The sequence below is a fragment of the Melopsittacus undulatus genome, assembly GCF_012275295.1.
Source record: "Melopsittacus undulatus isolate bMelUnd1 chromosome W unlocalized genomic scaffold, bMelUnd1.mat.Z SUPER_W_unloc_4, whole genome shotgun sequence".
Lineage (NCBI taxonomy): Eukaryota > Metazoa > Chordata > Aves > Psittaciformes > Psittaculidae > Melopsittacus > Melopsittacus undulatus.
Window position 1 is genome coordinate 103,561 of NW_022993946.1, and position 288,358 is coordinate 391,918.

Sequence of the window (288,358 nt, forward strand, 5' to 3'; positions counted from 1 at the left end):
AGACTCAAAACACAGAGACTGTGATCACGTTCCAAGGAAAACTTCTCAGACTAAGGCCTTAGGGACTCAGGAAAACCATAGTCCTGGGTTAGCCTTTCACAGTGCTTACTTTCAGGACATCAGAAAACCCTGACAATACCAGCAGTGAAAGCATGAGTAGCACATCCCACACCTCCACTTTCAGGGACCAGAGGGACTTGTACACAGGGGCCTCCCAGCCTACTGCCACGAACACTCCTGCTTTCCCAGTAGGTTGCGTTATGTCTCTTTTGGCTTATATTTTTATGAGAAACTACTCAACATAGTGAGTAAGTGCCAAAATGCAATCTCAGCAGCTGTATTATTCTCCAGCAATTGTATAGATGGAGGGACATTTGTGGATAAGAACTAAATATCATATTGTAAAAAATAACCGAAGGGAAGTCTTGATTAACAAAGAGAAAGGAGGAAAGGGAGTGTAACAAAGCAGAAGGGAGTGGATAGATCATCTCTACAATAGCTGATTCCATCAGAGACTGGATGCCTTTCTCCAGCGTAGTCCACCTGGCCGAATGACTCATAACATTGTTTTTGTACGGAAACCTTTCTTTCACAGCTGCCAAGTGCCACTTCCAAAGGCTGAGGGACGGTTTCTCTTTTGCAATTGCTTTGTCATCAGATCTGGAGGCATTTTTTTTTCCTTTGAAGGTGCTGGATAGTGTTGAACTGGGCTCTGTAAGTATAGGCCAAGCCCCAGCACATTGCCATGATTTGTCCCTCTCTGGTATGACCACGATGACAACACAACTCATTTAAGTGTTTTACTAGTTTTTCTGGATTTTGAACTTGTTCAGTGGTGAAGTTCCAAAGCACTGGAGGGGCACAGTGGACTGGGTATTCGCCCATGCTGTCCCACACACCCTGCCACTCATGACTGTCCAGTCTTGGGGAAAATCTCCTGGTCCTCCTATATCGTCATCTAACCCTAACCCAAACCCAAAACTGCTTAACTTTCAAGATCAGACAAAATGGTTGTGGGTAAAACACATTCTCTATGCATGCCAACATGCTGATCCCCATCACAATCAGCAGGCAGGTCTCAAGGGTACACAAAGCCCATTCAAAACATTCAGAACTCTCAAATGATGCTGGAAATATTCTGGTGGGGGAGCTGGGAAGGTAAGTGAATGTCTCTTTCCTAGGCTGACCACCCAAGGAGGGGAAAAAACATATGTAATTGTTAAACACTTCTATTATATACCTCCCAAAGTATAGAGGTGGTGACCACATTGGGAATGCAAGCCAGATCAGTTTCATGATCAATGAGTCTATCATATTCCAAGTCATTACCATAAGGTACAATGAAACAAGAACCTTAGCCCAAGCCCCCCAGTCGATAAACACTGAAACAGCAAATACCAGCTCTAAGTAAGGTATGACATACTGGAACTGTGAGATCAAGAGCAACAACTTTGAGAGCCAATAAATCAACATTGTGATGAGTGACTATTAATCTGGAACAATGAATGCTTATCACAAATACAATTAGACACACTCTGGTCAGATTTGTCATTATCTCGACCTTTTATGCCCCATGTTGGATGCCACAAAGAGCTGTCGTGGTTTAAGCCCATCTGGCAACCCAGAACCACCCAACCACTTGCTCACTCCCCCCCCATTCCTCCCCCTGCTCCCGGAGGGATAGGGAGAAGTATTGAAAGAATGTAACTCCCACGGGTTCAGATAACTGAGGTATAACACAAAACCACTACTGCTACCACCAGTAATAATAATGATAAGGGAAATAACAAGGGAAGAGAATACAACCGCTCACCACCCACTGACTGATACCTAGCCCAACCCCAGCAGTGATCTAGCCCTTCCAGGTAACTGCCCCCAGTTTCTATACTGGGCATGACATGCTGTGGTATGGAATGCCTCTTTGGCTATTTTGGGTCAGGTGTCCTGTCTCTGCTTGCTCCTAGCTTCCCTTCCTCCCTGGCAGAGCATGAGACTCACAAAATCCTTGGTCAGAATAAACATTTCTGAGCAACTACTAAAACCGTCATTGTTATCAGTGTTGTTCCCAGGCTGAAAGTCGAAAACACAGTACTGCACTAGCTACTAAGAAGGAGAAAAATGACTGCTACTGCTGAACCCAGAAAAAATGGGCTGTTAAAAACTAAACTGAGATCAATGGGTGGTGGGACTTTCAAACATTGGGATACACATTTAGCAAAAGCCACGTGGTTGGGCAACACTAGGGGATCTGCCAACAGGGCTGGCCCAGCCCAGTCAGAACTTTTACCTATTGTAGAGGGGGACAAAGTTCCAGTGCTGCACATGAAGAATTTGTTGGGGAAGGCAGTCTGGGTTATTCCTGCTTCAGGCAAAGGCAAACCCACTCGGGTGACTGCTTTTGCTCACAGATCCGAATATACCTGGTGGGTAACGCAGGAAGATGGGTATGTCCAGTTTATAACTCAAGGGGATTTAATTTTGGGAGAAAACAGCCAGTGAACTCAAGCATGCTGTTGCCTGCTATATAATACTTCTATAGCCCATCACCTAGATTCCCATCTCCACCACTCTGGGCTTTGAAAAGAAGTCATGATCATCAGCAGAGAAGTCATGGCAGAGAAAGCCAGCAGAAGCTCCAGAGCTGTCCTCAGTTCACCATTGACTGACCCTGACTTCCCTCAAATCATCACCCCGACAGAGACTGAACTTTGATGAAGCAAGACGACCTCAGCAGAGACCAGATGAGTTTGATGGTGTCGTCAGCAGGCAACAGTCCAACACTACACACCATCTTTCCTCCCCTGTAAACAGTTACAAGTGATGGAGTCTGACATCATGGACTCAATGCATTCAGCAAATTTTATAGGAATGGTCCATGGACTAAAAAATTATATCTTTCTCTTTGTGTGTATATATATATATATAAATGAGATGAAAGTGATGGTATATTGAATAATTTGGGATCTTGGGACTAATAATTGCGGGGATTGTTGCTTTAATCACTGTGATCGCAGTAACTACGATAGCTTCTATATCTTTATCAGCTAGCATTCAAACAGCTGCTTTTGTAAATAGTTTGTCAGTTAATATATCACATGCTTTTAAGTTACAAGAGGAATGGGATGAGAAGATTGAGTTAAAAGTAAATGCTTTAAAGGATACAGTAGATTTAATTGGTCAACAAGTAGAAATCTTATCAATAAAAGAATCCTTGTGTTGTCATGCAGATTATAAGGAAATTTGCGTTACCCCAATAAAATGGAATAGTACAATGTTCCTTTGGGAAAAGATTCAACGCCATCTACAGGGAATTTGGGATAATGCAAATACATCTTTGAATCTCCGAGAATTACGACAACACATTCAAGAAATGTTAAATGCTGAACCGGTAGCATTGCCTTTGGCACAACGAGCTGAAGACTTTATAGATACTTTAAAATCGAGTTTTCCTTCTATGCAAACCTTTTTTTAACAATATTTACGGCCTTATCATTTTAGCAGGTGTTGTTCTTGTAGGCATATTGATTTGTCCTTGTCTTATCAGATGTATTGGATCTCAAATCAAAGATATCAATGTGGAATTAAGAAAGGTTCAATTGGAAATGTCTAAACATAAAAAACCTCCTCCTTTAAGTCTAAATAAAAGAAAAAAGGGTGAGATGAAGGGAGTCGAACTGGCCTGAAAGGGTTAGTAAGATGAAGGCGAATACGCTCCTGGAAGGGAGCGTTTCGACCTCTCCCTGAATCTCCCTAAAGGAGAAAAACCAGTTTCTATAACAACAATAAAAGAACAGGTGGTGCAGTACATCTAGAAAGCTAAGAGGACAAGAATAATTAAGAACATAATGCAAGATCAAATAACAATTGTCACACATAGTTATAATGTAACCAAAAAGAAGTTATCAACCTTAGACCAGGATCCTGTAACGTGTAAGCAGGATCTAACTTAATTATAAATATAGAAGCTTGTTCAATAAACTTCGCTACATGCCATCAGAGCTGTAGTCCGTCTGTTTCTTTCAGGTGTCCTTAATGAGCTGGTCTCTGTCAGGATCTGGCATGAAGTGAATGGCATGGAATAAGGGGTGGATACTGTCCTGGGATCAGCTGTAACAGTTATTTTTCTCCTTCCTAGTAGGTGGTGCAGTGGTGTGTTTTCAACTGTAGCCTGAAAACAACGCTGATAACACAGCAATGTTTTTAGTTGTTGATAAGTAGTTCTTACTCCTATCATGGACTTTCTCAGTCTCATGCTCTGCCATTGAGGAGAGGCATGGGAAGCTGGAAGGAAGCAGAGACAGGACACCTGACTCAAAGTAACCAAAGGGATATTCCATACCACAGCACATCATGCCCAGGATATAAACTCAGGGTAGATACACGGAAGGCTCAGATCAGTGCTCAGGTTGGTCTGGGTATCAGTCGGTGGGTGTGGGTGACGGGACAGAAATAATTCACTAAATGGATGCAAGTGTTATATCCCTGGTTGGGCTTAAGCTTTGGGAGCCATAAAGAGTTAGCAAAACAAAGCAGGCAGTTTGCAAGATAAAGCACGATGTGCAAGTCAAAACCAGACAAAACAATGTAAATATTTGTAACCCTTAATAGTGTTGTTGAATCAGGATGACAAGGAAGTAAGAGAGTGGAAAATTACTGCTTAGCACTTAGTAGACTATAAAAGGGATGCAAGAGGCGTAATAAAGGTCTTCAGATTTCACCAGAACTGGAGCCCATCTTTGATATGCCACAAATGGCACCCGAACAGGAGGAACTCGGGCTAAATTGATAGAGTCGGCAACCGGTGGTGTAGCTCAGCTGACCTCAGAGGAGTCCGGTGGGGGAGCACCAAAATCGTCCAGACACGAACCTATCACCTGGGAGAGGTGAGGAGGCTGGTGGGGGAGCATGGAAGAGGTCTGCACATAAATGATCACCTAGAAAAGTTGAGCAGCCAGGAACAGGACAATGGGGGTATATTACTAAGGAGGAAGCATCCATTTTATGGATGTTTTCAGTCCTTCTTAAGAAGGGAGCAACCTTTAAAGAGACAGATTAAAGGTTAATGTTGAGATGGTTGAAGACACGTTACCCAGAGATTGATGAGTCCACCGTATCTGAGGTCTCTTTGTGGGATGGTACAGGAGTTAAATTGTGGGGCAGAGCCACAAAAGGCAATGAGGCTGCGAAAAATTTGTTAGCCATTTGGAGAACTATTTTAGAAACGCTAAAGTAAAAAAATGAGACAGTGGAGCCCAGTGCCCCCCAACCCCCCAAACCTCTGCCATTAGCAGCCACGGCTGCAAAGACAGGATGGGGATGAAGACTACCATTCTACAGATTCTTAAGAAATATGGAATTGGAAGCATATGGGACAGCAGTTACAAACTGTACAATCAGATAACCATGATATTAATCCTGATTATTGAATTACTTGATGCATCGTTTTTGCTGCGTTGCATTCTCTTCAGCCGTGGGTAGCGGATGATAACCTTTCACAAAGTGACTCAATTACAGTACTCGCAGATCACTTGAAACCTGCAGGAGGAAATGTTTTAATTACACTTGATAATGCTGACATGACTGATACAAATAAAGCTCCAGAACACATTTATGAGGAGCCTGTACACATTCATCAGACTGCTGTTGCTGCTCTTGAGGTCCTAATGCCTGATGATTCTGATGTTGACCTGGATAGTCCTTTTGACCCAGGGCCTATTGATCCAGAAAAGGAGACTGTTTTATATCATAGAATCATAGAATAGTTAGGGTTGGAAAGGACCTTGTTGGGGGTCGAGCATGGGCGCTTTAACAGGCTTGCAGCAAGCTGTGAGAAAGTGAACCTCTGGCCCCAGGCTGGAAGAGGAAGCGTCAAGGTCAGCAAAACAGGAGCGCAATAACAAGATGCCAGAAGCATGATGTAACGCTAAGCTGAAGCGAAGGTGTGAAACCAATCAGGAGAGGCAAAGTGGAGCGTGTACCTCTCGCGGGCAAAGTGAAGCAGCCAATCAAGTAATGCGTGATTGCGTGTAAGACAGTATATTAAGAGCAGCCTTGTAATCAATAAACGGAGCATTTTGTGAATCTACATCGTATCGGTGTTTTCTCCCCTCCACCTGGCCGCGGCATTCTGGTGACCCCGACGTGATACCAGGAGAGAGAGAGACCGCGGACGAGAGAAGGTGGAGATCCCGGCTGCCCGAGAGAGGCAGGCTGTCCGAGAGAAGCAGGAAAGGAGCTCAAATTACGTGGCCACGGCTGACCGGTGAGTCAGGCAGACTGCGGTCTGGTTCGGGATGGGTTCCGCTGTATCAGCGATAGAAAAGGCTACGATAGAGGGATTGCTATGCGTAGCGAAGAAAACAGGGTACTCGATACCCCGACAGGAACTTGTGGACTTTTTGTTTTGGTGCCGGAAAAGGGGGTTGTTAGAAAATACGGCACAGTTATTTTCCAAAGATCTATGGCGTAAGATAGGAGAAGAATTGTGGGAGAGCGTTCAGACAGAGCATAAAGGGGCGAAGGAATTAACACGCACTTACCGCTCCATTAAGCTCATGATTGATCAAATGCATGCAGAGGCGGAAATCGCAGCTGCGTCGAAGGGTGCCTTGAGTGAGAGTACGAAAAACTCGGACTTGGGGGAAACGGACTTAATCGAGTGGGGCCCCATCCCTGATCCAGTGCCCCCCCGTACCTCCCCTGAAAAAACAAAAATTGCTGCACCAGTGCATAAGAAGGGGGAGTTTGATGACTTAATTATCCCCTGGGACCCCTCAGATGAGTTGCCCACGCAACCATCTGCACCCCCTGAGCCAGAACCTATGGAGGTACTGCCCGAAAATGTACCCTTGCCGTCTGACGAACTACAAAAAGAATCACCTTATGCTGAACTTGTGCAAGAACTAAGGCAACAGCGCCACCAAATGGCAAGGTTAATGATAGCTGTGAAAAATTTAGACAAGGATGGTGATACGGGTAAAAAGAAAGAAATGTATAAAAAAGCCATGGAGGCAATTAAAGAAGGAATCAAGAATATTGAAAGACAGTTGGACCAAAAGGAGAAATTAGACGCCGGGGGACGAGAAGGGATCAAGAGGGCAATTAGACAGGGAAAGCTAACGATTAAAGAAGGTCATGAAAAAATAAAACGCTTGTATGGAGCAGGGGAAGGATTAACAGAAAAAGAAAAAAGAGACTTACAGGATGATTTAGATGAAGGAATGTTAGAGGATGAGAGGGCAAAGGGGTATATCCCTAAAAGAGTAAACGAATATATCCCTACAGATCATTCTTTTGACATGGGGCGGAGATGGAAAGGAGTTATCACACAAGCTAATTTGAATGGGGAGGTTACTTTAGAACCATTAATATCTGCTCCAGTACGGGTTACACAGAATGGAGCAGAATGGACACCTTTAGACTGGAATTTGGTCTCAAAATTACAACAAAGTGTTATGGCCTACGGAGCCACTAATTCGGCTGTACGAAGACAGATGACAGCCTTTATGAAATACCAGGAGCTTGTTCCTGCCGATATTAGATTGCTTATGGAAACTCTCCTAGGGGCTACGGCTTTTACAATGTTTCTGGTAAAGTGGCAGGAACGCTTAGAGGTAAAACAACTAGAGTTTAAGGCTGAAGACTCCAACCTGCTTGAGATCAAGGCTGGAGATGCCAACCTGCTCAAGATTAAGACTGGAGACTCCAACCTACTAGAATTTAAGGCTGAAGATGCCAACCTACTACAGACAGCAACAGAGACAGAGGTTAATGAGGTGCTGAGGAGTACAAGCCCTGAGAAAAATGAAGCATTAGAAGCCCAGCAACAGATGTCCTTGTTTCAGAACAGTATCAGAGAGCAAAATGCACATTTGGAGATGCTGCGTGAGAAAGCACATGACCTGGAAGTACAGCTTGAGTCTTCTCAAAAGAATGCCAAAGATAAAGAAAATACATTTGCCCAAATGGAAGAGAATATAGAAGATACAATTCAACAGCTATGCGAAAGCACGGAAGAAAAAGAACAAGATGTTAAAAGTCTCCAAGATCTAGTGGCATCAGAAAGGTTGTCTGTATTACAATGTGCCCTTTCTGTCCGGGACTCAGAAATAAGAGAATTGAAAAATGAAATAGCTTTATGCAAAATGAAAGAACAACAACATGTTGAAGAACTGACAATCAGCCATGAGAAGGATATTTGCAGACAGTTGGAGAACTTGAGGGCTGAGCTGGAGAAGTGCCACAGAAGGGAAATTGCAGAAGCCAGGCAGGTATATGAAGAAGAAATGGTTTTGAAATATAAGAATGAACTTGAAGAGCTAAAAAGAGAGCTCTGTGCTCTGAATTCTGAAGAGCATGTTCAGACTTTGAATGGCATAATAATTGACTTAAATAAGAGTCTTCATGAGTCTGAAGTTAATAAAGAATCTTTGAGGAAGAGACTTGAGAACCAACAGGAAGACTTTGAGAGAGAAAAATCTGAAATTGAAACTAAATACAAGGGTTTGATTGATGGGCTTAAGTTGCAACTTTCTGATGCAGAAGAGCAGCTCAAGGAAGCTGAGCAATATAAACAAGTAAAACAGTCCTCGCGTGGAAAGATTCAGAAACTGAATTCTCTCATCAAGGAATTAAATGAGAAGCAACTTTATGAGGCTAAAGCCACTACAGATGTAAGGCAAAAGCCTGATGAAGACAATGTCTCCAATAAAAAGGTAATGACTTTGAGGGAAAACCAGATTTTACCAGAGATGAGAGCAGAATTTGATGCGATGTGGAATGAGCCACACCAGTTGACAGGTGAAGATGAGCTAGTTCATGAAGAACTAGAGTTCCAGTATGGCTTTGGAGTAGGCTCCTCAAGGGATCCATTAGCAGAAATCAAGAATTCAGAGGTCACAGAGAATAATGAAAACGGTGAAGGTGATGACTCTCTTAAAGTAATTGAGACAAAAATTGAGCAACAACAGGTTTATAGATATGACCCTGAATATCCAGTTATGGTTTTGGTTTATGGATCACAGCAATACAGATCTGCTATTATAGCGCAACAAATTGAAAAACACTTAGCGATCCTAGAATGGGTTTTCCCATCGTATCAGCCTTCTGCATCTGTTACCACGCTCCAGGATTATATTGGGTCCCTATTGTTAAAAGCCAAAGAACGTGTCAGGTTGGTGTTTGGTGTTGATCCTTCTGTATTTGTACTACCTTGGAAAACTACTGATTTAATCCAAGAATGGTCATTATGTTCTATGACCTTTGCTCTTGCAGTTAATGGGGTACAATTGTCAACACATTATCCCTCTCATCCGCTGTTTCAAACAACCTCTATTATAATGAGAGGGCCTATTGTGAAACAAAAACCTATATCAAATGCACTTACTGTATTCACTGATGCCAGTGGACGTACTGGGAAATATGGCTTCGCATGGCAAGACAATCAAAATTGGAAACTAAAGATATGGACTGACACAGGAAAATCAGTGCAAATCTTAGAACTACAAGCCATTGTTGAAACCTTAAATTGGTTTTCCTCACAAGCCTTAAATATTGTATCCGATTCAGCATATGCAGTCAGTGTAGTCAATCGTATTGACTGTGCAAAAATAGGTAAAATTGGAACATTGGAAATTGAAGAATTGGTAATTCGCCTAAAGGGTATAATTCAAGAACGTAAGGAGCCCATCTGGTGCTGCCACATGCGAAGTCATACCAACTTACCTGGTATCTTTTCCCAGGGTAATGCTGTAATTGACCGAGCGGTTGCAGGACCAGTCGTGCTACGGAACTTTGAAGCGGCTCGTCAGTCACATGAGTTTTTTCATCAATCCTCAAGAGGTCTACAGCAGGAATTTGGACTATCTAGGTCTCAGGCTCGAAATATTGTCGCAGCCTGCCCTGATTGCGCCCGTATTGCTCCATTACAACAACATGGAGTTAACCCGCGAGGCTTAGGCCCAAGAAAAGTGATGACCCACCTCGATGGGTCCCAGCTAAATGGGTAAAACCGTGGCTGGAAAAGAAGGGAGATTCTGAGGAAACGAGAGGACAGCAGACGGTGTCTTAATAAACTATTTGTGGAATCTAGCTAGGGAACTTTTGGAAGAAAACCGAAATGAAGATATTAGGTCTGGCAGCACCTGTGGTTCTGATGGAACAGGGAACTATGATGTCACATAACATGGATCATCGGCAAAACATGTGGGTAACATGGGTTAATGAGATAGGGCAGGATTCCTTTTGTTTATCTATAGCAACCCCATCTGATCCATTTCGAACATGTTTGATTGGAGTCCCTCCGGTATCTCACAAGACCTTTATAGATATGGCTGACCACTTCTTCCAACACAGGCTGGCCACCTGTGTTGGAACGAGTGTGCATTTTAGTCAGTATAAAAGCCCAAGCCTCACGTGATGTGAGGGAGGCAGAGCCTCTGTGGGGACGCCTGCTAAGGTTGAGCCTGCCACCTTGCACTGCGATGATGCTTCTTGGAGCTGGTTTCTTAATAGTCTTTACAAGATCCTTGTACCACGTCCTGTATGTGGGACTGTGCAGTGGGAGCAATGATTGTCCGGATTTTGTGTTTCAAATATTGTAGTTCTGTGGAGAGTGTATGTGGGATCCCATATATGCATATATGTGTGTTTGTGTGTGTGTGATGAGGGCAGACAGTGTTCTGTATATTTTTTGTTGTCAGGTTCATGTAAAAAGTTTTAACAGGTAGCAGTTCAACATTTTGGGCAAGAAAGGGTCAATGCATAAGTGCAGCAGGTATTTATGGTTGACCACATAAAAAAAAAAAAAAAAAAAAAAAGGGGGGGAGTGTAATGATGGAGCAAACTCCTTGACTGTTAACACTGTACAGTTTACTTCTGCAGCTGCTTTACATCCTTCACAATCTTTCTGATCATTCTGAATCTATTCACAAGAAATTGTTTGAGCTTAAAGAAAATACTGTAGAAACAAATCCTATAGACTCTTGGTTAAAATCGTTAGGAATAAGTAGTTGGTTAAGGAGTTTAATCATGATGTTTAGTGGACCAATAATGATTATGTTGTTAATTTTGTTTTTTGGACCTTGTTTGTTACAATGTATTTGCAACGCATGCAGCAGATGACGAACGCCTTATTTGAAAAAAGAGGGGGAGATGTTGGGGGTCGAGCATGGGCGCTTTAACAGGCTTGCAGCAATCTGTGAGAAAGTGAACCTCTGGCCCCAGGCTGGAAGAGGAAGCGTCAAGGTCAGCAAAACAGGAGCGCAATAACAAGATGCCAGAAGCATGATGTAACGCTAAGCTGAAGCGAAGGTGTGAAACCAATCAGGAGAGGCAAAGTGGAGCGTGTACCTCTCGCGGGCAAAGTGAAGCAGCCAATCAAGTAATGCGTGATTGCGTGTAAGACAGTATATTAAGAGCAGCCTTGTAATCAATAAACGGAGCATTTTGTGAATCTACATCGTATCGGTGTTTTCTCCCCTCCACCTGGCCGCGGCAGGACCTTAAGATCATCTAGTTCCAACCCCCCTGCCATGGGCAGGGACACCTCACACTAAACCATATCACCCAAGGCTTCATCCAACCTGGTCTTGAACACTGGCAGGGATGGAGCATTCACCACCTCCCTGGGCAACCCATTCCAGTACCTCACCACCCTAATAGTAAAGAATTTCTTCCTTATATCCAGTCTAAACCTCTGCTGTTTAAGTTTCAACCCATTACCCCTTGTTCTATCACTATAGTCCCTAATGAATAGTCCCTCCCCAGCATCCCTATAGGCCCCCTTCAGATACTGGAAGGCTGCTATGAGATCTCCACGCAGCCTTCTCTTCTCCAGGCTAAACAGCCCCAACTTTTTCAGCATGTGCATGAACTACACCAAAGGCATATTTGGAATCAGTCCATATGTTTATCCTCTTGTCTTTTGCCAACTCCAAGGCTCTAGGCAGGTTTATTATTTCTGCCTTTTGTGCTGAGGTGTTAGAGGGTAATGGTTTAGCTTCTATTACCTTTGAAATTGTAGTTATGACATATCCTGCTCTTTGTTTAACAAAGCTGCTGCCGTCAGTGAACCAGGAATCTGCACCCTCCAGAGGCTACTCCTTCAGATCCGGTCAGCTCAAATATACTGTCTCTATAGTGGCCAAGCAATCATGAGTCAATGGTTCAGTGAGGGTTTCCTGAAAGAAATATGCTGGATTCACATTAGTGATCACAATTTCCACATAATCCAATTCTACTAGCATGGCTTGATACTTTAAGAAACGTGATGGCAATAGCCAATGTGTACCTTTTTGTTCTAGGACTGTTGATACTGCATGTGATACTAACACAGTGATCTTTTGTCCCAGTGTAAATTTTCGGGCCTCTTGGATGTTTAAGGTAACTGCTGCCACTGCTCTCAAACATCCAGGCCAGCCTTTACTTTGTTCATCCAGTTATTTTGAAAAATAGGCCACTGCTTTTTTATAAGGTCCCAATCTTTGAGCCAAAACCCCCAAGACTATTCCCTGTTTCTCATAGTAATATAGCCAACAGTGTTTAGGAGCCCCATGTCCAGGAGCCCCAGAGGTGGAGCTCTCATGAGTTCTGTCTTTAAACATTCAAATGCTTCTTCAACTTGATTTGTTCATTTTAGAAAGGTTGGACTTTCTTTTAGCAGCTCATATAAGGGTCTTACCAGAACACCATAGTCATGGATCCAGAGTCAACACCATCCTGTCATTCCCAGAAATGTCCAGAAACCTTTAACTGTGGATGGTCACAGTGTCTGACAGATTGCTTCCTTTTGAGCTGCTCCAGGTTCTGGTTGTCCTCCTGTTATTTTGCATCCTGAATAAAGTGCTCAAGTTCGAATTAGTTGAGCCTTCAATTTAGATACCCGGTATCCATTTAGCCCAAGGAAGTTTAACAGTTCTGCGGTCCATTGAACACATTCTCTCAGTTTTGGTAGCAATGAACAGGTTGTCCACATACTGTAGTAAAGTTCCTGTCTGGGTGGGTGCTTCCCAGAATTCTAATTCTTGTGCCAATTGATTTCTGAAAACGGTCGGACTGTTTTTAAAACCCTGAGGTAACACGATACAAGTGAGCTGTGTCCTTCTTCCTGTTTCAGGGTTTTCCCATTCAAAAGCAAATACATTTTTACTTTCTTTGGCCAGGGGCAGAAAGAAAAATGCATCCTTTAAGTCCAGAACAGTAAACCACTCCTGATTAGTATTCAGATTAGTCAATAAGGTATACAGATTAGCTACTACTGCATGAATATCCTCCACAATTTTTTTTATTGCTCTGAGATCTTGAACTAATCTGTAACTTTTCCCATCGGTTTTCTTTAATGGCAAGATAGGAGTATTATAGAATCATAGAATCATAGAATAGTTAGGATTGGAAAGGACCTCAAGATCATCTAGTTCCAACCCCCCTGCCATGGGCAGGGACACCTCACCCTAAACCATATCACCCAAGGCTTCATCCAACCTGGTCTTGAACACTGGCAGGGATGGAGCATTCACCACCTCCCTGGGCAACCCATTCCAGTACCTCACCACACTAACAGTAAGGAATTTCTTCCTTATATCCAGTCTAAACCTCTGCTGTTTAAGTTTCAACCCGTTACAACCTTGTTCCATCACTACAGTCCCTAATGAATAGTCCCTCCCCAGCATTCCTGTAGGCCCCCTTCAGATACTGGAAGGCTGCTATGAGGTCTCCACACAGCCTTCTCTTCTCCAGGCTAAACAGCCCCAACTTTCTCAGCCTGTCTTCATATGGGAGGTGCTCCAGTCCTCTGATCATCCTCGTGGCCCTCCTCTGGACTTGTTCTAATAGTACCATGTCCTTTTTATGTTGAGGACACCAGAACTGAACACAATACTCCAAGTGAGGTCTCATGAGAGCAGAGTAGAGGGGCAGGATCACCTCCTTCGACCTGCTGGTCACGCTCCTTTTGATGCTGCCCAGGATACGGTTGGCTTTCTGGGCTGTGAGTGCATACTGCTGGCTCATGTTCATTTTCTCATTGACTAACACCCCCAAGTCCTTCTCCGCAGGACTACCATGAATTTCCTTTTTGCCCAAACTGTAGCTGTGCCTAGGATTGCTGCCACCCAGGTGTAGGACCTTGCACTTGGCATGGTTAAACTTCATGAGGTTGTGTCAAGTGACAAGTGTCAAGCTCCCTCTGGATGGCATTCTTTCCCTCCAGCGTATCAACTGAACTACACAGCTTGGTGTCATCGGCAAACTTGCTGAGGGTTCACTCAATCCCACTGTCCATGTCACTGACAAAGATGTTAAATAAGACCGGTCCCAACACCAAGCCCTGAGGGACACCACTCGTTACTGGTCTCCAGCTGGACATTGAACCGTTGACCACAACTCTTTGCGTGCGACCATCCAGCCAGTTCTTTACCCACAGAGTGGTCCACCTATCAAATTGATGTCTCTCCAATTTAGAGACAAGGATGTCATGTGGGACAGTGTTGAACGCTTTGCACAAGTCCAGGGAGATGACATCAACTGCTCCACCCCTGTCCATCATTTCTGTATAAATGGGAAGCTGTAAAGGGAGAAGCAAGATGGGCAGGGAATTCAGATGTATTGTGTGCTTTCCCTGTGGTGTATGTTCCGAATCAAGACCTGCAGTGGGAAGGTCTCTCGTATGCTCTTATCAAAGATATAAGGTGAACAATGAGGGACCATGGACTTGGGACCCCATATACAACTCATTTGATACAGTCTCTCTGTGATACTCATGTACTAGAAGGTGGCAAATACAAATACGAACATGCTTTTATCGACCCTTGTAGACCTTTATAGATATTGCTGGCCACTTCTTCCAACATAGGCTGGCCACCTGTGTCAGAATGAGTGTGCATTTTGGTCAGTATAAAACCCTGAACCTCATGCGATGAGGGGGAGGAAGAACCTCATACCACCCAGGGATGCCAGTTAAAGTTGGGCCTGCCACCTCGCACTGTGATGATGATTCTTGGAGCTGGTTTCCTGATCATCTTCACAGGGACCTTGCACCCTCTTTTGTAAGTGGGGCTGTGTAGTGGAAGTCATGATTGAATGGATTTTGTATTTCAAATATTGTAGTTGTGTGTGGAGTGTCATTGTGGGATCCCAAACGAGTGTGTGTGTGTTGAGGGCAGGCTGCGTTCTTTTTTTTTGTTGTTGTTGTGTTTGAGTAAATGTTTTCAATGGGTAGCAGATTAATATTTTGGGAAAGAAAGGGTTAATGCAAAAGTGCGGTAACCAGCAGGTATTTATGGCTGCTGCTGAGCAGGCAGGCAGCTGTAGCTGCTGCTGATTGGGGAGGCATTTATAGCTGCTGACGAGCAGGCTGGTGTTTGTAGCCATGCAAAGAAGGGTGAGTGACTTGAAAAAAAAAATAAAGAAAAAAAGAAGTTATGTGCTGTGGAATGGACTCAGTCAGAGATCAATATGATCAGACAAAAAGCATTAACTCCTTATATACTGTTGCTTACACACAACTACAGCGATTTGGCATATCATGATTGGATACATGTCTTGAAGACCCTTAGTGACTAATATATAATTGGTCAAGCTCAGGTGTGAGAACTTGACCTCAAAAGCTTGCCAACAGTTCACAGTTCTCATAACTCGGTGAATTCCAGATTCTTCTTATCTTGCTTGCTAAAGCTTCCTCGGGCCTCTCATGGCCTTGCTATATCTTTTGGAGTTATTCAGAGTTCATGTACCAAATATCCATTCTCCTGTGAGAATACTGTCTGCACAGTTATGATTTGGAGAAGTCTCCAGGAACTCACCAACAAAATTTTAAGTTGACAAGTAGGTATTCTTTATTGCTGCGCTGGGAGACACGGAGCATCACTCCTCCAAGCATGTGTCTCCCAAGTATCAACCAGGCTGTGATTATATTGCCCTTAAACATACATATTCATTAGATATATACATTACATCATACTTTTTAGAGAATGGCTTCTGTATGCATACAAAAATGTGGTAGTGGTCTTTGCGACCCCTGGTGTTTATTTCTTCATCACTTTGTTTTAGGATCGTTGTCATATCAGTAACCACCAGGTGGTTCTGGCAAAGCTTATCATAGTAATTTCCTTTTCTCTATATTTGCTAACAAAGCCTAATGTTCTTGAGGTTACTTATTTACAACCCTGTTCTTCAATCAACCCCATTCTTCAATCCCCCCTTTTCATGTCCTATTGCAAATTCTTATTCAACTGACTTATTTCATTTTTATTTAAAGTTTCCTGAAGTATTTCCCTGTTTCTGCTTGATGCTTAATTTTGTTGTTCTTCCATTCGTCATATTTCATCACGGTTTGCAACACCAAAAGGAACATTGGATTGTTATACATGTAATCACAACCATTCCTATTATTAAAAATACAGTAAAAAACAACTGTCTCAACCAGGAGAGGTTGGGTACCCATGATGTTAATTTTTCCCAGATTTCCTCAAATCCCCATGAGGTGTTGTCCTGTGCCACCTCATGAAATATTTTAACTTCTTTCCACATTTCCTTTATATCAGTGTCCTGGTTTGAGCCATAGCAGTCATTTTTCTCCTTGGAAGCTGGTGCAGTGCTGTGTTTTGACTTTCAGACTGAGAACGGTTGCTGATAGCAAGTATGTTTTGAGTTACTGCTCAAATGTTTGGTTTGTCCAAGGCCTTTTCTGAGCTCATGCTCTGCCAGGGAGGAGGGGAGGCTGGGAGGAAGGAGAGACAGGACACCTGACCCAGGCTAGCCAAAGAGGTATTCCATACCATAGCATGTCATACCCAGGATGTGACCGGGAGAGACCGGGAAGGGCTGGAGCTCTGGGGGGATGGAGGAGGTATCGCTCAGTGCTCAGTCGGGCAGGGTGGAGTGAGTTATGGGTCGGTGGCTGGTGAGATGTTGGATTCTCTTTGCTTGTTGTTTGCTTTATCATTATTATTTGTAGTAGTAGTAGCAGTAGTGATTTATGTTATACCTTGGCTATTAAACCATTCTTATCTCAACCCATGGGGGCTACATTCTTTGGATTCTCCTTCCTAACTCTCCGGGAGTTGGGGGAGCAAGGGGGGGGGAGTGAATGAACGAGCTGTGCGGACTTGGTTTAAACCACGACAATCAGGAATAATTCTTCCACTTTGATCTATATAAGAACAACAGCTATCATTGATTACAGAACAAACTCTTCCTTGGGATGCTAACAGTGTATCTAATGCCATTCAATTTTGGAGCACTACTTTAGACAGGCTGGTTATTTCTTCTTGGAATGCTAGAAAAGCATCAGCAGTTCAATTTTCCATTCCCTCAATTGCAGCTGAGATATTTACAATCACTTTTTCTAATTCACTAACACCTAAGAGATAGAATAAGCCATCTAACAAAGCTATGGAAAGAGGATTAGATCCTCTTTCAATTCTTTTATTAAAACTCCAAACCCAGGTTCCAGAGGGATGAATGTCAATTACTGTAAAGTTTGGAACCACTACTCCTAGTGTGCATGTCCCTTTCCAGTTAGGACACAAAGCCTTATGGGAATTTTCTCCACATAACCAATACCACCCTTTCCCTTCAGGAACATTTCAATAACCAGTTAAAGGTTTTTGAAGGTGAAGTTGCATTTACTAGCTGCAATATGGGAAATTTCCTACTGACATGTTGCCTTGATTAAGAGTTTTGTCAGTGGTTACACATTTAACTTCTGACATATTTGAGGCTTGTATCCTTAAAACCTGTAAATTTGTATGGCTCTTGTCAGTATAAACAAGATCTCTCCAGAATCTATTCCAATTTGTCTTAAAGGGGATAGGGAGGCCAATTAAAGGAATACAGTCTCTCTCCTGATTTAGGTGCCTGAATACAGATCCAACAATCACTCTTGTTTAAGACATTAGTAACATTTTATATCAATCTCAGGTATAAGTTTTGGTCCCAAGCTTGTATGCCAGTTATCATATAAGTCCAAATTATGACTGATGCAATTTCATACGTAAGGGTCCTGAAGGTTCGATCCGCCATGTCTTCTCTGGTTCTGGTGCTTTCTTTATTCTTGAATAATGTATCCAAGCAGGTCGTTCCTTTATCTTCACTAAGGTAAGGGTATTCAATAATACCTGGTATGGTCTGCTCCACTTATGTTCTAGGGGATCACCTGCAAAATTCTTAATAAAAATCCAATCTCCTGGCTTAAAAGGATGAATAGGATAATCTAAACCTCTCGCTCTTGTCCTTAATATTCTCTTATTTATTTCTTTTAATTGTTTTCCCAGATTGACCAGAAACTCTCAGAGATAGCCTTCTCCCACTTCCAGAAGACTTTCTCCTTTAAACTGGAACTAATATGGTCTTCTATATAAAAGTTTACATGGCCTACCATCTTCTTTCGACCAAAGTTCAATTTGAATTCTTAATGGAGGCAGTGGTAAGGCTTGGTACCATTATAAATTCATTTCCTGATATATTTTACTAATTTGTTGTTTGATCAGATGTTTCATCTTTTCTACTTGCCCACTGGCCTGAGGCCTCTATGGAACATGTAGTTGCCAATGAATTTCTAATTTTTTGCTAATTTCTTGTAACAATTTTGCGTTAAAGTGTGAGCCTCGGTCAGAAGAAATTGCTACTGGTACTCCAAAACAAGGTATTATATTGCTTAACAATGTTTTAATTACTTGTCTTGTGTTATTTATTCTACAAGGGAATGCTTCTGGCCAGCCAGAAAAAGTATCCATTAACACCAACAAATATAGATAACCTCCTTTTCTTGGTAATTCAGAAAAATCTATTTGCCACTGCTGTCCCAGATAACTTCCTCTTCCAACAGTCCCAATTTGACTTCTATTGTCAATTTTCAGATTATTCTTGAGACAGAGCTGATATTGTCACTAACTGAACTATGGTATGTAGTTTCCTTCCTACAATTTGTTTGTCTAAGTATATACACAAAGAGTTGCTACCCCAATGAGTTTTATTATGTTCTCCCTGAACTAGCTTTCAGAGTTGATTATAGGGAATTACAATTCACCCATCAGATATCTGAACCCAACCCTCTTTGTTTTTCTGTCCTTTTAGATCTTCAATCAGTTTTCTATCCTCCTTTGAATATCTAGGTTTAGATTTCTCAATTGTTAGTTTGCCATCAGGGATTAAGGGCATGATTTTAGATTGTTTAGCTTCTCGTTTGGCTTCAAAATTGGCCAAATTAGTTCCAACTTCCTGATTAGAGTCACCTTGTTCATGCCCTCCACAATACATAATAGCTACTTCCTCATGTAGCTGAACAGCTTCCAGTAGTCATAGAATTTCTGAAGCATGTTTAATCTGTTTCCCGTGTGTTCAAAAGTCCTCATTCTTTCCAGATGGCACCATGCTCATGGACCACACCAAATGCGTATTTAGAATAAGTCCAAATATTTAGCCAGTTCCAGGGGTCTCGTTCAGCATGTTCCAGAGGTTTTTCTTTCAAATCTGGTCAGCTCGAATAAACAGTCTTTATAGTGGCCAAGCAGTCATGTGTCAGTAGTTCTGTCGGTTATTCCTGCAAAAAGGATGCTGGATTCACAACATTAATGATGACAATTTCTATATCATCTTGTTCCACAAGGGTGGCCTGGTATTTCAAAAAATGTGAAGAGGATAACCAGTGGGGTTCTTTCTGTGCCAGGACTGCTGATACAACATGGGACACTAGTACATTTGCCACGGAATGGATTCAGAGATCAATGTGATCAGACCAAAAGCCATTTATTGCAAAGCATTAACACCTTATATACTGTTGCTTACACACACCTACAGCAATTTGGCATATCATGATTGGATACATGTCCTGAAGACCCTTAGTGACTAATATATAATTGGTCAAGCTCAGGTGTGAGAACTTGACCTCAAAAGCTTGCCAACAGTTCACAGTTCTCATAAGTCAGTGAATTCCAGATTCTTCTTATCTTGCTTGCTAAAGCTTCCTCGGGCCTCTCATGGCATTCCTGTATCTTTCGGAGTTATTCAGAGTTCATGTACCAAATATCCATTCTCCTGTGAGAAAACTGTCTCCACATCTCCCGCTTTTTTGTTTTACTAAAAGTTTTTTACAGTTTGGTGTGTCTGCTCTATCACTGCTTGACTTGTGCAACATAACCACCCACTACTCCAGGAAGCATTATTTCAGTAACATTAGTGTGATTTGAAGTCTCTTGAACCTTTATAACATGTGGCATACCACTGAATACTACACACCATGTAATAGGTCAGAATATTGGGGATTTAACAAGTGTGCCCAGTATACTTGTCCATTACCCATGGTCACACATAATAGAACAGATAACACAAAGATTTCTTTTGTTGTCGTTTCTTTATGTTGTTGAGTTCTGGGGCTGTATATGTTTTGTTGGCACCCAGTATAGTCCTGTCAATAGCTGTACATAGCAGTATCATTGACCCCATGTCAGCAATGGCACTGGTCCTTTCCACTTGTTATTGTAGGTCTTTATATAGAAACAGTGGTTTGGGCAAGGAATTGTCCGTCAGATGTCACAATTGTTGTATTGCAGAAAGAGAATCAAAAGTAGATAAATTTAAAAAATTTAGGACAAATTATGCTTTTGCTAACTGTTCATGTGGAGAAAATCCTTGCATTCCCCCCTTTTTATCTACTATCAATCACAGAATCATCATAGAATCATAGAATAGTCAGGGTTGGAAAGGACCTTAAGATCATCTAGATCCAACCCCCCTGCCTTGGGCAGGGACACCTCACACTAAACCGTATCACCGAAGGCTTCATCCAACCTGGCCTTGAACACTGCCAGGGATGGAGCATTCACTAGCTCCCTGGGCAACCCATTCCAGTAACTCACAGTAAAGAATTTCTTCCTTATATCCAGTCTAAACCCCTGCTGTTTAAGTTTTGACCCAATACCCCTTGTCCTAACACTACAGTCCCTAATGAAGAGTCCCTCACCAGCAACCCTGTAGGCCCCCTTCAAATACTGGCAGGTCTCCATGCAGCCTTCTCTTCTCCAGGCTAAACAGCCCCAACTTTCTCAGCCTGTCTTCATATGGGAGGTGCTCCAGTCCTCTGATCATCCTCATGGCCCTCCTCTGGACTTGTTCTAACAGTTCCATGTCCTTTTTATGTTGAGGACACCAGAACTGCACACAGTACTCCAAGTGAGGTCTCATAAGAGCAGAGTAGAGGGGCAGGATCACCTCCTTCGACCTGCTGGTCACGCTTCTTTTGATGCAGCCCAGGATACAGTTGACTTTCTGAGCTGTGAGTGCACACTGCTGGCTCATGTTCATTTTCTCATCGATCAACACCCCCAAGTCCTTCTCCGCAGGGCTTCGCTGAATTTCCTTTTTGCCCAACCTGTAGCTGTGCCTGGGATTGCTTCGACCCAGGTGTAGGACCTTGCACTTGGCATGGTTAAACTTCATGAGGTTGGCATCAGCCCACCTCACAAGCGTGTCAAGCTCCCTCTGGATGGCATTCCTTCCCTCCAGAGTATCAACCTAACCACACAGCTTGGTGTCATTGGTAAACTTGCTGAGGGTGCACTCAATCCCACTGTCCATGTCACCAACAAAGATGTTAAACAAGACCGGTCCAAACACCAATCCCCAAGGGACACCACTCGTTGCTGGTCTCCAGCCGGACATTGAGCTGTTGACCACAACTCTTTGCATGCGGCCATCCAGCCAGTTCTTTATCCACCGAGAGGTCTACCTATCAAATTGATGACACTCCAATTTAGAGACAAGGATGTCATGTGGGAGAGCGTCGAATGCTTTGCACAAGTCCAGGTAGATGACATCATCTGCTCCACCCCTGTCCATCAATACCTGCTTTAGATTTGGACTAGATAATATCTCCAACATATGCCAACCACAGTCTGCTGGGCCTGCCCTTTTCTACTGGTTGTTTCTCTGATAACAGAGGAGGTCATCCCTCACATAAAGGTCTGGCACTGCATGTGTCCCCACCCCTCCACGCCTGCTGGGTTGCAGCCAACAGTGGAGCTAAAGGTTCTTCTTGGTGGCAAACACAAAGGCCAACCCAGTCTTGCCCTTCACTGTGGTAGCAGGCATATGGCCAACCTCAGTCCTTGCACTTCATTGTCAATGCAGAGTTTCACCTGCTTCATCCAGTAACAAGTCACTACTATGGCAAAGCACATACAGATTTACATAAGAAGATTAACTATTTCAGAGTGCATAAGCATGTTGAAAATGCTGATGGCAGTGAGGGACTCGACAACGAAATTTCTTACAGTGGAGTTCTCCCACCCTCTTAATTTGTTCCATTACCTGCTTTATATCACTACTATTTTATTAGAATCTTTCTAGCTTTTGCCTTAGCATCTTCTAGCAGCTACTGCAAATTTTCATGGTCTAACATCTCTTTTGCAAGTGACAAATCCATACAACACAAGGTATAGTTCCTTATTAGCAACTGCCTAGTAAATACAGGTGGGTTTGTATAGAAAATCACAGCCTCTAATAATAGCTACTTTACAAGCACACGTGTTCAAGCTGCTACTTTTCAGTTGCCCCCAAGTGATGTTTTGCAATAATTCCTTTTTCTCTTCCTCTGTCTCATTCTGTTTGGGGTTTTCACGGTCAGCTCCTTTAGCTGATGCATCAGGTTCTTCCACTCGTCTGTCCAGCTCAGGGCAAGCCTTGACAAACTTTGCAGGCAGCCACCATTACCTGTAGGTAGGAGGACACAAATATACACCCTCCCCCAGGTTATCAGTTCTTGAGAAGGAGACATGTTAAATTTATTCCTTAAAGCAGAAGCATTCTGATGAAAAAGGAATGTGAAGCAATTGCAGAAATAAACTGCACAGTGTTAACAGTCAAGGAGTTTGCTGTGTCATTACCCTTTTTTTTTTAGTTTCTCTGCCAGCTTGATGCTGCTTGGGTGACAGCTGGTAAAGCTTGTGGTTGCATTACCCCTCTCACTTTTTCAGTTAGCAGTTCTTGGTTCAACAGATCTATTTGTTCATTCCAAGTCTTGGATTCACCCCCAGGTTACTTTAAACACACTAAACATGTGCTCAGCATGTTGCAGGCCCTCCTTAGGCTTTGTTTGTGGTGTCTCTGCAAACTGCCCCAGTACAAAAGATGTTTGTTGGGTTTTTTTGTTTCTTTGTTTTGAAGGTTTTTTTTTGTTTTGTTCTTTTCCTTCTTCACTCCACAGTTCTGTGTCCATCCTGGATGTTCCACCAGTGGAGCACTGGGAGCCGAATTGGAGGTCAGCTTCTTCTGAACATGGGTACTGAACTCTTACCAAATAACTTTTTTTTTTTTTTCCAAAGTCGCTCACTCTGCTTTGCGGGGCTACAAACTCTGGCCTACTCAGCAGCAGCAACAAATAGCTGCCGGCAGCCGCACTTTTGCATTAACCTTTTCTTGTCCAAAATGTTAAACCACTACCTGTTAAAAACTTTTACATGAACCCGACAACAAAAAATACACAGAACACTGTCTGCCCTCATCATACACACACACGGGATCCCACAAGCACACTCCACACAACTACAATATTTGAAACACAAATTCCAGACAATCATTACTCCCACTACATGGTCCCACATACAGAACGTGGCACAAGGACCTTGTGAAGACGATAAGGAAAACAGCTCAGAGAAGCATCATCAGAGTGCAAGGTGGCAGGCTCAATTTTAGTGGGCATCCCCGTAGAGGCTCTGCCTCCCTCACATCTCATGAGGCTTGGGTTTTTATACTGACCAAAATGCACACTCATTCCGACACAGGTGGCCAGCATACGTCAGAATAAGTGGCCAGCAACATCTATAAAGGTCTCCAAGGGTCGATAGAAACATGTACATACTTATTTTTACCAACTTCTGGTACATGAGTATCACAGAGAGGCCGTATCAAATGAGTTGTATATGGGGTCCCAAGTCCATGGTTTGCCACACTCTGCCTGATACCCCTAACAAGACCATAAGAAAGACATTCCCACTGCAGGTCTTGATCCAGCACATACAACACAGGGAAAGCACACAATACATGCATCCCCCACCCATTTTGCTTCTCCCTTTACAGCTGCCCATTTATCATGATGATCTGGGGGATATAAATCAGGCTTCTTTTCTGGATAAATAGGCTCCAGGCCAAAAGGACTATCCAGGTCAGCATCAGAATTATCAGGCATCAGAACCTCAGGATCAGGAACAGGAGACTGATGTACACGCACAGGCTCCTTGTCGGGGTCAATAGAGCCTAAGTCGAAAGGATCATCTTCATCCCCGTTCTCAGTTTTCACAGCTGTAGCAGCAACTGGCAGAAGTTTGGGGGGGGGAGGAGGGCTTGGCACTGGGCTCCATGGTCTCATGTTTTGACTTTAACATCTCTAAAATAGTTCTCCAATGGACTAACAAATTTCTCACAGTGTCATTGCCTTTTGTGGCTGCGTCCCACTGTTTAGCTCCTGCCCCATTCCACAAAGAGATCTCAAATACAGTAGACAAATCAATCTCTGGGTAACGCATCTTTGACCATTTCAACATTAACTTTAAGTCTGTCGTCTTAAAGGTTGCTCCCTTCACCTTAAGAAGGACTGAAAACATCCATAAAACAGAGGCTTCTTCTTTAGTGATTTTTTCCCAAATCTCGAGATTAAAAGGTTCGCTGACCCCCACAATTAGCTTTTTATCCTTACTCCAGAGCAACAATTTTTAGCATAGCTTCATCATACTCCATCCCTCTCACAGAGAAGATATGTTGTAAGAATTTAAGGATTGCTTTTTTTTCTCTTTGTCCTGGGTTCAGCAGTAGCAGTCATTTTTTCTCCTTCTTGGTAGCTGGTACAGTGCTGTGTTTTGACTTTCGGGCTGGGAACGGTGCTGATAGCACATATATTTTGAGTTACTGCACAAGTGTTTACTCTGGCCAAGGACTTTCTGAGCCTCATGCTCTGCCAGGGAGGAGGGGAGGCTGGGAGGAATGAGAGACAGGACATCTGACCCAGGCTAGCCAAAGAGATATTCCATACCACAGCACGTCATGCCCAGGAGGTAACTGGGAGTTACCCGTAAGAGCTAGTACTCTGGGGGTTGGAGGAGGTATTGGTCGGTGCTCGGTTGGGCAGGGTGGGGTGAGTTATGGGTCGGTGGCTGGTGAGGTGTTGTATTCTCTTCACTTGTTATTTCCTTTATCATTATTTTTGTTAGTTGTAATAGCAGTAGTGATTTATGTTATACCTTAGTTATTAAACTGTGCTTATCTCAACCCGTGGGAGCTACATTCTTTAGATTCTCTTCCGGAACTCTCTGGGAGCTGGGGGAGCAAGGGGGGAGTGAGTAAATGAGCTATGCGGCTTGGGTTTTAAACCACGACACTCTTCCACCTGCATCGGCTGTTACCTTATTTGCACTGCACAGTGTCTTCTGGGCTCACAAGGCTCTGTTCTGAGCCGTCTACCTCCCAGGTGTCTACCTCCTGATACTCATCCTGCCAGAACAAATCCAGACGATTTCCCCGTGTTTCAATTTCTTCAGTTTCAGTGTAAAAATATTCCTTCAATTTCAATGTTAAAATACAGAGGGTCCCTGTTCTGGTGCCATATGCCATGGAACGGATTTTCTATACAAACACCTTGTATTGTATGGATTTGTCACTTGCAAAAGAGATGTTAGACCATGAAAATTTGCAGTAGCTGCTAGAAGATGCTAAGGCAAAAGCTAGAAAGATTCTAATAAAATAGTAGTGTTATAAAGCAGGTAATGGAACAAATTAAGAGGGTGGGAGAACTCCACTGGTAGGAAATTTCTTTGGCTAGTCCCTCACTGCCATCAGCATCCTCAACATGCATGCTGCACCCTGTAGTAGTTATTCTGCTAATGTAAATCTGTATGTGCTTTGCCATAGTAGTGACTTGTTACTGGATGAAGCAGGTGAAACTCTGCATTGACAATGAAGTGCAAGGACTGAGGTTGGCCATATGCCTGCTACCACAGTGAAGGGCAAGACTGGGTTGGCCTTTGTGTTTGCCACCAAGAAGAACCTTTAGCTCCACTATTGGCTGCAACCCAGCAGGCGTGGAGGGGTGGGGACACATGCCATGCCAGACCTTGATGTGAGGGACGACCTCCCCTGTTATCAGAGAGCCATCCAGTAGAAAAGGGCAGACCAAGCAGCCTGTGGCTGGCATATGTTGGAGATGTGATCTAGTTCAAATCCCCTGCTCAAGTATGGTCATCTAAAGCAGGTATTGATAGTGTTGATGCAGGAGTCACGGACAACATGGAGACGATTAATGTGATCAAGCGATTGCCAAAATTTATTGAGATACAGTGCTCCTTTTATACCCTTACACCCTTATGTAACAGCCTTGGATACTGAGCTCTAATTGGTTAGTCTAGAGGTTACTACCATTTACAAAGCTAATGTTTATAACTTATTATAATTGCGATTAAATACCTTACTCTAAAAATACAGTGGGAAACTACAACCTTGGCAGAGGTCATTCTCTGCACGTTTTCAGTGGAAAAATACAGAGGCCTAACAAGACAACTGACCTTGCTTATGCCTGCCAAGAATCTTCTTAATTTACAGTAATAAGTCTCAGGGTATTGGGATCGCTCTCTACGTGGCCTTGGCTCTTTAAGAATTCCCACAAATCCCCCTTCTTGTTTTTGAGCAATCCAGATACCCTTACAGCCTTTTCTATAAAGTGTCGTATACATTGTAAAATACAAGGAATAACCATTAAAAGTAGGATTAAAAATGTTAGTAACATTAAAACACCTTTAATAATATTTTTAATCCAACCCGTGATTCCCCAACCACTTAACCACTTATCTAAACCCCACTCACTAATAACTAATTTTTTGGTCATGTCATCCAACTGTCTTATCGCTTTGTTTATTGATTCTGAATGATCGGACAAATTCATACAAGACACCCCATCAAAATCTTCACATCCATGACCTTGTGCCAATAAGAAAAAGTCTATGGCAGCACAATTTTGAAGTGTGGTGTGCCTGATTGAATTGACATCTGCCAAAAGCCCAGACAACACCATAAACGTAGCGTTGGTTTGCTTTGCTAATCAACACCCCATCTTTCTCAGAGTTGTTAATGCTCAAGCGGTAGCAACTTCTGGGGCTAGCAGTGAGGATACTATGTTTTCACCGAGTCCCCAGAATTCTACCTTGTCATTACAATCCCTGTTAAAAGCGTGAACGCTCCGTTTTCCTCTTTTCTTCCTCCTCTGAGTCAGAATAGTGGAAACGTTAGGACTTAACAATGTCAATTTCCATAGAGAGCATGGTCCTCCTCTTACATGAGAAGGGATCCCCTGACATGCTCTATCACCACAAATTAAAAATATCCCATAGAGTAGTTTTACAGGGGCATTAATAGACTTTGAAATATTGCTACTAGTATAATTACACCAAATAGTCTGATTGCGATATTCTGGAACAGATGCATTTACTATCTGCACAAGGGAGGTGGAATTCCATCCTGAATACTTGAAATATACCCTATAATCCATTTTTACCGACCCAGACAACTCAATTTCTAAACCGCTTTTGCGGAAGTGTCATGGTTTGAGCATGTTTTGAGGGTGTTTTTGTTCAAGGTTTTTTCCAGCCAGGTGGAGGAGGGGGGTCCGGGAGGAAGGAGAGACAGGACACCTGACCCAGGCTAGTCAATGAGGTATTCCATACCATAGCACGTGATGCCCAGGAGGCATACTGGGAAGGAGAAGGCTGGAGGAGGGAGCTCTGGTGAAAAATGGAGGAGGGAGCACATGGTGCTCGGCCAGGCAGGGTGGAGTGAGTTATATGTCGGTGGCTGGTGGGGTGTTGTATTCTTTTCACTTGCTGTTTGCTGTATCATTATTATTTGTAGTAGTAAATGGCAGTAGGGGTTTTGTGTTATGCCTTAGCTATTAAACCGTTCTTATCTCAATCCGTGGGGGCTACATTCTTTGGATTCTCCTTCCTAACTCTCCGGGAGTTGGGGGACTTGGTTTAAACCACGACAGGAAGATATACAGTCCACCCATCCCAATAATCTGTCACGTTTTGATCCTGGAGCTGTAATGGCTTGGCTGGTTCAGGGATTGGCCAAATGTTGAGCGGGACACCGACCAGGCACGTTGAAAAAAGGATTGCTTGGAGATGCAGTAGCTAGACAAATAGAGTTCTGGCCTGTCATGTTAGCCAGAGTTATCCAAACATTGGTCTTCGGCTGTGATGGGAACCAAAAGGCGCAATTTACATTCAACACATTCGCAGAAACACTTATTATTAACCAGACACACATTACTGTTCCATCGAGTCCTCAACTGGCTGAGTTAAAAGTCGATCTGCTTGACTGTTTCCCTCTGACTTCTCCTGTAACCACGGCTTAACCCACTTTGCTGGTATCCACGTCCAGTCATTATCACTTCCACTGGTCCCTTTCATACACCTGTACTTAACTCTCTATATTGGACTCGCGCACCTGTAGTCTTAACACAGCCTGATGCCAAAGCATTCCCAAGAACAACTATTGGTGGCTCTAAGCAGTTGCCAGTAAGTCGCAAAAATTTCATAGTATATACTACTTTTGCTAAATGCTCCCCTGGGGACTAGAGGCTCCTCCTTTTTGTTTTACAAGAAGGGTCTTCAATACTGCACGTGTACGCTCTATGATGGCTTGTCCCATAGGTGAGTGCGGGATACCAGTGCTACGGCAGATACCCCAGAGAGAACAAAAATGAGCGAAAGAGCGAGAAGTATAAGCAGGACCATTGTCTGTCTTTAGTGACAGCGGAACTCCCAGTGCAGCAAAAGCTAGGTGAAGGTGATGAATAACGTGTTTAGCAAATTCGTCCCTCTGGGCTGAAACCCAGACCGCCATAGAAAAGGTATCAATAGAAACATGCACATACCGCAAACGACTGAATTCTGGAATGTGGGTAACATCCCTTTGCCATAACTGTAGAGCTAGGAGACCACGTGGGTTGACTCCTAGTCCTAAGCCGAAGCCTGATTTTTGGCAAGCAGGACAGGATTGTACTATGCCCTGCACATCAGAAATGGGCAAATTAAATTGGAGGGCTAACACCCTTGCAGATTGATGGAAAAAATAATGAGATTTACGCGCCTGTTCAAAGAGATTTGGTACAGGCCCCGTCCATATGAGAGCCGCAACCAATCAGTTGGCTTGTAAATTACCTTGTGCTAAGCCTTCAGAAAACTGATGACTACGAATATGGGTGATAAAATATGGCACAAGCCATTGATTAATTGCCTGAAGCAGCTGTAACAAAATAGACAACAAAAGAGAATTTCTAACAGTATGAATGAAAGATCGTTCTATGCGTTGGACTATGCCCACAACATAAAGAGAGTCAGAAATGATATTAAAGGGCTGGCCAGTCCAATGTAGAAAGGCCCATACCACTGCTTTTAACTCCAGTGTTTGCAAAGAATCAGCTGCTTCACCATCAATCAAATGTTGTTGCCATTGATTGTCCATATGCCACGTAACTATGGCACATCGAGATTTTCCCCCAGCATCAGTAAAAACAGTCAACCCTTTTACTGGCACTTCAGATCTAATCAGATACTGTTCAAAGGTCTGAGATGTTAACAAAGGCAGCATCGGGATTGCAGAAAAGAGGTGCTAATTCTTCCTGGATAATCTGCAAGAGCTACTTGAATAGCAAGTGAAGTCCCTAATAAGTAGTTTAAATAATCCTGGGTTATTGGTATAGAGATAGAAGCTGGCTCCTCACCTGCAAAATCAATAACTCGATTACGACCTCTCATAATGAACTGTGCAAATAGTTCTGGTCTTGTCACAATAGTCTTTTTTGGTTGAAACGGAAGAAAGATCCATTCTAATATACACAACTGACCTTCAGGTAGTTGGCCAATAATGCCAAACAGGTGGGTATTCTGAGAACTAGAATTGAGGACAAAGAACAAAATAGGTAGATCATGGATTCTATGAGAAACCATGGCTGAACCAATTTTGTCTATGATACTCTGTAAAGCCTCTTTCTGGAAATCAGATAATTGCCGAAGGGTGTCAGCTTCTGTTGCCTGACCTAACAATGGCATTAATGGTGCTAAATCATCATTGGTGATTCCACAAACAGTCCAAACCCATTGAATACTTCCCATCAACTTTTGAACATCTGTTAAAGTTTCGATCTTACTGGTTAAAACGACCTGTTTCTGCAGTCTGAACCAGAGAAAGAGGATGGACCCATGCGAGCAGGATTAAAGGACCTGTGGAAGAACCCACGGAGTGGACTGTCGTATCTGCACCAGGTGACACCAAACTGACTCTCAAGAAAAGGATCATGTAGTAATATATATATATGTAATAACTTGCAAATACAGGGGCTCAAATTCCCTTGTGAGATACTTTGAGGAGACTCCAGTTCTTCTGGAGAGGTAATATTCCTCAAGTTGGGGGATCTGGATGATATTAATCAGATATACATGGGGAACTTGCTTAGGCTTATGATTCTGTAATAGAGGAATGAGAGTCTACACCAAGGTATGAGACAAAAGGATAAGTGCAAGTTTAACCTGTAATAAATACGAATCATCCGTGCCTCTGGCTAAGGTCATGCGCCCAGCGCTGTTTGCTTTTGCTTTATTGACTTTGTCCCTCAATAAAACCTTGTTATCTTGTTTAGAGGAGTGAATTCGTATTTCACACTGCATCTGCAAACGTTTTTCTCCCTTAACAGTGTCAGGGAATTGAAGAATCAAAACTGCATTTTCTTCCTGTAGCAGCTCACACATCCGTGGATTCACACAAAATAACATCCGTGGGAAGGGGATAACTGTCTGTTCCTCTTACTGCTGATTTGGGGTTACTACAGGATTTTTAGGAGATGCTGGGTCATACAAGGTCGCCCTCCTGAACCATCCCTTGTAGAAGAAACTCTCTTTTTTGACCGTGAATGTCCGTCAGCAGAGCAGCATAAGGAAACCATCCCCCGCCGTACCCCTGCACAACACCGCCCCTTCCGTTCCACTTCCACTAGCAGCCCAGCACGTGGTTAATCTTCCCCCCCTCGGCCTCCGCGTCAGGCATCGTGGGGTCGGGCCTCGCTGGAGGGGAGATGCGGACCTAGCCCGTGGGGTCTGATACAGTGCTAGAAACTTTTCGCCTACATACCTCATAAGGGTAGCTGGGAACGTTGCCTCTTTAAGCACGCCTGTAGGGGCGGGGCGTGTCTTGTCGTACGGTGGGGAGGGGTGGGGCGTGGTGCGAAACGGGCTGACGTTAACGGTGAGTGGGTGTTGTCACAAAAGGAAGTGGCGGCGGTTGTAGTTGTCAGGGTGGGGAGGGGTGGGGAGTTGCAGGGCAGCGGCGGCGGCGTCGGCGGCGTCGGCGGCGTCGGCGGCGGCGGCGGCGGCGGCGGCGGCGGCGGCGGCGGCGGTTGCTGCTGCCGCCGCGCAATGGCCCAGCAGCAGATGAGCAGTTCGCAGAAGGCATTGATGCTGGAGCTTAAGTCATTGCAGGAGGAGCCGGTGGAGGGTTTCCGCATCACTCTGGTTGATGAGTCTGACCTCTACAATTGGGAGGTGGCGATTTTTGGGCCTCCCAACACTCTTTATGAGGGTGGCTATTTCAAGGTAGGGTTTTTTTCCGTTGACGGATTGGATTTCCTACCGCTGAGGTGGTGTTTGGGGGGAGGCTAGCCGTCTCTTGCACCATCTTCCTTGCCGCCTGCTGGGCCTCTGTTCTTCTCTCTGGGTTAAGGTTTAAGAGTTTTGTTTCACAAAACCAGAGCATCCTGTAGCTTGGAGAATATTAGATTTATGTTATGTTCAGTTTGGCCTTATTGATTTGAAGGACGGGAGAGCTTTGTCACAAAGCTTGTCGTTTGTAGTCAGTTGGCTGGCTTACTCATGTAGGTGTGGTAGATATGATCTTTAATTTGCCTCCATTGTTACTTACTCAGGAAGTTGATTTAGGCATGGGTTGGTAACTGGGTTATTTTTGCATCCAAATGGTTTGGCGACTTCTTCCTGTACTTATATTATTCCCCTCTTCTTCTCTTCCTCTCCCCCCTCCCCCCCTCCCCGGAAATCACTGTAGGTAAACATATTTTTGTTTCGGTTTGGAAGCTCTTTAGACTGTATATTTGTAATTCCTCCTGGAAAGAAGCTGAAGCAGCCTGTGAAATAATCCAGGGATGTGTGAATTCTAGGCAACCAGGACACCTTGCTATTATGAATGTGATATTTTCTTTCGTATTTTATGTCCTTGAACTGTTGTGTCTTTCTCCTAAATTCTTCTGACTTTGTGATACTTGTTGTGAGAGTGGGAGACTAAGGTCTCATGATGTCATTGACATCCTGCTGTAGAGGGATTCCCTTCAAGAAGTATGGCTGGAGCCTGTCATATGTTGTTTCTGATTCCTCTTTGTGAGGAGCTGTGCAAGGTGTGGGGGTGTGTATGGGGTCTTGTGCTCCTTGTGTTGTTTTGGTAGAACATCCTTAGTTCTGAGCCCCTGAAAAAGTTGTCTTAGACTCCTGTTCTGTCTCTAGGAGAAGGAGTCTGTTCTGACAAGTTATGATCTTGGCTTACTTTGTATTAACCCTTCAGGTAAACCTTTATGTAAGTTAGACTTGGTGTCCTGCGTTCAGCTGTAGCAGTCATTTTTCTCCTTAGAAGCTGGTGCAGTGCTGTGGTTTTGACTTTAGTCTGGGAACAATGCTGATGACACACTGTTTTGATTTGTTGCTAAATAATGTTTATTCTGATCAGGGACTTTTAGTCTCATGCTTTGCCAGTGAGGAGGGGCACAAGAAGCTGAGAGGAAGTAGAGACAGGATACATGACCTGAGCTAGCTAAGGGGGTATTCCATACTGCAGCATTTCATGCCCAGTAGATCAGTCTGGGGCAAGTTACCCTGAAGGCCCAGATAGCTGCTTAGGTTGGGCTGGGTGGTGAGCAATTGTATTGTGCATAACTTGTATTTGTTTTCCTTTTCCCCTTTTAGTTATATAGTCTTCCTCCTTTTTATTTCCTTTATTGTTATTGGTGGTGGTGCTAGTAGTAGTAGCAGAAGCTTTGTATTGGTACCTTAATTACTAGACTGTTCTTATCTCAACCTATGGGACTTACATTCTTTTGATTCTCCTTCCCATCTCTCTGGGAGCTTTGGGGGGGTGGAGAGAATGGGGATGTGAGTGAGAGTGGCTGTATGGTTGAGTTACTGGCTGGGCTTAAACTGTGGCACTTGGTTTGCTTAACTGTTTAGAGAGAAGTTTAATATTTTAGGCTTTATTTGGTAGAGTGATTTCTATGATATATTCATAGTATATGTAAGGTGAGCACTAGTTCAGATTAATTTTTAAATGGTAGGTTATCAGTAACCTAGTACTGGCTATAATAAAGTCAAGAACTTAAAAATTCAAGCACAGCATCTAAGCGTATTTTATCAACTAATATAGCATGCTCAGTTCTACTGTGGTACTTCAGAGTTTAGGACATCCTAGCTAGATGGAAAGGGCAGTAGCCTTCAGAAGCAACCAATTTATGTAGATCAGCTTGTATTGGTGGGGATAGGAGCAGTCTTGAACTGCAAGCTTTCCTCTATACAATCAGCCTTAAGGTGTACATCTACAGTGGAGACTGTCACAAGTCTAAGTATGGCTATCCTTATCCCTGTCAGTCTCCGCTTTATCTAATGACTTTTTATGCAGCTATATGACTGGGAATAATGTTTTGGGCAATCCTTTGCTTAAGTTCTAGACCACCACATTCAAGGAAAGAGTGTTTAATGCCCTGGTTACCTCTCATTTGATGCTGGCAAGGCAAAAGTATCTCAGAGTTACTGATGTTAAGTCCTCCAAAGAGGTCCAGTGATAAGAGCAAGTTTCTGGCAGAATCAGTTCTGTTGGGCTGCAGGTACTTCTTTGCAATATGTGACCTTGATTGATCTTGATTTGGATGGGATTTTTTTTTCTTTTTATTTGTTGCTGTTTGTTGTTTTTTTTTTTCCTCTGGCTGTCCTGAGTTCAGCAGTAGCAGTCATTTTTTTTTTTTTTCCTTCTTAGCAGCTGGTGCAGCACTGTGTTTTTGACTTTGAGCCTGGGAACAGTGCTGATAACACCAATGTTTTTAGTTGTTGCTAAGTAATGTTTACTCTGACCAAGGACTTTCTGAGTCTTATGCTCTGCCAGGGAGGAGGGGAAGTGGGGAGGAAGCAGAGACAGGACACCTGACCCAAAATAGCCAAAGAGGTATTCCATACTACAGCATGTCATGCCCAGTATATAAACTGGGGCCAGTTACCCAGAAGGGTTAGATCACTGCTCGGATGGGGCTGGGTATCGGTGGGTGGTGAGGGGTTGTATTCTCTTCCCTTGTTATTTCCCTTATCATTATTATTATTGGTGGTAGCAGCAGTGGTTTGTGTTGTATCTTAGTTACTGGACTGTTCTTATCTCAACCTGTGGGAGCTACTTTGTGTTCTCTTCCCCATCTCTCCTGGAGCTGGGGATGGGAAGTGAGTGATTGGGCTGCATGGCAGCTGGGCTTAAAACACAGCACTTGCTCATTTGGAGTTTAAGGATGATGGGTGAGTAGACCATCTATGTCTAAGATGCTGATATGCCCACAGCTGATTCAGTTAGTGAGGGTTGGTGGTGTGGTGTTTTTTTTTTGTTTGGTTTTTTTTTTTTTTTTTTTTTTTTTTTTTAAGTCAGAAAGAACTTTTCCAGAAGGAAATACTTCATCTCCAGGTCATAGTCCAGCAGGTTATGATCCTGTCCTGTTACATCACATCCTTCCCAGCTTACCTAAGAAGCAGGTAACTGGCACCATGTGGTAGTTCTGTGTTGCTTTAAAAACAAAAGGAATGTGTGGGTTGTGGTGGTTTTTGTTGGTTTTTTGGTTTTGTTTTGTTTTGTTTCCCTGGTTTTGCAGGCAGTGCCTGAGCAGTAGATAACCACATTGTGCTGCACTCTGCAGAATTATGTGAGTAGTGCATTGATGCTGTTTTTTGGTTTTTTTCTGTTTTTTTTTTTTTTTTTTCTGCTAAGAGGGTTCTGTGTGATGTGGCAGGTGAATCATAGAGTAGTTAAGGCTGGAAAGGACCTTAATATCATCTAGTTTCCACCCTCTGCCATGGGCAGGGACACCTCACACTAAACCATGTCACCCAAGGCTTTGTCCAACCTGGCCTTGAACGGTGCCAGGGATGGAGTATTTGCAACTTCCCTGGGCAACCCATTCCAGTGCCTCACCACTTTAGGAACTCACTTTAGGAACTCACCACATAAGGAACTTCCTCCTTATTTCCAATCTAAACTCTTCCTGTTTAAGTTTTAAGCCATTACCCCTTGTCCTGTCACTACAGTCCTTAATGAAGAGTCCCTCACCAGCATCCCTGTAGGCCCCCTTCAGATACTGGAAGGCTGCTATGAGATCTCCACACAGCCTTCTCTTCTCCAGGCTAAACAGCCCCAACTTTCTCAGCCTGTCTTCATACAGGAGGTGCTCCAGTCCCCTGATCATCCTTGTGGCCCTACTCTGGACTTGTTCCAACAGTTCCATGTCCTTTTTTTGTTGAGGCCACCAGAGCTGTACGCAATACTCCAAGTGAGGTCTCACGAGAGCAGAGTAGAGGGGCAGGATCAACTCCTTCAACCTGCTGGTCACATTCCTTTTGATGCAGCCCAGGATACAGTTGGCTTTCTGGGCTGTGAGTGCACACTGTTGGCTCATGTTCATTTTCTCATCGACCCACACCCCCAAGTCCTTCTCCACAGGGCTGCTCAGCTGGCAGCTGATACTTAAATGGGGACCACAACAGCTAAGGCTGTTAGGCTGTAATCTGGTGGTGATATGTGCTCTTTGAGATATGTTTTAGTGGCTGAGGGTTGTGTTTGGTGGAACTTTAGCCACCTTGGTTGACTGTTTATTCGTCTAATTGCATTGAAATCCAGTCGTTTACTTTGTTTGGGCTGTCAAAGCCTGAAGACTGGTAAATCTCTGCCCAGTGCTTTGATTAAGCAATGGTTTTCTGGATGCTTGCAGTACTATTAGGTGGTGCTTCCTGATGATTTATGTGAAGCTTTGTGTTTGGTTCAGTTGCACCTTTGTGTCCCAGTTTTTGATTGTGCTTTGTGGTGTGTGTTGTGTCCCCTTCCCCCTTGTTTTTGTAGTTGATTTGTATTCTTGTGCTGGGAGCCGATATTTTGGTCAAGGTGCAAATGAGAAACTGAAATTTATTATGAAATGCATTGAACTACCCAGAAGCATGGTTTGACCAAGTATGCTGTGTCAAGCATGTTGAATGTAGGGCAAGAGTCACTATTCAAAGCTTCTTTGATTTAGGCAGGGTAGATGAAAATGTGAGTACACTTAACATGTAAGGAAACAAATTAACTGTGTTGTTGGAGTTGCTGTTTGATAGATCAGGCAACTTCATAAGGTATTTTTCTACTTAAAGGAGCAGGTATTAATAGATGTTGGAGGGGGGGATATCCAAGTATTATGTCCTGTTTTCCCAAGTAAGGGGGGCTAAATACTTCTGAAGGCTTTGTCTTACTTGCTTTTTGTAACCCATTAACCATGTACTGTTTAGAGTTCTGTATTGTTGGATTCAGCTTTTTCTGAATTAATTTTTAATTTAAAAGCAATTGGTAATGTGGAAATCTTTTAGCAGTGACTTGATATGGAACTTACAGATAACTGATGGGCAAGCATGAGCAACGTGATTAAAAAATTTGGTATTGTAGGCTACTTCCTAGAAAGCTTAAAATTAAGCAAGAAGTTGTGACTAGTAGAACACTTAAGTCCACAAATATTTCTTGGTGTCAAGGGGAGAAAGTGTACTCTAAGCTCAAAAAGCTGCCTTCTGCATTGCAAGGTGCTGCAGAGTTTCATTATATGTACTTAATATTCCAGTTCTGTTGCCTTTGGGTATCATAGATGCTAATAAACAGAGCATGCAGATGTGCAGTAAAGGGATATGGAACTGCAGATGAATAGAGCCTGGAGTTGTTTGCTTTGGGTCTGAAGAGCTCCCATTCAGAACAGGCTATCTCCAAATGAAAAATGCTGCTAAGCTGCCTGCCTGCAGGCAGGGACGCAAGAAATTTTTGATGTTGGCTTACTGATCATAAGTACAGTTAGGATCTCTCTCAGGCCTGGGAAATGCTTAATTGGCTCTGCTGTTGCATGTAGATTTTTTGGATAGTTATGTCTTTGAGCCCCACAGAGCCCCCCCAGACAACTTGTCTAAGTCTGTAGTTTCTATTGGACAGCTACATAGTCTTGGGAGGCAATGGGCCAGGGTAATGGTGGTAGCCAGATCCCAGTCTTTTGCCTAGGGCTCCTGTGATCCAAGTAGGGTTATGGTGTATGCTAAAATGCACAGATGGGGATTTCTAGTTCTACTAGCACTTGAAAATACAAGGTCATATGCAATTAGTTCCTGTTGTATGGCCAAAGGAGAGCTGTAGCACAACCAACTTCTGCCATTAGAATAAAAATGGAAAGCTTTTCATTTGGAAGGAGTGAGCACTGTTGGTTTGCATAGTTTTTCCATGGTTTGCTTCCATCCATGAGTATGCACACAATGATCTGTGGGTGAGGATAATTTTTTTTTCTTGTTTTGGTAACATTGTAAGGTTCCATGGGGAAGAAGCTCTAGAGGGTAGGGGTGCCTAAGACTGCTGGTTAATATCCAAGGATCACCTGCTCCAAGCTCAGGAATGTCTCATCCCCACTAGAAGGAAATGGAGCAGGAGAGCCAGGAGGCCCCCATGGATGGGTATGGAGCTGCTGAGAAAACTCAGAAAGAAAAAAAGCTTATAAGAGGTGGAAGCAAGGATAGGTGGCCTGGGAAGAATATAGGGGCATTGTCCAGGAAGTGAGGGATCAGGTCAGAAAGCTAAGGCCCAGCCAGAACCAAGTCTGGCAAGGGATGCAAAACATAACAGGAAGGGATTCTATAGGTATGTTGCCAACAAAGTGCAGACTAAGGATAATGTGGGCTTTCCTTGGAAGGAAATGGGAGAACTGGATTTGGAGAAGGCAGAGGTTCTCGATGACTTCTTTAACTCTGGTTTGACTGGCAAGTGCTATTCAAGTCTTGGAAGGCAAATGCAGGGACTAGGAGAATGAAGATGTTAGGCCTACTGTAGGAAAGGATCTGGTTTGAGACCGTCTGAAGAACCTGAATGTGCACAAGTCCATGGGACCTGATGAAATCCATCTGTGAGTCCTGAAGGAGCTGGTGAATGAAGTTGCTAATTGAAACAATGGGAACACAAAATCACAAAATGGAATATATAAACCTTTAGAATTAGTTTTAAGCAATGTTAAGTTCGATGGCTTTGTAACAGTAGCAGTGGAAAATTACTGAGGTGCATATAATACATAGAAAAAAATAGAGTACATCATATTTGAAAAATCATGGCAGCCAGGTGAAGTTCCTGATGACTGGAAAAAAGGTAATAAACCCCTGATTTTCAAGAAGGGGAAAATGGATGACCTGGGGATCTACATTCCAGTCGCTTTCACCTCTGCTTGGCAAAAGTCCTGGTGAAGATAGTTCTGGAAAGCATGCTAAGGCACATGAAAAATGAGATGCTCGGTGTAAGCCAACAAGGCTTTGTTAAGGGGAAATTCTGTGTTGTGGTTTAAGCCCAGCTGGTAACTCGGAGCCATGCAGCTGCTTGCTCACTCCCCCTCCCTTCTTCCCCCCTGTTCCTGGAGGAATGGGAAGGAGAATCAAAATAATGTAACAGTCCAGTAAGTAAGGTAGAACACAGAACCACTACTACTCCATCCAGTAATAATAAGGGAAATAACAAGTGAAGATAATACAGTTGCTCACCACCCACTGACCAATACCCAGCCTAACCTGAGCATTGATCTAGCATTTCTGGGTAACTGCCCCCAGTTTGTATACTGGGCATGTTGTGCTGTGTAATACCTCTTTGGCTAGTTTGGGTCAGGTGTCCTGTCCCTGTTTCCTCCTGATTTCCCCTCTTCCCTGACAAAGCATGAGACTCAAGTCCTTGGTCAGAGTAAACATTACTTAGCAACAACTAAAAACATTGGTATTATCACCGCTGTTCCCAGGCTGAAAGTCCTCAACAGCACTGTACCAGCTACTAAGACTGAGAAAAAAGACTGTTACTCCTGAACCCAGGAATGGTATGGAATAAGGGGTGGATACTGTCATGTCATGCTCGGATCCCACAATTTTCAGTATGCCGTCACTCTTGTCTCCTATATATACACACATACTTCCCCCCGACACACACACACACAAAGAGAGAGGTATCATTGCTTAGTGCATGGACCAATCCCTATAAAGCTTCTGAGTTCATCCAGTCCATGATGTTGGGCTCTATCTCTTGTAACAGTCTTTCAGAGCAGGAGAGAGAGTGCAGTGTTGGGTTATTGCCTGCTGACACCACAGAACTTGTCTGGTTTTGTTGAAGTTCATTTGTTGTTGAGGTCAGAGGGCAGTCAAGGCCAGTTGCTGGTGACCTGAAGGTATCTAGTTGGTGGGCTATGGAAGTGCTGCATAGCAGGTAACAGCACATAATTGAGTTCATTGTCTGTTTACCCCTAAAATCAAATCCCCTTGAGGTACACATCAGACTTCCCCATCTTCCCACATTACCCACCAAGTATATCTTGGTTCCTGAGCTAAAGCAATCCTATAAGTGGGTTTGCCTTTACCTGAAGCAGGAATAATTCAGACTGTCTTCCCTAGGAAGTTCTTTGCACCACAGGAACCTTGTCCCCCTCTACAATATGTAAAAGTTCTGATTATGCTGGGCCAGCCCTGTTGGCAGGTCCTCTGGTGTAGCTGCTGTACTTGGAGTTGGAGTACCTGCGTTGTCTGTTGCTTTGCCATCAGATCCAGAGACATTGTTTTGCCTTTGAAGGGGTTTGGGTGGTGTTGAACAGGGCTCTGTAACCATAGGCTAAGCCCCAGCAGCATCCCTCTCTGGTATGACCAGAATGACAACACGCCTCATTTAAGTGTTTTACTATTTTTTTTCTGGATTTTCCATTTGTTCTGTGGTGAAGTTACAAAGCACTGGAGGGGCCTACTGGCCTAGATACTTGCCCATGTTATCCCACACACCCTATCCATGACTGTCCAGTCTTAGGGGGGAAAAAAATCTCTTGGTCCTCCTATATTGTCATCTAACCTTAGACAAGACCCAAATCTGACTCTGTTTAACTTTTGAGATCAGATGAAATGGTTGTGGGTAAAACACACTCTCTATGCATAACAACATGCTGATCCCCATCACAGTCAGCAGGTGGGTCTCAACGGTACACAAAACCCATTCAAAACCTTCAGAACTCTCAAATGTTGGTATAAATAATCTGGTGGGGGAGCTGAGAGCATAAGGGAATGTCTCCTTCATAGGTTAACCACCTGAGGAGGACTTAAAAAGATGTGTAAATAGTAAACACTTCTATTATATACCTCCTAAAGTATAGAGGTGGTGACCACACTGGGAATGCAAACCAGATCAGTTTCATGACCAATGAGTCTATTGTATTACAAGTCATTACCATAGAGTAAAAAACTAACCTTAGCCCAAGGCCCCCAGCCGATAAACACTGAAACAGCAAATACCAGAGTTCTGGATTTCTGAAGGGCCAACTTTGGCCTCTTCAATCAACTGCTAAGGGAAGTCTCATGGGAAAGGGTACTAGGTGGTAAAGGGGCTCAAGATAGTTGGTTAGCATTAAAGGATCACTTCTTCCAAGCTCAGGATCAGAGTGTCCCAATGGGTAGGAAATCAAGTAAGGGAGCTAGGAGACCAGCATGGTTAAGCAAGGAACTGCTGGGCAAACTCAAGTGGAAAAGGAGAATCTATGGATTATGGAAAGAGGGGCTGGCCACCTGGGAGGAATATAGGACAGTTGTTAGAGGATGTAGGGAGGCAATTAGGACAGCTAAGGCCTCCTTGGAACTTAATGTTGCAAGTCTGGTTAAGGACAATAGAAAGGGCTTCTTCAGATACATAGCAAATAAAACTAACACAAGAGGCAATATAGTCCCACTGCTGAACGAGGTGGGTGCCCTGGAGACAGAGGATATAAAGAAGGCAGAGGTGCTGAATGCTTTCTTTGCCTCTGTCTTTCCTCCTGCAGACTCTCTCTGCAGATTCCTATAGCCCCAGAAGGAATCAGGACAAAGGAGGAGTTTGCTTTGGTAGATGAAGATTGGGTTAGGGATCAGCTATGCAATCTGGACATCTCTAAATCAATGAGTCCAGATGGAAGACACCCATGGGTCCTGAGGGAGCTTGCAGAGGTCATTGCTAGGCCACTCTCCATTGTCTTTGGTAAGTCGTGGGAAACGGGAGAGGTGCCTGAGGATTGAAGGATGGCAAATGTCATGCCAGTCTATAAGAAGGGCAAGAAGGAGGACCCGGGTAATTATAGACCGGTCAGCCTTACCTCCGTCCCTGGAAAGGTGATGGAACAACTAATTCTTGATGCCATCTCTAGGCATATCAAGGATGAGGGAGTCATTAAGAACAGCCAACATGGTTTTACCAGGGGGAAGTCATGTTGTGGTGAATGGCACAGAATCTAGCTGGAGGTCTGTGACTAGTGGAGTCCCTCAGGGGTCAGTGCTGGGACCAGTGCTGTTTAATATTTTCATCAACGACCTGGATGAGGGAACCGAGTGTACCCTCAAGAAGTTCACTGATGACACTTAGCTGGGAGGAGTGGCTGACACACCAGAAGGCTGTGTTACCATTCAGCGAGACCTGGACAGGCTGGAGAGTTGGATGGGGAGAAACTTGATGAAATTCAACAAGGGCAAGTGTAGAGTCTTGCATCTGGGGAAGAACAACCCCATGTACCAGTACAGGTTGGGGGTTGACCTGCTGGAAAGGAGTGAAGGGGAAAGGGACCTGGGGGTCCTGGTGGATAGGAGGATGACCATGAGCCAGCAATGTCCCCTTGTGGCCAAGAAGGCAAATGGCATCCTAGGGTGCATTAGAAAGGGTGTGGTTAGTAGGGCAAGAGAGGTTCTCCTCCCCCTCTACTCTGCCTTGGTGAGGCCACATCTGGAATATTGCTTCCAGTTCTGGGCCCCTCAGTTCAAGAAGGACAGGGAATTGCTTGAAAGAGTCCAGCGCAGAGCCACAAAGATGATGGAGTGGAACATCTCCCTTATGAGGAGAGGTTGAGGGAGCTGGGTCTCTTTAGCTTGGAGGAGACTGAGGGGTGACCTCATCAGTGTTTACAAATATGTAAAGGGTGGGTGTCAGGATGATGGAGCTAGTTTTTTTCCAGTGATATCCAGTGGTAGGACAAGGGGCAGTGGGTGTGAACTGGAGCATAGGAGGTTCCGTGTGAACATCAGGAAGAACTTTTTTACTGTGAGAGTGACAGAGCACTGGAACAGGTTGCCCAGGGGGGTTGTGGAGTCTCCTACGTTGGAGATATTCAAGGCCCGCCTGGAGAAGTTCCTGTGTGATGTACTCTAGGTTACCCTGCTTTTGCAGGGGGGTTGGACTAGATCATCTTTTGAGGTCCCTTCCAACCCTTGTGGTTCTGTGATTCTGGGTGCAAGGTATGATATGCTGAAACTCTGAGGTCAAGAGCAACAACTTTGAGAGAAAATAATTCAGTATTGTGATGAGTGACTATTAATCTGAAACATTAAATTCTTATTAGAAATGTGATTGCACACCCTGTGGTCAGATCTGTTATCTCAACCCTTTGAGCCCCACATTGGGTGCCACAAAGAAGTGTTGTGGTTTAAGCCCAGCTAATAACTCAGAACCATGCGCTCACTCCCCTTCCCCCCCCTTTCTTCCTCTACTCTCCCCTCACAGAGGGATGGGGAGGAGAATCAAAGGAATGTAACTCCCACACACTGAGATAAGAACAGTCAAGTAACTAAGGTATAACACCAAACCACTATTGCTACCACCAATAGTAATAATAAGGGAAATAACAAGGGGAGAGAACACAAGCACTCTCCACCTGCTGACTGATAATCAGCCTGGCCTGAGCAGTGATCTAGCCCTTTTGGGTTACTTCCCCCGGTTTATATGCTGGGAATGATGTGCTGTGGTATGGAATACCACTTTGGCTAGTTTCTTTCCAGTGTTCTGTCATTGCTTATTGGCTTACCCTCTTCTCTGGTAGAGCATGAGATTCAAAAAGTTCTTGGTTGGAGTAAACATTACCTAACAACAACTGAAAACATTAGATTTATCAATGTTCTTCCCAGGCTAGAAGTCAAAAGCACAGCACTGCACCAGTTACAAAGGAGAAAAATGACTGCTGCTGCTGAACCCAGGGCATCCTGTCTGACCAGTTAAGTGGCCTTCTGTGATGGGGCTATAGAACTGATGGATGACAATGAGCCCTGAGGGACACCACTAGTGATCAGTCACCAACTAGATGTCATGCCATTTACCACCACTCTTTCAGCTTTATCATCCACATGATTTTCAATCCAGTGAAGAATATACCTGTCCAGGCCATTAGCAGCCAGGTTCTCCAGGAGAATGCTGTTGGAGGCAGTATCAAATGCTTTACTAAAGTCCATGTAGGCAATATCCACAGCCCATCCCTCATCCACTAAGCAGGTCACCTTGTCATAAAGGGAGATCAGGTTGCTCAAGCAGGACCTGCCCTTCATGAACCCATGCTGACTGGGCCTGATCCCTCCATTTTCCTGCTTGTGATTTATGCTCTTACTTAGGATCATCTGCTTCATGACCTTCCCCACCACTGAGGTCAGGCTGACCAGCTTGTAGTTTGCAGGGTCTTCCTTCCTGCTCTTTTTGTAGAGGCCAGCCTCCAATCCTCAGGGACCTGCCCACTAGACCAGGACTGCTGATAGATGATGGAGAGTGGCTTAGGAAGTTCTCCTGACAGCTCCTTCTGTGCTCTTGAGTGGAACCCATCCAGCCCAATAGACTTGTGTACGTCTAAGTGGAGCAGGTTTCTAACCATTTCCTCCTGAATGATGGGGACTTCAGTCAGCTCCCCACATCTGCTATCCAGCTCTGGGAACTGAGTACCCTGAGGATGGCTGGTGTGACTATTAAAGACTGAGGCAAAGGCAGCATTAAGTACCTCATCCTTTTCTTTGTCCTCAGTCACTAGATTTCCCCTACTATCCAGTAAAGGATGGAGGTTCTCCTTGGCCCTCCTTTTATTGCTAAAATATTTGTTAAAATATTTCTTGTTTTCATTTATGGCAGTGGCCAGATTTAGTTTCATCTGTGCCTTTGCCTTTTGACCTTTCTCCCTACATAACAACATTCTTGTACTTTTCATGGTGTGACAGTCCCTTATTTCACAGGTGATAGATTCTCTCTTTTTTTTTCCTGAGTTCAACCAATATCTCCCAGTTCAGCCAGGCTGGTCTTTTCCTCACCAGTTTGATTTTGGGCACATGGGGATGGCCTGCTCCTGCCCCTTAAGGATTTAATTCTTGAAGTGTGCCCAACCTTCCTGGACCCCTTTGCCTTTCAGTAATGTTTCCCAAGGAATTCTGTCAGTGTTCTAAACAGGACAGAGTCAGCTCTCCGGAGGTCTAAGGTGGAAGCTCTGCTGACCTTCTTCCTGACTTCTCCAAGGATTGAAAATTCAGTCATTTCATTGATTTGCCCAAGTTGGCCTCCAACCATCACATTGCATCACCCATCACTCCACAGCAAATTTGGCCAGACATCTCCCCTAGTTGGCTCACTAACCAGCTGGGTTAGGAAGTTGTCTGTGATAATCATGTTATCATGTTTCTGTGATGCTGATTATGTCATGATTTCCCTGCTGCACAGTGGCTGCCAACTCCTGTTTGTTGCCCATGCTGTGAGCATTGGCATAAATGCTTTTAAGTTGCCCCGTGGATCTGGACTTCAGCAGTGGCCTGCTACCCTGTGGTTCATATCTAGCAAGCCTAGTGTTATCCTCTTCCCCCTTTGAACCTAGTTTAAAGGTCTCTCTATAAGCCCTGCTAGCTCCTGGGCTAGAATCCTTTTCCCCCTTTGGGACAGTCATACCCCATCTGCCACCAGCAGCCCTGGTGCTGTATAAACTGACCCATGGTCAAAACCCCCAAAATCCTGGTGCTGACATCAGTCACAGAGACAGGAATTAATTGATGCGATCTTTCTGGTGTCATTGTTTGTGACTGACAGGATGGATGAGAACACTACTTGGGCTCTCAAACCCTGAACCAGTCACCCCAAGGCCGCAAAGACCTTCTTGAGTCCCGTCAGGCTTCTTGAAAGCAGGAAAAGGGAAAATATAATCTCCGTTTTAAAAAAGATGTAGGGAACTACAAGCCAGTCAGTCTCACCTCGGTGCCTGGCAAGATCATGGAGCAGATTCTCCTGGAAACTAGGCTAAGGTGCATGGAAAGTAAGGAGGTGATTGGTGGTAGCCAGCATGGCTTCACTAAGGGCAAATCGTGTCTGACAAATCTGGTAGCTTTCTACGATGTGGCTATGGCATTAGTGGATAAGGGAAGAGTGACTGACGTCATATTCCTGGACTTTTGCAAGGCAGTTGACGCTGTCCTGCACGACATTCCTGTCTCTAAATTGAAGATGCATGGATTTGACAGACCATTTGGTGGATAAGGAATTGGCTCAAAGAGTTGTGGTCAACGGCTCGATGTCCAAGTGGAGATCAGTGACAAGTGATGTTCCTCAGGGGTCAGTATTCAGACTGGCACTGTTCAACATCTTTGTCAGCAACATGGACAGTGGGACTGAGCGCACCCTCATCAAGTTTGCCAGTGCCACCAAGACATGGAACAGGTTGCCCAGGGGGGTTGTGGAGTCTCCTACGTTGGAGATATTCAAGGCCTGCCTGGACAAGTTCCTGTGTGATGTACTCTAGGTTACCCTGCTCTTGCAGGGGGGTTGGACTAGATGATCTTTCAAGGTCCCTTCCAACTCTGGGGATTCTGGGATTCTCTAAGGAAAAGGAAAAATGTGGAAGGCCCCAGTGCCCCCACCACTAACTAGCTCCACCCTGTGAGCAGAGGGGTGGAGGGTGGCTATGTATTTGACAGCTCACTGGGGCCTGATCTGGTGCCACCATTTTTCACTTGCTTTGTATGTTTTTTATGATCTCATAGAGAACTCAACTCATAACGCTATTGCCAACTGTCCCACGAGATTTCACAGGATTTCACAGTTTTGTTAAGATGGTTTCTCCCTTGGTTGGGAGTGAGGGAATTAGAAAAGATGATTGTAAATATATCTGCAGTAATTAAAAACATTGAAAGTGAAATTATAGATGCTATACAGGCATTATGGATTGAGGTATCTAGCCTGTTCATCGCAAAACTTGACTTGCTATTAGCTTCCCAAGGAGGTGCTTGTACAATTGTAAATACAAGCTGCTGCACATACATGGATCAGAGCAGCAAAATATCTACAGATTTGGCTGAAATTTGGGAATAGACAAATCTTGCACCAAGTCACTAGAGATGATACCACATGGGTTTTGAAGAATTATGGTATAAACTTGCCTCTTGGCTACCAAATTGGTCATGGTTAAAGAATTTGTAATAATTATTATAATAATAATTTGTGTTTGTACTCTAGCAGGCATGATTCAATGTTGCTGTTCACAATGGTGTTTCAGAATTAAATATGGAAACATAATATGAGATGAGGCTTATAGGATATACGTGTATCCTGTAAGCCTCAAAGGGAGGAATTGTGAGCTGAAATGCTAAGTTGTAAATTAAAAACCACTCTGTTAATTGTAAGCTGTAAATTGGGACTGCTCTGTTGAAAGCAAGATGGGGCTGGTTCTTCAAGGTAATGAACAAATCAGAGTAAACTGACCTAAAGTGTGGACATAGTTGTTAAATAATTCACAAATGTCTTTTGTGACAGTTTCACTTACTGCATTAGTGCTAAAAGTCAAAAGCTAGATAACAATTAATTGAGCTCACATAGGAGAGCAAAATAAACCAAGTGCTTATTCATTAAGCTTAGTTTCACCTGGGTATCATCCCACATAGCTGGAAGCACAAATCTTGACAAAGAGGCGTCTCTGCTTTGGGGAGGAGAGAGGGTGAAAAGGATCCATAATCTAGAATCTGTTAAGCCCTTTGTGTGGATGAAGAGTGGCACATGAGAATAGTCTGCAGATGCTGCACACCAGATGAAAGAGTCTGCAATGCATTCTAGATCTGTTGGTGCTCATTTGAAGCACACAGGGCTAGGATTGGAAAAGTTATGTAAAACCATGGGTGGTTTGTATAGCTTTGGGGCCAAAATCTTCTTTGACAACAGTAAGAGGTGGTATAATTTAGTGAGCAGGATAGGGACTTCTATTTGTAATGGATTCATATACATGACCCTGGATAAATTAAATGATGACTTGATTAATTGAAATCTTCAAGCACACCTGGCTCAGATTTAACTTATCTGACCCTTTTTTCTTTGTCCCGGCCCCCCCATCCCAATGGTTCTTCAAGACAGATATGGCCCATCCTCATTCACCTGATGGGGAAACTGAAGCAGGGCAGGGATTGCTGGGGTGCAGGAAAGCTCAGCCAGAGCTGACATGGGCATTTGGGAAGCTCCCTCACAGTTTTCCATTTTTCTCTTGCTTCCCATGGAAATGGAGATTATGCAGCTGTGTTGTCTGTCCCTCTGCCAGATCCCTCCTTGTTTATGGTTTTGAACTTGGGGGGCAGGTTCATCCTCAGATGTGTGTGTTTCAGGGATGTTTTGTGGAATTAAGCAGCTGAGCTGGGAGGAGGAGAAAGACCGAAGTCTTCCTCTACTGGGAGGAAGACAGCAGGGTGTGCTGAACCTCCTGACTAGCCACCTGAGACTCCATATGAGAGGGTGCTACCAGAAATCAGCTTCAAAGCTCTGCCATTCCAGGAACATCTTGCAAAAGTCTTACCCTGTAGGTTTTGAGGCTTTTTTTCCTGGCCCTCCTTCTCCCAGCCATGGGGTGTTTTGGGATAGACAGAAAGGAGCTGGGCTTTGGGCTGGGATGAACCTCTTTTCCCCAGCCCCTAGAGCCCCTGCAAGGCTGATCTGTGAGCCAGAGCTGTCACCTGCTGAGCTCAGAGATGTCCCCATCAGGGAAGATCTTATTGAGGATCTGCATGAGGGTCCTTCCACCAAAACAAAATCTGGGCACTAGCTTTGGGAAATCCGGGCAAATCTGCTTTGATACCCTTTAGATTGGTTTGAGCTCAAAGGGTAGGAGTTACCTGTCCTTAGACACCTGGGAGCGACGTGCCTTGAGATGAGTTGTGGAACATGGGGTGAGGACAGCTGCCACCTGAAGGTGCTGATGGCTGCAGAGAGAGCTGCGGGCTTTCTGCTGTCCAACCTCCAGGTGGACCCAGGGTGACAGGCATGCTTGAAACTCACAGCTGTCCCATTAGGTATATTTTTATAATGTCATAGTTGACTAAATCTGTAGGTAGAAAGTAGTTTGCTTTTTATTTATAGCACATGGGAAAGCTTTCTTCCAAAACAAATTCAACTTGTATGTTTACAGTATTTAAATTTGGAATAGCTGAAGAAATTAAATGAATAGCTTTCAAACTGTTTAAGCACAAAAGCAAAACATTTTTTTTGTTTTTGTTGGTTTTTTTAATAAGAATTTCTGCTTATTCCTGTTTTTTAAAAATAAAAACGTGAACAGTTTCCTGAAGCACCCCAGTACAGATCCTGATGTCCTGACAAGTCACACTCCTCTGCACAGACTTTGTCCATGAGGCAGCTGCAGCAATTCTCTAAGAGCAAAATGTAAAGCTGGGGTTGTGTAACTTAACGTGGGGGAGAAGGGGGACATTCCTGGTGTTTTGGTGTCCTGGGTTCAGCTGTAGCAGTTATTTTTCTCCTTCTTAGTAGCTGGTGCAGTGCTGTGTTTTTTACTTTCTTCTGGGAACAATGCTGATAACACATCGATGCTTTTAGTTGTTAAGTAATGCTTACCCCAATCAAGGACTTTTCAGTCTCATGTTCTGCCAGTGAGCAGGGGCACAAGAAGCCGGGAGGAAGCAGACACAGGACACCTGATCCAAGCTAGCTGAAGGGGTGTTCCATTCCATAGTACGTCATGCCCAGTATATAAATTGGGATGGAGTTACCCAGAAGGCCATGCTCAGGTTGGGCTAGGTATCAGTCAGCAGGTGGTGAGCAATTGTATTGTGCGTCAGTTGCATTTATTGTTTTCTTTTCCTCTTTCATCTTTATATTCTTCCCCCTTGTTATTTTCCTTATTATTATTTTTGGTGGTTGTAGTAGTAGTCTTGTATGGTACCTTAGTTACTGGACTGTTCTTATCTCAACTTGTGAGATTCTTTCAGTTCTCCTCCCCGTCTCTCTGGGATTGAGGCACGGAGATGTGAGTGAGCAGCTGCATGGTTTTAAGTTACTAGCTGGGCTTAAACCACTATATTCAGTCAGTGGGTGGTGAGCAACTGTATTGTACATCACTGTTGTTTGGGGTTATTTTATTTCTCCTTTTAGTTTTATCTCTCCTTGTGTCCTGGGTTCAGCAGTAGCAGTCATTTTTTCTCCTTCTTGGTAGCTGGTGCAGCACTGTGTTTTGACTTTCGGCCTATGTTTTTAGTTACTGCTGAAAGCATAGTTACGTATGTTTTTAGTTACTGCTCAAATGTTTGGTCTGGTCAAGGACTTTCTGAGTCTCATGCTCTGCCAGGGAGGAGGGGAAGCTGGGAGGAAGCAGAGACAGGATGCCTGACCCAAACTAGCCAAAAAGGTATTCCATACCATAGCACATCATGCCCAGGATGTAATGGAGAGTTACCTGAAAAGGCTAGTTCTCTGGAGGGGGGGTTGGAGAAGGTATCGGTCGGTACTCGGTGGGGCAGGGTGGGGTGAGTTATTGGTCGACGGGTGGTGAGGTGTTGTATTCTCTTCCCTTGTTATTTCCTTTATCATTATTATTATTATTGGTGGTAGCAGTAGTGATTTGTGTTATACCTTAGTTATTAAACTGTTCTTATCTCAACCTGTGGGAGCTACATTCTTTGGATTCTCCTCCCCATCTCTCCAGGAGTTGGGGGAGGAAGGGGGGGGGAGTGAGTGAACGAGCAGTGTGGCTGGGTTTAAACCACGACACGTTTTTATTCCCATGTTATGATTATTATACTGTACTTAACCCATGGGATTTACTTTTTTTGATTCTCTTCCCCATTCCACTGGTTAGGGGGAGTGAGTGAGCAGTTGTGTAGAATTTAGTTGCCAGCTGGGGTTAAACCATGACAGCAACTGGCTTTCAAAAAAAGGACCATAAAAAAATAAAAATCACCTAGAGAGCTACATTCCTTGCAGAAGTTTAAAGCATAAGCCAGGAACATATTCAGTGAACTGGAATACAAGTTCCTGCAGGTCTCAAGTGATACGTCTACTAAGCCCTGAGCACAAACGCATGAACATTCATTGAGTTGTTCTGATTAATAAACATTATGGAGACCAGAGGAGTGATAGCCCTGAAAGAATTAACTTTTGAAGTGCAGGATTAATTTAGAAGCCAGGACTGTGGCAGAGCTGCTTAGTATTTCCCCTTAATTTCACCAGATAAAGAAACATCCATACCTTTTCCATCTCAAATGGAAATTTAATCCTGTGCTAATAGCTAGGAAGCTTCATCATTGAAGTATCTGAATAGTTTAAAGGCATCAATGGCCTTACTGTCATCCTTGTATGTTTGCTCTACAAGGAAGGTTACATATTATAAGGAAGAAAACAAGCTACAGTGAAGATACATGATTTGCATAATTTGACAGAAGTCTGTGTAGCTCAAGTAGGAGAATTCACATGTCTTAGAGTGCTTCCACAACAGCTTGCAAAGCTATTACTTCAGGACCATTTTCTGAACTTTTGTACCCTATACTGGCAATGTAGCTTTGTGGCTAGTGTCTCTCACCATCTGATCTCTAGCTAAACCAGAGAAAAAAAAAAAAAGGAACTTGTGCTTTCCTCTTTTTGTGATGGTTTTTCATTTAATATGTTCTTGTCATCCCTTTCCAAAGATTAAGTTGAGAGAACTGAAGCAAGATAGGGGCAAAAATTAAAGCAGTAGCTGTACCATAACACATCTGTTTCTGAAGTGAGAGGGAACAGACAGCACCAAAACATCTTCAGATCTCACAGGCTGCTCTGCTACCACTCTCCACTAGCAGGTGAGACATATCACTCTGTGACAAGTATCAGAAATAAAGGAGCTTAATGCAACTGCAAGAGTTTTAAATGATTTCTCTCCTCTCTGTTGTGCAACAGGAGACAACAAGCAGTTGTAAACATATGGAGACTTTTATCCCCTGAGCTGCAAAGCTTCAAAATTAGCACCTTGTGTGTGCTTGTTCTTTTAATGTCTGCATTTATTAAGGAGCAAAACAACCATGCATCTGAAATGCCAGAGACATATGGAACCATAAATAACGCTACATTCCTATTCACACCTAATCTGTTGAAATGGATGGGCAGAGGCAAGGAAGTTTAGTCACCTCTCAAAGGTCAATGCAGAAGTTCAGACTTCTTCAATATTTTTACAGTCTGCATAGCCGTAGGACATGCAACTCAGCAGCATACTGATTGAGAGAAGAAGGGGCACCTTCTTCACAACTAGAAGAGCTAGAAATAGATGTATTAGTTAGCCTTGGTTCTTATAGCAGGACTCATGATTCTGAGCTTCATTTAGAAAAGTAGCCTTTACTGCACCAAATCAAAAAGCCTGTGTACACACCCCTAAGACAAATGTTAAATGTAACAGCAGGACAGCCCCCACTATAAATATATGCCCTCAGATTTCATAACATGTTAGATGTAATCTCACCTCATCAGTGATGTAATGCTTCATGTCCCAGTACCTTATGCAGAAATTCATCATAGAATAGTTTGGGTAGAAGGGACCTTCAGTGGTCATCTAGTCCAACCCCCCTGCAATAACCAGGGACATCTTTGACTCGATCAGGTTGCCCAGAACTACATCCAGCCTGGCCTTTGAATGTCTCCAGGGATGGCTCATCTACCACCTCTCTGGGCAACCTGTTCCAGTATTTTACCACCCTCATTGTAAAAGATTTCTTCCTTATGTCCAGTCTGAATCTCCCCTCTTTTAGTTTAAAACCATTACCCCTTGTCCTGTCACAACAGGCCCTACTAAAAAGTCTGTCCCTGTCTTTCTTATAGGCCCCTTTTAAGAACAGAAAGGCCAAAATATGCTGTCTCTTAAGGCCTTCTTGAGGCTGAGCAACCCCAACTCTCTCAGCCTTTCCTCATAGGAGAGGTGCTCCATCCCTCTTATCATTTTTGTGGCCCTTCTCTGGACCCTCTCCAACAGGCTCATGTCTTTCCTGTACTGAGGACTCCAGAGCTGGACACAGTACTGTAGGTGGTGTCTCAACAGAGCAGAATAGAGGGGCAGAATCACCTCCCTTGACCTGCTGGCCATGCTCCTTTGGATGCAGCCCAAGATACGATTGGCCTTCTGGGCTACAAGTGCACGTTGCCAGTTCATGTTCAGTCTCTCATCCACCAGTATTTCCAAGTCCTTCTCCTCAGGAGTACTCTCAATCCCTTCATCCCCTGCCTGTATTGATACCAGGGGGTTCCCTGCCCCAGGTGCAGGATCTTGCACTTTGCCTTGTTGAGGTTCACATTGGCCCACTTCTCAAGCTTGTCCAAGTCCCTCTGGAAGGCATCCTGTCCCTCAGGCATGTCAACTGCACCACTCAGCTTTGTGTCATCTGCAAACTTGCTGGCAGCACGCTCAATCCCACTATGTTATTGATGAAGATACTAAAGAGTACTGGTCCCAATACAGATGCCTGAGGAATAGCCACTTGTCAGTGGTGTCCATCTGGACATTGAGCCATTGACCACTACACTCTGGATGTGACCATCCAGCCAATTCCTCATCCACTGAACAGTCCACCCGTCAAATCCATATCTCTCCAATTTAGAGAGAAGGATGTTGTGGGAAATGATTCGGAGAAAACTCCAGGAACAAACTTGCCAACAAAGTTTTAAGTTGACAAGCAGGTATTCTTTATTCCGGCGCCGAGAGACACGGGGGATAGCGCCACCTAGCTTGTGTCTCCCTTATTGCTACACAAGCCATCCTTACATAGTCCCTGGGCATACATGCATATTCATGAGGCTACGTATGGATTACGTTATTTTCCAGAAAGTTCCCCACATGCGTACAGAATTGTGGTGGTGGTCTCTGAGGGTCGTTTACTTCTTCCAACAATCTTCATCACTTCTGGCAGCCTTTGAAGCACGCGCAGTAGATGCTTATACCAGTTTAATTGGTTCGTTAGCACCAGAGACATAATAACCCTCCTATCCTCCTACTTATCAGTTAGTTTACCCGTAGCCTATCCTGGACCCCTGCCATTCCCAGATACTCCTTATCCCTGCGTCCTGTTTTTCTAGACTGTTTTTCTTAAAACTACATCAACTATAACGATTTATCTTGTGCCAGTATGTTCTCTAGCTGTACTCTATTTTTTTTTTCTATGTATCATGCACCTCAGTAATTTTCCACTGCTACTGTTACAAAGCCATTGAACTTAACATTGCTTAAAACTAATTCTAAAGGTTTATAAATTCCATTTTGTGATTTTGTGTTCCCCTTGTTTCAGAAACCATGTCAAAGGCTTTACAGAAGTTCAGATAGACAACATCAGTAGCCCCTCCTTTGTCCTCTGATGTAGTAACTCCATCATAGAAGGCCACTAGGTTGGTCAGGCAGGACTTGCCCTTGGTGAAGCTGTGCTGGCTGTCTCAAATCACCTCCCTGTCCTCCATGTGCCTTAGTATGGCTCCTAGAAGGATCTGTTCCATGATCTTCCCAGGCACAGAGGTGAGGCTGACAGGTCGGTAGTTCCCAGGGTCTTCCTTTCTAGCCTTTTTAAAAATGGGTGAGAGATTGCCCATTTTCCAGTCAGCAGGGACTTCACCTGACTGTCATGACTTCTCAAATATCATGGAGAGTGGCTTGGTAACTGCATCAGCCAATTCCCTCAGCACTCTGGGATGGATCTCATCAGGTCCCATATATCTGTGTATGTTCAGGTTCCTCAAATGGTCACAGACCTGATCTTCAATTACAGTGGGAGGGACTTTGCTCCCTTAGTTTCTGCCTTGCAGTTCATCCATTTGAGAAGTGTGGGGATAGAGCCTGCAGGTAAAGAATTAGGCAAAAAAAAAAGTTCTTGAGTACTGCAGTGTTCTTCTTGTCTGTTGTTATTAGTTTACCAGTCTTGCTCATCGGGGGGCACACTTTCTTTGCCTTTCCTCTTCTGGTTGACATACCTGTAGAAGCCCTTCTTGTTATTCTTTGTATCCCTTGCCAAGATCAGCTCCAGCTGCGCCTTGGCCTTCCTGACCCCATCTCTGCACAGCTGGGCAGTATCCCTATATTCTTCCCAGGATACCTGTCCCTGCTCCCACTTCCTGTGTATTTCCTTCTTGCCTTTTAGTTGGACCAGCAGGTCTTGACTCAGCCATGCCAGCCTCTTGCCTTCCTTACTTGATTTCTTACAACTGGGGATCACAAGCTCTTGTGCTCTATGGAAAGCATCCTTCAAGATCTGCCAGCTCTGTTCTGCTCCCTTGTCCCTGAGGGCAGTTTCCCAGAGGTCCTATGAACTAACTGCATGAAGAGCTGGAAGTTGGCTTTCTTAAAATTCAGGGTCCTCACTAGCTAGGCCTAGTTAGACCTCACTGGTTCATACAGGATTACAGATGCTTTGAAGATGGGTTGCACACTGGGGCTATGCATAATATAGCTGTATCAGGGTTACCTGCATCTGCCTAAACTTATTGCCTGGGAGCAGCTCTAAACAGCAGAGTTCATGATTGGTAATGAACTGACTGAAAAATAGTGTGGCTGCCTAAGTACTTAGATGGCTTGTGTGGCATACAGCATGAGATTTCTATATCCATTGTTAAAATGCTGATATGCAAGCTTGAAGTTTTGTTCGAACTGCTGCCTGCCGTGCTGAGAAAGGTGAAGTTGTGTAACACTGCAGCACAATACTATGGTTTACATTTACAGTGCTATAAATATTCCCTTCTCCTTACTGCTTATGAAAGACTTGACTGTGTCAAGGCCTCCCTTGTGTTTTTAGCAGAATGTATGACTGGCTGTCCCTTAAAGAGAGCTTCCCTTTTTCATCCAGCCTGGCTTGCATATGAAGAGAATCAAGGTAATTAGTAATTTACTAATTTGTGAATAGTGCTTATTTAAAGAAGTGTCTAAAAATAGTTAAAACAGGCTAAAGGAAAGGTGTTTGTATATCAAGCTAGCTTGGACATCAATTAACAGGTGTAAATGGTATGGCCTGCTTTATCTAATTAATGATAGTGCAATCTACTCTGTTTTGGTGAGTATGCAAATTGGGGAATGAATAGGTGAGTTGACTGTCAAGCCTGATGCAAAATTCTGCAAAACTTGGATATGCTTTGGTTGTGATTACTTTAATTTGAGCAAACTAAACTAGAGAAATGACCAGGATAAGTCCAAAGTACATTATACTGTTTCATGCTCAACCATTCCATAGACATGCCTGTATATAAATTTGCTTCAAGAAAGAAAATTACTTACCCAGGTGTTGTGGTTTAACCACGGCTGGCAACTAAGTACCATGTGTCTGCTTGCTCACATACCTCCCACCTTCCTGTGGGAGGGGGAGCAGAACTGGAAAAAGGTAAAACCTGTGGGTTTAGCTAAGAAAAATTTAATAATTGAAACAAAATAAATTATAATAATAATTGTAATGTAGATGAGAGGAATAAACCCTAAGGAAAAAAAAAAAAGAAACATGCAGTGATGCACAGTTGTCCTGGTTTTGGCTGATCATTGTTGACCACCTGCTGACAAACACCCAGCCAGTCCCTGAGTACCAATTGGTTGCCTCTGGGTAACTTCCCCCATTTTATATACTGGGCATGATGTGCTGTGGGATTCAGTACCCCTTTGGCTAGTTTGGGTCAGGTATTCTCTCTGTTCCCTCACAGCTTCTTGTGCTTCTCCTCACTGGCAGAGCATGAGAGACTGAAGAGTCCTTGATCAGGGCAAGTGCTACTGAGCAACAGCCAAAATATTGGTGTGTTATCAGCATTATTCTCAGACTGAAGCCAAAACACAGCACTGTACCAGCTGCTAGGAAGAAAATTAACTGTTACAGCTGAAACCAGGATACAAGGTAATGAAAATTCAAAATGAAAGATTGCACAGGATGTTTAAGATTTTGTAGGCTAGTTTAGTTCTTAATAAAAGAGACAGTCTTCTGGACGCTGAAGTCTGGCACATTGAGGCAGGTGCCCAGAGTGTCAACCCAGTATACACTTAATTAGATGACTTCTACACACACTGCCAGAGATACCAGTAATGTAGCATGATACTTTGAATAAGCAGCCTCAGATATTCCTGCCACTGCTCCAGCAAAATTCTTATTTTTGCAAATAGAGTTGGAAAATTGATTTCTCTGGAGTGGGCACAGACTGTTTTTAGAAAAGTTGCATTAGTGTTAAAACTTTATTGGTTCAGGTACCAGCATCCTCAGCTGTACCTGCAGTTTAGGGCTATTTCAAGTGTTTGCTTCTCTAAAGCAGAGACCTAAGAGATGAATGATTTGGAGTAAACTTTAGGTGCAGTATTGCAAGGTATTTTTGGCTCCTTCAGCAAGCATTAGACACTATAGCAAGACTTAAGTTTCACATGTTTGAAGTTATTCTTCCTATTTTGTTTAAATGGGAAAGTTAGTGTGTTTGTACAAATATAAATGAGTCACCTGTTTCTGCACAGAAAATAGTCAGACTAGCCTCTTTGCATGACACATACTCAGCCTGATTTCAAGCCATACAACTCATATACAGTCTATGGGCAACCAGAAGGCATCAGACTCAAGAGCACAATCTCAACACAAGGCCTTCAGTGATGGCAGAAGTCTCCTCACATCTGGCCTGCCACAATCTAATATAGTCAGTCTTAATTTCTTTACTCTTAATTATGCCTGATCCTTGAATTTGGGGGTAGAATCTAGTAATAATTCAGTATGGGAATTTCCAGAAAGTGCAGAAACATCAGTATGATGTCAGTTTTCTCCCATGGGTGTGTTTGGCTCCTGTGGTCAAAGCTCAGCAAAGCTGTTGGGCTAGCAGCTTGCTGTACAGAAGAGGACCAAGCAGTTCTGTGTTAGGTCTTATATAGCTGTTGGTAGTTTCCTTTTCTGTGATGAGATGGGAGACAAATGCAAAAACTGAGTGAAAATGGACAGGTTATAGAAGAAATACTTGGATGGCTCAGGATGCCAACTCCATACCTCTTGCTGGATGCTACATCTCCTGCAGCTGCTGCAATTATGGTGTTTTCTGTAGCATTGTGTGAAGTGAAACTGACAATAAAAGTAATGGAAGTGAAGCTGGTGGTTGTTAACCTAATGTAGGTGAATGCACCTATAATCTGCTTGTTGGCCTGAGCTCTGAGGGCACTGACCTGCAGTTTTAGGAGAAAATTGTCAAAGTAGTACAGCTGTGTTTTAAGGGTTTATACTAAGGCATTCGGAAGTCTGGCCCTGTCTGGAAGCACTCTTGCCATTATCAGCCTTGGACATAGAGCTGAGGCAGGAAAAATCTCTGTCAAACCATGGGTACTGTAGTACTGACCTGTGCACAGCTGGAGATGGTCATCCAGTCTGTCCCAAGCATGCTCTCAACACAAAAGCATTAACAGCTGCCCTGTCTGAAGCTGGATGCTCCCTGACTCAAGAGCACTGACAAGTGTTTCTAGCCAGAGTCAAAGTGGTGGTTGCATGGTTCAGAACAGCATGGTTCAGAACTGAGCAATACCATGAACTGTCACTGCAATAAAACCTGTTGCAAGTAAAAAATGTCTTCTCTAGCTGCTGAATTGCTTGAGATCCTAAATATAGCTGAATTGTACAGGCTCAGTCTTTAGATGGGTAGCAACTGCCATGAGCGGTTATTGTTATGAAGGCTAGAACCTCCAGACTGAACTTCTAAACTTCTAGGTTATGAAAGGGAGACAATCTTTAAAAAAATCCTTTTGTTTCAGTTGAGTAATGTTAGAAGAAAATGGTTTGGTTTCCAGGCACTGCTGTCATTATTCAGAGTAGTTTTATTTATTTGAATTCCTTGAGAGATGGCTCAGGCAACAGAAATGTGAATGTATGAGTGTTCTGGGTTCAGCTATAAGTTATTTTTCTCCTTCTTAGTAGCTGGTGCAGTGTTGTGTTTTCAAATGTGTTAAATGTACAGTGTAGCTAGCAGCACACTGGCAGGAGCCGTTCATTAGGCATGCAGCTGTGGGAAGTGATGATGTGCACAGCAAGGTGCCTGGTTATACCTGTTACAAAGGAAAAAGAGACTTTGTGCTGTCTGCAAGTAACATAACTCTAACTTGGGCAGGGTGGGTGATCTGTAGGAGACCTGCACATGGAATCAGTAGGAGCTTGTCTGTGAGCTGGCTGTAGCAGATAATTACAAAAAAGCACAAAATACTTTAAAAACTCAAGTGTTTCTTTCATATTTGAACTTAAATACAGATTTCAAAGAATGCTCAGTTTCACTGGTGCTGCATTTTATAGGGCTTTAAGTTTGTGGTGTTTTAAAACAAAAAATATTTTTAACTGGCACTTCCAGAAGCACTGAGCAGCTGCAGTTTCTGTTAGCCACTGTAAAAGCTGCTGGTGGCTTTCCAGTGTGCATCTGTTGTTGTCCGTGTGTTGTTCCACCCCACCCCATTGCTCCTCTGCAGTGTGCAGATAGGATGAATTCACCATTCCTACCTTTGCTGCCTAAAAATCAGGGATCTAGTTTTTGTCAGCTTGAGAAGAGTAGAAGAAATCAGTGTCAGACTATAGAAGTGTTACATACAGCTAGGCTGGAATAAATATGGAATTTCTGAAGCTAGGAGGGAGTCCTGTCTGCATTAGTGCTCTCCACTGAGAGGGAGATTATATTAATATGTAAGTTTAAAGCACATGGCAAGATCTCCAGAAAAAAAAGTCACTGTAGTAACTGAATTGGGACTTAATTCAGCAGTTGGTAGAAACATTAGGTTTGGATTTTCAGTCAAATAACATGGTATCTAGTAAGACTTTATTTCTCTAGCATACATAGATTTCACTATGACTTTGCCCTATCCATATAAAAGAAAAATATACCCCAAGTGCAGGCACTAATGAGGATGCCAGGCAGCAAGGCAGTAAAATAGGAAACAAAGTGACTGTGTTGGTAGCAATGTTCTTAAAATATGTGTTGTGGTGTAACTTAGAGGTTGAAGTTCTTGTGCAGTAGCCATAAACACCAGTAAAGGGCTGAATCTTCTGCCAAGCTGGTTTACTGAATATAATGACTAGTTATAAATTGGGGAAGGGAGCAATGGGTTGATGACTGTTGTTTACCCTCCTGACTACAGAACATGTTCAGTGATATCAAAGCCATGGTCAGCAGGTGGCTAAAATTAGGACACTGAAGTAAGATAATTTCTGTTCAGTTTAAGCCAGAAGAGTCAGACACATGGTGAATGCAGTAACGATTGGGTACTTGTAGGTGTGGGACTGAATTGCATCTTTAGTCCTCCTAAATTAGTTTCGCTGCAGCTGAGCTAACACACTGCCCTAAAACTCCGACACTCTCTAGTACCTAGCAGTGCCTGGCTGAACTTACCAGAAATAAGCTCAGATAACTGATTTCCCTTACATTAGTGAAACTGTAGGTGCAATAAACTGTTGACCACAACTCTTTGCGTGTGGCCATCCAGCCAGTTCTTTATCCACCGAGTGGTCCACCTATCAAATTGATGTCTCTCCAATTTAGAGACAAGGATGTCGTGTGGGACAGTGTCGAGCGCTTTGCACAAGTCCAGGTAGATGACATCAACTGCTCCACCTTTGTCCATCAGTTCTGTAGCCCCATCATAGAAGGCCAGCAAATTGGTCAGGCAGGATTTCCCCTTAGTGAAGCCATGCTGGCTGTCACCAAGCACCTTGTTTTTCATGTGCCTTAGCATGCCTTCCAAGAGAATCTGCTCCCAGATTTTGCCAGGCACAGAGGTGAGACTGACTGGTCTGTAATTCCCCAGGTCATCCATTTTCCCCTTCTTGAAAATGGGGGTTATATTTCCCTTTTTCCAGTTGTCGTGGTTTAAACCAATCCACACAGCTTGCGTGGTTTAAAACCCCACCTCAGTCTCCCGCAGTACCACACGCCCCTTTTCCCCCCACCTCCCCACTCCCGGAGGAATGGGGAGGAGAACCGAAGGAACGTAACTCCCACGGATTCCGATAAAAACCAATCCAGTAATTAAGGTATAACACAAATCACTACTGCTACCACTAATAAAAACAATGATAGAGGAAATAAACAAGGAGAGAGAATACGATACCACCCGCCGAAACGAGCCCAACCAGGAAGAGAGCTGACTCCCCCCCTTCCGGCCAACTTCCTGTTACCTCCCCAAGCATGATGTGCTGTGGTATGGAATACCTCCCCAGCTAGCCCAGGCCAGGCACCCTGTCTCTCCCTCCTCCCAGCTTCCCCTCCTCCCTGGCAGAGCATGAGCTCAGAAAAGGCCGTGGACAAAACCAAACATTTGAGCAGTAACTCAAAACATACTTGCCTCCAGCAACCTTTCTCAGCCCGAAAGTCAAAACACAGCACTGCACCAGCTACCAAGGAGAAAAAATGACTGCTACTGCTGAACCCATGACACCAGTCATCAGGAACTTCACCTGTCTGCCATGGTTTTTCAAATATGATGTCCAGTGGCTTAGCAACTTCCTTTGCCAGCTCCTTCAGGACCCACAGATGGATTTCATTCAGGTTTTTAAGATGGTCTCGAACCAGATCCTCTCATACAGTGGGCCTAAGGTTTTCATTCTCCCAGTCCCTGCATCTGCCTTCCAAGACTAGGGTGATGTGATCAGAGCCTTTACCAGTGAAGACCGAGGCAAAGAAGTCATTCAGAACCTCAGCCTTCTCCAAATCTAGGGTAGCCATTTCTCTCGATAGCTTCAGGAGGGGGCTTATGTTGTCCCTGTCTGTCTTGTATTCGCTACATACTTTTAGAATGCCTTCCGTTTATCCTTAACATCTCTTGCCAGGTTTAATTCTAGCTGGGCCTTAGCTTTCCTAAGGTAGTCTTTAACTTCCCAGACAACATCCCTGTATTCATCCCAGGCTGCCTGTCCTTGCTTCCACTTTGTTTTTTCCTTTGATTTTTTTCTCAGCATCTCCTTATCCATCCAAGGAGGTCTCCTGGCCCTCCTGCTGCACTTTATTCAAGTTGGGATGCAACACTCCTGAGCTTGTAGCAGGTGATCCTTGAATATTAACCAACAGTTTTGGGCCCCCCTGCCCTCTAGGGCTATAACCCATGGAACCTTATTAAGCAGGTTCCTGAAGAGGCCAAAGTCTGCTCTCTTGAAGTCCAGGGCAGTGAGCTTGCTGCAGGCTCCTCTCACTGTCCTGAGGATCTCGAATTCGACCATCTTCTGATAGCTACAACCAAGGCAGCCCTTGAGCATTGCATTTTAAATGAGCCCTTCTCTGTTGGTGAGCACAAGCTCAAGCATGGCACCTCTCCTTGTCAGCTCCTCTATTACTTGCAGAAGGAAATTGTCTTCCACACAATCGAGGAACCTTCTGGGTTGCTTGTGCTAGGCCATACTGTCGCTCCAACAGACATCAGGGTGGTTGAAGTCCCCCATGAGAACAAGGGCCTGTGAGCATGAAGTGTTTTCTATCTGTCTGTAGAGTGCTTCATCCGCAAAGTCAAAAGCCTTGCTGAAGTCAAGGTAGATAACATCCACTACTTTCCAATCATTGCCTCATGTTGCAATGTCATAATAAAAGGCTATTACATTGGTCAAGCAAGATTTATCCTTGCTGAATCCAGGCTGACTACTACTGATGACCTTCTTCTTTTCTTCATGCTTGGTGATGACCTCCAGAATGGCCTGTTCCATCCCCTTTCCAGGGATGGACATGAGGCTGACTGGCCAGTAGTTTCCTGGGTCCTCCTCCTTGCCTTTTCTGTATATGGGTCACATTGGCCTTCCTCCAATCATCGGCCACTTCTCCCATTCTCCATGTTTTTTCAGAGATGATGGTGAGTGGCAGAGCAACATCTGCCAGCTCCCTCAGTACTCTTGGGTGCATCCCATCAGGGCCTATGGATTTATGGGTGTTCATTCTGTCTAGCCTATCCCTAACCCAACTCTCTATGAACAGGGGGAAGTCTTCCTTTCTCTGGCCTTTGTCTCTAACTTCCAAGGTCTGGGACTCCTGAGGGCCATTCTTAGGGGTAAAGATTGATGCAAAGAAGGCATTCAGTAATTCCACCTTCTCTGTGTCTTCTGTTACCAGGACACCCATCTGAATCAGCAGTGGCCCCACGTTTTTCCTTATCTCATTTTTTCTGCTGATATACTTGTAGAAGCCCTTCTTGTTGTCCTTGATGTCCTTTGCCAAGCTCAATTCCAAGTGGTCCTTGGCCTTCCTTGTCACATCCCTGTGTACCCTGATGACGTTCCTATAGTCCTTCCACTTGGCCTGGCCCTTTTTCCACCTCCCATAATTTTCCCTCTTGAGTTTAAGATTTAATAGGTGCTCCCTTTGATTTTTTCATCATGGGACGCACTGGTCTTGGGCTTGGAGGAAGTGGTGCTTAGAAAATTACCAGCTCTCTTGGACTGCCTAATCTTCTAGAGCCCTATCCCGTGGGATTCCTCTAAGTAGGTCTTTGAAGAGACTAAAGTTAGCTCTCTGGAAGTTTAGGGTTCTAGTCCCTCTTACTGTTTTCCTTCCCCCACACAGGATCTTGAGTACCTCCATGGTCATTATATGCAAGGCTTCCCCCTAACCTTTATGTCATCAACCAGTCCTTCCTGGTTTGTAAGTACAAGGTCCAGCAACACACCTTTCCTCATTGGCTCCTCCACCACTTGTAACAATGTTATCTTCAGTGATCCACAGGAATTTCCTGGACTGTGCACACTGGACCATGTTATCCCTCTAACAAATATCTGGGTGATTGAAGTCCCCCAAGAGAACAATGACCTGTGACTGCAAGGCTACTTCCAGCTGCACATAGAAGGCCTTATCGAGTTCCTCCTCCTGATCAGGTGGCCTATAGTAAACACCCACAACAGTGTCCCCCATATTAGTCTGTCCCTTAATTCTCACCCATAGACTCTCAACTCATTCATCTGTCCCCTGATAGAACTTGATAAATTCCAGTTGCTCTCTCACATAAAGAGCAACTCTACCACCTCATCTCCCTAACCTGTCATTTCTAAAAAGTGCATAGCTATCCATTACAACATTCCAGTCCTGTGAGCTATTTCACCATGTCTCAGTAATTGCAATGAAATCATGGCCCTGTGACCACACATAGATTTCCAGTTCATCCTGTTTATTCCCCATGCTATGCATGTTTGTATACAAGCACTTCAGAGAGGTAATTTCACAGCTAGGTTCCCTAGAAGGAGTGTAAGACTCACCATAACCATAAGCAGCATCAATATGGTTAACCCTATGATCCTCATCTTGAGAGTCAGTCAAGGAACATCTGTCCCTGCACTGGTTAGCAAGGTCTCCCTGCAGTAGGAAGCAATGGTGTGAGCATTGCCACTCTGAACCCCATACCACAAGTCCTTCAATTTGAAGGCCATCTCACAAAATTGGCCAGCCTGCTGCCAATGATTCTCTTGCCCCTACTAGACAGATGGATCCCATCCCTCCCAAACAGTCTACAGTCATTGAAGCACGACCCATTGTCATAAAAGCCAAAACCTTCTTGATGACACTAGTAACAAAGCTAGTCATTGATCTGAACTATGTGTCTGCTTCTGGCTGTCCCCATTTCCCTAACAGGTAGGATAGATGAGAAGATGACTTGGACACCAGTGTTTTTCACCTGCCTCACCAGGGCTCTAGTCTATCTTGATACTATGCCTTTTATGACTTGCTGTGTCATTTGTACTCACATGAAAAAGTAACAGCTGGTAGTAGTCCATGCTCTTGACAAGCCAGGGAACCCTCTCAGCAACATCCTAGCCACTGGTAGGCAGCGTACCTCTCATAACTCCCTATCAGGCTGGCAGGTGGGTGCCTCAGTGCCCTTCAACAGAGAGTCATCCACTGTTGGAAGAAGTAAACAACCCTCAGAGACCACCACTACATTTTTGTATGCATGGGGGAAACTTTCTGGAAAAGAACGTAATCCATACGTAGCCTCATGAATATGTATGTATGCCCAGGGTCTATATAAGGGTGGCTTGTGTAGCAATAGGGAGACACACGTTAGGAGGAGCTATACCCCGTGTCTCCCAGCGCCACAATAAAGAATACCTGCTTGTCAGATTGAAAACTTTGTTGGCAAGTTTGTTGTGGGAATTCTTAAAGAGCCAAGGCCACACAGTAAGCGATCCCAATACCCTGAGCCTTATTACTGTAAAGTAAGAAGATCCTTGGCAGGCATAAGCAAGGTCAATTGTCTTGTTAGGCCTCTGTAATTTCCCACTGAAAACGTGCAGAGAATGATCTCTGCCAAGGTTGTAGTTTCCCACTGTATTTTTAAAGTAAGGTATTTAATTGCAATTATAACAAGTTATAAACATTAGCTTTGTAAATGGTAGTAACCTCTAGACTAACCAATTAGAGCCCAGTATCCAAGACTGTTACATAAGAAACCAAAGGCTGTAAGGGTATAAAAGGAGCACTGTATCTGAGTAACGTCTGGCAATCGCTTGATCACATTGATCGTCTCCACGTTGTCCGTGACTCCTGCGTCAACAAATGGCGCCCGAACAGGGACCCTCTATAAGCTCATATTGAAACGGAAGAGGGTGTGAATTGCTGGGCTGCAAAGAAATTGGTTGGAATCTATCTGGCTCGACCAAGATCGGGAGGCAGAAGCCTCGGAGGAGGGAATCCTCGGATTGGAGCCTTGTGAACCCACAAGACACTGTGCAGTGCAAATAAGGTGAGCAGCTGGATGGTTGGAAGGGAGCTTAAGGATGGGAAACCAGTTAAGTAAAGAAGAAGAAATAATACTTAAGCTCTTCCAACATAACCTCTCTGTGAGAGGGTCAGACTATGATGAAGCTATGCTAAAAAGATTGTTGCTCTGGAGTAAGAAGTTAATTGTGGGAGTTGGTGAAGCTTTTAATCTCGAGACTTGGGAGAAAATTACTAAGGAAGAAGCCTCTGATTTATGGATGTTTTCAGTCCTTCTTAAGGTGAAGGGAGCATCCTTTAAAGAGACAGACTTAAAGTTAATGTTGAAATTATCGAAGACATGTTACCCAGAGATTGATAAGTCTACCGTATTTGAGATATCTTTGTGGAATGAGGCAGGAGTTAAACTGGAATGCAGCTACGAAAGGCAATGACACTGTGAAAAGTTTGTTAGTCATTTGGAGAACTATTTTAGAGATGTTCAAGTCAAAAAATGAGATCATGGAGACCAGCGCCACCCCCCCCCCCTCCCCCCCCAACCTCCGCCGGTTGCCACCACGGCTGCGAAGACTGAGGACAGGGATGAAGATGATCCTTTCGATCCAGGCTCTGTTGACCCCGAGAAGGAGCCTGTACGTGTTCATCAGTTTGCTGTTGCTACTCCCAAGATTCTGACACCTGATAATTCCCATGCTGGCCTGGATATTCCTTTTGACCTGTAGCCTTTTCATCCGGAAAAGAAGCCTGATTTATATCCCCCAGATCCTCATGATAAATGGGCAGCTGTAAAGGGAGAAGCGAGACGGGAGGGGGATGCAGATATATTGCACGGTTTTCCATGGTATGTGTGCTGGTTCAAGACCCGCAGTGGAAAAGTTTCTTGTATATTCTTGTCAGGAGTATCGGGTGGACGGTAGCACACCATGGAGTTGGGTCCCCATATACAACTCCTTTTGATACAGTCTCTCTGTGACACTCATGTACTAGAAGTTGGTAAATATAAGTATGTCCATGTTTCTAGCAACCTTTGGAGACTTTTATAGATATTGCTGGCAACTTCTTCTGACATAGGCTGGCCACGTGTGTCGGAATGAGTGTGCATTTTGGTTAGTATAAAAGCCCAAGCATCATGCGATGTGAGGGAGGCAGAGCCTCTGCGGGGACACCTGCTAAGGCTGAGCCTGCCACCTTGCACTGTGATTATGCTTCTCGGAGTTGGTTTCCTGATAGTCTTCACAAGGTCCTTGTGCTACATTTTGTATGTGGAACTGTGTAGTGGGAGTAATGATTGTCTGGATTTTGTGTTTCAGATATTGTAGTTGTGTGGAGTATGCTTGTGGGATCACATATGTGTGTGTGTGTGATGAGGGCAGACAGTGTTCTGTATATATTTTGTTGTCGGGTTCATGTAGAAGTTTTCACGGGTAGCAGTTTAACATTTTGGGCAAGAAAGGGTTAATGCAAAAGCGCAGTTGCTGGCAGATATTTATGGTTGCTGCTGAAGCAGGCAGGCATTTATAGCTGCTGCTGAGCAGGCCAGCGTTTGTAGCTGCGTAAAACAGGGTGAGCGACTTCTAAAAAAATGTTTGGTACCCATGTTCAGATGAAGCTGCCCTCCAATTTGGCTCCCAGTGCCCCCCCAGTGGAATGGCCGGGATTGACACTGGAGCCGAGGAGTGGGAAAAAGAAAAGTATTGGGGCAGTTTCTAACCTAGGGTAAATCCAAGACTTGGAGGAGCAGTTCAGTTGAAAAGAGAACTGCTAGCAGAAAAAGCTGTAAGGGTATCTGGATCGCTCAAAAACAAGAAGGGGGATTTGTGGGATTCTTAAAGAGCCAAGGCCACATAGTGAGCAATCCCGATACCCTGAGCCTTATTACTGTAAAGTAAGAAGATCCTTGGCAGGCATAAGCAAGGTCAATTGTCTTGTTAGGCCTCTGTAATTTCCCACTGAAAACGTGCAGAGAATGATCTCTGCCAAGGTTGTAGTTTCCCACTGTATTTTTAGAGTATTTAATCGCAATTATAACAAGTTAAAAACATTAGCTTTGTAAACGGTAGTAACCTCTAGTCTAATCAATTAGAGCCCAGTATCCAAGACTGTTACATAAGGGAGTAAGGGTGTAAGGGTATAAAAGGAGCACTGTATGTGAATAAAGTTTGGTAATCGCTTGATCACACTGATCGTCTCCGCGATGTCTCTGACTCCTGCATCAACAGTTTGTTCCTGAAGTTTTCTCCAAATCAATTTGGCGACCCAGACGGGACCCTCTCTGCTCAGCTGCAGGACCCACTGAAGACAGGGCTCCCTTGGTAATTTTTCCTGGAGGGACCCCTCGACTCATTTGGATTGCTGTGGGAGCAGAAAAGGACCATCTTCATAAAAAGTATTCTGTTCTTTTATATAGTCTGTAAGGTGCAGGGGGCATCTTGCATAAAGACTACATTGGTAATTGGGTTGGTTTGGTAAGCGTATGCATGGTTTGGAAGCCTTCGGTAATTCAAGGTAAGAAATGTCGTAGGTAAAGGCGTATATCTGCCTGCTAGTGTCCGTTTGGTATACATCCACAAGAAGCACGGGGCTTCTTGTGGTTTGGGTCCTACAGGATGCAGGGGGTGTCTTGTGGAAATGGTTTTGGATCTTGTTGTGGCTTGTTACATTAAGGATTCTGGTCTTGTGATTTTGGTATTGGTGACAGGATGTTATAACTGTGTTATTAATTGTAGTTTGTTCAATAGAATTTTAGTCTCTGTCTAGTTTCAAGTGTTGTAACTGTGTGGAGTGTGTCTGTGGGATCCCTAGTGTGTGTGAGTGAGAGATTGATAATGGAAAATCAGCAGTGAAGAGATCATGCAAAAGAGTCCTTTAGGGTGCATGTTGGCACACTGGAAAGAACTTGGAGGGTCTCCTGGGGGCTCAGTAAATAAGAAAACATTAGTAAAATTTTGTAACCGATGGTGGCCTTTGTATAATTTGGAAGATCAGGAAAAATGGCCTAAAAATGGAACTCTGAACTGTAGTACATTGTTACAATTAATGTTTTGAGGCTGCAAGGAAAATGGCATGAAGTAATGTATGCCGATATGTTTTTCACTTTAAGAAACCACGTGGAGTGACAGATACAATGCAAAATTAATATAGCTCTACCAACTCCCTTAATTTTAGCTTTGGAAAAGGACAGGGAAAAACTGAAAGTTAAGATGGAGAGATGTTGTTCAGCCTGTGATACTGGGGAAAGATGTTTAAAGTCAAAAAACAGTAATCAGGAAGGTAGGTTGGAAAATTATCTATCACAGGTACCTCCGAGAGGAGCACCCTCTGCATCTGTCCTATCTGATATTGATAAGGAGCAAGAGATTGCTGTCACTTGCAATAAGCGGCAGATGCACATTCAGAGTTAAGAAAGGGTTAAAGCAGAAGTGCTGTTGCAGAGGCAGGCATCTGCAGCCCCTGCAGAACAGGGTGAGCAAATGTGAGGAAAAAAAAAAAGGAAAACCAAGGGGGAAAGGAGGTGAGCTCTCTCAGCTCCTGTGTTTGAGCATGGGATGGGTGCTGGTGCAGGCAAACAAGTGGGAACAGACATGTTCACGGACGGGACTGAGGGGATGTTGAATAAATGTGGACAGGAGGAAGCATGGAGAGCGTATAGGAATTGGGAACAGGTAGAAAAGAAAAAGCTGGGTCGTGCTATAGCCACAGCTGCGGTGGTTGCTTTCAAACTGGGGGGGGAGTTTGGACACTGGAAGTGAGACTGCCCTGGGGAGGGGGTGGGGGAGTGCCATGGTGTGGCTCCAGTGACTGAATTGGAACTAGACTGACAGGGACCTGGGGAATCTACCCTAGCAGATCCAGTGGTTGAATTAAAACTAGGGTCTAGAGGAAATAAAGTGGAATTTTAGTGGATAGAGGAGCAACTTATTCGGTGTTAAATCTGAGAGAAAAGAACTTGTTACAGATGTGGGAGCTACTGGCCACCAAGAAAAAGAGAAAAAAACCCCCAACAAACAACTTGAGGCATTCTTTCTCAAACCCTTAAAGTACAAATTGGGAATACAAATGGAATACATAAATTTTTATGCATGCCAAATTCTCTAATATCTTTCTTAGGGTGAGAAGCAACATTTAAAGAAGGCAGAATGGAATTTAGAATTAAAAACAGTCAATTAACTGCAGTTTTGAGTTTATCTTTAATTCAACAGAAAAGCAAACAGGAGGACCTCCCTGAAATAAAAGAAATCCTTAATCAGGTATATCTGGGAGTATGGGCATCTGAAGTTCCAGGTAAGGCGAAAAACGCTTTGCCTGTTAAAGTGGAAATAAAAAGGGGGGCCTGCCCAATTAGAATAAAACAATATCCCTTAAAATTAGAAGATCAAAGGGAATTAAAAAAAAATCATTGATAAATTTTAAAATATACATTATTAATTGAACCCGAATTGGAATATAATACTCCTATCTGGACAGTAAAGAAATACGATGGGGAAAGTTGCAGACTGGTTCAAGATCTCAGAGCAATCAACAAAAATGCAGAGGATATTCATCCAGTAGTAGCTAATTTGTATGATTTATTGACCAAATCGAATAATAATCAGAAATGGTTTGCCATATTGGATTTAAAGGATGCTTTCTTTTGCTTACCATTGGCCAAAGAATGACAAAATTTATTTGCTTCTGAATGGGAAAATACTGACGCAGGAAGGGAAACTCAATTAACATGGATGGTATTACCTAAAGGGTTTAAAACAATACAGCAATTTTTGGAAATCAGCAAGAGAACTAGAATCATGGAAGCAACCTACTCTAATGGGGACTTTGTTACAATATGTGGATGACCTATTAATTGCTACAGAAACAAAGGAAGAATGTATCCAGTAGACAGTGGAATTATTAACTTTTCTGGGACTGAATGGTTATCGGGTATCCAAACAAAAGGCCCAACTAATTAAAACCCTAGTTTCCTACCTAGGATATGAAATAACAGGAGGACAGAGAGAACTTGGAGCTGCTAGAAAAGAAGCCATCTGTCAGACTCCATGACCATCAACCAGCAAGGAGCTCCAGACATTACTGGGAATGACTGGATGATGCAGACTTTGCATCCATGATTATGGTGTTCTGCATCCTTTTTGCAGGAACAATCAACAGAACTAACACACGACTGCTTGGCCACCATAGAGACTGTATATTCAGGCTGAGGAGACTTGAAAGAAAAATCTCTGGAAGATGCTGATTCTTGGTTTACCGATGGTAGTAGCTTCATGAAAAGTGGTAAACGAAAGGCAGGATATGCCATTACCACCATTTCACAGGTAATAGGGGCTAAACCTTTACCCTCCAACACCTCTGCCCAGAAGAGCATTAACAAGAGCCCTAGAATTGGCTAAAGATAAAAGAATATTTTGGACTGATTCTAAATACAGATTTGGTGTGGTCCATGCACATGGTGCTATCTGGAAAGAACGAGGACTTTTGAACACACAAGGGAAACAGATTAAACATGCTACAGAAATTCTACAATTACTGGAAGCTGTTCAGCTACCTGAAGAAGTAGTTATTATATACTGTAAAGGACATCAACAAGGTGACTTTGATCCAGAAATTGAGAGTAATTTGGCCAATTTTGAAGCCAAATGAGCAGCTGAATAATCTAAAATCATGTCCTTAATCCCTGATGGCAAACTAACAATTGAAAAATCTAAACCTAGGTATTCAAAAAAGGATAGAAAATTGATTCAAATTCTAAAAGGACAGGAAAATAAAGAGGATTGGGTTCAGATACCTGATGGGTGAATTGTAATCCCCTATAACCAACTCTGGAAGTTAGTTCAGGGAGAACATAATAAAACTCATTGAGGTAGCAACTCTTTATATAAATATTTAGACAAACAAATTGTAGGAAGAAATCTATACACCACAGTTCAATCAGTGACAAAACAATGTCAGTTTAGGAATACTCCTAAACCTGAAAATAGAAATCAAATTGGGACAATTGTGAGAGGAAGTTACCTGGGACAGCACTGGCAAATAGATTTTTCTGAATTACCAAGAAAAGGGGGTGATCGATATTTGTTGGTGTTAACAGATACTTTTTCTGGCTGGCCAGAAGCATTCCCTTGTAGGATAAATAATGCAAGACAACTGATTAAAACATTATTTAAGGAGATAATACCTTGCTTTGGAGTATTAGCGGCAATTTCTTCTAACCGAGGTTTGCAGTTTAGTGCAAAATTGTTACAAGAAATTAGCAAAAATTGGAAATCAATTGGCAACTACATGTTCCATACAGGCCTTGGGTCAGTGGAGAAGTAGAAAAGATGAACCATCTGATCTAACAACAAATTAGTAAAATATGTCAGGAAATTAATTTATATTGGTACCAAGGTTTACCCCTGGCTCTATTAAGAATTCGAACTAAACCTCGGTCGAAAGAAGAGGTTAGCCCATTTGAAATTTTATATGGAAGACCATAACAGTCCCAGTTTAAAGGAGAAAGTCTTCAGGAAGTAGGAGAAAGCTTTCTCTGTGAGTTTTTGATCAATCTGGGAAAACAATGGGAGGAGATAAATAAGAGAATAGTAGGGACAAGAGCAAGAGTTTTGGATTATCCAATTCACCCTTTCAGATCTGGAGACTGGGTTTACATTAAGAATTTCTCAGGAGATCCTCTACAGGGGAACTGGAGCAGACCATACCAGATATTACTGACCGCCTTTACAGCAGTGAAGATAAAGGAACAACCTGCTTGGATACATTATTCAAGAATAAAGAAAGCACCAGAACCAGAGAAGACATGGCAGATTGAACATTCAGGACCCTTATGTATGAAATTCTGTCAGCTGTAATTTGGACTCATATGATAACTGGTGCACAAGCTTGCTACCAGAATTTATACCTGAAATTAGTGCAGAATGTTACTGAAGTTTCTAATCATAGTGACTGTTGGGTGTGTGCACAGTTGCCTAAATCAGGAGAAAGCCTGTATCTCCAGTTAATTGGAGTTCCAATTCCTAACACTGTCTCATGGACAAACCTGTGGGTGAACACTAGCAATTTGTATTCAAAGGAAAGGTTAAAATTTGGAATAGTTAATCCTAATCCAGGCAATAAATATTACACCTGTGCACAAAGATGTATTACACCAGGAACCAGGGTAGGAGACTATACTTGCTTAAATGCCACAGATGTAGGTCACCATTCAAATTGCAATCACGCCATTAATATAGATGGTATCGTAGTTCAGTGGTGGCCCATTCCTAAAGGGAAAGGATGGTATTGGTTATGTGGAGAAAATGCTTATAAGACTTTACCCCCCAACTGGAAGGGGGCATGCACCTTAGGTGCTATAATACCCTATTTTACTATTATCGACAGGTATCCTTCCAGGACCTGGATTAGAAGTTTTGTTAAACGGATTAAACGAGAGTTAAACCCTATTATTGAACGGCACACTGCATTTCATAGTTTTGTGAGAGGGCTAATTCCATCTTTGGGAGTAAGTGAATTAGAGAAAGCAATTGTAAATATCTCAGCAACCATAAAGGAAATGGCAAGTAAAAACATTGATATAATGCAGGCAGAACAACAAGACATAACTAGCCTATCTAAGGTGGTATTATAAAACTGAATGGCTCTAGACATGATATTGGCATCACAAGGAGGAGTTTGTTCCATAATCAATGAAAGTTGTTGTTCCTTATAGACCAAAGTGTCAGAATTGAAACAGATCTGGAGGAAATTTGGAAACAAAGATATTTCATGAGATGGCCATGGATGACACCTCCTGGGGTTTTGAAGAAATATGGAAAATGTTAACTTCATGATTACCTAATCTCTCCTGGTTGAGGCAACTTGTTGCAAGAATATTTATGTTAATTATTTTAATATTGATTACTTGTGGTATGATACAATGTTCCCTCTGGTGTTGTAAACTATCTATGATCAATTATGAAGACTGCAAAAGGAATGAAATTAAGCACTGAGTAGAAATGGGATATTATTTCAAAAGGACTTTTGATGGTAATGGTAATATATAAAATGTTGCAAAAGAATTTGCAAAAGGACAGGAAAAGGGAGGATTTGAAACAAGGGGAACACAAAATGGAATATATAAACCTTTAGAATTAGTTTTAAGCAATGTTAAATTTGATGGCTTTGTAACAGTAGCAATGGAAAATTACTGAGGTGTGTGGTACATAGAAAAAAATATAGAATACACCTAGAGAACATACTGAGAATTCTTGTCCAAGGTAAATCATTATATTTGTCATAGTTTTAAGGAAAACAGTCTAGAAAAACAGGACACAGGGATAAGGAGTATCTGGGAATAGCAGGTGTCCAGGATGGGCTACAGTTATACTACCTGATAAATAGGAGGATAGGGGGATTATTATGTCTCTGGTGCTAACAAACTAATTAAACTGGTATAAGCATCTATTGTGCGTGCTTCAAAGGCTGCCAGAAGTGATGAAGATTGTTGGAAGAAGTAAACAACCCTCAGAGACCACCACTACATTTTTGTACCCATGGGGGACACTTTCTGGAAAAGAACGTAATCCATAGGTAGCCTCATGAATATGTATGATGCCCAGGGTCTATATAAGGGTAGCTTTTGTAGCAGTAGGGAGACATACGTTAGGAGGAGCTATCCCCTGTGTCTCCCGGCGCCGCAATAAAGAATAGCTGCTTGTCAGCTTGAAAACTTTGTTGGCAAGTTTGTTCCTGGAGTTTTCTCTGAATCAGTATGCACTGTAGGTACATGGTTGTGAAGCCATGTATCTATCTCAACAGCAGCTGTTGGATAGTACTGCTTGAATTTGAACTTGATAAATGTCTTTTGTGTGGTTTTCTGATCATTACCAGCCCAGGTAAGGCTTGGTGTTTATATTTTTCTTGTTCACTTAGTGTTTTGCTTGTAAGAAAATGTGTAGTTGTACTATGCACTGGCACTGATATATAACATGAGCTGTTTAATGGACTTAGTGATAACTTGGAAGAAAAAAACAATTTGCATTGCAATGGTTACTTGTTGGTCTCTCTTTCATAACTAAAATATTTTGCTTTGTTCCAGGCTCACATTAAATTTCCTATTGACTATCCATATTCACCACCTACCTTCAGATTTCTGACCAAAATGTGGCACCCCAACATTTATGAGGTAAGGTGTGTTTTAAACTAATTTTTTTTTCTCAGGCTTGTGAGAAGTTTTACTGTGTCCTTAAACTTCTAGAAATATTAAGGTACCTAATGTCTCTAGTGATAACTAAAGCGGTTAGCTGTTTGTATTTAAATGTTAGCTTCATGGTTGCAGAGTTAAATCTAAACATTGTGGGAAATGTTCCTATAGTCAGGGATGGAGCCTTTCTCATACCTGCAAGTGCAGAAGACATCCCCAGCTGAAGCATTGTTCCATGAGCATTGGCAAATTTAGGGACTTCTTTGATCAGGGGTGGTGTGTGGGTTCTTGCCCTACTGTGATATTTAGGCAACAAGTTGTATGCCTTTTAAGTACATTTTTAATTTAGGTATATCTCACAAAAATTGTATAATGAGATGAGAAATGGTGGGAAACGGTCTTCTGCAGCAGTCAGCCTATGACGAAGGGGCTTGGACTTGGGGTGCTCCAACTGCAGAAAGAGCTGGAGTCCAGCTTCAGGAGGAGTCATGCACAGCCTGGTCACCTTGGGGCCAGAGGGAAGGCCAGAGAGAACCTTTGGACTAAATGTCTGCTAGTCAATTTTAAGTGGCCCTTAGTTCAAGGCATGTTCAAAGTGTAACCCAGGGCTACTGGGTCCATCACTGGGTCATGGTGCAATTACATACCAGGTTCAGAAGGGGACTGATTTTATATAAATTCTCTTTAGAAAGCAGCATTCCCTAGTTTGAAAGCATTGTCTTCATGATACTGAGCACAGGCTGCTTGGAAAGATTTAAGTTAAAGTCATCATGGACTAAATCACTGCGGGAAGTGCTGCAGGATATGTCTAGTATGGTGCTCTGCTGATGGTGCCCCAGCTGTGTTAATGCGGCAGTGCTCAGGCTAACCCTGCTATTGCTGGAGCATAGCATATGTTGCCCTAGATCCAGTGTGAATGTACTGTCTTGTGTTTCTTGCTGGGCAAGCCACATCTATCCAGTGGCATCTATCAAGTGACCTTTAAGGCTTATCCTGGAGCCTGGTTGTGTTGAGCTGTTGTGTTAGAGCTGATGCAAGAAGTAGCTTGTGTCATGGTGTAAGCACAGATGGTAACTTAGAACCACGCAGTTGCTTGCTCACTTCCCCACTTCTTCCCTCTCCCCTGCTCCTGGACAGATGGGGAGGAGAATCGAAAGAATATAAGTCCCGCGGGTTGAGATAAGAACAGTCCAGTAACTAAGATATAACACAAATCACTACTGCTGCCACCAATAATAATAATGATAAAGGAAATAACAAGGGGAGAGAATATAAAACTGAAAGGAGAAAAGGAAAACAAAACAATAAACACAGGCGATGCATAGTACAATTGCTCACCACCCACTGACTGATACGCAGCCCGACCTGAGCACCAATCTGTGCCTTCCAGGTAACTGCCCCTAGTTTACATACTGGGCATGACATGCTGTGGTATGGAATACCCCTTTGGCTAGTTTGGGTCAGGTGTCCTGTCTCTGTTCCCTCATGGCTTCTTGTGCCCCCCACTGCTCACTGGCAGAGCATGAGACTGAAAAGTCCTTTATTGGGGTAAGCATTGCTTGGCAACAACTAAAATACTGGTGTGTTATCAGCATTGTTCTCAGACTAAAGTCGAAAACACAGCACTGCACCAGCTACTAAGAAGGAGAAAAACAACTGTTACAGATGAACCCAGGACAGTATGCACCCCTTATTCCATACCATTCTCATCATGCTCAGATCCCACATTTTTCAACATGCCATCGCTTTTTGTCTCATATATATATATACACACACACAAAGAGACAGATATCATTCCTTAGTCCATGGACCTTCCCTATAAAGTTTGCTGAGTTCATTCAGTCCATGATGTCAGGCTCCATCTGATGTAACCGTCTTTCAGGGCAGAAGAGAAGGTGTGTAGTGTTGGATTGTTGCCTGCTGACAACACTGCTGAGCTCGTCTGGTTTCATCAAAGTTCGTTCTTTGTTGGGGTGATGATCGGAGGGAAGTCAGGGTCAGTCGATGGTGACCTGATGATAGTACTGGGAGACTTCTGCTGCTGCCACAGGCTTTTCCCATGATTTTATTCTCTGATATGATCCTGACAGCATATATATTTTTAAAGCCCAGAGTGGTGGAGATGGGCATCTAGCTGATGGGCTATTAAGTGTGTTATATAGCAGGGAAAATCATATAATTGAGTTTGTTGGCTGTTTTCCCCCAAAATTGAATCCCCTTGAGGTACATGGCAGACTTCCCCATCTTGCCACATTAACCATCAGTTATATCCAGGTCCCTGAGCAAAAGCAATCCCATGAGTAAGTTTGTCTTTGCTTAAAGCAGGAATAACCCAGACTGTCTTCCCCAACAAATTCTTTATGTGCACCACAGGAAACTTATCCCCCTCTACAGTATGTGAAAGTTCTGATTGAGCTGGGCCAGCCCTGTTGCAGATCCCCTAGTGTTGACTAACCAGATGGCTTTTGGTAAATGTGTATCCCAGTGTTTGAAAGTCCCACCACCCATTGCTCTCAGTGTAGTTTTTAACAGCCCATTGTCTCATTTGATTTTTGCAGAGGCTAGTATGTGATAGGGGATGGGATATACCTACTCTTTAGCCCAAGTGTCTATAAGGTTGTTCCGGAAATGAGTCCCATTGTCTAACTCAATTCTTTCTGGGCTGCCATGTTGCCAAAAGACTTGTTTCTCAAGGACCCGGATAGTGTTGTGGGCAGAGGTGTAGGACACAGCATATCTTTCCAGCTATCAGGTGGTTGCTTCCACCATGATAAGCACATGGCCTTGGCAGGTTGGTGGGAGTGTATGTTCCATGTTTGTAGGATTCCCATGTACAAAGACTGGACACCAAACACAATGTAAGCAATCAAATGCTCTAGTCTACTTATTGCATTATTGGTGCAAAGCAAATATATATATACATTGTTTTGAAGCAGGTTACATACATACCGACCCCTGGCTGTATGTGATACCGCCAAGCAGAAGGACATGGAACGTGTTGCCCGGTCAGAGAGGTGGTAGGCAGTGCGTTGTCAGAGCATCCTTCGAATCAAGATGGGCATCTGGCCTTCTCACCCGTCCCTCCCTGCAGAGGTCCTTGTATTCCCCCTCTATATGTTGCATCTCTGCCTTGATGTCCTGAGGTCTCATGGGCCTACCAGGCTAAAAATAATTCACCCTTATATTGCCAAACTAAGTCCATCTGAGCCACTTCAGTCTTAGCAGCTTTATCCACTTGTTGGTTGTTCTGATGTTCCTCAGTGTCCCGACTCTTGGGTACATGATCATCTGCATGGCATACCTTCACCACAAGGTTCTGCACCTGGGCAGCGATATCTTACCACAGTGCAGCAGCCCAGATGGGTTTACCTCTGTGTTGCCAGTTACTCTGCTTCCATTGCTGCAACCACCCCCACAAGGCATTTGGCCACTTACTCCATGTAACATTGGCTGCATGATGTGTGGAGGAGACCCTGCCTTTGAACATCCAGCACAGGCAAACGGAGCACCAGGAAGGGCTGTGCTTCAGTGCCAATCACTTCTGAAGCAGCTTGAACCCCTTCATAGGCTGCCATTATCTCCTTTTCAGTTAGAGTATAGCCCTCCTCAGATCCTCTGTATCCCCAGCTCCAAAAGCTGAGGGGTCAACCTTGAGTCTCCCCTGGAACTTTCTGCCAGAGGATCCAGATAAGACCATTCTCCCCAGCTGCAGTATAGAGTATATTTCTTACATCTGTCCCAGTCCGGACTGGTCCAAGCATTACTGCATGAACTCACTCTCGTTTAATTTGTTCAAAGGCTTGTTGTTGCTCAGGGCCACATTTAAAATCATTCTTCTTTTTCTGGGTCACATGATAGAGAGGGCTTACGATCGAACTGTAATTTGGGATGTGCATTCTCCAGAACCCCACAACACCCAAGAAAGTTTGTGTTTCTTTCTTATTAGTTGGTGGAGACGTTGTTATCTTGTTGATCACATCTGTGGGGATCTGGTGACTTCCATTTTGCCATTTTATTTCCAAAAATTGAATCTCTTGTGCAGGCCCCTTGACCTTACTCCATTTTATGGCAAAACCGCATTTTTCCTCCCTTATTCAAAAACTTCTTCTGCTGTATCACCCCACACAATAATGTCATCAATGTATTGCAGGTGTTCTGGAGCTTGTCCCTATTCCAGTGCAGTCTGGATCAGTCCATGGCAGATGGTAGGACTGTGTTTCCACCCACCCCTGGGGCAGTCGGTTTCAAGTGTACTGGACACCCCTCCAAGGAAAAGCGAACTGTGGCCTGCACTCTGCTGCCAAAGGGGTTGAGAAAAATGCATTGGCAATATCAATTGTGGCATACCACTTGGCTACCTTTGACTCCAGTTCAGACTGAAGTACTAGCATGTCCGGTACAGCAGTACTCAATGGTGGTGTGACTTCACCCACAGTAAAGTGACCAACACAGCACTGCACCAGCTAATAAGGAGAAAAATAACTATTACAGCTGAACCCAGGACAGTTTGAGACAGTGTTTAATAATGCTGTTGTAAAGACTGAAAAGCAGTTAATTTCATAGAATAGATTCAAAACTACCAAATTTCAGATGTGTCTTTGAAAGCTGAATGCCTGTTTTGGCTCACAATTTGATTTAAGTTTTTAGTGGAGGCCAGTCAAATTTCTCTTAAACTTTTAGATATTCTAGCCAAATATTGGTCTGCTAGGACTACTGCTTGGATAGTTTTGAGGTGCTAAAGGCTTTTCAAAAATGTTCCTCTTGGTGTACTTCTGTCACCTTATCACAGCTCTTAATATGAGAGGTCCTGCAAGCTTCCTTTGGGTCTACTTCAAAACAGGAATGTCACTTCTCTCCCTTGCTGCAAACAAACAGTGGCATCAGTTGATGCCTTTAGCTTCGAAGGCCATTTTCTAAAATGCTTTGTCTGGAATGAGCATACTTCAAATTTCATTTTGAAAATACTGAAAACTACACTGATGGCTTAATAATAAATGGCCAAAAGCATCTCCAAACTTCAGTGCAAACCAAGATAGTAATTAGCTTTAATTACTGGATTCTCAGGAGGATTGCCCTAAGCCCAAGGACATCCTGAAATCAGTCATCTGACAGTTTTTGACTTGGCACTGAATCTTGCATGTAGCCAAGGATGATGTTTCTCTTTAAGGCTCTGTTTCAGTTTTATGGGAATTTGATGTATAAATAGACAACTTTGAGACCTGCAGATTCATACTGCAGATGTTGATTCTGGATCCAGAAATTCTCATGCAGGAGGTGAGTGGGAAATGGTTACCAAAACATTATGTACAAAATGTGTCTTAGAAAGGACCTCTCCTAGCCCTGGTGAGAAAGATGAAAATTTGCTCTAGAAACAACTGAAGGTAGGAGGAGAAATTAACCCAAAACTTTATTTTGGGGTTACTCTTCAAATACTCCAGCTCTCACACTCTCTGTTCATAACAGTATGTAGTGGTTTAAACCAATCCGCACAGCTTGTACACTCACTCCCCCCACTTGCTCCCCCGATTCCCAGAGAGTTAGGAAGGAGAATCCAAAGAATGTAGCCCACACAGGTTGAGATAAGAACAGTTTAATAACTAAGGTATAACACAAATCACTACTGCTACTACTACTACAAACAGTAATGATAAAGCAAATAACAAGTGAAGAGAATACAACACCTCACCAGCCACCGACCCATAACTCACCCCACCCTGCCCGACCAAGCACCAACCGATACCTCCTCCATCCCCCCCAGAACTCCAGCCCTTCCAGGTAACTCCCGGTTACATCCTGGGTATGACGTGCTATGGTATGGAATACCTCTTTGGCTAACCTGGGTCAGGTGTCCTGTCTCTCCTTCCTCCTAGCTTCCCCTCCTCCCTGGCAGAGCATGAGCTCAGAAAAGGCCTTGGACAAACCAAACATTTGAGCAGTAACTCAAAACACATTGGGATAACTCCAAATGAAGTTGAAAATGTCAGGAGGAGGGGGATAATAATGTTTTAGTGTAAGGAAGATGAAAGAAAGTTGCAGTTTACAGAACCTGATGGTGGGAAGAGATTGAGAGGTCAGGGCTGTTCCACTTCTGAGCAATGAGGGGTTTTTTTTGGTTAGGTGTCTACCGTCCCTGTCCCCCTTCCATCTCCAGTTTACTTTGGTCATTTAGCTGAGTTTTGATAAAACTGCATTCAAGACTTGGTTTTTATAAGTTCTCAGTCCTAATAGAAGTATAGGCTATTTCCTATTGGCAGATGAATCCTCCTTGTTTATATCTTTCAAAACTGTACATGGGGAAAGACTCTCCCATTGACGAAAGCAATCCCTAAAACCTTGTGCTGATCTCATCAGGCGCCATGACACCTTCCCCCTTCCAGACTCTGTAATACAGTGGTGCTCTGCTTGAATTCCCAAACGTAACATTGTTGAAAGATGGAAACTTCTCGCATTCTTGCTTCCCCCAATATCTTCATATTGCCAAATATTTGCTTGTCCTCATGCTGCTTACTTGATTGCTTGAGGAAATTCCCCTGAGTTCAGTGATTGTGGCCAGGAGATGGTTAAAGGACAAACTGGGTAAACTCACAGAAGTTATGAATACAATCAAAATTGGCTGTAAACATAATTTAAAATTAGTAAGGTTAACTCCACCTTAAAATGATATTAAGAAAAATCTAGATCGCACAAGCCTGTTGGAGTCCTTTAGCAACAAGGAAACTGCCTTGTTATGTTGCTCAAAGTTTGCTATAAGTGGATGCTTGGTTATTCAGCAGCTCCATGTGCTACATTGCTGTTTTTCATTGTGTTCTTGACCCAAAAAGAAAAAAAAAAGCTTAAAAACAATGAGAGCTTGCTAAATTACCATACCTGGCAGGGTTAGTGAGATGCTGAAGTCTGAATACTGATCACAAGCCTCCAGTGTTGAAGCAGGATCTTATTTGGCTATAAAATAAATTCCATTCAGGTGAGCTGTTGCTATTTGTAGCTGTGGTCGCTGGCTTGGGCTCAGAGGTATGGATGCTATCACTGTGAGCAGCACTACTTTGGTTTGGCTCCTGTGAGCAGTTTTGGAGAATCTTCAGGATGTAGATGAGACCAGGTGCATGGGGAACTGACATCCTGTGGTTCTGAACAGAACTGATCTGCAGCTTCTTCTCTGTTCCTGTCATCAGCCTGTACCTTGGATCAGGGTGACAAGGGACAGTGCGAGCACTGCCCATCAGCTGAGGCTGTGCCACCTGAATGTGTGGGGCTGCCTCTGGGAACTTGTTAGTCATCCTGGCAGCCGGCTGCAAGAGGCAGAAAGCCAACAAGACCTGGAGAGGCCAACATCTGCTGGCCGGCCTCAGGCTCCATCTGCACCCTTTACCCTATCCTGCAGTAAAGCATTGGGACCCCATGAGCCCCTGGAGTTAACTTTAGCAGAGAATATCAGCTGTGGTGAATACTGCTGCTTCGCTCCTACAAAGTAGTTATGTCGGAGTGCTGTTGCTGGTAGAAATTGGTTTTACCAGCTTCTTAGTGTTTATAAATAGTAGGCATCATGGAGATTTAAATTAAGGCTATAACACTGGTGAGTAGAACAGAGATCGAGGATTATGTGGTCATATGGTTTCCATATGCTGTCAAAATATTCTTCATCTTGCAATGCTGGAAGGGATTTTGAGTGAAACCTTCAGAGAGGTCATCTCTTGCCTTTTCACCTGATATTTCAAATGGCTGTGTCCTAGGAGAGCAGCGTAAGCCTTCCCTGCACCATCTGTTCAACCTTCTTGTGCCCTGGGAGAAGCATTGTTTTGATATCTGAACTAGTAGAGTGCTAAACCCTTCAATTAAAAAATTCCTGTAGCTAACTCAGCTATCAGTGGGAACAAAAATTTTTAAACCTACTTTGGGTCTCTTGTGACTAAAGCTCACTTCTATCATTGTGACAGTACATGTTATCTGGAGACTAATTTTGTTTTCCATTATTTCTACTTTTGCTTGCTTTGCTACATTCTTTAAACCTCTTGACTTGAGATGATTAGTCTGCAAATTGGTACAAAACACTGTTTAGCAAGGGAGTCTTTTTAACATATAAATACAGTAGACCAAGAAGAACTGAGAAATGTTTCCAGTTCTTGCATATATTTTTACTGGTACTTGGAGTGTCCATATCAACAAGGTTAAACTTCTCAGAACATAGTGTTGGAGTTATAGAATCATAGAATTATTAGGGTTGGAAAGGACCTTAAGATCATCCAGTTCCAACCCCCCTGCCATGGGCAGGGACGCCTCACACTAGACCGTGTCACCCAAGGCTCTGTCCAACCTTCCCTTGAACACTGCCAGGGATGAAGCATTCACCACTTTTTCAGGCAACCTATGCCAGTGCCTCACCACCCTCACAGTAAATAACTTCTTCCTTATATCTAACCTGTACTTCCCCTGTTTAAGTTGAAACCTATTACCTCTTGTCCTATTGCTGCAGTCCCTGATGAAGAGTCGCTCTCTGGCATCCTTGTAGACCCCCTTTGGATATTGGAAGGCTGCTATGAGATGTTAGACCTTTCCCTCAAGCCAGGCTACTCTCAGATTTTGTTTCTGTCTTGCAGAATGGAGATGTATGTATTTCAATTCTTCACCCACCTGTAGATGACCCACAAAGTGGAGAGCTGCCATCTGAGAGGTGGAACCCTACCCAAAATGTCAGGTAATAGTGTGAATCTGTGATGTACAGCAGCGATCTCAAAGACCTGTTATCTCTAAGACTAAGGCCTGTGTTGGGAAAAGTTTGGAAGGGAATTTAAGACTTGGGGGGCTTTAGGTCATGAATTGGGTGAGAAGTAGACTTACCAAGCTGTTTGAAGTGTTGTGTCCCCCAATGCTGGGCTAACAATGTGGAGACTGCTGTCCTGTTCCCAAGAATTCATGTTCTTAAAGCAAATTGTCAAAAATGTTATAGCCTTTCCCAGTCCATGTTATCCTGCATATAAGTTTTACTAACTCCTCCAAGATACCACTAGTGGAAAAAGAACATGTTTGGGTATTCAGACCCAGTAGGAGCAACTTCATGCATAATCCTACATATTGTTTGCCTTCCAGTACTTATCTCCTGTCCTGAAGCGAGTTATCTTGAGCAGCTAAAAATGTAGGCTGAGGTTCTGAATGGCTTCTTTGCCTCGGTCTTCACTGGCAAAGGCTCTGGCAGCAGCACCCGAGTCTTGGAAGGCAGACGCAGGGACTGTGAAAACCTAGACCTTGGGCCCACTGTACATGAGGATCTAGTTCGAGACCATCTTAAGAACCTGAATGTACACAAGTCCATGGGACCTGATGAAATCCATCTGCGGGTCCTGAAGGAGCTGGTGAATGAAGTTGCAAAGCCACTGACCATCATATTTGAAAAATCATGGCAGACAGGTGAAGTTCCTGATGACTGGAAAAAGGGAAATATAACCCCCATTTTCAAGAAGGGGAAAATGGATGACCCGGGGAATTACAGACCAGTCAGTCTCACCTGTGTGCCTGGCAAAATCTGGGAGCAGATTCTCTTGGAAGGCATGCTAGGGCACATGAAAAACAACAAGGTGCTTGGTGACAGCCAGCATGGCTTTACTAGGGGGAAATCCTGCCTGACCAATTTGGTGGCCTTCTATGACGGGGCTACAAAAGTGATGGACAGGGGTGGAGCAGTTGACGTCATCTACCTGGACTTGTGCAAAGCATTCGACACTGTCCCACATATCATCCTTGTCTCTAAATTGGAGTGTTATCAATTTGATAAGTGGACCACTTGGTGGATAAAGAACTGGCTGGATGGTCGCACTGAAAGAGTTGTGGTCAACGGTTCAATGTCCGGCTGGAGATCAGTAACGAGTGGTATCCCTCAGGGATCGGTGTTGGGACCGGTCTTGTTTAACATCTTTGTCGCTGACATGGACAATGGAATTGAGTGTGCCCTCAGCAAGTTTGCCGATGACACCAAGCTGTGTGGTTCTGTTGATATGCTAGAGGGAAGAAATGCCATTCAGAGGGACCTTGACATGCTTATGATGTGGCCCGTTGCCAACCTCATGAAGTTTAACCATGCCAAGAGCAAGGTCCTCCACCTGGGTCGAAGTAATCCCAGGCACAGCTACAGGTTGGGCAAAAAGGAAATTCATGGTAGTCCTGCAGAGAAGGACTTGGGGTGTTACTTAATAAGATAATGAACATGAGCTAGCAGTGTGCACTCACAGCCCAGAAAGCCAACCGTATCCTGGGCTGCATCAAAAGGAGTGTGACCAGCAGGTCGAAGGAGGTGATCCTGCCCCTCTGCTCTTGTGAGACCTCACTTGAAGTATTGTGTTCAGTTCTGGTGTCCTCAACATAAAAAGGACATGGAACTGTTAGAACAAGTCCAGAGGAGGGCCACGAGGATGATCAGCCACACAGGCTGAGAAAGTTGGGACTGTTCAGCCTGGAGAAGAGAAGGCTGCATGGAGACCTCATAGCAGCCTTCCAGTATCTTAAGGGGGCCTACAGGGATGCTGGTGAGGGACTATTCATTTGGGACTGTAGTGTTAGGACAAGGGGTATTGGTTGAAACTTAAACAGCAGGGGTTTAGACTGGATATAAGGAAGAAATTCTTTCCTGTTAGGGTGGTGAGGTACTGGAATGGGTTGCCCAGGGAGGTGGTGAATGCTCCCTCCCTGGCAGTGTTCAAGACCAGGTTGGATGAAGCCTTGGGTGATATGGTTTAGTGTGAGGTGTCCCTGCCCATGGCAGGGGGGTTGCAACTAGATGATCTTAAGGTCCTTTCCAGCCCTAACTGTTCTATGATTCTATGATTCTATGTAGTTTACTTCCTGGCAAACAAACTAAGGATCACCAAGTGCCAGAGACATTCAAGGCTAACCTGATAATTTTCTTGAAACATGAGATGAATTTCATTCTCATTACAAGACACTGCCAATAAAGAACTGATAAAACTCATGTCAAGTAGCAGCTCACTGACATGTGCAGCAGGAGTAGTAAGTGATATAGTAGAAAAACCTTGAAGTAAGGTACTGCCTGTTCTAAATTTTTATTCTGATTTATTATCTAAATAAGGTTAAAATAATTTCCTCTAGATTTTTAGCATATCAGGAAGGGGAAAATGGAAGACCCAGGGAACTACATACCAGTCAGTCTCATCTCTGTGCCTGGCAGAATCATGGAGCATATTCTCGTGGAAAGCATGCTAGGGCACATGAAAAATTAGGTGGTTGGTGACAGCCAACATGGCTTCATTAAAGGGAAATCCTGCCTGACCAATATGGTGGCTTTCTATGATGGGGCTACAGAACTGATGGATGGAACAAAGCAGTTGATGTCATCTACATGGACTTGTGCAAAGCATTTGACACTGTCCCGCATGACATACTTGTCTCTACATTGGAGAGACATCAATGTGATGGATGGACCACTCAGTGGATAAGGAATTGGCTGGATGGCCACACACAGAGTTGTGGTCAACAGCTCAATGTCCAAGTGGAGACAGGTAACAAGTGGTGTCCCTCGTGTTGGTGTTGGGACTGATTCTGATTAACATCTTCATCAGAGACACAGACACTGGGGTTGAGTGTGCTCTCAGCAAGCTTTCCAATGGCACTAACCTCTGTAGTTCGGTTGATATGCTGGAGGGAAGGAATGCCATCCAGAGGGATCTTGACATGCTTGTGAAGTGGGCCAATACCAACCTCATGAAGTTCAACAATGCAAAGTGCAAGGTCCTACACCTGGGTCGGAGGAATCCCAGGCACAGCTACAGGTTGGGCAGAGAAGTGATTCAGAGCAGCCCTGCGGAGACTGACTTGAGTTTGTTGGTTGATGAGAAACTTAACATGAGCCGGCAGTGTGCGCTTGCGGCTCAGAAAGCCAACCATATCCTGGTCTGCATCAAAAGGAGTGTGACCAGCAGGTCAAAGGAGGTGATCCTGCCCCACTACTCTGATCTCATGAGACCTCACTTGGAGCACTGTGTGCAATTCTGGTGTCCTCAACATAAAAAGGACATGGAACTGTTGGAGCAAGTCCAGAGGAGGGCTATGAAAATAAGGGGGCTAGAGCACCTCCCATATGAAGATAGGCTGAGAAAGTTGGGGCTATTCAGCCTGGAGAAGAGAAGCTGCGTGGAGATCTCATAGCAGCAGTCCAGTATCTGAACGGGGGTTATAGTGATGCTGGTGAGGGACTCTTCATTAGGATGTGTAGCGATAGGACAGGGAGTAATGGGTTGAAACTTAAACAGGGGATGTTCAGGTTAGAAAGGAAGAAGTTCTTCCTCTAACTCATGGAGGAGAGAAGGAGATTGTTGATCAGGGAAGCTGGGAGTTAGTAACAAAAAAAAAACAACAAAAGGAGGAAGAGAGCAATTAAAAGCAAGGGGCTTCCTCCTAAATCTGCTGTACCCACCCAGAACCGCTTTGCTGTCCTGCAGGGGGCTGATGAGGAAATGCACTTGCATCAGAAACAGTCGGCTGGTGCACTGGTACAGAAGATCTCTACTGGTGCTGCCAGGAAAAAGCGGCGGGTTGTAGTAGTAGGGGACTCTGCCTTGAAAGGGACAGAAGCGCTTTTCTGTCGTCCTGACCCGGTCGCAGGGGAGGTGTGTTGCCTACCTGGGGCACGGATCAGGGATGTTGTGGAGAGGCTGCCTGCTCTAGTAAATCCCACGGACTATTACTCGCTTCTAGTGATACATGTGGGTGCTAAGGATATAGATAGTAGTAGCCTGAGGAGTATAAAGAAGGACTACAGAGCTGTGGGAGAGGTGGTCAGGGGTTCTGGAACTCAGATAGTCTTTTCGACAATTCTCCAAGACACAGGGGAGGACCTTCCAAAGGCAAGGAGGATTGGACAGGTTAAAAAATGGTTAAAAGGGTGGTGTCATAGTCAAGGGTTTGGGTGTCTTGGACATGGGGCCCACATTTGTAGGCCAGGCCTACTGGGGGCTGGTGGAACTGTCTGATAAAGAAAGGGAAGAGTGGCTTTGCTGGGAGGCTTGCCAGACTTGTCAAGGATGCTTTAAACTAGTTGTGTTGGGGGAGGGGAGCATCATTCCATCCCAACACACCCAGTCAGTTGGCAGCTCCTATAATAAATACTCTGAGCAATGTAGTGATATTCTAGCCGCTCCAGCCACTGAGCCGGCTTCATTTGGAGCTTGGATCAGATGCCTCTATACAAATGCCCATAGCATGGGGAATAAACAAGAGGAATTAGAGATGTGGGCACATCTACAGGGCTATGATATAATAGGCATCACCGAAACATGGTGGGATGGCTCCTTTGACTGGAGTGTTGGAATGGAAGGTTATAGGCTTTTTAGAAAAGAGAGGCCCAGTAGGAGGGGAGGGGGAGTTGCCCTTTATGTTAGGGATAGGCTGGAGAGTATGGAACTCTGTCTGGGGACAGGTGATCAGTTAACAGAAAGTTTGTGGGTCAGGGTTAAGGGGAAATCGGTGATGGGACACATTACTGTGGGGATATGTTACAGACCGCCTGATCAAGAGGAACCTGTGGATGAAGAACTCTACAGACAAATAGGAAAAGCCTCACACTCACAGGCCCTTGTTCTCATGGAGGACTTCAACCACCCTGACATCTGTTGGGGCAACGGTACGGCCCGGCACAAGCAATCCAGGAGGTTTCTCGATTGTGTGGAAGACAACTTCCTTCTGCAAGCAGTAAAGGAGCCGACGAGGAGAGGTGCCCTGCTTGACCTCGTGCTCACCAACAGGGAAGGGCTCATTGGAAATGTGACTCTCCAGGGAAGTCTTGGATGCAGTAATCATGAGATGGTCGAATTTGAGGTCCTCAAGACAATGAGAAGAGCATGCAGTAAGCTCACTCTCCTGGATATCAAGAGAGCAGAATTTGGGCTTTTCAGGAACTTGCTTAGCAAGGTTCCATGGGATATAGCCCTAGAGGGCAAGGGGGCCCAAGACTCTTGGTTAATATTCAAGAATCACCTGCTACAAGCTCAGGAGTGTTGCATCCCGACTAGAAGGAAGTGCAGTAGGAGGGCCAGGAGACCTCCTTGGATGGATAAGGAGCTGCTGAGAAAAATTCACAAGAAAAAAGAGGCTTATAAAAGGTGGAAACAAGGACAGGTGTCCTGGGATGAATACAGGGATGTTGTCCGGGTAGTTAGGGGCCAAGTTAGGAAAGCTAAGGCCCAATTGGAGCTAAACTTGGCAAGGGATGTTAAAGATAATAGGAAGGGATTTTATAGGTATGTAGCGGCTAAAAAACAGAGTAGGGACAATGTAGGCCCCCTCTGGAAACTTTCAGGAGAACTGGCTACACAGGACTTGGAGAAGACTGAAGTTCTGAATGGCTTCTTTGCCTCGGTCTTCACTGGCAAAGGATCTGGCCGCAGCACCCGAGTCCTGGAAGGCAGACGCAGGGACTGTGAAAACCTAGACCTCAGGCCCACTGTACATGAGGATCTGGTTCGAGACCATCTTAAGAACCTAAATGTACACAAGTCCATGGGACCTGATGAACTCCATCTGCGGGTCCTGAAGGAGCTGGTGAATGAAGTTGCAAAGCCACTGACCATCATATTTGAAAAATCATGGCAGACAGGTGAATTTCCTGACGACTGGAAAAAGGGAAATATAACCCCCATTTTCAAGAAGGGGAACATGGATGACCCGGGGTATTACAGACCAGTCAGTCTCACCTGTGTGTCTGGCAAAATCTGGGAGCAGATTCTTTTGGAAGGCATGCTAGGGCACATGAAAAACAACAAGGTACTTGGTGACAGCAAGCATGGCTTTACTAGGGGGAAATCCTGCCTGACCAATTTGGTGGCTTTCTATGACGGGGCTACAAAAGTGATGGACAGGGGTGGAGCAGTTGACGTCATCTACCTAGACTTGTGCAAAGCGTTTGACACTGTCCCACATGACATCCTTGTCTCTAAATTGGAGTGTTATCAATTTGATAAGTGGACCACTTGGTGGATAAAGAACTGGCTGGATGGTCGCACTGAAAGAGTTGTGGTCAACGGTTCAATGTCCGGCTGGAGATCAGTAACGAGTGGTGTCCCTCAGGGATCGGTGTTGGGACCGGTCTTGTTTAACATCTTTGTCGCTGACATGGACAATGGAATTGAGTGTGCCCTCAGCAAGTTTGCCGATGACACCAAGCTGTGTGGTTCTGTTGATACGCTAGACGGAAGGAATGCCATTCAGAGGGACCTTGACACGCTTATGAGGTGGCCTGTTGCCAACCACATGAAGTTTAACCATGTCAAATGCAGGGTCCTCCACCTGGGTCGAAGCAATCCCAGGCACAGCTACAGGTTGGGCAAAAAGGAAATTCATGGTAGTCCTGCAGAGAAGGACTTGGGGGTGTTAGTTAATAAGATAATGAACATGAGCTAGCAGTGTGCACTCACAGCCCAGAAAGCCAACCGTATCCTGGGCTGCATCAGGAGGAGCGTGACCAGCAGGTCAAGGGAGGTGATCCTGCCCCTCTGCTCTTGTGAGACCTCACTTGGAGTATTGTGTTCAGTTCTGGTGTCCTCAACATAAAAAGGATATGGTGCTGTTAGAACATGTCCAGAGGAGGGGCACGAGTATGATCAGGGGACTGGAGCACCTCCCGTATGAAGACAGGCTGAGAAAGTTGGGGCTGTTCAGCCTGGAGAAGAGAAGGCTGCATGGAGACCTCATAGCAGCTTTCCAGTATCTGAAGGGGGCCTATAGGGATGCTGGGGAGGGACTATTCATTAGGGACTGTAGTGTTAGGACAAGGGGTAATGGGTTGAAACTTAAACAGCAGAGGTTTATACTGGATATAAGGAAGAAATTCTTTCCTGTTAGGGTGGTGAGGTACTGGAATGGGTTGCCCAGGGAGGTTGTGAATGCTCCCTCCCTGGCAGTGTTCAAGACCAGGTTGGATGAAGCCTTGGGTGATATGGTTTAGTGTGAGGTGTCCCTGCCCATGGCAGGGGGGTTGGAACTAGATGATCTTGAGGTCCTTTCCAATCCTAACTATTCTATGATTCTATAAGTTCTTTACTGTAAGGCCAGTGAGGCACAGGAACAAGCTGCCCAAAAAAGTGGTGAATGCTTCCTGACGGTGTTCAAGGGCAGGTTGGACAGAGCCTTGGGTGACATGGTCTAGTGTGAGGCATCCCTGCCCATGGCAGGGGTGTTGGAACTGGATGATCTTAAGGTCCTTTCCAACCCAAGTCATTGTATGAATCTATGAAATTTATCTCCAACTTCCTAGTTAGTGTTTTAATTTTTTTAAAGTTGATACCAAAGAGAGAAGTTATTTATTTTGTCAAACTGCCTTAGATTTTATTGCACTTAATTCAGGATTTATTTTCTCTCCCATGTAATTTGGGGGGGAATCACCCTTAGGCTTCTTCTAGACTCACAGTCACTGTTCCAGCTCCACATCTTTCCTTTTTTCTGGAAGTCTGGACTGACTTAAATATTGTTTGTCTGCCATGTGTTTTCTGTCGCCAGTAGGAGGTTCTTGCTCTCCTCTACCATTTCTTTCCAAGCCAAATTATCTTATAATTAAAATAATTCTTTGTATATTCTTCAAATGTGAAAAATGTGAATTAGCAAATCAAAGTTTTCTTCAAAACTTCTTTCCTATTGATAGACCATTGAGAAATTCCTTTCCACAGAAATTTATTCACTCATTTCATAAAGCTGACATATGCTTTCGATGAGAAACTTAACATGAGCCGGCAGTGTGCTCTCGTAGCCCAGAAAGCCAACTGTATCCTGGGCTGCATCAAAAGGAGCATGACCAGCAGGTCAAATGAGGTGGTCCTACCCCTCTACTCTGCTCTTGTGAGACCTCACTTGGAGTGTTGTGTACAGTTCTGGTGGCCTCAACGTAAGAAGGACATGGAGATGTTGGAGCAAGTCCAGAGGAGGGCCACGAAGTTGATCAGGGGGCTGGAGCACTTCCTGTATGAAGACAGGCTGAGAAAGTTGGGTCTGTTCAGCCTAGAGAAGAGAAGCTGTGTGGAGACCTCATAGCAGCCTTCCAGTATCTGAAGGGGGCCTATAAGGATGCTGGGGAGGGACACTTCAGTAGGGACTGCAGTGATAGGACAAGGGATAATGGGTTAAAACTTAAACAGGGGAAGTTTATATTGGATATAAGAAAGAAGTTCTTTACTGTTAGGGTTGTGAGGCACTGGAATGGGTTGCCCAAGGAAGTTGTGAATGCTCCATCCCTGCCAGTGTTCAAGGCCAGGTTGTGCAGAGCCTTGGGTGATATGGTTTAGTGTAAGGTGGCCCTGCCCATGGCAGGGGATTGAAACTAGATGATCTTAAGGTCCTTTCCAACCCAAGCCATTCTATGCCGCGGAACGGACTCAGTCAGAGATCAGTATGATCAGACAAAAAGCCATTTATTACAAATCATTAACTCCTTATATACTACTGCTTATACACACCTACAGCAATTTGGCATATCATGATTAGATACTTGTCTTGAAGACCCTTAGTGACTAACATATAATTGGTTAAGCACAGGTGTGAGAACTTGACCTCGAACACAGTTCTCATAACTCAGTGAATTACAGCTTCTTCTTATCTTGCTTGCTTAGGCTTCCTCGGGCCTCCCATGGCCTTGCTGTATCCCTCGGAGTTATTCAGAGCTCATGTACAAAATATTCATTTTCCTGTGAGAACACTGTCTCCACATCTCCCCCTTTTTAGTTTTACTAAAGGTTTTTTACAATTTGGTATGTCTGCTCTATCACTGCTTGACTTGTGTAACATAACAACCCACTACTCTAGGTAGCATTATTTCAATAAGATTAGTCTGATTTGAAGTCACTTGAACGTTTATAACATGTGGCATACCAGTGAATCCTACACACCATATAACAAGTTGGAATAATGGGAATTTAACACATGTGCTCAGTATACTTGTCCATTGCCCATGGTCACACATAATAGAACAGATATTACAAAAATTTCTGTTATTGCTGTTTCTTTATGTTGTTGAGTTCTGTGGCTTTGTACGTTTTGCTGGCAGCCAGAATGGTCCTGTTGATAGCTGTACACAGCTGGGCCTGCCCTTTTTCCCCTGGATGGCTCTCTAATAACAGCAGAGGCCATCCCTCACATCAAGGTCTGGCATGGCATGTGTCTCCACCGCTCTATGCCTGCTGGGTTGCAGCCAGCAGCAGAGCTAAAGGTTCTTCTTGGTGGCAGACACAGAGGCCAACCCAGTCTTGCCCTTGACTGTGGTATCAGGCATTTGGTCAATCTCAGTCCTTGCACCTTGTTGTCAATGCAGAGTTTCACCTGCTTCACCCAGTAACAAGTCACTACTACAGCAAAGCACACATGGATTTACATTAGCAGAGTAAGTATTGCAGAGTGCAGCAGCATGCTGAAGATGCCAATGGCAGTGAGGGACTAACCAAAGAAACTTCTTACCAGTGGAGTTCTCCCACCCTCTTAATTTGTTCCATTACCTGCTTTGTAACAGTACCATCATATTAGAATCTTTCTACCTTTTACCTTAGCATTTTCTAGCAGCTGCTGCAAATTTGCATATTCTGACATCTCTTTTACAAGTGACAGTTCCATACAATACAAGGTATAGTTTCTTATTAGCAACTGGCTAGTAAATACAGGTGGTTTTATATGCAAAATCCCAACCTCTAATAATAGCTACTTTACAAGCATGCATATTCAAGCTGTTACTTTTCAGTTGCCCCCAAGTGATGTTTTACAATCATTCTTTTCTCTCTATCTTGTTCTGCTTGGGGTTTTCAAGGTCAGCTCCTGTAGCTGATGCATCGAGTTCTTCCACTCATCTGTCCAGCTCATGGCAAGGCTTCACAAACTTTGCAGGCAGCCACCGTGGACCTGTAGGTAGTAGGACAGAAATATACCCCTTCCTCTGGATTATCAGTTCTTGAGATGTAGACAGGTTAAAGTGACTCCTTAAAGCAGAAACATTCTAATGCAAAGGGGATAAGGGGGTGTGAAACAGCTGCAGAAGTAAACTGTACAGTGTTAACAGTCAAGTTTGCCGTAGCATTACCCTTTTTTTTTTTTTTATCACACATGCATATTGTCTGGAAAACAAGCTTGAAGCAATATACATCAAAACTGCAGTCATTAGTAACAGCTAGAGTGAGTTAATTATTTAGCATGCATAAAATTCTTACCCAATAGTTGTAAAAACTATTGCATGAACCCAACAACAAAACAAAACACTGTCTGCCCTCATCACACACACATATGCACATATGCACACATGGGATCCCACAAGCACACTCCACACAACTACAATATTTAAAACACAAAATCCATACAATCATTACTCCCTCTACACAGTCCCACATAGAGAGCATAGCACAAGGACCTTGTGAAGACTATCAGGAAACCAGCTCCAAGAAGCATCATTGCAGTGCGAGGTGGCAGGCTCAACCTTAGCGGGTGTCCCCGCAGAGGCTCTGCCTCCCTCACATCACATGAGGCTTGGGCTTTTATATTGACCAAAAAGCACACTCATTCCGACACAGGTGGCCAGCCTATGTTGGAAGAAGTGGTCAGCCATATCTATAAAGGTCTCCAAAGGTCACTGGAAACATGGATATACTTATATTCACTAACTTCTAGCTCATAAGCATCACAGACCGACTTCGTGCAAAAGGGTAACCTATCCCATAATCGTCATTTATATTTTAAACACTCATGGGAGACCCACAGTTCACAAGACCCATGTATTGGATAAATTACAGAATCACAGAATCCCAAGGGTTGGAAGGGACCTTGAAAGATTCAGTCCAACCCCCTGCAAGAGCAGGGTAACCTGGAGTACGTCACACAGGAACTTGTCCAGGCGGACCTTGAATATCTCCAGCGTAGGAGACTCCACAATCCCCCTGGGCAACCTGTTCCAGTGCTCTGTCACTCTTACAGTAAAGAAGTTCAGAGTTCATCCAGTTAACTCATTCAGCTGTTGACAAGGGGGATATCCTGGTTCTCCTTTGGTGCTGCTGGCTCTTTCCAGGGCTTCACCCACCGAGCTGGCACCCACCGCAGGCCGGAGTCTGTAATTACACACATATATCCTCGACCACTTAATTTTACTTCCACAGGACCCTTCCAAACACCAGTTTCCATGTCCTTGTATTGGACCAGGATACCCTGAGTCTTATTCATATAACCTGAGCCTAACGCCTGGCCATGTATTACAGCAGGAGGGTCATTAAAGTCTCCTGTTAGTCGCAAGAAATTCATAACATATACAGCTTTCTGTATTCTTGGTACTGGCGTAAGCCCTTCTTCCCCCCCCTTTTTTTTTTTTTTCCAATAACTGTTTCAGTGTTTGATGTGTTCGTTCAATGATAGCTTGTCCTCGGGCATCTGTCAAGGACAGGCCGAACTGTCGAACCAACATGTTTGCCGATTGGTGGAAGAAGGCATGAGATGTCCGGGCTTGTTGAAAAATATCTACTGGTGGCCCTGCCCATGCTGGAGCAACTAATTTATCGCAAAGGCTTCCGGAAAGACCTGAGTGGCTAACTCTGATTGTAATAGTCCAAGTAGGTGGTCCTTATTTAAATCCTGCTTTGCAATCAGAATATCATCCATATAGTGGTAAATTAAACAGTGCTGTAAGTATTGATGAATCGGCTGTAATGACCAAGAAACATAAAGCTGACAAATAGTAGGAGAATGTTTCATACCTTGAGGCAGCACAACCCATTCATATCTTTTTACTGGTTCTCCTTTGTTAATTGCTGGGACAGAGAAAGCAAATTTTTCTCGATTACTCGGATGCAGGGGAATTGTGAAAAAGCAGTCTTTTAAATCAATTATTATTAAATCCCATCCTTCGGGTATCATAGTGGGACTAGGTAAACCAGCTTGCAAGGCACCCATGTCTTGCATGATGGCATTTAAAGCCCGCAAGTCATGTAACAATCGCCATTTTCTGCTTTTCTTGGGGATGGTAAATATAGGAGTATTCCATGGGCTGGTGAAAGGCACAATATGGACTGCTTCTAATTGTTCAGTGACCAATTCATGAATATGGGACAGCTTTTCTTTTGTCAGCGGCCATTGATCAACCCATACAGGTGTTTCAGTAAGCCATCGTAATTTATAGGCTGGCCGTCCATCAATGGCCACCATTAAAAATTTTTTGTAGTCAATCTCATTCCCATTTGACTAAGAGCATCCCGTCCGAGCAATGCAATTGGAGAGTGCATGACATATGGTCTGATGCATGTATGACTGCCATCAGATAGAAAGACATCCACCAATTCTGTACTAATTTTTGTCGATTGCATTCCTCCGATTCCAATAACTCCTGTGGCAACGGCTTGTAGGGGCCAAGCTTTTGGCCACTGACGATATGGTATGATAGTAACATCAGCCCCCGTGTCGATTCTCATAGGCAGTTTAATTATTTGATTATTATGGCCCCGTATAGAGACCTGGTCTTCAGGTTTGTGCTTTGCAATATCCAATGCAAACAAAATGTGTGGGATTCCTGTGGAACCCCATGCCTGATTTCCTCTGATTTTTTGCCCCATCTGGGGAACTTTTGCTTCAAATGGGACTAATTGAGCTATTTTAGAATCCTTGGGGATGTGTACTGGGGGTGCATGTGTCTGCACCATGATCCCAATGTTTCCAGTATAATCAGCATCAACTACGCCTGGTAATACAAAGACTCCTGTCCTGGATGTTGATGAGTGTCCTAATAGCAAAGCACATAACCCATGACCAAGGGGCCCACTTAATGTAGATGGAATGCAATGGACAGAAGTATCAGTAATGGTAAAATCTATTGCTGTTGCCACGTCCACTCCGGCACTCCCTGCTGTGGCGGAGGGGACGCAGTCCAGACACCCTGATTTTGTGTCATCGCACGGGGTGGTATCGCGCTCACCACCAAGTTTCCCAACAGGGTTCCATCTTTCTTAAACCTAGAATGACATGCTGCTGCTGTGGGACCACGTCTGTCACATCTAGCACAAATGCTTGAGCCGCTGCCCTGGGGGGGGCGACATTTCTTTGCAGTGCATTGTTTATTAACATGTCCCAGCCGTCCACAATTATGACATTTTACACCCTTCATGCCCCCTCGATCATCCTGACCTTGTTGTAGAAGAGGTCTGACAGCAGCAGCAAAGGCATGTGCCATATATTCCGCCTTTTCCTCTGTTGTGCCCACCTTAGAGCATGCATCCATCATTTCTTGTAATCCAGCAGATTTTGGCAAAGCCTGTAAAATACGCTTACAAATCGGGTTAGCATTTTCCATAGCTAAGGACATAAGCACAGACTCTTTAGCATTAGATGCCAAATCAATATTTTTTCCAATAGCATCTGTTAATCTATCGATAAATTGCATGTAAGGCTCAGTAGCTCCCTGTTTTACCGATGTATAAGAGGGATTAGGTTTTCCTGCCTCTGGCACAGCTTTTAAGGCAGCTAATGCCAATTGCTGTGCTTGCCATAAAACCTCAACCCTCATATGAGTCTGTACTGCATCAGGATGAAATTGGCCCCTCCCTAGTAACATGTCAGATGTGATACCATGTAAAGGGTCAGTGGGATTGCGAGCTAAGTTGTCATCAGCAGCTCTTGCAGCTAACTCTTCAAACCCACTCTTAAAGTGTAAGACCTGGGAGGGGGTTAATAAAATTGCAGCTATTCAATAACAATCACTAGGAGTTAACAGCATACTAGAAAATAAGGCAGTTAGCATCTGTTGAGTATATGAGGAAGACAACCCATATTGAGCAATTGCTCCTTTTAGTTCTTTCATAGCCTTCCAATCCATAGGAGTCCAGAGAGGTTGCCCTTGGGCATTCACAATAACTGGAAATGCAGAAGGGACATCAATTGGTAAAATAGTGCCATTTATAATCGTATCTTGAATAAGACCACGCCATCTCAGGGCACTGGGAGCAGCTTGCTGAGAGAGTGCCGGAGTTGGTGGTAGCGGCACCTGAAAAGGGTTAACTTCTGTGGATTGCTCGAGAGCTTGCTCCTTATCTTTAGGCCCCAGCTCCTCCAGGCGGTCTCGTAAATCTTGTGGCTTTTGATCTAACAGCTTTGATCAGCGATGCCATTCCTGGCTATTTTGCGGCTCCGACGGGAGCGATGCAAGTGCTGGTGTCAAAGGCGAAGGGGGGTGTTTTAAAGTGGGAGTTTTATTATCCTCCTCAAAAGGTTCTCTCTCCCCGTCCGTAGGGGGTGGGTGGTGGGGGTGGTGGGCCGGGGGAGAGATATTGTCTGCCTCTGGGGCAGTAGCATCACGAAAAGGATTAACCATAGGTGGTCGTGGTCGCGCACCCTCCCTCTCCCAAGCCCCCTCATCGCATATTGCGGGGTAGGAGGGGGGCACTGGGTCCTCAAACATCCGTACTTTCTGATGCACAGGCTTTCGAGCTGGAGCCGCCTCGCCCGAAACCAACACTCCGGCTGCTACCGGCGCACCAGCAGCAGCCGGCTGTTGCTCAGGCGAGTCCAAAAACATCGGAAAGGCAGACATGGCTACTTCCTTCTCAGCTTTCATAGCAGTTAATGTGTCTTTTAACAGTCGCCACAGTGTGGCAAGGGGCCTTGCCTCCTTTGACCCTTGGGAAATATCGTCCCACAAACACAGCAAACACAACACACACAAACACAAACCAACAAAAAACAAACAAAAAACCCAAATACAACAAACACAAACAAACACAAAAACAACTTTCTCCCAAGTCTCAGTCTTAAAAGCTTCACCAACCTCCACAATTAGCTTTTTCTTTTTACACCAGAGTAAAAGCCTCTTCAGAGTTTCATCATCATACTTTATCCCTCTCTCAGAGAGGATATGTTGGAAGGGCTTAAGCATTACTTCATCTTCTTTACTTAACTGGTTTCCCATCCTTAAGCTCCCTTCCAACCGTCCAGCTGCTTACCTTATTTGCACTGCGCAGTGTCTTCCGGGCTCACAAGGCTCCGATCCAAGGATTCCCTCCTCCGAGGCTTCTGCCTCCCGATCTTGGTCCAGCCAGATCGATTCCAGCCGATTTCTTCACGGCCCAGCGATTCACACCCTCTTCCGTTTCAATGTGAACTTATAGAGGGTCCCTGTTCAGGCGCCATTTGCCGCGGAACGGACTTAGTCAGAGATCAGTATGATCAGACAAAAAGCCATTTATTACAAAGCATTAACTCCTTATATACTACTGCTTATACACACCTACAGCAATCTGGCATATCATGATTAGATACTTGTCTTGAAGACCCTTAGTGACTAACATATAATTGGTTAAGCACAGGTGTGAGAACTTGATCTCGAACACAGTTCTCATAACTCAGTGAATTACAGCTTCTTCTTATCTTGCTTGCTTAGGCTTCCTCGGGCCTCCCATGGCCTTGCTGTATCCCTCGGAGTTATTCAGAGCTCATGTACAAAATATTCATTTTCCTGTGAGAACACTGTCTCCACAATTCAATAATTCTATAATTATGCTTTCTTTCAGCATTTTATTAGATGTTGCTTCTTCAACTTGAAATCTGTTATTTATTGGTAAATCCATCTAGGGATCACAGCACACCTGAGGGAGTGCAGTGATTTGAAAAGGCTTGTCTGATAGTTTGACTCTGCTTTCTTCTAACTTAGCTTCATTAAATTAATTTGAAAAGAACCTTTGTCAAAGCAAAGATCTGGCAAGGGGGATTTATTGGATTCTTGACCCTTGGAATATGATTGTAACGCACTCTGCAAAGTGCTGAACTAGGGCTAATGTTGCAGGAGACTAGGAGTTGTAGCAGTCGGCAAATTGTAACAATTGATGCTTCTTTTGGAGCATGCTACTTCAAGGTTAAAAAGGCTCAAGAGAAATGGTGTGTCTTAGCTGTGTGAAGTTAATGAAGGCTTGGGAATCTGACCTTCAGAGCTTGAGGTAAATATTATCCAATCCATCCTTGCCAAGTACTAGTGATTATAAAGCAACCTCTCAAAGTTCTAGTTCCTATTAAAAAAGAAAAAGAAATGAAGAAAAAGGTTAAATACTATTTTAAGCTCTGTGTTGTTCACCTGTCCCTCTGCTCAAGTGGCTGTTAAACTGACTTTTTTTTTATACATCTGATATGGTTAGGACTAGGTGACAAGCCTCCATTCATAGTTAGGAGACAGCTTTGGGCATTACTTATATTGCACACATTTTGAGTATTTAATTATATACAACCCTAAAGATTGATATGAAACTTCTCATGGCACTAGTTCTCTGATTTCTGTTGTTCTTTACCATGGTGCAATTTTTGGTGCTTACTCTTGGAACATGTTTGGCTTAAGGGTGATATTTGGGGAGAAAATATTCATCAGCTGTATCAGCAAGTGCAAATAAACCTTGTCCTTAACTGTTAGCCTGCTGCCAGCATCACCTGTTGGGCTAAGTGCGAATAGAAATGTGTCCTGCTGGGGTCCATCTGGCTTTGCAAGGCTCCAGAGTGTCAGACAGGAGGCAGCAGATCTGAAGGTGTGGGAGGGGGAGTGTGCTTGTTGTAATGAGCTGTGTGTGTAACCTAGGGTGTCTCTTCAGCTTCTGAATTTTGTAAATCCTCCTGGGTATTGACTGTTTACTACAGATGACTGTGGTTGAAGTACATGGAGGTGGAAATGTCATTCAACATGGAAAGCATCTGTACTTCCACCTCTAATGGTGTTAAGCATGCTCATGAATTTTTTTAAACATGGTCAATATGGTCTTTCCCATCACTCGGAGCTAGATAAGACAAGCTTAAGTAAATATGGCAAACATCCTGCAATATGTGAAGGAATGCAGCTGTGATCTTTGTAGCAGAATATACTGCTTTTCCTCGTGTCCTGTAAAGATGAGGAAATAAATGGTGGCATGGCTTAGGGGTTGAGGCTCTGATAATTTTAGTTGCCTGTCTCCAAATATGTCCAGGCCTCACTCTGTCCTTTAAGGTGCACAGGCCAGAACTGAGCACAGTATTCAGGATGTTGGCATATCTGTTTCTTGTGAATCACAGAATCCCAAGGGTTGGAAGGGACCTCGAAAGATCATCTAGTCCAATCCCCCTGCAAAAGCAGGGTAACCTAGAGTACATCACACAGGAACTTGTCCAGGCAGGCCTTGAATATCTCCAACATAGGAGACTCCACAACCCCCCTGGGCATCCTATTCCAGTGCTCTGTCACTCTTACAGTAAAGAAGTTCTTCCTGATGTTAACATGGAACCTCCTATGCTCCAGTTTACATCCATTACCCCTTGTCTTATCACTGGATATCACTGAAAAAAGCCTAGCTCCATCATCCTCAGTTGCTGAGGTAAGTAGCTTGAGAGAGGATGCCTGCAACACCAGAGCGGGGAGAGATCAGCGTCCAGGAGCCTCACCTCAGAGCGACAAGAGCCACTGAGGAGGGAGCCTCAAGTCCTCAACAGGACTTGCCCAGGAGCTAGCAGCTCAGCTCCTGCAAGGAGCTGACTCACCGGGGGTGGAGCCAGGAGGAGTGGCACCAGCTGTGAGTAGTTAAAAACCTACCCAGGGAGCAGGTTGAGGCAGTTTGTGTGGCAGTTCTCGCAAACAGGTGAGTGTGATAACCACCTCATCAAGAGGACTCGCCTGGAATGCAGGAGGCGGAAGGACTGCTTGTTTGTGTGGAGAGATGTAGACAGATCAATCGACCAGATAGATCATGGTTACAACATGATCAAAAACTGTAGTGAGTAATAATGTGGGTATCCAGACAGAGCCTTCCTGCAGACATGCAGCCGTCCAGGTCTCTGGCTGCAGCGAATGCCTGAGCCTGGCACTTGCATTGGAGGGAGCCAGTGACACTGCTTGCGTTCGCTGTGAGCAAATAAATGATCTGCTCAGGCAGATGGTTGAACTGAGGGAGGAGGTAGAAAGGTTGAGAGCCATCAGAGAATGCAAAAGTGAAATAGATTGGTGGAGCCACACCCTAAGGCAAGGGCAGAGGGAAGTGTCTGAAGAAGTGATGGATCCCCTTCCCTCCTACCATCAGACAGGAGAGAACTTAAGGGACAAAGATGTACAGAGGGAAGTCCCTCCTTGGAGAGAGAAGCGAAAACCCTTGCAATCCCTTCCTCCCTCCCAGTTGCCCTTGAATAACAGGTATGAGTCCTGGAAGTACAGGTCCAGGTAAACGGAGATGGAGAGGTAAATCTATCTGGTGAGTCACCTAGGGCTTGTCACTCACCCCCATGCCTTAGAACTTCCCCAGCCAAGAAGAGAAGAAGAGTAATTGTGGTGGGTGACTCCCTTCTGAGGGGAACAGAAGGGCCCATTTGTCAACCAGATCCATCCCATAGAGAAGTCTGCTGCCTAGCAGGGGCTCAGATTAGAGATGTTAAAAAGAAACTCTCTGATCTGGTGCAGCCCTCTGACTACTATCTGCTGCTGGTTTTTCAGGTTGGCAGTGATGGAATTATTACAAGGAGGGCAAGGACAATGAAGAGAGACTTCAGAGCCCTGGGACAGCTGGTTAAAGGGTCTGGAGCGCAAGTCGTGTTTGCCTCAATATCTGTTACAAGCAAGGGTGAAGAGATAAATAGGAAGAATCTGCAGATTAATGTATGGCTGTGTGACTGATGCCAAAGGCAGGGTTTTGGGTTTTTCAATCATGGTCTGCTGTATGAGACACCTGGTTTGCTGGTGGCAGGTGGGATACACCAGTCCCAGAGAGGGAAAAGGGTTTTGGGGCAGGAGTTAGAAGGCCTTATTAACAGGGGTTTAAACTAGATATGATGGGGGGAGGGGATTTAACTGAGCCTGTTAGGGACAAGCTAAGAGAAACATGCTAGGGCTTGAAGGATGGTGGACTAGGGAGGACTATCAATCTATTGTTTCATTTGTGGGAAAGGATAGTTTTTTAGACCCTGTCCCTCAGGGGAAAAAGGGTACTAGGACAAGAGTTAGCAGAGCTCACTCACAGAGCTTCAGGTTAGATTCAAAGTGAGAGGGGGTTGTAGCTGGGTTTGAACTAGTGGGGCATTGTTCTAGTACTAATGAAGACCAAAAGGCCTCCTGCCTGTACCCTCAACAAGTTCACTGATGACACTCAGCTGGGAGGAGTGGCTGACACACCAGAAGGCTGTGTTGCCATTCAGCGAGACCTGGACAGGCTGGAGAGTTGGGTGAGGAGAAACTTGATGAAATTCAACAAGGGCAAGTGTAGAGTCTTGCATCTGGGGAAGAACAACCCCATGTACCAGTACAGGTTGGGGGTTGACCTGCTGGAAAGTAGTGAAGGGGAAAGGGACCTGAGGGTCCTGGTGGATAGGAGGATGACCATGAGCCAGCAATGTGCCCTTTTGACCAAGAAGGCAAATGGCATCCTAGGGTGCATTAGAAAGGGTGTGGTTAGTAGGGCAAGAGAGGTTCTCCTCCCCCTCTGTTCTGCCTTGGTGAGGCCGCATCTGGAATACTGCGTCCAGTTCTGGGCCCCTCAGTTCAAGAAGGACAGGGAATTGCTTGAAAGAGTCCAGCGCAGAGCCACAAAGATGATGGAGTGGAACATCTCCCTTATGAGGAGAGGCTGAGGGAGCTGGATCTCTTTAGCTTTGAGGAGACTGAGGGGTGACCTCATCAGTGTTTACAAATATGTAAAGGGTGATTGTCAGGATGATGGAACTAGTGTTTTTTAGTTGATGCCCTGTCTTACTATTGCTTTGTTTCCTGATGATGCCTATTTTTGTTGACTTTTTTGGGTGCTGTATTGCGTTGAGCTGGTTGCAGAAATTGGCCAGTTACAACATTACTGTCAGTACAGCCTAAGCCGAAACCTCTTAATTTGTACTGGAGAGTAAAAATTTTCTAGGACAAATATGTAGGTACCTCTAAAGGTGGAACTGAGAAGCTACAATGTAGATAGTAGCTGGAACAAAAAAAAAATCCATGGGAGTATGGGATCCACTCTGTAATGTCTGGTTTTGTTTAGATTCAATTCATGTCTGAGCCTTCTGTTGCTATGTGGAGAGAAAAAGGTACTTGGCAGGTCTGCTTCCTTGAGCGTCTACTGGCTTCTCTTCTGATAAAGGGATGTAAAGGGACTCACTGTGGAGACAAGAGCACCATAAACACTTAAAGTGGCTTGGCAACTGAGGAGCATGCTCTTCCTCAGAATGGGGTGGGGGGATGTAAGAAAACAGAAGGTGGGCTTGAAATCCCCACTCTTCATGCAAACAACTTGAATGAAACAACCTCGTCTGAGGGAGAAACAGATCCATGACTGTACTGGAAAGAGTTAGTCTGCATCCAGCCTGGTGCATTTTGCATTTGATGCTAAGGATGTTTTCACAATAAAGTTCAACTATGTGTGACTGGTTTTGGTCTTGTCAAATCCCGATCAAGGACTTTTCAGTCTCTCATGTTCTGCCAATGAAGAGGGGCACAAGAAACCGGGAGGGAGCAGACAGGACACCTGACCGAAACTAGCCAAAAGGGTATTCCATACCACAACACGTCATGCCCAGTATATAAACTGAGGGGAGTTACCCAGAAGGGACCAATTACTGCTCGGGTTGTGCTGGGTATTGGTCAGTGGGTGGTGAGCAGTTGTATTGTACATCACTTGGGGTATCTGAGGTTTCATTTCTTCTTTTTTCCCTTTACTGTTATTATCATTATTGGTATTGTTGATTTCCTTTGTATTATCACTATATTGTACTTTATTTTAGTTATTAAACTGTTCTTATCTCAACCTATGGGATTTCCATTCTTTTGATTCTCTTCATGAGACTAATCTGGTATGTGTACTCGGTATTGTCACCTTTGTCCCTCGGGAGCCATTTGGTAAGAACTATTAATGATTACCCCCTTGGCCTTTTCTCCTCAGAGAGCCAACCTGTAACAGGAACATCTTCCTACAGCTTCCATCCTTCCTTTCTGCCTTCATTCCTTCCTTCCCCCTTCCTTCCTTCCAATATCCTTCTTCTCCTCCAGGATAATTACAGTAGTATCTGAGACTTTTGAAGATTTTGAATATCCTTTGAATACCCTTGAAACCAGGGTGTTTTTTTCGCAAGGCACCAGCATGTTGTTGTATATGGTTCAGATCTTGCTTATGGTTAAATAGCTACATGTGGCGACTCCACTCCCTGTGAGCAGCTTTAGTGGCACACAGGCTGCGGAGAGACCACAGCTCCAATACCTTAACATGCTGTGGGGCAGGGAAGGCAGTGCAGCCTCATCCAATGGGAGGACTACTACGACCCGAAGCCTACATGGGGTAGGCAAAGAGCCTCACTTTCTGCTGGGAAGCCAAATGTAATGAGGAACATGCTGACCAAGCAGGTTTGCAACCCTGCACTATTCATGGGTGGTGTGGACAAATTGAATTCTGGTCTAATGCAAGCTTTGCCTGCTACTACCCTATCACAAGCATGATAGTCTATTGTCAGATCAGGTCATTGAGGTTTGTATTGTGTTACCTCCCTACACAGATGTCCAGGATCTGAAGTTCATAAATATCTGTTATCACATCAACTGTTATCCTTAGGTATCCTTAATTATCCATAATTTAAGTTTTTACTTTAAACAAGTTTCTGATGCATCACCTAAAGAAGATGGCATCCAGAATCTGTGAATGTGTTAGATCTGACTGCTGTTGTGGTTACTTTTTTCAGGACTATCTTACTGAGTGTGATCTCTTTGCTTAATGAGCCCAACACATTCTCTCCTGCCAATGTGGATGCATCAGTCATGTTCAGGAAATGGAGGGACAGTAAAGGAAAAGACAAAGAATATGCTGAAATCATAAGGTAAGACTTGTCATGTGTGATGCTGTACTACTGGCCTCCTGGTTTTAATTCTATGAAACAGGTTGCTTGCAGAATTTGCTGAAACCAGCTTCTTGCTGTGGTTGCTCCTTTCAAAATGAATTTTATAGTCTTATTCAAACTCTACGCTTCTGGTCACAGAATCACAGAATCCCAAGGGTTGGAAGGGACCTCAAAAGATCATCTAGTCCAATCCCCCTGCAAAAGCAGGGTAACCTAGAGTACATCACACAGGAACTTCTCCAGGCAGGCCTTGAATATCTCCAACATAGGAGACTCCACAACCCCCCTGGGCAACCTGTTCCAGTGCTCTGTCACTCTCACAGTAAAGAAGTTCTTCCTGATGTTCACACGGAACCTCCTATGCTCCAGTTTACACCCACTGCCCCTTGTCCTATCACTGGATATCACTGAAAAAACACTAGTTCCATCATCCTGACAATCACCCTTTACATATTTGTAAACACTGATGAGGTCACCCCTCAGTCTCCTCAAAGCTAAAGAGATCCAGCTCCCTCAGCCTCTCCTCATAAGGGAGATGTTCCACTCCATCATCTTTGTGGCTCTGCGCTGGACTCTTTCAAGCAATTCCCTGTCCTTCTTGAACTGAGGGGCCCAGAACTGGATGCAGTATTCCAGATGCGGCCTCACCAAGGCAGAACAGAGGGGGAGGAGAACCTCTCTTGCCCTACTAACCACACCCTTTCTAATGCACCCTAGGATGCCATTTGCCTTCTTGGTCAAAAGGGCACATTGCTGGCTCATGGTCATCCTCCTATCCACCAGGACCCTCAGGTCCCTTTCCCCTTCACTACTTTCCAGCAGGTCAACCCCCAACCTGTACTGGTACATGGGGTTGTTCTTCCCCAGATGCAAGACTCTACACTTGCCCTTGTTGAATTTCATCAAGTTTCTCCTCACCCAACTCTCCAGCCTGTCCAGGTCTCGCTGAATGGCAACACAGCCTTCTGGTGTGTCAGCCACTCCTCCCAGCTGAGTGTCATCAGTGAACTTGTTGAGGGTACACTCGGTTCCCTCATCCAGGTCGTTGATGAAAATATTAAACAGCACTGGTCCCAGCACTGACCCCTGAGGGACTCCACAACAGACCTCCAGCTAGATTCTGTGCCATTGACCACAACTCTCTGCCTTCTTCCTTTCAACCAGTTCTTGATCCACCTCACTACCTGATCATCAAGCCCACACTTCTTTAGCTTCTCTATGAGGATGCCGTGGGAGACAGTATCAAATGCCTTACTGAAATCAAGAAAAACCACATCTACTGCTCTACCATCATCCCTCCACCTAGTCACGTCCTCATAGAAGGCTATAAGGTTGGTCAAACATGACTTCCCCCTGATAAAACCATGTTGGCTGTTCTTAATGACCCCCTCATCCTTGATATGCCTAGAGATGGCTTCAAGAATATGTTGATCCATCACCTTTCCAGGGACGGAGGTAAGGCTGACCGGTCTATAATTACCCGGGTCCTCCTTGCCCTTCTTATTGACTGGCATGACATTTGCCATCCTCCAATCCTCAGGCATCTCTCCCGTTTCCCACAACTTACCAAACATGATGGAGAGTGGCCTAGCAATGACCTCTGCCAGCTCCCTCAGGACCCATGGGTGTCTTCCATCCGGACCCATCAATTTATAGACGTCCAGATTGCATAGCTGATCCCTAATCCAATCCTCATCTACCAAAGCAAACTCCTCCTTTGTCCTGATTCCTTCTGGGGCTATAGGGATCTGGGGCCCCTGGGGAGAGTCTGCAGGAGTAAAGACAGATGCAAAGAAGGCATTCAACACCTCTGCCTTCCTTATATCCTCTGTCTCCAAGGCACCCACCTCGTTCAGCAGTGGGACTATATTGCCTCTTGTGTTAGTTTTATTTGCTATGTATTTGAAGAAGCCCTTTCTATTGTCCTTAACCCGACTTGCAAGATTAAGTTCCAAGGAGGCCTTAGCTGTCCTAATTGCCTCCCTACATCCTCTAACAACTGTCCTATATTCCTCCCAAGTGGCCAGCCCCTCTTTCCATAATCCATAGATTCTCCTTTTCCACTTGAGTTTGCCCAGCAGCTCCTTGTTTAACCACGCTGGTCTCCTAGCTCCCTTACTTGATTTCCTACCCATTGGGACGCTCTGATCCTGAGCTTGGAAGAAGTGGTCTTTGAATGCTGATCAACTATCTTGAGCCACCTAGTACCCTTTCCCATGAGACTTCTCTTAGCAGTTGATTGGAGAGGCCAAAGTTGGCCCTTCGGAAATCCAGAACTGTGGCCTTGCTAGGTATTCTATTCCTCCCACACAGGGTCCTAAACTCCACCATCTCATGGTCATTGCAGCCAAGGCTGCCATCGACCATTACCACTTCAGCCAGACTCTCCTTGTTGGTGAGTACTAGATCCAGCAGCGCTCGTCTGCTAGTTGGTTTGTCCACCATTTGCATTAAGAAGTTATCATCAGTGCCCTGGAGGAGCCTCCTAGACTGTGAATGATTGGCTGTGTGAGTCTTCCAGCAAATATTGGGATAGTTAAAATCCCTTTTAGTATTTTCAGCTCACAAGTGTTGCAAACTTCTGGGGCAGGAGGACCAGGTCAATCTGTCTTCAACTGGGATTTACTGGCAGCAAATAAGTTTTGCAGAGCATCATGACAATTCAGTCTGAAAAAGAGCAATTTGAAGTCCCCACTTGACTCTGAGAACTGCTTGCATTGCTTGGGTTGATTCAAACTGACTTCATCCTACTAATTTTTTGCTTAATGCACTCATGAATTATCATCTTGTCCCTCCAATTTGAAGGAATATCAGCAGAATTTGGCAAGCTCTTGCAAAGCTGGGTTTAATTAGTTAGAAGCACTGTTCAGTCTTGATTGTACTTTGAGAAGTTCATGGTTCATCAGGTGCTGTAGGGAGATCACATAAACTTGAGCCACGGTTGCTGTGGAGTGGCAGATGGGCAGCCCATATTGCAGTGGGACTGCTGTCATGCTTGCCTAGGGCAAGACCACATCTGCATTGCCTCCACTAGCTGGGTGTCACAGAACGATTGGTCCCCTTAGGCCAGTGGACAAGATGTGTTAGGGAGACTTTCCCACTGAGTCATGAGCTGCCAAATTCTTGTGGGAATTTCAATCTTGAGCATGTTGGTGTAATCAGTGGTAGAGGGTAGCTGTGGATGGTATCTCTGAACCTACCTTAATAAGTCACCTTAGCAAATCCATAACTGTCGTGTTTTAAAACCCAGTCAGTCGCGCAGTCTTGCTCGCTCCCCTCCCCCCCCCCCCCCCCCCCCCCCCCCCCCCCTTCTTCCCCCCACTCCCGGAGGGATGGGAAGGAGAATCGAAAGAATGTAACTCCCACAGGCGGAGATAAGGACAGTTTAGTAACTAAGGTATAACACAAATCACTACTGCTACCACCAATAATAATAATGATAAAGGAAATAATAAGGGAAGAGAAGACAGTACTACCTGCCTACCGATAATACCCAGATAATACCCAGCCCGACCGAGCACTGACCAATACTTAGTCCAACCCTGCAGTGAACTAGCCCTTCAGGGTAACTCTCAGTTACATCCTGGGCATGATATGCTGTGGTATGGAATACTTCTTTGGTCAGTTTGGGTTAGGTGTCCTGTCTGCTTCCTCCCGGCTTCCCTTCCTCTCTAGCAGAGCATGAGACTCGGAGAGTGCTTGGTCAGACTAAACATTTGAGCAGTAACTAAAAACATCTGTGTTATTAGCGCTGTTCCCAGGCCGAAAGTCAAAAACACAGCGCTGCACCAGCTACTAAGAAGGAGAAAAAAGACTGCTACTGCTGAACCCAGGGCACTAACTATACCTTCTGTAACAAATGTACTGAAATTTGCTCTGGCCTCTTAGCAGGTCACTAATGTGGAATCCTTTAGAATAACTGATTTCATATGTTGCTAAGAGCACCCTTGGAGTGCTCCTAAGGAGTGCTCCTAAGCCTGGGGCTGTGGCAACTAAATCTCTTTCTAATGCTGCTTGTACTGCTTCAGCCAAATGTCAGTTCCTCTGACTGAGGTGTCAGGAGGGCTGGGGCTGGCCAGGAGGTGGGGAGTTGAGCCATGCTGCCAGCACATGGCTCTGCTCACACTGTTGTGCCCTCCTCCCTGCAGGAAACAGGTTTTGGCTACTAAAGTTGAGGCAGAAAAGGATGGCGTGAAGGTCCCCACTACACTGGCAGAGTACTGCATTAAAACTAAAGTGCCTTCCAATGACAACAGTTCAGATTTGCTTTATGACGACTTGTATGATGACGATATTGACGACGAGGACGAGGAGGATGCCGACTGTTATGATGATGATGATTCTGGCAATGAGGAGTCGTGACCTGCTCCCTCTATGCCCCTGTACTGCCCTGATGACTCAGGCCAGAAGAGAGCAGCGGTAACCTAGCAGCAGTACAGCAAAACCAGATGGGGAGTGGGGTGGGGGGTGTGGGCGTGGCTGTGATGTGTCAAAAAACCCCTGTCTCCTGTTGTATGGCTGTTTGCTCCTTTTTTTTATGGACCTCTTAAACCCTTTACAGAATGTTTTAATTCTTGCATTCTTAACCCTTTCATCACTGTATTATGATTTATTTTTTAAAAAGAAACTTCTTTTTTCACTTCTCTATGAAATGCTTACAGCAAAACAGGTTTGCTTGTGTTTAGATTCTTGAATTAAATACAGTCTTACATTGAGATGTTTAATGTATTTAAAGCTGGAACAAACCCGTTGGTTTTCAGGAGCTCAAGTGCTGCATTTACCTGGGAACTAAAATCCATACAAAGCAAACGGCCATGGTTTAGCTGCTCCATTTACAATAATAACATGTGTACATTCATTTAGTCTTGTCATGGTGGCTTTTCCTTTATAAGGTAGTTGGTTAAAGAGTATAAAGCTACTGTGTGTTGAGCTTAATGGGATGTCACTGAAAGGTACAGTATTCCTTTTCAGACTGCTTAAGAAGTTAGGAACTAGCTGGCCCCTGGAGCCCCAGAGGGCACAATCATCAGTTTGTCCCTGAAAAAGGTTTGTGATATGAACTCTAAAATAAACACTTAACACTTCATGTCTGTACAACTGAGCCCTGGATTGCTATTTATTTGTTTATTTATTTATTTATTTACTTTGACTAAGTTGAGATTGGAAAAGCTCAGTTTAGCCATGCTGCTGAGATCTGCTGCCAGCTGCCCCTCTCCCGAGGGAGGAAAACAGAAGTGCATCCTGTTGCCCAGTGGGCCAGCTTTCATCCCAAACTTGTTTTTTGGTAGTGGGAGAGACTGATAACCTCCTGCCCCAGTGCTCACTAGCAGCTCTTGCTTCCTGCAGCCCAAGTCCAGTGCTGGCCTGAGCCTTCTTTCTGTTGGTTATGTAGGTCACATGTTGTTAAATGCAGTCCTGCTATAGCTCTGTGGGGTTGGCAAAAGTCAAAGCTGCCTTTGATGCCTACCTAGGCTGTGGCTGCTGGGGCAGAGTATGGATGTGTGCCTGGCTGGCTGGGGCATGGGTGTGTACAGCACCACAGGTGAGGAGACTGCACTGCTTTCAGGCTGTAGGAAGGACAAGTTTTGACAGGCTATTTAGCAGCATGCTTCAGTTGGTGCACCAAGCTCAGTCTCCTGCATGTTTTGGGGAGGTCTTCTCAGAGTTTAGGGCTTTCCCTTGTGGGCAGTGGGGATCCTGCATGCTTATGTCTGCAGAACCCTCTTCCTCAGTTCAACACCTTCACCCTGTTGCAGTGTGCTCTCATTTGGCTGTGGTGCAGTGACTTGAATTCATCTTTTGCATGACCCCTTGATCAGCAGCCAGCCCTGCCCTCCTACACTGAGCCCTGGCACCTCCAGGAGCAGATCTGAAATGCTGGCCCTGCTTGAGCAAGAGCCTCCATTCCTACAGGTACAGAGGCAGTTACCATGATAAGAACTGCAGGTTTGAGCATTTGCTTATGCCTCCCCTTTGTATATCTCAGGGTTTTCCTTGGTATGTCACCAGCTGCAGGCCCTCAAGGGGTGCTTTGGTGGGAGTAAACTTTGCACTTGCTCATTCTTGTCCTGGTCCTTACCCCAAGATACATCTGATCACAGAATAAAGTGTACTGCCTAGAGGGAGAAGCAGGAAGAAAAACTGGTGGGGTTCAGAAGTGAGCAGGGCAGATGTGTTTTCAGAATTTTGCTTGACTGGGATTTGCTGCTGCAGGGGCAGCCCCTGCTCCTATACCCCAGGGTGTGCTGGTGGTACATCCCTCTACCTCTTGCAGAGTAAAGGCCACCTGAGCTCTGGATACCTTGTTTCCTCCCCCCCCCCCCCCCCCCCCCCCCCCCCCCCCCAGTGCTCCCTGTGATGGTCTACCCTTCTGTTTGCATGTTACCTAGGGAGGCAGCTGGACCCCTCTTGAAGTGTCCCACATGGGCTAATTCAGTTTGTCCTTCTAACAAGCACTGACTCAGGGAACTGGCATTTAGGGCAATGTCAGTGTTTGCAAATGGGCCCCAGTGCACCTGGCTGCAGGACTGGTCTCGGGCCACATTGGGGTAGAGGCCAGCCTCCAGATTTGGGGAGTGAAGGAACGGAGTATGGCAATGCTGGCTGTGCTGATGACTTGGTTTGAAATGATACTGCATCTTCCAGGTTTGCCCTTGTATTTTTCACTGTCCTCACTGAATACTCACCAGTAACTTGAATTTTCAAGCTTGGTAGTGTAAGATGCATTATCATGACTCTTCTGTTACCCTTTTTTTTCAAGACAACCTATTTTGTGAGCTACTCCATTAGCAGAGTAATTTGTCTTCCCCACTGTCCTGTGCAGTGTCATTGCTTGTTGACCTGCTGGTTTTTTGTTGTTTACTGAAATACAAGGGGTTTAAGGGTATTTAAGAACCTGTGGAAAAATGTTTACCTGATCTGTATTCCCCTTCAAATGCAGTTTCCACCTATTCTGAAGCCAGCAGCATACACTAGATTTCTTAGTAGTTTTTCTTAGCTGAAAGCACAGATGGGTTGTTGTGGGCTTTTTTAGTATAACTTACCAGAAAGAATTAACTGATGCAGTTTTTTGTGTTGTCTTCCCCTTCAATAGTTATCTTTTGTCTTTTTTGCACATCTGTCTACTAATAAAAATGTGAAATTAAGATATTCCTGGACTGCTACTTCACTGTTAATTGAGCTGGTTTATTTGCATTGTTTATTTAAAGCTTTGAATAACAGCTCTTTACAAGTTCATTGCTGCTCCAGTAGCAATGCCTATACATAAATATCTATAAGGTCATTGGAAAATAAAGCTTCCGATTAACAGTTACATGCCTGAACAGGCAAAAGGCCATGGGCTTTGTTGTTATATTTAGTCTTCTTAAGTCAGCAAAGGGGAGAGCAAGGAGAAGATGGTTCATGGTGTCATGACTGCAGCAGTGATGCAGGACTTGGGGTAAAGTTGCTGCTGCTGCCATGAGGCTGGGGTGCTGCTGATGGCTGGTTCCCTGGCAGGGCAGAAGCACAGCAGAGGAAGCATGTGCAAGTGGAAAAGTTTGCTTTTGCAGTGCCTTGCTGCTGCAGTCAAGCTAAAACCAGCAGGACGCATGTACAGGAGTTGCACTTACTGCACTTGAAATTGCTTGGAGGGCAGCAACTGCTGAGTCAAATGTGGTTGTGGCCTGAGTGGCTTTGTGCTTGAAGAATAGTGATGGAATTTCAGAGCTGCATTCCTAGATGAGTATCTATATTGAGGAATGGGATGAAGAGAGATGGTGCTGCCTGGGTCATCTGATTGGATCAGGCTAGCTTGTATCTCTTGCTTGGCTTCTACAACACCAGGCTGCCCAGAGCTACCAGTAGCTTCTTAATCCAGGTGTGGTACCAAAGCCAGGACAAGCTCTTGAGCCTGCCCTGCACTGGGTAAACCTGGCTGCCACATGTTGGTTGTGTTTGGGTTGTTTTGGGTTTTTTTCCCCCTTTCCTTGATGGCTGAGTGCAGCTGAGCAACCTTGGCTCTGCCATCACTGGTAGAACAGGGGATTAGTGAGGAAATGGCTGCAGAAGAGCCCTGCTGGAACCAACAGTGTAGGGAAAAGGGAAAATATCTTGTTTTGTCTTGCCTGGAGAGGAGAGACTACCTGTAGCTGACTGCAGTCAGGGCCCCAGAGTAAGGGGGGAAGATGCTGGAGTTGCCTTTGCTGTCTTGCGCTGGAGAAAAAAGGAGGATGCCAGAGGGCAATACCTCCATATGTGCCAGAGGGCATCACCTCCATATGTGGAAGTGTTGCCCTTTTGTACCCACAGCATCTGCTGAGGCTGGAAATTGTGCAGCTGGGGCCAGCAATGAAACATTAGCTGACATCTTTGTGAAGACATCTCCCTTGCAGCTACTTAAGGGGCTGCTGTGCACTAGCACCAACTTTCATCTGTTACCTTTTGCCACTTCCAACAGCTTCTGGACCCTAACAGACAAGCAAGGACTCACCTATACCTGTGGGGCAGCAGTGGAGTTCTATAAACAAAAAAATGTCTGAAGATGGCTTTTTGGGGTTGTGGGATGTTTTTCAAATGGCAGCTCTGACCACAGGTAAATTAGGGGCTGTTGCTTGGTCTCAGCTGTTGGTGCAACCCTTCTACAAGCTCTTAGTCTTGAGCCTGCAGAAGCATTTGCCCTCCTTGACATTCATTCCCTAAAGCTGGTGGAAGTGGGACAGAGCTGGTGGCTTGACCATTATCAAAACTTGAGCTAGAGCAGAGGAAGGCCAGTGCAGTTCATGTTGTGCTGCTCAGAGGGGAGGAGGAAAGCTGAGTGACACACTGACTTCTGGCAAGTGCATCCCACAGAATTAGGAAGTGCAAAGAAGACCCTCACCTGTGGCATGGATACAACATGGCTTCACATTTACCTATCCCTCTCTGCTATGAGGGGCAAGGATGTTCAGGAAGATGGGCCTAGAGCAGGAGCCACCCCTCAGGAGCCTTCACCTTGCTCCTGGTGGAGACCATGCCATGACCAAAGCAAGAGAGGGTAATGCTGCAGCTGTGCTGCCTCCTTACCTATCCCAGCTGCTCCACAGGGACTCAGAGCACAATGCCAGAGATATGATGCTTATGACCAGGATCCAATCCCTGCTGCAGGTGCCTCTGAGCTCTCAGCACTGAGGTGCACTCACCTTTGTCAGTATTTGGCATCCCCTTCAGACCCAGCTGCTGCTGTTACTCTCTAGGCAGGTAGAAATGGACAGGCTGAGCTCCTGAAACCTTTGAAAATGCAGACAAATACCAGCGATATGCTTCAATCTTTATTAGGTGGAGGAAGGGCTAAAACAAAATGAAACTCCAAAACCATTCACTGCAAGACCAGGAGTTGCCTCCAGAGTCTTGTTTAAAAAAAAAAGTGGGGATGGACAGGTGAAGTGACCATCCAGTAGCTCTGGCCTTCCTGGGTGATGTGACTCAGGGCAAAGAAAGGCATAAGACATAACTTATGCTTTTATTTAAGAAACTGCTACATAGTTTTTGCCTCTAAAGGTGCAAAGGAAGTTCCAGGATCCACTGAGCAATCTGAAATCTCTTGCTAGTGAAGCCACCCAATCGACAAACAAACCCCAACCAAACAGGGAAAGCCTTTCCTTTTTTTTTTCTTTTCTTTATTTTTCAATTTTTCAATAAGAAGATGAGGCTACAGCTCAGGGTTACAGTGAGCAAACTGCCCACAAGACTTCATCTTCCACAGCAGGAGGAGACAAAAGAAAGGGGAAGGCCCACAAAACTTTTTTTAAACTTTTTTTTCCCCTTTTTTCCCCTCTCTTTAAAGTAATAACTAGATTGGAGGCTGTGGACAGAAATCAAAGTAACAGGACACATCTTGATGTTTTGATTTTTTTTTGGGAGGGGGGCAGTAGGCCTCCTTATTTGCCTGAATTTAGAGCTGCATTAAATAAATAGGCTTTAGCTCAAAAAAAAGAAAAGAAAAAACCACCCAAAAAACCCAACAGTTTGTCTTCAACAGTTATAAAGCTTAAAAGCAAAAACAATGAAGGATGCTCTGATACAGAAGGAAAAATAATAATTAGTTTTCCTACAAAGAAAAGAAACCAGGCTCTATTAGAAATACATACATAAATATATTACATACAACAGCAACTCAGAGGATGGATGGCCGGATGGCTGCAGCTCTCCCCACACAGGCATTTGGCTGAGTAGTTACTACTTCTCCTAATAATTCCAGGAATGGGCTTCAGCTTTTTTTCATTTTCTCTTTTTTTTTTCCTTCTCTCCTTCCATTCTCTCCCTCCTCCCCAGTTCTGGATTTAGGTTGTCCAGTATGGAGAAGCTCCATAGGTAGTTTTGGTAGCCTGAGACTTTTGCTGCATGGTGCTGGGTTGGTTACGTTGGCCAGATCCACCCTAGAAATTGGAAAGGAAGGAGACATGGGCATCAGCTGCTATACCACCAGGGCTCCCAGGAAGACAAGCCTGTCTGTACACCAGCAAAAGAGCTACCACCCCCAGGGACAGACCTGACACAGCGATGCCCCCCCCCAAAACACATCAATTTCTGCTCTGCGATATCTCTGCATCTTGCAATGTAAGATAGCCATAGAGACACCAAGCAGGAACACAGGGACACACCATCCTGCTGCCCCACCCCCCCCAAGACAGATTCAAGCACAATATAGTGAGGAAAGGAAATGAATGGGCCAGTGAAACCAAATCAGGGTTGATATGTAAACTGTAAGGGGATGCTTGATTTTTTTACCCCCAGAATTACAGTACAAGTGCTCACATCCTGCTTTCCTGTTGCAGCCAGGGGACAGCAGCACCTGCCTCTGCTTCAGACCTCAAAGCCCATCTCTCCACACCACACATGAAGATGGCCTCTTCACAGAATCACAGACTGGCAGAGGCTGGTAGGGACCTCTAGAGGTCATCTAGTTCAGTTCCTCTGCTCAAGCCTAGAGCCAGTTGTCCAGGACTATGTCCTAACAGCTCCAAAGATGGAGACTCCACAACCTCCTAGGCAAACTGTGCCAGTGCTTGATCACCATCACAGTAAAAAAGTGTTTCCTGATGTTCAGAGGGAAATTTCTGTTCTCCAGTCTGCTATCATGTTGTTGTACTTTGTAGTGCTGGGTTATGATATGACAGAATCACTGAACATGAGACTAATTTGGTATGTGTACTCATATTGTCATCACCTTTGTCTCTCAGGAGCCATTTGGTGGGAACTACTGATAATTATGCCTTCAGCTTTTCTCCTCAGAGAGCCAACATGTAACAGGAACATCTTCAGCCAGCCTGCCTGCTTTCCTTCCTTCCAATATCCTTCTCCTCCAGGATAATTACAGTAGTATCTGAGAATTTTAAAGATTTTGAATATCCTTTGAATACCCTTGAAACCAGGCTGGTTCTTTTGCTAGGCACCAGCATGTTGTTGTATATGGTTCAGACCTTGCTTAGGGTTAAACGGCTACATGTGGCAACTCCAACCCCTGTGAGAAGCACTGCATCTTGAAGGAGAGGGACTCAGACTCAAGTGACAAGCACTGTGACTACTCAAACTCTGGCAACAAGGATTGCACCTACTTCAACCCCAGTGACACACACTATAACTACTCATATCCCAGTAGCAAGCACTAGAGCTACTCAAACCCCGGCAACAAGGATTGCACCTACTTCAACCCCAGTGACACACACTATAACTACTCAAATCCCAGTAGCAAGCACTAGAGCTACTCAAACCCCAGCAACAAGCATTGGAGCCACTCCAAACTCTGCAACAAGCACTGTAGCTACTCAAACTCTTATGACTAGTACCACGGCTACTCAGACTCTGGCAACAGGCACCGTAGTAAATTTTATCCCCATAACAAGCACTGCAGCCACTCAAACCCCAGAAGCAAGTATGGTGGCTATTGAAAATCTGGGGACAAGCACTGCAGCTGTTTTAATTCCTGTGACCAGTACTATACTATTCAACCTCAAACAAGAAGAATAATGACTCAGCCCTCAGTGATGAGTGATATAACTGAACCAGAGAACCAACCTGTGTCAGTATCAGCTGCCCCTGTCAGCAAGAGGAAATGGAAATGAAAAACAATTCTTTCAGTGAAGGAGGAAGAACCAGGACCATCATCAGAACAGGAAGAGCAGGCAGAACCAGAGGTAACCACTTAATCCTTATCCTTGACTGATCTGTGGAATACGTGAAAAGATATCAGCTGTCTTCCAGGTGAGTGCATCATCTGTGGAATCATGGAGAAGAAGTGGGATGGAAAACCCACCTCAATCCTATACGCACAGGTACGTGAATTGCAAGGAAAAACAACTGTGGATCAGGTGGCTTGGCATGTCAAAGCCACAGGACTATAAGGCTCTAGTAGACACCAGTGCACAGTGTACACTAATGCCATCAGGCTATCAAGGGGTAGAACCCATTTGTATTTCTGGAGTGACAGGAGGATCCCAAGAATTGACTCTACTGGAGGCTGAAATCAGCCTGACTGGGAAGGAGCGGCAAAAGCACCCCATTGTGACTGGTCCAGAGGCTCCATGCATCCTTGGCATAGACTACCTTAGGAAAGGATATTCCAAGGACCCAAAAGGGTACCAATGGGCTTTTGGTATAGCTGCCTTGGAAATAGAGGAAATTAAGCAGCTGTCCACCTTGCCTGGTCTCTCAGGGGATCCTTCTATTGTTGGGTTGCTGAAGGTCGAAGAACAACAAGTGCCAATTGCAACCACAACAGTGCACTGGCAGCAATATCACACCAACCGAGACTCCCTGATTCACATCCATACAATGATCCATAGACTGGAGAAACAAGGAGTGATCAGCAGGACCTGCACACCCTTTAATAGCCCAATATGGCCAGTGTGAAAGTCTAATGGAAAGTGGAGACTAATAGTAGCCTATCACGGCCTGAATGAAGTCACACCACCATTGAGTGCTGCTGTACTGGACATGCTAGAACTTCAATATGAACTGGAGTCAAAGACAGCTAAGTGGGATATCACAACTGATATTGCCAATGCATTTTTCTCAATTCATTTGGCAGCAGAATGCAGGCCACAGTTCACTTTTACTTGGAGGGGTATCCAGTATACTTGGAATCAACTACCCCAGGAGTGAGTAGAAACACAGCCATGTGCCATGGACTGATCCAGATTGCACTGGAACAAGGGCAAGCTCCAGATCATCTGCAATACATCGATGACATTATTGTGTGGGGTGATAATAGTTTTGAGAAAGGGAGGAAAATCCAAATCCTTCTGAAGGGCGGTTTTGCCTTAAAATGAGTAAGGTCAAGGGACCTGTACAGGAGATTCAATTTTTGGAAATCAAATGGCAAGACGGAAGTCACTATATCCCCACAGATGTGATCAACAAGATAACAGCAATGTCTCCACCAAATAATAAGAAACACAAGCTTTCTTAGGTGTTGTGGGGTTCTGGAAAATGCGCATCCAAAATTACAGTCTGATTGTAGCCCATCTTTATCACATAACGCAGACGAAAAAATTATTTCAAATGGGGCCATGAGCAACAACAAGCCTGTGAACAAATTAAATGAGAGTTTGGACCAGTTCGGACTGGGCGAGATGTGAAAAATATTCTTTACACCACAGCCAGGGAGAATGGTCCTATCTGGATTCTATGGCAGAAAGTTCCAGGGGAGACTCTAGGTTGACCCCTTGGTTTTTGGAGTTGGGGATACAGAGGATCTGAGGCCGGCTATACTCCCAACTGAATAAAGAGATACTGGCAGCTTATGAAGGGGGTCGAGCTGCTTCAGAGGACTCACTATACAATAAAATGTCAGAAAGTGAGAAGTGATAAGCATTGGAGATGGAAGGCAGCTACATGGAGTCCCCTACAAGTTACAGAAACTGCTGAAGGAGAAGGTGAGTCAAGTCACTTTATAGAGGTGAAAGCCATCCAGCTGGCCTTGGACATTGCTGAACAAGAAAAATGGCCAGTACTTTTATCCTGACTCATGGATGGTAGCAAACACCCTGTGGGGGTGGTTGCAGCAATAGAAGCAGAGTAACTGGCAACACAGAGGTAAACCCATATGGGCTGCTGTGCTGTGGCAAGATATTGCTGCCCAGGTGCAGAACATGGTGGTGAAGGTACACCACATAGATGCTCATGTGCCTAAGAGTCGGGCCACTGAGGAACATAAGAACACCAACAGGTGGATAAAGATGCTAAGACTGAAGTGGCTCATGTGCATGTAGATTGGCAATATAAGGGTGAATTATTTTTAGCCCAGTGGGCGCATGGCACCCAAGGCAGAGATGCAACATATAGATGGACTCATGATCAAGGGGTAGACTTAACAATGGACACTATTGCCCAAGTTATTCACAAATGTGAAATATGTGCTGCAATTAAGCAAGCCAAGCAGTTAAAGTCTCTCTGGTATGGAGGACAACGGCTCAAGTACAAATATGGGGAGGCCTGGCAGATTGATTGTATCACATTCCCACCAACCCACCAAGGCAAGCACCATGTGCTCACCATGGTGGAAGCATCCACTGCATGGCTGGAAACGTAAACTGTGCCCCACGCCACTGCCCACAACACTATCCTGGGCCTTGAGAAACAAGTCTTTTGGCGACACAGCACCCCAGAGAGAATTGAGTCAGACAATGGGACTCATTTCCAGAACAACCTTATAGACACTTGGGCCAAAGACCATGACATTGAGTGGGTATAGCACATCCCCTATCACACACCAGCCTCTGCAAAAATCAAATGAGACAATGGGCTGTTCGAAAATTACACTGAGAGCAGTGGGTGGTAGGACTTTCAAACACTGGGATACACATTTACCAAAAGCCATCTGGTTAGTCAACACTAGGGGATCTGCAACAGGGCTGGGCCAGCCCAGTCAGAACTTTTACATACTGTAGAGGGGGATAAATCCTGTGGTGCGCATAAAGAATTTGCTGGGGAAGACAGTCTAGGTTATTCCTGCTTCAGGTAAAGGCCAACCCATTCATGGGATTGCTTTTGCTCAAGGACCTGGGTGCACTTGGTAGGTAATGCAGGAAGATGGGAGAGTATAGTGTGTACCTCAAGGGGATTTAATTTTTGGTGAAAACAGCCAGTGAATTTAATTGCATGCTGTTGCCTGCTATATACTTCTATGGTAGCTAGATGCCCATCACTGCACTGGACTTGGAGGCCTAACCCCGACTCCCTTTCAATCATCGCATTAACACAGAATGAATTTTGATAATCTGGATGAGTGCAGTGGTGATAAAATAAGAACTGGCTTTAGCATGCAATAATCCAACACCACACATCATCTCTCCTGCACTGAAGGACTGTTACTACAAATGGTGCCCAATGTCATGGACTGAATGAACTCAACCAACTCTTCTAGGGATGGCACATACACTAAAGGAGTGACATGTGTGTTTATGTATCTCAAGAGACAGAAAAGTTGATGGTATATCAGAAAATGTGGGATTTGAGCATGATGTAACTGTTATGGAATAAGCGGTGGATACTGTCCTGGGTTCAGCTGTAACAGCTGTTTTTCTTCCTAGCAGCTGGTGCAGTGCTGTCTTTTAGCTTTAGTCCAAGAAGAATGATGGTAACAGACCAATGTTTTAGTTGTTGCTCAGTAGCACTTACCCTGACCAAGGACTTTTTGAGACTCATGCTCTGCCAGGGAGGAGGGGAAGTCAGGAGGAAGCAGAGACAGAACACCTGACCCAAACTAACCAAAGGGGTATTCCATACCAGAGCACGTCATGCCCAGTATATAAACTGGGGGGAGTCACCTGGAAGGGATCAGTCATTGCTCAGGTCAGGCTGGGTATCCGTCTGCAGGTGGTGAGCAATTGTATTGTGCATCAATTGGTTTCCTGAATTTTTATTTCTCCTTTTTCATTGTTCCCTATTGTTAGAGTTATTCTCTTCCCCCATCCCACCACAGGTGGGTGCATGGTACTTAGTTGCTGGCTGGGCTTAAACCACAATAGTCCTTTGCATCTGGTCCTGTCACTGGGCACCACTGAAAAGAGCCTGGCTCCATTCCCTTCACACTCTTCCTTCAGGTATTTATATAGATTGCTAAGATCCCCCTGAGCCTTCTTTTCTGCAAGCTGAGCAGTCCCAGCTCTCTCAACCTTTCCTCATAGGAAAGACGATCCAGTCACTTCACCATCCTTGTGGCCCTTTGTTTGTCTCTTAAATACATCCATGTATCTCTTGTACTGAGGAGCCCAGAACTGGACACATGACTCCAGGTGTGACCTCACCAGTGCTAAGCAGAGGGGTAGGATGACCTTCTTTGACCTGCTGGTAGTACTTTGCCTAATGCAGCCCAGGATGTCTTTGTCCTTCTTTGCAGCAATGGCATATTGTTGGTCTCATAGTCAACTTGGTGTCCACCAGGATGCCCAGGGCCTTTTCTACCAAACTGCTTTGGGCCCCAGCATATACTGGTGCATGGGGCTATTCCTTCCCAGGTGCAGGACTTTGCACTTCCCCTTGTTGAATTTCATGAGGTTCCCTCCCCAAGATGGTCAATAGTCTGCAATCATAGTCAAGGCCCTTTCCCAATGAGCAAAGCAAAAACCAGACATCAGCAAATACCCCCAAGTCCCTGCTGGGATGTGGGTGGGAGCAATCTGCCCTTGGACACACTGTAGATGTGGAATGGGCCAACTCACCTGCCCATCTTGTTGAAGATGGTGATGCAGCATCTGGGAATGAGGCTGCTGATGTGCAGGCAGGATATGGAGAAATGGGGCTGGAGCATAACCTGGGGCAGCACCAGGGTTCAGGGGCCCAGTCGATCCGAAAGCAGAAGGCAGGCTGAAAGGAGACGGTGTGCCAGCATGGAATCCCTGCTTGTCAAATATCTGCATGGGAAGTGAAGGGGACAGCATCAGAGACTGGTGTGAGCAGCCCCACAGTGACCAGACAAGAACAAGAGTGGCCCAAACACAAATGACCTGAACTTTTCACCAATCCCATGAGCAAGCAAAGTCACACCTGCGAGCACTTCAGCGGATGAGTTTCAGCTTCTGTTCTCACCTATACTTCTGTACTAATGCCTCCAATATTTTATTTTTATTTCCATAACTATTATGCTCCTTTTTTCACTGACCTCTTTTTTACTCAGCAGGACATGGGATGGCAGCAGCTGCCTGAAATCAGCCCTTCACACATTGCATGGGCTCAGCCCAGAATTATTCAGCCTACCCAGAGAGGCCCAACAAAAACACAAGAATTTGCAATGAGATTTTCCTTCCCCTTGCTAGAGCTCAACCCAGCTTCCCAATTCAGCTGCTTTGGGCACTATTTTGATGAAAAACATTAGTCCTTTGCCTAATGCAGCCCAAGATACCATTTTGCCTGCCATCACACTTCATTTGCACCCAGAATACAGCACGTGTGGAGCAGCATAGAACACTACACCTATGCCAGCAGCTGCCATCAGGAACTGACATGGCAGAAGCAGTGAGACAGAGGATGAGACTTCTCTAACAGCAGAGCCAATGTAAGAAATGCCACAGCCTGCTGACCAACTGGCCTGGGAATGGTCCTAGCCAGCAGTGCTCCACAGAGGCAGCCATTAGCCTGGCCTCAGGCTACAGAGGAAGGTCCAGTATTAGTCACCTGAGTCTTGTTATAAACTGAGCCACTGATATCAAGTACACCTGTGTTACTTGAGGTCACAGAAACACCTGTAAAACAAACAAAAAAACTCATCAACAATGAGAAAGTCAACCACCCTTCATATGCTTTGCTCCAAACATCCACAGCCACAGTGGATGCATCTTTGACTGCAGCCACTACTACACACCCTGCTGCTACTGCTGGCAGTCAGCCTGGCAGGGTTGTCCGCACTGTCAGACCCACAGCAACCCACATAAGAACAGAAGAAAGGACTCAGTTCCTCAAACTGCAAAGCAGGAAACCAGCCCACTGGGATAAATCACTGACATCCATGACCCAGCAGTTACTGCTTGGGTTTAAATGCTCTTCACCAGGCAGCACCCAACACTCATTTAAGCTCCCAAAAAGCCATCTTTCCCCTATGATTAGGGACACATTTGGCTCTACTGCAGCATTCAAGAGCTTCCAGTAGTGCCCTGAGTGATAAGACTCAGCATCTGCTATATATTTTAACACTTGTCCTTTCACATGCTGCAAGAAAATGAGGTCTGCAATGGTCCTCTGCCCTGAGAGAATTAATTCTGATTCAGGCTAGCTTCCACATGAGCCAGGTGGTGCCACAACAGACTCAGAAGCATTCACTTACCAGCAAGATGACTTTCAAACCAGCCACTCACATTCAGTGTCTTATAAAGACTGTCCCTAATCATTTCACTTGGATTATAATAAAACCTGTGGTTTCTTTGGCCAGTGAGCTGAAGGTATAGGCTTGGAGGGTGTGCAGTGCTCTAAGGTTGTACCCTTCCTAGGATATTGCTCTCTTACAGATTGTGCTTTCACAGATAAAAGTGTGATCAGCTCCTGGTTGAAGACATTTCAAATGCACAGCAAATGCTTGGTATTTGCTTAAGCCCAAGTATGAAGTAGTTAGTGATAAGCAATTCACTATACTTTGTTGTGGTCAACAGCTTGATATCCAAATGGAGACTGGTGGTAAGTGGTGCTCCTCAGGGGTCAGTACTGGGACCAGCACTGTTCAATATCTTTGTTGGCGACATGGATGGGGATTGAATGCATCTTCAGCAAGTTTGCTGATGACACTAAGCTGTGTGGTGCAGTCTACATGCTGGAGGGAAGGGATGCCATCAAGAGGAACCTTGAAAGGCTCATGTGAACCTTATGAAATTCAACCAGGCCAAGTGCAAGGTCCTGCACCTGAGTCAGTGCAATCCCAAGAACAATTACAGGCTATCAAGAGACTAGACTGAGAGCAGCCCTGTAGAGAAGGACTTGGGGATGTTGACTGATAAAATGCTCAACATGAGCTGGCAGTGTATGCTCACAGCCCAGAAAGCCAACCATATGCTGGGCTCCATCAAAAAGAGCATGACCAGGAGCAGGTGGATGGAGGTGATTCTCCCTCTCTGCTCTCATGAGACCCCCCCTCTGCAGTCCTGCGTCCAGCTCTTGGGAGCAATAACTCAAGAGGGATGTAAAGCTGTTATAGTGAGTCCAGAGGAGGCCACGAGGATGCTCCGAGGACTGGAACACCTCTGCTATGGAGACAGGCTGAAAGACATAGACTTGTTCAGCCTGGAAAAGAGAAGGCTCCCAGGAGACCTTATAAAAATCTTCCAGTTCTGTCTGAGTTTCAGCTACAACAGTTGTTTTTTTCTTCCTAGTAGCTGGGACAGTGCTGTGTTTAGACGTTAGTCTGACAACAATGCTGATAAACAAGTTTTAGTTGTTGCTAAGTAGCACTTAAAATGATCGAGGACTTTTCAGTCTCTCATAGAATCACAGAATAGTTAGGATTGGAAAGGACCTTAAGATCATCTAGTTCCAACCTCCCTGCCATGGGCAGGGACACCTCACACTAAGCCATGTCACCCAAGACTTGATCCAATCTGGCCTTGAACACCACCAGGGATGGAGCATTCACAACCTCCCTGGGCAACCCATTCAAGTGCCTCACCACCCTACAGTAAAGAACTTCCTTCTTATATCCAATCTAAACTTCCCCTGTTTAAGTTTTAAACCATTATCCCTTGTCCTATTACCACAGTCCCTACTGAAGTGTCCCTCACCAGCATGCCTATAGGCCCCCTTCAGATACTGGAAGGCTGCTATGAAGTCTCCATGCAGCCTTCACGAGGCTGAACAGCCCCAACTTTCTCAGCCCATGTTCATATGGGAGGTGCTCCAGCCACCTGATCATCATTGTGGCCCTCCTCTGGACTTGTTCCAACAGTTCCATGTCCTTTTTATGTTGAGAACACCAGAACTGTACACAATACTCCAAGTGAGGTCATATGAGAGCAGAATAGAGAGGCAGGATCACCTCCTTCAACCTGCTGGTCACGCTCCTTTTGATGCAGCCCAGGATACGGTTGGCTTTCTGGGCTGCAAGCACACATTGCCAGCTGATGTTCATTTTCTCGTCAACCAACACCCCCAAGTCCTTCTCCCCAGGGCTGTTCTGTATCTCTTCTCTGCCCAACCTGTAGCTGTGCCTGAGATTGCCCTGACCCAGGTGTAAGACCTTGCACTTGGCATGGATAAACTTCATAAGGCTGGCATCAGCCCACCTCACAAGTGTGTCAAGGTCCCTCTAGATCGCATTTCTTCCGTCTAGCATATCAACTGAACCACACAGCTTGGTGTCATCAGCAAACTTTCTGAGAGTGCATTCAATCCCACTGTCCATGTCACTGACTGTCATGGTTTAAGCCCAGCCTGTCACTCAGAAACCACGCACCTGTTCGCTCACTCCCCCCCCTTCGTCCCCCTGCTCCCAGAGGGATGGGGAGGAGAATCGAAAGAATGTAACTCCCACAGGTTGAGATAAGAACAGTCCAGTAACTAAGGTAGAACACAAAAACACTACTGCTACCACCAATAATAATAATGATAAGGAAAACAACAAGGGAAGAGAAGACAACCACTCACTTCCCACTGACCGATACCTAGCCCAACCGAGCAGTGATCTAGCCCTTCCGGGTAACTACCCACAGTTTATATAGTGGGCATGACATGCTGTGGTATGGAATACCCCTTTGGTTAGTTTGGGCTAGGTGTCCTGTCTCTACTTCATCCTGGCTTCCCCTCCTCCCTGGCAGAACATGAGACTCAGAAAGTCCTTGGTCAGACCAAACATTACTAAGCAGCAACCAAAACCATCAATGTTCTCAGCGCTGCTCCCAGGCTGAAAGTCAAAAACACAGCACTGCACCAGCCACCATGAAGGAGAAAAAAGACTGCTACTGCTGAACCCAGGACATTGACAAAGTTGTTGAACAAGATTAGTCCCAACACAGAGTGACAGAGCACTGGAACAGGTTGCCCAGGGGGATTGTGGAGTCTCCTACGTTGGAGATATTCAAGGCCCACCTGGACAAGTCCCTGTGTGATGTACTCTAGGTTTCCCTGCTCTTGCGGGGGGGGTGGACTAGATGATCTTTCGAGGCCCCTTCCAACACTTGGGATTCTGTGATTCTGTGAAGGACATGACTCGTTACTGGTCTCCAGCCAGATACTGAACCGTTGACCACAACTCTTTGAGTGCAGCCATCCAGCCAGTTCTTTATCCACCGAGAGGTCCACCTTTCAAATTGATGTCTCTCCAATTTAGAGACAAGGATGTCATGTGGGACAGTGTCAAACGCTTTGCACAAGTCCAGGTAGATGACGTCAACTGCTCCACCCCTGTCCATCATTTTTGTAGCCCCGTCATAGAATGCCACCAAATTGGTCAGGCAGGATTTCCCCCTAGTGAAGCCATGCTGGCTGTCACCAAGCATCTTGTTGTTTTTCATACACCTTAGCATGCCTTCCAGGAGAATCTGCTCCCAGATTTTGCCAGGCACAGAGGTGAGACTGACTGGTCTGTAGTTCCCTGGGTCTTACGTTTACCCCTTCTTGAAAATGGGGATTATATTACCTTTTTTTCCAGTCATCAGGAACTTCACCTGACTGCCATGATTTTTCAAATATCATGGACAGTGGCTTAGGAACTTCATTTGCCAGCTCCTTCAGGACCCATGGATGGATTTCATCAGGTCCCATGGACTTGTGTACATTCAGGTTTTTAAGAAGATCTCAGACCAGACCCTCTCCTACAGTGGGCCCAAGGTCTTCATTCTCCCAGTCCCTGCGCTTGCCTTCCAAGACTTGGGTGGTGTGGTTGGAGCCTTTGCCAGTGAAGACTGAGGCAAAAAAATTATTAAGAACCTCAGCCTTCTCTAAAACCAGGGTAGCCAGTTTCCAGAGAGGGCGCACATTGTCCCTAGTCTGTCTTTTATTCGCTATGTACCTACAGAATCCCTTCCTGCTATCCTTAATATCCCTTGCCAAGTTTAATTCTAACTGGGCCTTAGCTTTCCTAAGGTGGTCTTTAACTTCCCAGACAACATCTCTGTATTCTTCCCAGGCCACCTGTCCTTGCTTACACCTTTTATAAGCCTCTTTTTTCCCCTCAAAGTTTCCTCAGCAGCTCCTTATCCATCCAAGGGGGTCTCCTGGCCCTCCTGCTGCACTTTATTCAAGTTGGGATGCAAGACTCCTGAGCTTGTAGCAGGTGATCCTTGAATATCAACCAACACTCTTGGGCCCTACTGCCCCCTAGGGCTATATCCCATGGAACCTTGCTAAGCAGGCTCCTGAAGAGGCGAAAGTCTGCTCTCTTGAAGTGCAGGGCAGTGAGCTTGCTGCAGGCTCCTCTCACTGTCCTGAGGATCTCGAATTCGACCATTTCCTGATTGCTACAACCAAGGCTGCCCTGGATCGTCACATTTCCAACGAGCTTTCCCTGTTGGTGAGCATGAGGTCAAGCCTGGCACCTTGCCTTTCTGGCTCCTCTATTACTTGCAGAAGGATGTTGTCTTCCACACAATTGAGGAACCTCCTGGATTGCTTGTGCCGGGCCATACCGTCGCTCCAACAGACATCAGGGTGGTTGAAGTCCCCCATGAGAACAAGGGCTTGTGAGCATAAGGCTGTTCCTATCTGTCTGTAGAGTGCTTCATTCACCTCTTGATCAGGTGGTCTGTAACAGATCCCCACAGTAATGTCTCCCATAGCTGTTCTCCCTTTAACCCTGACCCACAAACTCTCTGTTGACTGCTCACCTGTCCCCAGACAGAGTTCCATACTCTCCAGCCTATCCCTAACAGAAATAGCAACTCCCCCTCCTCACCTGCTACCAGGCCTGTCTTTTCTAAAAAGCCTGTAACCAACAGTCCAGTCATAGCAGCCCTCCCACCATATTTCTGCAATGCCTACTGTATCATACCCCATAGACATGCACACATCTCTAATTCCTCTTGTTTGTTCCCCATGCTATGGGTGTTTGTATAGAGGCATCTGAGCTGAGCTCCAAATGAAGCCAGCTCATTGGCTGGAGCAGCTGGAATATCACTACATTGCTCCGAGTATTTATTATAGGTGCTGGCAACTGACTGGGAGTGCTGGGATGGAATGATGCCCCCCTCCCCCAACACATCTAGTTTAAAACTTCCTTGACCAGTCTGGCAAAATTCCTACCAAAAACGCTCTTCCCCTTCTTTGTCAGACCAGCTTCACCAGCCCCCAGTAGACCTGGCCTATTAAATTGAGTCCCATGTTCTAGATACCCAAACCCCTGACTATGGTACCACCCTTCTAACTATTTATTAACCTGGCCAATTCTCCTAGCCTTTTTAAGGTCCTCCCCTTTATCCTGGAAAATTGATGAAAAGACTATCTGAGCTCCAGAGTCCCTAACCACCTCTCCCAGGGCTCTGTAGTCCTTCTTTATGTTCTCTGGGCTACTGCTGTCTATATCACTAGCACCCACATGGGCAACTAGAAGTAGTCAGTGGGATTTACTAGACTAGGCAGCCTCTCTGCAACATCCCTGATCCGTGCCCCTGGTAGGCAACACCCCCCCCTTGAGACCGGGTCAGGCCAACAGATGGGTGCCTCTGTGCCTTTCAGAGTAGAGTCCCCTACTACTATGACCCACCGCGTTTTCCTGGCAACACCAGTAGTGATGTTTTTCACCAGTGCATCAGCCATTTGTTCCTGATGCAAGTGTTTCCTCATTAGCCCCCTACAGAACAGCAAAGCGGTTCTAGGTGGGGACAACAGATTTGAGGAAGCCCCTTGCTTTTAATTGTCCTCTTCCTCCATTTTTTTGTTGTTTGTTTTTTTTTTTTTTGTTACTATTTCCCAGCTTCCTGAGTTAACAGCCTCCTTCTTTCCTCCATGAGCTACAGTGGATGGTTGAGGCCCCTGCATAGTTTGGGCCTGGAGCAAGCAGTCCTGCTTCCTCTCAGCTTCCCTGACATCTTTCAGCCTATTGACAGCATCCTGCAGCTCAGCCACCTGCTTGTAGGAGGACCTCCACCAGGGCACACTGAGTGAAGCTCTGCCCATTGTGTACCCTTGCCTCAGGAGAACAGTGCAGGCATTCTCTCCACTCCGAGCTCTGCACTGCAGCCTCCCCTCTCATCGGCTCTGTCTGGGTGTCTACCCTGGCCACTGCCAGGACAGCCAGAGCAGAGCTCCCAGACTGGACCCTGGCCATAAGGTGAGTGCTCCCCATCCTGCTCGCCTGCCCACACAAAGTACCTTGACCCACCCTTTTTCACCTAACTCCTGGTCACTCGAGCTCCCTGGGGCAGGTTTTTAACCAGTCAGGGCTGGTGCTGCTCCTCCTGGCTCTGCTCCCTGTGAGTCAGCTGCTCACATCAGCTGAGCTGCCGGCTCCTGGGCAAGTCCTTTCAAGGACTCGAGGCTCCCCGGTGGCTCCTGCCACTCTGAGTTGAGGCTCCTGGATGCTGAACTTCTCCCCACTCAGGTGTTGAAGGCATCCTCTCTTGAGCTAGTCACCTCAGTAATTGACCCCTCAGCAATTGACTCATGCTCTGCCAGGACAGAGCAGAGACATAGCACCGGACCCAAACTAGCCAAAGTGGTATTCCATACCACAGCAGATCATGCCCAGTATATAAACTGGGGGGAGTTACCCAGAAGGGACCTATCACTGCTTGGCTCAGGCTGGGTATCAGTCAGCAGGTGGTGAGCAACTGTACTGTGCATTGCTGCTGGTTAGTGTTTTACTTTTTTTCCTTTTCCCTCGTAGTTTTATATTCTCTCCCCTTGTTATTTCCCTTAGTAGTAGTAGTATTATATTGTACTTTACACTTCTAGGCATGAGAATGTGATGAGTTACAGAGTGTACACACAGCAGCTGAAAAAACAGCCCAGAGATATGTGAACACACAGCTATCTCAATTATTCAAACTATAGCCTTCATTTGGCAGAGGACCATTTCAGCAGCAGCATCTAGCTGCTTAGACTTCAAAAATACAGCACTGTTGCAGAACCACTATATTCTTCAGCAAGGAAAATTTGGCAGTTGAAACAGCTCACCATTTCTCCCATGTATAATTGTGGACAAAGGTGTGCATCAGCCACAAATCCTTACACAAAGTTCAGCCATGAGGTTTTGAAAGAACACTTGGGCCGTTAAAAAAAAGTATTTTGTATACGGAAGATGGAGAAACAGCTCGGATCATGACCCTGTTTAGATCTGGCTGCTGTGTTCACTGCACAGCACTGGGAATTGACCCTACTAAATCCCACTCAATATCAACCTCAAGTCTTGTGTTACCTTTCCCAGGTCCAGTGCCAGCAGATTTGTTTTGTGCTTGAGATGACCCACTGTAGCCTCCTTTGCTGTAATCTCCAGCTGCCGTTCCCTGTGTTAATTCATCATAGCCTGCCAGTGTGTGTACAAGACAAGGTGTTAGAGTGTGCAAGCAGCTGGGCAGGCGCTCATGTAAGAAGCGCAGTGGGAAGCATACCTGCCCCGTAGCCTTGCTGCCCATAACCACTCACTTGCTGGAAAGGAGTCAATGGGGTGTTCAGGTTGACTCCATGCTGTTTTGCAGATGCTGGAGGTACCTGGACAAAGGAAGGGAACAAAAGGACCTATTAACTGGGGAACAGCACATAAAACACAAGCTCCCTCTGCCATCTAAGGGGGAAGGCACCTCCACCTCCTGTGGGAAATTTAATCCAGAGTTGGAAGCAGTAGGACAGCATGGATCATAGCACTCATGCTTCCAGCAGTAACTTGCTGTAGTGGCTTTATATGAGCCTCAAGTTTTCTGCCAGAGCCACACTTCTGACTGCAGTGTAACCATGTTTCAGAACAGGCTGCGTATTTCTTTCATATACTGATTGTAAACAGCAAATTCTCACCCACAAACCCAAGAAGGAGCAACCACAGTGCCATCCCTCCAGAATCAAGTGACACACCAACTCTTTTCTGAAGCTGTTTCATAAAACACAGTCCTACAGGGCCCTAAAAGAGACTCATTTACCCTTCTACCTAGAGCATCACTTGTTCCCAAGTAATATCCTCCCTCCTGAGACTACCAGCCCTGCTCTCTGACTTAATGGGGTCTCCCCCATTCTCAAAAGGACTTCCTAGGCACTCAGCTCACTGACTCAGCTTTGGGTCTCCCTCTGACTCTCCAGAGGCTGCTACAGGCTTTCAGGAACACCGAGTCCATGAGCTGTAGCTGTCTGCTATTTACAGTAATCTGTGCAGGAGTCCATGAGTTCTGGCTTTTTAAATTTCCTGTTTTCTTGGGGAAGAGACTGCAACTATTTTCTCATGCTTGCACATTTTTGGAGAACCCTTGCAGACTGGGGAAGATGACTACACTGCTGTCATGAGACCCCACCTGGAGTACCATATCCAGTTCTGGGACCCTCAGCACAAGACAAACATGGACCTGTTAGAGGAGGTCGAGAGGAGGGCCATGAAAAAGATCAGAGGAATGGAACACCTATGAAAAAAGTCTGAATTGGGGTTGTTCAGACTGGAGAAGAGAAGGCTCTGGGGAGAACTTATAACAGACTTTCAAGACTTAAAGAAGGCTTATAAGAAAGATACACACTTTTTACTAGGGCCTGTAGTGACAGGACAAGGGACAAGTGTTTTAAACTGAAAAAGGATAGATTTAGATTGGACATGAGGAAGAAAGTTTATGAGAGTCGTGAGACACTGGAACAGTGTTGTGGTTTAAGCCCAGCTGGTAACTCAAAACCACTCACTACCCCCCCTTCCCCCCCACTCCCGGAGGGATGGGGAGGAGAACAGAAATAATGTAACGCCCACAGGTTGAGATAAGAACAGTCCAGTAACTAAGGTAGAACACAAAAACACTACTGCTACCACCAATAATAATAATTATAAGAGAAACAAGGGAAGAGAATACAACCGCTCACCACCTGCCAACCGATACCCAGATCGACCCGAGCAGTGATCTAACCCTTCTGGGTAACTGCCCCCAGTTTATATAATGAGCATGACGTGCTGTGGTATGGAATACCCCTTTGGCTAGTTTGGGTCAGGTGTCCTGTCTCTGCTTCCTCCTTTCTTCCCCTCCTCCCTGGCAGAGCATGAGACTCAAAAAGTCCTAGGTCAGAGTAAACATTACTTAGCAACAACTAAAAACATCGGTGTTATCAGCGCTGTTCCCAGGCTTAAAGTCGAAAACACAGCACTGCACCAGCTACTAAGGAGAAAAATGACTGCTACTGCTGAACTCAGGACAAACAGATTGCCAGAGAGGTGGTAGATGTGCCATTCTTGGAAACTTTCAAGGTCAGGAGAGTTACAACTTAGGCTTTCAGACTTACAAACATGGTTGGCCCATACTGGAATGCACTGGGTACACCGGGCACACCGGCATAATAAGGTAACCCAGTGTAGCTGTACCCCGGGGGCAGGTTTGGGTTGAGGAAGGGCTGCTGAGTTGTGTGGTGAGTCTGTGTCTGGTTCTGCTGTGGCTGGACGAGTGTAGTAGTAGGAGCAGGGGAGGCAGAATCCCCGTGTCCAAATTTTGTTACGTCACCTGCAAAAGAACAAACTGATCAGAAAAGCTATCAAAGGCACCCCAAAATTGGAGGATTCAAATCCTCTGAATACAAGTAAACAGCTACAGAAGAGAGCACATCGTACACTTCAAAGGCTGCAGTTGTTCATGGGAAGAACTCTCCTGGTCTCTGTTCATGGCACAAAACTCTGTGCCATGGCTAATCCACCAATGAAGTAGAGATAACCAATACTTACCTATCTCACACGGTCTGAGCAGATTCACTGCTATCAGATCATTGCAATAAAACATGTTAAAAGCAGAAGTATGGTAAAAAGCCAAAGAACAAGTGGTTGTTGGATTCACAGCTGTTTACATTAGTAACAATTTTGCACTTATTCTCAAAGGCTATCCAACTTCCAGAAGAACTCACATATGACTTACTGACCAAACCCATGAAGGTTTAAAAAAAATAAAATAAAAAACCACAGTGTCAGGGTTGAGAGGGAAATGCTCACTTTTGTCTGACTAGTTTGGACTGATGGGTTTAACTGCTTACAGAAGGGAAAAACAACTGCTCTTTCAGAAATGGCATGATGACTAGCACATTTCACCATCCTCATCTTTAAATAGCACTCACCTGAGTATGGGTTGTTAGCAAGGCTTCCATCTCTGCCTGTCAAGGTTGCAGGAGCAGGGAATGTAATTCCATAGTAATCCTTAGAAAGAGACAACATTGTTTATTGATAGCTGAAACTGTAACAGAGCTGGACATCTCTTATTGAAACAAGGGGGAGACAAAAATCACAAAATGGAATATATAAACCTTTAGAATTAGTTTTAAGCAATGTTAAGTTTGATGGCTTTGTAACAGTAGCAATGGAAAATTACTGAGGTGCATGGTACATAGAAAAAAAAATAGAGTACAGCTAGAGAACATACTGAGAATTCTTGTCCAAGATAAATCATTATAGTTGACATAGTTTTAAGAAAAACAGTCTAGAAGAACAGGACACAGGGATAAGGAGTATCTGGGAATGGCAGGGGTCCAGGATGGGCTACAGTTAAACTAAATGATAAGTAGGAGGATAAGAGGATTATTTTGTCTCTGGTGCTAACGAACCAATTAAACTGGTATAAGCTCCTACTGCACATGCTTCGAAGACTGCCAGAAGTGATGAAGATTGTTGGAAGAAGTAAAAGACCCTCAGAGACCACCACCACAATTCTGTACGCATGCGGGGAGCTTTCTGGAAAATAACGCAATCCATACGTAGCCTCATGAATATGTATGTATGCCCAGGGACTATATAGAAGTCCATGGGACCTGATGAAATCCATCCGCGGGTCCTGAAGCAGTTGGCAAATGAAGTTGCAAAGCCACTGGCCATCATATTTGAAAAATCATGGCAGTCAGGTGAAGTTCCCGATGACTGGAAAGAGGGAAATATAACCCCCATTTTCAAGAAGAGGAACATGGATGACCCGGGGAATTACAGACCAGTCAGTCTCACCTCTGTGCCTGGCAAAATCTTGGAGCAGATTCTCCTGGAAGGCATGCTAGGACACATGAAAAACAACAAGGTGCCACAGAGTAGCATGCCACTGTTGGAGTCCAGATCCACAGAGCAACTTAAATGCATCTGTGTCAATGCCTGCAGCATGGGCAACAAACAGGAGGAGCTGGAAGCCATTTTGCAGCAGGGAAATCATGACATAATGGCCATCATAGAAACATGGTGAAATGATTTGCATGATTGGAGTGCTGCAATGGATGGCTATAGGCTCTTCAGAGGGGACATAGCAGCCTTCCAGTATTTGAAGGGGGGCCTACAGGGTTGCTGGTGAGGGACTATTCATTAGGGACTGTAGTGATAGGACAAGGGGTAAGGGTTTGAAACTTAAACAGGGGAGGTTTAGATTGGATCTAAGGAAGAAATTCTTTACTGTTAGGGTGGTGAGGTACTGGAATGGGTTGCCCAGGGAGGTTGTGAATGCTCCATCCCTGGCAGTGTTCAAGGCCAGTTTGGATGAAGCCTTGGGTGATAGGGTTTAGTGTGAGGTGTCCCTGCCCATGGCAGGGGGGTTGGAACTAGATGATCTTAAGGTCCTTTCCAACCCTAACTATTCTATGATTCTATGTAGCAATATGGAGACACACGTTAGAAGGAGCTATCCCCCGTGTCTCCCAACGCAGAAATAAAGAATATCTGTGTGTCAACTTGAAAACTTTGTTGTCAAGTTTGTTCCTGGAGTTTTCTCTGCACTTGTGCTCCAGACCCTTCACTGTCTTTGTTGCCCTTTTCTGGACACACTCCAGCAAATCAGTATCTCTCTTGTAGTGAGGGGTGCAGAACTGAACATAGTACTCAATGTGCGGCCTCACAAGTGCCAAGTACAGGGGGATGATCCCTTCCCTGGCCCTGCTGGCCACACTATTTCTGATACAGGCCAAGATGCCTTTGTCTGCCTTGGCCGCCTGGGCACAAACTGGCTCATGTTCAGCTGGCTGTCAAACAGCACCCCCAGGTCCTTTTCCACCGAGAGGCTTTCCAGACACTCTTCCCCAAGCCTGTAACATTGCATGGGGTTGTTGTGGCCCAAGTGTAGGGCCCGGCCCTTTATCTTCTTGAACCTCATACCACTGGCCACAGCCCATTGATCCAGCCTGTCCAGATCCCTCTGCAGAGCTTTCCTACCCTCCAGCGGATCAACACTCCCACCCAACTTGGTGTCATCTGCAAATTTACTAAGGGTGCATTCAATCCCCTCATCCAGATCATCAATGAAGATATTAAACAACATTGACCCTAATATCAAGCCCTGAGGGACACCACTAGTGGCCAGTCACCAACTTAGATGTGACACCATTTACCACCACTTTTTTGGACTCAGCCATCCAGACAGTTTTTAACCCAGCAAATAGTACACCTATCCAGGCCATGAGCAGATGGTTTATCCAGAAGAATGCTGTAGGAGACAGTGTCAAATGCTTTACTGAAGTCCAAATAGACAATGCCCACAGCCTTTCCCTCATCAAGCAGGCAGGTCACCTGATGGTAAAAGATCAGGTTGGTCAAGCAGAACCTGCCCTTCATGAACCCTTGCTGACTGGGCCTGATGCCCCGAATTTCCCTCACATGCTCTGATCTCACTCAGTATCATCTGCTCCATGACCTTCCCCATCACTGAGGTCAGACTGACAGTCCTGTAGTTTCTGGGGTCTTCCTTCCTGCCATTTTTGTAGACAGGCCAAACTCCAATACTCTGGGACCTGCCCACTAGACTTGCTGATAGAGTGGCCTGGCGAGCTCTTCTGCCAGCTCCTTCAGCACTCTTGGGTATAACCCATCCGGCCCCATAGATGTTTATATGTCTAAGTGGAGCAGGAGGTCACTAACCATTTCTTCCTGGATTATGGGGAAGAACCTCCTGGATTGTTTCTTTTTTTCTGTACTGTACTTCCAGCAGACATCTGGTAGGTTTAAGTCGCCCACAAGGGCAAGTGATCATGAAAACCTCTCCCAGTTGTTTGAAGAACACTTCATCTGTAGCTTCATCCTGGATAGGTGGTCTATAACAGACTCCTACCAGGATATCTGCTTGGTTGGCCTCCCTCCTGATCTTCACCCACAAACATTCAGCCTTCTCACTCAGAACACTGAGTTCAAAGCAGTCAATGCACTCCCTGACATACAATGCAATCCCACTACCTCTCTTTCCTTGTCTATCATAGAATAGAATAGCCAGGGTTGGAAAGGACCTTAAGATCATCTAGTTCCAACCCCCCCTGTCATGGGCAGGGACACCTCACACTAAACCCTATCACCCAAGGCTTCATCCAAACTGGCCTTGAACACTGCCAGGGATGGAGCATTCACAACCTCCCTGGGCAACCCATTCCAGTACCTCACCACCCTAACAGTAAAGAATTTCTTCCTTAGATCCAATCTAAACCTCCCCTGTTTAAGTTTCAAACCCTTACCCCTTGTCCTATCACTACAGTCCCTAATGAATAGTCCCTCACCAGCAACCCTGTAGGCCCCCCTTCAAATACTGGAAGGCTGCTATGTCCCCTCTGAAGAGCCTATAGCCATCCATTGCAGCACTCCAATCATGCAAATCGTTTCACCATGTTTCTATGATGGCCATTATGTCATGATTTCCCTGCTGCAAAATAGCTTCCAGCTCCTCCTGTTTGTTGCCCATGCTGCAGGCATTGACACAAATGCATTTAAATTGCTCTGTGGATCTGGACTCCAACAGTGGCATGCTACCCTGTGGCTCATTTCTAATGAGGCTAGGGAACTGATTGTAGAGGACCTTTTCGTCCACACAGCACAATGAAATAGAAATCATTAAAAAATCCTCAATTGGCAAAAATAGCAAAAATCACCCTATACAAAAATATTTCTGGCTGTGTGTTCTGCTGCCATGCAGGATAAGCAACAAAATGTCCATACACTAGCTGTATAATATGCACAGTTTATTAAACAAGCACACTAAGGTGAATAAGCATACTAAAGCAAATAAGCACACTAACACATATCGAGTGTATATATATACATACAATAAGTACAATAAAGCAAATCATATATATATGTATAGCACAGAGGAAAACTAGCAATGTATCAAATCATTACTGCATAGAGAGAACAGAGATCAAGAAGAAATACATCACCAATTACCACTGAATCATCATCCAAGCCCACACTTCCAGCTTGCAACAGATGCCAGGACTCTCAGGTAATTGGGAAAATTCCTATGTGGTGCATCCACCCATAGATGAGACTTCAGATTCAGCTACAAGAGGGTCCTGCTTTTACACCCTTAGAAAAACAACCAGCTTTATGCCAGATCTCTAATTCATTACTCGTGGGGCCGTGAAGTTTCTCATGATCTCATTGTTGTCCACGCTGAGACCACTGGCCATGTTGCCCCGGTGTGACCAAGTATATGAAGGTCACAGAACAGCTGCACACCTATGTTTTCCTGACTCTTTCAGACAAACAGTCATGATGAACATAAAAATATGTATACTCTACCAAATACACTTTGACAAAAAACATACTTTGTTATGTCTTTCAGTCACGAGAGGGAATCAACTCTCAGCTAGGTTCCCATCCATTACACTGTGTCTCCTTCATTCAATAAATAAGAGCTTTAGAAAATACTTCTTATCCCCCATCATGATGAGGTTCAAAGGAAGGAAAGGAGAAAAAAGAGACTATAAAAACCTCATCAAAAAACATTTAGTCCTCAGGAGCTTAGACCCAGAGCTACCTACTCAAATAGCACCTGGACTTAGAGGGCTGCTGAGTTTCAAGAGAAATACATCATTTTACAACTCTTCCAAATTGTAAAAAGGAAATATGTATTGACATGCAAACAAAGACAACCCACAACCCATACTAGCACATTAGATAAAGAGACTTGGGCACTGTCCTGGTTTCAGCTAGGATAGAGTTATTTTTCTTCCTAGTAGCTGGTACAGTGCTGTGTTTTGGCTTTAGTCTGAGAACAATGCTGATAATACATCAATGTATTAGTTGCTGCTTGGTAGCCCTTACCCTGATCAAGGACTTTTCAGTCTCTGTCATGGTTTAAGCCCAGCCAGTAACTCAGAACCACACAGCCACTGGATCAATCCCCCCCTTTCTTTCTTCCCCCCTGCTCCCAGAAGGATGGGGAGGAGAATCGAAAGAATGTAAATCCCACATGTTAAGAACAGTCCAACAGCTGAAGTATAATACAAAACTACTACTACAACTACTAACAATAATAATGATGAGGGAAATAACAAGGGGAGAGAATATAAAACTAAAATGGAAGGGAAAAAAACCCCAGACAATAAACACAAGTGATGCACATTACAATTGCTCACCACCCACCGACTGATAACCAGCCCAACCTGAGCAATGACCTGAGTCTTCCGGGTAACTCCCCCCAGTTTATATACTGGGCATGACATGCTGTGGCATGGAGTACCCCTTTGGCTAGTTTGGGTCAGGTGTTCTCTCTCTGCTCCGTCCCAGCAGAGCATGAGAGAATGAAAAGTCCTTGATCGGAGTAAGCATTACTTAGCAACAACTAAAACACTGGTGTGTTATGAGCATTGTTCTCAGAATAAAGCTAAAACACTGCACTGCACCAGCTACTAAGAAGGAGAAAAATAACTGCTACAGCTGAATCTAGGACAGTGGGAAAGGAGAAACCACAAAAACAGACCAGCAGCAAAATTGCCCCATGTGTCACTACCCCAACACTTTCACATCCTCCACTGAACCACTACAGCCAACCTGCCCCCAACACACCACCGCCCTCTCCAACCATGGCCACCCCACCACCACACTTCCCCAACATCACCACAACCACCAGCCAAACTAAAAATTATGGTCGGAAACTCTCTGAAATAAGAAAAAAGTAAAGGGAAAGACACAGCACCGCATAAAGCCAGCCACCTGGCAGCCATGTCTGCCTAGCATCTTGTGTCTGCTTCCAATGCCTCCACAACCTCGCCTGCATTATGCACAATTAGCCCAACTACTCTGTCCAACCTGCATGGCCCCACCCATGCTGCCACCATCACTTTTGGACCACCGCACCATCCCTACCTCCATCCTTTCGCCTTCCCTGATGACAACATCCCCTGCAAGAACAGCCATGGACTTTGAGCCTCCACTGACTACTTGTCTATTTATATAAATTATTCTATTTTATTTGACATGGCAAATATTTGACAAGTATTTATCCAAGTATTTATTTCACAAAACAATAAAGACCTATTGCAAAAAGCTTGCCACAGCCTCTTGCCTTGAAGGCACAGGAATAAGCCTTTGGGGTGGGGGGAAGTGACCTTCACTCAACACCTACTCTAAGCCTTGCTCCAAACAGGCCTGTGCAGATCCCATGCCCCATAGCCCTGTCCACTCTTCTCTTTGGCACCTCCCCGAAGATGAGCTTTCCTCAACTTCTTCAAAAACCTCTACCAGGGTTTATTTATTGTTTATCAGAATCATCTCTTCAGCCCGTATGTCCTCAACATTTTCCACCTTCCATCCCAGTTTAGACTGACTGATGTTCAGGTCTGGAGTCCTCAGTACAAGACATGGGCCTGTTGGAGTGGGTCCAGAGGAGGGCCACAAAAATGATCAGAGGAATGGAACACCTCTCCTATGTGGAAAGGCTGAGAGAGTTGGAGAAGGAAAGGCTTCAGGGATACCTTATTACAGCCTTTCAAGACAAAGGGGAGGTTATAAGAAAGGTGGGGACAGACTTTTTAATAGAACCTGTAGCAATAAGATAAGGGGTAATGGTTTTAAACTAAAAGGTGGAAGGTGTCCCTGCCTCTGGCAGAGGGGTTGGAACTAGATGAGCTTTAAGGTCCCTTCCAATCCAAACTATTCTGTGTGATTCTATGAAACACTGGAACAAGTTGCCCAGAGAGGTGGCAGATGCCCATTTCCTGGAAGTATTCAAAGTCAGCTTGGATGGGGTTCTAAGCACCTTGATCTAGTTGAAGATGTCCCTGCTCATTGCTGGGAGGTTGGACTAGATGACATTTAAAGGTCCCTTACAACCCAAACCATTCTATGATTATATGAAGGAGAGGCACAGTAAAGATCGCTTTGACTAGGCTGAATTTGGCTCCTCTTGCCACTTCAGACATTTTTTTTATGACAACACTTTCATTGTGCTGCTTGAAAATATCTTGCAGCATAAACTATTCTAGGCACCACAGACAAAGTGCAGCCATGGACCTCCAATATCAGCACCATGGACCTCCTCTAGTGATGGCACTTAGGTATGCCAAAACATAGTGCACATGCCAGCACCACAAGTACAGCACTCCTCAACATAATGTTGCCTGACAAGATCATGGGTCTCAGCTCATTACCGCCCAACACCACCAACACCATCACACACATTTCCCCTGCTCCAAAACCTTTGATAAAACATGTGGCAGCAGCTCTCATATAAGCAGAACATGATCCTTATTGGAAAGGACCTTAGGACCTTAAAACCTTAGCAAGTGCAACCTCTACCTCCTCAAGCTCTGTAACTAGATTATTATACCTCTGTAACTGGCTCAGCTCCACCTCCAGAGGCCTCTTGGATAACACTTCTCTAGGGGCACAGGGGCTCAGGCCATCCGAAACACAAGACCTTTCACTTACTGATAGCCCCATGGGGAGCATCTTCTTTGCTCTCCAGCCACCACAGGCAAGGAAATAGAGAAAACACAAAACCCCTGCTACAGGGGCACACATATGGGACTACAGCCAGGAAGAGGAGCAAAGCCCTTCCCTTTTTCCTGAAGGAAAAGCCTTTCTTCCCCATTCTCAGGAGCTTTAAACAAATGAGCTGGGCCAGCTCTAGCCAGGAACACATCAAACCATCACCTGCCTATACACAGAGCCACCTCCTCAGAAGCCACCACTGCCACCACCCCAAAGCCCTTTCTCCAGAAGGGGGCTCCCCAGGCTCTTCCAAGCAACATCATTTCACAATACTTCCAAAGGTGAAAAGATCAGCTAATATGAAAACAAAGGTGACACACAAGTGAAAGGGAAACAGACCACAGTCAATGCCAGAGCATTACAGACAGAAAAGAGACTTAGGCAGGAAGGGAAAGTTCAGCTGCAGAAAAGACTCAACCACTTCCCTGGGCAGTCTGTTCCAATGCTTTACAACCCTGTCAGTGAAGAAATTAAGAAATTGTTCTTAATATCCAATCTAAACATCCCCTGGTGCAGCTTGAGGCAGTGTCCTCTTGTCTTATCATGTGTTACTTGGGAGAAGAGACCAACCCCCACCTCACTACAACCTCCTTTCAGGTAGTTGTAGAGAGCAATAAGTTCTCCCCTCAGCCTCCTTTGCTCCAGGCTAAACAACCCCAGTTCCCTCAGCTGCTCCTCCTAAGACTAGTCATAACTGCTCTAAGAAATCCACTCTTTATTAGCATTTTCAACATGCTTTATTTGCTGGCATATAGAATAAAGTTGCCTGTTTTTGAGATGGATGTTCAGGATGTGCAACTGGACAGGGTTTTGCCTGGGACATCCCTGTACTCCCCTTTGACTATCTGACTCTTGCTGTCTCTAGACTCCACATGGAAGACCTAGTACTGACTTGGACCTTTAACTATGGCATTCATCCAGTGATACTTCTTTTCCAGGTCACTACTCATTGCTCCATTTCTGCCTCTAGGGATGCACTGCATCGCTTAATCCTGTGATTTTTCTGTTACATACTAGCAAGCTTTCTCTCCAAGATCCTTATCCTAGTTTTCTGAAAACAAAATTCTTTACCTTTCCACAATCCAGGCTGAGGCTCTTTGTGAATCTAACTCACAGCTTTTCTCACACACCATTTATGTTCTGTATCCGGGTAAGGAAGAAAACATCATATACTCTCCCCCTCCTCCAGCTCACCTGCATTTATTGCCATGATGCATACACAAAGATCTCTACCTACAAGTGCCTCCAAAACCATTCATACTGGCTGCCAATTTGTGTACTTGCTGTTCAACCTTACCTCTTGGTAAAAGAAAACACTGCCACTCAGGGTTCAACTAGATTTGACAAGACGTCATACTGTTGCTACAACAATTAAAAACTTCCCTTCTCAAAAGCACAAAGCATGCCCACAATATACTACATACAGATAAGCTCTCAGTCACCATCAAATGCACTAATTTGTGTTGCACAAACAATCAATACTGAAGGTAACTTGTTTAAAATTAAATAAGCCAAGCCATTTACTTACCATTGGCAGCCTGGACTGAAGCATTTGGAGATCATCATAACCGTAAATCTGCTTAAAGACAAATAAAAATAAAACATCATTATAACACTTTTCTCTGACACCAATTTAGGGCTTTAAACAGAGCCTGTTTTAAAGGTGTACAGCTATATGTCACATTGTGTTATCATGGTGCACTGTAGCGTTTTAAGGCTAGTACAGGTAAGCTTAAAACGGCTTATCACTGCTGTTTCTTGGTGACAGCAGCCCTCTGAGAATATTAGTGTCCCATCTTCAACACTGTTTCCACAGATGAATCATTCATCAACTTGTGAAAAATGTACAGGACATTCAGATTTGGAAGTAAGAGCAACAGCCTTCTTTGCTTCAATCATTACTTCTGAGAATAATAGGATTTAAGATTTAATGACTAGACCACAAAGTGACCTATGGTATCCCCTTGTACTCAGTATGATACAGAAAAATTATTAGAATAAAGTTCTTGATTCAAGATAACCAAAATATGTTGATCCTGGTCAGACACCAAGCAGCTATGTGCAATCTTTCAAAGTATGACAGAAAGGACACATGGAACATTTCAGCTATTACTATAGTATATCTATTCCAGTAACACAAACCTCAATGAGTCTAATTTTACTCAAAGGATCTAAAAACCTGATACCACTGAAAACCAAAGCAACATGCACATTTAGCTTCAATAGCAGCTAAATCAGGTCTGTACCAACAGTTCTGTCATGTACTATCAACAGTAAAACCTGTGAGTTAATTTCACATATTCTTCAGCATTTGGAACAAGAATTCCAAGTGCAATGCGCTGACAGAAATGCCTTGGCATAGACCGCAGCAGGTCTGGAGGGCTCACTTGTACCAGAGTTAAGAAATCAAGGATGGGAACAATTAAATTGCTTACTGGGTAGGCAGGCAGAAGTCCTCCAGGTCCCACAATATACTGGTTATGCAACAAGTGTGGTACACCTTGGGGCAGGTTTGGGGAAGGTTTGCCTGCAGAATCAAAATATAGACACTTTTAACAAGCCTCTAGAGAAGGCTTCAGCATTGTGATAATATAGCTCACAAACCCTGGCAACTTCACTGTCATAGCTTGTAAAGAGCAGAACTAAGCAGAAGAATTTTGTGCTGGTTGATGAGAATGCTTAAAATAGCCTGAAGACTTTAACCATGCCTCAAAGGAAAGGAAAAAGCACAGGCTGCTTAAGACTGAAACCAGCCCAATCAGAGAAGTCTGATTTTGTAATTTACTTTGTCCAAGAGGATTACAAGAATTACAGGAAGTCTCCTTTCCTCAGTCCGCTCCTGCAGGCAAAATTCAGGCATTGTAAATTCTCTCATTTTCTGCTCTGTTAACACATTCCGCTTTATCACTAGCAATACACTGGAAAACATGAAATTTAGCCAGCATACTTTTTGTGGGTGACTTATTGCAGCTAGGAATAGCAAAGAGAAGACTGAAACAGTTTCAGTTGCTTCAATGAAGAAGTGCCAGGAAGCAGAAGAGTTTAAAAATAAATAAATAAAAAATGAACTTGGGCCAGTCATCAAACACTTAATTTACAAGGTATTAGAATTAGAAATGAGAAATCCTTCTGTAAGTTTAATCTTAATATTTAAATAATTTAGTTCCCTCCATAGAACTTCTTTTTAGCAGTTCAGGTTGATTACAGAACCAAAAGAGAATTTAGCATTACTTCCACTTCAGTGCAAGAGGCCTCCCCACCTTCTTTCTCTCTCTGGGGGCCCTTCTTCTGAAGGAAATTGCTTTGGAATGACACAGACACCAGACGCTTTTTTCCTTTCTGTACATGTGGCAGTAGGGATATGGCATATGATAATGAGGACACTGAAGTACATTTTGATAATCACAAATCGCAGAGAAGACTGAAATTAAAGATGATGTGAACTCACAGCCAAGACAAACTGGGCAAATCTCTAGCCCAAAACTTCCAAAGTTAGAACTGCTCTGGCGTCTATTTATAAAGCTCTTTGGGGATGGAATGTGCTCTATAAATGCCACATAACACCCTAACAAATATTTCAAAAACACAAAACCAAGTGACTTCATAAGCCAACAAATAAAGCATGTTAAAAATGCTAGTCAAGAGTGTGGATTTTTCAGCATAGTTATGGCTGGTGAGATGCTCAACTGATAGCCCTGCCAACTGAAGTCTTCTGTCTATCCATGTAATCTGTTAATATTGCAAACCTGAAGACACTAAGGGAGCTGCCCGTGTGGAAGCAGCTGGTATAGACACACTGGAAACACTCAGGCCAAGGCTGTTTGTAGTGTTCATACTGTTTGCCATGCTGACAACTGAAGAGGTGGTGCTAGTGGCTGAGGTTGAAACAGTTGAAAAGGTTGTTGAGGGCTGAAGCGAAGTTGTGTTCTCAACACTAGTGTGCTAGAAAGGAGACAAAAAGAATGAGGATCATGGAGCAAATACACCACAGCGGAAGATGCTGGGGGAAAAAACACAACCATACAAAAAATAGCCACAAAACCACCCCAAAACAGCAATCTTTTAAGTAACAGCAGAACATGCAAAAGAAAAAGATATGCATTCTCTATGCACCAAGCATGCAATGAAGTTGCATGCTTGTGGTTTTTAAGTATTCAAAGAAAATTATTACACAAGGGTTAAATTCAAATGACTACATCATCACAAAATTATACAGTAGTAACTCAAATGTCACTCCATGGCATTATTTCTTGCCCTTTGCTTATATACTCTTTTCAGCCAGTACCTGTTATGTTAAATAAACTCCTATATTTTTCCAAAAGACAGCATTTTTCTTCAAAATACAGGACAATGCCATCATGATTTCCTCGGTGCACTTGTAGAATTTAAAAGATTAAAACAACAGTGCCCCACAACAGAGTTGGTGTGGTAAACTGAAATGCAGACCAGATCTATTACAGGAACACATGATGATAAAGGATGTTCTTGGTTTGAATCCAGCACCATACAGTGCCTTAGCTGTAAGCTGATCACACTTGCAAAACAGTGTCATCAACACAAAGAAGCCAAAACAACTCTGACAACAGAAAAGAAGGATGTTTGGATATGTGTAAATTTTTAAGTTACATATGCAGTAGGGATGGAGCAATATAAACCAAAATACAGGCATAAAGAAAAGCAGTAACCTATCTGCACACCCCAACTGGGATTGTACAGAGGTTCCCCATCACAGAACAAGGTAGCATCTCTCTTGTTTGTGCAACCTCATCTAGAACACTGTGTTCAACACCATTTGACTTCTTAATTCAAATGCATTAAATATACAGGCAACAATAATACCACATGGTAAAATCTAAAAACTATCTGTCATGACATGCATCATTCCATCACCTGCATTTTGCCAGCTAACCTCTCCAGTGGAGAAGTTTCAGACAGCTAGGTTAAAATGTTGGAGTTTGTTTTTTGTTCTGTTTGGGGTGGTGGGTTTGTTTGTTTGTTTATTTTTAATACATTTTTTACAAGAAATTCTTTATCCTCCCTTGCTGGCATGAAAATTTCCTCTACAGTTGTGTGACTGGCAATTCTCTGTAATAGCTATTCTTGATATAGTACAAATCACAAGTGCTGAAGACTTTTTTTACCATTAGAAGGCTGGAAGTCCTTCAGATAAGGCTCTTGTTTGGGTTCTTGCTGTACTGGGACACAATGAACTTTAAGAGAGGGTCTTAATCATCAGATAAACTGATGATATGCCAAAAATCTGTTGAAATCCAAATAGGACTTACCACATGTGATGTGCTTGAAGACAACACTGAAGCAGGGGAGAGGCTGCTCTGATGACTGGAAAGGGAGCTAGAAAGAAATTGCAAAGAAAATTTTTCCTAGGACATTTTTAAATATGTATATATACACACATATATACACAAACATAGAGTAGGTAGTAGGATATTAGTTAAAGAATAAAAATTGTAGGTATGTGCATACACATACACAGCAGGATATTGAAGGAAAAATGTCTGTAAGTGATGTGTGTATATACACGCATGTATATGCATATATAGAGAGATGGACAACTACAGACAACTTTTTCCTTTAATTAATATCCTACTACCATTTAATGAAAGAAACTGAAGTACAGAGAATTACTAACAAGAAACATCTAAGCCACCATTCATTTGTATTTATCAATTTACTATCTTTTTAGAACAATAGTTGATTCAGGAATTACGTAGCAACAAATCAAAGACATGTAAAGTCCAAAACCAAAAGAAGGTTCATACAACACATGGTTTGTTTCACATTCTTTCCCTAAGCAACTGCTACTGCCTGCTACAGGGCACAGGTATTAATTAGGTGAGGCAGTGCTTTGGTTTGACTCATGGTATTTCTCACATAACTTGCATAACATTAGTTCAACCAATTAGAACTGCAATGTATTTGCCCCACAACTCTGCCAAAAGCCCGAAAACAGTCTCAAAAGACAGAGCTCAAAAAAAACACCCAAACCCCAAAACAAAGCAAACAAAAACCAATAACACCCCTGCAAAACCAAAACAAACAACAACAACAAAAACAACCACATAAAACCCCCAAGCAAACCACAAAACCAGTAAATGAAGAGTATCTGTGAAAGCCCAAAACTTAGACATACTACTACAGAATCTGGCAATTGAATCAAGGCTGGTTCATACCACCACACCACACCAAAAGCCATTTCCTCTTTGAAAAGATGACTCAGAACTATCAGTTCAGTTTTATACATGTACTGCAAAATATGAACATAAAGAATCCCCTGATGAAAAACATCCGCAGATAACTTTGTTTTAGGAAGCAACTCTGCTTTAGCACCACTGATATAAAGAAAGCAAGTGACTGGAAAACATAGGGTTAAAATACTTTTAACTTAACTTAGGTCTAAGATAGACAACAATGTTTGTGTTGTAAGTCTGTGGTGTGATAACAGAATTTAGTAGTCTTACTAACAAGAGTGAATTATTTCTTTCCATCCTTCTAATTATCAGTTAGTTTGGAGGCAATGGCTCCCAAACATCTGCTAGCTTAGGATACTCCTTGTCTGCCCATCCTGTTCTGCTTGCAATTAATTTTGTACAAAGGTCACACTGTTCTAAATCTTTGCCAGCTATCAGAAACTTACAGATATGGCTGGTTTCAACTAGTTTTGTGATTACTGGGGCATCCAACTGTGCCAAAGGTGAAAAGTGCACCATGAGGAACACTTACTTCATCTTAAAGACCCCTGCCCACGACCATCGGAGGGCAGTGCGCAAGCACCAAAAGGGTGGAGACTTCTGATAAGGAGTATCTAAACTAATTTTAATATCCCCAATGCTCTCTCAGGAACCTAATGAATATGCATGTTTGTGTGTAATAAATATCTGCTTGCTTAACCTCTCGGTGTGAAAGACAGGAGGAGCGATCCCCCTTGCAGCCGGCACCATAATAAACATACCTGCTTTATAACCCTCTCTGAGTTGTAGAGTCTGATTTCATGCTTCACCACAATTTTCCCCTAGCTGATCAAGCCTGTGAACTTCTGGCAGTAAAAGCAGCATATAGTTTGGTGCTCAAAAAGCCTCTCCTCATGTGAAATCAGAAACAAGAGAGATCCTAACCATAACAAATATTTTAGTGTTCCCTATGGAAATAGTCACAAGAAAATACAGCAGTTTTCATAACAAAGCTGCAGGCTAAATTATATGCATATATAAATATAAATTTAAGGGCAAACACTTCTACCAGCTCTTCAAGGTGTGGGACCAGAATAAAACTTGGCAGTTTCATAGATTAATTTTACTTTGACTCTTTAAAACTGTTCCCTGTCTGCAGGAATTACAATGACACCACTTCAGGCAGCAAAGAAATAAGTGGTTCAGTCCAACATGTGGTTTTAAACCACTCCCTCACACACTCTCCCCAGCTCTTCTAATAAAACTTAATTGACCATCTGACCTATGGTAGGGACACAGAAAAGAGCCTCCAGAACAACCAAGTCAGACATGCTTGGAATTCAGGCATAATCTTTTCATGGTGCTTGATATCTGTCCAACAGCATCAATCCTCCAACTAAATGTACACAGCTTTTCAGCAAACAAATATGGGGAGACATTGTTTCTAACGTGAATGGAATAATTCTTATTTGACACATTTACCATTTTAATCAACAGAAAACACTAGTATATTAAAAGAGAATCAACCATGTCCTAGCTGTGAAACAGAAAAAAACCCTGCCCTGGGTTCAGCAGTGGCAGTCATTTTTCTCAGTCTTAGTAGCTGGTGCAGTGCTGTGTTTTTGACTTTCAGCCTGGGAACAGAGTTGATAACACCAATGGTTTTAGTTGTTGCTAAGTAATGTTTAGTCTGACCAAGGACTTTCTGAGTCTCATGCTCTGCCAGGGAGGAGGGGAAGCCAAAAGGAAGCAGAGATAGGACACCTGACCCAAAATAGCCAGAGGTATTCCATACCACAGCACGTCATGCTCATTATATAAACTGGGGGCAGTTACCCGGAAGGGATAGATCACTGTTCGGGTTGGGCTGGGTATCAGGAAGCGGGTGGTGAGCAGTTGTATTCTCTTCCCTTGTTATTGCCCTTATCATTATTTAAACAACCCACCACACAAATAAAAACAAACACCAAAAAAAAACACCCCACCCCCAAACCCAAACAACCAAAACAACATGCACTGCCTCCATGGAATTATTTAATTTTTAATTCTAAGAAATACAAATATAAATGAAGCTACAATATTTCAAAATCAGCCAGGAAGTAAACCATTAAGGAATAATTTCAAACATATAACACTAAACAAACAGCAAGCACTGTGGACAAAGTGAGGGAATAAATTTAGCTGCCATGACTGAAGCAAGAGCCCCTTGAAACACAAAGTTGCCTGGAGAAGAGAAGGCTGCGTGGAGACCTCATAGCAGCCTTCCAGTATTTGAAGGGGGCCTACAAGGATGTTGGTGAGGGACTATTCATTAGGGACTGTAGTGATAGGACAAGGGGTAATGGATTCAAACTTAAACAGCAGAGGTTTAGACTGGATCTAAGGAAGAAATCCTTTACTGTTAGGGTGGTGAGGTACTGGAATGGGTTGCCCAGGGAGGTTGTGAATGCTCCATCCCTGGCAGTGTTCAAGGCCAGTTTGGATGAAGCCTTGGATGACATGGTTTAGTGTGAGGTGTCCCTGCCCATGGCAGGGGGGTTGGAACTAGATGATCTTAAGGTCCTTTCCAACCCTAACTATTCTATGATTCTATGATATACCAGAAAAACTTGAGGGCAGCAGCTGCTCTACCATTAAAAGGCAGCCCAGAGCTCACGCTTCGCAATCAGAAACATCCTGGTCTCTCCTAGATCTCTCTCTAGTTAATGTTAATGTCAGAAAAGGGGATCCTGGTGTCTGACAGCCCCCATACACAATCACCCTTACATTTGCTCTTTTCCCAAAATAGAAACCCTTTCAGTTTATCACAACTCCTCCTGTACCTGCTTAACTGGGAAAGTGAGCTGCTGGCCAAATCACTGAACTGATGCAAGCTGGACAACATTGCCATGTGCTGTGATGCTGAAGGCAGAAGCAAGGCAGTGGTGGATACTATGCTAGGCAGAGAACCAGCAGGAGACAGTGAAGGAAAAGGCTCTGGAACTGATGAAGTAGCTGCAACAAGTTAAAAAGAGGCATTCAAAGACAAATTCCAGCATACCTGACATCCCAGCCTGCATCCAAGAACACAACAGTATTCTCCCCCCATTTTACAAAAACCTGACCGTTAAGAACCAGTAACAGTATCAAGCAGTCTGGCTATTAATGAAAATTCAAACAGCAACAGAATTATCTTTTTTTCCCCTTTAAGCTCTTCACCTACAATAGATTTATAATTTTCACTGCTACACACATACAATGTTACGCACTTTACCTCCCACTATCTAGATTACTAACTTTCACTTGCGAGTCAATCTTAATTTTAAAATTACTTGCATTTGGTTCCGCAAACAAGTCATTTGTGCTTTTCAAGGCACTGTACAAATATGCTTTTACCTACAGCTCTGCTTCTTCATTCCAACCTACATAGCACCTTTAATATCTGAGACTTGGATAACTGGAGTGTGAGGGCACATACAACTTACCAGTTTGGAGAACAAGTCAAATGTGTAATGCAGTAGAATAAAAGAAGCTACAACAGAGCACAGCATTAAGCTTTTTTAATGGCTAAAGAGTTGTCAAATATTGTCTTACTTTATTTGACCTAGATAACAAAAAGCATTTAGCATTAATATTACTTTTTAGGCTATACAGAGTAGAACTTGTTTACTACAGATGTGCCTTTCCAAAGGATCGCTATACTGTAATAAGACACAGAACAACTCTGCTGCCCAATGTAATATCCAGCTGTTTCTACACTTACCTCTTGTCCTACGATGATAAGACACAGAATTAGAGTCACTTGCCCATCAATAAAATTCAGAAAGAGAGCTGAGCCCTGCCTTTTGCCAGGCCATGCTTCCATACCACACCAGAGACCACTAGCCAGTGGATCATCACTAACTTGTAATGCACATGAAACAGTCTTAGAATGGTCATGCTTGGAGGTTACGCATCACAGTTTGTTCACATTCTTGGTTTGGTTTCCTCACTAAATGACCCAAGTCAGGTTGCTGGATGGGGTGCTATGCAAACAGAAATCAAGAGGCCTTGGCAATAAGTGATGGTAACTGACAACAGAGAAGGAAATTAAAGTGACAAACAGAAACACAGTTATGAAGAAGGCAACTGTATCACCTGATACCTCCTGGCAGGATACATATACAAATAAGTAAATAACATTTACAACTCTCAATATATTTAGAGCAGGGTTCCATTCCTGAAGTAAAAAGGGGTCTTCATCAAGACCCCTTACGAGATGCCTGAACACAATGTGCAAGACAAAGACAACCAGGAAACAAGTTGGATGGTCAGAAGTATAAAACACCAGCCATGCTTTGCACTAAAGGTTTACGAAGAATGAGATCTGGATATTAAAGGTTAGCAGCAAAGATGAGAGATGAACAACTAAGAATATTACCAGCACATACAGTAGGGAAAAGGTCAGTACTTTCAAATGTTAAGAATAGAATTTCAAAATAGTTTGGATGCATGAAATAGATACATGGTAGAAGACTGATTCCAGTTTATGTGTTTGAGATGCAGGGGGAGAGGAAGTTCTCTCAGAACTGGCATAGAAATAATAAAGCCATTACAGAATAATTACAAAAATATTAGGAATTATCACAGAATGGTTTGGGTTGGAAGGAACCTTAAAGATCATCTAGTTCCAACCCCCTTGCCACAGGCAAGGACACCTTTCACTAGACCAGGTTGCTCCAAGCCCCATCCAACCTGGCCTTGAACACACTTAATTCTCAGATCTTCGTTTTCCATAAGCAAAAAGTCCTGTAGTGAATTTCATAAGTTGTTTATTAGTTCTGTATGTAAGACTAAGAAAGTTTTCCACTTGAAAAGCTGGTTTTATATATAAAAATCTTTTAAGTGGTAACTTTTTTTGTATATACACTCTTTCAGCTCACTGAAATTTAACTTGGCACTAACAAAACACTGTTTACAAGTCTGAATACTCAAAACTTCAGGCCCTACCTGAAGAGATGTTTAAGAGGATGACAGACCTAAAATCTAAAATTGAAATGCTGAAATTCCAAAAGATGCTAATTCACACTGCTGCTCTTGAAAACTTCCACAGACCAGCACATAAAGGTCAGAAGAGTGAATACTATAATTATTTTAACTCCAGGAAGAGAGCTGTAAGGGTGCTACAAGTGAAATATCCCATTAGAAACAGGCCAAGATGAAGGTGACAGTAATGTCTGTATCAGAGCCAGTACTGTTTTACTGTTACTCCAATGCAAGGCAGCAAGCTACCTGGCAGAGGGAGCATGTTACTCACAGGCGTGTAACAGGACATAAGTTGCACTATACCCAGCAAGAGGTGTATTCAAAGAATGTGACTGTTTTATTACAGCTAAATGCTACTCACAGCTTCCCAACAGAGAATTGGAAGAACTGCTAAGTTTGATATTAATTTTTAATTTTATATTTTGTTTTTGTTTTGGGCAGATACAGTCAAAAGAAAAATCAGCTGCAAAGCAGCTTTTCTAATTCTGAGACTGCTTAGGTTTCCAGATTTAATAGGGCTGCCTTCATACTTCAGTTTTAGTCAAGAAGCAAGCAATATATCTTATGCAAGTACAAAATAAACCCAAATGGGTCAGCCAAAAATTAGCCAGTGAGAACAATATAAAAACATAAAACAGATGTCACCAATACAGTTGTGCACAAAGCAAGTAGTAGGAAAGATCAGAAAGTCCTGTGCGCAACCAAACTTTGTAAACTTACTGTCAAGAGTTGCCTGTGTTCTAACATCACTGTGCCTGCTCTGTAAACAAAAGAGAAATAAATAAATCATCTTAAAGGTATATTAAGTTTTCAGACTGACATTTGAACATTCTTCATGCAAAATCCTATATTCATTCTAAATTGAAAGACAAAAAAAAAGGCAGAAATATAACTTTTTACTGCCTTTAACAAAACCACATAATAAAGTGTCAAGTGCAAGGTGTTACACCCATCAGCAGGAGACCTTCTCATGTACTGCATATAACAAACTTCAGGTGCACACCAATATGAAAAAAAAGAATTGCATTAACATATAGGAAATGGTTGTGCATTTGATCTAATACAACTCACAATTTTAACTATGCAAGTTACACAGAGACATAGTTTTTTTTCCATTGAAAGACTTAAGAAGCACCAGTTGGTTTTTGGATAATGCTGGAGTACAGAAGTTGACAGCCTGCACTTTATCCTCACCAGTGCGTAAGAGCTAGTACAGAAGACAAGTGTGACTGAGCCATTACATAACAAAGGCCAGAAGTAAATAAACTTACAAATTCTGACAAGTTCCTTAAACATTTAATAAATTAAGTTCTCCTAAAACAAACCTACATTCCACGTACAAAGAGAGCAGGTGCTTTTGAATATCTCCCAAGAGAGATCCTCTCTGTCATAGATTAGATCTCTCCTTATACTTTTTAAAATAACACATAAAACTAATTCCCACTGCTGTTTAAATCCAATAAAAAGAACACAGCTGATGGGGACACAAACAATTTGGGATCCTTTTGCCAGGTGCCATATAAATTCAATAAATAATATACCTTTAGATATAAACTGTCAAGTTATTGAAAAATGTCATAACTAATATTTATACACAGAGAAAATTCCTTTTTAAGAAGCTAAGTTTTGGGGAAGGAACCTCAACTAGTATGTTAAGTATTACTAAGAAAAAAGGTAAAATGGCAATTTAAAAAGTAAAAAAAACCCAAAACCACCAAACAAAAACACCTTAAAATCAGAGGCTTTTATATCACAAAAAAAAACAAAAAACAAACAAACAAACAAAAAAACACAATAGAAACAAACAAACAACACAGTGACCTCGGGAATCAAAACTATTACTTGGCTTGGTTAAAATATTAACATAACAGGGCAATACAAGTCTAACATGAATAAGAATATTCACCTTTTTCAAGGTCTTATTCCTGAAATTCACTCACCATAACTGCAACAGGGGTTGATTCAGATGTAGCCATGGAGCTTTGGTATGCTATCCTACTATGCGCAGAAGTCTGATCATAGGAGGAAGTTGTCACTGAGCTAGTGCCCTGGAATGAGCAGGTGAGACTGGAAGAGGTGATGGCAGAGGTTGTGTAGGTGGACTCCTGTACTGTATTGGATATTGGCAAAGAGGTATTCAAAAAATCACTGGAAAAAGTAAAAATTATTTATCATCTTAGTAAATGACATCTCAAACATCTTCATAAAAATATCAGCTCCTATACAGTTACCTAGAACTACCTTAAACATGTAGTCAAATCTATACTATTTATAAAACTAGAAAAAAAAATCTAAAATAAAATAAAAAAATTTTGCCTTTGTCCCCAGTAATCACTGCCCAACAAAGAGTTTTCACACAAGCATTTTACAGTCATGTTCCTTCCACATTCTTAAAGGATAAATTAATGATCATAATCTCTCTTCTTTTAAACAATCAGATCCATAAAGTCTGGTATATTATGAGAAACATCCAGTCTCTTTTATAATAGAATTCTAATGTCTAAAAGAATGAACTATGCAAAGAGGAAAAAATATTTCAAAACATGCAGGAGCATTTTACTTTCTAAACAGATGAATTTATAGAACTAGAAATTAATGCAGAAGTTAATTTTTACTAGAATTTCTGAATTAACTTTAGGAAGCTTTTTGCTGAAGCTAATTTTTGAATTAATAATTTTTTAAAAGGGTCACTGGCACATTGGTATTCATCATTGGCTATTTCAGCATTTCAGTAAGATCTTCTGCATACTGAAAGACTGGCTTCTTTTCTCATCCCATAGGAGCATCCATCAGATCTGTAATCTGATGCCAACCTACGGACATGCACATATGGTATCTCTCAGGTCATCTCTCCTGGATCAAAAGCAGAAAAATTTGAGTTGTGAGGAACAAACCCTCAAACAAATTTGAAAATCAGGACAATTAAACATGAGAAAGCAATTTGATAAAGGGTAGCTTATTATAAGGTTCTTTACATTCATGTCATATCTAGCTTTTCATCAACCCATCCAAGGAAATCTTGATTGTCATTCATAAAGACATTTCTCCTTTAAGATGCCACACACAGAAAATAGCCTTAAAAATCATCATATTTCCCCTTTCCATTACATGCTAACTGTGCCTCGAAGTTTTTGGCACAAACCTAACTCCCTAAAGAAGACATGCAAGAACGCATAAGGGGAGCTCACATATACTTTACAGATTTTGAGTACAACCTATTGTTGGTCGCCTGGCTGGCATTCTCACTGCTTGAAGTTGATCCAAACTCTAGGAGTGCAGGCTCTGATCCAAACTGAACATTTAACCCTGCCACATCTGATGATCCAGGCATCTCCACTGCAGAGGCAGGAATCTTAAAGGAGTTAAAAAAGCCATAATTGTTTTGCATTTGTATTACTATTATAATGACAGATGTCAGTAACTGACACCCTCTCCTCCCTTAACTACAGGCATCTTCAGTTACTGCCTCAGCCTTACTGCTAACTACATCTGCAACAACCCCCCCACTTTACGTCCCATAAGTTAACTACATTCTTGTAACCTGAAATTAATTAATTGATTCTGTTCCCTGATCTGGAGCTGAAAGAGTGAGCCACACTATTCTAGAATATCAAAGCATCATCTGTATCTGTCCCCTTCAGCCAACATTCAGATTGTGGCTACGAAATCAAAGAAAAAAAACCCAAACCAAACAAAAAAAAAAACCAAAAAAACCACAAAAAAAACCAAAAAAAACCCAAACCAAGCTAAGAGAAAAAAAAAAACAACACAAAAATACCCCATAATCACTTGCAAGAGTAATTTTCCACATAGAGCAATCAGACATGTGCTTGGAAAAGATAAAATCACTGTATTTTGGACCTAGAAACTATCCAGCTTAGATTTTCCTGCTTTAAAATCAAGAAACAGACCGTGGTCTTCGCTCTCCTTCTCCTTAACAATTTATATAGAATAGAACCATAAAATTTAGGTTGGAAAAGACCCATAAGATCATCAAGTCCAACTGTAAAACCCAGCACTGCCAAGTCCACCACTAAACCATGTCCCTAAGCACCACAACTACATCTTTTAATTGCCTCCAGGGATGGTGACTCAACCACTCCCCTGGGCAGCTTGTTCCAATGCTTGACAACCCTTTTGGGGAAGAAATTTTTCCTAATATCCTGTCTAAACTTCCCTTGGTACAACCTGAGGCCATTTCCTCTCATCCTATCAACTTTTTACTGAGACCAACAGCCACCTCGCTACGACTTCCTTTCACTTAGTTGTGAAGAGCAATGTCTTCCCTTAGCCTCCTTTAGACTAAACAACTCCAGTTCCCTCAGCCATTCCTTATAAGTCTTGTTCTCTAGACCCTTCACCAGCTTTGTTGCCCTTCTTTGGACTGGCTCTAGCACCTCAATGTCTTTTTTGTAGTGAAGGACCCAAAACTGAACACAAGTGTCATGTACTCTTCCCAAGTCCTTCTGGCCATGCTATTTATGATAGAAGCTTTTGTATGTTTATACATAAAAGGAGAAGATACTTCTCAATTACCCACCTTGGATGCTGGAGCTATCCTCCGTTTTGGTGGTTTTATCTGTTTCTGCTGGGTTTGATGGGCAGTCACTGCTTGCTTATCCATAGATATAGTGGGGGGCTGTAACATTTTGCCAACAGCTGTAGATTTGTCTACTGGCGATGGCTCTTGGAGTTTTATCTGGGAGGAGGAGGACTCCAGCCCAGGAGGAACAGGAACAGCCTGTGTTTGTTGTTGCTGTCGCTTGGTCAGCTGGCTCAGAACTGGGGATGGTTCAGGTTGGGATTTAAAGTCTGGTCAGCGTTAAGAAAAAATAAACGTCAAAGTTAAAGCATTAAACTCTGCTCTTCATGATTTGACTCTTTATGAAATAACCTGGGTGACTTGACACTCTCAACAGCTATGATTTTATAGTGTGCAAGTTCTTTCAGTCATCACGAGTTTCACATTTTATATTACCACTGCAATAATAATGCCAACATTTTATATTCTCTACTTTAAACAAACAGCTGTGGGCTGGGTTTTTTGTGTGCTTTTCTGGGCTGGGCTTTTTGTGTAGGTTTGCATTTTTTATTTATTTATTTTTAAAAATATGAAAACAAACCTATCTATACAGTCACACAATATTATCAAACATTAGGCTTCAAAAATCAGAGTAATCAAACACTGCAAGTCTCACTGTAATTAACTGCTGATAAATTGTGATTACTTACAAGGGGTCTGGAGTTGCAATTTATGGGTATTATGAGTTAGGATTTCCTACCCCTACAACGGAGATTTTCAACACAAATAGGAAGTCATCTACCATCTCAATCTAGCTGAAAGTCAAGAGATACTGGACACTGCTGAAAGCCAGGCAGTGGATCAGAGCACTAGCCAACAACTGTAAGAGATCCACAGCATGTGAAATGGGAAAGTTTTTAGTTTATTCAGATGGTAAAGTCCATTAGAAAGTAGCTTAAAATGTACATAATTTTTTTATATTTTTTTCCCAGAACTGCTGCATATAAAAGATTTTAACTGCTACCAAATTGGCTGCTTATCTATCTGGAAGCATACACATGAGAGATACAAAAGCTATCACACTTCCCAATGAAAACGCTACTAGGAACTACACCGAAAAAAAACAAGTTTGTAATTTTCACTGTTTCTACTAATTTTATTCAATTAAATTAAAAATCCATACAATTACAAATAGACAAAATGGGTAACCTGCACCATTCTCAGCACACAGACTTCACACTAGGGAAAGAACACTGAGATGTGATGCACATTATGAAGAAATTATAGAGTCCTCATTCAAAATTCATGTAATGGTTAGAAGAGAAAAATTGGGGCCCTGTCAAGGGTTCAGCCGTGGCAGTCATTTTTTCTCCTTCTTGTAGCTGGGGCAGTGCTGTGTTTTGACTTCTGGGCTGGGAACAGTTGCTTGATAGTGAGCATGTTTTGAGGGTGTTTTTGTTCAAGGCTTTTTCTGAGCACATGCTCCAGCCAGGTGGAGGAGGGGAGGCCGGGAGGAAGGAGAAACAGGACACCTGACCCAGGCTAGCCAATGAGGTATTCCATACCATAGCACGTGATGCCCAGGGTGCAACTGGGAGAGAGAGCTGGAGGGGTGGAGCTCCAGAGGAAAATGGAGGAGGCAGCACGGGTGCTCGGCCAGGCAGGGTGGAGTGAGTTATGGGTCGGTGGCTGGTGAGGTGTTGTATTCTTTTCACTTGTTATTTGCTTTATCATTATTATTGTGTTATGCATTAGCTATTAAACCGTTCTTATCTCAATCCGTGGGGGCTACATTCCTTGGATTCTCCTTCCTAACTCTCCGGGAGTTGGGGGACTTGGTTTAAACCACGACAGGGGGAAAAAAAGACAAAATGTGGTACAACCTTATACTCAGCTAGAAGCAGCATAGCCACAATGAAAGTAAGTATTTTCCAACATTTGTTGAGAAACAAAGTCACATCAAAGTTCCACTTCAAATATTCAATCACATTAAATCAAAGATGTCATTACAGAAAGGCTCAACAACTTCTAAAGATGAAATGGCATTTATAGACAGATTTAAGCCTATTGAAACTTAGTTTGTGATATACTCACAATGTCTATTACCAGCAAGTAAGTGTAACTCCTACTATGTTGCAACCAGTTATATTATTTGGATTATATTTTTTAGAAAAACCTTTTTATTTAAGGCCATTTTAAACTGTCACTGACATTAAGAAACCTTACATGCTAAGAAAAAAGAAAAGAGAGAAAACTATGTCACAACACTTACCAAATTGACTAAGGACTGAGGACTGAGTAACGGGTGGTTTTAAATCCCAGGATATGGTAGTTGTGGTGGTGGTAGAGTTATTATTGTTTTGTTGAGAGGTAAACTGACCCAATGCTGGAGATTTTAATTGGTCCAAGATTTGGGATCCAGTAGAGTTTGCCAATTTAGAGGATCTGAGTTCTCCAAAGCCAGAACAAACAACTGCAGACTGCCAAAAGACAAAAAAAGAAGAGGGGAAGGAGTGAAGTACTCAATAAATAATTTGAACATAACCATAGGGGATCAGTGCCTACAGCTGCAATCTGGCAGCAACCAAAACCTCTTTATTCCTAGATTACAAATAAAGGAACAATAAAACATTCAGCAGTTCTAGCATATGTCCAGATCCTCACTGGTTATCACCACACCATGGTAAAAGCCACAGGTTGAGAAAAGAACAGTTTTACAAAATTAAAGTACAATATGATACTAATACTAAAGGGAAAAAAAGAAAAAAACCCCAAAAAAACAACAACAAAAAAAACCCAAAACACCCCCCCCAAAAAAACCAAACAAAAAATCAAAACAAAAAAAAACCAAAACAACAAACCAAAAATCCAACAGTGATGCACAATGCAATTGCTCCCCACCTGCTGACCTAGGCCAACCCGAGCAGCAATTTGGGCCTTCTGGCTAACTCCCCCCAGTTTATATACTGGGCATGACATGCTGTGGTATGGAATACCCCTTTGGCTAGTTTGGGTCAGTTGTCCTGTCTCTGCTTCCTCCTGGCTTCTTGTGCCCCCCCTCACTGGCAGAGCATGAGAGACTGAAATGCCCTCGATCAAGAATAACTAAAACATTGGTGTGTTATCAGCATTGTTCTCAGACTAAATCCAAAACACAGCACTGCACCAGATACTAGGAATAAATTAACTCTATCCCAGCTGAAACAAGGACACACCAATACAACTTCCACCACTGACTGCAACAATATTGATACACTTTAATCCATGCATCTCAAAATAGTATGTATTTACTAATAGTTGAATTGATTTTCAGAGAATACATGCAAATGCCCAATTTCTAGCCCTCACAATTGACTCAGAAATAAGCAGGTTTCCACAAAAAGCAGTCAGATAAGTGCTAGGAAATAACACACTGCAGTTTTCTAGCATAGAAGTCTTCAGTACAAACAAGCAATTTCATCATTTCAGCATGCAATAAACACATCTGCTCTCTACTCAAAAATTAACACAAGTACTTTGTATAATCCAAGAAACAACTACTTCGCAAAGCCAGAAAAAAGTAATCTTTTTTTATGTGCAAATGTAAGGAATTGAATTAATAATTCACTGCAACCTGAATTTTATAAATACTGAATAATCTCATAAATGACCACTACTGGAAAAGCTGTTTAACCTGAAATATTTACTCATTAAGAATATTTAGAAAGCATAAAATAATTTTACCAGACTTTGAGGAGAATAAGAGTTTACAGCACTGGAGACGCCAATTCCTGATGCCATCTGGGTGCTGTGCTGTGAATTTGTGAAGACTAGGGCTTGGCCAAAGGTCTGCTGTTGTGAAGCCTCAAATGAGTTGCCTTCTGTCTCTTGGATAGAGGTCACAGGCTTTTGAATCACTGTTACCAAATCAATGCTATAAGAAAAAGCAGTTTGGCTGGAGTAAACATGATGATTAGGCTGCACTGAAATTGAAGAAAGCACTAACAATACTAAAGCTGCCATACCGGCAACACAATTATTAAGTCTTTTCAAATGTTGCTTGTCTGCCATACAAAAAGAAGTAAAATAGAGGGTTTTTGCCTTCCACTACAGTTAAAATATAAATTATCTTTGCTCTCTTTTAAAACATTATCAAATTTGTAACATTATTATCACATAAATAATCTATAAGATTAATATAACCAAGTAACCAGAGACACATCAAAATCATAGAATGGTTTATGTTGGGAGGAACCTTAAAGCTCATCTAGTTCCAGTCCCCTGTCATGAGCAGGAAAACCTCCCACTAGACCAGGTTGCTCAAAGCCCCATTCATCCTGACCTTAAACACTTCGAGGCAGCCACAGCTTCTCTGGGCAAACTGTGCCAATACCTCACCATCCTCATAGTAAAGAATTTCTTTCTTGTTATCTCATCTAAATCTCCTCTCTTTCAGCTTAAAGCCATTCCCCTTGTCCTGTCACTGCATGCTCTAGCAAAAACTCCCTCTCCAGAATTCCTGTAGGCCCCCTTTAAGGTACTGGAAGGCTGATCTAAGGGCCTCCCCTGAGCCTTCTCTAGTTAAACAATCCCAGCTCTCTGAGCCTGTCTTCATAGGAGGTGCTCCAGCCCTCCAATCATCTTCATGGTCCTCCTAGGTACTCACTCCAAGAGCTTCACATCCTTCTTGAATTGATGCCTCCAGAGCTGGATGAAGTGCTCCAGGTGAGGTCTCACCAGAGCAGAGTGGAGGAGCAGGACCACCTCTTTAGGCCTGCTGATCATTCTCCTTTTGATGGAGCCCAGCATATGGTTGGCTTTCTGGCCTGCAAGTGCACACTGTCAGCTCATGTTGAGCTTCTCATCAATCAATTTCCCCAAGTCCTTCACCTCAGGGCTGCTCCCAATCCTGTGTCTGCCCAGCCTGTAGTCCTGCTTGGGATTGCACTGACCCTAGCGCAGGACCTTGCATTTGGCCTTATTGAACTTCATGAGTTTTCACTGGCCCACCTCTCAAGCGTGTCAAGGTCCCTGCACATGGCATCCCTTCCCTCCAGCACAGGATCTAAGTCCTACCTCTGTATAGGGTGAGTATGAATAAAGCCACACATGCACCAATTGAGTGAATGTGTGATCACATGAAAGTCACAAGAGCAGCAGAAATAAAAGCTAAGTTTCTCACATGGTAGGCACATATCCAAAATTAGTCTACTACACATAGGTGAGCAGGATGAGAAACATTAATTACTAACCCCTAGCACTGGTTTATCCAAGGAAAACCAAAGCATTCAAACAATAAACCTACTCCGAAAACTCTGACTTCAGTTTATCCTAAATATACTTCAGGCTTCTGCTGAAGAGCTGCTTCCAGCACTTACACTGGCATAGAAATCTTAATGCATAAACATTTCTTATCTTAGCACGTAAGAAAAAAAAGTAATAATCACAAAAGAAGCACAAAACAACACACAAAGAAAAAACAACCAACCAAACAAAAACCAGCACATGCATACCAAAAACCAAAACATCAGAATTTGATTCTTCTACAGTGTTGTGGTTTAGACACAGCACTACACACCTGTCAGTTCTTACCATACACACACCCTCAAGTGTGATAGGGAGGAGAATCTTAAGACTGCAAACCCTGTCATAGGTTCAGCAGTAGCAATTCCTGGCCAATTTTTTTACTATATCCAGGTCCCTGAGCAAAAGCAATCCCACGAGTGGGTTTGCCTTGGCCTGAAACAGGAGTAACCCAGACTGTCTTCCCCAGCAAATTCTTCATGTGCACCACAGGAACTTTGTCCCCCTCTACAATATGTAAAAGTTCTGACTGGGCTGGGCCAGCCCTGTTGGCAGATCCTCTGGTGTTGACCAACCAGGTGGCCTTTGGTAAGTGTGTATCCTAATGTTTGAAAGTTCCCCCACCCATTGCTCTCAGTGTAGTTTTTAACAGCCCATTGTACTGTTCAATTTTCCCAGAGGCTGGTGCATGGTAGGGGATGTGATATACCCACTCAATGCCATGTTCTTTGGCCCAAGTGCCTATAAGGTTGTTCCGAAAATGAGTCCCATTGTCTGACTCAGTTCTCTCTGGGGTGCTGTGTCGCCAAAAGACTCGTTTCTCAAGGCCCAGGATAGTGTTCTGGCCAGTGGCATGGGGCACAGCATATGTTTCCGGCCATCCAGTGGTTGCTTCCACCATGGTAAGCACATAGCGCTTGCCTTGGAGGGTTGGTGGGAGTGTGATATAGTCAATTTGCCAGGCCTCCCCATATTTATACTTCAGCCATCGTCATCCATACCAATGAGGCTTTAAATGTTTAGCTTGTTTAATTGCAGCACGTCTCACACTCATGAATAACCTGGGAGATAGTGTCCATTGTTAAGTCCACCCCTCGATCACGAGCCCATCTGTATGTTGCATCTCTGCCCTGATGGCCTGAAGTGTCATGGGCCCACCGGGCCAAAAATAATTCGCCTTTATGTTGCCAATCTAAGTCCATCTGAGCTACTTCAATCTTAGCAGCTTTATCCACTTGTTGGTTATTGTGGTGTTCCTCAGTGGCCCAACTCTTAGGTATGTGGGCATCTACATGGCGTACCCTCACCACCAGCTTCTGCACCCAGGCAGCGATATCTTGCCATAATGCAGCAGCCCAGATGGGTTTACCTCTGCGTTGCCAGTTGCTCTGCTTCCATTGCTGCAACCACCCCCACAGGGCATTTGCCACCATCCATGAGTCAGTATAAAGGTAGAGTACTGGCCACCTTTCTCGCTCAGCAATGTCCAGGGCCAGCTGGATGGCTTTCACCTCGGTGAACTGACTCGATTCACCCTCTCCTTCAGCAGTTTCAGCAACTTGTCGTTGAGGACTCCATACAGCTGCCTTCCATCTCCGATGCTTTCCCACAATACGGCAGGATCCATCAGTAAAAAAGGCATATTACTTTTCACTTTCTGACAATTTATTATATGGTGGTGCCTCTTCGGCACACATCACCTCCTCCTCTGGTGACATTCCAAAATCTTTGCCCTCTGGCCAGTCCATGATGACTTCTAGAATGCCTGGACGACTGGGATTTCCTATCCGAGCTCGTTGTGTAATTAGTGCAGCCCATTTACTCCAAGTAGCATCAGTTGCATGATGTGTAGAGGAGACCCTGCCTTTGAACATCCAGCCCAGCACCGGCAAGCGGGGTGCCAGAAGGAGCTGTGCTTCAGTGCCAATCTCTTCCGAAGCAGCCCCTTCATAAGCAGCCAATATCTCTTTCTCCATTGGGGCGTAGCTGGCCTCAGAGCCTTTGTATCCCCGACTCCAAAAAACCAGAGGATCCAGGTAGGACCATTCTCCCCAGCTGCGGTGTACAGTACATTTTTCACATCTGGACTGGTCTGGACTGGTCCAAGGGCCACTGCATGAACTATCTCGCGTTTAATTTGCTCAGGACCCCATTTGAAATCATTCTTTTTCCGGGTCACATGATAGAGAGGGCTTACGATCGAACTGCATTCTCCAGAACCCCACAGCAGCCAAGAAAGCTTGTGTTTTTTTCTTATCAGTTGGTGGAGATATTGCTCTTATCTTGTTGATCACTCTTGTGGGAATCTGTCTACGTCCATCTTGCCATTTTATTCCCAAGGTCCCTTGAGTTTACGCCATTTTATGGCAAAACCGGCTTCCAGCAGGATTTGGATTATTTCCCTCCCTTATTCAAAAACTTCTGCTGTATTGCCCACACAATAATGTCCTCGATGCTGCCAAAGAATTAAGAAAAATGCATTGGCAATATCAATCGTGGCATGCTATTTGGCTGCCTTTGACTCTAATTCATACTGAAGTTCTAGCATGTCCGGCACGGCAGCACTCAAGGGTGGTGTGACTTCATTCAGGCCATGATAGTCTACTGTTAGTCTCCACTCTCCGTTGGACTTTTACATTGGCCATATGGGGCTCTTAAAGGGTGAGTGCGTCCTGCTGATCATTCCCTGCCTTTCCAGTCTACGGATCAGATTATGGATGGGAATAAGGGAGTTTCGGTCCGTGCGATATTGCCGCCAGTGCACTGTTGTGGTCGCAATTGGCACTTGTTGTTCTTTGACTTTCAGCAACCCCACAACAGAAGGATCCTCAGAAAGACCAGGCAAGGTGGACAGCTGCTCAATTTCCTCAGTCTCTTTGGAGGAGGAATACCAATTATTGGCAGCAATACCAAAAGCCCATCGGTACCCTTTTGGGTCTTTGAAGTACCCTCTCCTGAGGTAGTCTATGCCGAGGATGCATGGAGCCTCTGGACCAGTCACGATGGGGTGCTTTTGCCATTTCCTCCCAGTCAGGCTGATTTCAGCCTCCAGTAGAATCAGTTCTTGGGATCCTCCTGTCACTCCAGAAATATAGATGGGTTCCACCCCTTGACAGCTTGATGGCGTCAGGGTACACTGTGCACCGGTATCTACTAGAGCCTTATACTTCTGTGGGACTGATGTGCCAGGCCATCTGATCCACACAGTCCAGTAAATATGATTGTCCCCTACCTCCACCTGGCTGGAGGCAGGGCCCCTCTAATAGTCATAACAACGTTGGATGCTTAAGTCGTGTTGAAAGAGATTATTCTTCATTATCAGGGGAGCTGGAGTAAAGTCAGCTCTTCCGCTCCATCTGGGAACCTGCTCACCAGAGACTGAAGCCACAGCTCCCATGGGACAATCAGTCATGGCCCTTGCTCCCCTCTTCAATTCACCCACACGTTCCTCCAAGGTTGAAGTAGGTTTTCCATCCCACTTTGTCATGTCTTCTCCGTGATCCCGCAAGTAAAACCATAGGCTGGCCCATGGTGTGTACCTTCTATTTTTTCTCTTGAACAGTAGGATGCCTTTTGTTAATACCTGAGACATGTGTTGGCACACGTGAGGAGCTAGATAAATCAGATAGATCGTCCCTCAATTGTCTGAGATCCTGGGACAGTTTTTCCACAGCTGAGATGATGGAAGGGGTGAGATTGTCTTCGAAATCTCAAAGTTGACAATTCAGTTCATCCACTGTTAGTGGTACTATGTCATTCCAGGTTACCGTTGCCAATGAATGGGCATATGACGACGGTGAGTTTCGTGTAAGTTTTTGCCACATGGGACGTGTACATTCGACTTCATCTCTATCTAGGGGTATATCCCCATTATTCAGCTTGATGTGACAGATCATCTCTACAATAGCTGATTCCCTCAGAGACTGGATGCCTTTGCCTAAAGTAGTCCACTTGGCCGAAGAACTCATAACATCATCCTTGTATGGAAACCTTTCTTTCACAGCCGCCAAAAGCCACCTCAAAAGACTGAGGGACTTTTTCTCTCTTGCAATTGCTTTGTCAATTCCCCCTTCTCTAGCAAGTGATCCCAGCTGCTTGGCTTCTGTACCTTATAGTTCATGACCATCGGCCCCATTATCCCAGCATCGGAGTAACCAGGTGATTATGTGCTCCCCTGATTGACGGGTGAAATCTTTTCGCATATTCCACAGTTCAGTTGAAGTCCAAGGTCGAGAAGTCACCTCTTCTTCTTCTTTGTCATGTGATGATGACCCCTGATCAGATACTAGACCAGATGGTGAATACATAGTTTCTTCATCCTGCCTCCTCCTTCTTCCCTCTCTTTTGTTTTTTCTCTTGTGTACAGGAGCAACCGATATTGGTACGAATTGGTCCTCTAGTTCAAATGCAGTGATTATCACTGTACTTTGAGTAGCAACTGTACTTGTTGCTGGGGTAGCTGCACTGTCTGTCACAGTCGAGGGCTGAATAGCCACTGTACTCGTTACTGGGGTAGCTGCACTGTCTGTCACAGCTGAAGTTTGGGTAGCAACTGTACTTGTTGCTGGGGATGGTGTAGCTGCTGTACTTGGAGCTGGAACAGCTGTGCTGACTTCTGTGTTGCCCTCAGATCCAGGGACATTTTTTTCCTTTTGAAGGTGCTGGATAATGTCGAACAAGACCCTGTAGGCATAGGCCAAGCCCCAGCACGTTGCTGTAATTTGTCCATCTCTGGTATGGCCAGAACAAGAACACACCTCATTTACGTGTTTTGCTAATTCTTCCAAATTTTGCACTTTTTTGGAAGTGAAATTCCAAAGCACTGGAGGGGCCCACTGACTTAGATACTTGCCCATACTATCCCACACACCCTGCCACTCATGGCTGTCCAGCCTCAGGGAAAATATCTTGGTTCTCCTATGTTGTCGCTTGACCCCAATAAAGGACCAGACCTGACTCTGCTTAACTCTTGAAATCAGATGAAATGATTGTGGGCAAAACACACTCTGTATGTGTGTTACTATGGTGATCCCCATCACAATCAGCATATAAGTCTCAACAGTATTAAAAGGCTATTAAAAAATTTCAAAACTCTCAGATGATGCTGTAAACTGTCTAGAGGGGGCACTGGGAGGGTAGAAGAATGTCTCCTTCACAGGATGACCACCCGAGAAGGAATTCCATGCTTGATAAACATGAACACAGCTAATATATACTGAAAGTAATTGGCAAAATCCTGAAACTGTGAGATCAAGAGAAACAACTGTGAGAGCCAATAAATCAGCATTGTGACGAATGACTATAAATCCTGTCAGATCTGTTTTTATCTCAACGGCTCGAGCCCCGCGTTGGACGCCAAAAAGAACTGTCGTGGTTTAAAACCAATCCACACAGCTTGCATGTTTTAAAACCCCACCTCAGTCTCCTGCAGTACCACACACCCCTTTTCCCCCCACCTCCCCACTCCCGGAGGGATGGGGAGGAGAACCGAAGGAATGTAACTCCCACAGGTTGAGATAAAAACCAATCCAGTAATCAAGGTATAACAGAAATAACTACCGGTACCAATAACAAATCAATGTTAGAGGAGAAAAACAGGGAGAGAGAATACGATACCCCCCGCCGAAACGAGCCCAACCAGGAAGAGAGCTGACTCCCCCCCTTCCGGCCAACTTCCTGTTACCTCCCCGAGCATGATGTGCTGTGGTATGGAATACCTCCCCAGCTAGCCCAGGCCAGGCACCCTGTCTCTCCCTCCTCCCGGCTTCCTCTCCTCCCTGGCAGAGCATGAGCTCAGAAAAGGCCTTGGACAAAACCAAACATTTGAGCAGTAACTCAAAACACACTTGCTATCAGCAACCGTTCTCAGCCCGAAAGTCAAAACACAGCACTGCACCAGCTACTAAGAAGGAGAAAAAAAATGATTGCTACTGCTGAACCCATGACAACCCCATGGTTTGAGACAGGAACACTTTAACAACTAAAATACAATATAATACCACCAATAATAATGATAAGGGAAATAACAAAGGAAGAGAATAAAAAACTAAAAAGGAAAAAAACAATAAACCCAAGTGATGCACAATACAAGTGCTCACTACCCAACGACTGATACCCTGCCTGATCTGAGCAGTGATCTGGGCCTTCCAGGGGGCTCCAACCGGATTATATACTGGGCATGACATGCTGCGGTATGGAATACCCCTTTGGCTAGTTTTGGTCAGGTGCCCTGTCTCTGTTCCCTCACGGCTTCCCATGCCCCTCCTCACTAGCAGAGCATGAGAAACTGAAAAGACCTTGATCAGGGTAAGCATTATTTAGCAACAACTAAAAAAGTGGAATGCTATGAACATTGTTCTCAAACTAAATCCGAAACACAGCAATGCACCAGCTACATGACATCCTTGTCTCTAAATTGGAGTGTCATCAATTTCATAGGTGGACCACTCGGTGGATAAAGAACTGGCTGGATGGTCACACTCAAAGAGTTGTGGTCAACGGTTCAATGTCCGGCTGGAGATCAGTAACGAGTGGTGTCCCTCAGGGATCGGTGTTGGGACCGGTCTTGTTTAACATCTTTGTCGCTGACATGGACAATGGAATTGAGTGTGCCCTCAGCAAGTTTGCCAATGACACCAAGCTGTGTGGTTCTGTTGATACGCTAGACGGAAGGAATGCCATTCAGAAGGACATTGACACACTTGTGAGGTGGGCTGATGCCAACCTCATGAAGTTTAACCATGCCAAGTGCAAGGTCCTACACCTGGGTGGGAGCAATCCCAGGCACAGCTACAGGTTGGGCAAAAAGGAAATTCATGGTAGTCCTGCAGAGAAGGACTTGGGGGTGTTATCAATGAGAAAATGAACATGAGCCAGCAGTGTGCACTCACAGCCCAGAAAGCCAACCATATCCTGGGCTGCATCAAAAGGAGCGTGACCAGCAGGTCAAAGGAGGTGATCCTGCCCCTCTACTCTGCTCTCGTGAGACCTCACTTGGAGTATTGTGTTCAGTTCTGGTGTCCTCAACATAAAAAGGACATGGAACTGTTAGAACAAGTCCAGAGGAGGGCCACAAGGATGATCAGGGGACTGGAGCACCTCCCATATGAAGACAGGCTGAGAAAGTTGGGGCTGTTCAGCCTGGAGAAGAGAAGGCTGTGGGGAGACCTCATAGCAGCCTTCCAGTATCTGAAGGGGGCCTACAGGGATGCTGGGGAGGGACTATTCATTAGGGACTGTAGTGATAGGACGAGGAGTGACGGGTTGAAACTAAAACAGCAGAGGTTTAGACTGGATATCAGGAAGAAATTCTTTGCTGTTAGGGTGGTGAGGTACTGGAATGGGTTGCTGTTGTGGTTTAAACCAAATCCTCCAACTCCCGGAGAGTTAGGAAGGAGAATCCAAAGAATGTAGCCCCCACGGATTGAGATAAGAACGGTTTAATTGCTAAGGCATAACACAAAACCCCTACTGCCATTTACTACTACAAATAATAATGATACAGCAAACAGCAAGTGAAAAGAATACAACACCCCACCAGCCACCGACCCATAACTCACTCCACCCTGCCTGGCTGAGCACCGCGTGCTCCCTCCTCCATTTTCCTCCAGAGCTCTACCCCTCCAGCTTTCTCTTTCCCAGTATGCCTCCTGGGCATCACGTGCTATGGTATGGAATACCTCATTGACTAGCCTGGGTCAGGTGTCCTGTCTCTCCTTCCTCCCGGCCTCCCCTCCTCCACCTGGCTGGAAAAAAACCTTGAACAAAAAACACCCTCAAAACATGCTCAAACCATGACATTATCCACCCCTTATTCCATACCATTCACGTCATGCCCAGATCCCACATTTTCAATACACCATCACTCTTAAGTCCACCCCTCAATCATGAGACATCTCTATGTTGCATCTCTGGACTGATAGCCTGAAGTATCTGGGCCCACCAGGCTCAAAATCATTCACCGTCCCCTTCAGCAGATCTACAGCTTGCTGCTGGGGACTCCATACAGCTGCCTTCCACCTCCAATGCTTCCAAAGCACTGGAGGGGCCCAGTGGATCAGATACCTGGCCATACTGTCCCACATGTCCTGCCACTCATGACTGTCCAGCCTTGGGGACAGTCTCCTGGTGCTCCGATATCCTTGTCTAACCCTAGACAAGACCCAAACCTGACTCTGCTTAACTTTTGGGATCAGACAAAATGATTGTGGATAGAACACACTCTGTGTGTGTGCCAACAGGCTGATCCCTATCACTATCAGCAGGCAGGCCCCAAGGGCACCCAAAAGCCATTCATAACCGTCAGAACTCTCAGGTGCTGCTGCTGCATTTGTCACTGGGGCTGATGTAGCTGCCCTGCTTGCCAGTTCTCCCATCATCAGCTTCTCTCCTCCTGAGTCCGGATCTTCCTTCTCTGCCTTGCTGGGAAATGCTGCGTGGTCTCCTGCATCCTGCTGGGGCTCGGCGGGTGACTTCCCGGGAATATTCTTGGACACTGCGGGGTTCGGAACGGCGGCAGGACTCGGTTCCTCCACTGCCTTGCTGGGACGTGCTGAGTGGTCTCCTGCATCCTGCTGGGGGTCGGCGGGCGACTTCCGGGGGACACTCTCGGCCGTCGGAGGGTCGGGAACGGCTGCGGGACTCACCTCCCCCGCTGCCTGATCCTGCCGTTCAGCTACTGCCCTGCTCCGCTCCTCCCCCGCCTGCTCCCGCTGCTCTGCCACAGCCGTTTGGCTCCCCGTGCCGCTCTCCCTGGCAGCCTCAGCTGCCAGCAGCTCCCGGGGCCGCTCCTTCCTGGCTTCACACAGCTCCACGCAGATGAGGGCGAGGACAAGGACGGCGAAGAGCAGCAGGACGGTCTGGTACAAGTCCAAGTCCACGGGCACGTCCATCCCCCCCTGCTGCCGGAGCCCCACCGTATTACAAGCCTCTGACATAAACACATCCAATCCATACACAAAGTACCCAGCAAAATCCCGAAACAGCGAGATCCAGAGAAAAACCTCTAAGAGCCAATAAATCAGCATTGTGACAAGAGACCATAAATCCGCTCAGATCTGTTCTTATCTCAAACCCTCGGGCCCCACGTTGGGCGCCAAAAAATGTCGTGGTTTAAACCAAATCCCCCAACTCCCAGAGAGTTAGGAAGGAGAATCCAAAGAATGTAGCCCCCACGGATTGAGATAAGAACGGTTTAATTGCTAAGGCATAACACAAAACCCCTACTGCCATTTACTACTACAAATAATAATGATACAGCAAACAGCAAGTGAAAAGAATACAACACCCCACCAGCCACCGACCCATAACTCACTCCACCCTGCCTGGCCGAGCACCGCGTGCTCCCTCCTCCATTTTCCTCCAGAGCTCTACCCCTCCAGCTTTCTCTTTCCCAGTATGCCTCCTGGGCATCACGTGCTATGGTATGGAATACCTCATTGACTAGCCTGGGTCAGGTGTCCTGTCTCTCCTTCCTCCCGGCCTCCCCTCCTCCACCTGGCTGGAAAAAAACCTTGAACAAAAAACACCCTCAAAACATGCTCAAACCATGACAGTTGCCCAGGGAGGTTGTGAATGCTCCCTCCCTGGCAGTGTTCAAGACAAGGTTGGATGAAGCCTTGGGTGATAGGGTTTAGTGTGAGGTGGCCCTGCCCATGGCAGGGGGGTTGGAACTAGATGATCTTCAGGTCCTTTCCAATCCTAACTATTCTATAATTCTATGATATTAAGAAGGAAAAAAATAACTGTTAGAGCTGAATCCAGGACAGTGTCCACCCCTCATTCCATACCATTCACACCATGTTTTTCAATATGCCATCGCTTTTTGTCTCTTGATATATATATACGTACACATACATACACACACACACAGAGACAGATATCATTCCTCAGTCCATGGACCACCCCTATAAAGTTTGTTGAGATAATTTAGTCCATGATGTAAAGCTTCATCTGTCGTAACTGTTCTTCAGAAGAGGAGAGATGGTGTGTGGTGTTGGATTGTTGCTGGCTGACATCACTGTTAAGCTTAGCTGGTTTCATCAAAGCTCATTCCTTGTTGGGGTGACGATCAAAGGGAAGTTGGGTTCAGTCAATGTTGATCTGATGACAAGACTGGGAGACTTATGCTGCTGGCTATCCATGACTTTATTCTCTCCCGATGATCATGACAGCACATACATTATTTTCAAAACCCAGAGTGGCAGAGATGGGCATTTAGCTGTTCTAGAAGTGCTACATAGCAGTCAACAGCATATAACTGAGTTCATTGCCTGTTTTCCCCAGAATTAAATCCCCTTGAGGTACACACCAGAATTTACCATCTTCCCGCAAGGACATCCAAGTTTTTGAGCGAAAGCAATACCATGAATGGGATTCCCTTTACCTGAAGCAGAAATAACGCAGGCTCTCTTCCCCAGCAGAATCTTTATGTGCACCACAAGAAACTTTATCCCCTAGTACAGTAAATAAAACTTCTGATTGGGCTGGGCCAGCCGTGTTGGCAGATCCCCTAGTGTTGACTAACCAGATGGCTTTTTGCCAAACATTGGGATAATGCTTGAAAGTCCCACCACCCATTGCTCTCAGTGTAGCTTTTAATAGCCCATTATATCACTCAATTTCCCCTAAGGCCAGTTCATGATAAGGGATGAGGCATACCCACTCGATGCCGTGTTCTTCGGCCTAAGCGTCTATAAAGTTGTTCCAGAAATTATTCCTATTGTCTTACTCAATTCTTTCTGGGGTGCCATGACACCACAAGACTTGTTTCTCAACGCCCAGGATAGTGTTCCGGGCAGTGGCATGGGGCACAGCGTATGTGTCCAGCTTTGCCTTGGTGGGTCAGTGGGAGTATGATACAGTCAATCTGCCAGACCTCCTTGTGTTTGTACTTCAGCCATCAACCTCAATAACAGAGGCTTTAACTGCATGGCTTGCTTAATTGCAGTATGTTTCACATTCACTGCAACTCTGCTTCATTGGCCTGAGGTGTTATGGGCCCACCAGGCTAAAAATAATTCACCCTTATGTTGTCAATCTAAATCCATCTGAGCCACTTCAATCTTTGCAGCTTGATCCACCTGTTGGTTGTTCTGAAGTTCTTTAGTGGCCCTACTCCTGGGGACTTGAGCATCTACATGGCATACCTGTGCAGTGATATCTTGCCACAACACAGCAGCCCAGATGAGTTTACCTCTGCACTGCCAGTTGCTCTGCTTCCATTGCTGCAACCACTCCCACAGGGCATTTGCCACCATCCATGAGTCAGTATAAAGTACTGGCCGCTTTTCTTGTTCAGCAATGTCCAAGGCCAGCTAGATGACTTCAGCAAAACTGACTCGATTCATTCTCTCCTTCAGCAGTTTCTGCAACTTGTCGTACGGGACTCCATACAGCTGCCTTCTATCTCCAATGCTTCCCCACACTACAGCAGGACCCATCAGTTAACAAGCTATACTGCTTCTCACTTTCTGACAGTTTATTGTATGGTGGGGCCTCTTCAACACGCATCACCTCATCCGCTGGTGACATTCCAAAATCTTTGCCCTCTGGCCAGTCCATGATGACTTCTAGGATTCCTGGATAACTGGGATTACCTATTTGAGCTTGTTGTGTGATTAGTACTGCATTATAGCAGCCTTCCAATATCTGAAGGGGGCCTATAAGGATGCTAGAAAAAGACTCTAGTGATAGGACAAAGAGTAATGGGTTTCAACTTAAACAAGGGAAGTTCAGGTTAGATATAAGGAAAAAGTATTTTACTATGAGGGTGGTGAGGCACTGGAACACGTTACCCAAAAAATGATAAATGCTCCATCCCTGGCAGTGTTCAAGGCCAGGTTGGACAGAGCCTTCGGTGATTTAGTCTAGTGTGAAGTGTCCCTACCTATGGCAGGGGGGTTGGAACTAGATTATCTTAATATCGTTTCCAACCAAAACCATTCTATGATCCTATGTGCATAGGACTTCCTGCTTTTGAACATCCTACCCAGCACAGGCAATCAGGGTGTCAACAGGAGCTGTGCTTCAGTACCAATCACTTCAGAAGCAGCTTGAACCTCTTCAGCTGAAATATACTGCCAGTTTATGAAGTAGAGCTGACCTCGGATCCTCTGTATCCCTGACTCTAAAATCTGAGGGGTCGATCTCAAGTCTTCCTGGAACTTTCTGCCAGAGGCTGCAACTAGGACCATTCTCCCCGCCTGTGGTGTCAAGCACATTTCTCACACCTTCCCAGTCCTGACTACTGAAGGGCTACTGAATGAACTCTCTCTAATTAATTTAATTTGTTCAAAGGCTTGTTGTTGCTCAGGACCATATAATGAAATAGTTCTTCCAGGTCACATGACAGAGAGGGTTTACAATCAGACTGTAATTTGGAATGTGCATTCTCCAAAACCCCACACCACCTAAGAAAGCTTGTGTTTTCTTCTTATTAGTTGGTGGAAGATATTGCTGTTAACTTATTAATCACATCTGGGCGGATCTGGCAGCATCCATCTTGACATTTTATTCCCAAAAATTCTATCTTCTGTGCAGGTCCCTTGACCTTACTCCGTTTTATGGCAAAACCGGCTTTTAGCAGGATTATTTCCCTCCCTTTCTCAAAAACTTCTTCCATTGTATTGTCCCACCCGATAATGTCATCTATGTATTGTAGGTAATCTGAAGCTTGCACATGTTCCAGTGCAGTCTGGATCAGTCCATGACAGATGGTAGGGCTGTGTTTCCACCCCTGGGGCAGTTGATTCAAAGTGTACTGGACACCCCTCCAAGTAAAAGCAAACTGTGTCCTTCACTCTGCTCAAAGGAATTGAGAATAATGCATTGGCAATAACAGTTGTGGCATCCCACTTAGCTGACTTTGACTCCAGTGGTGGTGTGACTTCATTCAGACCACAACAGTCTACTGGTAGTCTCCACTCTCTATTAGACTTTTGCACTGGCCTTATGGGGCTCTTAAAAGGTGAGAGGGTCCTACTGATCACTCCCTGTCTCTCCAGTCTATGGATCAGCTTATGGACGGGAACCAGGGAGTCCCGGTTGGTGCGATATTGCCACCGGTGCACTGTTTTCTCGCAATTGGCACTTGTTGTTCTTCGACTTTCAGCAACCCCACAACAGAAGGATCCCCTGAGACCAGGCAAGGTGGACAGCTGCTTAATTTCCTCTATCTCCAAGGCAGCTATACCAAAAGCCTATCAGTCCCCTTTTAGGTTCTTGAAGTACCCTCTCCTGAGATAGTCTATGGTGAGGATGCATGGAGCCTCTGGACCAGTCACAATGGGGTGCTTTTGCCGCTCCTTCCCAGTCAGGCTGATTTCAGCCTCCAGTAGAGTCAACTCTTGGGATCCTCCTGTCACTCCAGAAATACAAATGGGTTCTACCCCTTGATACCTTGATGGCATTACTATACACTGTACACTGGTGTCTACTAGAGCTTAATATTCCTCTGGGACTAATGTGCCAGGCTATCTGATCTACAAAATCCAATAAACCCTATTGTCTCTCTCCTCCACCTGACTGGAGGCAGAACCCTTCTAACAGCAATCATAAGATTCTTCACTTACTTCTTGTACAAAGGGTTTAGAATTCCTTATCATAGGAATCAGAGTAAAATCAGCTCTTCCACTCCATCTGGAAAGCTGCCCACAAGAGACTGGAGAAGCAACTTTCCTGGGAGGATTCTCCTTCACAGTTGTTTTTACTTGCAATTCATGTACCCATTCCTCCAGAACTGAGGTAGGTTTTCCATCCCACTTTCTCATGTCTTCTCCATGATCCCGCAGGTAAAACCATAGGGTGCCCCATGGCATGTACTTCCTATATCTTCCCTCTCAAGCAACAGCGAGCTTATTGTTAATAGCCGAGATGTGTGTCTATACACGCGGGGAGCTGGTTATATAGTCTCTCAATTGCTTGAACTCCTGGGACGGGAGTTTTTCCACAGCTGAAAATGATGGTGGGGGAGAGACTGTCTTCAAATTCCTGGAGCTGATGACTCACTTCATTCACTGTTGGTGCTGCTGCATCTCTCCAGCTCATCAATGCCAATAAGTTGGCATTAGATCGTGACACACTCTGTGTAAATTTCCACCACATGGGTCATGTACATTTGACTTCATCTGGATCTACAGGTGTATCCCTGGCATGCAACTTATGATAGATCATCTCTAGAACAGCTAATTCCCTCTGGTACTGGAGGTCTTTCTCTACAGTGGTCCCCTTGCCTGGGCAACACATAACTGTCCCTGTAGGGATACCTGCTGCCGGGGTTGCAGTGGCTGCAGTGCCTGTCGCTGGGGTTGCAGTGGCTGCATTGCTCCTTGTCAGGGATGGAGGAGCCATAGTGTCTGTTGCTTAGCCATCAGATCCAGAGACCTTCTTTTCCCCTTGAGGGTACTGGATAGTGCTGAGCAGGGCTCTGCAAGTGTAGGCCAGGCCTCAGCACACTGCAGTTATTTGTACCTCCCTGTTATTACCAGAATGACAGCATGCTTTTCTAAAGTATTTTACTAGTTTTCCCTGTTTCCGCACATGTCCCTGAGTGAAGTTCCAAAGCACTGGAAGGGCCCACTGGCCTAGGTACTTGTCCATACTATACCACACACCCTGCCACTCATGACTGTCCAGCCTCGAGGAAGATCTCCTGGTGGCATTCTTTGACAGCTGTTTAACCTTAAACAAGACCTGAACCATATTCAACAACATGCTGGTTCCCAGCAAAAGGAGTAGGTTGTTTTCAAGGGTACTCAAAGCATATTCAAAATCTTTTCAAATTCTCAGATCCTACTGTAAACAAGCTGGTGGTAGATGGGAAGGTGTGGGAGGATGTCTCATCCACAGGTTTGTCCTCTGAGGAGTTAAAAATCAGAGGCATAATTATTAGTAGCTCCCATTAGATGGCTCCCAAGAACACAAATCAGATCAGTTTCATGACCAGCAAGTCTATTATAAGCCATCATTAAAAAGTACAACAAAAGAAGAACCTTAGCCCAGGGCCCATGGATGATAAACATCACTGCAGGGAAGGCATATTCCAAGTATGGTGTGACATAATGCAACTCTACTTTGAAAAGCACAGAGGCACCCATCTGTCAGCCTGACCCACTCTCAAGGGAAGTGTGCTGCCTATCAGGGGCTCAGATCCTACCCCTCTACTCTGCTCTCATGAGACCTCACTTGGAGTACCGAGTACACTTCTGGGGTCCTCAACATAAAAAGGACATGGAACTGTTGGAACAAGTCCAGAGGAGGGCCACGAGGATGATCAGGGGACTGGAGCACCTCTCGTATGAAGACAAGCTGAGAAAGTTGGGGCTGTTTAGCCTGGAGAAGAGAAGGGTGCATGGAGACCTCATAGCAGCCTTCCAGTATTTGAAGGGGGCCTACAAGGATGTTGGTGAGGGACTATTCATTAGGGACTGTAGTGATAGGACAAGGGGTAATGGGTTGAAACTTAAACAGCAGAGGTTTAGATTGGATATAAGGAAGAAATTCTTTCCTGTGAGGGTGGTAAGGTACTGGAATGGGTTGCCCAGGGAGGTTGTGAATGCTCCATCCCTGGCAGAGTTCAAGGCCACATTGGACAGAGCCTTCGGTGACATGGTTTAGTGTGAGGTGTCCCTGCCCATGGCAGGGGGGTTGGAACTAGATGATCTTAAGGTCCTTTCCAACCCTAACTATTATTTTATGTTGCTGAGAGGCTCCCTGGTCTAGTATGTCCTGCCGAATATTACCTACTTGTTGTGGTCCATGTGGGTGCTAGCCATGTAGACAGCAGTAGCCTGGAGAACATTAAGAAGTACTACAGAGCCCTGGGAGGGGTGGTTAGGGGCTTTGGATCTCAGATAGCTTTTTCACCAATCCTCCAGGTTAAAGGGGAAGACCCTGAAAAGCCCAGATGTATTTGACAGGTTAATAAATGGTTAAATGGGTGATGCCATATTAAAGGGGCTTGGTTACTTACAGCATGGGACTCTATTTGGGAGACCAGGTCTACTGGAGGCTGGTAAAGCTGGTCTGACAAAGAAGGGGAAGAGCTCCTTTGGTAGGAGACTTGCCAGGCTCGTCAAGGCAGCTTTAAAATAGATGTGTTGGGGGAGAGGGGCATCGATCCATCCCAACACTCCCAGTCACTTGCAAAAAAATATAATAAATGCTTGGAGCAATGCAGAAATATTTCAGCCACTCCAGACAATACCTTATCTTCATTTGGAACTCAGCTCATATGCCTCTATACAAATGTCTGTAGTATGGAAAAAAAAAGAGAAATTAGAGATGTGTGTACATCTAAAGGGATATGATATCACAGGCATCACAGAAATGTGGGAATTCTTAAAGAGCCAAGGCCACGTAGTGAGCGATCCTGATATCCTGAGCCTTGTTACTGTAAAGTAAGAAGATTCTTGGCAGGCATAAGCAAGGTCAATTGTCTTGTTAGGCCTCTGTAATTTTCCACTGAAAACATACAGAGAATGATCTCTGCCAAGGTTGTAGTTTCCCACTGTATTTTTAGAGTAAGGTATTTAATCACAATTATAACAAGTTATAAACATTAGCTCTGTAAACGATAGTAACCTCTAGACTAACCAATTAGAGCTCAGTATCCAAGGCTGTTACATAAGGGAGTAAGGGTATAAGAAGAGCACTGTATCTAATAAAGTTTGGCAATCCTTTGATCACATTGATCGTCTCCACGTTGTCTGGGACTCCTGCGTCGACAACAGAAATATGGTGAGAGGGCTGCTATGACTGGAGTGTTGGAATGGAAGGATATAAGCTCTTTAGAAAAGACAGGCCAGGCAGAGGGGGAGGGAAAATAGCTATTTATGTCAGTGATAGGCTAGAAAGTACGGAACACTGTTTGGGGACAGGTGATGAGTCAATAGAGAGCTTGTGGATCAGGGTCAAAGGGAGAACAGCGATGGGGGACATTACTCTGGGGATCTGTTACAGACTGCTTGATCAAAATGACTCTGTGAATGAAGCCCTCTATAGACAGACAGGAGCAGCCTCACGCTCAAAGGCCCTTGTTCTCATGAGGGACGTCAACCACCCTGATATCTGTTGGAGGGATGGTACGGCCTGGCACAAGCAATCCAGAAGTTCCCTTGGTTGTGTGGAAGACAAGTTCCTTCTACAAGTAATAGAGGAGCTGAGAAGGAGAAGTGCCATGCTTGACCTAATGCTCACCAACACAGAGGGGCTGTGTCATGGGTTCAGCAGTAGCTCATGCTCTGCCAGGGAGGAGGGAGAGATAGGGCGCCTGGTCTGGGCTAGTCGGGGAGGTATTCCATACCACAGCACGTCCTGCTCGGGGAGGCAACTGGAAGCTGGCTAGGAGGGGAGGGGGGAAGCTCTCTCTTCCGGGCTGGCCTCGTGGCGGCGGGTGGTATCGTATTCTCTCTCCCTGTTTGTCTCCTCTAACATTGATTTGTTATTGGTACCGGTAGTTATTTCTGTTATACCTTGATTGCTGGACTGATTTTACCTCAATCCGTGGGAGTTGTATTCCTCCGGCTCTCCTTCCCATCCCTCCGGGAGTGGGAAGGTGAGGGGGGGGGAGGGGAAACAAAGGGGGAACTGTGCAGATTTAGTTTAAACCACGACAGTTTTTGGCGCCCAACGTGGGGCACAAACCCACAAAATAACAACAAATCTGACAGGATTTATAGTCATTTGTCACAATGCTGTTTTATTGGCTCTCACAGTTTTTTCTCTTGATCTCACGGTTTCAGGATTTTACCAATTACTTGTCATATATATTAGCTGTGTTAGTGTTTATCAAGTATGGGGTTTGGGCTAAGGTTCTGGTCTCATTGTACTTTATGTTAATGACTTGTAATACAATAGAAGCATTGATCATGAAACTGATCTGGTTTATGCTCCCGGTATGGTCACCAACTTTATATTTTGGGAGGTATATAATAGAAGTGCTTAGGAATTTCACATCTTTTTTCTCCTTTTCGGGTGTTCAACCTGTGAAGGAGACATTCTTCTATCCTCCCAGTGTTCTCTCCAGATGGTCTACAACATCATTTGAGGGTTTTGAAGTTTTTGAATGGCCTTTTAATACTGTTGAGACTTGTATGCTGATTGTGATGGGGATCACCATAGTAGCACGCATACAGAGTGTGTTTTGCTCACAGTTATTTCATCTGATTTCAGGAGTTAAGCGGAGTCAGGTCTGGTCCTGTATTGGGGTTAAACGACGAAATAGGAGGACCAGGAGATCTTCCCAGAGGCTGGACAGTCATGAGTGGCAGGGTGTGTGGGATAGTATGGGTAAGCATCTAGGTCAGTGGGCCCCTCCAGTACTTTGGAATTTTACTCCTGAACAAGTGAAGAATCCGGAAGAATTAGTAAAACAGCTAAATGAGGTGTGTTGTCGTCCTGGCCATACCAGAGATGGACAAATTACAGCAACGTGCTGGGGCTTGGCCTATGCCTACAGGGTCTTGTTCGACATTATCCAGCACCTTCAAAAGGAAAAAAATGTCCCTGGATCTGAGGGCAACACAGAAGTCAGCACAGCTGTTCCAACTCCAAGTACAGCAGCTACACCATCCCCAGCGGCAAGTACAGTTGCTACCCAAACTTCAGCTGTGACAGACAGTGCAGCTACCCCAGTAACGAGTACAGTGGCTATTCAGCCCTCGACTGTGACAGATAGTGCAGCTACCCCAGCAACAAGTACAGTTGCTACTCAAACTACAGTGATAATCACTGCATCTGAACTAGAGGACCAATTCGTACCAATATCGGTTGCTTCTGTACACAAGAGAAAAACCAGAAAGGAGGCAAGAAGGAAGAGGCAAGATGAAGAAACTATGCATCCACTACCTGGTCTAGTATCTGATCAGGGGTCATCATCACACGACGAAGAAGAAGAGGTGACTTCTCGATCTCGGACCTCAACTGAGCTGCGGAATATGCGAAAAGATTTCACCCGTCAATCAGGGGAGCACATCATCACCTGGCTGCTCCGATGTTGGGATAATGGGGCCGATGGTCACGAACTAGAAGGTACAGAAGCCAAGCAGCTGGGATCACTTGCTAGGGAAGGGGGAATTGACAAAGCAATTGCAAGAGAGAAAAAGTCCCTCAGTCTTTGGAGGCGGCTTTTGGCAGCTGTGAAAGAAAGGTTTCCATACAAGGACGATGTTATGAGTTCTTAGGCCAAGTGGACTACTATAGACAAAGGCATCCAGTCCCTGAGGGAATCAGCTATCATAGAGATGATCTACCACACCAAGCCGAATAATGGGAATGTACCCATAGACCCAGATGAAGTCGAATGCACACGACCCATGTGGCGAAAGCTTACACAAAACTCACCGTCGTCAAATGCCCATCCATTGGCAACGGTAACCTGTAATGACAAAGCACCACTAACAGTGGATGAAATGGTTCATAAACTCCAAGAATTCGAAGACAATCTTACCCCTTCCATCATCTCAGCTGTGGAAAAACTGTCTCATGATCTCAAACAGTTGAGGGACGATCTGTCTGATTTATCTAGCTCCTCACGTTTGCCAACACGCGTTTCAGCTATTAACAAAAGGCGTCCTATTGCTCGAGAGAGAAAATATATAAGATACACACCACGGGCCACCCTATGGTTTTACCTGCAGGATCACGGAGAAGACATGACAAAGTGGGATGGACAACCTACTTCAGCCTTGGAGGAACGTGTGAGGGAATTGAAGAGAGGAGCAAGGGCCATGACTGATCGCCCCATGAGAGCTGCAGCTTCAGTCTCTGGTGGACAGGTTCCCAGATGGAGCGGAAGAGCTGATTTTACTCCAGCTCCTGTGATAAAGAAGAATAATCCCTTTCAACACGACTTAGGTGTCCAAGATTGTGACGACGATGACTATTAGAGGGGCCCTGCCTCCAGCCAGGTGGAGGTAGGGGACAATTGTATTTACTGGACTGTGTGGATCAGATGGCCTGGCACATCAGTCCCACAGAAGTATAAGGCTCTAGTTGACACTGGTGCACAGTGTACCCTGATGCCATCGAACTGTCAAGGGGTGGAACCTATCTATATTTCTGGAGTGACAGGGGGGTCCTAAGAGTTGACTGTACTAGAGGCTGAAATTAGCCTGACTGGGAAGAAATGGCAGAAGCACCCCATTGTGACTGGTCCAGAGGCTCCATGCATCCTCAGCATGGACTACCTCAGGAGAGGGTACTTCAAAGACCCAAAAGGATACCGGTGGGCTTTTGTTATTGCTGCTTTGGAGATTGAGGAAATTGAGCAGCTGTCCACCTTGCCTGGTCTCTCAGAGGATCCTTCTGTTGTGGGGTTGCTGAAAGTCGAAGAACAGCAAGTGCCAATTGCGACCACAACAGTGCACCGGCGGCAATATCGCACCAATCGAGACTCCCTGATTCCCATCCATAATCTGATCCGTAGACTGGAAAGGCAGGGAGTGATCAGCAGGACCCGCTCACCTTTTAATAGCCCCATATGGCCAGTGCGAAAGTCTAATGGAGAGTGGAGACAAACAGTAGACTATCGTGGCCTGAATGAAGTCACACCACCATTGAGTGCTGCTGTGCCGGATATGTTAGAACTGCAGTATGAATTAGAGTCAAAGGCAGCCAAGTGGTATGCCACGATTGATATTGCCAATGCATTTTTCTCAATTCCTCTGTCGGCAGAGTGCAGGCCACAGTTTGCTTTTACTTGGAGGGGTGTCCAGTTCACTTGGAACCGACTGCCCCAGGGGTGGAAACACAGCCCCACCATCTGTCACGGACTGATCCAGACTGCACTGGAACAGGGGCAAGCTCCAGAACACTTGCAGTACATCGATGACATTATTTTGTGGGGTGATACAGCTGAAGAAGTTTTTGAGAAAGGGAGGGAAATAATCCAAATCCTGCTGAAAGGTGGTTTTGCCATAAAAGGGAGTAAAGTCAAAGGACCTGCACGGGAAATTCAATTTTTGGGAATAAAATGGCAAGATGGACATAGACATATCCCTACAGAAGTGATCAATAAGATAACAGCAATGTCTCCACCAACTGATAAGAAAAAAACACAAGCTTTCTTGGGTGCTGTGGGATTCTGGAGAATGCACATTCCAAATTACAGTTCAATCGTAAGCCCTCTCTATCATGTGACCCGGAAAAAGAATGATTTCAAATGGGGTCCTGAGCAACAACAAGCCTTCGAGCAAATAAAACGCGAGATAGTTCAGGCAGTGGCCCTTGGACCAGTCCGGACCGGTCCAGATGTGAAAAATGTACTGTACACCGCAGCTGGGGAGAACGGTCCTACCTGGTGCCTCTGGCAGAAAACTCCAGGGGAGACTCGAGGTCAACCCCTTGGTTTTTGGAGTCGGGGATACAAAGGCTCGGAGGCCAGCTATACCCCAACGGAGAAAGATATATTGGCAGCTTATAAAGGGGTTCGAGCTGCTTCGGAGGTGATTGGCACTGATGCACAGCTCCTTTTGGCACCCCGCTTGCCAGTGCTGGGCTGGATGTTCAAAGGCAGGGTCTCCTCTACACATCATGCAACTGATGCTACTTGGAGTAAATGGGCTGCACTAATTACACAACGAGCTCGGACAGGAAATCCCAGTCGTCCAGGCATTCTGGAAGTCATCATGGACTGGCCAGAGGGCAAAGATTTTGGAATGTCACCAGAGAAGGAGGTGATGCGTGCCGAAGAGGCACCACCATATAATAAATTGTCAGAAAGTGAAAAGCAGTATGCCTTGTTTACTGATGGGTCCTGCCGTATTGTGGGAAAGCATCGGAGATGGAAGGCAGCTGTATGGAGTCCTCAACGACAAGTTGCTGAAACTGCTGAAGGAGAGGGTGAATCGAGTCAGTTTGCCGAGTTGAAAGCCATCCAGCTGGCCCTGGACATTGCTGAGCGAGAAAGGTGGCCAGTACTCTACCTTTATACTGACTCATGGATGGTGGCAAATGCCCTGTGGGGGTGGTTGCAGCAATGGAAGCAGAGCAACTGGCAACGCAGAGGTAAACCCATCTGGGCTGCTGCATTATGGCAAGATATCGCTGCCTGGGTGCAGAAGCTGGTGGTGAGGGTACGCCATGTAGATGCCCACATACCTAAGAGTTGGGCCACTGAGGAACACCACAATAACCAACAAGTGGATAAAGCTGCTAAGATTGAAGTAGCTCAGATGGACTTAGATTGGCAACATAAAGGCGAATTATTTTTGGCCCGGTGGGCCCATGACACTTCAGGCCATCAGGGCAGAGACGCAACGTACAAATGGGCTTGTGATCGAGGGGTGGACTTAACAATGGACACTATCGCCCAGGTTATTCATGAGTGTGAAACATGTGCTGTAATTAAACAAGCTAAACGGTTAAAACCTCTTTGGTATGGATGACGATGGCTGAAGTATAAATATGGGGAGGCCTGGCAAATTGACTATATCACACTCCCACCAACCCTCCAAGGCAAGCGCTATGTGCTTACCATGGTGGAAACAACTACCGGATGGCTGGAAACATATGCTGTGACCCACGCCACTTGCCAGAACACTATCCTGGGCCTTGAGAAACGAGTCTTTTGGCGACACAGCACCCCAGAGAGAACTGAGTCAGACAATGGGACTCATTTTCGGAACAACCTTATAGGCACTTGGGCCAAAGAACATGGCATTGAGTGGGTATATCACATCCCCTACCATGCACCAGCCTCTGGGAAAATTGAACGGTACAATAGGCTGTTAAAAACTACACTGAGAGCAATGGGTGGGGGAACTTTCAAGCATTGGGATACACATTTACCAAAGGCCACCTGGTTGGTCAACACCAGAGGATCTGCTAACAGGGCTGGCCCAGCCCAGTCAGAACTTTTACATATTGTAGAGGGGGACAAGGTGCCTGTAGTGCACATGAGAAATTTGCTAGGGAAGACAGTCTGGGTTACTCCTGTTTCAGGCCAAGGCAAACCCACTTGTGGGATTGCTTTTGCTCAAGGACCCGGATATACTTGGTGGGTAATGCAGGAAGATGGGGAAGTCCGATGTATACCTCAAGGGGATTTGATTTTAGGGGAAAACAGCCAATGAACTTAATTATACGTTGTTGCTTGCTGTGTAATATTTTTATAGTCCATCAACTAGATGTTTTCAGGTCACCAGCGACTGGCCCTGACTTCCCTCTAACCATCGTCCCAACAGAGAATGAACTTTGATAGAACCAGATGAGTTCTGCAGTAAAGGGATGATCAACATCGGTAGGCAACAATCCAGCACTGCACAAAGACTTTCCTGTTACAAAAGACTATTACAAACTTAACATCATGGACCAAATGGACTCAATTGCATTATAGGGAGTGGTCCATGTATTAAGAAATGATTTCTTTTTATCTGTCTGGGTGTACGCAGATGTATATATATATATGTATATATATATGATGGTATATTGAAAATGTGGGATCTGAGCATGACGTGAATGGTATGGAATAAGGGGTGGATAATGTCATGGGTTCAGCAGTAGCTCATGCTCTGCCAGGGAGGAGGGAGAGATAGGGCGCCTGGTCTGGGCTAGTCGGGGAGGTATTCCATACCACAGCACGTCCTGCTCGGGGAGGCAACTGGAAGCTGGCCAGGAGGTTAGGGGGGAACCTACTTTGTAAATATCCATGGGATAAAGCCCTAGAGTGAGAGTTCCAAGACTGCTGGTTGATATTCAAGGATCACCTGCTACAAGCTCAGGAGTGTTCTATCCCAACTAGAAAGAAATATGGCAGGAGGGCCAGGAGACCTCCATGGATGGATAAGGACCTGCCGAGGAAACAGAGGGGAAAAAGAAGCTTATAAATGGTGGAAGCAAGGACAGGCAGCCAGGGAAGAATACAGAGATATTGTCCAGGAAGCTAGGGACCAGGTCAAGAAAGCAAAGGCCCAGTTAGTATTAAATCTGGCAAGAGATGTGAAAGATAACAGAAAGGGCTTCTATAGGTACGTAGCAAACAAGACAGACCAGGGACATCTCCAGAAGCTATCAGGAGAGCTGGCTACCCTGGGTTTGGAGAAGGCTGACATTCTCAATGACTTCTTTGCCTAGTATTCACTGGCAAATGCTCTGACCACACCACCCAAGTTTTGGAAGGCAGACGCAGGGACTGAGAGAATGAAGACCTTGGGCCCACTGTAGAAGATCAGGTTTGAGATCATCGTAAGAACCTGAATGTGCACAAGTCCATGGAACCTGCTGAAATCCATCCGCGGGTCCTGAAGGAGCTGGCAAAGGAAGTTGCTAAGCAACTGTCCATCACATCTGAAAAATCAAGCCAGTCAGGTGAAGTTCCCAACAACTGGAAAAAGGGAAGTGTAAGCCCAATTTTCAAGAAGGGGAAAATGGAAGACCCAGTGATGTGAAGGATTAACCAATGTACAGGGGGGTTAGGTTTAAGCCACTTGCTTAACAATGTTACTGCTTACTTGTGCTTACTCAACAAATACGTGCTCAACACTTATCGTGCTTATGGAACAGGGTGGGAGGACCAAGGCTATTGATATGAGGAAGGAACAGTAACTTCTGTTCTCTGGACCCCTAAACTGGCTGAGAACAGCTTTGCGGTTTGGACAGCGACAAAATCACCAGGGAACATGCGCAACGACTAGAGATGGAAAGTTCAGGGAAGACTCATTTACTTCATCTTTGAGATCCTTTCCCATGACCACCAGGAGACCCTACGCAAGCAAGGACCTTTTACCTCTTTATAATATGAAGAGGGGATAGGTGGTAGATGAGGATTGGGGTAAGAATCAGCTATGCAATCTGGACATCTATAAATCAATGGGTCCGGATGGAAGACACTCACGGGTGCTGAGGGAGCTGGCAGAGGTCATTGCTAGGCCACTCTCCATCATGTTTGGTAAGTTGTGGGAAACGGAAGAGGTGTCTGAGGACTGGAGGATGGCAAATGTCATGCCAGTCAATAAGAAGGGCAAGAAGGAGGAAACGGGTAATTATAGACCAGTCAGCCTTACCTCCATCCCTGGAAAGGTGATGGAACAACTTATTCTTGACGCCATCTCTAGGCATATCAAGGATGAGGGGGTCATTAAGAACAGCCAACATGGTTTTATCAGGGGGAAGTCATGTTTGACCAACCTTATAGCCTTCTATGAGGACGTGACTAGGTGGAGGGATGATGGTAGAGCAGTAGATGTGGTTTTTCTTGATTTCAGTAAGGCATTTGATACTGTCTCCCACGGCATCCTCATAGAGAAGCTAAAGAAGTGTGGGCTTGATGATCAGGTAGTGAGGTGGATCAAGAACTGGTTGAAAGGAAGAAGGCAGAGAGTTGTGGTCAATGGCACAGAATCTAGCTGGAGGTCTGTGACTAGTGGAGTCCCTCAGAGGTCAGTGCTGGGACCAGTGCTGTTTAATATTTTCATCAACGACCTGGATGAGGGAACTGAGTGTACCCTCAGCAAGTTCACTGATGACACTTAGCTGGGAGGAGTGGCTGACACACCAGAAGGCTGTGTTGCCATTCAGCGAGACCTGGACAGGCTGGAGAGTTGGGCGAGGAGAAACTTGATGAAATTCAACAAGAGCAAGTGTAGAGTCTTGCATCTGGGGAAGAACAACCCCATGTACCAGTACAGGTTGGGGGTTGACCTGCTGGAAAGTAGTGAAGGGGAAAGGGACCTGAGGGTCCTGGTGGATAGGAGGATGACCATGAGCCAGCAATGTGCCCTTGTGGCCAAGAAGGCAAATGGCATCCTAGGGTGCATTAGAAAGGGTGTGGTTAGTAGGGCAAGAGAGGTTCTCCTCCCCCTCTGTTCTGCCTTGGTGAGGCCACATCTGGAATACTGCATCCAGTTCTGGGCCCCTCAGTTCAAGAAGGACAGGGAATTGCTTGAAAGAGTCCAGTACAGAGCCACAAAGAAGATTAAGGGAGTGGAACATCTCCCTTATGAGGAGAGGCTCAGGGAGCTGGGTCTCTTTAGCTTGGAGGAGACTGAGGGATGACCTCATCAATGCTTACAAATATGTAAAGGGTGGGTGTCAGGATGATGGAGCTAGTTTTTTTTCAGTGATATCCAGTGACAGGACAAGGGGCAATGGGCGTAAACTGGAGCATAGGAGGTTCCACGTTAACATCAGGAAGAACTTCTTTACAGTAAGAATGACAGAGCACTGGAACAGGTTGCCCAGGGGGGTTGTGGAGTCTCCTACGTTGGTGTTGTGGTTTAAACCGAGTCTGCACAGCTCGTTCACTCACTCCCCCCCTTGCTCTCCCAACTCCCAGAGAGTTAGGAAGGAGAATCCAAAGAATGTAGCCCCCATGAGTTAAGAACGGTTTAATAGCTAAAGTATGACACACTACTGCTACTACTACTACAAACAATAATGATAAAGCCAATAACAAGTGGAGAGAATACAACACCTCACCAGCCACCGACCCATAACTCACCCCACCCTGCCCGACCAAGCACCGACCGATACCTCCTCCATCCCCCCAGAGCTCCAGCCCTTCCGGGTCTCTCCCGGTTACCTCCTGGGTATGACGTGCTATGGTATGGAATACCTCTTTGGCTAGCCTGGGTCAGGTGTCCTGTCTCTCCTTCCTCCTAGCTTCCCCTCCTCCCTGGCAGAGCATGAAGCTCAGAAAAGGCCTTGGAAAAACCAAACATTTTAGCAGTAACTCAAAACATGCTGCTATCAGCAACCGTTCCCAGCCCGAAAGTCAAAACACAGCACTGCACCAGCTACCAAGAAGGAAAAAAATGACTGCTACTGCTCAAACCAGGACAGTTGGAGATATTCAAGGCCTGTCTGGACAAGTTCCTGTGTGATGTACTCTAGGTTACCCTGCTCTTGCAGGGGGGTTGGACTAGATGATCTTTTGAGGTCCCTTCCGACCCTTGGGATTCTGTGATTCTGTGATAGGTCATGAAAATGTATAGGCATGTTGTGTAACCTCACAAATACGTAATAGTTTAGAGGATAAATATGAAGGAGAACAATGCTGAGGTGCGCATGCATTTGGAGGAGCTATCCCCCATGTGCTTCAGTGCTGAATAAAAGCATACCTACTTTAAAACTTTAAGGAATTGTGGAGTCTACCCGCACATCACCAGGGAACTACAGACCAGTCAGTCTCACCTGGGTGGGGGCAGTCCCAGGCATAGCTACAGGTTGGGTGGAGAAGAGATTCAGAGCAGCCCTGAGGAGAAAGACTTGGGGGTGTTAGTTGATGAGAAACTTAACATTAGCTGGCAGTGTGTGTTCGCAGCCCAGAAAGACAACCGTACCCTGGGCTGCATTAAAAGAAGTGTGAACAGCAGGTTGAAGGAGGCAATCCTGCCTGGAGAAGAGAAGGGTGCGTGGAGACCTCATAGAAGCCTTCCACTGTCTGAAGGGGGCCTACAAGGATGCTGGGGAAGGACTTCATTAGGGACTGCAGTGATAGGACAAGGGGAAATGGGGTCAAACTTAAACAAGGGAATTTCAGGTTAGCTATAAGGAAGAAGTTCTTTACTGTTAGGCTGATGAGGCACTGGAATGTATTGCCTAATGAAGTTGTGAATGCTCCATCCCTGGCAGCACTGAAGGCCAGGTTGGATGGAGTGTTGAGTGACATGGTTTAGTGGGTGCTGTCCCTGCCCATAGCAGTGTGGTTGGAACTAGATGATCTTAAGGTCCTTTCCAATCCTAAGTATTCATTGAATTTTCAGATTAGCTTTACTAATCTCTGACGAAGGCTGCCCTCTGCTTTAGTCAACATTTCATACGTGCAAGCTAATATCGCTTTACCAAGCAGGTTTCTAAGGTATAGAGAAACCATGGAAGAAGAACTTACCTTTTCCCAGGAGTCACATGATTCTCAGCTGGAACAAAGGAAGCAGTGAAGACTTTTGTTTCAGAAAGCTGAAAGGGGGGAAGAAAAACATTTTAATCATATACATGCTCACACTTCAGTGCTGTGATATCTGCAAAATTTCCATATTTGTCATGTACTTTCAGATAAAAGTAAAGCCAAGCTACCTTTACAACTAGTTATGCTGCAGCTCTGCTTAAAGACAAAAACACATAGTCAAACTTCAGCAAAGACTTCTCCACAGAATCAAGAACCAATTTAAAGTGTTTGGAAATTTGATCTACTGAACACACAATGTGTGTATACCAATGTAACTACATCAGTTTAACTGAAAAATACACCAGTAGAAAGTAATTAACATAGAATCATTGAATCATAGAATAATTAGGGTTGGAAAAGACCTTAAGATCATCTAGTTCCAACTCCCCTCGCACTAAACCATATCACTCAAGGCTTCATTCAACCTGGCCTTCATGATAGCTGGTATATCATCAGTGTAAAGATACCTTATACAGACATAATTTAGGACTCCATAGAGCAGCTGTGATAAATTTTGTTGCAGAAATCTAATACACTGTACTATTCTTGCTCACCCATTTCATGTATCCCTGTGTTTTACATTTCAGCTGACATCACCAGCGGAGGCAGGTTTGCTCTCAGTTATGTACAGTGAACCAGCTTTCGTGGTTCCTTAGCATTTCTGCTAGGAGTGGCAATAATATCATAATCTGACTGCTCTGCAAGTGTGAGTCCAGAAACAGTAATAAAAAGGGTGACCTACTGTCCTGGGTAACTGCTTATACTGCTATAATCAGTCAGACTATCCACAGCAGAAAACTGAACTGCTCTCACCATGCTGTTGCAATAAAGACAGATAATTGCAGATACCTGGGGAGGGGGAGTTGGTTGGTTGTGGCTTTCTGGGGTAAAGGAGGTGACTTTGGTTTGTAGGGGTGTTTTTTGTTTGCCATTTGTTGTTTGGTTGTTTTTTTTTTCTTTTTTTTTGGGGGGTGGGGAGGCTTTTGTTTGGGTTTGGGGTTTTTTAATAGCTTTTCTTTAAAAAAAAAAGCAGTTAAACAGCTACAACTCCATAGGGCTAATTAATTTCTATTAACAGAAATACTTGTAAGCCACAATAGATCTTAAGCCAGTACAGGTTAGGTTTAACCAGATAAAGATATGCATGTATAATGGCTATATTTTAAATCAAATTTGCTCAAAAATCACCCTTAACTACTTTGGTGTAGCTTTGTATTTAGACTAAAGTATAACTGACCTATTCAAACACAAAGAATCCTTTCAGAATGTGACATTTGAATACAACTCTTCCAGGAAATTATGCATTTTTAACCACGTTACTGGCAGCCCAGCTTAAAGAACATCAAGGACATGAGCCAATTTCATCTGCCAACCCATGGGCAGCTCTACTCAAAACACATATATCCCTGAACATGGTCATCTGATCGGGATTCTCCTGTGAAACACTGTTGATTTAAGCAGGATGCAGAAGAGCAGACTAGGAGCAAATCGCTTAATACTCAGAGGCAAAGTTCAAGTGTTCCATGTACTCTCCTAGCACCCACTTACGTTCCACATACTGTAATGAAAAAAATGAATACCACCACAGGTCCTTCTTCCATTTACTTTTCCTGCTGCCAATACAGTGTATTTTAATCCCATCTTTCTGGAACACAATTGTCCTGCACATAATGCTGCCAGCCCACAACTCTATGTACTGACCAAAATGAAGAAAGAAGATTCAGCTCAGGCACGTTTGCAATTAAAAAGCCTGTTTCTCTTGTTCATCCCTTTCCCCACTGTATGTGTTATTTTGTAACAACGTGTACCGTACTTTTTGTAGTGCTATGAGACTCCTGCCTTATATGGCACAAGGAATTCAGCTAACGGCATGAGTAGCAGCCTATTGTCTGCAATCCCCTGGTTAAATATTAAATTCTTTGTAATGTCAACAGTTCCTTACACTCACATAACACAGGGTAAGACTAACTGTGGCCAAAACACTGCTGAATCCTGAAAGCTAAGCAAATCAAGGAGCCTGAGGATGTTTGTGACAATGCAAAAGCATGCTTGATGTATCAGAAAGGAAATGTTCTCTTCAAGTGAGCCAGCATGCAAAACACATCTCCATGTACCAGCTCGACTACACTGAAGTTTACACTACACCACATTACACTGTGGCAAACTCACTGCCACAAGCTCCTATAAGGCACCTAATGCAGATGTCTGCTGGGATTACGGCATTTGTCAAAACACGTACTTCACACAGGAGCAGCCTAAAAGTTTTATTACACAGATGTATTTAGTATTCTTTGGAAATAGTATTATCAGCTCCTAACAATGTTATTTATGCTCACCATATGCTACACTTGCAAATCTTTCACTGAGGTCCTCGCATTTTTCCAGACCTGAATAAACAATGGTGAACCATTTGCAAATGGACTCACAAGGGCATTTCCTCCACCTGCAGTGAAATACCTGTGCTTTTCAGCTCCTGTTTCTATGATAAAAATCATTCTCCAATCACCAAACAGACAATATATTTAAGAACTAGCAATCAGCTCCTGTGGCCATTTGATAGGCAAGGAAGGACAACAGGAAAATATACTCCAGCATCCTCATGAAAACTGAACATCAACAAATCATAAATAACAAAACTTTATTACTGTTTTGGTATGAAGTACTCAAGTTAAAGAAATTAAATCAAGTTCTCATGCTGCTTCCTGATAAAGCAAACACACCTACTAAAATAAGTTTTCTTCTTTTTTTTCTAAAGTGTTGCTGTTGTTTCAAATAAAAACTAAGACTACCAATATTGTACAGAAAATGTTTGCCTTATCCACTTTCCAGCAATGTATATGTATTCTATTTCTCCCCTCCTGATAGTTTCTGTAGTTAAACTTTATTTTCTTTAGCCAGGAGAATATGATCACAACTTTAAGAGGAAAACCCACTCTAAAATTAATAAAAAATAACAACAGGCTAGAGATTTCATCTGCTGCTCTTTCAAGATTCATGTGCAAATTTCTAAGGTTAAAAATTAATTAAAAAAAAAATTCTAAATTTCTATCCCCAGTCAGCATTGCTCAACACCCTTCCCATACTATGAATGCTGTGTTCTACCAGCATTAAACAGGGTGAGAACATGGATATAAATTTTCATTATCCCTTCATCTACCTCTAGCATATATTGCAGAAACAGAGGACAGGTTTAAAAAAAAAAGATGCCAGCTTTTGATGGCAGTAACTGACACAGAAAACCTTGGAATTTTAGAGTTTCTTTTTTCTCAAAAGACATCTCTCTCATTAGGTAAGCACAGAGTTTTCATATCTGTTATATGACACATTCACACATTCCTAGGGATAACACTGACATGCCACCCTACAGGAGGGGACAAAAGGGATGACTTACAAGACAATCTCTTACTCTACTGAAAATAAACTTGAAATAATGGATGTTCCTATAAAAGATGAAAAACTTCTCAAAAGCTAAGTTTTCCTTTCCATATATCTTGCTACCTAGTTTGTTTTCTGAACTGCTTAAGCTTTAATACAGTAACTGAAAACTTAAAATCACAAATGCTATTTTCATATGTAATCACAAATGCCAAATATTTTGCAGACATTAAGACATCTCTTCCTTGATAAAGAATGAGAACCAAAATTGTTGTACTTTAGACAACACATCATGATGAAGCAACAGGAATGAAGCAATTAAATGCTAATGTCAGCATCCTACTAGATCCTTTTTTTAATATTCACATGAAGTGGACTAAGTGGAACAATTATGCAGATTTCAAACAAAAGGCATCAAATGAGGAGTCTAAAGTTCATAGTAAACTTCAGCAGTTTAATTACATAAAAGTCTTGTGATAATATGGCTTTAAATCCCTACACAATAGCAGGGGAAACTATGCGGTTAACACCCAGCAGCACTGGGCAAGGGAGAACTATAATTCACAAATACTTAATTTGGGATATTGTCTACCCAGCAAAATAAATTTATATTTCTTGATTAAATTTTATTTTAAAAATAAGCTTATCTAAATATATATATTTTAAACAGGAATTACAGCAAGAAACACAATAAGAAATATCGCATGCATAAAGCAAAGTATTACTTCAAACATTTATTTCTTGAAGACAATACAGAAACTCTGAAAAGGGTAATCAATTGGCCTATCCAACAAGGTACACTTACATCTTCATTCCAGTCTTCTGCTGTCCATTCTTCCCTTGATTTTTTCCATGCTCCTATTGTAATTTGGGTAAGGAAAGAAAACAGTTACTTGCTAAAAGTGTAATGTCATATTTCAACTGTTCTGCTTTATAAGTGATCCTGTTTTCATTATTAGTGGAAGACAAAGCAAGGACATGGTGGTTGAAAATATGGGAAGCTCTAGAAAACTGGTCTGCAGATTTGAAATTTTGGGAGGTTCCTCCCCCCCACCTCCCTTTAATTTCTGATTTCAGAAATTTCTTAGCCACTATGGTACCAAATTCACATAAACATGTCTGCAAACAGTGACTAATTCCAAACACTGGAAGAGCTTCCTCCTATGTTCCCAGTGAAAGCTAGAGGTTACACAGTCCTCCCATGGACCTCCCATTTTCATGTACAAATTCATACATAGCCTGAAGAAAACAGAACCACAACACCTGCTCTGATATACATAATCCTACTTTCAACATACTCAAATTCAAGACCTAAGCTATGCTTCTGGAGGTTCCTTTCCAATCTGTTAACTCTCTCCTCAGAGAAGAACAACCCCAATCCCTTTCCCTAATAGAGCAGTTTTATTTTAAAACATATATAATTCAAATAATGGCAGCAGAAGAGTCAATAAACTTCCAGTGTAGCTGCAAAACATTTCTTCCTGTAACTTGTGGGAGAATTTATTTGGCAAACACTGAAGCACAGTACACAGTCCACAGTGTGCAGCAACAGTAAAACTACAGGAAACAATCCTACAGATGCAAAAAACTGATCCCTTCCATAGGAAACAAGAGGCACAGACATGAAAGAGCAATAAATGGATGGAAGGCATTGCCCACCAGCATCAGCATAACGAAAGTTATCCCAGCAACAACCAGAGCTTTCATTTAAATTAAATAACCATGAGCAAAGAAAACACCAGCAGTAGTGTTCCTGATACCATCACCTCTGATCAAGTACAAAGGCAGAAGAATTACTGCTTTAATAATTCTTTTACTTAACCAGGAAACCTCTGAGACACGTTCAACTAGAAACAAGCCCCCTGAAGACAGCATCAAACCTGGCTTCTACTAATGTCATCACTAAACTCAAGCATTCTTTTCCACACTGTTACAATCTCAGGAGTGCTGCATCCCGACTAGAAAGAAATCCAGCAGGAGGGCCAAGAGACCTCCATGGATGGATAAGAAGCTGCTGAGGAAACTTAGAGGGGAAAAAGAAGCTTATAAAAGGTGGAAGCAAGGACAGGCAGCCAGGGAAGAATACAGAGATATTGTCCAGGAAGCTAGGGACCAGGTCAAGAAAGCAAAGGCCCAGTTAGTATTAAATCTGGCAAGAGATGTGAAAGATAACAGAAAGGGCTTCTATAGGTACGTAGCAAACAAGACAGACCAGGGACATCTCCAGAAGCTATCAGGAGAGCTGGCTACCCTGGGTTTGGAGAAGGCTGACATTCTCAATGACTTCTTTGCCTAGTATTCACTGGCAAATGCTCTGACCACACCACCCAAGTTTTGGAAGGCAGACGCAGGGACTGAGAGAATGAAGACCTTGGGCCCACTGTAGAAGATCAGGTTTGAGATCATCGTAAGAACCTGAATGTGCACAAGTCCATGGAAACTGCTGAAATCCATCCGCGGGTCCTGAAGGAGCTAGCAAAGGAAGTTGCTAAGCAACTGTCCATCACATCTGAAAAATCATGGCACTCAGGTGAAGTTCCCAACAACTGGAAAAAGCCCAATTTTCAAGAAGCGGAAAATGGAAGACCCAAGGAACCACAGACCAATCAGTATCACCTCTGTGCCTGGCAAAATCCTGGAGTGGATTATCGTGGAAAGCATGCTAAGGCACATGAAAAACAAAAAGGTGCTTGGTGAAAGCCAACATGGCTTCACTAAGGGCAACTCCTGCCTGACCAATTTGGCGGCCTTCTATGATGGGGCTATGGAACTGATGAAAGCAAAGCAGTTGACATCACCTACCCGGACTTGTGCAAAGCGTTTGACACTGTCCCGCATGACATCCTTGCCTCTAAACTGGAGAAACATCAATTTGATGGATGGACCACTTGGTGTATAATGAATTTGCTGGATGGCTGCTCACAAAGATCTGCAGTCAACGACTCAATGTCCGGCTGGAGATCAGTAATAACTGGAGTCCCTCAGGGGTTGGTGTTGGAACCGATCTTCTTCAACATCTTTGTTGGCAACATGGACGGTAGGATTGAGTGCGCCCTCAGCAAGTTTGCCAACAACACCAAGCTGTGTGGTTCGCTTCATACGCTGGAGGGGAAGGGATGACATCCAGAGGGACCTCGACACGCTTGTGAGTTGGGCCAATACCAACTTCATGAAGTTCAACCAAGCCAAGTGCAAGGTCCTACACCTGGGTGGAGGCAATGCCAGGCACAGCTACAGGTTGGGTGGAGAAGAGATTCAGAGCAGCCCTGAGGAGAAAGACTTGGGGGTGTTGGTTGATGAGAAACTTAACATTAGCTGGCAGTGTGTGCTCGCAGCCCAGAAAGACAACCTTACCCTGGGCTGCATTAAAAGAAGTGTAAACAGCAGATCAAAGGAGGCGATCCTGCCTGGAGAAGAGAAGGGTGCGTGGAGACCTCATAGCAGCCTTCCACTGTCTGAAGGGGGCCTGTGGAGACAGTGTTCTCACAGGAGAATGGATATTTGGTACATGAGCTCTGAATAACTCCAAGGGATACAGCAAGGCTGTGGGAGGCCTGAGGAAGCCTAAGCAAGCAAGATAAGATGTAGTTCACTGACTTATGAGAACTGTGGACTGTTGGCAAGCATTCGAGGTCAAGTTCTCACACCTGTGCTTAACCAATTATATGTTACTCACTAAGAGTCTTTAAGACAAGTATCCAATCATGATATGCCAAATTGTTGTAGGTGTGTGTAAGCAATAGTATATAAGGAGTTAATGCTTTGCAATAAATGGCTTTTTGTCTGATCACATTGATCTCTGACTGAGTCCATTCCGCGTCATATGGCGCCCAAACAGGGACCCTCTATAAGTTCACATTGAAAAGGAAGAGGGTGTGAATCGCTGGGCCGTGAAGAAATCGCCTGGAATCGATATGGCTGGACCAAGATCAGGAGGCAGAAGCCTCGGAGGACGGAATCCTTGGATCGGAGCCTTGTGAGCCCGGAAGACATTGCACAGTGCAAATAAAATGAGCAGCCGGACGGTTGGAAGGGAGCTTAAGGATGGGAAAACAGTTAAGTTAAGAAGAAGAAGTAATACTTAAGCTCTTCCAACATATCCTCTCTGTGAGAGGGACAGACTATGATGAAGCTATGCTAAAAAGATTGTTGCCCTGGAGTAAGGAGTTAATTGTGGGAGTTGGCGAAGCTTTTAATCTCGAGACTTGGGAAAAAATTACTAAGGAAGAAGCCCCCGTTTTATGGATGTTTTCAGTCCTTCTTAAGGTGAAGGGAGCAACCCTTAAAGAGACAGACTTAAAGTTAATGTTGAAATGGTTGAAGACTCATTACGCAGAGATTGATGAGTCTACCTGATTTGAGATATCCTTGTGGAATGGGGCAGAAGATAAGCTGTGGAATGCAGCCACGAAAGGCAATGATGCTGTGAAAAGTTTGTTAGTTATTTGGAGAACTGTTTCAGAGACGTTAAAGTCACAAAATGAGATCATGGAGACCAGCGTGCCCCCCCCCCCCCCCCCCCCCCCCCGAACCTCCGCCAGTTGCCGCTACGGCTGCGAACATTGAAGTCGGGGATGAAGTTGATCCTTTTGATTCAGGTCCTATTGACCCGGAGAAGGAGCCTGTGCGCGTTCATCAGTTTGCTGTTGCTGCTCCTGAGATTCTGATGCTTGATAATGCTGATGCTGACCTGGATGGTGCTTTTGACCTGGAGCCTATTCATCCGGAAAAGAAGCCTGATTTATATCCCCCAAATCCTCATGATAAATGGGCAGCTGTAAAGGGAGAAGTGAGATAGGTGGGGGATGTGGATGTATTGCACAGTTTCCCATGGTGTGTGTGCTTCCCACTCGAGATGGAAGGTCTCTTGTATGCTCTTATCAGGGGTATCGGGCAGAATGTGTCAGACCGTGGAGTTGGGACCCCATATACAACTCCTTTGATACAGTCTCTCTGTGATACTCATGTACTAGAAGTTGGTAAATATAAGTATGTCCATGTTTCTATCAGCCCTTGGAAACCTTTATAGATATGGCTTGTCACTTCTTCCAATATAGGCTGGCCACGTGTATTGGAACGAGTGTGCATTTTGGTCAGTATAAAAGTCCAAGCCTCATGCAATGTGAGGGAGGCAGAGCCTCTGCGGGGACGTCCGCTAAGGTTGAGCCTGACACCTTGCACTGCGATGATGCTTCTTGGAGTTGATTTCCTGATAGTCTTCACAAGTTCCTTGTGCCATGCTCTGCATGTGGGACCGTGTAGTGGGAGCAATGATTGTCTGGATTTTGTGTGTCAAATATTGTAGTTGCGTGGAGTGTGCTTGTGGGATCCCATGCGTGTGTGTGTGTGTGTTTGTGATGAGGGCAGACAGTGTTCTGTATATGTTTTTGTTGTCAGGTTCATGTAAAAGTTTTTAACAGGTAGCAGTTCAACATTTCAGGCAAGAAAGGGTTAATGCAAAAGTGCGGCAGGTATTTATGGTTGCTGCTGCTGAGAAGGCTGCTGCCGATAGGCCGGTGGTTTTAGCTGTGCAAAGCAGGGTGAGCGACTTTGAAAAAAAAAAAGGGTAAGGATAACTCACTCTAGCTGTAATTAATGACTGTAGTTTTGTTGTGTATTGCTTCAAGCTTGTTTTCCAGCCAGTGTCCTATCAACAGCACATAAGGGATTTGATTCAGTGATGCTGTCAGCGTGGGTTCCTGAATAGGTTAGTCAAATCACCCTCCAATACAGTGGGCTGTCCCATACGGTTCCCACAATGGTATGCAGACAGGCCGGTCGGACACAAGGGTCTCGTCTTTCTTGGGACACTGATAGGCTGATCAAATATAAAGGGTTCAAGGAAAGCCCCCTTATAATGTTACAATGTGGTCTTAGCCAAAAGTATTGCTTTTGATTCTGCATGTGTGACAGAAAAAAAAAGAAAAAAAAAGAAAAAAAGGGGAGTGTAATGATGGAGCAAACCCCTTTGACTGTTAAAAATGTGCAGTCTATTTCTGCAGCTGCTTCACATTCCGTTTGCATCAGAATGCTTCTGCTTTAAGAAATCGCTTTAACCTATCTACTTCTCAAGAACTGATAACCTGGGAGAAGGGGTATATTTGTGTCCTCCTACCTAGAGGTCTGTGGCGGCTGCCTGCAAAGTTTGTGAAGCCTTGCCATGAGCTGGACAGATGAGTGGAAGAACTTGATGCATCAGCTACAGGAGCTGACCATGAAAACCCCAAGCAGAATGAGATAGAGGAAGAGAAAAACGAATGATTGCATAACATCACTTGGGGGCAACTGAAAAGTAACAGCTTGATTATGTGTGCTTGTAAAGTAGCTATTATTAGAGGTTGTGATTTTGCGTATAAAACCACCTGCATTTACTAGCCAGTTGCTAACAAGAAACAATACCTTGCATTGTATGGATTTGTCACTTGTAAAAGAGATGTTAAAGAATTCAAATTTGCAGCAGCTGCTAGAAAATGCTAAGAAAAAAGGCAGAAAGATTCTAAGATGATGGCAGTGTTACAAAGCAGGTAATGGAACAAATTGAGAGGGTGGGAGAACTCCACTGGTAGGAAGTTTCTTTGGTTAGTCACCCACTGCCATTAGCATCTTCAACATGCTGATGCACTCTGTAATAGTTACTCTGCTAATGTAAATCCATGTGTGCTTTGCTGTAGTAGTGACTTGTTACTGGGTGAAGCAGGTGAAACTCTGCATTGACAACAAGGTTCAAGGATTGAGATTGACCAAATGCCTGATACCACAGTCAAGGGCAAGACTGGGTTGGCCTCTGTGTCTGCCACCAAGAAGAACCTTTAGCTCTGCTGCTGGCTGCAACCCAGCAGGCATAGAGCGGTGGAGACACATGCCATGCCAGACCTTGATGTGAGGGATGGCCTCCACTGTTATCAGAGAGCCATCCAGGGGAAAAAGGGCAGGCCCAGCTGTGTACAGCTATCAACAGGGCCATACTGACTGTCAGCGAAACGTACAAAGCCACAGAACTCAACCATATAAAGAAACAGCAGTGGTAGAAATCTTCGTAAAAATCTTTGTAATATCTGTTTTATTATGTGTGACCATGGGTAATAGACAAGTATACTGAGCACATCTGTTAAATCCCCATTATTCCAACCTGTTATATGGTGTGTAGGATTCACTGGTGTGGCACATGCTATAAAGGTTCAAGTGACTTCAAATCAGACCAATCTTACTGAAATAATGCTACCTAGAGTAGTGGGTTGTTATGTTACACAAGTCAAGCAGTGATAGAGCAGACACAACAAATTGTAAAAAACTTTTAATAAAACTAAAAAGGGGGAGATGTGGAGACAGTGTTCTCACAGGAGAATGGATATTTGGTACATGAGCTCTGAATAACTCCGAGGGATACAGCAAGGCTGTGGGAGGCCCGAGGAAGCCTAAGCAAGCAAGATAAGAAGAAGCTGTAATTCACTGAGTTATGAGAACTGTGGACTGTTGGCAAGCGTTCGAGGTCAAGTTCTTACACCTGTGCTTAACCAATTATGTGTTAGTCACTAAGGGTCCTCAAGACAAGTATCCAATCATGATATGCCAAATTGCTGTAGGTGTGTGTAAGCAATAGTATATAAGGAGTTAATGCTTTGCAATAAATGGCTTTTTGTCTGATCATGTTGATCTCTGACTGAGTCCATTCTGCGGCAGGGGCCTACAAGGATGCTGGGGAAGGACTTCATTAGGGACTGCAGTGATAGGACAAGGGGAAATGGGGTGTCATGGGTTCAGCAGTAGCTCATGCTCTGCCAGTGAGGAGGGAGAGATAGGGCGCCTGGTCTGGGCTAGTCGGGGAGGTATTCCATACCACAGCACGTCCTGCTTGGGGAGGGGACTGGAAGCTAGCCGGGAGGGAAGGAGTTAACACGCCGGGCTGAGCTCGGGAAGGAAAGGGGAAGCTCGGGCTGTGGCTTCCGGCTGGGGGGTTCCGGCTGCTGGCCTCGTGGCGGCGGGTGGTATCGTATTCTCTCTCTCTGTTTGTCTCCTCTAACTTTGATTTGTTATTGGTACCGGTAGTTTACTTCTGTTATACCTTGATTGCTGGACTGATTTTACCTCGATCCGTGGGAGTTGTATCCCTCCGGCTCTCCTTCCCATCCCTCCGGGAGTGGGAAGGAGAGGGGGGGGGAAGGGGAACAGAGGGGGAACTGTGCAGATTTAGTTTAAACCGTTTTTATCTCAATCCGTGGGGGCTACATTCTTTAGATTCTTCTTCCTAACTCTCCGGGAGTAGGGAGACTTGATTTAAACCACGACATGGGGTCAAACTTAAACAAGGGAATTTCAGGTTAGCTATAAGGAAGAAGTTCTTTACTGTTAGGCTGATGAGGCACTGGAATGTATTGCCTAATGAAGTTGTGAATGCTCCATCCCTGGCAGCACTGAAGGCCAGGTTGGATGGAGCGTTGGGTGACATGGTTTAGTGGGTGCTGTCCCTGCCCATAGCAGTGCAGTTGGAACTAGATGATCTTAAGGTCCTTTCTAACCCTAACTATTCCATGATTCTATGAATGCGCTGGTTTGAGCAGATGAGGGTCAAATAGCACTAATCCAGTGAGGCAAACAAACCTTCAACGAAGTTATACACATGGTAGGGAGAAGAGGTGAGTTTTATACCTTGCAGTCCAAAATTATTTGGCAGGTCCTGAGCAAGGTAACATCCACCCTGTGTTAGCTCTGTAGAGCAATATAGAGTTGCTAGAAACATCTCATGCTCACCTTTTACTGAACAGCCTTTAACCAGGAGGTTTCTACATGCTGAAAAATAACTAATAATCATAACTGAGCACAGAAAAATTACTACAATGCCTCAAATTTCCAGACTAATACACACATTTCCACAGTAATTTTGGTAAGGAGGTAAAGCCCAACAAACAGAAGATTTTAGAGAAACAGTTGATTTTCTTTCCCTTCCCCTAACCAGCACAGGAGCTCTTCCTATGGTATTTCTTCTTTAAGAAATACATTCTGGTATTTGCCAGAGAAAGGTCTGCTTCTGCAGAAGAGAAACCTTATGCTGGTGCCAGAACTCTAACAACAGAGGTCAGAGTCTGCTAAAACAAACACAAAAAGAGCTCAGACAAATCAAGCCCAACTTTTGAACATCCCCCTGTCACTTTTGGGAGATCAAACCTATTTATAATAATACTTGGGACATTTTCCTGACATTCAGTTTAAATGTTTGCCAGTTGCTCCTACTTATGACCATTGTTCTGTGAGCTTACCTTTTAAGTACTTTTTAAACACAACCCTTCAACCTTTTATTAGCTTACCCAAGCCAAGTATTGTGGTTTATTAACACTCTACCTTCCCAACTCAATCATTACAGCCTCAGTTATTTCACTGCTCTTCTCTGCATTAAATCCCATTTGCAAACTATTTCCTCCTATTGATGGATTTCTAAGTCTGACCTTGCCACAAGTATATAATTTCCTTTTAGTCCAAAATCCACCTTGGCATTATTGTAACTCCCATATATTCTCTGCCCAACCTTTACCCCCAAGCCTTGCAAAGCATCACAATTTAAGAGTTCTCTGTTTTCCACTGAAATTATGCTTTGTGTTTTCAAGGGTCCTTGTCATAGCAACTTCAACCTCAATGGCTTTGACTCTTTCATATTTCCCTTCATAACAAATTTGTTTTTAGAAAGTTATAAAGCAATATACTATATGGTTTTGGTAAGTCTTCACAGCTATTTTCCTCCAATTCCTCACTCCCTGCCACACTATTTATTTGGTGGTTTTCTGGTGAGCTTTTTTGGTGGCTTTTCTTTTTTCGGGGGGGGGGGGGGGGGGAAGGCTGGTCTTTTTTTGTGTTTGGGTTTTTTGTTTGGTTTTTGGTGGGATTTTCGGTTGTTTTTTTTGGTTGGTTGTTCATTTTTGTGGTTGGAGTTTGTTTTGTTTTGTTTTTTCTGGGGGTGGTATTTTTGTTGGGATTTTTAGGAGGGTTCCCCTTTTTAAAAAATAATCAGCCATAGATACTAGCCCTAAAATAATTTTATTTTGGTCTATCCCAAATGTATGTCCTTTTCTTCCTACTGTGATTTGATGTGCAGGATCACAGAATCATAGAATAGTTAAGGTTGGAAAGGACCTTAAGATCCCACTGACTTGTACATTACAAAAAAGGTAAGAGACTGAACTCTCATCATGACTGTAAGAAAATATCATAGAATCATAGAATAGTTCAATCACGGTGTTTAAGTTTATTCCATTTTGGATGACCTTTCTGGTAATTTTGTTTCTCCTACCTGTCCCTTCTCTTTGCCTTTCATTTGTGCTCATTTCTAGAAAAAATAGGATGCAGAAAATCTGATGCTGAATTATTTAGAATACAATTAAACTTAAATGTTATGAACCATTAAAGATGTGCCCTTTACTCTCTTTTTTTATTTCAACCAACATTGCTAAATTTTACTTCCACAGAACCAGCTAGCTTTTCTATAGGATTGCATGATGGTGCACCTAGAAACACCTTTCATTCAGGCTACAACAATTCCTCTGGTGCCTGCAACAATTCAGGACAAGTTCTAGAGCACTTTCAGAGCACATATGGGGGCAACTACATTTTGAAAAAAATAGCGTATTTGTTTTAAAATGTTGATGTCAATTCTTTCCCAGCACTGGATTAAAGAGGAAATACTTAGTGAATACTCAGAAATTCACAAAGTTTATATTTGCAAATATTTTTATATCAGAAAACTTTTTTACATGCAAAACTGGTTTTGTTTCTCTGGGTAGTTGCCCAGTTATCTCCTTTTTTAATGTAACTGCAGATCAAAAACTAATTTTCAAGTAGCTAGCATGAGCTAATTTTTTTTTTTTCTAAGATGAAAGAAGAAACAGGACTGGGTAATGAGGAATGAAAAGAGGGATTTCCATCCTGTACTTCCTCAGTGTATACTTTTATCTGACATCCTCACTAGCCCACTGCAGGTTTTATGGATTACCATACATATATACATTCACATCTTTAGTAACTCCACATTAGTAACTTATTTATTACTGGGACTGTTGATTTGCAACTAAGGTAACAGCATTGTAAATAATAAAATAAAGAAATAAATTAATAAATAAACAAAACAAACCACCAAGCAAACAAAAAACCTGACCAAAAAAAACACAATTGAAAACTAATATTTGTGATTAACAAGCCAAACCACCAGCTCAACTTTGTACAACTTGCTTCCAGCCCCATACCTTGTCTGCCACTCCTCATTATCTGTGCTTCCATCTTCCTAGCACTCTCTCTTCTGCTTTAAAACTACTACCCCAATTGCAGCCTCCTCTAATAGACCTCAAGATGCTTTCCATCACAAGGTTGAAAGTGCTTCCCACTTGGACAAAATTAAATTATTCCATTTTAAAGCTTACTCTTTAAAAAGAGATCTTTTTGACTCGGGGACTTATTCTGACATTCCTACAGCTTTTCTAAAGAATAAACACTAAAATAAAACACTCCTCCTACAGTCATATACATAGACATATTTTTGTTTTGTTAGTTATGGTGTCTTTTCCATTTGCACTGAAAGTAAATTAAGATTATCAGCAAAAAGGCACTTAGCACCCAAAAAGAACATTCACACTTAACTAGTTTAAATTTCCACCAAGCAAATGATTTTGCAGGAACTCCCTACACTAACACCCACTCATTTATACCCCTACAAACCATCATCTGACAGGGCCAGGGAAAATTCACAAATGCCTTCTCATACCTTCTTCTTTATACTTTTTGCTCCCCAACTTTCCATACACACCTTAAGTTGCGTTACTGAAGTTCAGTGCAGTTCCCAGTGACATCTACAAAACCTAACAGCAAAACCACACTTGACATCCAAAAAGAAATTCCACATATCAACTTGTACATTTTGAATTTCCACCAATCTGTTCGGTCAGCAGCAAACCCCTTATGTAGACACATTTGTACTCTTAAAGGAATCTGTTTACCCACACCAAACTACTCTTATTCCTAGGCAGAATTCTTCCATTACTGAAGACTGAGGAGATGGCTACAAGAAGGAAGAGAGGTTGCCATAGGAGAGGCACATGAAGGCTACCTAGAGTTAGCAGGGAGGGTCACAAACATTCAAGCTCACTTGGGAAGTAGAGCACAAGTCAGTTATTTGTAAGCCACAGCCTTACAGTTGAGTTCATTAAACAAATGAATTTTCTACCTCTGGTTTAGTCTCGCCATGCCTTTCTTGTATGTTGTCTTTAATTAGTTAACCTTACTGCTTCTGCACTACTTGTGACAACATACCCTGCCTGCTGCTACCATATAGCAAACAGTATCAGTATTCCTTGGGGAATTTTCAAGCCATTAGGTGTCCTTCTAACCCATTACCTGATAAGTTTATTTGATAAACTAGCATGACTGAAAGTTAAAGGTGCATTTCTGTTTGCACTATAGCAACAAGTAATTTCAAAAGTAATTCATTAGAAAGATGCCATAATTTGGCAAAAGAGCTCCCTTTCAATAGCCATTAATATACTCAGTGCCACTCTCCCACACTGGACTAGAAGGCACTCAAAGAGTGACAAAACAGCTGCCTAATAACACCTCCTAAACTCTAAGCCTGTTATTGTTTTCTCTGGTTAAGTGCAGAACAGCTTGTATGAAATGAAGCTGTATCTCAAGAGGCTCACAGCAGAGTTCAAAGCACACACTGCCCTCCAGTATCATTTCTTTCCACCCTTGACACAGAAGTTGATGAAAAATCATCTGAGTAGGCTTCAACAGTGAAGAGATCAGAAAAGCTCCCCTTTGCTGGTGTAAAAAAAAAAAAAATCTCCTATCATTCAAAGGTTCCCAAGTGTGGACAATAACATACATTAATTTCTTCATCCTGACACTGGGTTTCCTTTGTCTTCATCTCTTGTCACAAAGTATGGGAAGCAGCAAGGTATCCTGTTTTCCCAATCACAGACAAGCAGGTCACATTCTTCATTTCTGAATCACCATGAGATGATTGCTAAGTGGTTCCTTTCCAAACTATGTCTGTGTCTTGCCCTTAACTGGGAGTGCATACTTCACACTTGAAACTTCATACAAAAAAAAAACATAGCTGCCTTTATCTTCAGACAGACAGACTGTTCTTCTGGCTTCCATTCAAGTGCCTACTCATGCTTCAGTGCTTCAGTTAATAATTCTTTTCAAAGGTGTCAGATCTTGGAACTCTCCTCCATCACAACCTCACATCCTTACATTGCTGTGTGGTACAGGTGGGGCTGCTATCCCAGTGTCACTGAGAACTTAGACTCCTTAACTACATTAGGCAAGCTCTTAAGCAGTACTTCAGATATCTAAACATTTCTTCACAATCAAGGTTCTTCCAATAACTCTTCAAATCCCTTTGTCTCTCCAGGGATTGTTAGTACTAAAAACAAACAAACGAAACCAACCAAAAGAGGCAAACTGCCTTCCCTTCATTCTAACCAGAGTCACTCAGGCTACAGCATGTACTCAGCATATCAGTAGCAAATAAGCTATAAAAGTGAACTAATATTTGTGTCACCTGAGATGTATTTACATTTTCAGAAGTTAACTGAACACTAATAGAATGGTTATTTTAACTGCAATTTGCTACAGTTCTTCATTTCAATCGTTCCACTTCTTGAAGCATCTTACCAGTTCCATCATCTGCATCATTCTGACCAGTCTCCCAAATATCTGATTTTGTCCCAAAGCCATCAGTGGCAGAAGACTCCGTATAGTCTGCAGGGTTAAATGTCCTAGAGTTTTTAAAGTTAAGAAATGGAAGAGAACACATGTGTCATCATTTTTAGCTGAAATTGTATTAAATTTAACATCTCAATTTCCACATATTTTTTGCTTCAAAGGATTTTTTTTTCACCTATGAGCAGACATAGATAAAAAGGGGAAAAAAGAGACACAGAACTTTCAGCTTCCAAGGCACTATGTGGTTGCTACTGATAGGTACAAATAGGTTCTCCAAGTATGAGATACTGACATTGGGTAAACTTACATTAGGTTTATATAGGTGTGTATAATTACAAAACAAAAATAATCCATTAATCATCTAACAAATCTACGATTTTTTGCATTCATATTGGGATATCAAACACACAGCAATATTAATACATACAGAGACAATATTAATATCGTTAATTAATATTGCCACTGAGTTTGATCATTGCCAAAATCTGTGCTCTGCATGTTTCTTACCCCATGCCTTGGGCTGAAAACCTCCCCGCTCCTCTCCCTCTGCCACGTCCAAACACTAGGAGAGAAAACACCATTTAACAAGTAACAGCAACAGCAGAAGAGCTGCCAATCACTAGTCTGTCACATTAGAAAATACCATGGTTGAAAAAGAAAAGTTAAATATCATTTACTTCCCAAATTTCCTCACAGAAGAATTTTTCCCTAACACATGCAAGTAAGCCACAGTTCATCTAAGAGTACATCTTCCAGCAGGACTTGAAAATTCTTTGCTATCTTTTCTGTATCTAGTGAAGTAGCTCCAAATGCCAAAAGGACTTACCTAAAGACCCATCCCATATGAAATGGCTATTGCAAAATCATTGGACATAGTTCAAAACTTAGTCTATAATTACTCACTCTTGCTAAGATGCTCTAGAATCCCAGACTCCGGGTATACTCCAATCTATCAAGAAATTCCCCACCACTTTTTATCTATAAGGAGAAAGTTTAAATATTCCATTTGATTCCTTCTGACTTAGCCCACCTACTCACCCCTACCCTCCTGTGCTTTTGCGAACCTGTGACTACACATTGCTTCTGCTTCCCCCATAATCAGTTACTGACATGAAAATTACCCAATTCAAATTACTCAAACCACCTTGTTATCACATGCAAGAACATTAATTTCTATTTCAACAAGTATTTGTTGCCTCCAATTTTAAGCTACCAGCCTGTTTACAAGCTTCTTGATACACTGAATGGCTTTATTTTCCCATGTTGCATAGCACCGACAAGGCATGAAAACTTATTTATTAATCATCCATAAAGCACACATCTACACAAACTGTTAGAAACTATTTCTTATATGCAGCATCTTTCTATATATTTTTTTTGTTTGGGGTGGGGTTTTTGTTTGCTTAATTCTCCTCTTTAGGACCTCAATATCTGAGGTTTCTCCAGTTTGTTGATTTCTTTGAGGAAGACTATGAATACTATTTTGTCTTACAAGGAGCTGCAGACTGAGAGCAAAGTGATGCTTATTTTAATGACAAAATTATGTGGAAATTCATAGAATTGTTGCAGAATATCTTAAGTATTATTGAATCTTCCTATATTATGTTTGTTTGTGAAACAGATAGCTATAGGAACAGCTTGATTTAAGAACTTAGCCTTTATGTTAGCATGGGTTGCTGTGTTACTTGAAATCTGCCACTGTGTTGCTTTAAGTCCCTGTTCTCTTTACTCTTTAGACCAAAACCAGAGCACCTAGGGTCTACTGTATATAAGATGAGATATTTGACAATCTGGCAAGGTAGGTATCTAGCCAGCCAACTTGGCAACAAACTAAGATTAGGGTGTCCTTTAAATGAACTATCCTCATTATACTCACATTATAATACTAAAATATACATCCACAGACCGAGAAGACCCTTGCCCAGGTGAAGGAGCCTTCCTCATTGCAAGCTTAGTAACAAAAGAGAATGACACAGCAGATATTATCATTATATGCAAATCACTAACCAATCATCATAACTGAGAGTGTACTACCTTGTAATTTTTGTGTTTAAATGTAATGACAAAATTGGCATGGAGTGTGCTTGATTTGTGAAAATTCCACTTAGCACCAAGAGCTGCAATAAAGAAGTGCCTGCTTCTTAACGTTACATTGGTATTAAGGAGTTTTATTATCCCAACTTTTAGTGACAGAATCATAAAATACCAGGTTGGAAGGAACCTCAAGGATTATCTGGTCCAACCTGTCTTGGCAAAGCATGACCTAGGCTAGATGTCCCAGCACCCTGTCCAGCCAAATCTTAAAAGTGTGAAAAATTTTCCTCCTGTGTCCAACCGGAATCTCCCTGGGAATAACTTCTACATCTCATCCTTTCTATGTGATTTTTTTGTAAAAAGGGAGCCTCAAGCTTCTTTGTAGCCACCTTTTAAATACTGGAGGAACATAGTGATAAGGTGTCCCCTGAGCCACCTTCTCACAAGGCTGACCAAACCCAGTTTTCTCAGCCTTTCCTCATACGGCAGTCTTCCCAGTCCTTTGATATTTTTGGCCCTTCTCTGAACCATCTCCAGCCTGTCAACAATTTTTTTGTAAGCAGGGAACAAAAGTGAACACAGTATTCCAGGTGTGGCCTGACAAGTGCTAAGTAGAGTGGGATGACATCTTTATGCTGGTGATGCCCTTGTTGATTTAATTCAACATCCTGTTGGCTTTCTTCGCTGCAGCTGCACACAGAATCATTACTGTTGGAAGGTACCTCTGGAGAACATTCAGTCCAACCCCCCCTGCCAAAGCAGGGCCACCTAGAGCAGGTTACACACTGTTGTGGTTTAAGCCCACCTGGTAACTGAGAATCACACAGTTGCTCGCTCACTCTGCCCCACTTCTTCCCCCTCACTCCTGGTTGGATGGGAAGGAGAATCAAAAGAATGTAAATCCCACAGGTTGAGATAAGAACAGTCCAGTAACTAAGGCATAATACAAAAATACTATTACTACCACCAATAATAATAATGATAAGGAAAATAACAAGGGGAGAGAATATAAAACTAAGAGGGGAAAAGGAAAAAAAAAAGAAGTGATGCACAATACAATTGCTCCCCACCCACCAACTGATACCAAGACTGACCCAAGCACCAATCTGGGCCTTCCGGGTAACTCCCCCCAGTTTATATACTGGGCATGACATGCTGTGGTATGGAATACCCCTTTGGCTAGTTTGGGTCAGGTGTCCTGTCTCTGCTTCCTCCCAGCTTCCCATGCCCCTCCTCACTGGCAGAGCATGAGACTGAAAAAGTTGGAGCAAACATTATTTAGCAACAACTAAAAACATTGGTGTGTTATCAGCACTGTTCTCAGACTAAAGTCGAAAACACAGAAATGCACCAGCTACTAAGGAGAAAAATAACTGCTACAGCCGAACCCAGGACACACAGGAATGATTCCAGGTAGGTTTTGAATGTGTCCAGAGAAGGAGACTCCACAACCCCGCTAGGAAACCTGTTCTAGTGCTCTGCCACTCTCAACATAAAGAAGTTCTTCCTCATGTTAAGGTGAAACTTCCTGTGCTTTACTTTATGGGCAATGCTCTTCATCCTGTCGATGGGCACCACTGAAAAGAGTCTGGCACCATCCTCCTGGTACCCGCCTTTGAGATATTTATATACATTAATGAGATCCCCTCTCAGTCATCTCTAAACTAAACAGGCCCAGCTCCCACAATTTCTCCTCATAAGAGAGATGCTCCAGACCCTTGATCATCTTTGTTGCTCTCCACTGGACCATCTCCAGTAGATAGCTAAAAGGGTAATCAATACCATAGCACATCATGCCCAGTATATAAACTGGGAGGAGTTACCCAGAAGGCTCAGACTGCTGCTTGGGTCAGCCTGGGTATCGGTTGGTGGGTGGTGAACAACTGTATTGTGCATCACTTGAGTTTACTGTTGTTTTTTTTTTCCCTTTCCTTTTTAGTTTTATATTTTCTCCCCTTGTTATATCCCTTATCATTATTATTATTGGTGGTAATAGTAGTAGTTTTGTATTATACCTTAGTTACTGGACTATTCTTATCTCAACCTATGAAATTTACATTCTTGCAATTCTACTCCACTCCCCAAATGAAGCCAGCTCATTGGCTGGAGCGGCTGGAATATCACTACATTGCTCCGAGCATTTACTACAGGTGCTGGCAACTGACTTGGTTTGTTTGGATGGAATGATGCCCCCCTCCCCAACACATCTAGTTTAAAGCATCCTTGACAAGTCTCCTACCAAAACCACTCTTCCCCTTCTTTATCAGAGCAGCTCCACCAGCCCCCAGTATACCTGGCCTACAAATTTGGGCCCCATGTTCAAGACACCCAAACCCTTGACTATGACTCCACCCTTTTAACCATTTATTAACCTGTCCAATCCTCCTTGCCTTTGGAAGGTCCTCCCCTGTGTCTTGGAGAATTGTCGAAAAGACTATCTGAGCTCCAGAGCCCCTAAGCACCTCTCCCAGTGCTCTGTAGTCCTTCTACACTAAGCCACTGAACAGAAATTGAAGTTCTTCCTCTTTCTTCAGTCAGATATGTCAGTTTGATTTGATGATGATGTGCTTTGTCTTAAGTCATATGACATTCATCTAGAGAGCTACATTGTTAACAACAAAAGCAGTGTATAGGGTTACAAAGCAAATAATGGACTGCATTTGAGATTACCCAAGTATTTAAAAAAAATCTTACTTGATATTTATAATGTGAGTATAAAGGATTATTTTATACAGCAAATTCCAAAAAACTTACATTCCATCAATTAACAGCACTAACATAACAAAAACTGTAGCTGTGAACTATACCACACCCTACTCTGCAATGCCACTTATCTGCACAACCCATTTGATTCACAGGCACAAGTCATTCTTACAGCCCTCTGGAAGCTACATGTCCTTGCATAAGGATATGCCTGTCTTTGATTGACTCCTTACTAGTCATTCATAAGAGAAGAGAGTCCCTTGAATGCAAAATTTTTCCAAAGTCAAGTCACACATTACTTCAGTAACTTAGCTCTGATGTGCACTTTATCAATTTAACACATTTAACACTCACTTCCCTACACAATCTGCACTGTACCTAGGCCACTCAATTTCATTCTTCCTGCTTTAAGAAAAAACAAGCCTATTTCCACACCAACCTGTGAAAATACAAACCAACTACACATCCCTTGATTCCATATCAAATCCATTTTCAACATCCTTCCTATCTCTTCTACAGGATAGGATCACAGTTGTACCCAATACTCCACATTATTCTCTTTCCACACTTATCCTCATCAACTCTTCCATGCCAAATTCCTTCTCTTACCAAAAAGCTTCTAAGGTGGCTTGTATTTTCTCTGAGTGGGTACCAAAACCTGAAAGCAAACCTGACAACCAGATCCACCCCAAAGAAACAGCACAAGTACATATCAAATCCCTCCCCCAAGAGTCCTACAGATGAAATCTTGTACTCTCCTGCTGCCAAGGAACATCTTAAGGAGCACAGTGCACTCCCAATTCAGAGGAGGCTGCCATTAGTTGATCTGAGAAAACAGCTCTCCATAGCCAGAGCACACCAGCCTGCTACACAGGAAATTATCATAAAGATGATTTGGGTCAATTCTTTTAAGTTGTTCTGAGACCAAGACATGAAAAGGGATAAAAGGGAAAGGAATGTACCTAAATAAAAGGTGGCTGAAGCACTTATGGAATTAAAGGATAACCAACAAATGCTTAAAAAGAAGCATTTAAGGAAATAAATGGGAGAGTTCCATTTCAGGATGTGAAATCAGTACCAGTTCCACACCAATGGCACCATCCCACCTGCTTGGGCTTGGACTGGGAAGCAAATATAAAGACTTTTCAAATGGTTGACAAATCTTGAATTTCAGTTTACAGAAAGAGACAAACAGCATCTGACTCTTGCAAAAATTTTGCCCCTGACATATATTTTGATTGATCCGATTTCAATTTTTTCTAAGCATAGCTTAGATTCACAGTGTCTTCACTGGCACAATACTTTATATGCCAATAATGAATTATAAGAGTTGGCTAATATTGTAAATATTTTTCCTGAAATTAAGTGAAAAGCTAAACATATTTTCTTCATTCCCATTTCTCTGCTCATCTATCAGTGTTGTGTATGACCCTTACTGGCAGTGTATACAGCTTTGATACTGCTGATAATACTTAGAGAAAAAAACAACATATATTCAGTGTCAATCTAACATGATGCTACCTAACTTGGAAACGTCAGATGCACCTGTATAAACTGTAGCAAGTTTTTAAACATTTCAACTCAAAGAATTTTCTCTGTTGTAGAAACTTGCCTTTGGTTGGCTTATGTGAGTAATATATGCTAGAGATTAACACTGATCCCAGTCTTCTTCTTATGAGGAGATAAGAACATCTTCAGGATCTCCCACACATAAAAGGAGATGGAGTCAAAGCTGAATAATGTTTTCATTAAAAGAAACAAAAAAGTATATCAGCTGTGCAGGAACATACTTGCTCTCCAGCAGTCTTACGAAGACTAGATTCTAAAACTTACATAAAGAACAGCAATTTGTACAAGATAAATTACTCAAAAAAGGACAGAAATTTAAATTAAATTGAATGTCTGAACAAGCACAGACCATCTCCAAACCAAATCATGTAGACAGATCAAGCATACCTGTCACAAAAGCAAGTTATGATCCCTTCAGCACTGAGCATTTGCTCTCAACTCAGCCAGTTTCAGCTGCAAGAAATGTTGGAAACTTTAGACATGAACCCCTATACGTACACTCTTGGCCACGGCTGCATCCTCTTCCCCATCTGTTGGAACTCCCCCGTCCGTTGGAACTTCCCAATCCGCGACTCACTTCTCTGTCCCCTCGTTTTTCTCTGTTCTCTGAACTTTCTTTTCCAAGGCTTTTCTTCTTTCCCCCTACAGTCTCCCAAGAAGTCTATTTGGACAGAATTTGATATAAAAGTCAAAAGGAAAGAGACAGCTCTCAATCCATACTTCCACCTCACACCCCTCCAATTCGGGGGGGGGGAGTATTTGCATAACATCACATATGTAATGCCTTGCAAATGACACTGATGCAAATGGAAAAGAAAAAACAGGGTGTGTTTTATTTTTTTATATAGAAACATAGAATGGTTAGGGTTCAAAAGGACCTTAAGATGATGCATCATAGAGAGATGAGGCTAGAACAGACTTTAACTAGTTCAAGGAACCACAAAACATGAAATCTGTAAAGCAAGCAACATTTTCCCTCACAACTACTTCCATAAGTCTATAGCAAGGGAAGATGCACAGAGCTATCTTTTTCTCTCAAGGAAATGAAAATATGATTATAAGCATCACTGAACAAGAGACTGATAAGAGTAAGAGAATAAGCACATGGCCTAGGGGAAAAAAAAAACCAAACTGTTGTGGTTTAAACCCAGTCAGCCATAAATCAGCAATGTAGTCTCCCTCTCTCACTCCCCCCCTTCTTTCCCTCCCCCCCGCTCCCAGAGGGATGGGGAGGAGAATCAAAACAATGTAACTCCTACGGGTTGAGATAAGAACAGCCCAGTAACTAAGGTATAATACAAAAACACTACTGCTACCACCAATAATAATAATGATAAAGGAAATAACAAGGGAAGAGAATACAATATCACCTGCTGACCAAAACCCAGCCTGACCCCGTAGTGAACTAGCCCTTCCAGGTAACTCTCAGTTTACATCCTGGGCATGACATGCTGTAGTATGGAATACCTCTTCGGCTAGTTTGGGTCAGGTGTCCTGTCTCTGCTTCCTCCTGGCTTCCCCTCCTCCCTGGCAGAGCATGAGACTCACAAAGTTCTTGGTCAGACTAAACATTTGAGCAGCAACTAAAAAACATTTGTGTTATCAGCACTGTTCCCAGGCCAAAAGTCAAAAACACAGTGCTGCATCAGCTACTAAGGAGAAAAATTACTGCTACTGCTGAACCCAGGACACAAACAAACCAAAACAACAAAAACCCCCCATATCCAGACATAGTAAAAGTCAAGCACCAAGAGAAAGAATGGCAGAACAACAACTTGGGAAAACTGGGGCCATAAGCCTGACCAACCACTCCTAACAGCTACAGCTCATCACACGCAGCAAAACACTGGAAAAAAACCTATGTTTAAACAAGATAAGGGACTGAGGTCATCAGGCTTTGGCTTTAAACTCTATCTTTAAAACAAAATCAGGAATCGTATCAGCTCTATAGGAGTTGAAAATAAAGTGACTAAATGATTTGATAAGAACAGCACAGCAACTCATATTATCCAATTGCATGATTAATCTGTTGAGTCATAGTTACAAACCAAAGAAGAAAGGTATTATTTGCAAACCATTAATATGGCAGATAGGTTTATATATATGTCCCCATCTCTAGGAGCTTATAGTATAGGTAAAGTATTTAAACAGGAAATTTGCATATACAAATAATGTGCCATCAACTGTGAAGCACTACATAAAGTCATGACTTCCGATAGGAACCTGCACTAAACAAAAATGTTGGCTATCAGTACTTTTAGGTCCCATCCTATCTCTTCTCAATTCAGACAACCGCAACTCAGAAACCCTCACGAGGTCAGCAATGAACCAGCTGGTCCAAGCTGTCCAGGACTGAGAAAACTAATGCCATTGGGAAACCATGTAACAAAGAAGTTTACAAGTACAAACTCAGTGTTTCAGTATGCCCTTTGAAAAAGTACTAAGAGAATGGTTACTCTCTAAATTCGACATGGTATAGGTGAGAAAGAAGGCTGAAATAACTTTTCAATTTCATCTCCAGTACAGAAGACTACACCACCATAAGCCAACTTAGGTGAAGCACAGACAGCACAGATTACAAGTACAAAACCACATGTTTGAGCAACACCATGTTATTAATGTGACAGAAAACTCTTTCCTCCAGTAACTATCATACGGTTTTACCTAACATAGCCTGTGTAACTGCATTACATGCTAAAACACTCCTAGGGCTTTAGGAACACTTCATAGGAGAGGAAGAAAACCAAACCCACGCAGAGACCCCCCCCCCCAGAAAAAAAAAAAACAACAAACCAAAATAAACCATGCTGCCCTGACAACTGAAGAACCAAGTCCATATAGCTCAGAATGCACTACTATTTCACTGATGGGCACAGTGCCAAAAGGTCTTCAGCCATTTTAAGAAATACCCAAAACTGGATGATCTTGCAAAGTTTAAGAGGAAGCAGCCTCTTCTTAGTAAGGTTTTGCATGACTTGGGAAGGATCAGTAAAAGGATAACTTTTGCTTGAAAGAGTCCAGCACAGAGCCACAAAGATGATGAAGGGAGTGGAACATCTCCCTTATGAGGAGAGGCTGAAGGAGCTGGGTCTCTTTAGCTTGGAGAAGAGGAGTCTGAGGGGTGACCTTATCAATATTTACAAATATGTAAAGGGTGGGTGTCAGGATGATGGAGCTAGGTTTTTTTCAGTGATATCCAATGACAGGACAAGGGGTAATGGGTGTAAACTGGAGCATAGGAGAGTCCACGTTAACATCAGGATGAACTTCTTTACTGTAAGAGTGACAGAGCACTGGAACAGGTTGCCCAGGGGGGTTGTGGAGTCTCCTACGTTGGAGATATTCAAGGCCCGCCTGGAGAAGTTCCTGTGTGATGTACTCTAGGTTACACTGCTCTTGCAGGGGGGTTGGACTAGATGATCTTTCGAGGTCCCTTCCAACCCTTGGGATTCTGTGGAACTATGAAAGCATCAGACCCATGCTTTCCCACAATACCTTGAGAAGTTCAGCATGTCCTTTAAGACAAGAGGATGATGTTACTTCTGGGCATGGGAATCCATCATAGACTATTGAAGCTGCCTGTTTTTGTAAGGGAGCTGATTACAATTTCAGCTGAGGATGCCTGAAGCAACCCAACTGACAGTTCTGAGCCTGACCTCTGAAAATATACAACAGAAGCTGCCTTGCAGGCCTGATCTTAGAAAGAAGAATCTGAAAGGTCCCCTTTGTTCTATCTTCAAAGGTTTAGGAAGTAAAACATCATTGGGCATAAAATGGATCTCATGACTGTAGTAATTTAAATTAACAGAAGTCTTGAGGGGAAAAAAAAAACCATGCCCTTCTCTACTCTCACCCACAAGCCTCTGTTTATCCAAAGCCAGACTGGCACAACTGTTGTAAGTCTTCATAAAGACTAACATTCATACTGCATAAAGCCTTAAAGATCACAGCATTAAAAAATTTAAAAAACACCACACCAAAACCAGCAGAGTACCAAAGAAATTATAATTAGACATTATAGCTATTACTCCTTGCCCTTCTAATTCCCCAAATTGGATAGATACATCTTCCAAATGAAGACCCAAACCCCCCAAACTTATAGTGTGTCAAAGCAGAGTGGAACTAGAGAGTTCTGGGAATCCACATTTAAAACTAGTACCACCTTTGTTTCCAACTTTACATCAGATCCACAGTTAAACTGTTCTGGAGTATAATGCCCTTAAAATACACCCTTCAAGTTGGAGGCCCACAAACTTCCATAAAGAAAAATAAGTTTCTTCATGCTCTGATGAGGACCCCTCCCTAACACTCCTTCCTCCTTGGGCCCTTTAAGTTCTCTGTATTTGTTTGAGTTGCATTCTGTCTACAGAGAGCAGTGGGTTCAGAAGGACTTGTCAAAAGAGCAGAACATATGGATACGTTGATTTTAATTGATAAATGAATTCAGAAAGTTTCTTCTATGTCATGATCACTTATAACAATTTGCTAAAGGAAGCATTTAACATTCCCTATGAACCAGAAAACTATTTTCAACTAGAAAATAGCAAATCTGAGAAGTACAAAAGAACGTGAACCCAGCATATTACCAAGACAGATTTAATCAGGGCGAGATGTCCTCTTCTACTCCCAACTCACCAGCTTGCTCAGTATTATATATTTCTCTGTTTTAGACGACCTCAATTCTTACAAACGAAAAGGAGATAGAAAAGAAAATCTCCCCAGTCAGAACACTATGTATCCTAGATTTAGGGTGTGCGGGGGGTGAATTTCCTCATTAACAATAAACCAGAACACACATCCTGACAAATCACAGGAAATACTGAATATTCAGCATTAAGAAAGGAAGTCCAGGTTTCTTTCCCAATTTAGATGAATTGGAATCTAGTTTAATACCTTGAATAAACTGTAAGAAGTCCCTCCAGCAAAAACTTCAACTGCAGCAAGACATTTTACTGATATCTCTTGGGATAAAAAACTGCTCTGTGCAACATTATTTGTTATATACACACTGTTTAGTCTCCTCTTTCTGTTTTTCAATAGTCCTATAAATGAACAACACAGTGAAAGGAGTAACTACTTGCTGTATCCTCTTCTGCCATTAGTAGCATTGTCAATTCAACTTTCAGATGCAGAAACCTCCAACTTCAATACTGACAACGCACACCTACAGAAGTTACATAACTGAAAATATCTGCCTGCCCTTTAGGTTTATAAAGACTGCCTTTTGTGGCAGACTCAGGTCTCAGGGTTGCAGAGGTGCTACAAAGTAAGTACAAACATTGCAGAAAAACCAGGCCTGTGTCTGACAGAGCATCAAGTTCTGCTGCAGTTAAAACTGCTAATGAAAGCCAGAATGCCTCTGCAAGAGACCAGCTGAACACTCACGTTTTCAAGGTTCAGCCTACTCTAAGGCACGCATGCAACAGAGAAGCTGCTCCAGTCTCCATTTCCCTCAGAAGAATTTTAATGGAAAGATGGAAATCAAAAGCCTCCAAAATATGACTTTGCCAATCACTTTTAATAAGTAGAAAAGCACAGCAAACAGAGCAGTTTAATATGAAAATAAAAACTTACTGTGTCTGAACTTCCTTCCAGCAGTATGTTGATTGCTCTGTTCACATCCCCATTACAGTCATGTAGTGCCACTATGCACTCATCCTGGTTTTTCCCTGTCACTTCGATAAGCTGGCAGTAAGAGTCAAACATGTTAAAATATCCAAATTGTCATTACAAAAAAAAAAAGAGCACCGCCACAGATTCTAAAAAAGTACATAGTTACTGCATCAAAGCAAACTAAAATCTTAAATAAACACAAATTAAATGGTAATCAAGAAAGCACTCTCACACTTTTTTTCTTCTCCTTTAACGTTATGCTCATAGCAAATGCCGTCACTCCTGGGACAGCGGCATATGAGGGTAAAGATGCAAGAGACCAGGATAACTCTAGTATCATCCTCTCTCTCCCCAAACATCACTCTCTTTATCCCACTGTGTGAGAACAGACATAAGGTAAGCCAAAGCAGAGAACAGATCCATCTGGTAAAACATCCAGATTAAGAAGTTATTTTTCAGCCAGATCAGTTATCTCAATCCATTTCACAGCATAAGGCCACACAAAAGGCATAAGTAACAGCTGCTTATGGAGACCTAGTATGGAATTATGCTCCATGGGCCTGTGGTACACATCCTGAGGTGTGTGGGATGGAAACAGTCTTGTCATGGGACATCCAGCAACTTCACACAAAGAAAAAAAAATAAACAAAAAAAACCCACAAAAAAACATGAGCAACAGAACAAGTTTGTTACAAGAACAAAAAAAAAAGCACTTAATGCTTCAGAGAAGATTTTACAAAGGAAACCAAGAAATCTGTTCCTCTGCTGCATTAATGCATTCACAATAATTCTTCTCTCATGGGTGTACTCCTTCATGAGTTGTGATGTGTTCGGTAGGACAAAATCACTGATATCCACAGCAGAACAGGGACCTGAATTCTCAATACTGCTGGAATTAATGGTCTCAGCTATAATTCAGTAATGGAAGCTCAATCATCTACACCCAAAACTCAGCATGGTAGAGGAAATTATTTAATTTTCATAGTATAATGCTGTATTTTTAACACATCTACAGATCTGGAAGGTCAGATTATTTTTTTTAAGAACACTTCAATTCACCTTCAAGCTATTAGATTTTTACTTTTCCTGAAAAACAGCCAAGATATTGGCAAACTCAGTTTACATAGGTGACATTTTTTCCATGTGAGTGTACATGTGGACAAGCTAAATTCACTCTTTATTCTGACAAACATTAAGCATCAGGACCATACTAGAGATATCTTTGCTGATGTCTCTTCCAGAAGGTATGAGCTTTGGCTTAAAGGTTTGTCTACAAAGGAAAATACACCAGTGTAACTATACAGCCAGAGCTGTATACCTATATATATATGTGTGTGCGTGTGTGTATGTTTCCACACAATTTCTTGTAAACAGACTTTACAGTGCAATAAGAGCACTTTTTCCTACTTAAACTTATGTACTTCTGAAAAAGGTTTTGTCTAAATCAGAAACAGACACTCTAGCTCCAAAATGTAAACCAACTTTGGAACATCTTATTATTGCAGGACCTAAGAACTCTGTACCACAACAAACATACTTGTTTCACTTTATCTTCAAAATCTGCATCTTTCTTATCGTAGATCATCTGAGCAAGGCGAATCTGTTCTGCTGTTGCCTGAAAAACCCAAACATCCAATAAAGTACACAGAAGGTAACAATATATTTTTTAAGTATCTTCTAGTGTCACTATATATTTTTTTCCAGATTCTCAAAAAGAACATATGCAACAAGCATAGAGGTGCTATGGGGAAGGGATTAACATCTCCTCTATGCCCATTTTATAGTAAAAAAGCTGGGATAGAAGCAATTTCAATACGTTCTAACTTGTTTGAACCACAGTTAAAGGTTACCACATAGACAAGACAACCATATAATAAAGTAGAATTTATCACAGAAGCCTACATTTTGATATTATTACTTTTATTTAATATCTACCACTCCAGAATTAGAGTTTTATCATAGCAAACTGGCACCGGTATTTCTAAATTAACCACATCTGACAATTCCTGCTCCCATTACTTTCCACAACTCTCCCAATAACCTGACTCTAGTTTTACAAGCACTTAAGAAGAAATCAAGTCTTGCCTCAACATTTTGCCAGTGAACAGCTGCACTTATTTTCTTTATAAGCAAATACTGGTCTCTGAAAACTGCTAAAGGATTTTGCTACTGATAATGTTTCTGGACCAGAAATCCATGCTGGCAACTTCTCCAAAAGCTGAAAGACTAAAATAGATGGATGCAGTAAAGTACCATAAATCCAAATAGGCCCCAGAGAGAAAACAACTCAGGAACATTAACATCTCATCATACAGGACACTCTTCATAGTGTGGCATTTGCAGTCTAAATCAACTGCACTCCCATGAAAATACCAAAGATAACTGCTGGGCCTAATTTGATTTCTGCTCAAACAGAAGAGGCTACCATCTCATACTAGAGAAGGCTGATACTGAAGAGAGCCAAGACCCAAAATGCGAGTTGATGTGCTGCAGAAGACTTCTTCATTGAGAAGGGGAACTACTTCATCCACTGAAATTCTTGATGGAAAGGATTCATCCTGGGCAACTGGTTGATTTACACCTTTCAGTCTCAGTTCACAGGATACCCACATGAAATTTTGTGCCTCATGAGTTCAGACTTAATCAGCCTCAAACTGCTTCACTTTTGGAGTTAAATAAATACAAGCTCTAGAGGAGGTCACTAAGTGTAAATCCTGAGAAAAGTCTAAAAATTACTCCACCATACACAACCAGCTGCTTATTTGCTGAGAAGTTACTGAAGCTGTCCCAGTTCCTCGAGAGAAGCGACATTTGCTGTGCTCAGAGGCTATGTTCCAAAACAATTAGCATTCGTAATGGAGTTAAGGACTCTGCACTACTTCACATTTTCAAAGTGTCATGCTGATAGCTTCATATATCAGTTGGTAACACAGGGGAGAACCTGCTCTGGAATACCCCATGACAGCCCTGGTACCACCCCTCCCACCCTCTATGAAAGCCTCCTGGCGAGCAAAGTACTCTGTGTGAAGGAACTCGCTCTTGGTGTCTGATGAGAGCTCAGAAAAGAGCAAAAACAAAAGGTCTGCTGGTTTCAGGACATTAAGCCCCGTTGATCTATCTTCTCACTCTGATTTAAGCCTCCTCAGACCCACTGCAACTTTTAACCTAGTGAAGAGATTTCCTTTAAAGGTATCCAGAATAAAAACGTTCAGACAAAGCAATTTCTGTAGACATGACAGCATATTTGACCAGAAATAGGAAACCGTTAATATTCATTTTTTTCTATAAACCAACGTTTTTCAAGTCAATGTTAAAAGACAAAAATATATCAATTTTATGACAATATCAAATGTTTGACAGTATCTTCAGTTTTCCTGTGTAAGGCGAGAGCTTAGAAACAAGTAGGTGCAATATCACTAATGTTTATGACAGTGGATTACACCCAGATGAAAACTGAAGATTCAGAGGAAAAAAAGCCAACAAAGGCACAAGAGGTGTTTACTATACAAACACCAAATCAGTGTCACTAAAAGTTTTGGTTTCTTTCCCCAGCAACTGGTGGTTCTTTATTTTTAAGGCACCAGTGTTACAAGTATCATTGTAGTAGCCTATAAAAGAGTATAATTAATTTTTAATTGCAACTATAAAAAATAGCAGCATTTTAAGACAGCTAAAACTTTGCTCAAACTTACAAGATGTATTATTTTTGCTGCATAACAAAATGCAGGAAATTAACAACTTCAAACTACCAGAGAACAGAAGTGTGCAAAACACAAAATTAAGTGACAGTAATAGGCCCAGACCTTATAATAAAATGGTATATTTATTATCCAGAAGCAATGCAAAGGAAATGTGATGCAATTTCTTAAATAACTGAAATGATGATCAATGAGACATTATGATATGAAATCTCCATTTGGGAAAGCAACATTATTCGACATTCAGAAAAATTAATTCAGAGTAATTGAATAGTAAACCCCCATACATTTCTGTTGATCTATCTGCCAATGTCTGCCTTGTTCCATGGAACCCCAAACTGGGCAGAACACTCCCCTGTTGTCTTACAAATGTCAAAAAAGGGGAAACCACCACTTTTGTCAACCTGCTCACTATATTCCTGTAGCCTTGTTATAAAACAAAAACAAATTCAATTTTATCTGCTGAAAGTCACTTTCGAAATCCACACATACTCTTCCAAAAGGGTCTGTGATTCCTCCCCCCATATTTTCTCAGGTTTTACTGACTTATGAAGAAATAGATATCATTACATGCACACTTTCAACTCAAATTATATAGTATTACATACCTGTACTACTTGCTTCTGTGGTTGTGCTGGCTGTGTGGTTGAAATTTGTGTTTTGTCCCGAGTGCCCCAGGTACGTTCACTGCCCACTGAAGTCATCACATATAGTATATACAAAACAAGGTATGTACAAAACAGAAAATCTGACAGGAAAATTAAAAAAAAAAAAAGAAAAAAAAAGAAAAGAGCATGAGTTAAGACAGGGTACTGATTTGATACCAACAACCCATACAAATGCAGTAGCTTGAACTCTTCCTGCATTTAACCTGAACTCCATGAAGAGACTCTTGAGAAAGCAGTTTTAACACACTATCATTGGATTTATCTCAATCTTTACTATAAAGGGGAAAATACAATGGATAAAACACATTTTTGTCAGCTGATTTGGATCTGCCTAGATCTGTACTTCCAAAGGACATCTAAATATCATAGCTTTTCACAGTGATTTAACACAGACTTTTCCATCTGCTGAAATTTCAGCTCCAGCTTCTTGACGCAGGAGTCACGGACAACGTGGAGACGATCAATGTGATCAAGCGATTGCCAAAGTTTATTCAGATACAGTGCTCCTTTTATACCCTTACACCCTTAGGTTTCTTATGTAACAGCCTTGGATACTGAGCTCTAATTGGTTAGTCTAGAGGTTACTACCATTTACAAAGCTAATGTTTATAATTTGTTATAATTGTGATTAAATACCTTACTCTAAAAATACAGTGGGAAACTACAACCTTGGCAGAGATCATTTTCTGTACGTTTTCAGTGGAAAATTACAGAGGCCTAACAAGATAATTGACCTTGCTTATGCCTGCCAAGAATCTTCTTACTTTACAGTAACAAGGCTCAGGGTATCAGGATCGCTCACTACATGGCCTTGGCTCTTTAAGAATTCCCACACCAGCTGTGTCACTCTATAAATTTCTGTAATGTCTGTTGTCTTGATTTCATGCCTGGAATTTAATCACTCTCATGCCCTCTCAGAACACTAACGCAAAAAATCACATTCACAAATGTGGTAGTTACTCTCTTCCCCGTCATCAAACTGCTTTCCTGCTGTCCTGGGTTCAGCTCTAAGTTATTTTTCTCCTTCTTAGTAGCTGCTGCAGTTCCGTGTTTTTTACTTTAGTATAAGAACAACACTGATAACACACCAGTGTTTTTAGGTGTTGCTAAGTAATGCTTACCCCGACTAAGGACTTGTTCTGTATCATGCTCTGTCAGTGAGGAGGGGCAGAAGGAAGCAGAAAGGACACCTGACCTGAACTAGTCAAAGGGGTATTCCATATCACAGCACGTCATCGTGCTGTGATAAAACATCGGTGTTATCAGCATTGTTCCCAGGCTGAAAGTCAAACACAGCATTGCACCAGCTACTAAGGAGAAAAATGACTGCTACTGTTGAACCCAGGACAAATCTTCAGTTGAGTTTGCAGTAGAAATAACTGTCTTTTGCTCTTTGCATTAAAATCTTCTTTATCAGCCTTGCTGACTGGCCTGCCAATATCAAAAAGCAAATTTAAGTTTATATACACTAATAGTGACCTTTGGATTTTTTGTGTGTAGCAGCATTTTTTCAGGTTTTGTTTGCTTGCTGCAAATTATCAGTCAGCTCATCATGATTTGAGCCTAACACAAAATGAAATGAAAAAAATACAGAACAGAGAACATGATAGAGAGCACTAACCTCTCTGAAAGACAAGCTAATAGTTTCAAATATGACTGCCTGGAAATAGGCCACTGTGATTTAAGATACATTGAGAAATTATAACTGCTGAGATTCAATTTGCCCAATTTCTGAATTAACGTTTTTACAGATTCCGGTACCCAGAAATGTTGACATACATTTCAATGCTATTTTCTCTGATTTCATTAAAGCTACTCAAAATATTGTGATCCATGTTTTGGACATGAGGGCAGTACATACAGGTTAAAACAAAGAGGTTTACATTTGTTTGTAAAGCACATGCTAAACTATAGCCTACACTTCTAATAGCCAGGCAATCTATGGTTACCAAGGAGGACTGTGTCTTTTCTCCCCCTCCTAACACATATTTTACAGTGCCTCTGTGTCACTGCTGTTTAAGCCACATTTGTTCTTCAGGATGAAAGGATGCTTTAAGGAAAAAGGTATGCACACAAGCATTTGAAACACTCCTGAGGGATGAGAGCAGTACAGCATGATCAACCTGATGGTGGGAACAGAGCTAAACACCTGAACAGTGTAAGGGGATCTTTAAAGAAGATCCTCATCTTGCTGACCATGCAGCACAATTTGACAACAGGTCCAAAGCAGAAAACCAGAGAAGGTGAAAGACTCCTGGAAGCAGTATGGACTTGTACTTGCTTCAGACAAGCATGGAAACACACCCTTAGTTTGATATTCCCCATCAAGCCAACAAGGACATGTTATAATCTATTTCAGACACAATCCGGTGTTCTTAAAAGCACAACTGGCACCTTGATATAAAGCGAGCTTTCAAAATAAAGCTATTTTATTACTCCTTAGTTGGCTCCCACTATCTACAGGCAGTGTTCACACAGCCCAATCAGCCCAGCTCCATCAGCATGCACAAGGAGCAGGGGAAGGGCTCTGCTCCACCACCAACAGTGCACTGACCAAGGAAACATTGCCCTCATCGCGCCAGGCTGAGGTTTCACACCCTACCACACCTACTCTTTAGTACGGAAGCAGCGGGAAGAAGGAAGACAGATAGCCACTGCCTTCAAATTACCACAGTGACCACAATTATGAGCATTAAGTGGGATATTGCTAAGTAATAAGATGGGGCTGAACAAGAACATTCCCTTGCATGCAAAGCAGCTTCTTACTCTCCCCAGTTTCTCATATGAAAGTCTGTTTGGCAGGCTGTTGTCACAGCAATGAGTAGAATATCACAAACTGATGAACTAAATTTTAACTGCAGATCAAATGAGGAAAGATTTGAGACTGGAAGAAAACTCTTAATTAAAATCTGTTTAATAAAGATCAAAAAATATTCAGACAAGCAGATGTTTCAGTTTTCATGTCAGGGTCTGGCTCAGAAGTCCTCATCAGCAGTTAATACTTGACTTTGTAGACACATTGCAATTCTAGCAAGCAAACAAAACAGCTGCATGTTTTAGCAATAGATACGCATTAAATAAAACAGACCCTTAGAGCACTAGCAGAAAAGGAGGAGAAAGCATTAAAGAAAGGGACTGGACTCCCCAAAACTGTTGTGTAAAGAATGGTGGTCATATTTTCCTTCATGACAATAATAAAAAAAAAAGTGCACAAGATTGCTGTAAGCATCTTTTTTTCCACTAATGTAGTCTAGTACCCCCACAGAAAGGTTCTCTCAGTACACTGCATTTAAACACCAAAACCAAAAATGAAACCCCTTGATCAGTAAGTAGTTAAGAAAATTGTTAATTTCAGCACTTCCTTATAAAGCAAACAACTAGACTTAAAAGTGGAAAGCATCAGAGGCATTTAAGAGAAAAAAATCACCCCAAATCTCAAGGTTTTGTTTTAGTTTGTCTGTACAGCAAGTTTAGCCCAAGGACCTACACTGCAATAGCAGATAAAGTATAATTAGCCATCACTAGACTGGTGATGGAATGGCAACAATTATTCTAGTTTCTAAAAGCTGTGCATCTCAACACCCAACTTGCCTAGAAACCAAATCCCACTACCTCATAAAGTCTTCATACCATCTTATTCAACACAGTTGTTTTTTTTTTCTTTGGATTTTAGAAGGAAAAATTGAAGGTAAAGAATCAAAGAGTAACACAAAAAGCAGGTTTTTAAAGCTATCATAATACTTTATTTGATCTTTTGTTCAACTTTCCTTCAGCAAAAAATCTACTCCTTTTAGACTCAAAGTAGTTAGAAAAGCTAGATACACAGAATACAAATTCACTTGACAGGGTGGAAAGTCCCACAAGACACAGTAAATCTATTCCTGAATTTCCAGGGACAGACCACACATTGTGATACCACCTGACTTTCAAGAATTCTTCTGAAGTTAAATATTCACTTCCATCAGCTGAATAATATATTTACAGTTTCAGTTCTTTTTCTGAAGCAGTCTCAAGAAAGTTATTTCCTTGACTCTGAACAAAGAGCTGTGATAAAGATGACTGTGACAAAATCTCTGTGAACACCTTAAAAGTGTCATTGCTTTGTTATACTCTAATCACAAAGCCACTCAGTCAAGGATTTCTCACAGTGACAGGGCTGGGAAAAGGCTCTAGGACTCTGCCTCATGATGGCATGACTACTGCACTCATATAATGAGTCTAGATTTTACTGCTAAGGCAGTGTGTCATGAGCATGAAGGTGAGAAAAATATAGGAGGTTTTGTTATGAGTGAGCTATAGGCGGAATGGAAAGTCTGTAAGGCATGGGGTTCCAGGGTGTGGGCCCCAGCTAAGGGAGTTTGCAGTCAGTGATAGGAACATTTGTATACAGATAAGGAGTTTATGTAACTGCAAGGCTTGAACGCATGTGCTTAGAAGCAAAGTTCAGAAGTTCATTTGTGAGGAAAATTCAGAGCCTTCCTCCCCAAGACCACCAGAGACCCTCCGAGAGCCGTCAGAGGGGAGGGGTTTGGGTTTGCGGAAAATATAAATAATTTCTCAGAGGAAGGCTGGCATGGTCAGGAGGCGAAACCTAGAAAAGTATATAAACTGTAAATATCTGTTGAGTGGGTGTGCCTATCTGTCCATGGATGATGCACCCAGCATGTTGCTATTAAAGGACTCTTTGCTTCACAATTTCCATCTGTAAAATTTTGATTGCTGAGCAGGTTTCTCACAATTTGGGGGGCTCATCCAAAACCCAAAGACCCCTGCCTCCGGCCCTGGGGAGATAACCCTTCCCAAAGGTGCACCTAGTCACTTAGGCAGTCAGGGACCTCAGCCCTCTGGAACCGGGTCAAGGACCCCAGAACCAGGTGATGTGAACCAAAGACGGAAAGGGGCCAGATCCGGTATATAAATCTGCAGTGACCATTAAAAGCTGTCCTTAGGACCCAGTAAGAAAATTTTGGAACTGTCTATGAGCATTACCAGGTGGTCAGGACAGGAGAGGTGAATGGTGTGTGAGGGAGATGTACCACAGACACAAAGTGAGTGCGGAGTCCTTTTAACTGCGATTCCAATATCCCATGAGGGACTCGGCCAGTGACCAGACGCCCATGAAAGGTGTGTGTTCTGAACCTCTCTCTGGGATGGGGACTTCAGGCAGTAAGGGGTCCCAGGGAAAGAAATGCCCAATACCTTCTAATATCCCCTCAGACAGTCCTTTGGGGGCTATGCTAGACAATTGGGAAAATAACTCATTAACTAAATCTTTAGACAGGGCAACTATGTTTCATTTCCCTTTGACGAACTTAAGATTCCTGTTAGTCCAGTTCTCCAGCCTGTTGAGGTCCCTCTGGATGGCATCTATAGCCCATCAGCTAGATGCCCATCTCCACCACTCTGGGTTCTTAAAAGAAAATATGTGCTGTCATCAGCAGAGAATACAGTCATAAGAAAAGCCAGAAGCAGCAGAACTGTCCTCAGGTCAACACTGACTGACAACGACTTCCCTCCAATCATCACCCCAGCAAAGAATGAGCTTTGACGAAATCAGATGAGCTCAGCGATGTCATAAGAAGGCAAAAATCCAACAATACACAATGTCTCTCCTGCTATGAAAGACTGTTACAAGAGATGGAGCCTGACATGATGGACTGAATGAATTCAGCAAACATTACAGGGATTATCTATGTATTAGGAATGATATCTCTCTCATTCTGTGTGTACACATATATATAAGACAAAATGCTATGGTATATTGAAAAATACATGGTATGAGATGTCACGGGTTCAGCTGTAGCAGTCATATTTCTTCTTAGTAGCTGGTGCAGTGCTGTGTTTTGAACATCAGCCTCAGAACAATGCTGATAGCACACCAATGTTTTTAGTTCTTGCTAAGTAATATTTACTCCAATCAAGGACTTTTTTAGTTTCATGACCTGCCAGTGAGAAGGGGCACGAGAAGCCAGGAGAAATCAGAGACAGAACACATGGCCCAAACTAGCCAAAGGGGTATTTCATACCACAGCACCTCATGCCTAGCATATAAACTGGGGGGAGCTACCCTGAAGGCAGGGTAGGGCTGGGTATTGGTCAGCAGGTAGTGAGGAACTGTATTGTGCATCACATGTGTTTATTCTTTTCCCCTCTTAGCTTTATATTGTCTCCCCTTCTTATTTCCCTTATTATTATTATTGGTAGCAGTTGTAGTAGTTTTGTATTACAGCTTCATTACTGGACTGTTCTTATCTCAACCCACAGGATTTACATTCTTTTGATTCTCTTCCCCATCCCTCCGGGAACAGAGGGGAAAGAAAAGGGGGAGTGAGTGAGCAGCTGTGTGGCTCTGACTTACCAGCAGGCATCAAACCATGACAGAAAAGAAACATTAGCTGGCAGTGTGCGCTCACAGCCCAGAGGGCCAATTGTACCCTAGGCTGCATGAGAAGGGGCTTGACCAGCAGGACAAAGGAAGTGATCCTGCCCCACTACTCTGACCTCATGAGACCTCAACTTGGAGTACTTTGTACAGGCCTAGTGTCTTCAACATAAGAAGGACATAGAGCTGTTGAAGCAAGTCCAGAGGAGAGCCACGAGGATAATAAGGGGACTGGAACACCTCCCATATGAAGAGAGGCTGAGAAAGTTGGTACTGTTCAGCCTGGAGAAGGCTGCATGGAGACCTCATAGCAGCCTTCCAGTATCTGAAGGGGGCCTAAAGGATGCTGGAGAGGGACTCTTCATCAGGGACTGTAGTAATAGGACAAGGGGTAATAGGTTCAAAGCTAAGCAGGGTTAGATACAGGGAAAAAGTTCTTCGCTGTGAGGGTGGTGAGGCAACTGAAGTTGCCCAAGGAAGCTGTGAATGCTCCATCCCTGGCAGTGTTCAAGGCCATGTTGGACAGAGCCTTGGGTGACATGTTTTAGCATGATGTGTCCCTGCCCATTGCAGGAGGGTTGAACTAAATGATGCTAAGGCCCTTTCCAATCCAAGCCATTAGGACAGAGAGTGGAGACTAACAGTAGACCAACGAGAAGACTAAGAAGGAGAAAAAATGACTGCTACTGCTGAACCCAGGACACTATGAATCTATGAAATTTATCTCCAACTTCCTAGTTGGTGCTCTAATTTTTTTAAAGATGATACCAAAGAGAGAAGTTATTTATTTTGTCAAACTGTCTAAGATCTTATTGCACTTAATTCAGGATTTATTTTCTCTCCAATCTAAGTGGGGGGGAAACCACCCTTCGGCTTCTTCTAATCTTCTGTTCCAGCTCCCCATCTTTACCTTTTTCTGCAAGTCTGAACTGACTTAAATGTTGTTTGGCTGCCATGTGTTTTTTGTCTCCAGTAGGAGGTTCTTGCTCTCCTCTACCATTTCTTCCCAAGCTAAATTATCTTATAATTAAAATAATTCTTTGCACATTCTTCAAATTTGAAAAACCTGAAATAGCAAATCAAAGTTTTCTTCAAAACTTCCTCCCTATTGATCATTAAGAAATTCCTTTCCACAGAAATTTATTCCCTCATTTCATAGAGCTAACATATGCCTTTAAACATATTTTTGTAATCTGCCAGTTCATTCATTACTACACCATACTAAACTAACAGCCCGATTCCACAGATGTATGCCAGATTTATACACTGCGCAACACATTAAAATGCCCGAGTAGAATGCCCATTTACTAAAATATCCCAAGAAGATATTAGTCAACTATTTTACCACCAATCTAAAAGACCAGTCACTCTGATGATTACTCATTTTGAAAGAAAAGGGACCTGCACTCTTCACATATTTGTTAGTTTCTGAAACAGCTTATTTTTATTAATTGCAGCACCTCACTCTCAGTACCTGTGAATTCCGAGATTGTCTGGAATACTTTTTTTGCTAACTACAGTGTTCAATTCTAGTAACAGTATTAAAATATTACAGGTATTCAGCTTTAGAGATCATACTGCACCTATAAAAACTTCACTGAACAAATGCTTTGGCAATGACAACCTTTAAAATCATTTCAGCAGATATGTTGTAAACATCAATTTTCTCCTAGCAAACCAAAAGGGTGTGTCTACACAGAAATCAAGCAAGGCATGGCCAAGATAAAATATTACAAGTTTTTACAATTGTATTACAAACTTAAGTAACAGCTTTTCAGTCACAATCATAATTTTCAGTAATTTACAGAATGTTATGTAAAAATTCTAGCACAAAAGGGGACTGTTAAACACACGCTGTAAAAGCGGAGACGACACTGTAAGCTAACTGAGAAAGCAATGGTACGCAAGTATAAAATTCGTAACAGTATGATGATTTAAATGTGTGTTGTGGTTTAAACCCAGCCACGCAGCTTGTTAACTCACACCCCCCCCTTGCTCCCCCAACTCCCGAATAGTTGGGGAGGAGAATCCAAAGAACGTAGCCCCCACAGGTTGAGATAAGAACAGTTTAATAACAAAGGTATAACACAAATCACTACTGCTACTACTAATAATAATGATAAAGGAAATAACAAGTGAAGAGAATACAACACCTCACCAGCTACCGACCCATAACTCACCCCACCCTGCCTGACCGAGCACCGACCAATACCTCCTCCATCCCCCCAAAGTACTAGCCCTTCCAGGTAACTCCAGGTTACGTCCTGGGCATGACGTGCTGTGGTATGGAATACCTCTTTGGTTAGCCTGGGTCAGGTGTCCTGTCTCTCCTTCCTCCCGGCCTCCCCTCCTCCCTGGCAGAGCACGAGGCTCAGAAAGTCCTTGGACGAACCAAACATTTGAGCAGTAACTCAAGACATACATGCTATCAGCACCGTTCCCAGCCCAAAAGTCAAAACACTGTGCTGCACCAGCTACCAAGAAGGAGAAAAAATGACTGCTACTGCTGAACTCAGGACAATGTGTTTTCAGTTTAAACATACAAAGACAGTTTTTCAAGTTCAATGAGTATACTGCCCAAAACATGGCTTTTCAAAAACTAGTAAGAAGACCTGATTCACTATAATGAGGTGAAAATAAGTCGTAAAAGGAAAAATTTAACTTATCATTCTACATGCCTCCTCTGATAAGAACCTGAAGTCCAAGACACATACGTGATTAACCCAACAGCATTCACCCAAAGCTTTAATCAGCAGTAAGTAAACTGCTGAAAGGCTGCTCACTGTCTCACCTTCAGGACACTGAAACTTGCAGGGGGTTTAGGTGTGTTTTTCTGAAAGCATACAAGCCTCAGGCAAGCTGTTATTGCCCTTTTGGTCCCTCCATTTTCCCATGTCTAAAATTTGGAAAAATGCTACTTACCAACCCTGTTACTGTGCTCTAAAACTTTAAGGCAGAAGGTGTTAGCATGACCTTAGTTTTGATATCCCAAAAGAAGTCACGAAGCCCGAGTTTGAGACTTGTTGTCATGGAAGTTACTGTGAGATCACAACTACATCACAGAAATTTCCTTGCAGGATCAAAGGCAGGACACTTATAGAATGGAATAAAACAGTTCTCTGTACACTGCATTTAAACATCACAGAGTATACATGAAACTGCTGAGAACAGCAACTTTAAGGAGTAGAACTTTTATTTCCATTTATTCATGAAAGTCAATTTGAAGAGTTATGTATACATCCAAGAAAAACATTTTGTGCTCTTTCCAGAATTCTTTGCCAGAGGAAGAAGAAAAGGAAGGAAAAAGCATGTTTAAACAGATTACCTCATTCCCAAAGCCAGAGACATAACTTCCCTTAAAAAGCATTCTAAGTTCTCCAATGTTATATACATAATGAATGAAACCTAGAAAATTCCCAGAACACAAAGCACTAAGAGTAAGGCCTTCCCTATCACAGATGATCAGTTAGACTTTAATGTATATTTTAATATGCAAGCACATTTGAGAACAAAAGCCTTTGTCCAATTGAACTATCACAGTTCCTATCAAACTTAAAAAAAAACAAAACAACAACAAAACCAAAACCAAACCCATAAAGAATAAAACAAAGAACCCAAGGAACACAATAACTTTAAGTAAGAAGAAAAATTAGGATTAAATCTGGTGAATAAAAAAGAAAAAAGTCAACTTTATACACTAATGTAAATCCACAAAAGGATATAATTTTACTTCAGAAGCAACTAAAGAATAAATAAATGTCTACCTGGAACTCACTTGTCAGCATAGATTTTAATGTGACTGAAATGCAAGTTGTTGAAGAGTTAGAAGTACACTGATGTCAACATAAATTCAAACACTGGTTCAAAAGACAAACACAGTTGCAGTGTCAAATAATTCACCATGTAGATTTAATAGCCAAAAGGGATGCGGAGAACAGAGACCCCTTCATCCTCCCCAAATAATCCACCAGGGCTCATCATTCCCAGCATTCTTTCATTACTCACTTTCAGAGAAGTAATGAGGTGCCCCAGCATTAATGACTTGATTTCTGCTGCTATGGACCAGACTCCAGATAATTTAAACAAACAATTCAAAGTAGCAACCCATCATATCAGTGATTAAGAGTACCAAACTCTTCCCCCCTTTTTTCCCTATCCCAAACCAGTCTTGGAACTACCCCCAAGCCACATCCTCCACCTGCTCCTCCATAGGCAACTTATTTCGTCCCTCTACATACTGCATTTAAGACCTGTCTATTGAATCAAGGAGACAACATACCATCAAAAGAACATGCTAATAACTGATCCTAACTTTTTTCCAATGCCGTGGAGCAACTGAAAGGAGAAGAAGAGTTGTGTATAAGATTTTCAGTCAGGGTCTGTCAATAAAGGGGGCCCACAACCATAAAACCAGTTCCTGGCCACTCACCACTCCTTAACAAAGATTTGATGAGGAAAACAATGCTGACTCCAATTTCCTAAACCCTTTAATTTGTTCTCTTCTACATTCAGCTCTAATCCCAAATGGCTATTTGCTTTTTGCTCCTTGCAAAAGATTTTAGTTACCACAGGTTGGTTTTGTTAGGTTGTAGTTTTTTTTAATTACAGTCAGTGTTCAAAACCTGCTTGTTATGGCTTGCAAGGTAAGATGCGTCAATCTATATGTATCCCCTGAAAAGGGATGGTTCTGCAGTTTCTTGCCTTATGTTTTATCCTATTTTATAAGTCGCATCATTTCATATCTAGAGAAATGCTTAGGATGCCTTCTGTTGACCAGTTATTTTAATGGATTTGTTTATTGAGAATATAAAAGTTACACATTTTCAGTTCCCTCTCTCCCATGACTGAAGTACTCAAAAGCACTCCCTGGCAATCAAACTGTGAAATAATTTTAACCATTTAACTTTATTTTAACCTTTGTCTACAACTGGGGGGGGGAGGTGTCCTGGGGTTTTAAGGGAAGGATGATGAATTTTCAAAGAAAGGAAAAATATGCCAATCCAGTTCACTTCTAATTTACCAGGATGCAAAGTTTTGGCTTTAATTTCATTAAAAGTACTCTTAAAAATAATTTTGATGCACGTAGCATCATGAAATTAACTGCTCAATATACAGAAGTATAATAAGGACTCAGCCTAACCTCTCCTAAATGTTGTATATACATTAAACCATCATTCACAATCCACACAATTCCTAGACAGAACATACACAGGACTTCAGCAACTTTTAGCACTATCAGACAATCAAATGTTTGACATGTTTCTTCCCTCACAGAACTGCTGAATTAGTCTTCAGTTCAGCTAGAGCCAAGACAGCCAATTAATTTTTGCAAGCACAGAAGTTACCTGGATTTGAAATATGCATCTTGCTGCATTTTCACAGCAATTTCTCTAAGCACATATCCCAAACTCACCCACCTCTCCACCTATCAAAAGTCATGAATGACTGTTACCACCACCCCTACACTAAATTCAGTCCTTAATCCACCTCCTTCTCAAAGGTATTAAGAACATATGGCCTTGAGATTGCCTGAAGGACTACAGATTTGACTGTCAAGTACTTTAACCTAAAGAAGAAGAAAGCTTTGGGGAGGGTCTCTCATCAATGCATATAAAAATACCTGAAGGGAAGGTGCAAAGACTCTTGTCAGCAGTTCCCAGTGATAGGACCAGAGGTAACAGGCACAAACTAAAACAGAGGAGGCTTCACCTGAACATCAGGAAATGCTTTTTTTACTGTGAGGGCGACAGAGCACTGGCACAGGTTGTCTAGTGAGGTGGAGTGTCGTGGTTTAAACCAAATCCGCACAGTTCGCTCACTCACTCCCCCCCTCGCTGCCCTGACTCCTGGAGAGTTAGGAAGGAGAATCCAAAGAATGTGGCCCCATGGATTGAGATAAGAACAGTTTAATTGCTAAGGTATAACACAAATCACTACTGCTACTACTACTACTACAAATAATAATGATAAAGCAAACAACAAGCAAAGAGAATACAACACCTCACCAGCCACCGACCCATAACTCACTCCACCCTGCCCGACCATACACCGACCGATACCTCCACCATTTCCCCCGCAGAGCTACAGCCCTTCCGGGTCTCTCCCGGTTACATCCTGGGCATCACGTGCTATGGTATGGAATACCTCTTTGGCTAGCCTGGGTCAGGTGTCCTGTCTCTCCTTCCTCCTAGCTTCCCCTCCTCCCTGGCAGAGCATGAGCTCAGAAAAAGGCCTTGGAAAACCCAAACATTTGAGCAGTAATTCAAAACATGCTCACTATCAGCAAGCGTTCTCAGCCTGAAAGTCAAAACACAGCACTGCACCAGCTACCAAGAAGGAGAAAAATGACTGCTACTGCTCAAACCAGGACATGGAGTCACTGCCATCCTTGGAAATATTCAAAAGATGTCCAGATATAGTCCTGGGCAACCTGCTGTAGGTGGTCCTGCTTGAGCAGGGGAGACAAAATGACCTCCAGAGATCCCTGCCAACCTCAGCTAGTCTATGATTAAATGAACTAAAAAGAGAAGGAAGTCCTATGACAGAAAAGCTGTTACAAAAAATGCCCCACAAGCTTCATTAAGGGACAACTCTTAAGTTCTAGCATTTCTGCTCAGACAGTCACTTTTATGTGAAAACAGAGTGAATGTCTACCTTCAGACCAGGAAGTGCAGTACTGCTCCCCCTGCATCACATTTAGTCACCCATGGTGAAAATCAGTAATTTAAGTCCCTCTTATGTCAGTCTCAAAATGGATTGCAAATCAATGATCTGAAGAATATGTAACTGAAAGCTGAAATAAAAGCCCAGTAACAGAAGACATCTGTCCCTTGGGGTGCAACCCATCAAAAGCACAGACAGAATTTCTCAAATACATTATGTACAGCCCAACAGCAGAGGAGTGTTTGGCATCAGGATTCATTTCAGATTCACATTGCTGAAACTGCATCTAAGACAATATGCAAGTTTGAAAATCCAGGAAGAATGTAAATGCAGAGAGAGCAAAAAAGAAAATCAACAACAGCCTTCAAATACAGGGAAACATGGACAACATGATGTCACGGTTTAAGCCCAGCCAGCAACTCAGAATCATGCAGCTGCTCGCTCACTTCCCCCCCCCCCCTTCCTCCCCCCACTCCCTGAGGGGTGGGGAGGAGAATCAAAAGAATGTAACTCCCACAGGTTGAGATAAGAACAGTCCAGTAACTAAGGTATAACACAAAACCACTATTGCTGCCACCAATAATGATAAGGGAAATGCCACCACCTGCCAACCGATACCCAGTCTGACCTGAACAGTGATCTAGCCCTTCCAGGTAATTGCCCCCAGTTTATATACTGGGCATGACATGCTGTGATATGGAATACTCCTTTGGTTAGTTTGGGTCAGGAGCCCTGCTTTTGTTTCCTTCCGGCTTCCCGTGCCCCTCCTCACTGGCAGAGATGAGACTGAAAAGTCCTTGATCAGAGTAAACATTACTTAGTTTTAGCAACACCAAAAACATCAGCATGCTGTCAGCACTGCTCCCAGACTGAAGTTGAAAACACATCACTGCACCAGCTACTAAGGAGAAAAATGGCTGATACTGCTGAACACAGGACATGTGATAATAAAATATACTCCTCAAGTGTTTACCATACAGTAGCCATAATTCAGTTTCTATTTGGTTTCAAATGTTAAAGGGAAACAAAAAAAGCTTTCAGAAGCCAGCCATATGCTTCATTTTATATTATACTCACCATCCTCAAAACACTTACCAAAACAAATACAGTAGGGAAAAAAAAAAAGACATTTCTTTGCTCAAAAACAATCTCAGTATGGTCTCTAGGGCATCATCCTACTTCCAGGAACAGTATTTTAGTCATAAGAAGTGCAACCAAAATGTTTCTTCATTTAATTTTGGATTCAAATACTGAATGATTCTGTAACACAAATTCCACTGAACCTGCATCTTCTGCAGATCTGGATTAAATGGTTTCCTGTTTGATAAAGCAAAAAAAAAACAAACCCATTAAGTTCACCACAGGAGTACTACTTTAGCAAAACCTTAAGTCACAAGAAAGATCAAAGCTCTCTCAGTATGGGAAACATTTCATTGTTTTTAATGAAAAATTATACACTCAGCCAGGTTAAAGACTCCTCCAAGCTCATCTGTTGGAAGACTGATTTAAGACAAAAAAAAATTTCAAGAGAACTGAGAGTAGAAACAACCCCATCCAAGAGAACTAGACAACGTTGTTCACATAACCTATCTTGCAAATTTTACAATGTAGAAAAAGCATAAATAAAATGCAAAACAGTTACAATGTGGTATAAGCAAGCTGAGCAAGCCTTAGGCAAGATCTTAGGCATCAGAGAGTATCACCTCTAATCTGTCTTTAGTCACTGTTTACTCCCTGCAGTATTGAGAAGTAGCAGGGGAAAGGATAGGGCTGAAGATACCACACCTGTGAAACTGACTGTAGGTGCCAAGGGAGTTCCAACAAGCTGTCAGTTTAGATGGCAAAAATTAAGGAGCATAGACTTTCATGCTAGAGCAAAATGGAGAAACCATTTGTAAGATTATTGCAAAGTATGAACCTTAAGTAATTGCAAAGGAGCTACTTGCACAACCTTTCATCCTGGCTCTCACTTTAATGAGAATAACCTGTTTAGGGAAGTTATATGAAAAGCAGTACAAGTCCAAAATAGGTCTCTGAAAAGCAAAAAGGATTCAATAGGCTATAAATGATTGTATCAGATTCTATCTTCTTTATGAAAAACCTATTCCAAGTCCTGGTACTAAACATTACTGAAATTACAAGCAAACATTACTATTAATAGTAATACTATCAATACTAATTATTAACAGAGTATTAATAGTTTACGATACATACATTTCTGAAACACTATTAATCTGCATACTATTTTGCCATGATCAGTATCACTAGAAGGACACTAGCAACAAATGTAAAACATACCAAAACATGGCATTCTACAAGGAAAGCATCACATAAGCATAAAAGTCCATAGAAGAAATGTAAAATATCAAAAATCTGCTTCTGAAAGGGTTCTAGTTTTTAGAAACCTTCTAGAAACATTACCAAGTCAGTGACATAGGAATATGCTAAAATGGCCTAGTAAATATGGGGGGCGGGGGGGGAAGGCAAAAAAGCTGAGTCGCTGCCATTTTCTGTGAAGGGCTCCATTTCAACAGCAAGCGCTGCTCCTCTAGGCCTTCATATCCTCCCCCTCCCTTCCTTTCATACACATCCAGCTTCAATTTCTCTCCTTGAAAAAAAACAGCTGCTCTCAGGGTACCTTCATTTCAGCAGCCACCACCATCGCAGAGGCTATCGCCTTAATCTGCTGCTGTGTGATAAGCATTCAGCATTTACTCTAACTGAAATGACTGTGAACTGATTACTGCTTGGTAGCTATAGATGAAGAGAGTTGTCCCTTGTGAGCTTCCCCTTACATACAGCTTCACACCAAACCCAAAGTTTCTGCTCCACAAAACTGTGTTCCTTTGAACATAACCAAAAGGGTTCTGCATGTCTATGCTCCTGATGTTAACACACCTACAAGAGAGAAGCTTCAAACTAGGTTCACTCCGAGCAACTCCCAGGTAGCATTCAACAGCACCACAGACATTTCAGCACAGATTTTATTTCACATAGCAGAATTCAGATCCTTGCCATCAGGCTCAAAGGTGCGCCAGGTCCCTTCCTACATCAATTTTCTTACAGGGTGTCTACCAGTTCACTTTCCTGCTTTAATTTTCTTCAGCAGCAACAGAAAATGCAGAAGAGCTTTTTTTATTTTAAATGCAACATAAGCCAGCCCAATAGTAAAACCCTGCCCTGCCTTCCAATTCTCAGCAAGCACACATAATCATGGGTGAGGAAAGACTAGGTAGAGAAGGTTAACAGAGATAACAGGTCATCTATGATTCCATGATTTGTCACCATCACTTCAAGTAATCTACTGAGATCATAGAATCAACTAGGTTGTAAAAGACCTTTAAGATCATTAAGTCCAACCATTTCCCCAGCACTGCCAAGGATACCACTAAACCATGTCACTAAGGGCCTCATGTACAGGTTTTGAACACTTCCAGGGACAGTGATTCCACCTGGGCAGCTTGTTCCAATATCTGATCACCCTCTCTGTGAAGTTTTTCCTAATATCCAGTCTAAACCTCCCCTGGCACAGCCTGAGGCCATTACCTCTTGTCCTATCACACTTGTTACTTGGAAGAAGATACCAACCCCCACCTTACTACAACCTCCTTTCAGGTAGTTGCAGAGAGCAATAATGTATCATGTCATGTGTGTCGTCCCCATCCTCCATCCCCCGCCCCAGAGCCTTCACTTCTCCAAACTAATCAACCCCACTTCCCCATTCCTCATAAGGCTTATTCTCCAGACCCTTCACCAGCTTTGTTGCCCTTCTCTGAGACCTGCTCTTTAATGTCTCTCTTGTAGCGAGGGGCCCAGAACTGAACACAATATTCAAGGTGCAGCCTCAGAAGTGCCAAGTACAGAGGGATGATCACTTCCCTGGCCCTGCTGGCCACACTATTTCTGATACAGGCTATGATGCTGTTGGCATTCTTGGCTGCCTGGGCACACTGCTGGGTCATGTTCAGCACCCCCAGGTCCTTTCCCTCCAATCAGTTTTCCAGCCACTATTCCCCAAACTTGTAGTGTTGCATGGGGTGGTTGTGGCCCAAATGTAGGAGCTAGCACTTCATCTTACTGAACCTCATGCCACTGGCCACAGCCCATCGATCCAGCCTGCCCAGATCCCTCTGCAGCCTTCCTATCCTTCAGCAGATCAACAGTCCCACCCAACTTGGTGTCATCTGCAAATTTACTGAGGGCATACTTAATCCCCTCATCCATATCATCAATGAAGATATTAAACAACACTGGCCCTAATACCAAGCCTTAAAGGACACCACTAGTGACTGGTCCCCCACTAGATGCGATGCCATTTACCACCACTCCCTGGGTTCAGCCATCCAGATAGTTTCCAACCCAGCAAAGAATCCTTCTATCCAGACCATAAGCAGACAGTTTCTCCAAAACTATGTGGGAGACAGCATCAAATGCTTTACTAATGTCCAAATGCACAATGTCCACAGACTTTCCCATACCAACTAAGCAGGTCACCTTATCGTACAAAATCAGGTTGGTCAAGCAGGACCTGCCCTTCACGAACCCACGCTGACAGGGCCTGATCCCTCCATTTTCTCTCACATGCTCTGTGATCTCACTCAGGATTACCTGCTCTATGACCTTCACTGGCACTGAGATCAGGCTGACAGGCCTGTAGTTTCTGGTGTCTTCCTTCCTGCCCTTTTTGTAGGGAGGTGTCACCATCAGCCAACCTCCAATCCTCTGGGACCTGCCCACTAGACCAGGACTGCTAATAGATGATGGAGAGTGTCTTGGCAAGCTCCTCTGACAGCTCCTTCAGCAGTCTTGGGTGGAAACTAATCCAGCCCCATAAACTTGTATAATTCTAAGTGGAGCAGGAGATCACTAACCATTTCTTCCTGATGTTACGATCACTGACTTTTGTAGCAGTGACTATGACACAGCTGCCTTACCCCACTGGGGAGGAAGCACCAGGGAAAAGATAGGGAAAGGCAACTGTTGTGGTTTAAGCTCAGCCAGCAACTCAGAACCACACAGATGCTCAACTCACTCCCCCCCCAGCTCTCTGAGGGATGGGGAGGAGAATCAAAAGAATGCAACTCCCACAGGTTGAGACAAGAACAGTAATCAAGGTATAATACAAAACTACTACTACTACTACCACCACCAATAATAATAATGATAAGGGAAACAACAAGGGGAGAGAATACAATTGCTCACCACCTGCCAACCAATACCCAGTCTGACCTGAGCAGTGATCCAGGCCCTCCAGGTAACTACCCCCAGTTTATATACTGGGCATGACATGCTGTGATATGGAATACTCCTTTGTTTAGTTTGGGTCAGGAGTCCTGCTTCTGTTTCCTTCCAGCTTCCCATGCCCCTCCTCACTGGCAGAGAATGAGACTGAAAAGTTCTTCATCAGAGTAAACATTACTTAGCAACAACCAAAAACACCAGCATGCTATCAGCACTGCTCCCAGACTAAAGTAAAAAACACATTACTGCACCAGCTACTACAGAGAAAAATGACTGCTACTGCTGAACCCAGGAAAACAACACTGAAGTAAAGCCCTACACAAGGCACAAAACAAGTTATTCAGCCACTTGTTCCCTTCCCTCTTTTGGCCTCACTCAAGATAAGGAAAGGGTACAAAGGCACACACCCCTCCAACCAGACCCACTTATCCTCTGAGGGGTACAGCTGCACCCTGACTTCTTCACACCCCCAAGTCCCCAAACCCATCAGGAGATAAATCCCCAGTTCTAACAAAATGAGAAACAAAGAGGCTGGAGTGCAGGACCCCCTCCCCAGCACAGAAAAGGGCAGAAAGCTAACTCATTTCTCCCAGCAACCCACTAGGGGTCAGCTCAGCTACCTCTAGCTCCACGAGCCAAGGCTAAGGCAGGGTATGAGCTGCCAGCAACTGCGATCGATTCAGCAGCCCCTGCCTGCACCCCTAGAAGGGGGGGGGGGGGGGGGGGGGGGGGGGGAAGAGATTGGACAATTTAGAACAGGACGAAGCTTCTCCCAGACGGCCGCTAAGAAAAATAGGGCAGAGTCACCTCCCCTCACGCCGCCGCTACCACCCCCCTCACAACCAGCAGACACCCGCCGCCGAAAAAAACTCCCAGCAGGACAGGAACTCAAGGCCACTGAGAAAACAACAGCCATCCCCAGATCAGTAGATAGGAATAGGTGGGAATAAGCGAGATAGGCGCCGAGCTTACCCTGAACGCGCGAAACCAAGTTGTTATTGTCGCCCTCGCCCCCTATCCGCAGCAGTAGCAATCCTCACCCCCCCTGCGCAGTACCTATCCAAAGTGTTCACAAAATAGCAGAAGGAAAAGGAAAAACAAAAGAAGAAACCACGACCATCACATACCCACCCCACATCTGCGCACCCACCAATCCCAATCCCCTCCTCCACACACGCATGAAGCCGCTTCCCGTCACATGACGTTACATAACGTGATCGCTTACCAACCTCCTTCCCCACCTCTTCCGCATGCTTAGCTTCTCACACATAATTAATACATGCATACCCATACGCCCTTCCACTTACTTCAGCACTATGTGAGCAGAGCGGAGGAAGTTGGTCTTTTCATTCTGCAGTGGTTTAAACTCTGTCGGCAAGTCAGCCATGCAGTTTCTACTTCTCCCCCCCCCCCCCCCCCCCCCCCCCCGATGGCCTGAAGTATCATGGGCCCACTGTTATAAGTGAGTCTCAATGAGAGGTAGAGACTGGCTACTTGAGTCTCAAATAAGGGGAAGAGATTGGCTATTTGAAATTAATCAATTTATTAAGCAAGCAATAGTAAGCAAAACAGCGCTGGGCGGCCGGGAGTCTCCGCTCCGCCAACGGCGCGCACCCCCTCCCACAGGTTCTGTCCTTTTATATCCTTTTTCCTCAGGTGTAGGTGTCTTTCTTGTTCTTATCTTCGCATGTGAGTCTTGTTGCTGGAGGCTGTATTCTACCTCTCGGTGGTTGTGGGGGATGAAGATAAGCCGTCTTCCTTCTGACTTTTGGCTTAGTTTCGACATATCTACTTGGCACATCCCGGCACAAGCTACCTTCCCCCTGACCTTTTATCTAGTTTCAACAGATCTACTCGACACATCCCGGCTTCGGGATATCTTGTTTAAACACCAGATGTCTACGGTTACAATCCTGCATAAGCAGATACAGGGCTGTTACAGTTGGTTTTCTTTAAGCAATTTCTAAAGTTTACAAACGTGTTCTAAATTTTACAATATAATTCTCTCAATTTGTAAGACCAGTTTGATTGAACAGACTCCATTTATCACAATTCCCCCCTTTTCTTTTATTATCTCTGTTCATCAAACTGTCGTAAAACATCTTGGCTTAATATCAATGAATCTTCCTGTTCTATAGGTTCATATTTAGCTCTTATTAACATTAGATGAGCCGATTCAAGTAATTTTCATACAATCTCCAATATTTTATTAAATATACATGGTCCCAATGTTAATCCTAACATGATCAGTATTAGGGGACCAGCTATTGTTGACAGCAAGGTTGTAAGCCAGGGAGATTGGGTAAACCATGATTCATACCAATTGTGTTGTGCCTCCCATTCTTTTCGTCGCTTTTCTAAGCCTTCTCGTAATTTGGTCATAGTGTCTCGTACCACCCCCGTATGGTCTGCATACACACAACATTCCTCCTTTAATGTGGCACAGAGTCTACCTTGCTGTAACAATAAGAGGTCTAACCCTCTTTGATTTTGTAATACTACTTCAGACAAAGATCTAACTGATTTTTCGAGTGCAGAAATGGGTTTTTCAACTCTTAACAGATCCTCATCTACTGCTTCTCTCAATGCTGTAAAATCCTTTTTTCCTTTTATTAAAGAGGCAACTCCCGTCCCTACTCCTGCCCCCCCTAAAATCATTAGTGTTGCTAGAGTCAATGCTGTGATTGGTTCCCTTTTGGTTAGATTAATTTGGTTCTCATACATAAAAGATTCAGGATGATACAAAATCCTAGGTATTATTAAGACTTGTATACAAAAATGTGTAGATTCTCTAAATACATTTATGATATACATGGTGTTATCCCTGTATCCTTACATACCCATCTGGCATTTGGGGTTGGTAACAACCATTGAGCAGACTGTTTGCTCTTTTTAAGGGTTTTAGTGGTATTACACAGATAGGATAATTCATAGGGGGTCTTCCCTATACATATTCCAGTTCCTGGCACTTGCGTGAGTGTAATTCCTATCTTCTCTCATCCCCAGTCACATTTGGGTGGGTTCGCTTCATTTGATCTTTTAAGCTTTCTAGTATCCCCAACTGTTTCATAAAATGGAGGTTTTATCCCATAACACAGCCAACAGCTCTTTGTTAGGTTTGGATTACTTGCATTTAAAAGCTTATAACTTACTTGCATCAATTTCCATAAAGAATCATTTTCTAATTTTGTAGAGGTCATTGATATGTTTTCCTGCATTTTCCTTTCTTTTTTGGTAGTAATATTTAGTTGATTTGTTAACACAACATTGGGTCTGATTGCTGTTGTTTGCTTTGTTTCCTCCTTTTTAATTAAAATCAATATTCCTCTATCAGTTCCTTTTTTCCATAATCGTACTTCCCAAGTACGTCCGATTAATCACCCAATATTGTGGGGTAATAATATTATGACTCATAAGTGAGTACAAGTCCCCCTGTTTATGATTCCCCCTGCAAAGTCCTGGACAGGGCGTTTACACTTTTCTGGTCCCCATTCCACCTTTAAAAACTTGTCAGGATTTGGTGGAGTCCACCCCCCAGTCACTATGGTCTCACAACCCCAGTAACCACAATAGTAGTGTCCAGGGTAGTCACAATATCTTTTCCCTGGATTGGAACTGGGACACCAATAGGTATCAGTTATCCTTATGTCAGCTTGAGCTTCTTTTTCTTCAGGTGGTCCCTTATATACTAGGGCTGGCCCAAAGAGTTCTAAGACTGGGATTGTAAAGGTTGGCGCTCCTGGTGTAGAAGTTGACCTCAGTAGTTTCCAATCGTCCCATCTGGTGATGGTCTAACTGAAGGGTTGGTGTTCATTTCCAAAAGTAGTACTTATTAGTACTACTAAAGTTATGGCCTTTATCATCCTCACTCGAGTATATTGCTCTGCCTTTCCTCGTCTACTTCTTAGCTAGAAGCAACGGGTTATCAGATTTTCTTGGCAGCAGTCAGTAGTCTTCAGAGGAACATGGCCAGATTTAAACACTTAGAGGCCAACTGTAGTCAAAATATTTCTGGTTTGGTTTTCCTTTCCGACTGGATCTTTTAATACAACGTCTCTTTTTCCCAGCCTTTTCAAATACCTCCCAAATTTCAGGGATAAAGAGTTGCCTGCCTCAAGATATTTTAATAATTTCTACTTCAGTGTCCAACTTTTATAAAGTATATTTGCCTATTGCGGGAGGAACAATATCAACGACCTTTACAACTTGCACATTCTATTAAGACCCATACAGCATGTATACCTTGTTCAATTCTCAATACACGTGAACATGGGTATTTTTTCCCAATTAAATTGTTCTGGAATTTCAGGAAACACTCTAGGGATTATGAATTTCCAAAGTTTGAGGCCAAACCAACTTAGTTCAGGTGGTTTTAATCTGTTTTGGTTAGCGCCGCCTTCCCGCTTTAGAGTTACTTTTAGGTTTCCTGGTTGACTAGTCACCTGTCAAGTTTGATCCTTTATTGGTCCTTTCACCCAGCTGGCATGCGTCCACCCCTGTTCTGCAGTTCTGATAGCAGTTTCTGTGGTAAGCAAAACAACATAGGGTTGCCGCGGCCAGGTGGAGGGGAGAAAACACCGACACGATGTAGATTCACAAAATGCTCCGTTTATTGATTACAAGGCTGCTCTTAATATACTGTCTTACACGCAATCACGCATTACTTGATTGGCTGCTTCACTTTGCCCGCGAGAGGTACACGCTCCACTTTGCCTCTCCTGATTGGTTTCACACCTTCGCTTCAGCTTAGCGTTACATCATGCTTCTGGCATCTTGTTATTGCGCTCCTGTTTTGCTGACCTTGACGCTTCCTCTTCCAGCCTGGGGCCAGAGGTTCACTTTCTCACGGCTTGCTGCAAGCCTGTTAAAGCGCCCATGCTCGACCCCCAACATAGGGTCCTTCCCAGCGAGGAGTCAAGGAGGACTCTTTATAAGTTTTAATTAATACCTTGTCTCCTGGCTTAATTTTATGTATTGCTATATCTAATGGGGGTCTTTGTGTAACCAGTCTTTTAGCTCTCAATTTCTCTCTTCTTGCCATTATTTGTACAATATAAGTTCTTATCTGTGTTTCCTCAAGCCGGGGGTGATCTTGAGGAATTTCCATATCATAAGGCATTCCATATAACATTTCAAAAGGTGAAATTCCTACATCTGTGGGGGGTTGTGTCCTTATGTTTAACAGAGTCAATGGAAGACACTTTACCCAGGATAATTTTGTTTCCATCATCAACTTAGTTAACTGTTTTTTTATTTCCCCGTTCATTTGCTCGACTTTTCCTGATCTCTGTGGATGTCATGGGGTATAATACTGCCACTCTACCCCCAATGCCGAGAGGGTATCTTTGGCTATTTTTGATGTAAAATGCGAGCCTCTATCAGAATTAATTGCCTTGATTACCCCATATCTGGGAATTATTTCTTCTAGTAATACTTTCACTACCAACTGGGCTGTTGCTCTTGCAGTTGGGAATGCCTCTACAAAATGAGTTAGATGGTCCACTATTACCAATAGATATTTGTATCTGCCCACCTTTGGTAATTCTGCAAAGTCTATTTGTATCCTTCCGAACGGTCTATGGGCTAACTCCCTTCCTCCCTGGGGTTTTTCTCTCAATTGTTGTTTGTTTACCTTCTGGCAGGTAATACAATCCTTTATTATTTGTTTAGTTATATTGTGTACACCTATACATATGTATTTGTTCGTAAATTGGTCTACTAGAGCTTGGGTTCCCCAGTGAGTTTTCTCATGTGTTCTTTGCATTATTTTTAGGGTTAACGATTTAGGGAGTACCTCCCTTCCATCTGGTAGTTGCCACTTTTCGTCTGCATTCCTTATCCCCATTTGGGTCAATTTGGATTTCTCTTGGGCAGTGAAACTTAGGACATAACAGCGTTCCCCATGGAAGGAACAGGTTTTGTACTCCGGATTCCAATATGTACAACAAAATGAGTCTATTCCAAAGTCTTTCCAACAATCATAGCAAGGTGGTTTACTTAGATCTTCTCCACAATTAATACAATCTTTTCTGCTTCTTATAGATAGGGGTAATAAAGCAGCTCGTTTTGCTTCCTGATCGGCAATGTTATTTCCCCTTATTATTGAACTTATTCCCTTTTGATGTCCTTTTATGTGTACCACTGTTATTTTAATTGGTTTTCTTATTGCCTGTAGAATTTGTATTAATTCTTCGTGTATCAATCCTTTCACTTGGGAGTTTATTGATCCCCTTTCCTCTCATATTTTCCCAAAGGTGTGTACTACTCCAAATGCATACTTCGAATCTGTATATATAGTCCCAATTTCTCCTTCCAAGTATTGTAAAGCACGTAATATTGCATATAATTTGCATGCCTGAGCTGACCAACTGGGGCTTAAGGGTCCTGATTCTAGTACTTTAAATGTTTTTCCTTCAATGACAACATATCCTGATTTTCTCTTTCCATCAGTTACCCAGGAGGATCCATCTACAAACAGCTTTTCTCCCTCTATTAATTCTTTCTCCTCTAAATCTGGTCTTATTTTAGTTTGTTCCTCAATATTATGGAGACAATCGTGAGTTAATTTGTTACTTGGCTCCCTATACAAAAACTGTGCTGGGTTTTGTAAACTCGTTGTTTCCAAAGTCAATTTTGGAGAAGATATTAAAATCCCTTCATATTTTAGGAGCCTGGCATCTCTGATCCATTTATCAGCTTTTTGTTGTAAGACTCCTCTAATGTTGTGGGGTGACAGCACTTTCAACTCTCCTCTGAAAGTGACTTTGGTTGCCTCCTCTACTAGCAAGGCAGCAGATATTACCGCTTGTAGATATGTGAGCCAACCCCTACTCACAGGGTCCAACAATTTAGAAATATATGCTACTGGCTTTTTGTTTCCTGCCCATTCCTGGGCTAGAATTTCAAATTCTGTCCCTTCCTCAGAATTAGTAAACAGAAAAAATGGCCTCTTAAGGTCTAGTAAACTGAGTACTGGAGCATTTACTAACTCAGTTTTTAGGCTTTCCAATTTTTCCTGGTCTTCTGTGGTCCATTTTAACAGCCCCTCTTTCGTTAATTTGGCATATAAAAATTTTACCTTCCCACTATACTCTTCAATCCATTGCCTGCAGTAACCTAACAGTCCCAGTAGCTGTCGCACTTGTCATTTACTCTTTGGAGCTGGTAGGGACAATATTCCCTTCACCCTTTCGGGATCTAATTTTTTTGTTCCTTTACTTACTAGATGTCCCAAATATTTTCCATCTGATTCCACAAATTGTAATTTAGACTTTGATACTTTTAATCCTTGAAGACTTAAATAATTTAATAGTCTAATAGTTTCACTTCTAACTGCTTTCTCATTCTTTCCTGCCACTAATAAATCATCTACATACTGGACGAGAGTAACACCTTCACTTATTTCATATCCGGACAAAACTTGTTTTAGAGCTTGTACGAATAGAATCATAGAATCATAGAATAGTTAGGATTGGAAAGGACCTCAAGATCATCTAGTTCCAACCCCCCTGCCATGGGCAGGGACACCTCAGACTAAACAATATCACCCAAGGCTTCATCCAACCTGGTCTTGAACACTGCCAGGGATGGAGCATTCACCACCTCCCTGGGCAACCCATTCCAGTACCTCACCACCCTCACAGTAAAGAATTTCTTCCTTATATCAAGTCTAAACCTCTGCTGTTTAAGTTTCAACCCATTACCCCTTGTCCTATCACTACAGTCCCTAATGAATAGTCCCTCCCCAGCATCCCTGTAGGCCCCCTTCAGATACTGGAAGGCTGCTATGAGGTCTCCACACAGCCTTCTCTTCTCCAGGCTGAACAGCCCCAATTTTCTCAGCCTGTCTTCATACTGGAGGTGCTCCAGTCCCCTGATCATCCTTGTGGCCCTCCTCTGGACTTGTTCTAACAGTTCCATGTCCTTTTTATGTTGAGGACACCAGAACTGCACACAATACTCCAAGTGAGGTCTCACAAGAGCACAGTAGAGGGGCAGGATCACCTCCTTCGACCTGCTGGTCACGCTCCTCTTGATGCAGCCCAGAATACAGTTGGCTTTCTGGGCTGTAAGCGCACACTGCTGGCTCATATTCATTTTCTCATTGACTAACACCCCCAAGTCCTTCTCTGCAGAACTACCATGAATTTCCTTTTTGCCCAACCTGTAGCTGTGCCTGGGATTGCTCCCACCCAGGTGTAGGACCTTGCACTTGGCATGGTTAAACTTCATGAGGTTGGCATCAGCCCACCTCACAAGTGTGTCAATGTCCTTCTGAATGGCATTCCTTCCGTCTAGCGTATCAACAGAACCACACAGCTTGGTGTCATCGGCAAACTTGCTGAGGGCACACTCAATTCCATTGTCCATGTCAGCGACAAAGATGTTAAACAAGACCGGTCCCAACACCGATCCCTGAGGGACACCACTCGTTACTGATCTCCAGCTGGACATTGAACCGTTGACCACAACTCTTTGAGTGCGACCATCCAGCCAGTTCTTTATCCACCGAGTGGTCCACCTATGAAATTGATGACACTCCAATTTAGAGACAAGGATGTCATGTGGGACAGTGTCGAATGCTTTGCACAAGTCCAGGTAGATGACGTCAACTGCTCCACCCCTGTCCATCACTTTTGTAGCCCCGTCATAGAAGGCCACCAAATTGGTCAGGCAGGATTTTCCCCTAGTAAAGCCATGCTGGCTGTCACCAAGCACATTTCTCTTTTTCATGTGCCCTAGCATGCCTTCCAAGAGAATCTGCTCCCAGATTTTGCCAGGCACACAGGTGAGACTGACTGGTCTGTAATTCCCCGGGTCATCCATTTTTCCCTTCTTGAAAATGGGGGTTATATTTCCCTTTTTCCAGTCATCAGGAACTTCACCTGTTTGCCATGATTTTTCAAATATGATGGTCAGTGGCTTTGCAACTTCATTCGCCAGCTACTTCAGGACCCGCGGATGGATTTCATCAGGTCCCATGGACATGTGTACATTCAGGTTCTTAAGATGGTCTCGAACCAGATCCTCATGTACAGTGGGCCCAAGGTCTAGGTTTTCACAGTCCCTGCGTCCGCCTTCCAAGACTCGGGTGCTGCGGCCAGAGCCTTTGCCAGTGAAGACCGTGGCTAAGAAGCCATTCAGAACCTCAGCCTTCTCCAAATCCTGTGTAGCCAGTTCTCCCGAAAGTTTCCGGAGGGGGCCTACATTGTCCCTACTCTGTTTTTTAGCCGCTACATACCTATAAAATCCCTTCCTATTATCTTTAACGTCCCTTGCCAAGTTTAGCTCCAATTGGGCCTTAGCTGTCCTAACTTGGTCCCTGACTACCCTGACAACATCCCTGTATTCATCCCAGGCCACCTCTCCTTGCTTCCACCTTTTATAATCCTCTTTTTTCCTGTGAATTTTTCTCAGCAGCTCCTTATCCATCCAAGGAGGTCTCCTGGCCCTCCTGCTGCACTTCCTTCTAGTCGGGATGCAACACTCCTGAGCTTGTAGTAGGTGATCTTTGAATATTAACCAAGAGTCTTGGGCCCCCTTGCCCTCTAGGGCTATATCCCATGGAACCTTGCTAAGCAGGTTCCTGAAGAGCCCAAAGTCTGCTCTCTTGAAGTCCAGGGCAGTGAGCTTACTGCACGCTCTTCTCTCTGTCTTGAGGACCTCATATTCGACCATCTCGTGATCACTGCATCCAAGACTTCCCTGGAGAGTCACATTTCCAATGAGCCCTTCCCTGTTGGTGAGCACAAGGTCAAGCAGGGCACCTCTCCTCATCAGCTCCTTTATTGCTTGCAGAAGGAAGTTGTCTTCCACACAATCGAAAAACCGCCTGGATTGCTTGTGCCGGGCCGTACCGTTGCCCCAACAGATGTCAGGGTGGTTAAAGTCCCCCATGAGAACAAGGGCCTGTGAGCTTGAGGCTTTTTCTATTTGTCTGTAGAGTTCTTCATCCACAGGTTCCTCTTGATCAGGCGGTCTGTAACATATCCCCACAGTAATGTGTCCCATCACCGATTTCCCCTTATGCTTGAAACACAAACTTTCTGTTAACTGATCACCTGTCCCCAGACAGAGTTCCATACTCTCCAGTCTATCCCTAATATAAAGGGCAACTCCCCCTCCCCTCCTACTGGGCCTGTCTTTTCTAAAAAGCCTATAACCCTCCATTCCAACACTCCAGTCAAAGGAGCCATCCCACCATGTTTCGGTGATGCCTATTATATCATAGCCCCGTAGATGTGCCCACATATCTAATTCCTCTTGTTTATTCCCCATGCTACGGGCATTTGTATAGAGGCATCTGATCCGAGCTCCAAATGAAGCCAGCTCAGTGGCTGGAGTGGCTAGAAAATTACTACGTTGCTCAGAGTATTTATTATAGGTGCTGGCAACTGACTGGGTGTGTTGGGATGGAATGATATTAATAATGATAAGGGAAATAACAAGGGAAGAGAATACAATACCACCTGCCGAATGAGCCCGACCGAGCAGTGAGTCCCTTCCAGGTAACTCTCAGTTATATCCTGGGCATGACGTGCTGTGGTATGGAATACCTCTTTGGCTAGTTTGGGTCAGGTGTCCTGTCTCTGCTTCCTCCCGTCTTCCCCTCCTTCCTGGCAGAGCATGAGACTCAGAAAGTCCTTGATCAGAGTAAACATTACTGAGCAACAACTAAAAACATCTCTGTTATCAGCACTTTTCCCAGGCCAAAAGTCAAAAACACAGTGCTGCACCAGCTGCTAAGAAGGAGGAAAAAATTACTGCTACTGCTGAACCCAGGACAGTGATGCTGCCAGGTTATCTGCAAACTGTCAGATACCAAATTTAAGATTTTGGCTGTAAAATGGTTTCCCAGATCAGAGTCTATCATATCAGGGAGCCCAAATCAGGGAATTATTTTTCTAATAATATTTTCATAATACTCCTGGTGTCCTGGGTTCAGCAGTAGCAGTCATTTTTTCGCCTTCTTGGTAGCTGGTGCAGTGCTGTGTTTTGACTTTCGGGCTGGGAACGGTTGCTGATAGCACATATGTTTTGAGTTACTGCTCAAATGTTTGGTTTGTCCAAGGACTTTTGGAGCCTCATGCTCTGCCAGGGAGGAGGGGAGGCCGGGAGGGAGCGGAGACAGGACACCTGACCCAGGCTAGCCAAAGAGGTATTCCATACCATAGCATGTCATGTCCAGGATGTAACCAAGAGTTACCCGGAAGGGCTAGACTCTGAGGGTTGGAGGAGGTATCAGTTGGTGCTCAGTCGGGCAGGGTGGGGTGAGTTATTGGTCGGTGGCTGGTGAGGTGTTGTATTCTCTTCACTTGTTATTTCCTTTCTCATTATTATTATTATTGGTGGTAGCAGTAGTGATTTGTGTTATTCCTTATTTATTAAACTGTTCTTATCTCAACCTGTGGGAGCTACATTCTTTGAATTCTCCTCCCCAGCTCTCCGGGAGTTGGGGGAGCAAGGGGAGGGAGGGAGTGAAAGAGCTGTGCAGCTTAAACCACAACACCGGGAGGTGACCTTTATTACAGGAAATGCTTCAACCCAATGGGTTAAATGATATACAATTAACAGTAAATATTTCCATTTTTGGATTAGGGGTAACTCGGTAAAGTCCACTTGTATTCTCTTAAAAGGTCGCAGAGCTAAGTCCCCTCCCCCTGCTACTCGTGATCACTGTAGCTTCTTATTAATTCTCTGATGGGTTATACATTGGTTTGTGATTTGCTTAGCAATTGTGTATATTCCTTTACATCCAAGTTTTAAGAAAGGTCTCCACTCGTGCCTGTGTGCCCCAATGAATACTTTCATGAAATTTACAGAGCACCTCCCTTGTGGTACTTTTGGGTAACATTTGTCTCCCATCTGGGAGTGCCCATTTGCCTGTTACATCTTCTATTGCCCCAATTTCTTTTAACTCCTCTTTCTCCTGTTCATTGAATGTTGGGCATAGTTCTTTTTCCTGAACCAGTATCAGCATCATGAGAGGGCAATGTTTTTCCTCAAGTGCCACTGCCTTCGGTACTTAAACTGCTTGCTTATTTCTCCAGGCAATCAAGCTGTTTCCCTGTTGATGCCCTTATATGTGCACTATTGCAAGTTCTTGAGGTATTAATAAAACCCCTAGAAGTGTTTTAATTACTGCTTCATTGCTCAGGTGTTTGCCTTGGGAGGTTATCATTCCTCTCTCCTGACAAATTTTTCCAAACACATGATCTACTCCCCAAGCATATTTAGAGTCAGTATAAATTGTTCCAATCTCTTCTCCTGTTTCCCATAACGCTGCCACCACAGCACATAGTTCACATATTTGGGCTGACCAATCACTCGGGAGTTTACCTGCGCTTACTGTGTTTAAGTCTATGCCATCTATAACTGCATAGACACTGACTCTTTTAACTGAGAAGGGTTAACACAAGAACTCACTGTTAAGCTTAAGTCATCTCATTCCATTAAAATAGCCTCATACTTGAGAATTCTGGAATCTGTCATCCAGCACCCTGACCTCTGGATTAGAATCGTTCACACGGCATGGGGCGTGTAAACCACAAGCCTGGCTCCAAAGGTTAATTTCCTAGCTTCTTCCACTAACAGGGGAGTATCAGCTATTGCTTGCATACATGATGGCTAGCCCCTGATTAACGGATCTAATAATTTTGATAAGAAAGCTACTTGTTTCTTGGACCCCCTCCCCTATTCTTGGGTAGTTACTCCTTTCGCCATACCTTCGGAACTATTAACATAGAGCGCAAAGGGTTTGTTTAAGTCTGGTAGTGCCAGCACAGGGGCTTGTACTAATGCCTCTTTAATTTGTTCAAACCATCCCACTTTGGTGAAAAGGACACCTTGGTATTCTGGGATGTGAGTTTATCATATAAAAACTTAACCTTTGTACTATAGTCCTCTATTCATATACGGCAAAATCTAACTAACCCCAGAAACTGTCTAACCTCATGCACTGTTTTTGGTACCGGAAGTGTGGGAATTCTTAAAGAGCCAATGCCACGTAGTGAGCGATCCCGATATCCTGAGCCTTGTTACTATAGAGTAAGAAGATTTTTGGCAGGCATAAGCAAGGTCAGTTGTCTTGTTAGGCCTCTGTAATTTTCCATGGAAAACATGCAGAGAATGATCTCTGCCAAGGTTGTAGTTTCCCACTGTATTTTTAGAGTAAGGTATTTAATCACAATTATAACAAATTGTAAACATTAGCTCTGTAAACGATAGTAACCTCTAGACTAACCAATTAGAGCTCAGTATCCAAGGCTGTTACATAAGGGAGTAAGGGTATAAGAAGAGCACTGTATCTAATAAAGTTTGGCAATCGTTTGATCACATTGATCGTCTCCACGTTGTCCAGGACTCCTGCGTCAACACGGGAGTTCAACGATCCCTGCAATTCTTTCTGGGCTCAACCTTCTGGATCCCCCACTGATTAGATGCCTGACATATTTCACTTCCTTCTCTACAAATTGCACTTTGCTCTTGGACGCTCGTAATCCTGTTTCTTCCTCCACATCTGATTGTTCCACCCCAGCCACTAGTAAGTCTTCCACATATTGTAAGGCTGTTACACTATCTTTTCATTTAAATTTTTCCATGATACCTTCCAACAGTGACAGAGCACTGGAACAGGTTGCCCAGGGAGGTTGTGGAGTCTCCTACGTTGGAGATATTCAAGGCCCACCTGGACAAGTTCCTGTGTGATGTACTCTATGTTACCCTGCTCTTGCAGGGGGGTTGGACTAGATGATCTTTTGAGGTCCCTTCCAACCCTCGGGATTCTGTGATTCTGTGAACACTTGTCCAAATAGATTTGGAGCCTCAGAAAACCCCTGGGGGAGTACCATCCACCTCAATTGTTTTTTTTTTTTCCTGTGTCCGGGTCTTTCCACTCAAATGCAAAGATATCTCGTGATTCCTTATCAAGGGGACAGGCCCCAAATGCGTCTTTTAAGTCTATCACTGAAAACCATATATATTTGTCGTGGTTTAAACTAAATCTGCACAGTTCCCTCTTTGTTTCCCCTCCCCCCCTCACCTTCCCACTCCCGGAGGGATGGGAAGGAGAGCCAGAGGAATACAACTTCCACGGATTGAGGTAAAATCAGTCCAGCAATCAAGGTATAACAGAAATAACTACCGGTACCAATAACAAATCAATGTTAGAGGAGACAAACAGGGAGAGAGAATACGATACCACCCGCCGCCACGAGGCCAGCCCGGAAGAGAGCGAGCTCCCCCCTCCCCTCCTGGCCAGCTTCCAGTTGCCTCCCCGAGCCCAGCCCGGAGTGTTAACCCCTTCCCTTCCGGCCAGCTTCCAGTCCCCTCCCCGAGCAGGACGTGCTGTGGTATGGAATACCTCCCCAACTAGCCCAGACCAGGCACCCTATCTCTCCCTCCTCCCTGGCAGAGCATGAGCTACTGCTGAACCCATGACAATATTCATGGGTATTTTGCTCATTATTGTGTATGGGTTAGGGAATACCGGGTGGTGTATCCGGACCAACTTGTTGATTTCTCTTTGGTCCTGAACCTGCCAATACGCCCCATAACCCTTTTTTACTGGTAATATGGGTGTATTGTATGGTGACACATGGTTCCAACAATCCATCCTGAATCAATTCTTTTATTACCGGTTGTAGCCCTCTCCATCCCTCTAAGGACATTGGATACTGCCGTACCTTGACCGGTACTTCAGTATACATCTCAGTCTTAAAAGGGGAAATTTGAAGTCGGCCCCTACTTCCAGGGGCCACCCACACTTTTGGATTTATGTCAAAACCTTCCCTTAATATGAATAGCTTTACTTCCATTGTCCCCTCCCTCCGGATTAATCCTACTCCCAATAATCCCATTAAATCTCTCCCCAATAAATTAACCTGTTTGTGGTGCTATCAATAAATCCTCCCTTAAGGTTACTCTGTTCCCTCTTATCTCTATGGCAGGGGCTATATGTACATCAAGTTTTTCTCCTTTTGCACCTATTACCGTTATAGTTTGGGAGGATGTTTCAGCTCTGGGGGGTGTCTGTGTTATACATGTTCATTGTGCTCCTGAATCTACCAAAAAGGTGGTATCCTCATCCTGGGGTCCTAGTTTTAAATTTATCAAGGGCTCCCAGTCTTCTTTTGACCCCAGGAGGTAGAGCCCCTGACACTCCTATTCAAGGTCCTTTTGTACTTGGAAGATCTTTACATCTCTCTTGCGTTTAGGGCACTCTCTCTTAAAGTGCCCTATTTCTCCGCAATAATAACACTTTTGCCCTTCATTCTGCCCCATATGTTCTTGTGGACAGATTTTCTTAGGTCAGGTTCCCCTCTCCTTCTGAGTCCCCATTCCCTTCTGCCATACATTTGGTTCAGGAGTCTGAGGAATTCTGTGTGGTTTTGGACTTTGTCTCATTACTTCAGTGACAGTGGTCACCATCAGTTTGGTTTTCTGCTTTTGTTTTTCTTCATCTCTCCTCACATACAACTTTTGTGCCTCTTGTAGTAGTCCATTAAGTTCCTTATCATTCCAGTCCTCAGTTTTTTCTAACTTCTTTCTTATGTCTCCCCATGAATGAGGCACAAAGTTTGCCTTTAAAAGCTGTTGTCCTGCCAGTGTATCCGGGGAAATTCCAGAGTATTGCTGGATGTTTTTCCATAATCTTTCTAAGCACATGGATGGGGACTCATCTTTACCCTGCCTGTCATCAAAGGCCCTGGTCATGTTCAGCCCCCAAGGTACAGCTTCTCTAATTCCCTAGATTATACAATTTCAATAATCAATCATATTCTTTCTGCCCTCCTCAGTATTTTCATTCCACCGCAGGTGGGCTACTGGCATTTTCTGTTCTCCCATCATTCCGCCCACCCCCTGCGGGTGATCTCTGTCCCACACTCAGATTCCTGCTACTCGTATCATTTGTTGTTCCTCTACAATGAACAAGGTCCCCATAATCGATTGCATCTCATCCCAGCTATAAATATTTGGGCCCAGGAATTGATCTACCTGCTCTGCTAGTCCTAAGGGATCATCTAGAAGCTTTACCATATCCTTTTTAAACTCCCTAACTTTGGCACTAGAAAGAGGGACATTTACATAACCAACCCCTCCCTGGGGCCCCCCCATCAGGACCTCCCACAGCAGATATTGAAATGCTTCATCTCTCACCTCTCTTGCTTGTCGGTGCTGTCGTGTTTGCATCTGCAGACTTGACCCTGAGGAGTTGGCTAGGTCTGGGGCTGAGGGATTTGGCTGAGTTAAGGAGGCTTCATAGGGGGCAGGGGCAGGTAAGTTGGAGCTGCCTCTGCCCCTCCTGCTCCTGAATTTTGCTGATCAGCCCCCAGTCCTGCCCCTACAGGATTCACAGGGTTTTGGTCTACTCCAGGGTTAATGGGTAAGTGTTCCAGGGTGTCCCACTTGTACTCCTTTGGTTTCTTTTCTCTTCCGTAAGTTTAAATATCTGAAATATACCTCCAGATCCCACCCAACAGGCTGCATAGTTACTTTCCTGATTAAATGGTTCCCTACTATTGACAAAGAGTTTTAACGCTTGACATAACCAGTCCTCATATGACCCGTATTGCGGACAGAATAAATTATCCAGCCTGATGGGTCTCTTTGTCCATATAAACATACAATATTGAACCATAGTTGTCCTGTCTAAAGATTTAGTCCATGAGTTATTTTCCCAATTGTCTAACAGTTGTCTTAAAAAAAAAAAAAGGAATTACAAAATCATTAAAGGTTGCTTTTGGTGGCTAAATTGCTTTAGGGTAGGTTGAATCTCTAGTTTAATGCCTGAAATTGAATGTAGATAGATACTTCTGTGGCTAGGGGAAAGGACTGTGTTTAGATTACCATAAACTGTATTAGTCTTGCTGTTCTAATGTTGGTTGATTATAGCCTCCTCTTGTTTGCTTAGAAACACCTTCAAATTTTTATAAGTGTTGTCTTCACTGCAAGTTACTGAATGATAACAGATCTCCAAGAGGCTGTGCATTAAGGAGTGTTCCTTAGTAAAGGTGATACAAATCTCTATTTTACTACTGGTGAATGCCATAAGATAGATGGTTTTGTTTGTTTTTTTGGGGGGTGGAGATTGTGTGCAGAGGGCCTGACAAGGATCAAGTCTTGCTATGCTGGATCCCAGGAAAACAAAATACGAAACCTCTCATTTTACCTATGTTATAATGGTAGTGGCTGCTGAAATGCAAGTTCCCCCTTTCCTTGTGAACTTGATCACTATACCTTGTGTCATTTGTGTAGCCACATAGTTTTCCACTGGATAAGCTTATTTAACTGACTTACTGTTTTGTTTTTGAGGGTTTACTTTGCTATTGGGTCAGCTTGCTGAACCCACTCCCTCTGCAGCTGCACAGTTGTCAGTTGCTAGTCTGATTGAAGGGAAGTAGCAATATTATGTGGTTAAGGAGTAGGGGAGCAGGAATGCCATTCCTAGTCATGTCTCACAGTTGCGTGATATTAGATGTGAGCTGAAACTTGATTTTAATTGAGTAAGCTGTTTGGGTTCTATCTGCACTACAGATTGAACTTTGAATGAATATATAACCAGGTCACAAGCAGGAACTAAAACCCTTGTTGTGATTCCCCCCTCCAAACTATTCAGCCATCCTATGATTGTATGTGCCTTCAGGAAGGCTGGTAATGATTTCAAACCTGAAAAACCCAATAGCTCACTTTTTTCCCTCAGCTGCAATAAAGCTTTCCTTTTCTGAAATACTAGTTAATGTTTTTTTTACAAGCCTTCTAGTTAATGTAGCATATAATTCAATCTTAGTATTTGTTGCAGGGGGTGACTAGGCTGTAGTTCTAACCGCTGCTTTGTTGCAGGCAGTAGATGCTGTTGTGCCCTTTCACTGGATGCTACTCAGGAAACCTTAGGAAGGAGAACACCAGTGGCTTTACCTTTTCTGTTTTGTTTTTGTTGATGGTTCCATTTTTGTGACAAACTGAGAGAAACAGGTATGTAGATGTGCAGTACTGATGGCTCTTCACCACTGAATGTAGCAGTGATGGAATAAACAGCAAGTATACTGTGTATTGACTTGGCTAGTATTTTATCACCTTAGGCTAGAAAATATGAGAGCAGAGGACTCAGAAATGGAGGTGTTCCTTTCCTTCTGTAGCAAGAGGAAGTAGAGTATGTGCATGGCTGTGCAAGTGCCAGGAACCACGTCTGAGCCATTGCAATCTCCATATGCTTCCTAAAATGAGATACTGAGTCAGTTGACATTTCAGGACAGCATATAGTGATAGGAATCCATTATCTCTTTTACTTTGGTAACTTTTAGAGAGGGTTCACATAAGAAAAGCCTTTTCTGTGACAGAGGGCAAGAAACATGTTCCATCCATCAAAGATGACAGGAACACGTACTTAATTTTTCCTTCAGGTCTTAGAATATCAGGACAGGCCAGAGCATTTCTTAAAATATTTCTCAGCAGAGAAACATACTTCAAAAGTGAACTTCTCACAGTCTCTGTATCTGCCTTCCAAGAACTGGGCGGTGTGGTCAGAACACTTGCCAGTGAAGACTGAGTCAATGAAATCATTGAGACCATCACCCTTCTCCAAATCTGGGGTAAACAGTTCTCCTGATAGTTTCCAGAGAGGGCTCACATTGTCCCTAGTATATCCTTTGTTTGCTACATACCTATAGAAGCCCTTCCTGATATCTTTCGCATCCTTTGCCATACTCAATTCTTCTAATTGGGCCTTAGCTTTACTGACCTGGTCCCTAGCTTCCTGGACAATGTCCCTTTATTCTTCCCTGGCCACCTGTCCTTGCTTCCACCTTTTATAAGCTTCTCTTTCCCCTCTAAATTTTCTCAGCAATTCCTTATCCATCCACGGAGGTCTCCTGGCCCTTCTGCCATATTTCCTTCTAACTGGGATAAAACACTCCTGAGCTTGGAGCAAGTGATCCTTGACTATCAACCAGCAGTCTTGGGCCCTCCTGCCCTCTAGGGCTTTATACCATGGAAACTTACTAAGCAGGTTCCTGAAGAGGCCAAATTCTGCTCTCTTGAAGTTCAGGGCAGTGAGCTTACTGCATGCCATTCTCACTGTTCTGAAGATCTCAAACTCGACCATCTCACGATTACTACAGCCAAAGCTTCCCTGGAGCATAACATTTCCAACCAGCCGCTCCCTGTTGGTGACCACGGGGTCAAGCATGGCACTTCTCCTTGTCAGTGGCTCTATTACTTGCAGAAGGAGGTTGTCTTCCACACAATCGAGGAACCTCCTGGATTGCTTGTGCTGGGCTGTGCTGTCCCTCCAACGGATATCAGGATAATTGAAGTCCATCATGAGGACAAGGGCCTGTGAGCGTGAGGGTTCTCCTATCTGTCTATGGAGAGCTTCATCCACAGAGACCTCAAGATTGGGTGGCCTGTAACAGATCCCCAGAGTAAAGTCCCCCATCGCTGTTCTCCCTTTAACCCTGATCCACAAGCTCTCTATTGACTGCTCACCTGTCCCCAGACAGAGTTCCATAATTTACAGCCTATCACTGACATAAATAGCAACTCCCCATCCCCATCTGCCTGGCCTGTCTTTTCTAAAGAGCCTATAACCTTCCATTCCAACACTCCAGTCATAGCAGCCCTCCCACCATGTTTCTGTGATGCCTTTGATATCATATCCCTTTAGATGTACACACATCTCTAATTCCTCTTGTTTATTTTGCATACTACAGGCGTTTGTATAGAGGCATATGAGCTGAGTTCCAAATGAAGATGAGGTATTGTCTGGAGTGGTTGAAGTATCTCTGCATTGTTCCAAGCATTTATTATATTTTCTGGCAAGTGACTGGGAGTGTTGGGATGGATCGATGTCCCCCTGTCCCAACACATCTATTTTAAAGCTGCCTTGACGAGCCTGGCAAATCTCCTACCAAAGCGGAACCACCGTTCTAACCAGCTATTAATCTGCCAAATCTGTCTATCCTTTTTAACATCCTCCCCTTTAACCTGAAGGATTTGATTTTCCAGGAAGCTGGTGCATGATAGGGGATGTGATATTCCCAGTCGATGCCATGCTCTTTGGCCCAAGTGTCTATAAGTTTGTTGTGGAAATGTGTCCCATTTTCTAAGTCAATTCAGTTTGGGGTGAAATGTCTTTACTCGGAGAAAACTCCAGGAACAAACTTGCCAACAAAGTTTTCAAGCTGACAAGCAGGTATTCTTTATTGCGGTGCCAGGAGACACGGTGGATAAATCCTCCTAACGTGTGTCTCTCTATTGCTACACAAGCCATCCTTATATAGTCCCTGGGCATACATACATATTCATGAGGCTACCTATGGATTACATCACTTTCCAGAAAGCTCCCCGCATGCGTACAGAATTTTGGTGGTGGTCTCCGAGGGTCGTTTACTTCTTTCAACAATCTTCATCACTTCTGGCAGCCTTTGAAGCAGGCGCAGTAGGTGCTTATACCAGTTTAATTGGTTCATTAACACCAGAGACATAATAATCCCCCTATCCTCCTACTTATCAGTTACTTTAACTGTAGCCCATCCTGGACCCCTGCCATTCCCAGATACTCCTTATCCCTGCGTCCTGTTCTTCTAGACTGTTTTTCTTAAAACTATGTCAACTATAACAGTTTATCTTGGACAAGATTTCTCAGTATGTTCTCTAGCTGTACTCTATTTTGTTTTCCTATGTACCATGCACCTCAGTAATTTTCCACTGCTACTGTTACAAAGCCATCAAACTTAACATTGCTTAAAACTAATTCTAAAGGTTTATATATTCCATTTCGTGATTTTGTGTCCCCCTTGTTTCAAATCCCAGATTCCTGCACTGACTTGGGATCTCAGTAAGACCCCTGATTTTATTTCTTTAAAAAGGCATTCTTTCTGGTCCCTTAACCCCATTACTCACAGGGAATGCCCTGTGCAGTAGATAAAGTAGTCTGGTTCTAGTTGTCTGGGTTGTGGTACCTGGGTGGAGATCAGGATCATGGGTACCACTGTCTCCAAAGGGAGAGTCCTGAAAAGGTCCCCACTGGGTTGCATTTTGCAACACTGTAAAGAAATTGGTGAACCCCCAGGTGGCTCGGTCACTCGGGAGACTTTGAAACAAAGTAGTGGACCCCCAGGTGGTTCGGTTACTCAGGAGACTCTGATAAAATGCTGTAATCAATGGTGGCCATTGTGCAAACTGGATTTTGGGAAAAAGTAGCTTGTGAACAGCACAATTAATTATAATACTTTGTTACAATTGATGTTACTCTTGATCAAGAAGGAAAGTGGGATGAAGTAGCTTATGCAGAAATGTTTTTTACTTTGAGAAATCATCTGGAATGTCAAAAGAATTGTGGTTTTAATCTTGCACCCCAGGACCTGTTAGCATTATCCTTGGAGAAAGATAGTAAGATTCTCTTAGACGCTGTTGCTCTTTGCGCAGCATAGGACAGTTATGCACTAAATATTTGAGGAATGTGGAGGAAGATTTGGATTTCATGGTAGCCCCCTGGCAAAGGGATATTGTGAATAATGGGGCCAAAGGTGCTGACAATGAGTATCAAGCACAGGCACTGGAAAGGGAGATGTTGGAGGGGGCTGAAAGGTTTGGCCTTATAGCAAGAAAAACTAGGGGAAAATGAGGGGAAACTGTGATTGCACCTTTAAGACAAGCTGTGGGCAATGATGGTCCAGTCACGATAAAGATTCCCTTTACCATTATCGATTTGAAGGTTTGGAAACAAATGGCTGGTAATTATGCATCATGCTTTGAGAGTGTTGACAGGGATATCATTATTCATATGGCTCGGACCGCAGCAGAGCACCAAATAACAGCAGGCACATTGGCAGGTACAGGAAATCTTCACGTACCTACCACCTAACTGGGACCCTGTCATGGGTTCAGCCGTGGCAGTCATTTTTCTCCTTGTAGCTGGTGCAGTGCTGTGTTTTGACTTCTGGGCTGGGAACAGTTGCTTGATAGCAAGTATGTTTTGGGGGTGTTTTTGTTCAAGGCTTTTTCTGAGCACATGCTCTAGCCAGGTGGAGGAGGGGAGGCCGGGAGGAAGGAAAGACAGGACACCTGACCCAGGCTAGCCAATGAGGTATTCCATACCATAGCACGTGATGCCCAGGATGCATACTGGGAGAGAGAGAGCAGGAGGGATGGAGCTCTGGAGGAAAATGGAGGAGGGAGCACGCGGTGCTCGGCCAGGCAGGGTGGAGTGAGTTATGGGTCGGTGGCTGGTGGGGTGTTGTATTCTTTTCGCTTGTTATTGGCTTTATCATTATTATTGTGTTATGCATTAGCTATTAAACCGTTCTTATCTCAATCCGTGGGGGCTACATTCCTTGGATTCTCCTTCCTAACTCTCCGGGAGTTGGGGGACTTGGTTTAAACCATGACAGACCCTAATCAGGACCAGGATAGGCAGGCTTTGAAACTATAGAGGTGGATTTTATTCGGTATTATGAATGCGGTCCCCAAGGCAGTGAACTGGTCTAAACTATATGAAATAAAGCAAGATATAAATTAATTGCCTTCTGGATTCATGTAAAGATTAAAAGAGGCAATGTGTAAATATACTACTATTGATCCTGAATCAGAGGAAGGAAGGAGAGAATTAGGCCATTTAATAAAAGGTCAATCCACAGAAGATGTAAGGGAAAAGGTGAAAAAGCTTAAGGGGGAGAACCAATATGATTTGGGAAAATAATGAATGTGGCCTGAGAGACCTATTGCAATCAGACCACCATTGCTCTGATGCAAGTTCCCCAAAAAGGTAGTAGGGGTCGAGAATTTGGAACTAGAGGAAACAGAAGGCTAGGTCCAAGACAGTGTGTTTATTGTCAGCAGGAGGGTCACTGAAAGAAAGAATGCCCTCGATGTAGGTCTTAAAGTTCCTCCTGAGCCTATGTCATGAATGTGGAAGCAGCATGAAGGGGACCAGAGACTTCCCCCCGCCGCAGAGCCTCTGGTTACAGCACAGCGGGGAAAGAAAGAGGTGGAATTTTTAGTTGATACTGGATCGTCTAAGTCTGTGTTAAATACTTCAGAAGGACTACTGAACCAAGAAATTATAACAGTCATTGGTGCAATGGGGGTAGAGCAGAGTCACCTCCTCTTTAAACCAATCAAGTTTCACTTAGGGAAGCACTGGATAACCCTCCAATTTTTGTATTTGAAAAATTTGCCTAAAGCATTACTGGGAAGAGATTTATTGGAAATAATTGGAAGCTGAGATTAAGTTTGAAAAAAGGGAAATATCTGTTATAGTAACTTTGTCAAAATTAAAAGCAGCTACAATCAGTTTTATAGATATCATATGATTTGGAGAAAACTCCAGGAACAAACTTGCCAACAAAGTTTTCAAGCTGACAAGCAGGTATTCTCTATTGCAGTCCCGGGAGACACAGGGGATAACTCCTCCTAACTTTTGTCCTCCTATTGCTACACAAGCCATCCTTATATTGTCCCTGGGCATACATACATATTCATGAGGCTACGTATGGATTACATCACTTTCCAGAAAGCTCCCGGCATGCGTACAGAATTGTGGTGGTGGTCTCTGAGGGTCGTTTACTTTTTCAACAATCTTCATCAGTACTGGCAGCCTTTGAAGCAGGTGCAGTAGATGCTTATACCAGTTTAATTGGTTTGTTAGCACCAGAGACATAATAATCCCCCTATCCTCCTACTTATCAGTTACTTTAACTGTAGCCCATCCTGGACCCCTGCCATTCCCAGATACTCCTTATCCCTGCGTCCTGTTTTTCTAGACTGTTTTTCTTAAGACTACATCAACTATAACGATTTATCTTGTGCCAGTATGTTCTCTATCTGTACTCTATTTTTTCTATGTATTATGCACCTCAGTAATTTTCCACTGCTACTGTTACAAAGCCATCGAACTTAACATTGCTTAAAACTAATTCTAAAGTTTTATATGTTCCATTTTGTGATTTTGTGTTCCCCTTATTTCAATTCCCCCTTTTCTGCCCTTTTGCAAATTCTTTTGCAACATTTTATATATTACCATTGCCATCAAAAGTCCTTTTGAAATAAGTTCCCATTTCTACTCGGTGCTTAATGTCATTCCTTTTCCAATCTTCATAATTGATCATAGATAGTTTACAACACCAGAGAGAATATTGTATCATACCACAAGTAATCACTATTAAAATAATTAACATCAATATTCTTGCAACTAGTTGCCTCAACCAGGAGAGATTAGGTAACCATGAAGTTACCTTTTTCCATACTTCTTCGAAACCACAGGAGGTGTCATCCATGGCCGTCTCATGAAATATCTTAGTTTGTTTCCAAATTTCCTCCAGACCTGTTTCAATTCTGCCACTTTTGTCTATGTAGGAACAACAACTTTCATTGATTATGGAACAAACTCCTCCTTGTGATGCCAATAACATGTCTGGAGCCATTTGGTTTTATACCACCTTAGATAGGCTGGTTATGTCTTGTTGTTCTGCCTGCATTATATCAATGTCTTTACTTTCCATTTCCTTTATGGTTGCTGAGATATTTACAGTTGCTTTCTCTAATTTACTTACTCCCAAAGATGGAATTAGCCCTCTCACAAAACTATGAAATGCAGTGTGCCGTTCAATAATAGGGTTAAACCTTCGCTTAACCTGTTTAACAAAACTTCTAATCCAGGTTCCGGAAGGATACCTGTCGATAATAGTAAAATAGGGTATTATAGCACCTAAGGTGCCTGCCCCCTTCCAGGTGGGGGGTAAAGTCTTATAAGCATTTTCTCCATGTAACCAATACCATCCTTTCCCTTTAGGAATGGGCCACCACTGAACTGCGATAAGATCTATATTAATAGTGCGATTGCAATTTGAATGGTGACCTACATCTGTGGCATTTAAGCAAGTATAGTCTCCTACCCTGGTTCCTGGTGTAATACATCTTTGTGCACAGGTGTAATATTTATTACCTGGATTAGGATTAACTATTCCAAATTTTAACCTTTCCTTTGAATACAAATTGCTAGTGTTCACCCACAGATTTGTCCATGAGACAGTGTTAGGAATTGCAACTCCAATTAATGGGAGTTCCAGGCTTTCTCCTGATTTAGGCAACTGTGCACACACCCAACAGTCACTACGATTAAATACTTCAGTAACATTTTGCATTAATTTCAGGTATAAATTCTGGTCTCAAGCTTGTGCAGCAGTTATCATATGAGTCCAAATTATAACTGACACAATTTCATATGTAAGGGTCCTGAAGGTTCTATCGGCTTTGTCTTCTCTGGTTCTGGTGCTTTCTATATTCTTGAATAATGTATCCAAGCAGGTTGTTCCTTTATCTTCACTGCTGTAAAGGTGGTCAGTAATACCTGGTACGGTCCGCTCCAGTTCTCCTGTAGAGGATCTCCTGAAAAATTCTTAACAAAAACCCAGTCTCCAGATCTGAAAGGGTGAATTGGATAATCCAAACCTCTTGCTCTTGTCCCTACTATTCTCTTATTTATCTCCTCCAATTTTTTTCCCGGATTGACCAAAAACTGTCGGAGATTGCCTTCCCCCACTTCCTGAAGACTTTCTCCTTTAAACTGGGACTGTTATGGTCTTCCATATAAAATTTCAAATAGGCTAATCTCTTCTTTCGACTGAGGTTTAGTTCGAATTCTTAATAGAGCCAGTGGTAAACCTTGGTACCAATATAAATTAATTTCCTGACATATTTTACTAATTTGCTGCTTGATCAGATGGTTCATCTTTTCTCCGTGCCCACTGGCCCGAGGCCTGTATGGAACATGTAGTTGCAAATCAATTTCCAATTTTTGCTAATTACTTGTAAAAATTTTGCACTGAACTGCGAACCTCGGTCGGAAGAAATTGCCGCTGGTACTCTGAAGTGAGTTATTATCTTGTTAAATAATGTTTTAATCAGTCGTCTTGCATTATTTATCCTACAAGGGAATGCTTCTGGCCAGCCAGAAAAAGTATCTGTTAACACCAACAAATATCGATCACCCCCTTTTCTTGGTAATTCAGAAAAACCTATTTGCCAGTGCTGTCCCAGGTAACTTCCTCTCACAATTGTCCCAATTTGATTTCTATTTTCAGGTTTAGGATTATTCTTAAGATATAGCTAACATTGTTTTGTCACGGATTGAACTGTGATGTATAGATTTCTTCCTACAATTCATTTGTCTAAATATTTATATAAAGAGTTTCTACCCCAATGAGTTTTATTATGTTCTCCCTGAACTAACTTCCAGAGTTGGTTATAGGAGATTACAATTCGCCCATCAGGTATCTGAACCCAATCCTCTTTATTTTCCTGTCCTTTTAGATCCTCAATCAATTTTCTGTCCTCTTTTGAATACGTAGGTTTAGATTTTTCAATTGTTAGTTTCCCAACAGAGATTAAGGACATGATTTTAGATTATTCAGCTGCTCGTTTGGCTTCAAAATCGACCAAATTATTTCCAATTTCCTGATCAAAGTCACCTTGTCGATGTCCTTTACAGTACATAATAGCTACTTCTTCAGGTAGCTGAACAGCTTCCAGTAATTGTGGAATTTCTGTAGTATGTTTAATCTGTTTCCCTTGTGTGTTCAAAAGTCCTCATTCTTTCCAGATAGCACCATGTGCATGGACCACACCAAATGCATATTTAGAATCAGTCCAAATATTTATCCTTTTATCTTTAGCCAATTCCAGGGCTCTCGTTAATGCTATTATTTCTGCCTTCTGGGCAGAGGTGTTCGAGGGTAAAGGTTTAGCTTCTATTACCTGTGAAATGGTGGTAATGGCATATCCTGCCTTTCGTTTACCATTCTTCATGAAGCTACTACCATCGGTAAACCAGGAATCAGCATCTTCCAGAGGTTTTTCTTTCAAGTCTGGTCAGCTCAAATATACAGTCTCTATGGTAGCCAAGCACTCGTGTGTTAGTGGTTCTGTCGATTGTTCCTGCAAAAAGAATGCTGGATTGACAAAGTTAGTCACCACACTTTCTATATCATCTTGTTCCACAAGGGTGGCCTGGTATTTAAAAAAACATGAAGGAGATAACTAGTGGGCTCCTTTCTGTTCCAGGACTGCTGATACAACATGGGACATTAGCACAGTAATTTTTGTCCCAAGGTGAATTTGCGAGCTTCTTCAATATTCATGACAACTGCTGCCACAGCCCTTAGGCATCTGGGTCATCCTTTGCTCGCTTCATCCAGCTGTTTTGAAAAACACGTCACTGCCCTTTTGTAGGGTCCTAGTTTTCGAGCAAGGAACCCCCAAAGCTATTCCCTGTTCTTCATAGGAATATAGCCAAAAGGATTTAGTTACATCCGGAAGTCACAGAGCTGCAGCTCTCATTAGCTCTGTTTTTAAATTTCTAGAAGCCCCCTCTGCTGAATCAGTCCATTCTAAAGAGGGAGGGTTTCCCTTCAACAGTTCATATAGTGGTCTTACCAGAACACCGTAATCATGGATCCAAAGTCTGCACCATCCAGTCATTCCCAGTAATGTCCGGAGCTCCTTGCCAGTTGATGGTCGTGGAGTCTGACAGATGGCTTCTTTTCTAACAGCTCCAAGTTCTCTCTGTCCTCCTGTTATTTCATATCCTAGGTAGGAAACTAGGGTTTGGATTAGTTGGGCCTTTTGTTTGGATACCCAATAGCCATTCAGTCCCAGAAAAGTTAATAAATCCACTGTACACTGGATTCATTCTTCCTCTGTTTCTGTAGCAATAAATAGGTCATCCACATATTGTAACAGAGTCCCCGACTTAGTAGTGGCTTCCATGATTCTATTTCTCTTGCTGATTTCCAATAATTGCTGGACTGTTTTAAACCCTTTAGGTAATACCGTCCAAGTTAATTGAGTTTCCCTTCCTGTGTCAGTATTTTCCCATTCAAAAGCAAATAAATTTTGGCTTTCTTTCGCTAATGGTAAGAAAAGAAAGCATCCTTTAAATCCAAGACGGCAAACCATTTCTGATTATTATTCAATTTAGTCAATAAATCATACAAATTAGCTACTACTGGATGAATATCCTCTGCAATTTTGTTGACTGCTCTGATATCTTAAGCCAATCTGCAACTTTTATCATTATATTTCTTTACTGTGCAGATAGGAGTATTATATTCCAATTCACATTCAATGAATAATCTATATTTTAAAATTTTATCAATGACTTTTTGGGTTTTTTATTATTCCCTTTAATCTTCTAATTTTAAGGGATATTTTTTTATTCCAATTGGGCAGGCCCCCTTTTTATTTCCACTTTAACAGGCAAAGCATTTTTCGCCTTACCTGGAACTTCAGATGCTCATACTTCCAGATATACCTGACTAAGTGTTTCTTGTATTTCAGGGAGGTCCTCCTGTTTGCTTTTCTGCTGAATTAAAGATAAACTCAAAACTGCAATTAACTGATTGGTTTTAACTCTAAATTCCATTTTGCCGTCTTTAAATGTTGCTTCTCACCCTAAGAAAGATATTAGAGAATTTGGCATGCATAAAAATTTATGCATTCCTATCTGTTTTCCCAATTTGTACTTTAAGGGTTTCAGAAAGAATGCCTCGGATTGTTTGTTTGGGTTTTTTTTTTCTCTTTTTCTTGATGGCCAGTAGCTCCCACTTCTGTAACAAATTCTTTTCTCTCAGATTTAACACCAAATAAGTTGCTCCTCTATCCACTAAAATTCCACTTTATTTCCTCTAGTCCCTAATTCTAATTTAACCAGTGGATCTGCTAGGGTAGATTCCCCAGGTCCCTGTCAGTCTAGTTCCAATTCAGTCACCGGAGCCACACCATGGCACTACCCCCGCCCCCCCGCAGGTTCAAAGCAACCACCGCAGCTGTGGCTATAGCACGACCCAGCTTTTTCTTTTCTACCTGTTCCCGATTCCTATACGCTCTCCATGCTTCCTTCTGTCCACATTTATTCAAAAACCCCTCAGTCCCATCCGTGAACATGTCTGTTCCCACTTGTTTGCCTGCACCAGCATCCATCCCATGCTCAAACACAGGAGCTGCGTGAGCTCCCCTCCTTTCCCCCTTGGTTTTCCTTTTTTTTTTCCTCACAGTTGCTCACCCTGCTCTGCAGGGGCTGCAGATGCCTGCCTCTGCAACAGCACTTCTGGTTTAACCCTTTCTTAACTCTGAATGTGGATCTGCTGCTTGTTGTCAGTGACAGCAATCTCTTCCTACTTATCAGTATCAGGACAGATGCAGAGTGCTTCTCTCGGAGGTACCTGTGATAGATAATTTTCCAACCTACCTTCCTGATTACTGTTTTTTGACTTTAAACATCTTTCCCCAGTATCACAGGCTGAACAACATCTCTCCATCTTAACTTTCAGTTTTTCCCTCTCCTTTTCCAAAGCCAAAATTAAGGGATCTGGCGGAGCTATATTAATTTTGCATTGTATCTGTCACTCCACGTGGTCTCTTAAAGTGAGGAACATATCGGCATACATTACTTCATGCCATTTTCCTTGCAGCCTCAAAACAACATTAATTGTAACAATGTATTATAGTTCAGATTCCATTTTTAGGCCATTTTTCCTGATCTTCCAAAGTATACAAAGGCCACCATCGGTTACAATATTTTTCAAAACAGCTGGACAACATTTTCTTATTTACTGAGCCCCCAGGAGACCCTCCCAGTTCTTTCCAGTGTGCCAAAATACACCCTAAAGGACTCTTTTGCATGATCTCTTCACTCTGCTGATTTTCCATTATCAATCTCTCACTCACACACACTAGGGATCCCACAGACACACTCCACACAGTTACAACACTTGAAACAGAGACTGAGACTAAAATTCTATCAAACAAACCACAATTAATAACAGTTATAACATCCTGTCACCAATACCAAAATCACAAGACCAAAATCCTTAATGTCACAAGCCACAACAAGATGCAAAACCATATCCACGAGACACCCCCTGCATCTTGCAGGACCCAAACCACAAGAAGACCCCTGCTTCTTGTGGGTGTATACCAGTAAAATCCAAAACCTTTTCCACAAGAGGCCCACTGCGTCTTGCACAACCCAAACCACAAGAAGCCCCCTGCTTCTTGTGGGTGTATACCAAACGGATGCTAGCAGCCGGGTATACACCTTTACCTACGAGATTTCTTACCTTGATTTACGGAAGGCTTCCAAACCTTGCGTACGCTTACCAAACCAACCCAATTACCAATGTAGTCTTCATGCAAGATGCCCCCTGCACCTTACAGACTATACAAAAGAAAAGAATACCTTTTATGAAGATGGTCCTTGTCTGCTCCCACAGCGATCCGAATGTGTCGATGGGTCCCTCTGGGAAAAATTCCCGAGGGCCCTAGGGAGCCCTGTTCTCAGTGGGTCCTGTAACCGAGCAGAGACCCACCAGGGTCACCAAATTGATTCGGAGAAAGCTCCAGGAACGAACTTGCCAACAATGTTTTCAAGCTGACAAGCAGGTATTCTTTATTGCAGTCCCGGGAGACACAGGGGATAACTCCTCCTAACTTTTGTCCTCCTATTGCTACACAAGCCATCCTTATATTGTCCCTGGGCATACATACATATTCATGAGGCTACGTATGGATTACATCACTTTCCAGAAAGCTCCCGGCATGCGTACAGAATTGTGGTGGTGGTCTCTGAGGGTCGTTTACTTTTTCAACAATCTTCATCAGTACTGGCAGCCTTTGAAGCACGTGCAGTAGATGCTTATACCAGTTTAATTGGTTTGTTAGCACCAGAGACATAATAATCCCCCTATCCTCCTACTTATCAGTTACTTTAACTGTAGCCCATCCTGGACCCCTGCCATTCCCAGATACTCCTTATCCCTGCGTCCTGTTTTTCTAGACTGTTTTTCTTAAGACCACATCAACTATAACGATTTATCTTGTGCCAGTATGTTCTCTATCTGTACTCTATTTTTTCTATGTATTATGCACCTCAGTAATTTTCCACTGCTACTGTTACAAAGCCATTGTACTTAACATTGCTTAAAACTAATTCTAAAATTTTATATATTCCATTTTGTGATTTTGTGTTCCCCTTGTTTCACATAATATCTAATCTTCTAGATGAAGTGAAGGATGCTGTGATACCTATTGTATGGGCAGTTGGAATACCTGGACAATCAAAAGCAGCCAAACTGGTAACAATCCAACTGAGACAAAGGTTCAGAATGGTAAGATTGAAATAATACTCTACTAAGATCAAGGCAAGGAGGGGATTGGAACCTTTAATAAATCAGTTCTGTGCATTTGGGTTATTAGTTGAATGGCATCAAAATTTAATACCCTGATATTGCCAGTAAAGAAAGCTAATGGGAAAGATTATAGATTGGTACAAAACTTGAGAGCCATTAACAAAATAGTAGAATATATACACGCCATGGTGGCAAACCCATATTCTTTATTAACAACATTGCATGAGAAATTAAGGTGGTTTACAGTAGTTCATATAAAATATGCTTTCTTTTTTATTCCTTTAAGTCATGAAAGTCTGGAATTATTTGCCTTTGAGTGGGAAAGCCCAGAAACTGACAGTAAAACAAAGTTAACTCTGTCAATCCTCCCACAAGGGTTTTAAAATAGCCTCACTATCTTTGGAAAACAATTAGCAAAAGAACTAACCCAGTGGAAAAAGGCCAACCCAGGAAGGGCATTGTTACAGTACATTGATGACATATTGATTGCCAACAAAACTCGAGAGGAATGTGTTAATACAACAGTCAGTTTACTGAATTTTCTTGGGCTGAGCAGCTACCAAGTTTCAAAGGAGAAGGTACAGATAGTTAAAGGAACTTTTTGTATCTTGGATTTGAAATTTATCAAAGACACAGGAACCTGAGCCAGGAAAGAAAAGAGGCTATCTGCAAACTCCCTGAAGCTAAAACTCTACATGAACTGCATGCCTTTCTGGGAATGGTTGGATGGTGTTGCCTTTGAATTTCTAATTATGGACTGTTAGTAAAACCTCTGTATGAGTTATTGAAAACTGCGGGAAGGAATGCTTTACAATGGGATGATTCAAGAAGAGCAGCATTTAAGCAGCATAAGGTATTTTTAATGAAGGCTTCAGTCTTGGGCTTGCCTGACCCCACCAAGACTTTTGAACTATTTACACATGAATGACAGAGAGTAGCCCTTGGAGTCCTAGCCCACTTTTTAGGACCTGAGTGGAAGGCTGTGGCTTATTTCTCCAAACAGCTAGCCATTGCCAGCCAGAGTTGGCTAGGATGCTTGAGAGCAGTGGCTGTAACTGTGATATTGATTACTGAAGCTCGAAAATTGACTTTGGGGCAAAAGATGACTGTATATACTCCACATTCATTGCTGGCAGTATTGGAACAAAAGGGGGGGCTTTTATTGTCCCCAAGACAAATGTTGAAATATCAGGTCGCCCTATTGGAACAGGAGGATGTAAGTCTAAGAACAACTGCTATTGTGAATCCAGTTATGTTTTTATCTATCTACCTCGAACCCAAAAGGGATTTTCGAGCATGGTTGACTGCAAACTATTGATGAAGTATATTCTAGTTGAAAAGACTTGAGAGACCAGCCACTGGAAAATGCAGATTGGGAATTGTATACTGTATACTGTATATAGCAGTTTTGTGCAGAATGGGACCTGAAAGACTGGATATGCCATTGTAACTGCAGACTCTATTATAGAAGTGAAAGCACTACCATTGAACATGTCTGTACAAAGGCCAGAGCCCTGGAATTAAGCCAAGGTTTCTTTTTCCAAAAATGTCGTGGTTTAAATCAAGTCCCCCTACTCCCGGAGAGTTAGGAAGAAGAATCCAAAGAATGTAGCCCCCACGGATTGAGATAAAAACGGTTTAAACTAAATCTGCACAGTTCCCCCTTTGTTTCCCTTCCCCCCCCCCCCTCACCTTCCCACTCCCGGAGGGATGGGAAGGAGAGCCGGAGGGATACAACTCCCACGGATCGAGGTAAAATCAGTCCAGCAATCAAGGTATAACAGAAATAACTACCGGTACCAATAACAAATCAATGTTAGAGGAGACAAACAGGGAGAGAGAATACGATACCACCCGCCGCCACGAGGCCAGCCCCCGGAAGGCCAGAGAGAGAGCTTCCCATTGCCTCCCCGAGCCCAGCCCGGAGTGTTAACCCCTTCCCTTCCGGCCAGCTTCCAGTCCCCTCCCCGAGCAGGACGTGCTGTGGTATGGAATACCTCCCTGACTAGCCCAGACCAGGCGCCCTATCTCTCCCTCCTCCCTGGCAGAGCATGAGCTACTGCTGAACCCATGACACAAGGAAAGAAAGTAAATATATGGACTGATTCAAAATACACCTTTAGCATACTACATGCTCATGGGGCAATCTGGAAAGAAAGGGGACTTTTAACATCCAAAGGAAGTGAGATTAAACATTCCAACCAAATTCTAAAATCACTAGAAGCCATTCAGTTGCCAGTATAGGTGGCAATTATGCATTGCAAAGCTCACCAGAAAAAGGACAATGATGACATCGTATGAGGAAATAAGCTAGCTGACAAAGTGGCCAAAGAGTCAGCCAACACTGGAATAAACCCAGAAAAAGTATGAAGAGTATCAGATCAAAAGCCACATTATGGAGAACAAGATAAAAATTTTAACAATTAATTGAGAGCAAAATTAGAAGTGAGTGGCTGGGCAATAACCCTTCGGAGGCAAATAATACTTACCCCTAGTTTAATAAGAGAAGTAGCTATGATGGAACATAAGGCCACACACTAGGGGTCAGAAAATCTGTTTAAATATCTGAAAAAGACCCTACTCAGCTGACATGTGTCAGAAATTGTAAAATCAATAGCTGAAAAATGTAAAATCTATAGGGCAAATAATCCTAACACAGGAACTAGAGTGATTTTAGGAGTTAGAAAACCAGGGATGATTGCAGGTGAGTATATAGATTTTAAGGAACTGCCAAGAAAAGAAGGTTACAGATATCTTCTGGTCCTGGTCAACACTTTCAGTGGGTGGCCAGAAGTATACCCCTGTTGCACCAATATGGCTCGTTAAGTAGTAAAACATTTATTGAATCAAATAATACCCCGATATGGTGTACCAGCAGGCTTGTCCTTGGATAGAGGTCTGCATTTTGTTGCAGAAGTAGTTAGGAATGTGAAAGTGTTTGGGAATCAAGTGGGATCTGCATACCCTATATAGACCTCAGGCTAGTGGGAAAGTGGAACATCAACTTACAATTATGTAAAATATGTAAAGAAACTTCTTTAAGTTGGTTACAAGCCCTACCAATTGCTTTGTTAAGGATAAGAATACAGCCAGGAAGGAATCATGTGAGTCCATATAAACGGCCTTACCAACTGTCTTTTGTTCCTGATGGTATGTCTTTGCAGGGAAAACAGGATCTCAGACAGTACCTGCTGGCACTAGGTAAAACTCTTAGCTCTGACAATATCTTGGTAGGACATTACCAAAACTGTAGCTGGACAATGCAACTCCAGATTCAGGGACCCCAAACTGGCTATGGGAATGCTCTAGAAGGGGAAGTGAGGTATTAGTTGTGTAATAATACTACTAGAAAATGATTCAATACAAGTTTCAATTTTGTAGTAGCTGGTCATGATGTTATATTAGAATCAAATATGGGTAAAGGGTAGAGAATGAGACTTAGAGGATAGGTTGTTTCTCAGGGTGATGACCATTTTGCCATTTTATTCTCAAAAATTCCATCTCCTGTGCAGGTTCATTGACCTCACTCTGTTTTATTACAAAACCGACTTTTAGCAGGATTTGGATTATTTCCCTCCCTTTCTCAAAAACTACTTCTGCTGTATCACTCTACAAGATAATGTCATCATTGTATTGCAGGTTCTGGAGCTTGCCCCTGTTCCAGTGCAGTCTGGATCAGTCCATGGCAGATGGTAGGGCTGTGTTTCCACCCTTGGGGCAGTCAGTTCCAAGTGTACTGTGTCCTGGTTTAAGCAGTAGCAGTCATTTTTTCGCCTTCTTGGTAGCTGGTGCAGTGCTGTGTTTTGACTTTCGGGCTGAGAACGGTTGCTGATAGCAAGTATGTTTTGAGTTACTGCTCGGGTGTTTGGTTTGTTCAAGGGCTTTTTCTGAGCTCATGCTCTGCAGGGAGGAGGGGAGGCCGGGAGGAAGGAGAGACAGGACACCTGACCCAGGCTAGCCAAAGAGGTATTCCATACCATAGCACGTCATACCCAGGATGTAACCGGGAGACACCCGGAAGGGCTGGAGCTCTGGGGGGATGGAGGAGGTATCGGTTGGTGCTCGGTCAGGCAGGGTGGGGTGAGTTATGGGTCGGTGGCTGGTGAGGTGTTGTATTCTCTTCACTTGTTTTTTGCTTTATAAGTATTATTTGTAGTAGTAGTAGCAGTAGTGATTTGTGTTATACCTTAGCTATTAAACTGTGCTTATCTCAACCCGTGGGGGCTACATTCTTTGGATTCTCCTTCCTAACTCTCCGGGAGTTGGGGGAGCGAGGGGGGGAGTGAGTGAACAAGCTGTGCAGTTTTAAACCACAACATACTGGATGCCCTTCCAAGTAAAAGTGAACTGTGGCCTGCACTCTGCTGCCAAAGGAATTGAGAAAAATGCATTAGCAATATCAATTGTGGCATCCCACTTGGCTGCCTTGGACTCCAGTTCATACTGAAGTTCCAGCAAGTCCAGTATGGCAGCACTCAAGGGTGGTGTGACTTCATTCAGGCCATGATAGTCTACTGTTAGTCTTCACTCTCCGTTAGACTTTCGTAATGGCCATATGGGGATATTAAAGGGTGAGTGGGTCCTAGTGATCACTCCTTGGCTCTCCAGTCTATGGATCATTGTACGGGTGGGAATCAGGGAGTCTCGGTTGGTGCAATATTGCGGTCAGTGCACTGCTGTGGTCGCAATTGGCACTTGTTCTTCGACCTTCAGCAAACCCAAAACAGAAGGATCCTCTGAGAGACTAGGCAAGGTGGACAGCTGCTCAATTTCCTCTCTCACCAAAGCAGCAATACCAAAAGCCCATCAGTACTCTTTTGGGTCTTTGAAGTACCATCTCCTGAGATAATCTATGCCAAGGATGCATGGAGCCTCTGGACTAGTCACAATGGGGTGCTTTTCCACTTCATCCCAGTCAGGCCGATTTCAGCCTCCAGTACAGTCAACTCCTGGGATCCTCCTGTCACTCCAGAAATATAAATGGGTTCCACCCCTTGACAGCTTCATGGAATTAGGGTACACTGTTGTCGTGGTTTAAAACCAAGTCAGCACAGCTCATTCACTCACTTCTCCCCCTGCTCCCCCAACTCCCGGAGAGTTAGGAAGGAGAATCCAAAAAATGTAGCCCCCACGGGTTGAGATAAGCACAGTTTAATAGCTAAGGTATAACACAAATCACTACTGCTACTACTACCACAAATAATAATGATAAAGCCAATAACAAGTGAAGAGAATACAACACCTCACCAGCCACCAACCCATAACTCACCCCACCCTGCCCGACCGAGCACCAACCGATACCTCCTCCATTTCCCCCCCAGAGCTACAGCCCTTCCAGGTCTCTCCCGGTTACATCCTGGGTATGATATGCTATGGTATGGAATACCTCATTGGCTAGCCTGGGTCAGGTGTCCTGTCTCTCCTTCCTCCCAGCCTCCCCTCCTCCCTGGCAGAGCATGAGCTCAGAAAAGGCCTTGGACAAACCAAACATTTGAGCAATAACTCAAAACATACTTGCTATCAGCAACCGTTCTCAGCCCGAAAGTCAAAACACAGCACTGCACCAGCTACCAAGAAGGCGAAAAAAGGCTGCTACTGCTTAAACCAGGACAACTGTGCACCAGTATCTACTGGAGCCTTATACTTCTATGGGATTGATGTGCCAGGCCATCTGATCCACACAGTCCAGTAAATCTGATTGTCCCCTACCTCCACCTGGCTGGAGGCAGGGACCCTCTAATAGTCATCACAACACTGGACGCTTAAGACTTGTAGAAAGGGATTATTCTTCTTTATCACAGGAGCTGGAGTAAAATCAGCTCTTCCACCCTATCTTGAAAGGTGCTCACCTGAGATTGGAGTAGCAACCTGCGAGGATCATTCCTGAGAGTTGTTTTCTGTTTTAATTCACACACTCGTTCATCCAGAATTGAGCTGGGTTTTCCATCCCAGTTTCTCATTTTTTCTCTTTGATCCCGCTAGCAAAACCATAGGGTGGCCTCTGGTGCGAACCTCATATATCTTTCTTAGGTAAGAGGGAGCCTTCTCTTAATAGCCGAGAGGCAGGTCGGTATGTGTGCGGAGCTGGGTAGATAGCCTCTCAGTTTTTTGACCTCCTGGAACAGGTTTTCGACCTCCTGGAACAGTTTTTCTACATCTGAAATATTTGAAAGGGTGAGACTGTCTTCAAGCTCCTGGAGCTGATGATTCACTTCATTGACTGTTGGTGTTGCTACCTCACTCCAGGTCATTCATGCCAGTGCGTGGACATATGATGAAGGCGCACTCTGTGCAAGTTTCTGCCTCATGCATCATGTACATCCAACTTCATCTGCATCTACAGGTGCATTCCTGGCATTCAGCCTTCAATAGATCATCCCTATCATGGCTACTTCCCTCAGGTACTGGATGACTTTCTCTACTGTGGTCTACTTACTTAGGCAAGATATTAGATTGTCCTTGTAGGGAACCTTCACAGCTGCCAAAAGCTGCCTCCAGAGGCTGAGGACTCATTTCTCTTTCACAATCTCCTTGTTATTTGCCCCTTCCCTAGCAAGTGATCCCAGCTCCTTGGCTTCCCTACCTTCTAGCTTGTGACTGTCAGCCTCACTGTCCCAGCATCAGAGCACCAGGTGACAATGTGCTCTCCTGGAAGACAGCTGAAATTTTTTCAAATATTCCAAAGCTTGATCAAGGTCAGGGGTTGAGAGGTTACCTCTTCCTCTGATTTCTGTAGTATTTCCTCTCAAGCACCTTGTCGTTTTTCATGTGCCTTAGCATACCTCCAAGGAGAATCTGCTCCAAGATTTTGCCAGGCACAGAGGTGAGACTGACTGGTCTGTAATTCCCCAGGTCATCCATTTTCCCCTTCTTGAACATGGGGGTTATATTTCCCATTTCCAGTCATCGGGAACTTCACCTGACTACCATGATTTTTCAAATATAATGGACAGTGGCATAGGAACATAATTTGCCAGCTCCTTCAGGACCCGTGGATGGATATTATCAGATCCCATGGACAAGGTGGATGGTGACAGCTAGCATGGCTTCACTAACGGGAAATCCTGCCTGACCAATTTGGTGGCCTTCTGTAATGGGGCTATGGAACTGATGAACAGGGGAAGAGTACTTGATGTCATCTACCTGGACTTGTACAAAGCGTTCGATACTGTCCCACACGACATCCTTGTCTCTAAATTGGAGAAATATCAATTTGACAGGTGGACGACTCGGTGGATAAAGAACTGGCTGGGTTCAGCAGTAGTAGTCATTTTTCTCCTTCTTAGTAGCTGGTGCAGTGCTGTGCTTTTGACTTTCAGCCTGGGAACAGCACTGATAACACAGATGTTTTTACTTGCTGCTTAGTAATGTTTAGTTTGACCAAGGACTTTCTGAGTCTCATACTCTGCCAGGGAGGAGGGGAGGCTGGGAGGAAGCAGAGACAGGACACCTGACCCAGGCTAGCCAAAGAGGTATTCCATAAAACAGCACGTCATGCCCAGCATGTAAAACTGGGGGCAGTTACCCGGAAGGGTTAGATCACTGCCAGGGTCAGGCTGGGTATCGTTTGGCGGGTGGTGAGCGGTTGCATTAGAATTATAGAATACTTAGGGTTGTAAAGAACCTTAAGATCATCTAGTTCCAACCCTCCTGCCACAGGCAGGGACACCTCACACTAAAACATGCCAACCAAGGATTTGTCCAACCTGTCCTTGAATACCACCAGGGATGGAGCATACACAACCTCCCTGTGCAACCTATTCCAGTGCCTCACCACCCTCACAGGAAAGAATTTCTTCCTTATATCCAATCTAAACTTTCCCTGTTTAAATTTTAACCCGTTACCCCTTGCTCTGTCACTACAGTCCCTAATGAAGAGTCCCTCCCCAGCATCCTTATAAGCCCCCCTTCAGAAACTGGAAGGCTGCTATGAGGTCTCCACACAGCCTTCTCTTCTCCAGGCTGAACAGCCCCAACTTTCTCAGCCTGTCTTCATACTGGAGGTGCTCCAGTCCCCTGATCATCCTCGTGGCCCTCCTCTGGACTTGTTCTAACAGTACCATGTCCTTTTTATGTTGAGGACACCAGAACTGCACACAATACTCCAAGTGAGGTCTCACGAGAGCAGAGTAGAGGGGCAGGATCATCTCCTTCGACCTGCTGGTCAAGCTCCTTTTGATGCAGCCCAGAATACGGTTGGCTTTCTGGGCTGCAAGTGCACATTGCTGGCTCATGTTCATTTTCTCACTGACTAACACCCCCAAGTCCTTCTCTGCAGGACTACCATGAATTTCCTTTTTGCCCAACCTGTAGCTGTGCCTGGGATTGCTCTGACCCAGATGTAGGACCCTGCATGTGGCATGGTTAAACTTCATGAGGTTGGCATCAGCCCACCTTACAAGCATGTAAAGTTCCCTCTGGATGGCATTCCTTCCCTCCAGCGTATCAACCGAACCACACAGCTTGGTGTCATCGGCAAACTTGCAGAGGGCACACTCAATCCCAATGTGCATGGCACAGACAAAAATGTTGAACTAGACCGGTCCCAACACTGAGCGATGAGGGACACCACTCATTACTGGTCTCCAGCCAGGCACTGAACCATTGACCACAACTCTTTGCATGTGGCCATTCAGCCAGTTCTTTATCCACCGAGTGGTCCACCTATCAAATTGATGTCTCTCCAATTTAGATACAAGGATGTTGTGTGGAACAGTGTTGAGTCCAGGTAGATGATGTCAACTGATCCACCCCTGTCCATCATTTTTGTAGCCCTGTCATAGAAGGCCACCAAATTGGTCAGGCAGGATTTCCCCCTAGTGAAGCCATGCTGGCTGTCACCAAGCACCTTGTTGTTTTTCATGTGCCCTAGCATGCCTTCCAAAAGAATCTGCTCCCAGATTTTGCCAGGCACACAGGTGAGACTGACTGGTCTGTAATTCCCCAGGTCATCCATTTTTCCCTTCTTGAAATGGGGGTTATATTTCCCATTTCCAGTCATCGGGAACTTCACCTGTTTGCCATGATTTTTCAAATATGATGGCCAGTTTCTTAGCAACTTCATTTGCCATCTCCTTCAAGATCTGCGGATGGATATCATCAGGTCCCATGGACTTGTGCACATACAGCTTTTTAAGATAGTCTTGAACCAGATCCTCTCCTACAGTGGGCCCGTTGTCTTCGTTCTCACAGTCCCTACGTTTGCCTTCCAAAACCTGGGTGTGTCATCAGAACATTTGACAGTGTAGATTGAGGCAAAGAAGTCATTAAGAACTTCAGTCTTCTCCAAATCTAGGGTAGGCAGTTCTCCCGTTTCATTCCTGAGAGGGCCTGTGTTGTCCCTTGTCTGTCGTTTTTTTGTAATTTAACTATAGAATCCCTTCCTGTTATCTTTCACATCCCTAGCCAAGTTTAAATCTAACTGGGCCTTAGGTTTCCTAACATGGTCCCTAGCTTCCCAGACAACACCCCTATATTCTTCCCTGGCCCCCTGTCCTCGCTTCCACCTTTTTGAAGTATCTTTTTTCCTTCAAAGTTTCCTTAGCAGCTTTTTATTCATCCAAGGAGGTATCCTGGCCCTCCTGCTGCACTTCCTTCTAGTTGGGATGCAACACTCCTGAGCTTGGAGCAAGTGATCCTTGACTATCAACCAGCAGTCTTGAGCCCTCCTGCCTTCTAGGGCTTTATACCATGGAAACTTAATAAGCAGGTTCCTGAAGAGGCCAAAGTCGGCTCTCTAGGCCAAGGCTTGAGGAAATTGAGTATCACTACAAGAGCAGCTGTGTGGCTTGCATGGCTCCACCCTCTGTCTCAGCGCACACCCTGACTACAAGGATCACAGGTGAAAGAATTTCCACTTGCTGACCAAGAAGACATTGCTGGATCCACAGGGTGGTTATCCTATATCTCTGTTTTATTTTCTTCTTTCTTTCCTTTCTCCTTTCTATTTCTACTTTGTGTCTTTTATAAGAATAAGAACCTGCCAAGAGTTTTGTTCCTCCTGACACAGTTTTAGGGAAGTTTGTCACTGAAAGTTAGGATAATAAAACTCCTTAATACCAATGTAGCATTAAGAAGCAGGCATTATTTATTAAGGCTCTGGATGCACAGGTGATAGCTCTGCCTAGTGCACATGCCAATTCTCACAGGTTTCTTGCTAATGAGCATTTATTTAATACATATACGTTATAATTCCCAGAAATACATATAATTTCTTCCCAGACCTGATTAACACAGGTTACTGCCCTCTGGAGTATGCTCAGTTTATTTTGGGTGAAGGTCTCAAGGGGCTTTAGGAATCCTGGTGCTTGTATCTTTGTTGACCTTTGGCTGAACTCTTGTTTTCTTCCTTTTATGGTCTTAGGTTGGCTTCTCTTCTGACTTTGTGAGGCATAGTTTCCAGTTCAATGAACGGGATAGGCAAAGAATGTACTTTCTCCTTTGTCTTGTTCCGTCTTGACATATGTATGGTTTTGTTTAGTTAAAGTTCAAATTGTGATTTGGAGAAAACTCCAGGAACAAACTTGCCAACAAAGTTTTCAAGCTGACAAGCAGGTAGTCTTTATTGTGGCGCCGGGAGACACGGTGGATAACTCCTCCTAAAGTGTATCCTCCTATTGCTACACAAGCCATCCTTATATTGTCCCTGGGCATACATACATATTCATGAGGCTACGTATGGATTACATCACTTTCCAGAAAGCTCCCCGCATGCGTACAGAATTGTGGTGGTGGTCTCCGAGGGTCGTTTACTTCTTCCAACAATCTTCATCACTTCTGTCAGCCTTTGAAGCAGGTGCAGTGGATGCTAATACCAGTTTAATTGGTTCATTAGCACCAGAGATATAATAATCCTCCTATCCTCCTACTTATCAGTTAGTTTACCCGTAGCCCATCCTGGACCCCTGCCATTCCCAGATACTCCTTATCCCTGCCTCCTGAAAAATTCTTAAAATAAACCCAGTCTCCAGATCTGAAAGGGTGAATCGGATAATCCAAACCTCTTGCTGTTGTCCCTGCTACTCTCTTATTTATCTCCAATTCTTTTCCCAGATTGATCAAAAACTGTCGGAGATAGGCTTCCCCCACTTCCTGAAGACTTTCTCCTTTAAATTGGGACTGCTATGGTCTTCCATATAAAATTTCAAATAGGCTAACCTCTTCTTTCAACCGAGGTTTAGTTCAAATTCTTAATAGAGCCAGTTGTAAACCTTCATACCAATATAATTTCATTTCCTGACATATTTTACTACTTTGTTGTTTGATCAGATGGGTTATCTTTTCTACATGCCCACTGGCCTGAGGCCTGTATGGAACATGTACTTGCCAATCAATTTCCAATTTTTGCTAATTTCTTGTTACAATTTTGCACTAAACTGCAAACCTCGGTTAGAAGAAATTGCCGCTGGTACTCCAAAGCAAGGTATTATCTAATTAAATAATGTTTTAATCACTTGTCTTGCATTATTTATCCTACAAGGGAATGCTTCTGGCCAGCCAGAAAAAGTATCTGTTAACACCAACAAATATCGATCACCCCCTTTTCTTGATAATTCAAAAAAATCTATTTGCCAGTGCTGTCCCAGGAAACTTCCTCTCACAATTGTCCCAATTTGATTTCTATTTTCAGGTTTAGGATTATTCTTAAGATATAGCTAACATTGTTTTGTCACTGATTGAACTGTGATGTATAGATTTCTTCCTACAATTTTTTTGTTTAAATATTTATATAAAGAATTGCTACCCCAATGAGTTTTATTATGTTCTCCCTGAACTAACTTCCAGAGTTGGTTATAGGGGATTACAATTCACCCATCAGGTATCTGAACCCAATCTTCTTTATTTTCCTGTCCTTTTAGATCCTCTATCAATTTTCTATCCTCTTTTGAATACCTAGGTTTAGATTTTTCAATTGTTAGTTTGCCATCAGAGATTAAGGACATGATTTGTGATTGTTCAACTGCTCGTTTGGCTTCAAAATCGACCAAATTATTTCCAATTTCCTGATCAAAGTCACCTTGTCGATGTCCTTTACAGTACATAATAGCTACTTCTTCAGGTAGCTGAACAGCTTCCAGTAATCGTAGAATTTCTGTAGCATGTTTGTTCAAAAGTCCTCATTCTTTCCAGATAGCACCATGTGCATAATCAGTCCAAATATTTATCCTTTTGTCTTTAGCCAATTCCAGGGCTCTCGTTAATGCTATTATTTCTGCCTTCTGGGCAGAGGTGTTCGAGGGTAAAGGTTTAGCTTCTATTACCTGTGAAATGGTGGTAATGGCATATCCTGCCTTTCGTTTACCATTCTTCATGAAGCTACTACCATCGGTAAACCAGGAATCAGCATCTTCCAGAGGTTTTTCTTTCAAGTCTGGTCGGCTCAAATATACAGTCTCTATGGTAGCCAAGCACTCGTGTGTTAGTGGTTCTGTCGATTGTTCCTGCAAAAAGGATGCTGGATTGACAAAGTTAGTCACCACACTTTCTATATCATCTTGTTCCACAAGGGTGGCCTGGTATTTAAAAAAACATGAAGGAGATAACCAGTGGGCTCCTTTCTGTTCCAGGACTGCTGATACAACATGGGACATTAGCACAGTAATTTTAACGATTTATGTTGTGCCAGTTTGTTCTCTATCTGTACTGGTTTTTTTTCTGTGTATTATGCACCTCAGTAATTTTCCACTGCTACTATTACAACACCATCGAACTTAACATTGCTTAAAACTAATTCTAAAATTTTATATATTCCATTTTGTCATTTTGTTTCCCCTTGTTTCAGTTGGCAGTGTGCTTCAGCTAGCAATCAGTAAAATGAGTCCTCTCCTATCAAGTTTACAATAAAATTAGTTATTTTTTCATTTTTCAGCCTCAGAAGTGCCTGTGATTTCTCCTGTGAACCATGCAGAGTACTGTAAAAGATCACTTTCCCCCAGACTTGCTGAGCAGGATGGGACAGGCCCATGACACCTCAGCCCATCAAGGCACAGATGCAAGATACAGATGGGCTTGTGATCAAGGGGTACCCATAACAATGGACACTATCGCAAGGTTTGTTAATGAATGTGAAATGTGTGCTGCAACTAAGCCAGCCAAGCGGTTAAAGCCTCTCTGGTATGGAGCATGATGGCTGAAGTAAAAATATAGGGAGGTCTGGCAGGTTGCCTATATTAAACTCTCTCTGACCTGCCAAGGCATTCACAATGTTCTTACCATGGTGGAAGCAACCACCAGATTGCTGGAAACATACACTGTGCATATGCCACTGACCAGAACACTATCATGACCATTGAGATACAAGTCTTCTGAAGTCTGAAGCAAAAGGGAAACAAAATCACAAAATGGAATATATAAACCTTTAGAATTAGTTTAAAGCAATGTTATATTTGATGGCTTTGTAACAGCAGCAATGGAAAATTACTGAAGTGCATGATACATAGAAAAAAAAAATCACAGAATCACAGAATCCCAAGGGTTGGAAGGGACCTCAAAAAATCATCTAGTCCAACCCCCCTGCAAGAGCAGGGTAACCTAGAGTACATCACACAGGAACTTCTCCAGGCGGGCCTTGAATATCTCCAATGTAGGAGACTCCACAACCCCCCTGGGCAACCTGTTCCAGTGCTCTGTCACTCATACAGTAAAGAAGTTCTTCCTGATGTTAACGTGGAACCTCCTATGCTCCAGTTTACACCCATTGCCCCTTGTCCTACCACTGGATATCACTGAAAAAAGCCTAGCTCCATCATCCTGACACCCACCCTTTACATATTTGTAAACACTGATGAGGTCACCCCTCAGTCTCCTCTCCTCCAAGCTAAAGAGACCCAGCTCCCTCAGCCTCTCCTCATAAGGGAGACATTCCACTCCCTTAATCATCTTTGTGGCTCTGCCCTGGACTCTTTCAAGCAATTCCCTGTCCTTCTTGAACTGAGGGGCCCAGAACTGGATGCAATATTCCAGATGCAGCCTCACCAAGTCAGAGTAGACGGGGAGGAGAACCTCTCTTGATAAATTATTAAAAGATAAATTATTATAGTTGACATAGTTTTAAGAAAAACAGTCTAGAAGAACAGGACTCAGGGATAAGGAGCATCTTGGAATGGAAGGTGTCCAAGATGGGCTACAGTTAAACTAACTGATAAGTAGGTGGATAGGAGGATTATTATGTCTCTGGTGCTAATGATACAATTAAACTGGTGTAAGCTCCTACTGCACGCGCTTCAGAGGCTGCCAGAAGTGATGAAGATTGTTGGAAGAATTAAACGACCCTCAGAGAGCACCACCACTTTTTTGTACGCATGCGGGGAACTTTCTAAAAAATAACGTAATCCATACGTAGCCACATGAATATGTATGTATGCCCAGGGACAATATAAGGATGGCTTGTGTAGCAATAGAGAGACACACACGTTAGGAGGAGCTATCCCCCATGTCTCCCAGCGCCACAATAGAATAATAGAATCATAGAATATTTAGGGTTGGAAAGGACCTTAAGACCATCTAGTTCCAACCCCCCTGCCATAAAGAATACCTGCTTGTCAGCTTGAAAACATTGTTGGCAAGTTCGTTCCTGGAGCTTTCTCCGAATCAATTTGGTGACCCTGGTGGGTCTCTGCTCGGTTACAGGACCCACTGAGAACAGGGCTCCCTAGGGCCCTCGGGAATTTTTCCCAGAGGGACCCATCGACACATTCGGATCGCTGTGGGAGCAGACAAGGACCATCTTCATAAAAGGTATTCTTTTCTTTTGTATAGTCTGTAAGGTGCAGGGGGCATCTTGCATGAAGACTACATTGGTAATTGGGTTGGTTTGGTAAGCGTACGCAAGGTTTGGAAGCCTTCCGTAAATCAAGGTAAGAAATCTCGTAGGTAAAGGTGTATACCCGGCTGCTAGCATCCGTTTGGTATACACCCACAAGAAGCAGGGGGCTTCTTGTGGTTTGGGTTGTGCAAGACGCAGTGGGCCTCTTGTGGAAAAGGTTTTGGATTTTACTGGTATACACCCACAAGAAGCAGGGGTCTTCTTGTGGTTTGGGTCCTGCAAGATGCAGGGGGTGTCTCGTGGATATGGTTTTGCATCTTGTTGTGGCTTGTGACATTAAGGATTTTGGTCTTGTGATTTTGGTATTGGTGACAGGATGTTATAACTGTTATTAATTGTGGTTTGTTTGATAGAATTTTAGTCTCAGTCTCTGTTTCAAGTGTTGTAACTGTGTGGAGTGTGTCTGTGGGATCCCTAGTGTGTGTGAGTGAGAGATTGATAATGGAAAATCAGCAGAGTGAAGAGATCATGCAAAAGAGTCCTTTAGGGTGTATTTTGGCACACTGGAAAGAACTGGGAGGGTCTCCTGGGGGCTCAGTAAATAAGAAAATGTTGTCCAGCTGTTTTGAAAAATATTGTAACCGATGGTGGCCTTTGTATACTTTGGAAGATCAGGAAAAATGGCCTAAAAATGGAATCTGAACTATAATACATTGTTACAATTAATGTTGTTTTGAGGCTGCAAGGAAAATGGCATGAAGTAATGTATGCCGATATGTTCCTCACTTTAAGAGACCACGTGGAGTGACAGATACAATGCAAAATTAATATAGCTCCGCCAGATCCCTTAATTTTGGCTTTGGAAAAGGAGAGGGAAAAACTGAAAGTTAAGATGGAGAGATGTTGTTCAGCCTGTGATACTGGGGAAAGATGTTTAAAGTCAAAAAACAGTAATCAGGAAGGTAGGTTGGAAAATTATCTATCACAGGTACCTCCGAGAGAAGCACTCTGCATCTGTCCTGATACTGATAAGTAGGAAGAGATTGCTGTCACTGACAACAAGCAGCAGATCCACATTCAGAGTTAAGAAAGGGTTAAACCAGAAGTGCTGTTGCAGAGGCAGGCATCTGCAGCCCCTGCAGAGCAGGGTGAGCAACTGTGAGGAAAAAAAAAAGGAA

At 43.6% G+C, this 288,358-nt stretch overlaps 3 protein-coding genes, 1 long non-coding RNA gene and 1 other non-coding gene across 14 annotated transcripts; 3 read left to right on the forward strand and 2 right to left on the reverse strand.

Annotated features, from left to right (window-relative positions):
* The first annotated feature begins 6,340 nt into the window (after window positions 1–6,340).
* Window positions 6,341–10,172, forward strand: LOC117438280 (putative leucine-rich repeat-containing protein DDB_G0290503). The gene is made up of 2 exons (XM_034073812.1): window positions 6,341–7,091; window positions 7,233–10,172. The coding sequence occupies exons 1-2, from the start codon at window positions 6,555–6,557 to the stop codon at window positions 10,005–10,007; spliced, it is 3,312 nt and encodes a 1,103-aa protein (XP_033929703.1). The 5' UTR covers window positions 6,341–6,554; the 3' UTR covers window positions 10,008–10,172.
* Window positions 10,173–31,412: 21,240 nt separating this feature from the next.
* LOC117438276 (ubiquitin-conjugating enzyme E2 R2-like) lies at window positions 31,413–110,057 on the forward strand. Its single transcript, XM_034073797.1, has 5 exons — window positions 31,413–31,622; window positions 74,057–74,143; window positions 82,756–82,853; window positions 104,801–104,935; window positions 109,105–110,057. The coding sequence occupies exons 1-5, from the start codon at window positions 31,446–31,448 to the stop codon at window positions 109,316–109,318; spliced, it is 711 nt and encodes a 236-aa protein (XP_033929688.1). The 5' UTR covers window positions 31,413–31,445; the 3' UTR covers window positions 109,319–110,057.
* Window positions 110,058–114,230: 4,173 nt separating this feature from the next.
* LOC117438277 (ubiquitin-associated protein 2-like) lies at window positions 114,231–242,580 on the reverse strand. Of its 10 annotated transcripts, XM_034073800.1 has the most exons (28): window positions 242,205–242,349; window positions 237,087–237,308; window positions 222,887–223,026; window positions 220,118–220,195; window positions 218,542–218,652; window positions 213,466–213,628; window positions 207,169–207,223; window positions 206,611–206,714; window positions 193,760–193,812; window positions 189,523–189,590; window positions 160,137–160,326; window positions 158,686–158,893; window positions 156,432–156,703; window positions 155,107–155,243; window positions 153,832–154,039; window positions 152,612–152,651; window positions 149,710–149,881; window positions 145,985–146,051; window positions 144,446–144,641; window positions 143,135–143,226; window positions 142,228–142,278; window positions 133,100–133,178; window positions 132,284–132,498; window positions 130,435–130,534; window positions 130,242–130,349; window positions 122,588–122,655; window positions 121,636–121,827; window positions 114,231–115,350 (listed from the first exon to the last, which is right to left on the reverse strand). In XM_034073800.1, exons 3-28 carry the CDS (start codon window positions 222,980–222,982, stop codon window positions 115,255–115,257), a joined length of 3,219 nt encoding a protein of 1,072 aa, XP_033929691.1. In that variant the 5' UTR covers window positions 222,983–223,026; window positions 237,087–237,308; window positions 242,205–242,349; the 3' UTR covers window positions 114,231–115,254. The 10 variants fall into 10 exon arrangements, 9 of the variants coding, with proteins under 9 accessions (XP_033929691.1, XP_033929694.1, XP_033929690.1 ...); XM_034073803.1 differs by lacking the exons at window positions 237,087–237,308; window positions 242,205–242,349 and adding an exon at window positions 242,540–242,580; XM_034073799.1 differs by lacking the exons at window positions 237,087–237,308; window positions 242,205–242,349 and adding an exon at window positions 242,364–242,403 and having other exon boundaries at window positions 142,228–142,275.
* On the reverse strand, window positions 155,659–155,752 carry LOC117438285 (small nucleolar RNA SNORD121A). Its single transcript, XR_004550685.1, has one exon. It is a non-coding gene; the product is annotated as a small nucleolar RNA SNORD121A (small nucleolar RNA).
* LOC117438278 (uncharacterized) lies at window positions 202,940–208,776 on the forward strand. Its single transcript, XR_004550683.1, has 3 exons — window positions 202,940–203,111; window positions 208,398–208,459; window positions 208,566–208,776. It is a non-coding gene; the product is annotated as an uncharacterized lncRNA (long non-coding RNA).
* Window positions 242,581–288,358: the final 45,778 nt, after the last annotated feature.

What these genes read in the sequence shown, in the direction of transcription:
- LOC117438280 (XM_034073812.1), top strand. Translation starts at nt 6,555, where the DNA reads ATGATTGATCAAATGCATGCAGAGGCGGAAATCGCAGCTGCGTCGAAG. An exon ending in CCGGGGGACGAGAAGGGATC is followed by an intron (nt 7,092 to 7,232) that starts AAGAGGGCAATT and finishes ATGTTAGAGGAT; the next exon opens with GAGAGGGCAAAGGGGTATAT.
- LOC117438276 (XM_034073797.1), top strand. Translation starts at nt 31,446, where the DNA reads ATGGCCCAGCAGCAGATGAGCAGTTCGCAGAAGGCATTGATGCTGGAG. An exon ending in GGCACCCCAACATTTATGAG is followed by an intron (nt 74,144 to 82,755) that starts GTAAGGTGTGTT and finishes TCTGTCTTGCAG; the next exon opens with AATGGAGATGTATGTATTTC. An exon ending in GAATATGCTGAAATCATAAG is followed by an intron (nt 104,936 to 109,104) that starts GTAAGACTTGTC and finishes TCCTCCCTGCAG; the next exon opens with GAAACAGGTTTTGGCTACTA.
- LOC117438277 (XM_034073798.1), bottom strand. An exon ending in TTTTCAGCCCAAGGCATGGG is followed by an intron (nt 206,715 to 207,168) that starts GTAAGAAACATG and finishes TAAAAACTCTAG; the next exon opens with GACATTTAACCCTGCAGACT. An exon ending in CATGTGACTCCTGGGAAAAG is followed by an intron (nt 160,327 to 189,522) that starts GTAAGTTCTTCT and finishes TTTTTCTTATAG; the next exon opens with CATTGATTTGGTAACAGTGA.